This window comes from Erithacus rubecula (assembly GCF_903797595.1).
Source record: "Erithacus rubecula genome assembly, chromosome: 3".
Taxonomy (NCBI): domain Eukaryota; kingdom Metazoa; phylum Chordata; class Aves; order Passeriformes; family Muscicapidae; genus Erithacus; species Erithacus rubecula.
In genome coordinates this window covers 31,052,420-31,261,643 of record NC_136689.1, presented here as the reverse complement: position 1 = coordinate 31,261,643, position 209,224 = coordinate 31,052,420, and the positions used below count along the sequence as shown (strand labels likewise).

General features: G+C 36.1%; 1 protein-coding gene across 1 annotated transcript; it reads right to left on the bottom strand.

Annotated features, from left to right (window-relative positions):
- Positions 1-8,727: 8,727 nt before the first annotated feature.
- Positions 8,728-194,284, bottom strand: AGMO (alkylglycerol monooxygenase). Its single transcript, XM_079302920.1, has 13 exons — positions 194,116-194,284; positions 187,476-187,606; positions 174,207-174,358; positions 117,864-117,967; positions 112,633-112,728; positions 97,786-97,852; positions 96,277-96,342; positions 96,095-96,174; positions 95,063-95,197; positions 94,476-94,592; positions 87,439-87,521; positions 86,215-86,320; positions 8,728-9,189 (listed from the first exon to the last, which is right to left on the bottom strand). The coding sequence occupies exons 1-13, from the start codon at positions 194,233-194,235 to the stop codon at positions 9,109-9,111; spliced, it is 1,338 nt and encodes a 445-aa protein (XP_079159046.1). The 5' UTR covers positions 194,236-194,284; the 3' UTR covers positions 8,728-9,108.
- Between the last annotated feature and the right edge of the window lie 14,940 nt (positions 194,285-209,224).

Below are 209,224 nucleotides of genomic sequence, written 5' to 3'. Positions count from 1 at the left end.
CAGTTCTGCTGAAGAGAAGTCTTTGGTTACAGTCTAGAGAGCCTTTGAGTTAGAATACAAATGTCTTTGTAAAAAAAAAATTGCCTGAAGCTACAGAATTTACAATATGCTACTGCACTCACCTATTAAACCATGTTTTGAAACAACTTGGCTGAGCCAAATTTAATGAGCTTAGGATGTGAGGGAATTCAATGAGACCAAATTAAACAAACAAACAAACAGGTCAGCACAGCTACCCAATTTATGCCAGCCAAAGATCAGGCTCTTTTTAGTGAAATATAGTGGGAATAAGACCAAGCTATTTCTTCTCTCTCATCTACCTGTTTTCATTTTTTCTTTATTTCAAGATCAGCTTTGTTCTGGGATGATGGGAACCTCCAAAATATTTAAGCATTGGGGCATTCTGGAGACCACTGAGTATGAGCACACACTACAAGGTTGCAAGGTTTCTTCCCACCTGTAATGACATGAACTGACTACATATAATCTAAAATTAGCTCTTAGCAGCAAGTGCCTTTTCCATCTGCATTTTACCTGTTGTTTCTTGTGTGGAGGAGTTATTCTTTCATTTCTTATTAATCTTCTCTGATGTGCTACTGACAGCAGGAAATTTATCTGTGACAGTCTCTTCATGTTAGACTGAGTTCATTAGAGAAAAGTAGACCCAGGTACTCACATACAGTGTCTAAGCAGCTTACTTGAGTGATCACCTCCATAGATACTGTAAAATGGGAAGATAGAAAGCAGGTTTAAACTGTACACCATCCCTCTTGCCTCTTAAGACAACCTTCCATAGGTAATGCATTCATAGGAGATGGTACCAGGATCCTCAGCCTAGCTGACTTTCCCCATTTGTGTGCCTTCCCTGTAGGAGGTGTAAGAAAGCACTGAGATCTTTCAAAGAATCCAGGTAAATCAAAGCCAAAAGCAGCATTCTCCCATAGCAATTGCCATAGCACAGAAAATCATTAATGGGATTTTAATAATGAGATTTTCTCAAACATCTGGAGTACAGGATTTTACCTAGTCTATAATGGTGAAGGGTCTTGAGGGGAAGCTGTATGAGCAGCAGCTGACACCACTAGGTGTGTTCAGGCTGGAGATGAGTAGACTGAGAAGAGACCTCATTGCAGCTACAACTTCCTAGCGAGGGGAACAGGAGGGGCAGGCACTGATCTCTTTGGGTGTCCAGTGACAGGACACAAGGGAGTAGCCTGAAGCTTTGGCAGGGAGGGTTTAGTTTAAATATAATAAAAAGTTTCTTCACCCAGAGGGTGGCTGGGCACGGGAACAGGCTCCCCAGGGAAGTGGTCACAGCACCAGCCCGACAGAGTTCCAGAAGCATTTGGACAATACCCTTGGGAAATGGTGTGACTTTGCAGGGCCAGGACCTGGCTCTGATAATTCTTGTGGATCCCTTCCAGTTGAGCCTATTCTGTGAGTCTGTGATTCCACACTTGCTATATAGACAAAGAAAATAAAATATCGACTTCACAATTATCACAGTCATGAAAGGCTGAAAATTTTAGCAGGACTTTTAATGCAGAGATAAAAATCAACTACCTTATCCAAACAAGAAAATGAGAAACAGAAACCATGAAAGAAAAATATTTTTCAGCATAATTTTAGCTCACTTCTCCTAAGAAGCTGTTTCCTAGGTGAATCAAATGTAAAAGCCATGTATTGTTATTATTTTGCACCTTTTTAACCCCACTGTCTGCTGAATATGTAGGCAGTAAAAACATGGAGGTTATGACTGCAGGTACCCAGAAATTACTGCAGTTTACTAGAGATCAGTTACCTTCTGGAAAATACAAATCTTCATCTACATATGCCATTCTGTCAGAACTCAGACATAAATCTCTACAAATCTCACCAAATGCATATCTACTAACCAGAAAAGCTCAAGGACTCAGGCACTATTAATTCTGTTTCCGTGAGATCTCCTCAACAGGAAAATGGACCATATAGTTGAATATTTTCCACAGAGTATATTTAGACTACATAACTACATTTTCCATAAGTTCCAGAAAATCTTCCAGAAAAAACAAAAACATCCCAGTGCACATTTTTGGCAAATTTGACTGAGCTCAGACTGTACAACTGAACCTAAAAAGCTGAATTTCTTTTACACAGATTAATAGCATATTGATTAATATTTTATATGCCTTTTTAACATTTATCAGTCTTTACTACTCTTTTCCTCTAAAATCTGATGAGGGTATCTCTGATAATTTCTTCAACAATACATAAAAAATTAGCTACTACTCTGTGTTAAACTGCCTATAACTTTATTGTTTGTGAAATACTATCTAGAGGAAATATTACCTGAACTTTTGTTCATTCTGAAAATTCAAAAGAAAGAAATTTTTTCAGCATCCACTAAGCAAAACTGATTTCTGATGATGATTCACAATCATTGTACACAACCTTGTATGTTCAGTCTGCTAGAAAATTACAGCAGTAAATGTACAAAATTATCTTATTTAGTTGATGTTTTTATCACCACTACAGAGTCTAGTGGTCTACCTTGTTAAATTTCATTATCTTGTATATAAGTGCAATAGAACCTGACAGAACCATAAATACTTGTATTGTGAATATATGTCAAGTTCTCAAGTGCACCAGCATACAATTTCATCCTCTTTATTCAAATATTGTTAGATAAATCCCTGATATGTAGAAGACACATTTGCTTTGCACTTATCCAAGGCACAGTGCAACAGAGAAATTCCTAAACAGGAAAAGCCCAAAGAAAGCATAACAACAGCCATCACCATAAACAGGCCACAGGAACTCTGTGCGGACCTTGTCATATCTGTTCTTATTAAATTCCTATTTTGAATGACAGTGACTCTGAGCTGCTCACTTCTGTGTCTGACAAGCTTGTAATTGTGATAGGCTTGTAACTGTCCCTGTGCCAGGGCACAGCCCCCTGGCAGCCCAGCAGAGGCTGCTGTAACCTGTGCTCCCTTCTTGCTCTGCAAATTTTGCTGCTCAAGTCCATCTGTGCTTCCCTGCCTGGAAATGCTGAGGTCACCTCACCTTGCTCAGGCTGCTTGACACTGTACCCTCTGCCAATGCTCAGGTGTCTCTCAGCCACACTCAAGACATGAGTTATTTTGCATCTTAAGAGCTGGTTAGTCCCTCAGGAAAGATACCACAGGTTTCCATAAACAGCAGCAAAGAGGAAGCCATTAGTAGAATACAGCAAGTTTTCATGATCCTTTAACATCCAGGACTGTTAGCTAAATTCCACCTCTACCACTGGGCTTCCCTGCAAGAAGAAAACCTTGGGAAAATAATAGTAAAGGATAATTCTTCTCCTCTAAGACAAATCATTGATAATTGTTCTTCATTAATAAGGCCATTTACACACATACTACAGTCCAATTATCAGGCATAATTAACCATAATAAATTATAAGCATGAGATACTCATTGATTTTCTCATGAATAATAGGAATATTGTTAGCAAAGAAAAAAAATGTATTCAAGTATGTATCTTATTATTAGCCATGAAGTCATGAAGACATTACTTTTTGCTTACAGTTGTATTTCTGATAAAATAATTAATATAAAAAAAAACAACCCAAAGGTGATCTGACCTTCAATGAGAGACTTTGTTCTCAGAATCTCAGAAACTTGCCTTTAATTTCTTCCATCAATCCCTGATCATCAGGCTCTCTTGTGTTAGACATCACTGTGAAATCTAGCTTATGATAATGGATAGAAAACTAGAAATACTTGAGGTTTTACAAAAATAAGTACATTGGTACATACCTACACTGCTGCAGTATGTAACACTTTACCTTCCCTCAAAGAATTTTTTTTTGCACTGCGATTAAAAGAAGAGCAAAAATAAAATCTTTGCTTTCAGAATGATTAAAGGTAGTGAGTCAGCCATGAGTCATGAGCAGAGAAAAGGTAAAGGACTGTTAGATCTGAAATCACAAATGCTGCTACGTGAGGCAAAAGAGTAATGCCATTATCTTCAAATAACAGGCTCATGACCTCAATGCAGACAGACAGCAGCAAAAGACATGATCACACTCAGTAAGTTAATAAGCTATTCTTTGATCTAAAAATCGTAGTTCACTTGTCTTACTGTATTTTTCTTTCCTGGCAAACATTTATAATTGTAATTTATGTGCTGATAAGTACTCACATTCAAGGATTGTGGAAAAAATGTAAGTAGCAGAAAACACCACAAATTCCATAGTGTTTAAAATGTTCCACGACTTTATTAATTTAATCTCTTTTTAATCAAATGTTGCTATCTATTATTTGGTTGTCTGTCTCTGCCACATTAAAATCAGCAGTTTAGAAAATAATCCCCAAAAACTGTCGTGGTACATCCTGGAGCAGAGAGACAGTGACAGCTAAAGCATGGTGCAGAAGGGACAAAAAGTAAATACAAGGAATTAATAACAAGGAAGCAGGAGAGGGAGTAGAACTGGGAAAAGAACAGTGCCATGTTAATGGAATGTAAATAGAAAATGAATCATTAGAGAAAACTAGGCAAATACAAGTGAAATAAATATAACAGTAACAATGTAAGAGCAGTGTATTATGTTTTTTGAGTGTTAGAAGATAATCTGTTGACTGATAGGAACAGTAAGTAAAAAGTAGGCACCTTTAGGTAAGTATTGGCTCTCATCAAACAAACAAACAAACAAACAAACAAAAAAATAAAGTAAAACAATAAAGTAAAAGATTTGTGGATATGGAATATACCACTAAGTACCTCCACACAAAACAAACGTCAAGAAAGGAGAGGATATTTTACAAAGATGAATAAACAGTAGAGCAAGAAAGAGAAAAATGGGGAGAAAGAATAAAGGAGGAAGCAGTAAAAATATAGCAAAGGGTGGGTGGGGTGGAGAGAATTCATTTTGTATCGCTTTTCTGTGCCAAACCATAAACACAAGGACACTCAGCAGTTCATTCTTACTCAATGTTTCCACATTTTTCTGCTGTTTTCCATAGGTGGGGCAAAAAAGACAAAGAACGGAGCCAAGCTTTCCATTGGCCTTGACATTAAAATGGAAGTGCTTCTCCAGCATGAGAGATACCTTATTTTTGCTTTATGTTGTGATTTGTACCTGAGTTTCAAATGAGGCATTTTAATACTTGTTTTCTCTACAGAAAAACTTCAAGTCCACAGTATATCTCTTGCTTGCTTTGCCCTAACTGCTGGGGCTGGAAGACAACAGGGCACATGGTGGTGAGGTCTGCATGTGCTGAGAGTTGCTGCAGGTCAGGTCCCTCAGAGAGCCAGCTTTTGGGCTGCTTTGTTTGAATCCCAAACTGAATTGCTGGTCACACACCAGCAGGGAACCAGGACACCCAGCAAAACTCTGCCTCATAGGCACTGTATATGCCTGTTCTGGAAAGAGAGGTTTTATGGAAAAAGAGTACACCAAGAATAGTTTTTTCCCATTCAGCATTAGCAATCCCAAGTGTTCAAAAACCATGAGTCGAGCCTCATGTAATTGCTGGGGTGTTTTAAAAGGGAAAATGTTTTAAAGTATATTAAAATCTCGTTTGCCTTTTAGATTTTGAACTTTCTATAGGTCTTGTTTTCAGCAGGCAAAAAGATTTCTTCATTCATACCATTTCAGGAGCCAGAGTTTTAAGAAAAACTTCAACTAAAAGCAACATAGTTTACATAATAGGCAATGCTTTGAGTGTTCTCTGAGAGTTACTATTGTTCCTGATGAACTATGTTGCTAAGACTTAATTACCTTTTTCGTCACAAATTAAAGAGGAAACAAGAAAAATCCAAACTCTTACCTTTAGTGCCATGAAGTTTAGTAGTTTCTTATCACACTGCATAAATTCCTGAAACCTCACATACATTTGCCTGTAAAAAGCTTTAAAATATCTGATCAACTACCTCCTTTAGCTGATGGTTTAAGTAATATCCTTAATCCCACAAATCTGAGAGAAAACTGAAGACAACACAGACAAGAGAAAGTGCCCTGGGTCCTTTACATCTGGCTGTTAACTGCCAGCATTTATCCAACAAAGTGCTCTGATTTCATTATACCAGAAAGGATATGATGTTAGCCACTCTCAGGAGTAAGCAATCATGCAACTCTGTTACATCTAATCAATGCACCTCACGAATATTTGAGTTGCAGTAAATATTGCATCGTTCTTGTTTTCATACAAGGAATGCTCAGCCCTGATTCTGAGGTCAGCAGCAAGTTTTTTGGTGACTTGAATGGTGCAAGGACAGGTCTCAAGTGACACAGTATTCAGTTGCTTACTTCTGGGTTTTCAGTAACTTGATATTCTTGTGTACACAGTCCAGGGAAGGCCATCAGTAGGGATGTGACATTACAACAGCTGGTAGGAGCAGGGGAATCGCTTTTTAACAGTCCTGATGAAAAAAAGTTCTGTTTATCCACATTTTTCTCCTAAGGTGTATCACTGGGGAGTTTAATAACAAACAAGACCAAAAGCAAGTCTTACGCAACAGTGCAAATTACAAATGTTATTTATGAAGTTCAATGCTTGGATATGTGAGGCTAGGCTGTTAGTCTCTAGAATGTTTTTTCTTTCTAGAGACCTGAAAGAGTTGTTTACCAGAGGAAAGAAAGTTACTCATATAGTATCTATTAGTTCTGCATCAATATTTTTTTCACTACTGTCCTCACATAATTCACCTTATTTCACTTGATCCCACATGATTGTTCAAACCACATGACATGGTCAAATTCTAAAGAAATAAGTAATGGAATATTTAAAAACTGAGGACAGAAAGCTGGCTTATCAAAATATCATGGTACAATGAGCATCGTTTTCAGTTTGCATTAAACTAATTGAATTAAAAGCATGATATATATTAACTGCACATAATTCAATTCAGTGGCCAAAGAGTCTCCAAATTCTCCTGATTACTCCCACCCAGACACCTTTGGGATGATTATTTCACTCTTTGCAGTGGATACAAAACCAGCATAAACTAGATCCAGCAGTGGTGTTAGGTGCCTAAAATATGATATAATTTGTATTTCTAAAAATTTGTGACAAGCAAGTTGACAAGGATACAGTTACTTACCACATAGCTACTGAAAGAATAGTGCAAAGACATTTCTAAGAGCTTGTCCCTGAAACTCTCTTCTCCAAGAATGGCAAATCCTGGCTTTCAGTCTACAGCCAAAGGATTGCTCATACATACCCAGGTGGTGTTATTGTAAAGCACACGAGTCTTGCACATCCACCACGAGCCTGTTCAAGCCTTCAGGAGCTGCTCTCAGACCCTACTGATCAGTGGAAGACTGTTCCACTCCAGCACCTCACTTTCAAACAGCCTATACACAATGGCAAGTCCCTGGAAGCAAAACATTTGGGATCTAAAAAACCTTAGAAAAGTGGAAATTTGTTTGGCCTCTGCTTTAATGACTAGCTTGTCCTCATCAGACATATTGTACACTTGCCCTTGAAATCACTTTCCTTTTGTTAATATCTGACATTCCATAGGACAGCTTTAAAATTAATTTAATTTTACTTAATTCTTCATTGTTGCCCCTCCAAAACTGTCAGTTTTCAAATGCAGAAAATGTTATATTTTAATCTGTTCCTGTCTCTTTGAAGGATTAATTTTGATAAGGAAACTGACTTTTAATATGATTTTTTGCTATGCCATATTAAACTGACCATGTCAGCATTACAGATTTGGAAAAGAGAGGCACACTAACTCAAAGGGCCATATAAGAAGTTTGTAGATTTTCTTGTACTTCTACAATCAGTTTTTGTTATTTTTAAATGATATATTAAATAACCTATCATTGAGGTTCCTTTTAATGCAAGCATTTTGATAGTTCTATTTAACATTTAAGATAATACAATCACTAGATATTGCAACAATTTTATATAAATAACATTACTGTGTTTCTGAAAATTTATTGGACATATCCCATCCCACAGACAGTGGCATCTGCTACAGCTAGAGATGGAAAATATGGGTTAATTAAAAGTAGGCTGCCTAAATCTGAGATGTCTGAATAAAATGGGTAAAAAAACAGAACACTAACTTAAACTAATTTTTAAATCCAGGTATTATTACTAATTTGAAGCATCTAAGACAGACTCCACTTTTTAGCTACTTGACTTTAAGCACTTCTAAAAGGCTTGGAGCCAAAAGAAAAGTTGGATGAGTGTGAGGAAAGAAAAACAACCTAGATCAAGTATTTTTGCCAATCCTGCTGTTTGGAGACTCCCTCTACCATTTGTATTTAATTTTCCTATCTTAGTACACACCATCTTTCCAAGAGCTTCTGAAAGACAAGACATGCATCTCCCCTGACATCACCCAGCAGGAAATTACCAGAAATGAAGGGCTCAGCCCTGCAAATATTTTGTCACGTGAGTGTCAGTGGGATACCCACATGCACATCCTGGTTTGATCACTATCTAAAGCTGGCAAAGCAGGTGTATTCTGTAAATAACTCAGCCTAAACTGCGTGTCTGCATTGTACAACACATACATCAGCCAATTTTATTGAAGATGTTTCAACTCATACTAGGTTGAGTTATTTTATCATGCTGTTTTTAATAATTTTCTTGCCTTAACTACTCATCCTCATGTAGCTATGTTATGAACACTGAATTGGGCAAGACATAGAGATTCTGGTGTAATTCAATCATTACAGAAAAAATAACATTCACATATGTTTATGTTTAGGCCCAATAAGAAGACAGTCAATCACATTATAGAAGGTTACATCGGATATGATTTTAATTATTCCTCTTGTGAAAAATACTTTTCACATAATATTACTAACAAAATCATTGCAAAATGAAATTAGTTTGACATGATTTCTAAGAATATGTAATCCTATGAATGTAAAAATCTATGATTGAACAAATATTTGATTTAAACTGGGATGAAATTAAATTTTTCCTTAAAAAAATCAAATAAAAATGAATATACACCCTTAAGAATCTTTCAAACCTTCACCCAAAAATCACAAATCTCTCATATCATAGGTGAACTGATTGCAATTCAGCATGATTCACGGTTGATTAATTCCAAGGAACTTAGAAGGTTATTCTAAAGTGCTGTTTCCATATTTAAGGTGATGTTAGATCTGCTCTTTCAGTGGTGTTTGTCTTTCAGTGAAGTGATCCGCTTCATAATTTGGATTCCCCAGAATGCAGCACAGAGGGAAAACAAGACCTACAACACAGAATTTACAATTAGAATGAGAAACATTATACGAGGTTGGGTACTTTTTTGGTTGGGTTTTTTTCTTTAGTTCTGCTGATCTGTAAACATAATGAACGGGTGAAAACAGAGAAGTTGAGGTAAAAAACCCAAGAATTCTAGGTATACCAATAAATTCACTTTAGAAAAATATGCTTTCTTTTTTGTACTGCTCTTTATAATGGACATTCCTGTTGAATTTTGACAAATGATCTGAAGAATGCTGACACTAAGTGGCCTCATAGGGTATGACTAAGCTTAAACTGGATCTATAGCAAAAGAAGTGTTCAAATTGCAACACAACACATAAGTACTTATTCCCCAACCTGCTGTTCAGGATGAGGTATAAGGTAGATTAAAAATAACTTAAAAGTGCAATACTCTTTATCTTGTCCTTAGCTTTTTGCAATTTTATTTTTTTATTTGGTGAATTTATTGAGAGATCTAATGATTTTTTTTCAAAAGCTTATGTGCTGAAAACTGCATTAGAATGAATAGGAAAGACTTAAGAGTAAAGTCTAAATTAAGTAAAAGTTCTGTTTAGAACCCACAATGGAGCAAGATAAAACTTGCACATGAGATATTTTGTATTTAGAATTGTCTGGAAGGAACCTTTGTCTTTCACAAAGAAAAATTGCTCTAACCTGGAAAATTTCAAAATTAAGGCAGTTGTTATTGGTTACTGAAGTGATTTTTTTCTGTGAGTAAAACAAAACAATTTATTTATACTGAAAGATATTTTAATAATAGTTTTTGCTTGAAAGAGGAAATTTTGACACTAAATTTTTGAGTCAGGTTATAATAATTCTTTTTTCAGGTCAATCTGCTATCTAAAGGTCCTGACTAGAAAAGCTCTAATTTTAACATTAACATAATTTAACATTCACCATTTAATAATGCATAGCCCAAAGGTCTACTTCTGTCTTTAACTACACAGTCACTCACTGAAGTACATGGGATCAGAATGTCCAACATAAATAATAAATTACCATAATACCCAAAAGGTACTAATTTTTCACTTAGTGAAGGCAGTGTCTGCTCTGATCCCTCTCAGAATCTTTTCAGGACAGGTACAGGCTTCATGCAATGTGTATGTTAGGTGTACATGCTTATGCATGCTTAGTAGCACAAGATGAAAATAGAACAACATAGGAGTAAGCAAAATTCAAATAAAAAATGAAAATCCCCCAATTTTCATTCAATTTTTCTGAATTCCAATTATTTTCATTGAAGGCTTTAATTCTATTTGAGCAGGGGGTAGGCTGTCTACTGTGTTAAAAACACCAATGATGCTGTTGGTACTGTACTTGTGGTCCTATTTGTAGGAAAGACTCATAAAGTGCTCACCAAAAGATTTTTTTTGTAGAAGTTTCAGACTTTAGGTATGAAAGATTTAACTTCTTTTTATTTTCTTATTATCACAAACACCTTGCAAAGCTCTATAGCTCTATTTTTATAGCTATTTTTATAGGAAAGTCTTTTTAAACAGGCCTTCTTAAAACTGCAGTCACACACTGCATGTTTTTTGTGAGATTTCTCTATGCTGAGATGCTCTGCAGAAGAAATCTAACTACAAATAACTATCTGTATTTCTGATCTGGCTGTTATGCAACTGAGATGACTGTAAATTGTGATGTACATAAAACAATGACTTGCATACAATACAATCTTACTGTGGAAAAAATCTTTGCCGTGCTATCTCCAGAAACAGAACTTGCCACTTGTCATAATTAGTACTTCTTTGACTCATTAATAAACTTCTTTCATTCCTCACCTCAGAAAGATCACCCCTATTCCTGGAAGATGCATTAAATATAGAACTATTTCATTTTCAGAAGAAGCACATTTAATGACTGAGGTGCAGGGCATTCGTGGGGGATTAATGACTGTTGGGAGATGATGATGATCACCTGAAGAAGCACAGCCATGGGCCATTAAGCCCCAGGAAATGTCCTCAGCTAAAGATGGTTATTGCTATTATAGTCTGAAAATGAACAAAAATATCTCAGGTGAATTTCTCTTTTTTAAATGAAGTGATGCAGTTGCTTCTTTCTTAATTAAATTCTTTACTGTGAATTTCCTAAAGCATGCAATCAATGCTTGTGGGGGAGTATTTTGAATTGCAGTTATTATATCCAGAACGGAAAAGCACATACTGCACACTGTGGATCTGCAAAACTAGTTTGGCTTCACAATTCTATAAAAGCATTGATTCACTGCCTATCAGTGTCAGGACTGCCAGTACTTGATGGAAATAATGCATTCAAGAAGCAATAATGCTGCAAGGTTCTGAGAGGTGGAGGGGCTAAGAAAAACCCAAACATCAGGATAAAAAATTAAGGGGCCACATCCTTACTTGCATGACAGCAATTCTGGCTGTCTGCACTCTGTAATGCTGAGCTGCCCTGAACAGAGCCAGCTGTATGGGGCTACCAAGCAGAAACTTGCTGTGTAGGTTGGAGTTCAGTTTCTTTTGATTGCTGCTACATATTTTGGAGTCACAAGGCTTGACCCACTTGAATGAATCCTGCAATCAGGTGGTGTCAGGAATGGAAGGCTCAGAGACAATACGTGCCAGAACTCTGAGCAGACAATACTGTGGGCAGCAGGAAGCAGAAAAAGAGCATTCCACCAGACAAGCTGAACTATAGTTGACCAGTATTTTTCTAATGCCCTTGGGAAAATATATTTCCTGAATCCTATGTGCAGATATTTTGTCTTTTCTATTCAACACTCTCACATGCTAATGAGTTAGGTTTTTTTCTTAGTTGTTTGGTTTTGGGTTATTACACTTTCTAAATTATTTTAACAGAAATTCTCATTTCTTCTTATATTGTCCAAACCACTAATATTTGTCCTTTGATAAAAATATTCACATATTGGTTTCATAATTCAGCTGGTTTTGAAAGAATGAGTGAATTTCGTGTTATACCTTTTTCTTTTTTACACTGAACTAAATTCCCCTACCAACAATATGACATAAGAACAATAATTTAACTTCTGTCTTAAAATGAAAAATTACAGTGGAGAATAGTTATATATGGAAGAAGTCTAAAAGCAGGATTTCTCACAACCCTATATTTAGCCAAGTTAAATGCAAAGTTTTTGCCACCCTAATATAAACACTTGTTACACTTACCTGTTCAAGTAACTACAGATTAATTATAGACTGTCCTTTAGACTGCTGGAAGGGTACAAATATTTACATTACCTCCTTTCATACAGACTATTTCCATACAGCCCATATTCTCTCCCTGAGTTGCAGAAATGCAAATAACATTATTCACAAGAACGAAGATGGCTTAACTAATGGATTGACTGAGTCTGCTCTTCACAGGAAATTCCCACTGGAGCAATCGAAGTTTATTAGGCTGTAAAGTACTTTAAAATCATTAGCTAAATTCAGGCACCCACTTCTGCATGATTAGCTTTGTGGCTGAACACTAATGTTGCTTTCTGCCATTTTCTCTTTTGTAATGTCTTTGTATATCTGAGATGCCTAGACATGATGTCTTTCTTTCCTCCTGCAGATTTCATCTGGATAGAATTAGAAGGCTTCAGACATTGCTCTAAAAATGTAGACAAATGTCCAAAGATAGTTCTGCATTAAAGAGAAAGAAGAGTCTTGAACCACACCACCTCAGATCCTTTTCCAAAATCATTCAATGATTCTCTGACATTTCTCAGATTCTGCCTAGACATGTTCACTTCAAATTTTGCTGCCGAGACAACTTGCAACTGTTACCCACAACTTCTGGGGTACATCATCATATGAATGGGCATGCTTATATTGAATTTTCTGAACACCTCTGTGCTGGATAATGTATTCTTAGCTCTGGAGAGGGCTCAGAAAGATCAGCACATCCATATATTTAATTGAGTTTGCTGTTCACATCATAGATTGGACCTGGTACTGGCAACTATGATAAACAGTCCTCTCAAAGTGTTGCTGAGCATTGTCAAAGTTATGTCAGAGTAGTTTGATACTACAAAATAAACATGATTAAGGCACTTTTTATGACCTTTACATACAATTTTGGACATGGCTTCTTCACAGGTACTAGACAACTTCATACCATGAATAGTAAGGACAGTATACTTTTTAGACTTTGTCTGACAAGGCTGTGGGTGTGTAATGTCACTGTCTTTTCCAACTAAAGATGGAGATCTTGATAAAAAGGCTGAAAACTTGATAATATTAATAACAAAAGTATTGCACGAACTATTCCAGATTTCACAAGTACCCAATTGCATTTTTCACCAATACCATATTTTGTTTTCCCATTTCTCAACAGATGACTGTTACAGGTGCTGAAATACACAAGATGACATAGTAAGCTTCTTCCCCCACTTCTGAGACATAAATTTTCTATTTCTGAACATCAGGATTTGGATAATAAATAGATCTTCATTCTCGGTACTGTTTGGAGAAGAGCAGTCTGAGGCTAGTAGAGAAATGCCATAACATTAGCAGCAAATACAGAAATCATGAATCTTGTACAGTGCACAGACCAAGCAGATTGCACTTTAAAAGAAGTTGCAATAATAATAGATGGAAAGAGAAGCTAGGAAACAGGAAGGTTCCTCTTCAGTGTGATGATCCCCTTATACTTGGAAATATATGCAGAAGAAAGAGGGAAGCCGATTTTTTTTTTTTTTTTTTTGTGTGTGTGAAGGAATGTGGATACAGGGGAACAGACACAGCTACAATAATAGTGTCTTCAAAGCTTTTGTTCAGTATTTCTGTAAAAGTAGCAGATGTTTGGAAATTCTCCATAAAGGTTCATGGCACACCTTCAGACTCCTGGTGCAGCAGGTCTCACAGATTGCACACCCCTGACCTAGAACAAGGTGTGCATCTGATGCTCCTGCTCACTGCAGGGAAGGTGGAACCAGACTATCTCTAGAGGTCCCTTCCAAGCCTAACTATTCTATGACTCTGTGATTAAGGATTTAGCAAAGCATCTTCAACAGCCTCCAAACATATTGATAGTTCACTCACAGTGGTTTCTTCTTTTATGACATACCCATTGGTTTTATACTTCACTATTAACAAATAAAGAGAAAACAATAGGGAAGAGATATATACACCTTTGTGTTCTGTTAAATGTTTTAAACATTCCTTCTTTTATTAAAATATGGTCTGAGACTCTAAGGCTAGATAATGCATGAAAACACAGGCTGCAAAAGCCCAAATACCTTAGAAGGCTTATATTACCTACCCAGGAAAGACAAAGAAAGATTTGGAGAAAGAGTATCTATTTCTCAGTTGCTTTCACAGCTGGACACATCCTCAGTATGAAATCAAGTGCACTGCAGAGATGTCTGAGCTAGCAAGCACATAAGCTGCTAAATCTCAGCACAGCAACACCAGCTTGACTCTGTCTTTCCTGGCATTGCACACAAGCTAGTAAGTCACATTCCTCAGTTAAATACATGGGGATTTTTGCACAGACAGTGCTATTGCAGTTTTATGTAGACCTAAAATGGCTTATGTGCAAGCAGCATGTTATCTGGCATCATGTCCTTCACTCAGGAGAGTCAGTCCACTGCCTCTCAAATCACTTGTGTAGATAAATGTATCCTATTGAACTGTTACCTACAAAATACCTTCTCTCTTGAGTCACAGGATAATTCACAACCTAAGCACAAGGATTAGAAAGATTTTACCTCATTCCCCAAAAGACAAAAATAGTTACTGAAGTGGGAAGCTTTCCTGTCAATCATATGAATAGGAATCCCAAAATATGCTAATTATTAAATCTTCACCTTGCGATGACCTAATGCAAGCTGGAGAAAGGATCAACATCATACTGATTAACATGTATATAAACTCTATCCCTTCACTATAAAATTTGTCTCATAGTATTTTATTGAAACATCTGAGAATACTTTCTATAGTGTTACCTAATTCCATCTATAAATTTTCAGATCACCCTAAAATGTTTATATCAACTTGTCCTCAAAGTAAAATCATGTTAAAGAGAAAAATCCTTTTTATCATTTAAAAACATTTTAAAATAACTTCTGAACCAAGTCGGTTACATAGTTTTGCTATTAATTCTCAAAAAAATGAAAATTAGTGTTTAGAATTATCTATCATCATCTGAGCTTAAAAATTCCATAAACCTGTGACCAAAACTTACAATTTACAATTTTAAGTTCTAGAGCACAACAGTATTCTAGTTTCTTTCATATTGTTTTAGTTTTATTTCTGACACAACAGTTCTGAAAAACAAGTTCAAAGATCAACAGTTTCAGAAGGCCTTTATTCTGAATGTCACCTTTTGTATTTGAAATGCTCAGAAAAGTTGGTAAAATGATGGTAAAATGAAATTAAAAACTTAGATAACCAGTAAACCAATTTAATGCCAGTTTAATCTGTTGTAGGCTAACAGGCCAAATAATATTGAAAGTATTATGAAGTTCATTGTGAGTTCATTGAAGAAATGAAACATTTGAGAAAACTGTCTTTCAGTTTGGCTAAATTTGTTGAGTTTATTATCTTAAACATTTAAACAAGAATTGTGTCCATCGAGATGAAACATCTCATTTACTTTTACACCTGTCAGCACCTATAGCACAGCTGCATGCACCACACTGCATCGTTTCTAGCTCAAACACAACTTGGAGGGTTATACAGACATCTGCAAAAAAGCACTTCACTTCACAAGATATTACTTAATTTATAGGTAAAGAACAGTTTAATCTTCTTTATTTAAAAAAATGAGGCTTATTTTACCTTAACTGATAGATTACTGCGCAAATCTTATATTTTATCAAATTTATATTGTTCTCTTTGGCTTAAAGAATTGAATGCTTTTAAATTCAGCATTCTAAGTGAGAAAGGATGTACATATATGTAAGAATAAGGGTACACTTCTATGGTCATGGCTGTAAGAAAAGTTTAGGTACCATACTGCTTAATCCTGCTTTGAATAAAGTTTTGCTTAAAAGATGGGACACATTAATTAAAGGAACAATGGAGATGGGAGCTCTCCTTTATGCCTTCATCCTTGCTTGAAAATACAGGAAAAATTACAGCTACAGGGGAAATAAAAAATAAAGGTAGTTTGTACATGGAAGAAAAATTGCTAAACATAACATTTCAGAATTTGGACAAGATAGTACTTGGCTGTGCAATATTTTCCAAAGAGGCATCTACAGACATAATTCAATCTCTTCAAGCCTTTCATTTTTATTTCAGTTTAATACAATACTACACTCAAGCGATATTCAGTGTCCAACCTCTCCATCATTAGCAGACATAAAATATTCTTTGTTTCTATAAGGATGCCTTCTTTTCAGAGTGCAGCTGAAGTGCACTACCACCCTGGCAGGTGGTGAAGAGAACCAAGAGTGCTCTGTCAGCCTGAAGAGCTGACAAAGGTGCTGCAAAGTGATCTCCACTCACTGGTATACTAAATATCCTCTAGAGAGAGGGCTGACTAGCTATGAGCTCCAAAATGGAAATTTTTCCACTGTATGTGGGGAAAAAATATTAAAAAAGTAATCCCAGCCTTTAAGTATAACCCACAGACATTAGATCACTGATGGGAAAAACTTTGCTGCAGATGTTGAAAAGACATGATGGGGAAAAGCTGGCTACTGTGACTAATGGCAAACGTGAAAAAAAGGATTAAGAATGTGCAGAGAGGGATAAAACAATTGAGTGACAAGCAGAAGGGATTTCCAGTACAGTGAAGAAACACCAGAAAAGTATTCAAGACAGACAGTGGAAGCTCAAGGCTAAAAGTCACTCTAGATGAAGATTTCTCTTAAAGCCAGCATGTCATAAGGAGAAATTAATCCTTTAATTAAAAAATGGAGAACACAGAAGGCTGTTCTCAGCATTTAAAAAAACCAAACCAAGTCAACCAATTTCTGAATGAAGGAAATGGGTCAATATTCACTGATATCATAAAGGAAAAAGCTTGCCATGGAAGATAAATGTCCAAAATAAAGATGGAACACAGCCATCCTGCTGGCCAGCCCTCTTTTGAGGCCAAGGGCAGTAAACTGTGACTGGTTTTAAGTTTTTAATTTCAAGGAGAATAAAAATATGCTGAGGTCAATCCAGCACTCTGCCCATTCCTTCACATGGAAAAATAGATGTTGATTTCTCTCTTCCCTGCTCTCAAAATTCTTCCTGTGGTGCAGTTTGTTGCTTCTATTCTTGCCTGGGGAACCTCCCATCTATTCCAAAACATCAGTATCTTTCAATTATATAAAAGAAATTGACATTAACCATTGATGTATTCAAATGAGCTAAATTATTCATATTTCCACTTATTGTATAAATCTAATATAGTTGTATTGTTTAATTAGGTTAGAGGAAAAAAACTACATGGAATAATATATGTGACCTTTTACTAGGTAAGCTATGGTCCAAATGAAACTTCTGCATGGAAGGCGCAGAGCTGACTTGGAGAAGGCACATCCAGAAGGGAAGAATCAAAGATTATATCACAAAATGAAAGAGAAATCATAATTTTGATGAAAAAGCAGGCACTTACATTATAACATTTCTAAAATATATAAAAATAGCAAAACAAAAATTTAAATATCTCTCTTTTCCTGGAATATGTGAGGTTCATAATAGTATTTTTGAAATCTGGGTATACTGAGGAAAAACATGTAATTGAGCAGAGATGGGAGATACTAAAGAGAAACCAAATACACAAATATCCTGTGAGGAATATTCATCAAGGAGGAATACATCAGGAAAAAAAATGGAGTTAGAGTAGCTCACAAACAAAACGTCTCAAAGTAGCAGTGCTGATACAAAAAGATGTATCAATATGAAAGATATTAACCGAAGCATTTATATATAACTATTATATAACATATATGTTATTCATTATATTATGTTTTATATATTAATTATATAAAAGAAGCATTTAATGTATTGATCCAATCTACTGAATGTTGGTGAAGTCTTTAAGAGAAACAAGATAAGCTGTATATAGTCATGAAGAAGACTACAAGAATTATAGATGGGTTCAGAAAAATAGACCTGTAGGAAAACTTGAAGCAATTCTGTTGTGTATTCTTGAGAAAACAAACAAAAATACTCAGGAGGGAAGCAATTTTTTTACATGTAAAAGACTAATACAAAAAGAAGAGATGATGAGTTAGTGTTTATGGTAATGGAAACAAAAACCAAACCTAACTAAAATTGTCATTAGATAATAGATGGTTTAAGGATGGTACAGTATTGGAATCAGCTATGTATGGAAATTGGTCTGTAAATGGTTAGACAGGCATGTGTCTATCAGGTAACTGTACTTGATCTTTCTCCAGTGCAGGATCTCTGGTATTTCTGTTTATTCACAATGAATATAAAAGCACTCTTCACTTCTAACTAACTTTTTCTCAGACCTACTTTGCCAACAGAGGTTAATAAAGATATTTCTGCTTAGCACAGGGAGCAACCATGACTTAGCAACTATTTTTTTTGCAATAACCAACCTTGTGCAAGACTTCACCAATTTCAGTCTCAGATGTGGTTGTTACCTTAGCAAAGATATGAAAAGCAGAATCTGATGCTTCTTTCCCACCTACACCCCCACGCTCCCCCAGTTTCTGGCACTGCATGTGGCTGAACCTGCTTCCCATCAGAGAAGTCATAGGACTATTATATTCAGAGATCAGTCTGCCTTGCCTCTTCAGACAAGAGCTGCAAAGGCTGATGGCAGAAGCATGAGCTAATTTGCTCCTACTTTGTCCTCAGCATACTCTACACTAAAGCCACAGGACTGCACAGTAAAAATAACTTGCCTTTAAGACTGAAAGAGTAATCAAGTAGTTAAGGTAAAAGCCTGGAATGCTGGGCTATTCAATCTGCATACTTTGCCATAGATCATGCAGCACAGAGCAATACATTTAGTCTCTGCAGTTTCTTAGCTGAAAAAAAAAAAAAAAAAAAAAAAAAAAAGTGACTGTTTCCCCAAAATAGAGTTAATTTCCAATCTCTGTCTTACTAAAATCCAAGATAGTTTCCTTTACTACAGTATTTTCTGAGAAGACAGACATTTCAAAAAGACATGGATTTGGCCTTCTCTGTTCTTTTTCCAACAATCCTCATATCAATAATTACAAATCCTTTTTTGTTTATTTAATCTCAACAACAATGTACTTGGATAAATACAACAGATCCTTAAAAATCAGATAATTGCATGCATTTCTTATGTCACCCCAGCTGTTGTGCAATCTTAGTTCCATAAATCATGGCACTGACCACATGAAGAGCTAAAAATGGTGTGAGAATTTATTTCTGTCTCATGATTATATTGGTTTTAAAAAGTCACAAATCACAGTAATACGAACAACGACAGAATGTTGTAAAAAATACCAACCCAGGCTTCAGTTTTATAGCAACATATCCTTTCTAATTCTAAGTTTTTGGGCTGGGTGTTTGTTTTGGCGTTTCTCCCCCTACATTGAACTCTGCATTAAAAAGCATGTTGTGCCCTGAATATGTTCATCTTGGAAGGGCTATTTAGTATTGTTGTATTTGTATGTCAAAGGAGGACTGAAGTCTCAACAATAGTTAACCTCTCCCATGGTGAGTGAATAAAAGGTCAGAGACCCACATGTGGCTTGCAGCCTGGGGAATTTCTCTCAGTGTTCTGCCAGGGATGGGACTGCCTGAATGATTTCTCCCATAAGTTTTAAGCCATAAACTGCATCCTACTTGGCTTGCTGTGCCAAAACTAGACCCAAGGGTATTCAGAGTCTTTGCTGATGGGAAAAAATGAGTGCTTCCTATGGAAGCCACAGATGTTTTCCTGAGAGAGAGACAGAGAGACAGAGAAAGAGAGAGAGAGGGAGCACAGATGCTCAAATATTTCTCTACTTTTAATTTCTGACTACCTGTTCTGGCAGCAGTTCCAAGAAAGGGGGAGGACAGAGGCAGGCATCCAGCTGCTTTCAATAAAACTTGGCAGTACAGGTAGTCAATGCCTAAACAACAAAAGTGTCCAAAATAAATTGTTTTTCTGGATTTGAAACTATGAATAGGTGAAAGCATGTACTAGCGCTCCTCATCTTCCCATTTTGAGCAGAAATTTAGTGATCAGGATAATTACCCTAGATTTGAAAGCAGAGAATTTTTAACTCTTGAAAATATATCACTCATAAAAGTGGACATCTGTATGAATATAAATATATACATACATAGTCTGTCAGAGGATATATAAAATATGCATATCCTACACATTTGCTGGAAAGATTTGTTTCTTCCATCAGGCAGTAGGTTGATGGTCACAATATGGTTTTGATTTGCATTGTGAGGCCATAGTTATCCCCAAGTCAAAGAAAACACTTATGCAAAGTCATATTATAAACTGATTTGACCCAGAATTGTATTTACATCAGCTACCTCAGAAATTTCACTGAAGTTTAATTACATTAGGATGAGGCTTATGATACTGTTTAGTAACTGTTAAGTCATTATTCATACCTGCCATTTTTTTGCCTATACATATTAATGTCCAAAGATCCTTTCATAGACACACTTGATTAAAAGTCTATGTTTCTGTTCTGGACAGGTTACATAGCTGTTTGAAACCTTTATAATATCACCATTCAACACTTTTCTCCAGTTCTACCTTTTGAAGCATTATGTAAGGATTTCTTTAATGGGATCAATTAGTCCAGTTAAAACACATTAAATGGATGTAAGTGGAAAATGAAGAGCAGATAGCTATAGCTGATAAGTAAACAGTAGAACAGCATATATGTAAGACTGTAACCCTCCTGGATTTAATTGTTCTTCATTGCTCAATTAATGAGCAGAAGCAGTCTGAGCTAAGCTTACAGCTCAGCAGTTTATCTGCTTATTTTAAGGACAGCTCTGTCCATCTCGTTCATAGTTGTACCTGTTTGCTACCTGCCAACAGGCTACCTGCCCTTCCTCTTACAGCCTTTTTTCCTATGAAATGGAAAAACATCTGTCTATCAACAAGGGAAGTAAGCAGATGAACACTGATGTCTGCAAAATCTTTGGGAAAGTGCTTGTTGGAAAGAGTAGCTCTAGAAAGTTCTTATTTTCCCAGAAGACAATCAAAAGGGTATTATCGCCACAAGACATTTGAATGATGTTCATTTCAAAACACATCATGCTGCTTGAACAGCCACTGGCCACTCTTCATCAGAGCAATCCCTCTCCACCCAATTGCTCAACAAGACCTTCACTTACATTCCATCCCCCAATTTTGGGGGTTTTATGTCTCAATTGCTACCCAGACACCAGACATCTTTTTCTACATCAGCTCAGGAATCAAAATGCAATTGCAATTGCCAGTAGAGTGCAATAGCTTTGGCTTGACAGTCTCCACAAAGGTAATGTTCAGTATCTGAGTGCTCCTTCAAACCAGGGAAGCTTTAAAGCTGGCTAAGCCAAGTCCAACATAGAAGAAAAAATATTTCTAAAGCATAAGGATAAGAAGTTAGATCTTCTCTAGGTGGTGATCTCATAGCTTAGCCATGTAAGCTTCTGCTCCCCTCTTAGAGATAGAAACCACCAGCAAGATGGACCATGTATGAATCCTTCTAGGAAAGAACAAGGGGAAGAAAGTGATTTCACTTAACCAAGCCATGAGAAGTCAGCGAGTCTGAGCTTATAAGAAAGTAATGAATTCAGAAAAAGAACTACTGTATCTAAGCCACACCTTGCCTAAAACTCTTCAAATAGGGAAAAGTGTTATGGGAATTTTGCTGCCTTTATTATACAATAGAGTTTGATTCTACCATGTCTCATTCTTTAGTAACTCATGTATTGAACTTGCAAAAGCACCAGTGCCTCACCTTCCTGTTTTCTTGTCCCATTTTTCAAACAGCAGCTAAAAAGTGAGCAATTCTCCCTCTTTTTCTCCAAACTAATTGACAGAGGTCTTAAAGCAAGGTGTGTGCCCAAGATTAAGTTTCCATTTGCAACAATCAGAATAAATCCCTAACTACCCATTTAAATGAAACAATGAAACCATTTTCAGTTGTTCATTTTTGGATTACCAATTAATCTAGGTAATAGTACGTTAATCTATAGTTTTAGTTTAATTATTTGAAATATTTTGCTGTGCTAGGTGTTTTAAATTTTTTTCTACTCTTAAACTCATTCATAATGAATCCTGTCATATTTACTGAAATTTTCCCTTTTGTTTACATCCTTCAAAATCTCCCAGAATAGAAGCTTTTTGCAGTTATGTATCAGCCATGTCATTCTTTCATAAGTATTATAAAACTCTCTGCTTTTTTTTCTATTTTTTGTAAGCCTGTATACTTAAATACTGAATAATATAGAAATATGGAAAATAAGTGCTATCATTATAATCATTAGAGCAAGATAATGAAAGGAAACAGGATTACAGAAGTGTGGACACAGCCTTGACAAATTTATATATATATATATTTATATATATATGTGTGTGTGTGTGTGATATAAGAACTAATATTACAACCCTTTCTCACAAAATCTTACAGAAGCCTACAGGAGGGCACATATTAAAAACACAGCATTAAGTATGAAAATCTGAAAGAAATCCAGTGTCTTTTTTCAGCAATGAGAACAAATATTATATCATAAAAATGAGTTAAGTAGCTCAGCAACAAGACAATCTTATAAAATAATCATAGGCACATCTGTAGTGATGTCAGATAATAGAATCTGAGGAGAGGGTATTACAGACAGCCTGGACTATGGCATTGAGTCTTATGACTGTTAAAGAAAATACTGTTAGATACTACAAGATTAGTCTCTCTAAGGAATTTACTATTGATATCATAATGACACTATCAGAGAACAGCTCCTTTAGTTTTGAATAAAGTAGAAGCTAACTGGTTAAAAAAGTTACTTGAAAGCACCTCCACCTGCCATTAACTAGAGAAAAACAAATGAACAAGCTACATATAGATTCAAAAAGGTTTATTGCAGTCTACAGTTTTATGTAAATGCATTTAGGAACAGAGACCAAAGTGAAGAAGAACCAAATATGTCTGAATACAGACACTGTATTTTTGAATAGACAACCACGAGTTTTTCATTAAGTAAACCCACACAATTATCTGATTTAGATCCATAGGTTTGTTATATCTGTAACTGGCAGCTTTCCGTGGGACTCTCTCACAGGGCTGATTTATCCACAGATGAGGAACTGGATCAATTTGCTTTATTGTCCTCATCAGGCTATGAGCCATGCTAAAATACTGAGCAACTGGTGTATGAGGAATGACTCCTAGATGTTCTCTTCATCAGGGGGAGATGGACCTAGTATCTTCCAAAAGGCTGCAACAATGGTAAAGACCAGTTTCTAATGGTATTTGGTTTCCAAAACAGGCCTCAAATGGGCTTCTTGTTAAGTTGTTCTCCCACACATATTCATAACAATAATATGTAATAACTGAAAAGCGGAAAAATTATTCTTTGTAGTTTTATAATTTTGCCCAGTGGTTCGTCAGTTTTATGAACTCCATGTCTGTTGACTCCTATGTGAATTTATACTCAGTACTGAAATATAAATGTCTGGAAAATGTGAGATAGAAAGAAGTAGTATTTATTTACATATCTTTAGTATAGCTGACCAATTTTAGAGTAAAAAGGCATATGCAAAACCAATTAGACCTATATTCATGATTTTATCTCCAGAGCCCCATATTCTCTTTATGAAGCATTGTACTGGAACATAATTTAAAAACCAAATCAAATAAGAGTTCCATTCTGATGGTGTAAAACCATCAGAATTAACCAGGGAATTGTGCAGAATGTGTATTTTATTAAAAAAGAAAGAAAATTTGTAGTATGACACATATATCTGGAATTAGGAAATAATGGCGAAGACGTATATCTATCATTATTCTGTCAAAATGCACTGAGACTCATGTGGGATTGATACAACTGAAGCCTGTTACTAAGATGAGGAGAGGAAGAATGTAGTAACTTAAAAAAGATCTGAGTCTGGATTTGAGTATGCTTTCTTGGGTGTTTTAGCATTAAAAAAAAAAAAAAAAAAAAAAAGCAGTTGAAAATTTTTTATCTCTATACAAAACTTTGCTATGTTTATGCAAGTTATGTTTAGATTTACAAAAATAATTCCATTCAATACATTTCATTTCTTCTGCTATACAAAAATCTTAGGCAATAGATGAATCAAAAATAATTGTCTATTTCTGTCTGGAGTTTTCTTTTCCTGCAAATCGTGTCCTATTACAAATCCTTGATGTGCCTGCATCATATCATTAACTCAATTTTATCTTTGTTAAACACACATCTTACCCTATAGGAAGACATACTATTGTATTCCACACACCTATCCTGTAAAAATCTGATGACAACTTTTGGGAAGGCAGTACCTGAGAAGCCTCCAAGAACAGCCTCTCCTCTCTTGAGTCCAGTTGAGCTCATCTGGTCTGTCAAGTCTAATAGAATACTTTTACATACTGGCAACTAGGCAAAACCACACACAGGTTTAACAGTACCCAACCATGCTGATTCTCCAGCTGATATAATCAGATGGAAATTTGCAGTTTTGTTGACTGGGAACATTCTTTGGCAGAAATACTGAATTCTCTGTGAAAAAATGGCTGCTTAGATAGACACACACTTTTCTTGATAAAAACACCTCTCTGAATGACTGGTCACAAAAAAAAAAAAAAAAAAAAAAAAAAAAAGGTGGAGTATGGAGTTATATCCAGCTGGCAGACAGTCCTAAGTGGTGTTCCTCAGGGCTCAGTCTTAGAGTCAATTTCATTTCATATCATTATCTGGGTGAGGGGACCAAGTGTACCCTGTGTCAACTTTGCAGATGATACCTACATCAAAGGCAATGTTAGATCTGTTTGACATGCTCGACTGATGGGATGAGCCCAACTGTATGAGATCAAGAAAACAGATTGCCAGATTCTGCACCTGTGTCACAAGAACTCCAGGAAGCACTATAGGCTGAGGGCAGAGTGCCTGGAAACCTGCCCAGGGAAAAGGACACAGAGGTGCTGCCCAACAGCTGGCTGAATACGAGCTGTCAATGTGTCCAAGCAGCCAAGAAGGCCAATGGCATCCTGGCCTGTATCAGCAATGTGGCCAGCAGGACCAGGCAGTGACCGTCCCTCTGTACTCGGCACTAGTGAGGCCACACCTTGAACCCTGTGTCCAGTTTTGGGCTCTTCTCTACATGGCAGACATAGAGGTGCTGGAGCAAGTCCAGAGAAGGGCAAGAGAGTTGCTGAAGGGTCTGGAACCAAGTCCTAAGAGGAGCAGCTGAGGGAGTTAGTGGTGTTTTGGTCTGGAGGAAGAAGAGGCTCAGGGAGACCTCATCACTCTCTACAAATGAAAGGAGGCTGTAGTAAGGCATGGGGTCAGCCTCTTCTCCCAAGAAACAAGCAGTAAGACGAGATGAAATGGCCTCAAGTTGTTCCAGAGGCGGTTTAGATTGGATATTAGGAAAAATGTCTCCACCAAAAGAGTTGTCAAGCACTGGAACAGCCTGCCCAGGAATGCAGTGGAGTCACCATCCATGAAGGTATTTAAAAGATATGTGGATGTGATGCTTACAGCTGGGGTTTTGTGCTGGACTTAGCAGTGCTGCATGAACAGTTGGCCTCCATGACCTTGGACAGTTTTTTCAACTTAACAGATTCTATGATTTTATGGACTGAGACTAAATTCCTATTTCTCATGAAATAGCCAGCAGGCAAACCACTCTACTCTAGTCTACTCTACTCTAAGTGTTCCATCAAATATAGCTCTGAATTCAAGGAATGTTAGGTTGCCATACAGAGGAAAGAGAAGACCTGCAGTCTGCCATTGGTAGAGCCTATGTGTGGTGGAAGAAGCACCACTCAGAAAGAATTGACTCTTGTCTCCTAGATGAAGACCAACACAAGCAAACTCATGTACTCATACTGAGTCTGTAATATCTTACAGAGATAACAAAAAGGTAACAAGTCAGCAACATCTGCATGTTGGTATAAAATCCCTGCTAAGCTTACAGAAGTTATAAATATAGGCTCTTGGGACACATGACAAATAAACATATAAAGCCCACCTGCCTCTTTCCCAGAACAGCAATAGAACTCTCATAAATTCATTTTTGCTGCTCTCCAAAGGAAAATGCTCTTCAAATACCAATAGTTATGACTCCCTTCATAGTTCTCTCTTTTTATTTTTTTCTTTTCATTGTTCCACTTGACATCTTGCTCTTGCACCAAAAATTGCACCACCAACAGCCTTAAAATAAACAATAACTCCCTGCTGGTTTTAGTTCTTCTCTCTTCAATCACTTTATCCTGTCACTCAGCCTCTGCTGGTGATTGTGTACTAATGCCTAGCCTGGGATTCCACCTGCTGTAGGAACTACATGCATGTGCATATCCTGTATGATACTCTTACTCCTCAAATACCCAGTTTCCATCTTGGACAGCTCACATTGGACCAAATCTACGAATATATGGATAGTGATAATATATCAGAATTAATTATGGGGCAAAAAGGTCAGAAAGAATTTTAGCCAATGAAAACAGTATCAATTATTTATACACTCATATAATTAAAACTAATATACTCATATAATTTATTTTTAAGTGATATGTTGCCTTTAAATAGGAAAAAAATGATACCTTTACTTTATATTGGTATGCCATTGAAATCCTAGCAGAAAACTGTGACTAAAAAACTCAGGTTGAGTCAACAGGCCTAAAAGCAAACCAAAATAAAAACTTGGACAGAGAATACACTGCAAATGAGGAGCTTACAGGTAGGGTGTAATTCTCTCTAAGTAGGGCATTAAAGGACATATATGAGTATTACAAATCTCCTGTATGTGAAGGGAACATGATGGATCAGTTTGGAACTTGGATTATTATCCTTCTCAGTTATTGCAGTGATGAGAACCTTACATACACACACACTAGAAATCCATTACCTATATAAACTACACAATAAGAAACAAACGCAGAGGAGTTTCATGAGATAAGGGTATTAGAAACATGGCTGGAAGAACTTTTTGAAACAAGTTTGGTTCCTACAGTGACAAGAAAACACACACGTATTTTGTCCAGAAAAGCCTACAGAACACAACAGAAGCTAAAATACTTCCTCAGGTGCTGCACTAAACTTTAGTCTGTAATAAATTCACAAAATCTACAACACCTATATACAGCAGAAAGATGAGAGAAACACTCAGAGAAGTACACATACAATGGGATTACAGTGCTTAAAATTCATGGTTGTATAAACCTGCTTTTCTCTATGTTCTTGCTATAATCTAATAGCATACTGCTACATAGAAACATATTTTCCATAACAGAGTTTCTGAAGTGACTGATGTAGCCTAGAATGTGCCTTGGAATTTTCTAGAAGGAATGTGTTCTGAATTACACAGCATTATAGTTAACTTCTTTTTTTATCTGCACAAATGAATTACCCCTTGGATCATTTGTGTGGTTTCTGTAAATAACTGAGTGGCCTGGTAATCTGCCTCAAAAGATTTATTGTGTACATTTGTGTATGGAATGCTTAGCTGAAGCAGCACTTATATTATTGAATATAGTACAAAACCAAACAAAAACTAAGTGTCAATAACATTTCCTTTAAAGGTTTCCTGCATAGATAGAATAATAGCGTGGCATGGAACTAAAAGTGAAATACAAACAAATGAATTGACACAAACAAGTACCATATATCAAGAAAAATGAAATGCATGCACTAAACTTCAGCAATAAATCCTAAATTTTTTTACTTAGCAGAAAAAAATCCCCCAACATATCTCTAAATCAGAAAGTGGAGTGGAGGATTATCAATATTAACCATCTGAGTGGCCAATTCAAACTGGACCCTCAGATATTTGTTCCTGTCATGCAAGAACTCAGTTGTGCAGTTCAGATAGTCAATCAGGTTGAAAGAATATTCTTTAAATATGTGTTCATAAAACTCCTGAGGATGCTTTCTGAAAGAAGTTTACAAGTAGCTTCAAATCAGTGCACCTGGAAAAATCGGTCTCATTGAGATGATTAAGCCCTTTTAAAGTCTGTTCTTGGCAAAGCAATCTTACCAGGTTGGTATGCTATGAATGGACATAGAGACATCCTGAAAAAGCTAATCCCTTTAGCACATAATCACAAAAATAAAAGTAATTTAAGTAATCAATTCCTGTAGGTTGGCACCAGGAGCTTGTTTTCATTTTTGTTTGCTGTTGCAACATCTCTGTAACAAGTATAGAGAAAAATCTTATTTAAAGCTTTCATGTAACTTAGGGTTTAGCTTTTGTTTTCTTGCTGACACTTTGGTTTTGGCTTTCTTGAAAATTAAAGAACATGGATTTGGACATGAAACTTCACCAGTTAGACCTTTTTGATAAACAAATAGTTTGCAATATATATACACACTGAAATCTGTTGTCTGAAAAATCTCAAGTTTTAAACACATTAGCTGTCTTTTATTTCCTCATGGTTAATATTTTTAAATCACCTAGAATTTCTATTTCCATATTTTATAACTATAAACATATTTTTAACTTAGCAAAATTGGTATAAATAACATGAAATCATAAATAGTATTTTTTATTAATTCTTCAAGGAATATGTGGCTACCACTACACGTGACTCCAGAGAATGAAGCACCAACAGTAAAAATCTAAGTGACCAATATTAGTGTCTTTAAATGTTGTGTGTGTGGTTTTTTCTAATATCTCTATCTGAATCATCTAATCTTAGTAACTAATAATGTTAATGGAATTACATAGACCAAATGTATCCCTTTTGTTTTGTGCCCAGTTGTTATTCAAGTGAACTTATCAGTCCTGGCAAAATGATTAATAACTTACATTAAGCACAAATAAAATGACACTTTGGTAATCTAAACTTCAGATCCTCTCAGTTCAGGATTTCCAAGCTGTCCCTCTGACCTGTTTGTCTGCATTGCCACCTGGAGGGCCTCTCAGCAAAGTCAGATTGAATTCCTCGGGTGAGATTCAGTGTTAAGGCTCCAGGACTAAAAGCAGCCTCTGGTGCTGCAGGAGGAGATCCCACCGTGGCTTCCCACTGCCTCCCAAAAAGAGGCAGCCTGGAAAGTGTTGAGACAGCCTGGAAAATGTCTAGAAGCCTAATGAGGTATTTGGTAATTAATGGAAATATGAGACAGACTTCCCTAAATTCCTCTTCCCTCCACACCATCTTTTACATCAATGTACATACTAATGATTAAATTAATTGTCTTATTTGTGAAGGTCTGACACTGGCTCAGTTAGAAATCACATGTGAGAAGCTGAGGAAATTAGACTACAGCTCCTTGAAAGTCAAAAGCAAAATGAAGAATTTAAACTCTCAAGTTCAGTTGCATTACCTAAAATTGTGGCAAATAATTAGAAAAAAATCAGTAAAGGACTTGGACCATTTAAAAAAAATACAAACCAAAAAACCCCTTACTAATTAAATATAGAGAAAATGGTACAAACAAGACATCATATTTGGAAGGAAAGTAAGATTATACTACTTTGAATTGACTGCAAAGACAAGTGTATTATAACAACCAGAGATAGAAAACTGGTTTTAAAATAATGCAAACACAGTAACTTTGTAGAAAGTGAGAATAATATGTGATAGCAGGGAAAAAAACTGTTTTCTCCAAAATGACATTTGCAAGAAGCAAAGCTTTTAAAAAATAAATAAATAAACCTTTTCCATATGTCCCCTGAAGAAACATAATATTCCAGGCTAATTTTGGTTGCAAGTCTAACTGGTCAAGCAGTTACATGCTAGTCAGAGCAGATCAGAGTCTTCCCACAGATCCAAATCATGGTGCATTCATGAAAGAAGCAGATGCCACCTGACACACAGAGACGAAACTGCTGCACCAGTAAAGAAAGGCTGCTCCTGCAGAAGGGGGATCAGCACAAGCCCAGAAGACAACTACAGCTAGTGGTTGGATTATTACCTCAACTGCAAGGAATTGTTATAAATTAGAGAGATTTAAACCTTAGCATATACACAATGGGCGAGTGTGAAATATATAAAACGAGGAGGAAAATCTTGAAAAGTCAGAACAGTAGGTTTTGGCAGAAAATACCATCTGCTATGGTATGAAAATAATATCCTAGGTACAGCTGTGTGTCTAGCAAGAATAACCGAAGGAGAGATAGAAATGCAAATGGAAACAGAAAGAGAGAGGGGAAAAAAAGTCATTTTAATAAAAATAAAGCTGAACTTTTAGGAACTAGAGAAATCGCATGGAATTACTGACATAGCAACATTACAGAAGTTACTTCTGCAAGAGAGCAGTGTTTAAGCTGCTTTTCACAGCACCTGGGCATGAAGAATAACACCTTCTGCTGCTCTTATTCAGAGTGGAAGACCTCAGTTCCTGATCTTCCCTCTTTTCTAAAGCTATGTAGAGATGGATGCTATTACTGAGTTGCATCTCAGTGCCCAGATTGGAGATCTCCTGCAGTAACTGAATGAAAGCACTAATTGGAAGCAATTGCTGCTAAGCTCCTTGTGTTTTCATTGTGTTTAAGGAAGAGAGAATTAATCTGTATGTAAATATTTGTATCAAATAGAAATACTAATGTAAGCATACCATTTTATTATCTCAAACCCTCCCATTCACAGATGTGAATGAAATTCTTATAAAATATTCTATAGACTTAAAGGTCTGTGACTGGAATATAAAACACAAAGGATGAGAAATAAGAAAACCTCCATGCTCTGACAGAAAAATAGAGAACTCTGACATGGAGGTGGGCAGGGTAGACACAGCACACAATAAAGCATATAGTCTCCAAAACAGTAAGAGCTTATTTTAGCACGCTTTAGCATGCCAAAACTACTAATCTGGCTTAGTATTATGCTGGACACTGCTTATATTTATTTCTTCTACAGATTTCTACACAGGAAATTAAAGTCTGTACTTACTGTATGGCTGTTACTTAACTGTAACTGTTAGGCTTCAGTTAAAGTCTCTTTCTTTAGCAAAAGCGTGCTAAAAAATAACAAATCAATAAGCTGCTTGAAACATGTCATGAAGGATTGATTTGGAAGCCAAAGATTGCTTCCTACTGATGGGAACAGTCTTTCTGTAAATTAAGTGTTTCTTTTAAATAAATGCCAAATCTATGGAAAAGGAAATTCTTTAAAAAAAAACAAAACAAACACAGTAAAGAATATGCAGTGTATATAATGGGAAAGAGAAGTAGTGAAGGGACAATCCCTCAGAGCAACTTATGTACTAGTAACAAAGAGAAAACAATATGGGGGAGTGCAGAAAAGAAAGAGAGTAGAGCCAGGAAAAAGGAAAGCAGAGATTTAAGAGAGGCTACATCAGACTTCATCATAAAAGCTTCATCAGGAATTTGATGAACACCCCATACAAACAGAAGAAAAGAGAAAAAAAATTAAGGGGAATAAAAAAAATCAGTACTAATCAGAAAAGGAAGTCAACAGCTATGAAAAAAAAATGCAATTGCTCATTCTAAAGGTGTACAACAAAAGGGAGAAAAATCTCCAGGTACTCCCTTTATATAGTGCATATGCCTTTCCTTTGCAACCTTTGCAGGCAAAAAGGCTTGCTGGTATTTCATCAAGTCCAGGTGTATGGAGTGGCTACACTGTCACCCAGTGGCAGAATGCCATCGTTAGTGCTGTTCTGCTGGAGAGGACAGGGGTTTTCACAACACCCTCTAACTTGGGTATTTCTGCAACAGCACCAAATTGTTTGGCTGCCATTTCATAAAGCAAAATTCATTTGACAGAAAAAGGGTTAAATTTAATGCAGCTGGACAGCTGAGCAGCTGCTTTCATGATTTAAATAAAAATAAGCTGAAATCCTTGCTGTCAGCTCAATGATATATGACTTGTAATGGGATGTTTCCAACCTTTTCTTCCATATGGTCGCCTACGTTAGGTAATACACACAGCCTGCAGTGCAACCAGCTTCTCAGAAAACATCTGGGTCCCATTCCTGCTCTGTTAGCTTCAGTGTTGCCTCCCACAAACACAGATGATTCATAGGAAAACATCCCTTTGGTTAAGGATCAAATTAGGACATTTCATTGATAATTTTATCATGCATTGCAACTGGAGTTATGGGAAAATGGAACTAATTCAAACAAGAATTTCTCCACACATATTTCCACCCTCCTATCTGCAGTTGATAAAGTTAAGATTTCAGAAACAGATTTTAATGACTGCTTAGGAAAAAAAAAAGAAAGAAGAAAAAACTAGCCTATCTCCTGGGAGGAATGCATTTCCGCTTGATTTCATCTTCTCTCTCGCCTAGTTTTAGAGTATTTTCCCCTTTAAAAATGTGTTTGCTGACAGGAAAATCATAACATTATACTTATTTCTAGAAGCTGAAATCAAAGCCAATTATTTCTTCTATTGATAAAGAGATTAGGATCTGCTTCAAGTAAATTTTTTTGATGTTTAAAAAATATAATGGAATAAAGAGGAAATGGACAATCTGCCCTGGAGCTCATGTGGTGAGTGACACAGCCTGGCTGCTTGGGGTTCTGCTAAGGAAAGATGAAGTTAGCCAGTCATTTCTTTACCATAGATCCCCCAATATTAATTCAGCAGGCCTCTGCTGTTCCGTTACTTCAGTTTTTGTGGTTATGCTTTTGTACAAGGAGGACTGACAATGCCAGAATTTATGCAGCAATTCACTGATTTGCACAGTTGGCTGCCCATAGCAATTGGTGGTTTTGTGTGAATGTCTTTCAATCATCTTTTCCAACACACTTTAAAATCACCATGAGTTGCTTTGGCGTGATGCACTACCCCATTAGTACTAAAACAACAACTGATCTATAGCTCTATATATATTCAGTTTTTCAAAATTCTATTCTCCCCTCTCTCAAAATTTTAGTGAATGACAGAAAGTGGATTAGGGACAGAATTTAATCAGTTAACCATTATTAAATAATAAGACAGTAGCTTGCAAATGCATCTCTAGTATAATTTGATGTTAAAGCTTAACTCCATCAATTCAGAAAAGTTAAAACAATATAAGGATACAAATGAATACCATGTTAAGAACTTGTCAAAATGACTCTGTGCATTTCTCTTTAGAATATGTATACTTTGCTATGTGCAAATATAAAATTTAAAATGCTAAAAAAAAAAAAAAAAAAAAGATCAGATTCTTGTCCACTCTACATCCCGAGTATAAAATAAGATAAAGCATAAATCAGCAAGAGTCTTCCAGGGACAGATGCATACAAATGCACTCCTAAACTATTTTTCCAAGAACCATGCAGGGTAGTGCTGGGCCACCACCATATATATCAAGACAATCTGCTCACACCACAGACACACTGGGTCATGACCCTGCCCATAGAGATAGAGATAGGCTGCTCTAGGGCAGAATGAATCTGGCTTTCAAGACTTTCTAAATCATGCCAGGCTTGTCAGTGCTGGTCCCAGAGCAGACCAGAGTTAGTGCTATCAAAGACTTACAGCTGCCCTACTTCCAGCTGCCAGTTCTGTGATGTGCTCACATCACATAGAGCACACATTCTCACCCAGTGTTACCAGGATTTACTGAAAGAAAAAAAATCAAGGATCACCTTTGTTGCAGAAATTATGTCTACATTTTCCTGCAGGATCTGCTGGTGCTTTTGTTTTATTGATACTTAGAAATTAATGAAAAGCTAAAATTGCTAGTAGCTCTGCTATAAAATCTGTCTGACAAAATAACATGTTATGGAATGACTGAAAAATACTTAAAAGGACATACACAAGGCTAGCTAGAAATACATTGGGTTTACTACTAACTTTTCCCCCATTGAGTCATGGTTTTCCTGTCAACTGAAATAGTGTTCTGTTGACTTGCTGGGAAAGAAACTCAAATTTAACAGCTTATACTCAGCAGCTCAACAACTGATATCAAAAGTCATTGATAGGCTGAGCTGGGGATTGTTCTGCCTGGAGAAGAGAAGGCTCTGGGAAGATTTCCAGTAACTAAAAGGGAGCCTGCAAGAAAGCTGGAGAGGCTACAAAGCTTTTACAAGGCAACATAGAGACTGGACAAGGGGTAATAGCTTTATACTGAAAGAGAGTGAGTTAGGGTTAGGGGAAGAAATTTTTTACTATGGGAGTGGTGAGGCACTGGAACAGGTTTGCAGTCTAGGGTTTCCCCAAGAAGTGGTGAATGCCCCATCCCTGGCAGTGCTCAAGACCAGGCTGGACAGGGCTCCAAGTAATCCAATCCAGTGGAAGGTGCCCCTGCCCATGGCAGGAGGGTTGGAACTAGAGAATCCTTTCCAACCTAAACATTTCTACAATTCCCTGACACATTAAACTCAAACAGGAATGGTAGGAATGCTTTTCAGAATTAAGCTGAAGTGCAATAGAATTTTCCACATTATACAGACTGGTATAAATAGCAGAATTCATGGAAATCTTGAATTTTTCAGTTTTGCAGAAAAGTATTTCACGTTTTCTCTAACAGGTCATTCACCACCGGAGACCAAATGCAATTTAAATTACTTTTCCTCTATGTGATATTAATTATTAGTAATTTTGGATGCATTTCTCTTCTTAAAATGCAACACAGTAGAAAGACTTTTTTTTAATTGCAAAGCTTAATTTGAGTGTTCATTATCAAATTTTAGCACTGATATAACATCAAAACATGCATCATCTACACCAGAAGTGATTTATGTGGAATGCTATAATGCACAGAGGAATTCTGCTCAGTGAATATTTCCTTCTGTGTACTAAATGACTAAACTTCTGTGCACTTTATCTGGAGATTGAATGTGGTGGAAATAGAGAACAGAGCACTCACACCACTAGTACTGGAAACACAAAAAAAGAAAGCAATCAGCTACCAGTGCATGTGAGAATATCCTTGGATAAGGGACACATGCTCATTCCTTTGCTGCTGATGCATAGAACTGCAAATATTTTAAAATTCCACAGAAAGAAGGTGGCTGAACTGAAGCAAAGAGGTTTTGTTTGAGAAGAAAAGATCACAGAAATCGTACATCTTCCTCATTTTGTTTGGTGTTTTCTTTCTTTGTTATCATAATTAGATTGAGACACTTTGAAAAGGTGTAGAGGACAAAGAGAATACATGAAGACAATGTATGCAAAACACCAGCTACCTGCTGAATACTGGAGAAGCTACACTAAAGCACAATATATTTGTAGCCAAATTCTCAGCTTCCTAAAACCTGCCTCAATGACAGAAGGGCTCAATGGTTAGCCTCTTTCAATTTCATCTCACTTGTACTCTATGAATCTGAGAAAAATAACACAAACCTAGTGTTTCAATAAGTTCTGAATTCAGAGCTTGATACCTACAGATATTGGAATTGAATCTTTGCTGCCAAAACTAAAACTATGAAAGGATTAAAGATTTCAACTCTAGATAGGAAAGAATAATGCTATCATCAAATTTTACATGTCTCTACAACATGTTAAAATTAAGTGATATACTTAGGTTTTAGTTTTCCATTCTCATGACTGCTTTATTCCCCTCTTTCATTTTGTCCTTCTCCATGCATCTTTTTGATGGTCTTATTCTTATAAGTCAGCCATGACAGAAGTTCAGAAAACAAAACAAAATGCAGAACGATACAAACATAAACAACGAAAGCAAAATTATGAATATATCTAAGCATGCTTTACACTAGAAAGTCAAGCCAAGTAGAATTGTGTGTAGACCACAACAGCATGCATTCAGGGAACAGAATGTGTATGAAACAAAAAGTATATCAAGGTGATCTATTTTCTTTCTGCATAGCAGGGAGTCCAACACATCATGTATACAGAACTTTTCTTAAAATCTTTAAGACTATTTAACTAAGAATTAGCAATAATCTAACTATGACCTAGATTGACTGAAGAAATACTCTCATGCAGCAGAAAGCCTTTCCACGAAGAAAAATATGCATTTGAAGGATATTTGAAAGACCATTTAACTCAAAGAGGAATGATAGGCATGCCTTTCTCAAAAATACATATACATCTGCAATTCTTTAATATTCAGCTAAATGCACATAAGCACTCACAAAACTGTAAGCAGATGACTGATTTAGAGTGTAGAAGAGTAACCAGAAGGACCAGCAAACTAGAGAAAACTCCATTTCTCTCTTGTGAAAAATAGCATGTTCCAATGGGTGAAATCCTGAGCTGTCTCATGCCCACACTCCTATGTTCTCCTTAATGAAACAGCTCAATGAGGTAACACAGGAAGCTGCAGCTTCTGAACAATATTCTCAATATCTTGTTATTGTGTACTGAGGTAACCAATTAAACTGAAAAAATGTAAAGAAATTCTAGTAAAATGAGTTCCAGCAATTTTTCTTCATCTGCTGAACAGACACACTGGTGCAAGAGACTTCAGCAGGAAGAGTTACCTAATCTAAAACATTCAATTCCTGCCTGAACTGATTATCAGGATATTCCCAGGTCATATCCCCTCATTTCTATTTCTTGAGATAAAATTCAATTTTTGGGAATTTTTTTTTAGGACCAAGAGTTACTTAGGGTGATTTTTCCTGTCCCTAATAAAGTTCTCAGACCGAATACTGGTATTTTTCACCACTTAAGAATTTCAGAAAGAACCATAACTCACTATTAACCCTTGGACTTTCCACCCAGCCCTGTAAAGCAATTACTGAAATGTCCAGGAATATTGCCACAGCAATATCATTCTGCTATACACTGCTCTCACAGTTATATGTGCACTCAGTTAAAGAACACTCATACTTCAAGACATGCTGGTCGTATTCCCTTCTCTAAGGGAAAAGCTTCATTAGCAGTGTGGAGGTTTTGAAGATGGCCTTGAGTCATTTATCATTAACCTATGATTCAAGGAAATGTTCACTTATGTTTGCTTTTGTTGGTGAAACACAAAAGGCATGAAAGTCCTCTGAAATCAGGCTAAAGTTAAGTAATCTGTTCCATTAATTCCATAATGAAAGCCTAATTGTAGAATAGGATGTTGAATTTCATCACTTTCCTTTTCTCTCTACATAGATATTTTCTTTCGGAACTCATTCAGCACACATTATCATAAGCATGATCCAGAATATATGAACGATTTTTTTCCTCACCAGACTTAATAATAATCACGATTCTTCAAAGGAAATAATAGCAACAAAAATTATCATAGAATAACATTGGATAATAAGAGGAAACCATGTACCCAGAATTGAAGTTAATGATGACACAGAAAGAGAATGTGCCCTGAAGCCCAGGAGTTCATAACATTGCTGGGTGGGGGACCAGGATGGTTACAGGAGGGAATGAAGCCCAAAATGGGGGAGATAATGCATGTCCAGGGACCTGCAAGCTTTTTTGAAGGGTGGATAAAGGTTTCAACAGGAAGGTCAGAAAGAAAGAGTTGGCAAATTGGTGTGGAATAGCATTCTCAAAGAAGACTTATGTCAGAGATCTGGGTTAGAACTAAGGCTAGGGGGAATTCTGTTAATCAAGTTAGAAGCACACTACTGCCAAGAATATGATGCTGCAGTGATAAAAAGTGAACTTTAAGAATACATAAAGTCATGGGATGAAACACTTTTCTGATGTCTGAGTGAACTTAAAAAGTTGTAAGATCTGGGCATAAATAAACAAGCAAAAAAACTTGTAAAGCTTATTTTGACTTTTTAGGTAGTCAAGGTCTTTAACCTTTGCAGGCAAACATCTGAAGAAAAATACACCTTCAGATACTCTGCCTGAGATGTGCAAGCTCCATAAAGAGCACAGTTTTAAAATTATCAAAAAACCCAGTTCATAAATACAGGCAAATGGAGGAGCAATCCACCTAAGATATTTAATAGAAGGCTTAGGCTTGTCACTCAAAGATGTAGGAGTGAAGGAAATTATTTTCTACCATTTTCACCTCTTCACTCTTTTTGAGTTCCTGGAAATGTTATTCATTTTAAAGTAAAAACTTTACTTGCACCTTCTGTATGTTCAGTATGACCATTGAACCAGACAAGGTTTTTGTGGCTTGATCACTCAGTTTAGCCCTCACAACTGACTTCAATTTCTTCACAGAATTTTGAAAGTGTTGGCACAAATTAAGAATGTCAACCAAAAGTGTTAGAATGCAAACATCCCCAAAAGGTACCTGGGCCCTCTCCTTACCACTGGAGGCCCTTATTTTAAAAGCTCAGGCAAAAATCAAACAGCAGAAAAGCATGGTGAACTTGAATCTTCCTTTTAAATCCCAGACAGATTTGAGAAAGGCACTGCAGCAGCTACCCTTCTGCTATGTTCCATGGGTTAAAACACCAATAGTAGCTAGGCTCACTTCACTGATACACCCAAGAAATGGGCAGAGTTGATGCTGAACAGATTAGGAGAGCTGTAAACCAATTTACTTATGAGGATCCTATATGCAGTATTTAGGTAATTGTGCTCTGAACTTTGCCAAATTAGTATATCCCAGCAGAAAAAGTGAGGAATAATGTCTGTGTGCAGCCTGACCAGCAGAGCTGTATCTGAACTTGTCATTTTGATGCTGAAATACCAGTGGCTTAGGCCATCTCCAGAGCTGGCTACCTCAGAGCTACAGGGACAATTTTTTTTGCAGCATCAAGTGTAGTGAATAGCAGAGGGGAAAAGAGAAAATTTTGGTATCATGAAGAAATTGGATGTAGCTGCATGAAAGCTGGTCAAGTAGGTATCTACCTCCATTGAACTTTGAATTTATTAATAGTGACAGTTTGCACATGAATGAATTTGAATACATAAATCTTAGATATCTGATAAAAGTATCTTGTGGAAAGAGTACATTAAGTTATCCTCTTTGAAGTGAAAAACAATCATTTAGAAAGTAGTACTGCTTATAAGGATTACTCCACCATCCAAAATTTACTATATATGCATGCTCCTCTAGATACAAGTTACACTGATTTATTTCAAACACACTTAAGTGAAAATTGTCCAGGAAACAAACTCAGCAAAATGCATTATTAAACATAAGAACATACTGAAAATAAATTTAAAGAAAATAATGAATGAACATGCAATGGCAAAAAAATATTTAAATCAACTTTCATTTTTCATAGCAATCAAAAGCTGTATGTTTTAACAAGTCTGACTGGATGAAGAGTAACTATTAGATTTTAAATACTATTAATTGCCCTTGGGTAATTATGAGGTAGGTAGTATATCTTATTTTTAAATACAAAATGTATTGTAGAATGGTATAGTTTGCATTCAATATACTAATATTAAAAATAATAGAAACTGTATGACTGCAGCATGGTGGAATTTGGCTCAGAATTTAAAAGAGAAACTCTTTCCATAAGACACAGTAAAGAATATCATATTTAAATAAGTTTAAGATGTTTTCAGTCTATTCTGTTTTACTCAGGACGACGTTTTCTTCTCTAAAACAGCATAAAAAGACTCATATTTAAATAAGTTTAAGATGTTATCCAGTCCATTCTTTTTTCCTTAAAAAAATATAATTCATCTGTCAATGAAGACAATTAAATTATTTCTCAAAGTTCCCTTCCACATGTATAATGAAAATACCATTCCTATATAACCTATCAAAAGAAAGGAAAAAACTCACATTCTAAGATGACAGACAAAATTTCCTTTAAAAATAAAATTAAAAGGAGGAAGCAATATGATAGCTTCACAGGTTTTGCTGACCATCAATAAATGTCAAATGAAATACAGCTTTTAAATCATCCATTTTGAGATATATAGCAGAATGACTCAGCAGAGTAACACCTTTACTATTAAAAAAAATACAAAGAACACCTGCCATTAGCACCCTCCTCCATTCGCTTTTTCTGTAGCTTCTTTTTTAATATATAATCATGATTTGAGATAGCAGTGTATTTTGTTACTCTGCCTAGAGTGAAAATGTAATTATCATTCCCTGTTTCATATCTCCTTGCAAAATTAACCCCCATACTTAAAAAAAAAAAAAAAAAAATAAAAAAAAAAAAAAAAAAACCACCCAAAGAAACCCCATAAAAAACCCAGAAACAAACACAAAAGTGATTAGGCTAAATAAGACCAAGATGAAAATTTCTGACTTGTAGGATGTTCCTTCTGTTTGGTCAGTCATCTTAAGTGTGATCACTACAGTTCACTCACATACCTTAAGGTAGTATCATGATGCATTTAGACTAAAGAAATAAGGTAGCCTTTTAGAGCACAGGGTGCTTCTAAGGAGAGAAAAAAAAAATGAAAAGGAGAAGATTTCTAAAGTTCCCTGGTTATGTCTGGTTCTACAGAAAGTAGAATATTTGAACCTGCAGAGAACTCAGTCATCCATCACAGCTGCTAGCCCCAGCCCTGAACTCAACAGGACACCAACATCACCTCCACCTCATTCACCACCATCTATTTTTCTAAACACTTTGTATATCCACAAATCATATCTAATCATCTAATGTGCACAGTGGTTTTGTCCTTTATTCTCCATTGGCTTGCAAAGTACATTTTCTATATGCAGCACTTTCACCTTCTGAGACAACCCAAATCTGCAAAAGTTCCCAAGATATTTTTACATTTAGTATAAGGAGAATTTGTAATTCTTTCTCCTCAAACCTCTGAATTGGAAGAAAAGCTGTTCACATAGAAAAAGATACCTTCTCTTCTCTTAAAGTTTAGAAAAGGAAAACAAAAATATTTCTCAAGAAGAAGAAGAGCTAGGAAATCTTGAAGGAAATGCTCTTTTTAGTCAATTAAATCTAAATCTTACAAAACTGTTTGAAAATATGCAAGCCTTATGTGTACATGCCTTTTACTTACCAACCTGGGGAAGTGGGGGACACAAACCACCTGATTACTTCCATTTTTCACCTGGGAAATGGAGTCAAGTGAGAGGGAAATGTGAAGTCTATGATAGTTGCATACTGCTCTCCACAGTGTTGGCAAGGGTTGGGGTTTTTTGTAATTCTATGCTAATAAAGTGATTTAGGTGTTCTATCAATGCTGTTTGACTTGACAGCACTGCAATTCATTGACTAGGGACAATCCTGTAGATTCTGAATAACTATTGATGCAGAATAAGCACGTACAGATGCTCTTGAGACTCATACAGGAGAGAAGGTTTGAACGCATTAAAATACAGAAATTCTCCCTAGAGAAGAAATGAAAGGGGTTTCTGAGGGAAATTAGAGTGTCTGTATCTTGCAATCTGAGAAAGAGTATGCTTGCCCCACTTTCAGATTAAGGGACAATTTACAGGCATCTCTGTAAACCTGAATGAACAAGGAAATTCAGAGGATTATATTAAAAATTCACTGTCCCAGCAGAGATATGGAACCTTCTGCTGCACTGCTAGAACTCGGGTCATTTGGAAATAGTTTGATAGACTGAATGATATATTAGAAAGAAACATGGATTTATTTAATGCTCCTGCAGTGCTGAAACAGCGAATGGTTTTGTTAAGTAGGTGATTTTTCTACTTTAAAAGCCCAGTTTCATACCAAAAAGGACCCATTTATGAACTCAGTTATACAGTCACAGACTCATTTCCTGTCTTTATATTTCCAGTTTGCTTTCAAAGTTATTCCCTTCTTCAATTTGCCTTTTAAAGGAATAAACTGCTATTGAAATTGTGGGGGCAGAAAAAAAAAAATCACATTTCCTCCAATGCACTTGTGAATTTCATTATATGTAAAAAGCAGTTTCTAGTTGCAGAAGCCAATATTGCTCAGAGGAAGTTGAGTGGAGGGGCAGCTGGAGGTGAATGGCTGGTCTATACTTTCTGTGACCTGTCAAGCTGAAGCACACCCATGTGTAGGCCACTGACAACAGAATGAACCTTAAAAAGTGGAAAATTCTTCTGGTGTCAAGGGAAAAGCCTTGGAGGATTAGCTGAAAACATTTGCAACAAATTGCTGGAGTCATTTGAGTTCAATTTATGTCTTGTTGTGTTGCAAAGTGTGACAAAAGTTTCCTACACCTCACATCTTTAATTTCCTTTTTCTTCCCCGGAAAATGAGCATCAATAGTGATGTGAGAGAAGAGGAACAAAGTGAAATGGACTGTGTTTTTTTCCAAAGGTAGAAAAGTGTATTTAAACACTCAGGGAAAAACCTCCTGCACTCAAACAAAAACCACCCTATTAGCAGAATCTAAGTCTCAAAAATGTTAATGTTCCAAACATTCCACTGGCAAAAATTTACTTCTAAAGTATCTGATGTTAAATTAACTTATATCAGAAAGCAAAGTGATAGCATTCTACTTTTCCTGTAATTCTTTGTAATTTTTTTTAATTAACGAACAATGTGGTACTTTAGCAACACTGCCTTTATTCCATTTAATTTGAAAAAGGAGAATTAGACTGGCACACATTTACAGTTTTTAATTCAGCATGTTTTTCAATTGCTACCACAAGACCATTTGCCAACTCTTCAATTCTCTTCCCTTATTTTGCTTTCTTTTTCTGTGTGACAAAAGGACCCCTAAAATACCTTGATAACCTCCAAATTGCAAAGGTTACATATTATCTTGCAGAAGAAATTTCACCACGTGACAATTTTTGTGGCACTCAATTGTAAACAAAAACTAAACCCCACATAGCTAAAAGATTAAGTCAATCTATTTCCTCTTCTGTATCAGTATATCTGTGCATAGCTCTACCTGAAATGATAATACTGGATCTTCTGTGGTTAAGCTATCTGCATTAACAGACTGCCTTTCTATGGCCTTCAAAGCCATTTCTAAAATGCTTCATAACATATAATGTTAAGAAGGTACTTTCAAAAATATAGCAAATAAGAGATCTGCAAATTTTGGATTTGAAATTTAAATATTGCTTGCAGAGCAGGTATAAAAACAAGCAGATAAGAGGCTTTCCTTAACAATATATCTATTTTCACAATGCATTTATATTTGCAGCACAGTTAGATACATTGTGAAACTTAATCCACACATACTGACTCAGTATATATTTCTGGAATAATTGGACCATTCCTTCCTTAACTGATTATAACTGGGTTATTAATGCTCAAATGTACATCTGCATATTTTATGAATTTTTTTCCATTCAGAATAAATGCTCAGGTGTGAAGAAAACTGATGGGGTGGAACAAAGGCTACTTCTGGTAAACATCAGCATTTTGGAAAAATTTAGGCTTGTTTTATTAATTAGGATGAAATAGCAATGAGAGGTGGAGATGTCCATGGTTATGCCAACTTAACCACTTGTTTGTTAACAAACGAATATACCCAGAGTAGTAGAGTTTGGCTTAAGGAACTGCTTTATAATGCCTTTAGTGATGTGCAAAAGATGCTGAGTGAAAATAGGATCTGATTCCAGCCCCAAAGAAAAAGAAAATATGAGCTCTATACACACAAGAAAATAAAAAAAGACTTTTTAAAAATCTTGAAAATAGGGCCAGAAATGTCAGGTAATGGAGCAGCTACGTGTTTTTGCAGATCTCTGAGTACCAGAGTTTTGGCTTAGCTCCCAGCTTCAGAAGTTGGATCAAGCTAATCTTCATTTTGCCAAAGCTGATGGAAGCTCTAAAAATGTAAATCTGAGCTACAGCATAAAGAGTGAAAGAATATTTCTTGCCTTATACAATTTTTCAAAGCACATAAATTTTAAAATTAAATACTGGAACTCTGCAAGTATTGGACAATACAACAGCCAAAATAAGTTACCAAAATTAATGGAAATAAGGCAGCAAGCTTTTTCAATATTATAATGTGATGCAAGTGTTGAGCAGAGTGATGACAAGCCTTCTGCTCCTATAGATATGTGTATTCCACAATTTGTGCTCAATGGTTGCACTAAGTTAATCTATTTAAAGAAATCAAGAAATTCTTAGATTTTAACCAAACAAAATAACCTGTCAATCTACCCCAGCATAAATCATTTAACAAACATCCATGATAAATTTTTATCTATATGAAAAAAAAGTATTAAATATATTATGAACCATTACTTCTTCAAAACTAGAGAAAAATTACATGCATATACACCTTTTTGTGTCAAGTTCGAGAAATGCTAAGCAATAAAGGAAGTCATACACAGGTATTTGTCTAGGAAGCATATATGTGAACTAAGTATGCTATATAGTACTGGTGTGAACATCATAGTTCATTCATACAGGGTTTGTCTGCACTGTCTTATGAAGTGCCAGATTATATAAGAACAGCTGATAGTTCACTTAAATGGTAATGTCCATTAACTGTGCCTAAACTGATAATCCCAATTCCAACATGACAGCTGTTCTGCCATGGAACACCCCTGAAACACATGAAATTACTTGGTTTGAAAAAAAAGAGTAACTTTCAGAATGTATCCATGCAAATACTGCTTGTCTGGGAGCATTTATTTCAATTATCCTAATGCCTAACCTGTTCCAACACCTTGCCAATGCATTGTAACATAACTACTGTGTAGTTTCTAGAGTTTCTAAAATGAATTGAAATAATTGGGATTTTGGGTTGGTGGGTTTTTTTATTTGTTTTTTTTTTGTTGTTGTTGTTGGGCTTTTTTGGTGTGTCTTTTTCTTTTTTTCTTTGTTTGCTTTGTTGTTTTCTGTTGTTGTTGTTTTTTTTGCTTGACTGTTTTTCCTTTTGTTTTACCTAGACATTCTATCCTGACCCTGGGCTGTGGAAAATAGGCTCTTTCTAGCATGATGGAATGGTGAAACTTAAAAGAAACCTAGGAATTATGGCAAGACAAACAGTAATAACATAAGGTGGTGCTGTTAAGTCAGTGAACTGACTTTACCTAATTATTCTTAGATGAGTCAGTAATTTTTAGATGTGGCCTCAGCTGTGCTGTTGTTCTCATTTATTTTTTTTCATAAGGAACATCAGCCTCGTGTGATCCTTATCTTTATCTTTTTTCACTTGCTTTCTCTGAGAACACCCAGTTAAAGGATAAAATCCTGGCTCACTCAAAATATAAAACAAACCTCAAAACTGTTTGCGATAGCCTTTAAAAGAGTATAAGAAACTGAGTTGCACATTGTTTGATCTCAAGAAAGGACAAATGAGTCTGGAGACAGAACATATGAGAGTATCAGGTGGATGTCGATAAGAGAAAAATAAATGAACTCTGTTCTCAGTATACATTCCAAATTTTGAATAGCAAGATTCTAAGATGCAAGGATGTTTGCCATAGTATTCTATTTGAGATCATAAATCAAAACTAAACTCCTGATTTAGTCATCCCCACTTCCTGAGCTTTGGTTCACATTGCAGCTCTGAAGTGTTAGAATTGGATTCCCTTGGGGTGAATCACAACTGGAAGATGCCTTTTGGCAGCTCTCCTGATGCTCTGCAGCTGCTGCTGGGCATTCAGTCTGAAGAACAGGCCCAAGTAAAACATGCTCAGTGTAGACTGAGGTCCTTGGCACCAACCATTTCTCTCTAGAGATCTGCTTCTGTTGTGTTGTGCAACTTTTTGGTGGAGCCAGAGCTGTATCATGTATCACACAGGCACTCAGGAGAGAACCAGAAAGACCCAGTAGCTGTACTGATGCCTCAAAACTATTAAGAAAGATTGCTTTCTGAAGCAAGGGTACACGAGAGCAAGGAACACCTATTGTTTCTGAAATGCAACAAAAACAAACACTTTTTTAAAAGTGCAAGAAAGCATCTGAAATGACAAAACTTCTCAGAAAGGATTTACTGTGGATTTGGTTGGTAGATTGGGGTTTTCTTTCAGTTTCTTAATACAAACTTTTTTGAAAAACAGAAACCTGAAAGCATAGAGTAAAATGAATAAAGAATGACATATGTTCTAGGAAATTTTTATGACGTAAAACTACCTGGAATTGGGATGCTGCTGACACGTACTGGCAAAAAATTCAGTCATGAATGGGAAGATTACCAAGAGAACTTTTCTGTTACCTCATTCTTCCATGAAAGATAAATACTTGGTGGTGAAAGCATAATTAATATCCTATTTTCTTTTAGGGTCAATAAAACACAAGAATAATAAGAAGTACTGATAACACTGCATTTCTACAGCTGAAAAAATATCAAAGTAACTTTGTTTACATAGGGAAAGCTCATGACAAAAAACTGCAAACATTTTAACTATAGTAATTTAATTTAAATGCTATGATCTTGCTCAAGAATTGAAAAAGAAAGAAAATAGCATTTATAATATTAAATCATTACATTAAGTTACATTAAGAAATATGAAATCATATGCAACAAAAAATGTTCATGTCTCTATGAAAATCCAGATATAACCACTTTGAGCATTTTAGAAATATTTCCTGAAAATACCAGAGAGTTCTTAAAATGCAACTTAAAAATATGGAATTAACTTTTACATACATCACAAGTGTATTTAAATACAGAGTGCAGTATTGCTGCTTGAATAATGAATATAACAAGTAAGATAAGCCATGGGTGATTCATGCCTTGTTGTTTTGGAAGTTTACATGAAAAATGATGGCAGACCATGCAGCAGAAATCCTGAACAAGGAGTGGTGAACATCTGTGGTGTTTCCTCTCTGAGAAAAAGAAAAGTTCACATCCCACCCAGGGAGAAGAAATGATCCTGATAAAGAATGTAAGTGATCTTGTTTGACCTGTGACACAACACCAGTGCTGACCTCTGTGCCTAACCACATGCATGTTTTTTGTTATAAGAGTGAGCAAGTGTGCATTGCTAAAAAAGAATGCAAGAAGTATGAATAATACTGAAAGTCAGAATGAATTATTGGTTGTGGAAGTGAAAGTGTGTTTGTTCAGGTAGGTATGAAAGGCTAAATGGAGGAGGAAGCGGAAGAAATGCAAGAAGAAAATTAAATAAACGTACTCATAACCAAGCCATTTCTGTCCTAGAAAAAAATCAAAGAATTTGCCATTTCCTTGACTCTCCACAGACCAATATTGTGCTTCAAAACATACTAGAACTTTTACTTACAAACATTAAAGCAATAAATAGCTCTAGTATTGTCCCATATGATTTTAAAAGTACCACAATATTAATCCAACTCTATTTGGGAATATTATTCATCAGCATTCTATATCATTTATATAAATCTTTAAATTTTAAATTTAGGACTCTTAACTCATCACATGGAGAGTATGATTAATCATGTTCATGCAGAAACCACCCATCCCATAATCTTTTTCTTTAAAAAAGCAAATATTCTTATTTTCCAATAGCTGGATGTGTAAATATTTCTAATATCAGTATAAATATAACACACTGTTCCTGAAAAATGAGGACATGAGAGATTTGAACTGTCAGACTTCCCATGTGGCAATACTAAAGTAAAATAAAGTACAATTGGCTGTTTACTGACCATGTCTGCTATCTACAGTTCAGGAAACAGCCCACTTAACATTCATTCCTTATAAACATATTGTCTCTGTAGGTGTTTTGTTACATATGATCAATGCAACAGATGAAAAGATGAAGTCAAAGTTAATCCATGCAAACTCAAAGCACAAATCAATGCATTTCTTTTCACATTCAAGAAAAAGGATAAATTATTAAGGGAACACTGGAAGGAAAGGAATTTAGTAAAGGAATCAGCTGAAAATTTGGCTTTCAATTATAAAAATGAATAATAGAAAAATTGCAAAACGCAACAATAAATCTAATTATATTGCAGCCACTTTCCTGTCAAAAGACAGGAAACATAACATGGAATTTTACATCCCTACATCTCAAGTTCAAAGGGAGGACCCACAGTACAATGCCTAAACTTTAGGCACCTGCTATAAAATTGTAATCCAGATTCCACTCACTCTAGATGCTTAGATACCTTAAAAATGTACATGGAAAATAAACATTTTTGAAATTATGTCCAAGAGGATTAGGACACCAAACAGAGAACTCCAATCAGCACTCACAGAAAAATACCTTTACACCACTGACATTATGCATTCCAGTTTATAGTGCAACTGAAGACTACCAAATCTAACTGGTCATTTATAGTACAAGCCTATCTTCAGGGTCAGGTTTTCAAGTCCAAATTGAAACATCCAAAATAACGGGTGTCTCAAAGACCTGAGCAAGATACCTTTTTTTTAAAATGTAGGCAGAGGCAGATGCTGAAATTTACACTAGCCTTTTACAACTTTGCACTCCCTTCCAAAATTAATTTACTATAAAATAGTTCGATAAGTTGTTCAGGATGATTACATCAATATTCTTCTTAGTCCAAGGGAGTTGAGACCCACATCCATTGCTTTCCATGCTCCAACTGGCATACTAAAAATCTATACTGAAAAAGGGAAAACACGGTTCCACTTCTGTTGAGATCATACCCAAGAATACAATAAAAGACTTAAGAAATGAGAGAAATATCAACAAGAAAAGGCAAGCATGACTCTACAGACCACTGACTTGAGAACTCTAAATTCTACTCCACGCTTTTACTGCTTTTTTATGCAACTTCAACATGAAACTTTGCATAAAAAGGACAGTCAGCAGATAAAATAATAGAATCTGGAGTAGTTTGGTTTGGAAGGGACCTTAGAGATCACCTCGTTTCAACCCCAGTGCCAGAGGATAGGAACATCTTCCACGAGATCAGGTCACTCAAAGTGCCATCCAACCTGACCCTGAAGACTTCCAAGGGATGGGAAAGTCTGCTGGTTCAGGTACTGCTCAGGAAGGTATAAAATGTCATGGCACTTGCAGGTTCAAGCTCCCCTCAAGCTTCAGCAGCTGTTTAGTTAAAGCTGTGAGAGGAAAGCAGCTGAAGTCTGAGCACTTTTATTGTAAGGAAGAACTTTTTAATGACAATCTTAAGTGCTTCAAATAGTCTCTCCTGAAGTTGTAAATCCTCCAGCTACCAGATTAGTCTAGCTATAAATCAGCGTGTTTGGAGTTGCTGCCAGTTGATGGAACACTGGCAATGCATGATATGAGCATACTTGTATTTGCAAAAGATCTTCATCAGTTGGCATCTCTTCTTCCAAAACAGGGTCTAAGCAGTGAACCGTGGAATAAAGGAATACTTTCATCTGGCCAAAAACAAGGCACACCAGCCAACCTAACAATGTTTATTTAACCTCATTTATTTCAGTTGCATCATTCAGTAGGTAGTCCCACCATAAATTTGCACACATTAAAGGGAAGGTATGTAAATACTTCTATTGTATTTGATGAATTTCCTTACAACTTTGCTGATTAAATGAATTCTTTAACTACTGTGGGTTTATGCTGTATTAAAACACAGAATTATATTATATTAATACGACCTGTTAGACATCAGAAATTCTGGTCAGTAGACTGGTTTCAGAAAAATAAAATCAATTTAAGGAATGTACGTTAAGTCCTTATATTTTGTAGATATCTGTAACTGAGGGATTAATATTTCATCAGCAATTACAAACGAGTATTATTAATATTAAATGGATGTCTGATTTGTGAGCACATTTGAATTCTCAGATGTCCAAGTGGCATCAGCTCCCCCTTCACAAAACACATCCCACTTTCTTTTTCTATCCACAAATCCCTAAGCAAGCACAAGAATACAGGACTAACTTTTCAGAAGTTAGCATTTGGTAATATTTTCCCCTTTTTGAAGTCACAGACATCACAGGTAGACTACAGATGAGATTGTTTTTCATAATCCTAAAGCAGGTTCTAATAAAGCCCTGCATCATTTTAATTGAATCTAAAAATAAAGAAGAGGCTTCATAAGACTGTGATGTGCTACATTTTCCAAAAAATTCATGTTTTCAATCTTGTTCTTATAGTAATAGCAGTGGCCCACTCCTTGCAATTAATCAGTGTTCATACTCTGCTAAGGAGTGAATTATTAATAGGAGTGCTAGACACCTGAAGGATTTTTTCTCATTTTATGAATTCCATCATCATTCAAACTTCAATATAAAGCAACATGTCTTTTTACATCATATTTTATAGAGCATTAATTTTTCTGCCCTGGGGACTTGCACAGAAAACTTGGGCTCATCTCCAACAACTGCAGTCAAAACTCTTGACATGTCCTGAGGTTGAATCCATTAAAGTGTAAAGGCTCTGACATTTTTGAGTATTCTCTTTATGTTACATTGACAAATGCAGGGGTTTTGTGTTTCATTGGTTAAGAAGGAGTCAGGTTTTAGTTATTTGAACCTAGGGTAGCTTCATTCATGGATCAAAAAAGACCTCTTGGGGCTTCCAAAGTCTTAATTATTTTAGAGCTACAAGGCATGATTTGGTAGAGATTTGGGTAATGGGAAACATATTCTTCTGGGATCACTTCACTTTGGGGAGCTTTCCAGCTGTGAAACAGGCTCTCGAACTTAAAAGCTCTCCAAAGCCCTACCTGGCCCCAGGCCCAAATTTCCCTGTAACAAAAGTTGACTCACAAAACTAGTGTAATATATGCAACCAAAAACTGCAACATTAAAGAACTGGTAAGATTTATGATAACACTAAAAGTTGTTAAAGTGTTTTTAAAAGGTCAGCTTTTCACATTTAGAAGCAGAAGAATATTCGTTTTTATATAATCACCACATATCTAATTCCACAAGCAGAAGTGACAGCTATTTTATTATCCAAGCTATCTAAGGAGGTTTGCACATGACAGTATTAACTTATTAAAATAAAGTGAATGTTCCATTTGTTATCATTCAGAGTGATAAATATCATGTCTCTTTTTTATTTTAGAACTGGTTTTCTGGAAAACTCTTATTTGATGATGTTGTCTCATTTATTAGTTAACGTAGGCATAAATAAATATGAAATCCATTGAAATGTCTGTTGGTCTGACATTACCCTGCACCATTTAAACAAAATCACTTTTAAGGCATATTTATCAACAAAATACCTATAAGGCAGGCTACTATTAAGCCCACTAATAGTAATTTTATGTTGTATGTGCAAGCAAGGGTAGATAAGAGCTGTCCTATATGAGTCAGTATCTGAATAAAGCGTTATTTTCATTCACAATTATATATATCACAAAATTTTCTACTGCCATCAATAAGAAAAATAGTAACTTGAATGCTACAAAAGGAACTTGAAAACTAGAAACTTTTAAACAGTAAATTGAAAAATCTAAACCCTGGAATTTTATACACTCAAATCTGTACAAAAGTGTACAGAAAACCTCAGATTCCAGAACACACTTTCAGCATAAAGTTCAGTTTCTACTCCAGTATGATGGTTTCTTACATAGGTCAGACTGAGAATGTCTTCTTAACAGGAGGACACTTATACAAAAGTGAAGGAACCATGTATGCCATTAAAGAAAGCCATTAAGCTTGAGGAAATGACACACGCACAGAAATCACACACAGCAACCACTGCAATTCCCTACCATATCCAAACTTCAGAAAAGCATGCCATGAGAAAAACTCTTCCTCTGTTGAAGTGTAAGGAAAAACTCTTTCATGTTTATGGGCTCCATTTGAAGTCTGGAACCCACAAATCTCCTGTATTTGAGAGAAAAGACTGTAGATCAAGTGTCTTTTGGTGTGTCTATGGACTCTCCTCAAGTCCTGACCCAGAAAATCTTGTGCATCCTATCCTGTACTCTGCAATAATGATACTTCTTTTTAAAAGTTCTGAAGGGAAATTATTATTACAGCTTCAATTCTATGCCATAAGTGACTTTGAATAACATGCCTTAGCACATATTATTGCTTCATTCTGTCCTGATCCCTCTGTTTATGTATTTATGTCTCTTCTTCACATTACAAATTCTTCACATATCTGAGAGAGCATTACAATTGCCTCACTGAAGAGTAACACAAACACCATCACCTTTCTGGTATATGTGATAATGTTGGCCAGCTGGAATACCATCTGGAACAGAGAAATGTAGAGGAATAGAAGACAGAGGTAAGCTCAGTCCAGGTGAGACCTGGTCTGTCCTCAGCCAGGGAAAAAAAAAAAAAAAAAAACAGACAAATTCTTTCTTTGATCAGCTCCCTGCAGAGAACATAGTACTTGGAGACTGTGTTTCACCAAAACCAGCATTTTGGGAAGAGACAGGTTTGTCAACATAGGCAAAATTTGAGATGTGAGCCATCCCTTTGTGAAACAATAGGATAATAGGGTAGTCCAAATAGTAAGTGTTCCTGGAATTAGTAGCTTTATAAAATCTTACAGGCAGCCATGGGAACCCCAGCTCCAATGGCTGGGCACAGAGGCAGGGAGATCTCAGATGGTCATGTGTGTAATTCACTGTGCAATCCTTGTCTCACTGGGTTCATTAGTTTATGCTCTTTTCTGAGTAAAACTGGTAGCCTGCTCTTGGGAAAAAAATGTCTGTAGAAAAAATATAATCATGTTTGTCAAATGCCAGGACTGGGCTAATAATACAGGTTGCAGTCTGTATTTATCTAGGATGTGCATCTATAGCTTAGATAAGTGTCATGGATAACTCAAAGCAGACTGTCATAATAATTAATTGGCAATAAAATCAAAATCTCAAAACAATAATATGTGGTTGTCTAATAAAGTTTTAAGTGGATAACTCTATTTATTAATCTTTATTTTATCCAAGCATACCTTTAGACACTAGGAATGAAGGAATTTGGAATCTCTTTTCAGAAAGGAGATAAGTTCAGTATAAATCTGAGAGTCTTTGACAACAATAACAATAATAATACAGAGCTCAGAAAACAAATAAGAAAAAACACTTCAAAATTATTTTCCTTGGGGGTTATTCTTATGTAGGAGCACTGCATGATGCATTTGTATAGACTGAGTAAAAGACCACATTGAATATGCAATGTATGTAAAATGATATAAAAATATTTGCATCCTTGGAATGAATTTACCTGGAAAAAAAAAACAAACAAAAACCACCAAAAACCTAAAACAGCTAGGTTTCTTTTTGTTTTGTCCATTTCTTAAGATTATTATGAAGGAAATACTTAGTAAAATCCAAAAGGCTGTTTATCTCAGTATTCACTTCACAACAGTGCCAAAAGCAAATACCTAAGAAAAAATGCTGGTACAGGGCAAGCACGCAGTGATATCTTTCCAGAACACTCTCCCAGTCTCCTGTGACTTCCAATTCACAAAATTAAGGGAAAGATTTATCTGAGACTACGCACAATGCCTAGAGGCAACAGGTCTTACTCAATACATCAGCTAAATTATATTCATTCAGTAAAAAACTCATATGTTAATGAAACAGTTATTTCAGTGGTTGCACTGCATGAAGCTTAAAATGTCTGTGGTGCACATCCCAACCCACAGGGCATGTTTTATATCCTCACTTACAGCCTCCTGAAAGGTTCACTGCCTGCAGGGTGGGTGGGTTGACAAGGAGCCTCAGAGCTGCCCACAAAGAGTAAAGATGCAGCTCCTGCCAGAGCTCACAGCGACAATCAGGAGTGACCCTGAACTTGCTTTTCACACAGGATGGACTTGCCAGTAACATGGAGAAAGGGTCTGTTAAAATGCACTCAAGCCTCACCAAAACATCCATAGCAGACACTATTTCCCAATGCCTTGAAAAGCTGTGTTTTAAGTATTTCCAAGGAATTAAGCTAGAAATACAACCACACAAACTAACAGTTCTTGCCCTGAATGAGACTTGGCAGAGCTAGTGGAAAGGCACTGTTCACATTGACCTGTCACCTGTCACCCTTGCTGGTGCAAGGGAAGCCCCTGCTGCTGGACAGTGCTGCAGCAATTAACAGAGGATCACCAAAAGAAGATCTCCAGGAAGGAGAAAGTGGACAGACTGCCTTTTGTGGTGGACACAGTCAAACCCATATACTTGTTTAGGCAATGAGTGTATTGACTCAATTACTCCTTTCTACTGAAGGAGTGCCAGTGACAGCACTCAAATGTTCACAAGTTGAAGAGGGTTAGACAGATTGTGTCAGTGTGCCATGAATTTATACATTAAGAAGTCACTACAATGTAATACAGTAATTGAGACAATGGAAATGAAAAACAAAAAACAACAAACCAACTCACCCACTCTTAAAATTTAAAAAAAAAAGTCAGAGAGAGCAAGAGACTATTGTCTCATCCCTGAATAGGCTGTATTTGCAAAAGCTACAGTAAAAAGTAAAGATACATATTTCAAATGCTATAAAAATCATACTGTGATGTGAACCAGGCTTAGACCAGTGCCTGCAACTTCTTCATGCAAAGAAGTTCTAAACCTTGATCTAATACTCAAAGTTAGCACTAGTACCCAAATGAGGCTTAACCTTAGGCCATGCACATCAGCATTAAACCAGGATAAGACTACTGGCTTTATGTTGGCAATCTGGCAGATGCTATCAGACAATAATACTCCCTCAGCTTGAAAGACAGTTGCTTTAAAATTTCTCTCGAGTTTTGTTTCAGTAGTTATAAGTAGGAGACACAAGATCAGGTGCCACTCTCAGGACTTCCTCCCATCACAGATATCCCCAGTAGGAATCTTACAGACCTCCTGCTTCCTGATGCTCTGCTGTGCTTTATGACTGCCCCTACTTGAAGGAGTAGCAATTAAATTATTTTAGGTTATCCACAACACCCATTGGAATGTAACTCTGGGTAAGAAATCTTGAATACCATAATTTAGGTATTTGGAATCAGTTTTTTACCAAGAACATGTGGACAGCAAATTACACTATTCTGACAAAAATATTTTTCTGTGCTATTCATCATTTGGAACAGCTCAAGCCCTCAAAGAACACATATACAGACTCATACACCCACCTCCTCCCAGATTTAAGAAAAATTTCATTTAAATCATGTTTATTGGTGGTTATCTTGGACATATGAATGCTTCCAGTACTCTTTTTATACTGAAAACTGCAAATCTTCTTCTACACTTAAGTAAGTCATCACTCATCAGTTACGTGTCATAGTAAAATTCTAACTCTGCTCTTTCTCAGGTTAATTATTTCAGAAGTAACTGCAACAGAGAGCAGCTATGTATCTGAACAACCTGGCTCATGTTTGGTAGATCAGATTTGGTCTTCATTTAAAGAATTTCTGTTTTAGTCCATAATGTTACATAAATAAACATTAAAAGCTTAAAAAAAGCCAGAACAGTTGCAGTCAGTGATCAAAGCTGTGGTTATTTAGGTTCCCTTTTCTTACAGACAGTATAACCCCATTAGCAATGGTTTTCATTCTTTTGCTTTCCCCCACTACAGTTGGATAGCACTCTCCAAGTCATTAGGGTGTGAATGACCCCTGCCCCAGCAGCCATGGCAGAACAGGTTAATCTTTGTCCATTTATCATCTCAACACCTTTCAGCCATCTTGATCTACTTACTGAAATGATGATGCATATAGACTTTCCATTTTCTTTTTTCTCTTTCTGCTCCCACATGATTTCTCATTTGTCACCTAGACCTAGGAACTATAATTAACTTATTTTGACAATTTATGAGATAACTTTAGGTCTGCTGACTGAAAGAATGATTAAATTTTTAGTTAGGAACTATGCTGGATTTTCAGTGTAATGGTTAAAGCATACCAGTGACAAGCAAGTCTAAATCATGGACTCAAATGTGTAAGTGTGCTGAGATGAGACTGTCAAATGAAGGAAAATGTTGTGGCATTATGAAAACAAATTACTACAAGAACATTATAATAAACAAACAGCAATGTGGTTGTTGCAGATCCTTGAAATTGATTGTGCTTTCATTCCTTCTGATAAGCAAGCTGAGACTTGCAGTCATAAACATGCTCAAATAACAGTGACTTGAGTGAAACTTACAGAATCTAATCCGCCAGGAATTACTCACGTACATAATGTTAATAACGTATGTAAACTTGTGCAGTACCAGAACCTCAGTTTGTACATTATGCACATCACATCATAAATTGTGTTATGCAAGCACCATTTCCAGTATTTTCACATCTTATTTTTTGTCAGCCTGTTAACATACATTTTTGTTGGTATCTGATACAGACACTATTAAAAGAAAAAAAAGACAGACATTCACTTGCAATGAAGTGCAGGCAAAGACTCCTAAGACTCTGCTGGGCTGCAATTTCCTCGGTTCAGTATGGAAAATCTGGCTGGGTTAAAAAAAATTTCATTTGGACTTCAGCCTGAGAAGGTTTGGCAAAATTCCTGGTTTATAGAATTTCTGCTGCCTGCTGCTTGTCTTCCAGGTAGTGCAACGCGTCAGATTCTTACAGATTTTTGCTTTAGTAATTATTTTTACAGACTTCTTGAAAATGCCAATTAATTGATTCTCATGTGAAATAATTCTTACTGCTTATAGCATATCATTCATAATTAAGTTCAAAATCACATGTTAATAGAGCTGCTTTGAATAATATTTGATTTAGTCTACTCTATATATTAAACTTATAGATAATGGCAAAAATAATAATGCTAAAAAATACCTGCCAACGTTTGGAATATATGAAAATCTACTGCCTCTTCTCAAGGAGACTAGAAAAATATTCACTGTGATACCAAGTCTTCATAAAAGTCTGCATTTCCATTTTGAGGCAATTTTACTTTACAAGATGTGACAAGTCCAAGCCAGTATTATTGAAGATCATATCCAAAATCTCAGCTGCTTACTAATTTATTTTATTGAGTATGAGGTTCTCTGTGAGCAACTGGCAAAATCCATAATATGAATTGCAGTAATAATGCAAAAATAACTGTGATGACATTTGATCAGGGGAAAAAAAATTAATCACTACCTACACTGTCCTTTAAACTTTTTAACTACCATATGATTTCTTGAGACAGAAAGTATAAAAAAACAGTAAGAAGCAATGACCCCCTGTATTTGGTTCTTACTTTCAGGAGTAATGCGACAAAAATATCAAAATATTATCTGAGGTGTAGTGATCATGAAGTATTATCTTTAGATACTAGAAGGGTTAGGATAGGAAGAAGGACTAAGAAGGAAATAAAATCAATTAATTTCAACAATGAAATTTTCAATGAACTTATATAATTGGTTGCATGCTTTAAGGAAAACTTATCTAAATTGAAAAGGAATTAAGGAGTGCTCATAATACCTTAAAAAATCCCAATATAAAAGAGGTAAATCCTAAAAAGAGTCCCATCATACCAACACAACAAAACAATAAAACCATCATTATGAAGAAAGAGTATTAAGTTTCCCCAAATTTTGAATTTCTCCTGATTTCAAAGACAAGATAGAATGCACAGTAAATACTTGAAACATGCTGTAACAAAAGGTCAAGTAAACTATTTATAAACAGAGATGTATGAAAATACCCCCACAAATACATGTGCAAAGCATAAAAACTAACATAACTGTATGAAAAACAAACTGAGTAAAAATATATCTACATTAGACAGGACAAGAGATAGCAAGCACGATTCAGACTTAGTCATTTTTTAAATTGCAAGAACAATTAAATACCAAAATATATTGCCTGGGGAATGACCACTGTGTCATTCAAAGTGTCTGTAGTAGATTAAAAATCCATCTGCCAGAAGGGTTTTTAGGAAGTGCTGTTGACCCTGACTGGGGAAGGGAGAAGGATTAGAGGCTTTTTATGGGCGATTCTTTCAGTCGTACAATTCAGTGTCCATTATCACTAACTCTATCAGTTTTGTGTGGTATTCTGTGTCCTTCAGAGAAAAAAACATCATCTTACCCTGTTTCTATGAACCTGTAACTCTACATCACATTTGTCTCAGTATTATTTATATCAAGGGTGAAACTGCACCATCACCTCAGTATCTGATAGCATTGTTGGTATGTTGGGGAAAGAACTGGACAGAGGATGAGAGAAGGACATGGTTTACTACAGTCTGGGTCTGCAGAGAATTACAAGTGAGAATTACAAGTCCCAAGAAGGGATTTGAGTTTCCATGTTTTGTATATGGGTAAAGAAGATACAAATGCTTGGGAAATGCATTCACTGGTGTAGTATCACTGCTTACAAAAGGACTGTGCATCTTGTTCACTGAGCAGCGACCTCCTTTTCAAATATCTGATCAAAGGCTTTAATAAAAGCTGGAATAACTATGAAATATGTGAAGAGTTTTAAAATTACTATTTTTCTGAAGTAAATGCTTCTTGCAGTTTTTAAAAAGTTGTCCCTAATTAGAGAGCTTATCCACAAAGGTAAAGGCCATGAGCAGCCTGAGAAAACTCAAGCATATTAGCTTAGGCACCAAAGCAATGTAGCACTGACTATGCCACGTTATCATAACATTCCATCAAGACAACAAGCCTTGCAACTTGTTGTGCTTTATGTACCTGAAGGTTTTTCTTAGTTTCTAATACTTTCAAGGAAAAAAAAAAAAAAAAAATTGATTGCCAGGCAAAAGAATTTTTAACAGCAGCAATATTTAGCTGACGGTTTGACAGTTTTTGGTCTGTGGGTACTCTTATAAAAGGCAAGTAAATAATGAAGAGACAAAATATCCAATTTATTTTAGCAATGTTTCTTATTTTGTTATTTTGTTTACTGTTTGCAATGAAGTTCAGATGTCTGTGAATCCTTAGGAGTGCAGCTAGCTAAAATAGCAACTCACTTCTTGATTAGTGCAGATAACAGTGTAGGGCTAGAGGGTAATCCCAAAGTTCCTTGCATTTCCCTTATCTTACCTTTCATTTGCTGTGCACAGTGGTGGCCCTAGTGCATTTTAGCCAAGAAAGAGAGCCAAGGCTGAAACTGCCAAGTCTCCCTGTGACAAAACTACTAAATAGCCTAAACTGTCTAGCCCTGGAGCAGCAGGGCCCTGGAAACCAGCAGAATTTCTTGTCTTGCCTCACTTTCCCTTACTCTGAGCTCTCTGAGAGTTATGGAAAATATCTCAAGAAAAACAGCCACATAAAGATTTTGGAACACAGTCACGGAATCATTACTGTCACTATTTCCCAAACCATTTGCAGCTTGACAACACTCCTACAGTATCTATAACTACACTTAATTATGTGCAAACGCATAACAGTTTCTTTTACATGTCTGTCATTGTTGACTTCAGGAAAAGACCTTAATAATAATCTGAAAGACCCTTCCAATAACAATGTCACAGCTTCTTACTTGATAATGAAAGCTTCTTATATGTTACATATGCATTTGAAAGATAAAGTACTTCATATATCTATATTCACCTGTGTACCTACCATAAAATTTACTGTAAACATGCTAGTATGCAAAAACTCACATTTCTGCCTGAAAAGTAGGCTGTTTGGACACAAAAGGAAAATACAATAGTAACTTTTCATGTTTCTCTCAGTTTTTTACTATTTCTCAGTATTCTTTGAAGTCTTTCAGGTACTAATCTCATACCCAAAATCGGCACTGCTTTTTGTACTAATGTACAATAGCTAAATCTGTCCATGCTTCCAAGTTGGGCTCTATTACCATGACAATTAGACAATACTTTCCTACAGAAATCAAGTTTGCTTTTTCTTTCTGAATCACTAAGTAATTTCCCGTTTCTTTTTAAGTGTGATCCCTGATCACTGATAGAAAACCAGTACTTTTCACAGAATCACTGTACTACCAGGAGATACTACTCAAAATTAACCATGCCGTTCTTGACCACAAATTATAAAATCAAAACAGCCAAGTTTCAGGGAAAGAGGATAACTAGACTTCAAATAAAAAGAACACTGCAGTCCTTAAATCCAGCCTGACAGAACTTTCTTAGTTTTGTGCTGGTATAAAAATAATCATCAGATATTATGCAGAAGAACTCAAATGAAATTTAACATCATATCTTAAACCACCAAAGTCATGATTTCTATAGAAAAACCTGCTGAAACCTTTGTGAGCTTTTTGTTTTTACATGGTTCTTGTGAGAAGTTTTGTCATCATTTTTTATTATTTTATTTTGCATGCCATATTAGCTTCAGTTGATGGTAAGCAGTCTAGCACTTTTTCCTTTGTGGTCCCATGAAAACAGTGCACTACAAGCTGCATCAATGAAGCAGAGGTCCACTGTGAAACCTGGTAATGAAAACATGCACAACTGCATAACTAGGTATTTCTCATTGCTACATTGAGCTAACACATGTTCCTCAGCTGTGGATTACCTGTAACTCAATACATTTGTAGAGGGACTTTATAAAATAATAAATTTATGAATTTGACTTAGGAGTAGCAGGGAGTAATCAGTTATTTTAAAAATGCTATCAATTACAATGCACCAAGTATCACTTCGGTGCTTCCTTTTTTTCTTTTTTTTTTTTTTTTTTTTTTTCATTTCTTGTTGGAATACTATTGAGATTTTGCATCTGTGAAGTCTAAAGGGCATTCCCCAGCAGAAAAATATACTATTATGTGTTACCATTCCTGGCTGAACCATGATGAGTTCTGTTAGTTTTTATGTCCCATCACTAAACTCAAGCACACGGTTCAGTCCATGCATCTGTCACCAGATTGGTTAAAAACAACTTAGGGTGTATTCAGAGACTCTCAGTATTTCTATACTCTCTTTACTAGGGTGCTTTTAAGAAGCCAGCCAAATATATAAAGGTTGAACTTAATTTCCATCTAAATTTATTAACTCTCATGTGTTTGCTGAACATACTGCAGCTGATGGCTACAGAGCAGAGAAGTGCTGCAGGACTAACAGGTGGATTTAGAATCTAGAAATATGAATCTGAAAGGCCAAATCAAAAATGGAATGAAATTTTGCTTCTTAAGAATATTCCCTCTCGAGCAGCTCAGTACACGAACAATATATCTATAACAATAAAAATAATGGTGTTGGATGGTAGTGTAAGCACTTGGTGGGTATTCATGACAAAAGGAGTTATGTCCAGCAAATTATGGGTTAGACAGGTGCAGTAACAAGAAAAACCCTGAACATGAGACAAAATAGAACAGCCGAATTTGCACATAAATTATTCAATATTATTTTACCTGGAGGACAAAAATAGGGCAGAACAGTTGGTAATTTCAGGCTCATTTTGAGCTCCTTTTTTTTTTTTTTTTTTTTTTCTTTTTTTAATAAAAGGGATCAAGATATTTCTTTTGCCAAACTCTGAACAAGTGACTATTTTCAAAGGACTTTGCTTTCTCAAACATAATATTGCTGAAAAAACCTATTTTTTGTGCCAAACAATATATCAAAAAATACTAATGCATCTCTAAGTGCTGGCAAGTTGTGACCTCACCTCTGTTAACTATATTTTTGATAAGAAAAACCAAACTCAAAATATTTCAGAAGAAAGTCTAGAAGCAAAAAAAATGATGAATGATGATCTGGCTTATCATTATGAAGATAAATACTCATTCATTTTTTAATGTGTTTCCTACCATATATTGTGTATTATATTGCATCCTCTATTAATATATAGAATGCTTGTGCATGTCCAATACTTTGTGTGTTCAATAAATACATGAGTATTTTATTTTTGTTTATATATGTGAACACACTTATGTTAATCCCATTTCTAAACTAGTGTGAGTCCTCTTGTTTTCTCCATTTATCTCTTTTAAAAATTGGGCAAATGTGGAATTTCATGACAAACAACATTCTTTCATATTGATTTCAGTGGGGAGTAAATAGCCATGAATGACCTTCTTGTCTTTACCTTTGATTTTAAAATTTTTCTTGGCACTTTAACAAATGGCTCACCACACTTCAACTCAAAGGGAAGAAGATGTCAGTGACTTGATGGATGCTTTTTACTATAATTGTGAGTAGAAATAATACATTTAGCACCATGCAGTCTCCTTATTTTTTAATATTACTCCTGAATTTTGAATACGTAGAATATATTGCTAAGAATACAGATTTCAAACAGAAATAGTTAACAGTAAGGTTAAAAAGTTTTTGAAAAGACATATAGGATTCTCCTTAAAAGTTTATAATAAATTTAATCTGAAAAGATCTTGTTCCTAAATCTGTTTTGGAATTTGCTCTTAGGCTTGGATACAAATATGTGTCAGTTTCCTGATAATTTTAGGGAACACATGTTATGCTGCAACATTCAAATATCTTCACAGTGATGACAACATGAAACAGTTATTGACAGAAAGGGCTATCTGTAAAGAAATATCATTAAGTTTGAATGCACTAAATCATATTTTTTAAAAATAGGTTTTTAATAATGGCATAAGCTAATGGTTAAAGGACATATTTTGGGAGTGGGAAAGTGGGGGTTTGATTTTTTAGCAGAAGGACCCTTTGGTAGTTGGAAACATTTTCTTTATTTTGGATCCAAGCTTCATTTAATATTTAATTGGTTGTTTTTTCCCACATCCTTTTGCAACCAGCACATGCTAACGGGACATGACAGACACGCTTATATAAGGCACTTGGGGACAGCTCCAAAATAAACTTTGATGCCTTAAATTAGATGCCACTACAACAAACCATACTCAACAATCCCTCAGAGACTCCTATGTCATTTTTTTCTCTTTTTGACCTCAAACCACATCCGCCATTATGTCTTTTGGCATTGATGCATTTGAAATTTCTCATCTTTCTATAAGGTAGCCAATTAATTTCTACAAATCAAATAAATACAGGATTTCTCTGAAAGCAATATTTTACTAGAATAAAAGACTAAAATCCTCCAGTATTACTATACAAAGAACATAAAGAGGCCTGATAGAATGAGCAAATTCACAAGTGAAACTTGACCCATGCTGCTTTACTGCAGAAGAAGTGTTACGTTTCTGCTCCCTTCTCTGCTTTTCTTACCAAAAAAGTCTTTGCACAAGCTCATTCTCCTATTTTGTCCCTTGTTTAGTCAGTTCTATCTGTTCAAGTCAAGCACAGGCAGTTAAGAGTGCCAGCTATTTACCATGGTGACCATTAGTGACACGCAGTCAACAAAGAGAGTATGAGGGACTTACATGCAAGTTCTATGAAAGCAACTCCTATGGTGTTCTTTCACATTTGCATTCTGTTCTCAGTTTACAGGACCCAATACAAGGCTGCAGCACATTCCAAATGCACTATTAATCCATGCCAATACAGAAACTGGTATTTTCAAAGAAGGCCCTATTTCTAGAGGTAAAATACCCCAACTTACCCATTTTCCTGCTATATTGCCAAAGATAGGCACACAGCTACATACATCACAGGTTTACATCCAGAAACACACCTTCTTTATGACCCTTTGCATTTTGCTGCTTATGGAAAGTGAAAGGATTACCTTAGCTTACCCTGCAGTGCTGTCCATTTTCTCCCTTCAACTCTACTCACAAGCACTGTGAATTTATTGCTAATTTCCTGTTGAGCTATAAATATTGTATTTTGTAACTTTTTGACACTTTTTTCTTTTGTTATTTCCTTTGCTGGCGTGTTCCACAGCTCCCCACCCTTTCATATTTGTCTCCTAATTCTGGTTAGTCTTAATAATATTTTTGAAAGCAACTGTTTTTATCCAAAGATGTGTGGGTTTTTTTCCCCTGAATATACACTCTTCACCAATCTTCCCCTCTTTTTTTTCTCCTTACAGCTAGGTTTAAAAAAGTTTGGCCAACTCTTCCGTAGCATTCAGTGGATGAAAATAAGCACACTGCAGGAGTGCTATCATGGCAATTCTCAGATTAGAACATGCAAATTCTTTAATTCTCTTATTCTACCTTTTTCAGATTGACAATCTGTTTTGAATTTTTGAACACGGACAGAAACAGTGTACTTTCAGATTAAAGAAGTACTTTTCAAATTCTCCCACATTAATGCAGAGATTTTTAGTTTCAATATGTAGGATGTACTAACCATAACAATGTAAAAACCTATATAATTAATTTTTATTTGGTAAATTAGTTTACTAACCCAAAGTTTTGAATTTCCAATCTATAAAACAAATGGTGGCATAGGGATTGAGAGGTAAAGTGAGGGAAAATACATTTTCCACTTTGATCAGGAAAGAAAAAGACACCAGACCTTTGTCTCCATGGCCTCACTGTAACTTTAGTTCAATGGGATTCCAAGGAATATGGGAAGACTTATTAATCCCCCAAGGCCTGTAAACTGGTTATTTTTCCCTTTTTCAGCCTCTCTTGTAGACAGGGTTCTTAATTTTCTACAATTCTCTCAAGAGCTGAGGCAGTGGAATTTTAGGCTTCAGTCTTAATAAAGGAATTCTTTTCCCTTGGGTATGCAGCAGTGGGAAGAGGTACAAGAAAGTTCAAATTCAAAATGAATAGAATAATTTCACATCTTTTTTGATTGTTATCTAGTACAGGTGACTGGAGAACACTGACAGTTAATTCAATAACATGGTATTAATACAAGAATAAGTGCATTTCTGATATCGAGATTTATATACTATCTTGCTAATGAGATTTTAATTTAAAATGACAATTTACTTCCATTCTGCCAAAGTGTATTGAAAAGATTTATTTATACACTTAATGAACCATAATGCAGAGAAATACAAAGTAGTATATTACTCTGTGGAGCTCCTATGAGTTCCACATCCCTAATTTTTACTCTACTGAAAGGCAATTAATTCTGGTCATTTACTTGGACAGATTTCTGTCAAACTTCCAGGTGTAATCAGCAAAATACACAGAAAAACTACAACACTGAGATTCATGCCACTTTACATGTAAAACATTAAAGTAAATAACTGAAAGTCTATTTGATTTATGACTGAAAATGCAAAAATAGAGGGTGTTCTTTTCCCTCATGGATTTATGCATAGATGAAACTGATTTGGACACATAAGTGGCAGTGGTTTTATTAGGCAGATCCAAGAAAATGAAGTGATTCAAAATGCTCAGGTTCAGTGGCTATCATTCCGTGCTAAAAGTTAGCTGCACACATAAAATTGCAAGCACTTCTTTACCAAAAGTAGCAAAATTCTTGTTTGGCTAACTGGTTAATGCTTAGTCATTGGCTACCAATTACACAATTTTCAATACACAAGTTGCCTTCCTTAGTGTCAGCAGTTATAAACTATAACTCAAAGAAATTTGCAAAGTGTCCATATATTTCATCATGATATTTGACTTTTAAAAAACCAACTCAGTAAGTGTATATGGCTGAATTATTTCCTCATCAGAAAACCTGTTCTAATTTATATGATCATAATCCAACTCCCTGCTTGAATCTTCCATCAGCTGGCTCCATCAGGAAGTCTGAATTTGTCTCAGTGGTGATGTAAAATTTTTTAGTCTGGAAACGCTGATTTAACACCTCTGCTTGAAGCCATGATTCTGAGCATGAAAGGTCTGTGCCCCTGGGCTGTTATCTACAATTATTTTCTGTCCTCCCAACATAAATTCAGCCACATGCTTCTCTCTGAGCTTCTAGTTTGCATTTCTAGTCTTGTACAGAGATTCAGAGGTTTCATTATAACAATGATACTATTTGAAGGATTCCCTGATGATTTCCAGGACAAACTATACTCTGCAATTGCTTTCAGGGTTTCTTCCTGTCAGCCACCAGGACACATCTGCTGCATGGCCCAGGACAGGGCCCTCAGAGAGGTCACATTAATAATGTATCTTTGGCTGAAAATCACCTACTAACAGCACTAGTAGTGCCTATTAACCTGCAATTCAGCAATTCATTAAGGGTTGCATTGCTATTTTACTACTTCAACAAAGTCAACTTCTGCAGCTGAAATCAGGATCACAGCTTCAGTAGGTGAGGGGTTACAAGCAAGTCTTAATCTGCCTTTTTTTCTTATGAGTATATAACCCATAAAGACAAACAAGCTCACAGATAAGAGAGACAATTGTGGGGGATGCCTGTACCATGTGCAGCCTTGAGCCAGCAGCCATCTAAAGGGGTTTTTTGGCCAACACTAACACACTGGTTCCTGACTTTCAGACAGCCTAAAAGCAGATCCTGAGAGAGAATTTGAGGAAGACATTAATAAATAACTTTAGAAATCAGCTCAAGAAATGAGAGGAGCAACAAGATAGACATTTAAACCAACAGACTCAAGATTGATCTTCCCAACAAAATGGGACATGATGGGACACAACTCCATGCAATCAGGAGCTTGGAGGAGAGTGGGAATTTGCATGGAAGATCTAAAGATTAAGACAAGAAGTTTGAACTCATTAGGATTGGAGTAGGTGGAAGATCAAGAAAAATGTGGGATGATCACAAGTTATCTGTCAGGCATTATTACATAGTATTTTCTTCCCTTTGAGGAAAAATTTAAAAAATTATGGAATCTTTTTTGATCTGGATTGGGGACTGGGATTTGTAGGACCACAAGTACGAAGGACTCACCAAGCTAATGACAAGAGCATTTTTTTCCCCTCTCACATTCTCCTTTTCATCTTCTGAAAAGTAAGCCTATCAACACAGCAAAAAAATAAGTCGTATACATCTTCCAGCAGAAAATCCCTGCTTAATATGTGTGATTACAACCATCTTTGTTTTAATACATTATTTTTGTAGGGGTTATTTGATTACTACATTTCTCAGTCTAGATTCACTAAAGTTGGTTATACACAGTATACATAAACATGGAATCAATAAATATGCTTCACGAGGCAGCGAGGTTTCCTGAAAGTTAAGAATAAACTAGAAATGACCATGTACATAAATGAAATTCCTAACATAAAAAATTATTTCCCTGGATATTACACTCCATTCATCTGAAACAAGTGGGAGTTATCCAGAACTAGGCAGGGTCAGAACCTAGCTTCTACTGTGTTTAAGCACTTTGCAACTTTAAGTTCATGTAAATTTAGTTTTTGTCTCAGCTTGGAAATAATGGAGGCTAGGGGAATTTTATTTTCAGAGTTCTTGTCTGACTTGGCCCACTTAATCCCTTAATTGGATATTGAATTTTTTAAGTATAAAACCAGAAATTATCCATGCTTCTCAAAGAAACACATGGAAAAAACTGTGGGTGCGTGTGTAGAATTGATAAAAATCAGGGGACTTAACTCTAGAAAATAATTCTGAAGTACAGAAAAGTATTTACAAAAAGTTTTACTGATTTTTTAGTAGAAAACAGAATCCAGAAATACATAGTTATATTATTTTATGCTAACACAGATGACACAGCTGACAACATTTAATGAATTTCCCAATATTTATTTCAAAGTAATGTTTTACAGCTTGAAATGAATACCAGTGCTGGCAGGTGTCAAGCCTCAATAGCAATTTACTTTCAGAGTAGTGATGCAAATTACACACTTGAATTTTACAAAGGAAAGAACAGCAGCAAAATGTGTAGTGACAGTAGGTTGACGATTGTAGGAAGTGTAACAGCTCAGCTTCCTGATACATGTGGTTTACCCAGCAAAACAAAACTTTTGTGACTAGCACTGACTGTAGAGTATATTTAAATTTAGCTCCAGGATTCAACATTGTATTTGTTTAAAAGCTCGCTGTGTTCCAGAGCCTAAATATTTTGCTCTGGTTCAACATTTCTCTACATTCTTTTTACTTAACTGAATACTATTAATCTTCCAATCACAGCACATGTTGGCTCACTCCCAAAATGATAAAATAGAAATTATTAAAACAGCTAATTACCTTAGTTATTTTTAAATCAGCGTTGAGAGAAATTTAAGCCCTCATTTAAGAGCATAAACTAGTAGAAAAGTTAGAAGCCTGTATCATTATTAATAGTATTTTTAATAAAAGATAGTAATTATCTGAGGTTTTTATTTGAAATGCAATTATATGTATATTTGCTATGAAGAAGTGGCAAATCTCCACAAGATATCTGAAATGTGTAAAAATGTACCACTAACCCTAAACAAAAAATAGAAACCACAGACATAGCAAGATTAAAATCCAAGGCAACTAGGGATGATCTAAAACTGAATTCAGACATATAAAATCTTCTTCACAGGCAGAGAGAATTTTTGGCATTTCAGACCAGTAAGGTCCCTGCATAAAAGCTCAGGTTAGTGGAAAGGGAAATACAGACTACAATCCAGCAAAGATTTAAAACACATGCTCAACTTCATGCACCTAAATAGTCCCATTAACGTGAAGTTAAGCATGTGTGCATGTTGTTGTAGGATCATTCTCCAGTGATATCCCTTTGATGAATGTTTCTTCCTGTGTTAGCAGGGAATGGTGTTTGATCAGAACAGCATGGGGTTAAGCACCCTTTATCTTGCTGTTCTCCACTTAGAGGACCCTACTATGTTGGTGAGTGTGAGGATGAGAGGCAACATCCAGCCCTGAAGGCATATAAAGTCTGGCTATTTTAAGAGGAACCTCTAACACAGCTGAAACTGGAGGTCCAGGTGTAGGATTTATGTCCTGTGAGTTCCTGAGCTGCTCCAGGTTGCAGAAAATTCCGGAAAAAATGCCCTAGATTTTTTAAATAAATTACATCTAGTGATTAATATGGAAGTAGCTCTGCTGCTCTCCGATTAATCTTTGGTGTATTCTTAACACAACATCATTTTCATTTCTTAGCCACTCTTACTACAATAGGAGGACCATTTGTTTTTATACTCATACAATTTTTTTTGCAGTTTGGATTTTAACTTCAACATTTTGTGATTGTGAAATAGCTGTATAATAAATCACAATGAACAACTGCAAGCCTAAACTGATGTCTAATCATACATGTCTGACTTGAAGTTTCTTTAGGCATGCTCTTCACACTAAGACCAGTACAGCCATCTGCATGGCAAGAGGAGGTGTGTCACAATAAGCAAGAGAGTTTTGTGCAGAAAAAAAAACAAACCAAGGATACAAGGAACCAGTTTCCTTTGACAGTGCAACTTCCAGTGGCTTAAGGCCCTTTGATAGGGGAATTCTAGAGCCTCTGCTACTAGAGCAATCATAACTAATAGATGCATTAAGAATGTGGGCATTCTTGGACTCATTTTCCACTCAGTTACGCCAACAAAAAGAAAGGTTCTGTCATCTGCCCAAGAAGTCACTAATTTAGCAGTAGGCAGGAACAGAGCCTCCGAGTTCCAATTCTCATTTTAGAAGCAGTTAAGGAGGTTGCATTTTCCCCATCATTTACTGAAAGTATACTTTGCTACACTTCTTCCAAGCAGAGGTTTATAACTGCATTTAACTACTGCATTATGGACTGCTAGAATGACACATAGCTTGACTGTATAGGCCACAAAGAGGTAACCACAATGCTTTCTAAAATGAAAAAGAATTCAAAACATATAAAGTCTATCAGGATAGAAAATAAAAGAAAACACAACAAAAAGACAAAAAGGAATTCACCCTAGATCTTTTGGTCAAGAAAACAAACTGAGGATTATTAAAAGCTGTAAACAGACAATGGCTGAGTAAAAACCTTGTCAAAAGCAAAATTGATCCAGAATACAAAGCTGAGAATTTGTCTGGGGAAAAAAAAAAATCTTTCCCATAAATACTCTTTTAATATTGCATATATTGTTTCAACAAAAAAGTAGATTTGGATATACTTAAGTAAGGAATTGCATTAAAACTAACAACTGAATCATTGAACAACTGATCAGCATCCCTGAATTATGGTTTGGGAATGCTTTGCAAATTCCTAATTTTAGAGCAACAACCCTTCCAGTTTTTATTATCACCTTGTTATTTCCATTTTTCCTTCATGATGTTATGGTGACTAAAAAATATGTGACTAGAAAATAGTAGCCTTTCATACTTCAATCCCCTGACTTCCCCTGGGGGAGTGGATTACTGCATCATAATACTGGTATCTTTTAGTTAATGCTGTGGGCTTCATTCAACTTCAAAGCAAAGATATTAAAGGCTCGTTTTCCACTACAAGGCAGGTGTATTTTTATTAGCTCTTTCTCAAAATTGCTATGACTTCACTTGTGGATACCCCGCCAACAGCCATTATTGAAAGCTGGGCTATAATTGCTACGGAACATGCAACGTCTGAAGCACTAAACCAGTGTTACTGCAATCCTCCAACGACTGACTGAAACCAAGTGTTACATCATTAAAGCTGAATTACAACACACCCATGGCGTGTTTTCCATGTGTGCTATTTTAAACAATAGTAGAGAAAAACCTGGCTATAAATTCACAGATCCCCAATTTGCTCAAAATCCATGAACAATGAGGGCTGTCTGACAGGATCTGTTGGCTCTATTTTAGTCAGAAATGTCACGCACCATAATTAAATGTCTGTTTGGCTTTTATTGGAGATGGAAATGCTAGCTTTAGTTATAAATTTAAACAACCTGTCACAAGGGGAGACTCCACATTTATATAGTTTAGGAAAGTTTAGCAATTGTAATTGCTCCAGGAAAGACAAATAAACTAATGGAAACTATTCTATTTTTTAATTGGCTTTGCATCAGAAAAAAAAAAAAAAAAAAAAAAAAAAAAAAAAAAAAAAAAAGCTAATGGGATTATAGCTTTCATCTGGTTTGAACAGCGTTCTTCACTCTGGTAGACAGTTGGTGCACTAGTACTTTCCAGTGCTTAGTTTTCATGCAGAAATTAATTGAAGAGTACAGTGATCACAGCTTCTAGGTTAGGAGATGATGCCACTGAGAAGTGGCAACAAAATACAATCAGTATTCCAGAAAAAATGTTTAGTTCAATTCTGCACTGTTCACTCTGATGTTGTCCAAGTGGAAATATTTTGCTGTCACCTTGGTATGCAGAGACTATTATAGCCTAAGCAAATCCTTCAATTTTTCTACTCAGCTTCAGAAATTTTACAGTGCCCAGATTCCAGTGGAAAATATTTGATCACTCATATGCTTGGATAGAAATTTGTCACCTGGAATAGAAATCAGGAAAAACCTGCCAGCATCCTTATGCAGACAGGCTCTGCAAATATATACTAGGCAAGATCTCTGCCAAATAACTTGTGTCTGGCCAATACCGCCATTCAAATAGTCTGTGAATGCCAGTTGCCAATAAAGATTCATTATACCACGTATAGTTAAATATTATTTTAGCTTTTGCATCTACAGTTTAAAACTTACACAGTAGCAATTCATTTGCTCTCCACATACTACCTGTCTGAAAGTTTTTGTGCAGTAGCCAATCACAATATTCACACTTCTCACTAGCACCTAAACAATATATGTCTTTTACTTAAAATAGATCAGTCAGATGTAAACATTTCCAAGTTATGTTTTTCACTCACACACACATACAAAGTAGGCACTATAGCTATTTTAAATAGCAGTATCAAATGCAAAACTTCACAGTAGATGTTATATTTAAGACTTTCCCCACTTCACTGCTTTTCAAGAAGCTAATAACTTATTCTGGGTTCTGGAATCTATTTAAATATATGTCATAGCATAATGTCTTCTAGTCTGAAAATGCATGGATATATTAAAGCAAAAAAAAAAAAAAAGAGTAGCAACAATAGTGAAAAAAAAAAATCATAGTGAAACTCTAGAGCCATTCTCTCAGGTGTGGTAAATCATCCAGAATAGTCCCAAATCACACAGTGTTAAAGTTGTTAAAATATGAAAATATTTTCAAAAGGAGTGTTTACCCCTTCCACCATAAATACTTGACTATACATCATCATTCTCTCTCTTTTAGTCAAAACCAAACAACTCAGATTATATCACTTCAGGATGCAATTTACTTTTTCAACATGGCATCAAACTTACTGCTATGACACTTCTCAAGCATTTATGTTGACTTGATTTTAACTTTCATTTTACCAGTTTTCATCTATTAGAACTATATGAGGACATTTCAGTGAATTGATACTAACTTTTGATTCTTAGAAACAAGTGATAGCAATATCATTTATTATAATAATACTTTATCCATACATTTTTTTATTTACCTGAGAAATCATGTTGCTTTTTCTTTTTCTTCCTTTTATTGTATTACATCCTTTTACATAACTTCATCACTCTATTTTTCTTCACCTCATCCTACAGTCTTCCAGTGTCTTTATGTCTCACTAACACTTGAGTTATTTGAAGTTCTCTCCTGAAATCTTTCTTTATTGTTGTTCATATATTACATCAAATTTTCTATGGAATTAATTACTTCCTTCTTTCTGGAAATGTTTTTAAATACTAAGGTTTATTTCAGAGGGCCCTTTTCCATATGAAGAGAGCTAATAATGTTTTGCACAGATTAAAGGGAAAAATCTATGTGCTTTTGCATGCACCAGACAGGATAATTAATGGCAAATATTTAAATCCTATTTGGAACCCTCATCTTTAATTCTTCTGGCTATTGATATGTCATAAACATTATTTACTGGTTTCTCAACAGTAAAATCCACTTCTGCTCTTGCAGAAGACAGTGGTGGCTGAACAATCACTATGTCACAGATTAATCCTCTCTGGCAATAGTAGTCTGTGGTGATAGAACACTCTACTGCTGCATACCAGGGAGCATATTTGGTTTCAGTTCCCAGAAAATTTAACTTTCATGTATTCAAAAAACCAAAGTTTCATTGCCATGAGTAAAAGGATAAATCTATTCTTTTGTTGTGTATCAAAACAGTTTTTTTTAATTAAATATATAACTTTTGCTTTTATTAAGAAAGATCTATTTGTAGATCTATAAAGTTTATTTTAAGCCATTATGAAGGACTCAGTAACATTAAGTTTTTATGCCATTTTGGCTAGCTGAGATACACTATTCTTGTGCAAGCTTTTTTCTTGTTCTGTGCTTCTCTAGTTGTTTCTCATTCCAGCACAAATTCTATCATCTCTATGCAGATCCTACTCTTTTCTTTAAGTCTCATCCCCCTCGCCCCACCACAGAAACTCCATCAGTTTCAATATTGTTGTGTGTTTGAATGTTAGCTTAAGTTAAATGTACTTTAAATTATTTATCTCCTCTATTTTCAAATAAATATTCTCTTCCCAAAATTCTAGATATCATCACTGTTTGTATGTCATCTTCAAACCCCATCTGTCTTGAGACTCTCCATATCCACATCAGACACAATTAATCTTATTCATTCGTGGATCTAGAATTCTCATCCAGGCCCTTGTCTTTTCATATCTCCAACACAGAAATACTGTCTGCCAAAACCTTCACACCCCACTGATGTCCACTCACAGTGCTACTGAAATAAATGGGTCTTAGACTGTCCATTTGGGTAAGGGATTACTTTCTATGTGTATTAGCTCCCTTTTCAAAAGTAAGATAATTTTCAACATTTGTTGGATCCTACCAGCACACCTCTCTCTTCTCTGAGCTACTTCTGGTATCTTTGATTACAAACATGCTCAATTTTTAGACAAACACTTTCTGATTGGTCCATAATTGTTAGACCTATTGGTCTAAAATTTGTCTGATTTCAACTTCAGCCTTTCATCTCATGTTTATATTCTACATACCTGGAAACAGGACTGTTGCTTTGTTCTGGGACTCATCAGTAACTTAGAATGCCTGAATGCTAACTAGTTTGACTTCAGAGATAATAAAGGAAATATTTATTCTTGAGTAGCACATTGCAAGCAGAGAATGTAGTGATGAAGTGCTTTGTTACTTGCAGACCAGCCTCTCATTAGTACATTAAAATCCTGATTTACTACAGTAGAGTCAATGGACGGTGTGATGCTACAGGACCTCCTTAATACAGCAAAGATCAAAACCACACAAATATTTTAAATGAGGTTCCTAAAGCACTAAAACAATTGAAAAGCATTTTTCTCTCTAAATATAATGAATCAGAAGTAATAAAAAAATTCATATTTGGAAAGCATTTTTTTAAACCACATTGGTTAGAAGAACATCTTGGAGGTATTTCTCTTTGCATGTAATAACACATGTAAAATAAATATAATTGCTTTCCCTGCTGGAAAGATTTGTTTACACTGACAACTCCACAGTTTTTTTCAATTATCTTATCAGGGAGAGTAAACAAAACCATGAAAGCAAGTCATTAAACTACCAAATTTCATCTACTAACAAGGCAATCTATTCTTTTGGTCAGCAACATACTTCAAAGTGCATACTCAACCAGAATTTTTCAATTTTAAGCTCCCATTAAAAGAAAACAATGAGGTGTTCCATGTGTTTCATTTAATGCTAAGCGTTATTTTTAAATTAAGCAGTAAGAAAATGCTGGAGCTCCAGAGAGCTGGCATTACTTAAAAATTACTGTACATGAATAGTTACACGTGTATAATTATATAATTGCACTTGATGGCAGCAATAGCACATAGAGAAGACTATTAATAGCATGTAAAAACTGCAGCAATCTCGTGAGGAAAAATATCCTCCAGAAGTATGAAAAGGTGGCTCTTGGTGCAGAATATATTTTAGTTTTACCTTTCAGTATGACAATTACCATGAAAGAAAGGATCAAAGGCAAATGGCACAGCTGGCAGCTTGAGAATAATTTAAGAGGTGTACTGGCAATAGCTTTTTGGTTTCAGTGAGATGGACTGCATTAGCTGTAATAGGGAAATGATGCTGGAATCATACAGTCATACAGCATTCTTACCTGGCATTAATACAACATCAGCTGAACCTGCAATTTTGACATCTTCATAAAAATTTCAAGGAAGAAAACTTATGCTAACGAATATCAACAATAGCAATGTCTCCTCTATAATTCAGGACAGAAAAATATAGCACCACATTTAGGCTTAAATCACTGATTCAGCAACTCATGACCACTGAGAAAGTAAGGTTAGCATGTGCCTGTGTATGTGACCATGATTCCATGACCTTGTCACTAAACTACAGAGAGATAATCTGCCTGCAAGGACTTGTCTAAAAACTTTAGAAATCAGGGCATCTGGACTGGAAAGATGTAAAATAAAATAATTAATAATAATAATATATGTAAATTAAAATAAAATAATTAATTGGCATTTAATGCCATACAAGCCCAAGGTTCTTCTCTCATTTCCCACTCTCCTTGCAAAATATGATTTCTACAGTATTGTAGGGATGGGTTCATACAAACAGCTTCTAATAATTCAGATCCTTAACAAATGAATTAAGAGTTTGGGAGAATGTTCAGATCCTCCATTTTCCATCTTTACCTTCTCTCCCAGACCTTTGGACTAAGTATGCCCTGCATTGTCTGGGGAGGGTCTGTGCCTGCCATCCTTCATGCTGTTTTCCTGTCATTACAATTTTAATATGTCCATTCCATAATATACTTGATAGGCAAAAATTTTCACATCCTTCTCCCAAAGAACCACATGCACAACTCCTGTTTTTCTGAGTTTTCCTTCAAACATTTCGACATTCAGCAAAATTTTGAAGGGTATCAACCCTAGCTTGTTTCTTAGCAATTAAGCTAACAACACAGTTCCCTTTCAACAACAGTTTTCCAAAGATGATTTAGATTCCAAAGACTCTAAGCCAAAAGGCAAACATTTGTCCACACATGTACAGTTCTGAAAAGCATAATCTCTGCTGCCAAATCTATTATGGGCTGTCTGAAACTACTCGCATATATGCCCAAATAAGCTCCTGTGTAGCATTTATTAGTATGGATTACTACACAAAGAAAAATAAAATAATGAAGATCACACAATTTAGTCTCCAAAAAGATCAAAATAAAACAATATTCAAAGTAGTTAGGCAGACTTTATTTGGACTGTCTAGGAAAAATGAACCAGTTTTGCCGGCACGCTGCTTTCACAGCTATTATTTTTGTTACTTTTGCAATCTGATGCTTTTGATTTTTATTTGATGCTAATAAGTTGTGAAAGCCAGAGAGCTTGCAAAGCCAGAAAAATAAACCTGGATCCACTAAAGAACCTGATTCCTCCTTCTTAACTCTCCATGAGTAAGGAGTTCACTGGAATGAACAGATTTGAGTCATTTAGTGGATTGAGACTTTTTCTAAGAACTTGGAAGAAATTAGTGAGTATTTAGAAGGTGGTAAATAGTCCAATAAGAGACTTCGAGAACATCAAATTATGATTGCACCAATTTATATAAAAATTAAGGCTATATAACCATTGGTTCTATCACTATTCTTAATCAGAGTACTCTAGAATTCTTTATCTGTTTTAAGTGAGCTACCCTTGAGTAATGTAACAAACAAAAAAAAAAAAAAAATTGTGAAAAAGCTGACCTGGATTCAAGGTGCAAATTTTCTACCAATACTCAGAACTGTGTTGCTTTTTCCAATATCCAGTTTCCCTCTGTTAATGAAAAGCTTACTACTTTCAACAGTGAGATGCTCAGATAGCCACCTAGACAAAACACTCACTTATCTCTCTCTGCTCTTAGAAGTAGAGATGGGACAACTAAAACAGCTTTTTTTCTTGAAATGTTTTATTTAAAGATTAACAAAAATCATAGCAAGTTGAAGATTCCCGACTACATTTTAAACCAAGAAGTTTGAGTGAGATGTTTTTGTTTCAGGCAATAATTTGTTCTGCTATTTGACTGTTGTTATTTTATAACAGTGGGGTGGAAAAAAAAAAAAAACAAAAAACCAAGTGAAATAAAAGTGTATCATCCCAGGCAGGATGAAACAGTCTAACTACCCACCTCAAATCTCCCACCTGTTTGTGTTTGTCTTAATATTTTGCAAAAAAAAAGTGATTTCCAGTATTTGTGGACCTCAAAATACTTTATAGGCTTTATTTTATTTTGATTTGGTTAAAGAACTAGAAAAAGGTTTTTCTAATCCTCTCCATTTTCCTTTACTTTCTTTTTATGTCTCGCACATAGAAAAGAAAAAAGCAAAAGCGATAAAGGTGAAGGGAAGGAGTAAGGAGTTCTGTATCCTTTTATTTAGAAAAGTCTCAACTTTTTTCAGTGCTTGTTAAAACATTTCAAAGCATATGCCATGCTTTTTTATTGAACTGTACATTCTAGACTGCTATCCAGAAGGCAAGACAAATTCTAGCAAGTTGCTTCTAGCAAGAAGCTCTTCTCAGCTGTTGCTATTCCAGCAACACATTTTTAGGTCCAATTCACAAGTTGGACAGATGAATTCCTGCTTTTTACATGTTTTATGGTCTGAGGATGCAGTTTAATATTCCTCAGGATAACCCCAGGAGCTAATTACCAGCCATGTACATAGTATGGAAAGATTCATTTGGAATGGATTCACTTTAGGGCAACACTTTCATTAGAAGAAAAGATAGACTAAAAAGATATTAGAATTATACTCCTGAACAATTCTTATCCTGCACTAGAATGTTCTCAGCTGAAAATGACAAAGGAAAAAAACAAGGTACATATAACCCTCCCCCCTCCACCCCATGTTTTGTAGACAAGGCAACTGTTTCACTAATAGGTTTCACTTCTAAGTCTGGAAAATAAATTGACCAGGAATTCAGCCATGATGATGGCAACTCTATTCACTGCTTACACAACAACCAGAAGTGGCACAGGCTCTTTTATGTATGTGCAATGACATGTATCCTCCTTAAAATGTTATAAACTAACTAGGTTGGTCTCAAAAGGAAGTGGAGATATCTATGAATTAGGTATAAAACAATGCAGTTAATGGCCCAACTCTGCCTCTTAGCATCCTGCTCCACTACCACTTTTAGCTGCTTCCTAGTATCTGACCATTTTCTGTAGGCAAACTACATGAGGCCAAAAAGTGAAGAAGAAGTCATAGTCATATGCAGATGTGCAATGAATTCAGGTAATAGCTAAGGACAAAATATAGCACCCTTTTCTCCATAAAACAAAATATAAAATGTTTAAACTGAAACCAGGCATCTTCAACTGTATTAGCTTCCAATCAGCAAAATAAACAACCTATTTAAACATTTCATGGTTTCCACATGAAGATAAACCAAACAAATTCTGTCAGGACAGATGTGATCACTCCCAGACTCTATAGGGGGTTGCTGTACTATTTTGCCTTGGTTTCATGTGATAACTAGACCTTTACATTTACTTTTTTCTCATAACACCTATTTCCAACTTTTAAACATACAAAGTGTTTTGTGTGTTCTGCATTTGGTAATCAGTTGTTAAACACAGCATTTGCTAATCTTCTTTCATCAGGCCATTTTTATTTGGCATTGGCAGGGGGAGGAAATTTTAAAACATTCTCTTTGTGCTACATAATACCCAAATATAGAATCAAATATAGTTTTGTTGCTTTCTCTATATTCCCTTATTCCCTGACTCTAAACATCATAGAAAACACAACTTGTACAGGGGAATATATAACAAGGCAGCAATAAAGGAAATAAATCACAGCACAGATAATGGCTTGATTTTATCTTACTGATCTATTGCCCACTTTAGACAAAAGTCCCTGGCTGGTTAGAATTTAGCATGCAATTGCCCAGATGTCATGAACTAGTTTTCAGTCTCTGTAGTTATTTCAGGTGCTGCTAGTAGGAAAACAGAGGCTCAACTTTTACTGTGCTTTTCTTTCTTTGCCGTTCACAAGAAGCTTCTGAAAAAAATAGACTGAGCAAAAGATAGCATCTGTGATTTTTAAAAAGTAAAAAAAAGCATATCTAGAACACTTTGAATTAATTTCTGCTTTCCTATACAAATTTATTGATTTAGATTTCCAATGGCCTAAATTACAGTCCTATGTGTCCTACACAGACATTCTGTTGCAGAAATGTTTTCATAGCTGCCATGATCTGCTCATTGCTGCAGAAGCAGGAGGGGACATTTATGGGAAGAAGAGTCTTAGAAGGGTCTGTTTCCCTTGAAAGGTAGAAATACTGACTAACCCTGGACTGTATGTATTTTTAATATACGGGGTTTCTCTCTTTAAATTGTACAAGCTAAAAATACCCAAAATATTTTAAATACTAAGTTGGTTCACCATGGTCACCTCATATGCGCCAAATCTAGATCTTTTCTGCATCAGAAACAGCTTGTTTCATTACAGCTTTTATCTCTTAAAAGTTAATTCAATTCCTCTGCCTATCACATTCGAAGATAAAATTCAAACCAAGTCATTTGTATTTGTGGTCTTGGGAATACAGATACAACTCTTGTCTCTTTGGAATAATTCCCACCTTCATGTCAAAATAGCTTTGGAGTAAGCTATCTAGTTTTGGAAAGCAGTCTACTAATTTTGCATATCAGGCTGTGCTGACCAGCACATACATGTGGGTGAGAACACACACATACTGGCCATGCACAGTGATGCTGGATGACTCCCCACTCAGGGGTGTTCTTTCATGGCTGGGATCTAACTTCTGCATTCCTCAGACTGCATCCTGCTTCTCCCCACACGACCTGTGTGGAAGGGAAATCTCTGCAAGTGAGCCAATGTCTTTCATTCAGGACACACAAATTTCCCACCTTACCCTGCCTCTGACTCTTAGACATTGCAAGTTACTTTACATTACATCTTTAAATCAACTTTTAATGCAAAATTTATTAGAGTGTAAAGAAGTCAATAAGCAATGGCTCTGTCAAGTTAATGTGAGTCTGCCACGTCTGTGGAAAAAGACAGGTATGAAACAAACTTATGCATTTGTGCATTAACAAAAGGAAATCCCAAACAAACAAAAAAAAATCCACCAAAAAACTCTAGTTTGGCAACTACAGTTACACAAACATCCACCATGCAGAATATGTCAGTTGTCACTAGGGACCAATATCAGTGAAGCGATTTGCTAGGATGGTGATCTCTATCATTATCCATGTGTTATTATGATGTAGAAAAGAATGCAGTTTGACAGGGTTTGTAGCATTACTGACTTACAGAAAAGTATTGCTTTGACTTACAAACCAAATCAGATCAGTAACAAGATGTGTGAAATAGTTTTTGCAGACACACTCAGATATACAACTGAACATTAATAACCTCATTGGCACAGCTGTCACCTTTAAAATGCAAACTGCATACAGCTACATGCCAATCACTAACTGCTTTGGGATAAAAAAGGTTAGAAAATTAACTTTATATCTATGAATGAAAGTGCTGACAAAAAAACCCATGAAATTTCAGTCAGTATATGTGAACATATATTTTTTATGTTCAGAGTACTACCTTTATCTTTGAATAGAAGCTTTATCATGCTTCTGATTTCTATTAAGTATGACTACCTCCTTGTCTTGTCAAACAATTAAAGTGACGAAAGTAATAGCAGATGCTTCTTTCATAGGTAGAACTACAGCAAGCAGACCAAAGCTTGCATTTTACTACAGCTGCTCTATACAGCCTAGTAATTGCAAGATAATTGAAAAGATCCTGATAATAAACTGCAAGTTTACCTTTTTTTTTTTTCAGACAAAATAAATATATAACCCAATTCAGGCTTCATTTTAACAACACATTAGATGGTTTCCAACTTGTCTTGATTTTTGTTTTATTTTATGATTGTAAATAAACCCTGGAAAATTCCTTCCCCGATTTTACCACCTGAAACTGCAGCTGTTGGCTGACACTATCAAAGCCTCGCAATTCCGAACTCACGTGCAAATCTCATCAAGTGCAGACACTTCTAATTGATTCCAGAAGTTTTTCTTTTGCTAAGATCAGCGGGCAGAAGAAGAATAATGAGCAGCTTTTAAGCAGAGGGGGAAGGGTGTTGAGCTCAGGGAGTGGAGATTTTAAAAGCTCCAGCTCAACTGCTCTGCCAGAAATGCAGAGCAATTTTACGGTCAATTGGCCAGAGCATCTGGAACTATACATCATAGTCCTTAGTTGATGGTGGTGAAGCCGACTCTCAAACTGGCTAAGTCTAAAATCAGTAATGACTCCGCTGTCACACCTAAGTGGAAACTAACTTAATCTACTGCCAGATTTTACTGTGACTTTTTCTAAGGGACATTATTCCCCTTAGGGCAGTTGTCAAGAATATTAAAAGTCCAGTCCCTGGGATACACTGCATGGCATAGCAAACTTTTCTGAATGAAGCTAACATAGAAAAAACCGATTACAATGTGTGTTTGTTTAATTCCATGTGTGTTGACAAGGCTTTTTATCATAGGCAGCAGAGTTTCCTTCCATCCCCAGTTTAATTTCTAAAATATATTTGAAATACACCAGCCAATCTAGTTAGGGCACAGAGACTGCATAAATGCTGAGGTCATAAATCATAGCACAGGGCATGGGGCTTTCACCTTAATGGAAACCAAATATGGGACATTCGGCTCTTTGAAATGTGGCACAGATGATCTTAATGAGGGACCAAGAAAAAATGCTACAGAGCAGAAAACTATCGTTGATGTGGAAATAAGTTCTTATGGATAAATGTTTGTTTTATGTCTGTACTTATAAGTCAGTATTCTAACACTGGTAAATTATACTAAGAAACAAGTGAGGTAACAGCAACTCTTTGTATGATGAAAGGAGAAATAAGTAGTTCGATAATATATCACATTAAGAGGGACTTCTGTGGAACACAGGATACAGTGTAAATCAGTTCTTTAATATTTTATATTTTAGCCAGACCAATTAGATTCTATGCCATAAGAAATGCATTCTTTGATGCAGAATTGCATCAAAGATCAGAGAAGCAGCCCATTTGGTACAGAATACTGTCTCCAAAAGTTTTTGGAACAGCTACATCTACCAAGTTTAGATACTCTGGATGAGTAAATAAGCAATTTGACCACAATAAAGCTCATTTCTACCTTCATTAGTTCAGGGCTGAATTACACCCTGCAGCACAAGATTCTGTATATCTTCCAAAGCTGGTTATATTTCTAACGTACCACATGCCCATATAAAACAGAAAAGAAAACAAGTTATTAATTTAAAACATCACACATGTATAAAACCACCCTTTTTCTCTCTTTTCCACCATGAAAGTTGCCCTAGATTTTTTGTCCTTCCACCTGTAAATTAATACATGCCAGCCAACGTGGCATAGCCAGGAAGCTCATTAAGTTGCAATGCAGAAGTCAGGATGAAAAGATTTACTCTCAGGTACAATGTCTTAGCTACTACAAAGGTAAAAGATAAACACATCAGGACAGACATCTATTTCCTTCTCCCTCTTCCTTACTCCTAGCCTCTTAGTTTAAGAGTCTGAGCTGCAGCTACTATGAAAGTTGGTGAAAATATTTAAAACAAGAGTTCCAACAACATGTCAGTGGCTCTCATTTCTACTTGCTCCTCATTAGTACTACTGTCAAATAACAGCCAGTGCTTGACCAAATTCAGCTCATGGAATATGCAGGCTGATGCCAAACCAGAGCAGTTGGATGGAAACACTTTAAAGAGGTGGACCATCATCACAGATTTATTTTTACATATCGTGCCTGCTGAACAGCCACATAACTGAACACACAAGCAATGTTTTCTGCTACCTCCAGGTGGTTAGGAGGCTCCAGGCCCAGTCTGACAGAAAATGATTTGGCTTTATTAATACACACAATCATCACATTATGCAGGCATGAAGTAATCAGCCTAAAGAAAGCTAACTAGAATAGGATGTGGCAGCACAGATTCTGAAAAGAGACACACCAGGTCTTCAAACCAAATATATTCCTTATCACTGACATTTTCACTGACCTCCATCTAAGAAATAATTTTCTTAAGATATAAAAATTTCCTTATATATCACCACTTTTTCTTAAGTAAATAAACAAAACATAAAATCTCAAACAAAAAAAACAACAACAAAAAATTTCACTCCCTCCCCCTTCCACATTTACCTAATCATCCATATGAAATTCATACAGGAAAAGAAATAGAAAATGCATGCTAAGGAATGTATACTGTTTCACCTCCTGTGGTCACTTTTGTAGTGATGATAGCTTAAAATTATTTTCTTGGAGAATAAAAGGACTCTGGGAGAGATCTCCACAAGTATATCATAGAATGAATTCAAATACAATAGCAGGAAGGAGGACAATATATTCAAATGATCAGAAAAATAACAATTTTCATAAGGAACCAAATCTGGTAATACACAACTTCAAAGTATCCAGGGAGCCAACACTGTTTTTACTTGTCTGCAGACACAGAAAACAACATACCAAGATTGCAGCTTTAGCAAAAGCAGAAGCCTTTCTTTCCTCCTTACACACCTATAACATCAGGTAGCTTTCTCCTTCTCTTAGCCTTAGCACTAAGAAACTTTGGTGCTCCACAGCAAGTTGTGTCACTTACCTGAAAAAAGTCTTTGCTAAGTCAGCCCAGTAGCAAAGCCAGTTAGCAGAACAAGGAGAGTAAGAGGATGGAGCCAGAGGGCAGGACTGCTCCTTCTGGTCAAATTGCCATCTTCAGCTGCTTTTTTCATGCCCACCTGAGCTAATCTAATGGCAAAGTGGGAAAGGCTTGTTCCTTGTTTCCTCTGTTCTCCCTTTCTCACTGAACCCCTAGCTTTCTCTCCTTTCTTGCTTATTTCCCATTTTGCTTCCCCCACAGAAGGTGTTCTTCCAATGCAGTAACTCTGATTAGTGCCAAGTCTTCTTAGGAGCCAAACCTAATCATTTTCAGTTTAAAGGACCTATTTTTCGTAGTTAGAATAGTATTGCAAGGATATGTTATTTAGAAATCTTACCTGCTGGTGAAAAGCAATCTTGAGAAATAGGAACATTTGAAACATAGTAGGAAAAAGTCCCCCACACATATTGAAAATAGTAACATACTTTTCCACTAATGTTTGAACATACCACTGGTAAAATCAGTCTTGCACTTATCTGCTGCAATGTGCATCATTAACTTAAGAATTCTGAAAAATAATTGTTCGTTAAATTCTTGAAACACTTCATCCTTAAGTAATTATGTCCTTGAAGGCATAATTTATAGCAAAAGTCAACACGAACTCTTTTACATGATGTTGTGTATTTATTCTTGAACACTAAATTATTAAAAAATGTTAATTTGGTAACACATGAGGATGAAGATATAAAGAAAACATTTTTGAGCATATTGCAGTTTATGATTACTAGAAATATTAGATTAAAAAGATCAAAGTCAGCTAAATCTAGGTGCATGTTAAAGAGGGCATATTTATATGAGGAAACCAAAAAGATTAAATTAATACTTTAATTTACATCTCTTTAAATTTGTAAGAAAATGTGAAAGAGAGCAAAGGAAATTTAAAATAAAGAAGATTACCAATGTTATTATATTATGAAGGATAAACAACTTTGAATGATGAACAGAAACGTTTTTTTTAGGATGAATTTTAGACCTAACTTCTGGGGAAACCATCTGTTTATGTATTTCTTATACTTTCTGGTATTGCTGTTTCAAAATGATCATGTCAATACTGACACAAAACATTAATAGTTGAAGACTTATCAACATGAACTGAAAAATCTGCAGCAATCTCTCAGATTTTTTTTTTTCCATAAATTCCATTAGACCCATAGGAGCACGCCTACCATTTGTATAATGCATCAGGAGCAAAAGTGGATAATTTATTCTAAAAGTGGTCATTTGTTTTAAAATGGGGAACACTTTGAAGTCCATTACAAATATTCAGAGTACAGACAGGAAAACATTTTTATTGTGAAGATTGAAATACTGGAACAAATTATCGAGTGAGGTGATAGTTGCCTCATCCCTGGAAATTTTCAAGATCAGGGTTATTGGGGTTCAGAGCAACCTGATTTAATTGAAGATGTCTCTGCTAATTGCAAGGATTTGGACTAGAGAATCTTTATACTTCATACCCAAACTATTCTATTATTTCATGATCACAAAAGCTATTAATATAATTAAATAGTTGATTTGTGATAAAATGCCAAGTGTAGTAAAACTAACATCACTCAGAAACATTACCTATTCTGGTCTGCCCAAAAGCACATTATTTGAAAGGCACCTGTTTTTTTAGTATTTTCAAAGAAAGATTGTGAGCAAGGTAGTCCTTTCTCTTGTTAAAAATTAACTGCATAGTCAGTGTCAAACAAAGGACTAAAAAAAGAAAAACAAAGAACTGTAATATGAAGGACCAAAGAATAAACAAAAGGAAGAAAGTATAGGAAAATACAACAGAGAACTCAAGATGACAATAAAGTATTTTTTTTAATGACAGAAACATGTAACAAACAGAGCAAGAACCACTTCATTTTATTTTCTTCTTCATGAAATAAAAGGAAGCTATAGAATTCCCTAGAAACAATAGGAAAAATAATCTAATATTTTTCTTCAACTCATCTCTTAGTAAGAGACACTTTTATATACTAATAAAGAACTCAGCAGGGCAGGTATTGAGGGTGTATATTACAACATAATTCTCCCAGAGTTGAGTTAGAATACCCAAATAATTCAAGTCTGAAAGCTATGTCTCAAAAGCAAGGCAGAGAGCTCCAAAATTTTAGAATTTGTTACTTCAAGACTTTCTACTGCATTAGGCTACTTAGGAAATTGTACAAACATTTTCCAAATTGTGTTTAAGTAAACCTCTTAAAATACCTTCTGAATTCTTGCAGACTCTTAACAGAGGAATTCAAGATTCGTTTGGTTTATATACCAAAGCTTTGACAATGTAACAAGGGGCAAGGGGGAAGTTAAACTATTTCCCATCAGTGGCATTTATCTAGCTTTAAAAATTGTCTAATAGCTATTGTTTTCCAACCCAGGCAGGAAAAAAAAAAAAAAAACCCACAAAAAAAAAAAATAAAACAGAAAAACCTTCCAGATCCACAGTGGCAGTACATTTTTTTTTTTTTCATTTTTCTAATTCCTCTTCCTTTAGAAAATCAGGAAAAGCAAGACTACTACCAGAAACTTCCAACTGGGAATGATGCTATAAATTTTGCATATGTTTGAAGTCAAAGAAACCACTTTGAACTTGAGTCTCAGTTCCTAGTGCTATATCTGATTTTGTTGTGATTTTAAGCCAAAGAGTAACTTTCTGATGAGGTTCTACTAATCCAGCCACCCATTCATAAACTTCTTGCTTATGAATAACCATTATCTTCAGGTAACCAACAGTAGGTAGCTTGGTAATGCTATTCACATAGGAATACTAACAGTGATTATTGTTATTTTATTGTGACAATATTAAAAGGGGTATGAAATACCAACTGTACTGAAAAGGAAAATAATGAAAAGCAAAAGGCATGAACAGGATAAAAGTGAATGCTAAGAACACAAAAGTAACCACACATAATCAGACCATAGGTCTATTTAGTCCCTGTCAATGGCTGAAAGTCTGCTTCTGAGGCAGAGGATTCATGTAGAGCAAAATATTTAATATTTAAGTCTTCCAGCCTTCAAGACTTTTCAGATTTCTCCCATAAAAGGAGAATAGCACAATTCAAAATCAGCAATGCATTACTATTATTCACTTCAAAGTATGTGGCCACAATTAAATTATTTTTGCAAGAAATGGGAAATGCAATATTTCACTACCTTTTTTTGTGAGGAAAACTGGCATGTCAGTAGCAACCCAGAATAGTTGTCTTATAAAATAAAAAGTGAAAAATAATGAGACAAGGAAAAAATATTACTCTATTCAAATAGTAAAATGCAAAGAGAGCAAACTGTAAATGTTTAGTGTTTCTTTTTTGCAGAAAGATAAGAAAATCTAGAATAATCAATGTAGACATAGAAATGTCTTACCTCATATGCATAGTCCAAGAAGGAAAAGTGACTCCTAAAATAGCCAAGTTTGTAAAAACCTAGGAAGACTAAACAGCGGATGATTTCCAAAATTCCTGCTTTGGACCTAGAAAAGGGAATCAATTCAGATTAATATCCAATCTTCTCTTCTTTACTAAATGCAGGGAAAAAGAGAGAACAGAATTAGTTTGTGATGTCCTGCAATTACATCAAGTAATCTTTTAAAAATTTATACTTAAGTTTTTATGGTATATACCTTATGTGGACTTACAACCTTTTTTTTGCTGGTGGTGAGAATACCCACACTTGAAAAATATATTTGAACTAACACAAATGGAGCTGTATATTTAGTTACTGTCCTTTGATCTCAAAAATTACCACAACAGAATTCTGAAAACTGCTTTATAAGTAGTCCAGAATCTTTTCAGTGGTCTACTTCCATAAATTTTTATTAATTCCTCTCTATTAACTCCCTAGGTTATTCACATGTCTGGCATGTTGACAGATTTTTACCTATCCTGAGTTAAACTGTTCAGTCAGTAGAAGTGAAAGTTATTCCTTTCTGAAAACATAATGAACAGCAGGTGCAAAGCAGTACTGGCCCCTAAGTCTCTAAGAAACTTTTATTCCACATTTCTTCTCTGTCAGGGTGAATAACTTTGTAAGAAACTGTGGATGCTACTTACTCTTCCTTAGGGCCCATATGGACTACAACGTAATGTATCTCACTGGCCTGGTGAAATATGAATTTCATTTGAAGTCATACTGATTAAATTTAGTCCCAAGCCTACATCACTTTAGACAATGATTTTGAGCCTGCTCTGAGCTGCACTCTGTGCTCTTCATACACCATCACTGTATCTGGCATCTACAGAGAGCTAAACACAATCTGACCTGGAGCAGCCTCAGACAGCTGGCAGGTTCCACTCAAGAGCAACTGTCCCAAGCCCAGCGGAGTGGACCCAATAAATTCAAGCATAGAAGAAGATGTGACAAACCCATCCCAAAACTTTTCTGCGAGGGACAATACAGATGTAGTCACTACTGGCTATAGGAACAATCCTGGATTCAGGTGCTAGCTAGTAATTTTCTAGTCAACAGCCAGCCACATGTGTAATACATGAGTAACGATATTTCTTTATTGATATAATTTCTGAGATCTACATATAGTTATAAATAATCCAGAAACAAAGAATAAAAAACACCACGTATTTTGTGTCTTACTTGTTCTCCATAAGTAGTCCAAAAGATACCAGGGACAGAATGATAAAGCCAATTCTCAGGAGAACCGTTCCCTGCGATAGTAGCTGTTAAAAGGCAGACAAGAAATTAATTTAGAGTAATTTTCTGGAGAGAAATTGACTTTTTGCAGAACAGTAGCTTCAACTTACTCACTGAGTGAAGCTAGTGTCCTCTTTTAAAGTATTTTGATACTTTAAATTTTAGGAAAAAAATCTGCTATGGATAGGACTCATATCTGGAGTAACCACCTTCGCAGCTATTTCCTGAATGCTCTATTTCTAAAATAATGTTTAATGTTATCCCCTTCTGTCCTATGTGGTTTTTTCCCAAAGTTATTTGATTTTCTTTTGACTCTATTCAAGAGGGAAGAAACTTATTTCTAGACAAAAATCCCAGCAGTCCTGTTCTTCAAATTTCATATTATGTTATCATATAGCAGCCATCTTTGAATCCCAATGGATACAGAAGCCAATGTACTCATGAGAATAACGACTCACATGACACGATCATGTTCAAGAAGAAACAAAATTAATGTTTTCCCTTCATGACAACTCAACACTTGGTTCCCAAGCTAGCAAAACTTTTTCGCTCATATAATCAACTTCAATCAGACTCTAAACATTTAAACTTTTAAATATTAACAAGTGCATGAGTATTTGGAAGAAACACAACATGATGACTTCTGTTCTTAAAATTTACATCAAAATGACATAAACAAAATTCAGAAAAACAGAAATTATTTTGATTGTAAAGTTTGAATTTTTAAAATTTATTAAATATTTATTTTGTATTCTACACAGCTGCCTTTGAAAATCAAATATTTAATCAGTTTTCTTTTTCCCTCCCTGATTTTGTTTCAAATATTAGTTTTGAAAAGCTTTTGAGTTTTTTATTAAAACAAAACAAAACAAAACTAAACAAAGCAAAACAAAACAAAAATAGTGGATATGACTGAGTTATAGAAATCCTTTTTAGCTTCAGCAGCAAAAGAGTTTATGAATCTTGAGCTTAATTTGCAGGCATTGGAAGAACAAATGTCTGCCCTGATTTCAATAAATCCCATTCAGTGACATGCCCAACTTCCTTTGGTCATGGCCCCAAACCCTCAAAGAGATCCAAGGTAAGTATCTGTGAGCATGGGAGGCCACAGGAGGATATTCTCAAGTTTTACAGCTGTGTGAACTTAGAGTGCCCATGTTTGCAAAACACATCAAACCACACAGTCAGTCTGGGCGGGTTTCTGTTGTTTTACTGAAGCATCACAAACACCTACTTAGATAACCTCAGCTGTTATTGAACAAAGAAAACTCAATCCCAGCAAGGAGCAAGCTGAACAGCAGCCTCACCAGTTTACAAGCCAGAACACAATTCTCTCAAATGGCACCTGTCAACCCACTCTGTTGCACAGATTTTTACCAGGTGAGAATCAAACTTACTACTGCATTTCCACATTACCAATCTGTTCCATTCCTCCTTAAGATAAACTTTTCATGATTAGTAATAGGAAAAATTTGTTTTGAAGTGACAAAATGTTTTGACAGAACTTCTTTTGTAAAGCATCAGGCATGGACTCTATTTGAATTTAATTAAATGAGAACTACTTTAACGGCTCATCTAGCCCTACTGAGTTCAACTTCCTGTAGAAACTGGGTCATAGAAAAATTCAAGAAGTGAGCAAAGAAAAATATGATTTGGCACAAGCATAAGGGAACTCACTCATAAATTTCTTACAAATGTTTTGATAGGCTTTTCAATTATTGTTATTTGCCTTATAAAGGAGTTTTCCAGGGAACAAAGACTGAAATTCAAGACTATTCTCCTTAAAGACTGTCCTCGCTTTTAGGTAGAGAAATTACACCTTTTTTAGAATATACTCATTCTTGCCAGGTGGGTCTGATTGTTCTTTGTCTCCATTGTGATGCACCAGATTCTGCAGATTGCCTTAAAAATGCTTCCACAGTGGCAGAGCACTGTTCTGAGCAAGGCTTTGTATCTTCTTAGGCAGGAAAGTAAACTAAACATCAAATCCGGATTTCCATCATGGAACTGCTACATTACAATATATAGCTAAAATCACACTTTGTGGAAAATTCATGAACTTGCAATGGTTTTCATACAAGTGCTAATACTTGTCTTCAGGAAGGATTCCACAGCACATACTATGCATGAGCAAGGGTATCCCTGGTTTCCATTTTAAAGACCTGCATGATTTCAAACTTTCCTGCCTTTTCAGTGTTCCCAAACTGGCTAGCTTGTCCCAGTCATCTGGGTTTCCTTGTGACTCCAGCTGCAGAAAACTGATACCATCAGATAAATTAATGCAGATTCATTCTACCTGCCTTTAAGTTCACTGAAGTGCCTTAAAACCTGTTATTAATCGAAGCTTTTGCTGAAACTTGTGGAGAGAGCACACTGGGAATGTGGGAATAACCTAAGCATTTTGGGAATTCCATTTCTTGCCATTAGCTAGACTGCAAGCCTAAAGACTGCATTTGGTACTGCATTAAGTGTTGGATTTGAGTGGATGATGGAAACACTTCCCAAAAGCAGAAAATTTCAGGTCTTATTTTAGTGCTGGTTTTACCCATAACTTCTATCAAGGACTTTTTTATTAGCTTAATGATGTATTTTAATTTAGGAGAAATATTTAAATTTAATAGGAGAAATATTTAAAATTATCCCCCACATTTACCTAACACAGAAGAATAATGCACAGAGTAAGAACTTGAAAGGAAATTAATAAATTTCAGATCAGTTTTACAAATGGAGTTTCAGAAACAAAAAAAAAAAAAAAAAAGGGAATAGAAATATACTTTAAGGTCTATTCATAAAGCAGAAGAACTGAAGCAACCTTACGATTTTTTTAAAACTCAATCTCAAATATAAACAAGCTCTTATCTTTAAATGGTTATAATGTTATATGAGGTTCTTTGGCATAATAACTACCTGAGCCAGGTGTGATCACATTGCACAGACTTGTTTTTTCAGGCCCATTTCCATTTATCTTCAGACACAGTCCTACTTGAACTATATTATTTTGAACATTAGCTATTTGTAAAACTTGTTATGGTCAATATACTCTGTGGCCCAGAATGTGAAGGACTGGAGGACTCTAAAGCACAAGGTGCAGATCCTGGTTAATTTCAAATTGGCACTATTAACACATTCATGCAAAAGCATCACACTGTAATGCCTGAGCACAGTGTGGCAGCTTTCCATCACCCAGAACATCAGTTTTCACAGTGGTGAAGGCTGAGAAAGAAAGCCTTACTGGGAATCATGAAGAGAGAGGGTTCAAGTTACCCTTCACTGTAGGTACACACCACATTCACATACAACAAAAAAATTCCCTTATTTGCACTTCTAGTCAAGGATTACCAAGAAATTTTCAGTGAAATACACCATGATGCCATTATGAATGACAGCTTTTAGAAAAACAGCCATATAGCATAATTTTTACCACTGTTAGTTTGCTTCCCTAACTTTTTCTTACTGCACCACTGGTATAGTAATATGCTGCCTTGATTCTTTTATTTGCTTTCAAACACATATCACCCTATGAAGGGGATGCTGGCAGCTAAGGCATCCATTTTCTAGGCATTACTCTACCAAAATCAACAAAATAGTCAGTGGGTTATATCACTAAACTAACATCATATATTAAATCTATGCACTGCAAGCAGCAGGGCAAAAAGAATGTGCCTTTTACACCTTCGTTAGTGTTAGCATCCTTGTTCCACTTAAACATAGTATGCATGAATGTATATATAAAATAAATGAGTATTTATATACTGGAGTATTTGTATAAACAGAGAAGCATGAGGGACCTCAGCAGGTTCCCCAATTACAAGTCAGCCACAACTTTGCAATGTGGTTATTGGCTGCAATCAAACAGAAAAAAATATTTCTGTTGGATTTTCATTACTTTTAAAGCTTTAAAAATATCTTTGAGCCTTAAAAATGGGGGGGAAGGGGATTATAGAATTTAGTAAGATGTTTACATGGCTTTTAATCAACAGAATGCCATAGCATTATTATTTTCTGGTTTTTTAGTAATCAAAAAATAATTCATTTAAACAAAGGAAATGTTACTCCAAATCTGTATTTAGATGAGCATCCAAATATTCAAAATTTACTTTTATATTGCAAAGAACCATGTTTTTATTCCCTTGAAAGAATGGATGCATTTTGTCATTGTGATTCTTCCAGTGATTCAGAAGAACTTATAAGAATGATACCAGCACATTTCATATTTTAACAGTTGCCCTGCTCTCAAACATCAGATGATCAGATACATTCAAATTAGGAATGCTAATATGATGCTATGAATTTCCTATTGCTAGGTGTCTTTGGCTGTATGAATTTATTTTAACTTGGAATTCCTAGGAAAAAGTGTTAATACTTAGCAATATTACATACACTGTATTTGGTAATGCCCTACTGAATGGACACATTTATTGTGTTCTTAACTTTCAAGAGGTCTATCTTACTAATTTTCATCTAATTGAAACTGCTCACATAGTCATATAATTACAAGCACAGTGAATGTTATATTATCTTTTAACAATAAAAAAGACACTGCAAAATGTATTTAAGGTGCACTTCACTTTGATTTATATGATTCCTGAAGTTCTGGAGCTATGAGACTTTTGCTTTGAATCTACTGCAGTTTTACACTCCTAGCACTCTCTCTGGGACTCATCCAAATCCCATTTCTTCAAGAAGCTTTGGATCAGATCTAGATGTGCAGAGCTCAGAAAGCAATTTTTATTCACTGGATGTAGTGCAGATCACTATATAGAAAACAAACACTGTATGCTCTCTCCTGTGGAAAATATATATTTGCTCTTTCCTGTTTTGCTCTTTTCATAAGTTAAATGTAGGTCATTCAGACAGAAGGTATATGGTTGCTCTTTATGGATAGAGAAATTTAACACTTCTACAGGGCGTGAGACCAAACACTGAGCAACTGTAATCACTTGAGAAATGTAATAGCTGTGTGCTGTGTCTTATGGCTGTTATGAAATGGAACTTATACCTAAAGATGAGGAAAACAGTGAGTTTTCTCCATTTATGGAGCTATGCCACAGTTATGACATAATTCATAGCCAGACAGAACGTTCCAGTTGTATCCATAGACATTTCATAACTCAGTGAAGTGGAAAACTGATATTGAAGAAAGATTTTTGCCAAGTAAAGTTATTCATACACAAGCTTCCTCCTCATGACAGCTTCCCCACTGCACTGCAGAGTGAGGCTGGAACTCTGCCTTGGGACCAGCACTTTCTACACCCACGCTGAAGGTTTATGTCCTGAGATGAGGTGCTCCCAGGCCCCTGTGCTGTCCTTATCCTTACTACCTTATTACCCTGCAGTTTTGTGCAGAGAACTTTTGAGCTGTTTTTGTATATTAAGTTCATAAATGGTAGATCTTCAGGATGTTTCATCCATGACTGAAAGAATTTAGTGATGATCTAGGGCTTGGGTGCATTTTCAACTTTATTACTTATTCTTAAACAGCTGCAGTTACTAGCAGATAAAATAACATGGACCATCCATTTTTCCTTCCAGAACCAAAAAGCAGACAAAAGAGAAAAGAATAAAATAGAAAAAAATCAGACTCCTTAATTCTAGCTGCTAAAAGCAACAGCAACAGAGTAAAAATTAACAAAAAAACCAACCCAACAGCAGAATGAAAAAACTCAAACATAGTTTGATTTATATGTAAACGTAAGAATCTAGAAGCATATCTTGAAAATCTTGGACAGGTTTTTTTCAATATAGGAACATTGGCAATCATGTACACTGTTTGACTTGTATATTTTGGAGGCATTTATTCATACCTTTGGCTTAATTTCCTTTCCTCATAATAGAATTAGCCTCACATGATTTAGTAATTCCTGCAACTAATTCCCTACAACTGCAGTGTGACCCTTTGCAGCGGTAAACACGGTACACAGAATAACTCCCTGCTAATCCAAAGAGTATGCCTGAGGTAGCTTTTATATTATACCAGGAATGCCACGTACTGCAGTGCCCAATGAGGTAGGGACTGCTGGCCAAGGGTTAGAGATTGCCAGGTGAGCATGTCAGAACAAGGCTGAAGAAAACAAGGGGCTCTGTGTGTTTACAGCAACATGGGTGACACAAACATATGAGAACACTGCTGTTTAATTAGTGAGGTCTTAGAAAGAGTTTAAGAAGAAGACCAAAGGGCATTTTGTCAAACTAATAGAGTTTTGTGGTGTTTTTGTAGGTCTTGAGAGGTCTGTGACTTATTTGTGGGAATATTATATGCATGAAATTCTGCTTCATAACAATGAAAGTTTAGCTTTAGCACATGAGGGAGAATTATAAAGACAGGAAGGGAAAAAAAAGGAGCTTGGAAGGATGTGAAATCTTGGAAGCAGTTAATGTCTCATTTCTTTTAGGTGGACATGGCCTTGTAGTTCACCTTCACAGGCTGGCAGCTATCCATAAAGGAACCAGTCACCACGGATCAGGCAAAGTCATGCTGATAAATATGTGCCTCTCCTTGCTGTGCTTCTAACAATGCTGTAGTATGTTGGAGATTGGGAGAAAGATTTGCCCTGACTTTGTGCTCCTCCAACCCTGAACTCAGGCTGACACCAATCTACCCACCTGCAAGCACTGCAGCACTATTGCAATCTTCCTTTTAAAGCCTGGGAATCTAATGGTATGACCAGTCTTAACATCTTAAAACTCCCTAATTTCAAGACCCATGAGGTTGCAAAAACTGAAGCAGACACATATGTATTCTAGGCAAATTATTTGTATTAAGTAAATAACTGTTATTAAAAACTGTTTACTAAACAATATCAAACATATATTTAATAGCATGGAATCATATATTTAGCAAATTATGCTAATTCTTTTTTCAGAATCTGCTTACTATTTTAACAGTTCAAATGAGATATGAGTTGGCGGTAGAGCTGCTGCCCAATCAAATATGTTTTGTGTCATTTCTATATTATTTCATAAAGGAAGGAATTACTTACAGTCAAAGAAGCAGGAAGTTCGGTGTACAAGTTCACTATTACAGCAAAATGTACAAGTGCATAGAAATTAAGATAAGCTGGCACATGTGGATTGAAGGGAACTTCTTTTCCAGTGATCTGTATAAAACAAAACAGTTCAAAAGTGACTTCTCTGGCCTGTTGCTCCTTAATAATCTTTACACTTAAAAACACAAAAGGAGAGACAGATAATTGAAGAAAGATAATCTACTGTCAAACTTAAATACTACCTAGTTTGAGACAGAGTTTAACTTTGTGTGCTTGTGCATGTCCAGAGCTGAAAAAAAAAAGAGAAATTACTGAACTCCATAGAAAAAATTTGAAAATCTCTTCAGGAAATGAATAATGAAAAAAAACATGCTTTTTCCTTCAAATAAAAAGAAAAAACCCCCACAGCTAAAACATTCATTTCCTTCAGTTTCTTTTCCCAATTCATCTTCCCCCATGCTTTATGACTGCTAATTTGCTAATTTAAAATAGCATGTGTAGAGTTTTTAACATTGATCCAGTAGCATTAAGAGGTCCAAGTAAATTACACACAACTGAAAGCCTGTGCATGTTCTATTTACCACTGGGATTTCCTCAGGAAGGCCAAGTCTAGGTTTGCCTGGTCCCCAGCCTGGCCCTTTGAATATGACAGAAAGCTTATTGCAGAATCCAGGTGTGGCCCAAAACGTGTTCCAAATATGAGCCAAGGGACGTAACTGGAAAAAAAAGAGAAAGTAATTTTTTATTGTTCGCGAAATAAAGATTAATAAAACATTGCGTTTTATAAATTTTTTAGTTTTCAAATAAATTATTTTTCAAACTGTGAAAGAGAATAAATTAGGAATAGATGAAGACAGTTCAGAAAACCTAGCTGAAATAGGCAAAAGCAATATGAAGGCCTTGGTTAATTTGGTGAGGATTAAAATGACTTCTGCTCAGAGGAAAATCTGTTTTTCCATCTGTGTCTCCTGCAATCACTCCTGAGTATTTAGTGGTATATTGTATAGCTGTATTTATGCTGTATGATTTGGTTACTGGCATCTTGAAATGACATACTCTCAATAACTAAATTACCTAGTATCTGATTGAAATGGATATAATTGCACATCCTCACACCTTCCAGCCATGACAGCCTTGACAGTAAAATTTCTCTTTCTTTGAGATTCCTCCTTGGATGAACAGTAATGAAAAGCAAATATGGACTCCACTGTTTCTCCTGTTTTTCGTAGAGAATTTTTACCTAGCTTAAGTGAAAACTGGAACAATAAATCTAAGAAGTACCACCCTAATTAGTTTTCTTTTTCATTATTACATACTTTTGTCTGTGCTTCACTATGCATTGCAGTGCTAAACACATCTCGTTCAGTCCAACAGCTTATATATCATTGTTCTAACTCTTTTTTTAATTTTACTGTTATATATTTTCATGATTACTACAAGCTCTGAATATCCCCAGTGGCTGTCTCATAATGAAATACTGAAGAAATTGTACATAATGTAACTGACTACTCAGCAATACAAGGATGGCCTTAACTGTGCCTAAGAGGGGCATTTTTTTTTTTAATATGACTGAAGGTTGAAGATATCAGAATCAGTGATACAAACTATAGCACCTGGATCATGATGGGATCAAATGAATTTACTGGATGTGTTAAGCCATATACAACTTTTGCATCTTCAGCCTCAAAGGTTCCTGATGGAAGAAGAAAAAAAAAAGAATGACAATCAAATTCAAAAGTATAGATATTTTTGCCACACTGACTAAACATAACAGAAAACACTTTCTCTTACTTACCAAATATCCTGTCCCAGATAATGAGTGTGCCACCATAATTTTTGTCAATGCAGTAAGGATTTCTACCTATAATAAAAAATCAATTATGAGACAAGTAATAGGATAAAGAATACTAGGAACTGAATTATGAAGAAAAATCATAATTTGCATCACTTTATAATCTAAAAATAACTTTAAAATATAGCTAACCAACCACTCCTCATACTTATTTTTTCTTGAATAGCCTTAAGGCTATTAACTTTATAACCCTATTTCTATTCAGATTCAAACATACAAATCCAATCTGTCATGCCCAAAATTTCTGTAAAATTCAGAGATTAAAGCCAGGTCAAAATATATTTACAAAAGGCAAACTAAAAAGCAAATAAAAATTATTCCACCAGTTTATACCTAAGGAAATATATACAAAAAGTATATATGTGTAGTCATCTCATTAATACCTGTCAAGTGTCTCTATGTCATATGTCTGATCCTGCACTATTAATCTCCGTGTGAGGCAAACTGATTCTTCTATGTTTTCTAGGGAATGTATTTGCATATAAACAGTCCTCTCAAAGTTATGAGTGAAGAAACATTGGTTACACATCCCTAAGTTTGTGGAGATAGTCTGGAGCAACTGTACAGCCCCTGATCCATAATGATTCCGTTTAACCCCAATCATTTTTTTTATTTACAGCTGAGCAAATAAGAGCAGAGTGTCTCCCTGAGAATCACCAGTAGTTGTGCAAATTTTAAGGACTAGACACTTGCAGCACCACTGTGGCTACAATGATTGTGAGGATACAATAAACAGTAACATCCTCTGTAAGTGTAACTTCATTTCAGTCTGTTTCAAATTGTTCTTCCATTCTCCTAATTTTTTTTAAACTTACTATCTCTGCACACTGAATGAGCTAAGGAAATCCACTTCTATTTCTCAGATATGTTCATGACATTTTCAAGTATGCAGTTAAGTTATTAATACAATTTACATATGCAGTACAGTCTTGAAGGCCTCTGAATACTAATAAAAAAATCAATCATGCATTTCTGTGAAGTGAGAGTTACCAATAATGCAAACAGGTGAAATATTCCACTAAAATATTTTAAAGTTCTTCTAAAATTTAGCCATGTTTTTTACATATACAGTGCTTGAATTTGAGTGCAAAAATGTGTTTGCTGTGATTCAGTGGTCAGGGAAGGATATTTTTCTATCACTCTTCATACTTTAAAACACTGATTTTTTTTTGCCTGAAGTCTTCAAATAATTTCATGATATCCAGACTTAATTTCTTCTCAGTAATTAATCTTAAACATAAAAATGTTTAAATTAAACAGAAGTTCTGAATACATTTTTTTTTTAATGTGAAATGTCTAACTGAACAAGGACCACTTCTGAAGCAGAGATCAAAATTAAAATCTTTTTGTAAAACTGATTTGACAGTAAAAATTTACTATATTACTATTACTGTACAAACAGTGACCCTGAGGAAAAAAAAAAAGCAATAAGAGGTTCCACTTTTATCTTACCATGATGAACTCTGTGATGACTGGGAGTATTAAGTATCCATTCCAGAGGCCCAAGTTTGGTGATAACCTTAAAAAATGTAATGTTCTAATTAATTTGAAATACTGTATAAGACCAAGAAGAAGTAGGGAAATGAAAAAGAGGAAAAGCCAAGAAGAAGATGTTTATCTTCTGGAGAACTTCATAAAAAGACAGAAGTGCAACATGTTTTTTTTGAACCATTTCACTGTATTACACTTACAAAAAATTTTCACTTAAATAACATTAACATACAAGTTATAAATTAAATTTATTTTTGATCCAGAAGCTAATTTCTTTTGATGTAGAAGTGAATTTTTTTCTTATTGCTTTTATCATTTTTCTATGAGAACCTTGAAGAGAATTGGCAATCATGAACTGATAATAAGATGGAATTACAGGGAAGTGATTTTCCCAGTGTACTGGAAAAGCACTGGTGAGGCTGCACCTTGAGTACCGTGTTCAGTTTTGACACTGTCCCCTCAAGAAAGGACATTGAGAACCTGGAGCATGTCCAGAGAAGGGCAATGGAGCTGGTGAAGGGTCCAGAAAACGTCACATGAGGAGGGACTGAGGGAACTGGGATTGTTTACAAATCTGATGAAAAGGAGGCTTGGAAGGACTTCACTGAACTCTACCTCCCTGAAAGGAGGTTGTAGTGAGGTGTGGGTCAGTTCTTCTTCCATGCCCCAAATGAAAGGACAAGAGGAAATGGCTTTACATTGTGCCAGAGGAGGTTCACATTGGATATTAGGAAAAAAAAAAATCACTGAAAGAGTGTTTAGGCATTGGACTAAATTACCCAGGGAGGTGGTGGAGTCACCATCTCTGGAAAAGTTCCAGAGGCATCTGGATGTGGCACTTGGGGGATATGGCTTAGGGGTCATTCTGGTGATGCTGGGCTGATGGTTGGACTCGCTGGTCTGGAAGGTCACTTACAACCTTGATGATTCTGTGATTCTATACAATTTTTTTCACTCATTTTTTCTTATCCATATCCAGTGACACTGCTTGGGATTTAGTGCAAACCTATGATACCAGTTATGATACCAAACATTTTATGTCAGCAAATAGCTGGCACTGACTCACAAACAAGTACTCCTCCCTTTGGTACATTTGACTGCTTATTTCTTCTACCAGTAACTTTATTTTAACCTGGCACAAATGCATTAACACAACAAACCTGGTGGGGGAACTGATGCAAACCAAAACTGCTTTTGTTTTATTTTTCTGAGTTAGTTTAACTGGATCAGTTCCTGATTTTTGTCCTACATATGGTCACAAATACACAAATGTCATGAGTTGGAGGCTCAAAATGTCTTTTGAGATCAGCATCAATTAATAATGGAGCTACAATTTAAGAAAATGACTCAACAGTACAGAAAGATAGCCTTGATAATTTTCGTACCAAACCAAAAATTTTAGAAAGTATCCATTGCCAAAAGCCCACTCTAGTGTTTTGTCAGAAAATGCTGATGAATTAAGTTTATGTCAGCAGGATTTCTGCTAAATTGGGTACTCTCAGCTACTATGGATTTAGAAGAAAGCCAGCACTGACTTCAAATTTGGTGCTTTGGTTAGCTAAACAGAAATGTGTGGACACCAGAACATGGCAACCATTTAATCCCAAACACAAACCCATCTGTCACAAATTGATGTAATCACTGGATAACCAAAAAGGACACCTATTCACAGTATATTTTGAAATGGCATCTATTCATAATGTCTGATTGTGGCCGCAATGTCTTTCAAATAAAAGGCAGCAGGGGACATTAAAGAAGCTAAAGGAAATGCTTAAACCTTAAGAAACAAATCCAAGAATACACAATTATTCTCATTTTAGATAATTTAATTAGTAAATTAACACTCATACTGCCCAAAGCAGTGACCTGTAATATAATAATAGAGATAAGATAATAATGGCAAAAAAACCCTAAATATTTAGAGGGGCAGTCATTACCATGAGAGTGGGTAATCTAGGAAGAATTTTCATTCCTTTGAGGTTTACAGAACAAAATCCTAAAATATGGCAGTTTCATGTCTCTGTATTTACAGTCCTGCAAGTGTAAGCAGATTTAGATTCAAAAAGAAGACTTAGGATATTCCTCTGATCTATTTAAATTGTTATGAATCAGGTAAATATAATAAAAGGAAAAAATAACTTTTTTTTCCCATTTTTTTCTCTTTAATGACAGCAAAAACAAGATCTACTTAATTGTTTAAGCAGAGAGTTTCTGTAATTACAGGAGTATAGAAATATGAAAATCTTTCATGTACAGAGAAGTGTCATATTTGGATCATCTTTCTCAAAATACTGCTCACACTTGACTAGAAAAACAGAATCTTGAGACAAGTTTGTTTTGTTTCACTTAACTCAGAAGCCAAGGACAATATAAGCAGGATCAGCACTCCCTGAAAATAAGTTCAAGTCTGAAAAGACCACCTAAAGGTAAGAAACGATCCATCATTCATGCTAGTTCCATTTTCTGCTTTTCTCAAGCAGAACATCCCACTGTTTTAAGATATGTGAGATGTGACCACTAAATTAATTTAATCTGAGACAAATGTTTTGAATTGAACTGCAGCCCAGCACCTGAGAGAAAACTGATTTATCTAATAGACCACAACTAACTTTGATCCAGTTGGTTTTAATACATTTTTAGCTCAGTATTTTAACAGTTTTTGTAAAAATAAACTGAATGTGCACTAGGAGAGCAGGGAATCAGTAAGGATTAGCAGTCTTCACCTTTATCCTACAGGTGGATTATAACAAAATATCCTCAGAATGAATGCCTTCAGCTCTCAACATCCAGCTGTTGAATTAAAATTTTAAAACTAAAATTAATCATTTTGAAAGTCTATATAGTGCATCCTCATGCTAAAGCAAAACTTTTTGTCTTGGGATTCTCAAAGGACCTCAGAGTAAAATTTTATATAAATTTATATGTAAAACTTTAAATAAATTTTTCTAACTAATAGTAGTAAAAGTATTTTCTTTGGATAATGAAACTGCTCTCATCCTTTAAAACAGTCTTTGAGTGATGACATTTAAAAATCTACTGAAATATCTTCTCCATGGCATAATTAGTGACTGAGATCCAAGCCTACTTTGATTCATTATTCATTGAAGGTCACCTCCATCACAAAGACATTTTAGCCCCACTCTGACAAAAATATCATCTGAGACAACAATTATAACCACATGACTTTAAAACTCAGAGGGGATGCAGAACTCTGTACGTGATGAAGCAAAAATCTAGTATGTTGACACTAGCAATCCATAAATCAATGCTTTTTCTAAAACACATAAAAAAAATTTTACCATCACATGATCAAAATAGTACAGGGAGCTATTTCTAGAAACTTCCTTTGCCTTTAGTAGGTTTACTTGCAGATATTTAGCTCACTCCTAAAAAAAATAAAAACTGCTAACAGAGGAAAAATTTTGGTGCCAAAAAATTTATAAATGTATAAACACTATAAATATAACTTTCCAAGAAACAGAAATATATCACCACTGAAAAGCTGAATTTTGAAGGCTCTTGAAGCCCTTACATGGCAAACAACAGAAGTTCTTTTGTTAAATTTGCTGAATTTTCCTATATTCTGCCATCTTCCTAGGGCAAAATTCCTACTAGCAGATTTTTCACCAAAGTAAATTGGATAGGACAGTAAGACCATTTTTGCCAGACAAGATTCTGACATGATCAGAACATGACAGGAACTTAGTACAGTCATATTGAAATAAATTAATTTTGTAAGAACTGACTCATAACAAAATTTAATGTTGTGTAGCAACAGCCCTGGTTCAAAAGAATATCCAGAGAGAAGACAGGCAGTGGCAGGTATTCCACTTACCCATCTACTTTTCATCTGTCAGTCTATTCTCATTCCTGTCTCTTTATTATGTCCAGATATTTTCCTTGGAGAATGGGAATTTCAAAGGAACTCATAAGTATTCTTTGCAGCAGTAACCTGGCTTACACTGCAGTTGCAACCAATCACCAAAGCACATGGACCACTAAGTTTCATCCATTCAGACAGAAAAACATTTTCAGCTTATAATATAATTGTATTCAAATTGGTTTCTTAGAATAAGAGCTTTCATAATGTTCATATATCAGGGAAAAGAAACCAAACATTTTAAAGAACACCACATAAATATGATAAGAAAATCAGCTTAGTTTTTGATGCTTGTAATTGGGATTTTAACTTTTAAAAATCTGCTACTCAAATTTTTGTATCTGATCTTTTTATTGGAAAGTATTCCAATAAATACAATAGTTGTAATGTCACTGTTCAATAACCCTACCATCAGTACTTCAAACCTTATTTCCTATTACTCAAAGGAAAAAAGTCTGCTTATGAACATAAAATATTCTTATTCTATATACCACCACCTTAAAGTGATTTGGGGAATATAGAAAAATAGCTACTGATCCCCTAAAAGTTGAAACACCCCGATTGTCCAAAGATAACCTTATCTGTATTTTGACCAATATGACTGGTCATAAAAAAAAAAAAAAAATTGTTTGTTTCCCTGATATAGACACCTACCATTATAAATCACCTCCAGTCTCAAATTTTTCCTTTCTCAATTAACACATCATGTGCACCTCAACTCCCATGCCAGTGACCCACAGATGAACTGCAACATTCCAACAAAACTCTTTTCCTGTTTCTGTTACTTTTTAACGTTTTTCCCATTGCCACAAAAAAAAAAAGTTTCACTTGTCAAAATCTTTACAAATGGACTCAATAAACTACCTGCATATCAAATATGTGGGCATCTCATATATATAGTTTATAAAAGTTTTGTCCACAAAACTTGTATTTTTCTTTCTTTCTTTTCTTTAAAAACCAACACATTTCCTCTGTTATACTTAGGTATTACTTAACAGTAAAGCAGAATTACTGATGATAATTGAACCAACTCCAAAAGCAGTGTAATAAATAAGACATGCTTAGAAACATTTTTCATATGTTACTGAATAAAATATCCTGGAATTGAAATTTTCAAATACAATGAGAACTAAATGTTTTTTTTCTACAATAGCTGTTCTTATATAAAGATGTTTCCTTTGTGACAGCAATCCCTTGCCTAAAGGGAAAGAACATTATGCAATATCTCTTGTGGCATGTAAGCACCTCCGTTTGTGGTCTCAGAGTTTGTCAGCACCAAGGGAAATCTTTATTGCCTGGTACCTGCACCACTTCAATGTAGTTCTTGTTTAAGTAATGAGAAAAAATCGTGACATGAAATCCAAGGGAAACTTTACATCTTGTGTAACAACTCCTCCTGTCACCACTACCACATGAATCTTTACTTAGCTCTGTTTCAACGTCAGTGTTAGGAAGGAATGTCAACTGAGTAAAGCAGGCAAACTTACAGTAAAACCATTCGCATATAAAAAGTTCTGGGTTGGTTTTTTTTTTTCCTTTGAGCATAAGGAAAGCTGTTTGCAGCACAGCATTATTTTCAATATCATAGTGTTACTGATCTGCAGGACAGCAGAAGGTAAATTCATCCCTGGAGCATCACTAAGCAGAACTCTGAACTTAAGTTTGGCGTTTCTGTTAGACTAGTTGTAGTAAAACACATATTACAAGTCATATCCTCATCAAAATCAAGGTAAGAATCTTATTCCTGGTATATAAATCTGTATTTCAGACAGTCTGGTGGGGAAATTCTAAAATATGACCTTAATTCCATTCCCCAGTAGAGCTGCTGTGTTAATTCAGGACAACACACCCATGTATTTATACAGATGGCTCTGGTGACCAGATTTGCCATGTAAAATCTCTACAGGGAAGCTTAGGAAAGGCAGAACTCCTAGGATATGTGCTCGTCTGCCAGTTTCACACTTTGAAATCCTTGGCAAACTCTGATTTATACACTGCCAACTGTTTTCCTATCTGATTAGACAGTTTTCTACTCCAGTAAGCATGTAAAATGGATATAGCCGAATTTCCACACTGAGGAGAGAAAAAACAATATTTATAGTTTAGAAATAAAACAAGTGAGAGGAATCAGGCCTGTTGGGATCACAGACTTTCATAGAGGGTGAATTTCTGATAAATCTGGATAGTAGGAATGGGAGGTGAAAGCCTAGTTTTAATGGACAGTCTGCTTTAAAGCATACTTATATAATAAACATGCAGACTTAAGAAATGTGCCTATAATAAATTATCTTGAAGACAGGCTGTTGTCACTTTTCATTGTTTTACACCTCAACCAGGAGGTAAGGTTTGAATCAAGCTGGCATCTTACATGACTATTTAAGTTAGCTGTTTCAACAAGTGGATGTAACCTTTTTGTTTTCTTTATAGGTCCAGTTAAGCTTTGTGGGAAAATCGAGCACATATAGGAAATTTCAAACAATTTTTCTGCTAAAAAAGAAAAAACTTACAGTAACTGATTGGTTTAATTGCAGCATTACAAATAGCAGAGCATGGAGCAAGTCACACTTTCAGTCATATATCAAGTTAAGCATTTTAAACAAACTCCAGAAGAAAAATTGCTTTACAATTTCAGTATTTTTCAGCAGCCTGACAAATACATTCTGGCAATTGTAGGAAAAAAACCCAAAAGTCATAAATCAGTATGCCACTCCTGAAATAAACTAAAATATAGCCAAGTGAGGCTCTTCATCTTCCTTTTAAAACAGATCAAAAAATAGTCAGCAGCCTATACTTTGTGATATTAACAAAGAAGGGTCTTTCAAATTTTCTGTTGGCTTTGAAGATATAACTAATTTAAAAAGATTCTCAATGAATACAAGCTATGAGAAAAAACTCAAGAGCATTATGTGTAATACACTAAGTTGGAAAAAGAGGGGATTTTTAAAAAGAACAGTAATATTATTATTATTATGCTATTCTTTCATTATTACATTAAATTTATTTGGTAAATGAGTTGTTTAGATTCCTTTTTCAGTATGCAGAATGTACTGAACTGTGCTACATCTTGAAGTATCTCACTTCACTTTTATCTTGATAATTCTCCAGGGACATAATATATAGAAGCAACTTAAATAAAATTCTTTAAGTACAATCTTTAGTTTTAGGGTTTCTGCAGGCTGATTAGCAATAGTTAAGCCTACTGTTGCTGAAGTAAACATTTCATAGCTGTTGCTTGCAAAAAGTCTTTGGTGCAAGGAACAGCAACCAACACTCAAACTCAAAAACTTAACTATTAGGTTACAAATTTAAGTTACTGATTATGTTCTTGTCCCATAAAGTTTCTATTTCTGGCCTCCCTAGACACCCAGTGTCAACAGGGATAAGGGAGGATTCTTCTGTCTGGATTATTGCCTATCAAATGCAAACCACCAGCATGACCCTATTATTAGTGCAGCAGCCACTTTTGAATGAAAAAGTTCATGGCTCCTGTGCTACATGAATTCTATTGTGTAAACAGCCAGTTAAAATAGGAGTTTACACACAGTTAAATTAAGAGGCTCATCCTGACACTACTAAAGTGTAGCACTAGCATTCTGAATCATCACTGAGCTTTTAGATGCCAAGGAAGAAACTCCAGACTTCATCCCGCTATGTTTTTCCTGATTCACTGTGTTCAAGTGCAGCCTACACTTAGCAGGAGAGGAACAGTGTGCTCTCTTATGAATGTTTTATTTTCTCTCTCTTTTGTTATTCTTTTTATTTAAAACAAAAAGCAGAGTTATATGCCTTATATATCTAGAAAGACAACACTGTTCTCCCCTCATGGGGCAAATGAAACATGGAAAACTGGAACATATTTTACAGTTATTGCAAGTATTTGTGTTTAATGATAGCATTGTCAGCTTTGCTCTTTTCTCCATTCTGGCAAGTGCAATGATGACAAGACTTTGATCCTACAGGTTGGTCAGAAAATCTAATAAGCCATTTTGGCAGACAGACTGGATTGAAGTAGTGAGATCTCTTTGTTTCTTGGAATCATGCTTAAGTTTTAATGTCTGTATTGCATATATAGCCTATCTGGACATACAAAGTCACTGTCTGCATGAAAGAAAGTATGTTTATCTTCCTGGTGGTTTTTTTAATTTGTTCTCTTTGTCTCCAAAGTAAGCATGTGATTTAAGAGTTTGCAGCAGATGAATAATGAATTTATTAATGATAAAAGCATTCACATCAGGAATGGGGAAAAAACTTTGTTTTGTAAACCAAAGTTTGGTTTTCTATGCAAATCAGCAAATAATTATTTCCCTATTGTTTTTAAAATAATTTCTTGGATCTTTGTTACAGTGAGAAAATATGCAATAGGCTGTCAGATTATGTCACGTATTTCTAGGAATTCCAGTTAAATCATCGTCTCATTGAATATTCACTGACACAATCTTGAACATCAGACTAGGAGCATGGCTGTAATCACCTCTAATTACCTTCATCCCTTTGATTACTTTTTGAAAAAGTCTTCTGAATGGCAAGTTCCTGATTCCTTGTAACCTGACAGGAACAGATGTGTGTGTTTCTAATTTGGAAGGAAACATCAGACAGAGCTGTGTCTACTTTTAGCTAACATGGCCAAATGAAAGGAAATAAATTCATTATTTCATTAAATGAAGCAATGTATTAGAATGAAGAAAAATAAAATTTTTCTTGGCATTTGGTATTTGAATTCAAAGTGACCTTCTAGACATTGAAGAGATACTGCAGTTTCACAATTCTACTCAATACATTGGATTATTACTGATTTCACCTTTTACTGATGATACTTTTCAGACTAAAAAAAAAAAAAATCAACAAAAAACCCTCTCAACAAACACAAACCAAAACACCAGCAGCAAAACAAAGGCTACCAGCAGTAAAACACAGGCCAAACAACGTTTCTTATTCTGGCCAGAAAATCAGATCAGTCTACCATGCCCTATTTCCACTGTGATCCATTCAATACCACCTGTATGTCATGACTTTGCAAACACTTTCATGCATTAAATTTAACTCATATCTTACTGACCTTATAGGAAATATTCACAGTCCAACAAACTAATAATAAATATATGACTTTGTAAACCAGGCCCAGAGATAATTTTAACTCCCAACAAAGCATCTCCTTTTTTATCTGCAACTATTCAATACTTTCACTCTTTACCAAAACCTTCCTTCAACTCCACAAATCAATGACAATAATAGAACTATCTTATTTCCAAAACAAACACTAAAACATGCAACACTCATGTAAGTTTTGTAATAGTCAAATAAGTTTTGTTAAAATGCTTTTTAAGTTCAAAGTCTTATTTCCTGATCAAATTTACTTTTCAGTTTTGAGAAACTGTACTGCAAGTAATTGAAATAGATGAAGTAGACTTTGTAACTTTTTGTAACTTTTTTTGCTGCTGAAATCCCTTCTTGATTATTTAAATGACACTACAGCACACAATGCAGAGAAAGTAAGTCCAGGAAAACTGAAAAATAGAATTTGCAAAGAAATAGACCAGTCTTAATTGTTAGGACCTGGAAATTCATAACTGAATATTTTATATATTTTTTCATGCTATCACTTATTTTTCACAGTGTCCTAATTATGATTCTTTCATCCAATTCTTTCACCCATCCAGTAGATTTTTGTCTCAAATAGCTTCTGCTTAAAAAGACAAATATGTCCTCTAGAGTTTCAAGAACAGCTTTTGCTATTGATATGATGGTAATCACAGCTACTTAGATACTTAGAAGAACTTATGTAAACTTTTATGTATTTTCCTTAATTTTACCTGGTTCCTCAATGTGCTTGTTTAATTTCCTTACTGGAAAATAAAGTCAAAATAAAACAGGTTTCTTTTTCTGAATCTGGCCATCTTCATAGGTGTGATCTGATTGACATAAGAATTGAAGGACTGGGCCACAAGAGCTCACTGAACTCAGATGGGCTGTGCAGGGCATGAAAGCATGAAGAATTCCCAGTTTTTCTCTTTCAGAGCTTTTCATTAAAGAAAACTGATCAGAAGCCAAAGGTAAAAAAAGACTTGGACAAAAACTTAGACCAGTGTACACTGTGCGTGCACACGTGGAAAATATCCTTTTGACAAATACCATACACTTCCTCAGTAAGTTTCAGTTTTACTAATAGGTTTTTTCTGATAAAAACAATTTTATTTTTCCCTGAATCTGTAACAATTTTATGCCTCTCTTTCCAGCCTGCATGAGGTGTTGTTAAAATTATTCCCATTCCCCACCTGTTTTCACCCATGTTACTCCTGATTAACAGTTGTGACTCACCTTTTTCTGCTCCCAGAGCTAGATGAGGTAGAAAGACTTACACAAGGTGAAAAGAGATGCCTTAAAAAAACCTGACTTCTGTGAGTATGGTAACAGGCAGATCATATTCTCTCCTTAAATTAGAAAATTAAACAGAAACTAATACATGTCAAAGATCAAATAGGCAAGGAATAATCTGCTGCTGCAATTACTACCATCAGGGATTGGATCAGTTGATACTTTCTAAATACAGTTTGACATCTCATAAAAATTACAGCTAAACCAACAGAAACTAATTTCTGTTTTTTCACAGGTGTCTATCAGGTTATAAACACACCTAACTTATTGGTTGTAATAAATGTATAATGGAAGGATATAGTTTAATATAAGCCCTAGACCTTCTGAATCACCTGCAAAAATAAATTGAAATGGAGTATTTCTGTCTGTCAGTAACATCCTGAAACATTTTGTGGCTTTTGAAAAATTAGTTTTTTACTGCCATTTGACTGAAGTATTTTTTTTTACTTCCCTTATGATCTAGATGAGAATGGTCTGTCTGGTCATAGAAGCATTTCTCCCAGACTATTTAGGAGCAGATCTGAGTCATTCAATTGACCTGAACCGTACTGGATAGAACAAAAAATGCTTTTTTTTCTTGATTTATTGAGATAACAGAACCACAGAATCATTTAGATTGCAAAAGAATTTAAAGAGCATCAAGTCCAATAGTTAACCCATCACTGGCAAATGTTTTCCTCGGGGGGTTTCTTGGGTTGAATTTTTTTTTTCATTTTTCATTTAAATAAATTATTAGGAGTTTATTTCAATGCTCTAGTGCTACTTAGAGATTTATTTTAAATCCTTGAAAAAATCCTGATATAATTTCAGATTGTCATGCACATGGTGCAATACTCATAGAATCATTAATGTGTGAAAAGACCTACAAGACCATCAACTCCTACCTTTGACTAAACACCACCATATCACTAAACAATAGCACCAAGTGTCATGTCCAGTCATTTCTTGAACACTTCCAGGGATCGTGACTCCATCACTTCCCTGGGAAGCCCATTCTAATGTTTAACCACACTTCCAATTAATAATTTTTTCATGATGTTCAGCCTGAACCTTTTCTAGTGCAGCTTGAGGCCGTTTACTCTGGTTCTGCCACAGGTTGCCTGGAGAAGCAAACAGCCCCTACATGGCTGCAGGTTCCTGTCAGGCAGCTGTAGAGAGTGATAACACCCTGAGCCTCCTCTTTTCCAGGTTATCCACCTCCAGCTCACTCTTGTAAGACTTGTGCTCCAGACCCATCACCAGCTCCATTGTCCTTCTCTGGACACACTCCAGTACCTCAGTGCTTTGTAGTGAGGGCCCCAGAGCTGGACACTGGATTTGAGGTGTGGCCCCACCACTGTGCCAAGCACAGGGGGACAATACCTGCCCTGCTCCTGCTGGCCACCTATTGCTGATCCAGGCCAGGATGCCACTGGCCTTCTTGGCCATCTGGGCACACCCTGGCTCATGTTCAGCTGCTGTCAACCAGCACCCCCATATTCTTCTCTGCTTGGCTGCTTTCCAGCCACTCTTCCCCCAGCCTGTAGCTCTCCATGGGGTTGTTGTGATCACAATGCAAGACCTGGCACTCAGCTTTGAATGTCATATCTCCGGTCTTGACCCACTGATTCAGGATGCAGTGAAAAAAAAGAAAGTTTAACTCAAATGCATGGCATAAGTCACTAAGTTGTATTTTCACTCTAGCATACACAACTTTATTCATCTCAGGCATGCCTCTCTTGTATCTTGCAGCCCATTCTAATAATAAACAATAGTAAAAGAAGCCAGAACTTCAATAATAGTGTAATTTTTATGTAAGATTTATAGGCTTAAAATGCTGTACTATTCTATATAAAATGACCAAAACTAATGCATACCAAGCACATAGGAAATACAGAAGTCTAAATGAGGTAGAACGAATGTGTACTTTTGATCTTTATGATACTGTAGTTACAAGAATATATGAGTCACTTGAGTTAAAATAAAATAGACCATGTCTGATCTGCTGGTAGTAAAGTTGGACAAAAACTGACATAACAAATAATGAGATAGGTCAAAGTTATAACACAGGAAACATCTCTTAATATTGTTTGAAAAAACACTGGACACATCTAAAATTTAAGTATGAGAAAATATCAGGGATTGTATTTGGCTATAAACTTTTGCTCTCGGCTGAAACATGGCATAGAAAGTTTCAGCACAGCATGATCATTCTTTTGTAATATTGAATTTAATTTAAATTACACTCAAAACAAAACATCTTCCCTCAGAAACTTTCATGTACTTAAATTCTTTCCTATTACTTAAATACACCTTTTTTTCTTCTATAAAGCAATAAATTTTGCATGTGTTTTCCTTTTCATTCCTATGTTAAAAAACAGAAAAACCCACCATCTATTAAAGAGATTTTTCCCCCCTGTATCTTACTAGATTTTATTTTTCTTAAAGAGAAAGATGTGCACTGAAAATTCACGAAGTAATAATTTCCAAACATCTTTGCCCAGCCAATGTGGGGCCAAAGTGTATCTCAGGAAATTGATAGTGATGAATAACAATAGAAAGTTCAGGAAAAAAATAATTATCCATTGGTCTTTCATTTTAGAAGCCAACTATTACATTACTATAACATTAGACTGGCAGAATGGAAATAATGAAGTGTATCTCCCCTAGACCCCTAAAGACGTGTAACAGCACCCTCCATGGGCTCCCAGAGGACACCAGAGCTGCTGGGGGATGATAAATATCTGCTCTTAGAGCAAGGGTTAGCAGCACTTACTGGGATAGGATGCTGTTTGCTATAGAATCCCACACTACAGACCTGAACAAACTTTATGTATTAGTAAACTGACAGAAACAGAGACTTGAAGAAAAGATTTTCATATTAATTTAATCTACATAAGATAATTAAGATCATTAAAATTCAGAAAAGGACCATTAGGAAAAAAAAAAAAGCAGCAATAGCTTTAAACAGTTAAATTGCAATAGTCGTTGCAAGGAAAACCCAATATAATGGTGAAGCATCATATTAATTTCACCAAAACTATAGGGTAACATAAACCTGAATGGCTGATACTATTTCCCTTCCTTTTCTTACTTCTTTCTGTCAATGCCTTGCCCCTGAGAGCAGGAAATCTGCTAATACATGTTGTAACCCTATTTCTATTTCAACATAATTTTTGACCTTAGAGCATGACTTCAACATATTTCAACCGATTTCAGCTGTGCTATAAAATCAACAATATCAACATTAAGAATAACTTCCCTTGTAAGCAAAGTTCTATGAGTGGATCAATTGCATTAATAAAAAAGTACAAAAGATCCATTGTTTTTCTGCTGGCACAACAATTTAATAGTAAGGAGTGCTTATCTTTTCTTTGAGACCAAAATTAATTCTTGTTTAGACTAGTGTCTAAACTTGGCACATTGCACATATGCTGTGGAAATTCCTTTTAAGCCCTATGAAGGATTTAGCACTTTACAGGGATGCAGGCAATTCATAAGGCTCTGAAATTCACTTTAGAAACTTCAGACACTCACTGTGGCACCAGTGCTGTGATTCACTGAGTTACTGCTACACAGCAGAATGTTAGAAACCTCTCAGCCAAGGAAGACATGGCTTCAAACACCACAGAAGACATAGATGAGACATACATTTTTTTTAGCAGCAAAGCACACTAAAACTTTTTTTTTTTTTAATGAAGCACACAGAAAACAGAAAAATCTGCAATTTAAACAACATAATCACCTAAAATATCAGATCAAGAAAATAAAATTCCTTTCCCAAAGAACTGTCCTATATATTGCATCATGAAATTAGAGAGGAAAAGGCATCTGTCTGGGCTGAATAAACAAAAGAGTAAGTGTTATAGAAATAATTAGATCACAGCCCATCTGGGGCTACTGAGAAATATACTACTGACTTATAAAATAAAGTACCTTTAAATCCCTTTGTTGTAATGCAAGAAAGAAGGCAAAGACCACAGAACTACTTGAGAAGTGTGGGAAACATCTTGCTAATTACAGTGTGTTATTAACCCTATATGTATGTAAACTAGATACAGTCTATCTATGAACTTACAAAACAGAAATGAAGTGGTGTAGTCATAAACAAATAGCCATCAGATAATCATAGAGCATTTTTCATTTGAGAATTACCTGCATTAAGAAAGAAACAATACCTGACTTTAGCTGTAACTCTAAAAGATCTTTAAGAAGCACCAGGTTTTTAGGGTATTTTCCCCTAAAATATTTATCTTAGAAATGAAATCAGTTTCAGTATCAGCCAAAAATGTTTAATAAGCTGCAAGATAGGAAAATACAGTATTAAAATAGCAAAAAGTTTAGATTCCTTACAGTTATTTTTTTTTTTTTTACTAAATCTAATTGGGACCAACTGGCCTCATTGCTTCTTATAAACTTAGCAATATATATTCAGAAAAAGGAATAAAAATGAACAGATGTTTCTCCTTAAAGAAGTCAGACAAAGATTTTTCTTACACAATAAATCAGCTGCTAGTGGATTTCCAAGACACTGCTCCAGGCTAACTGTTTAGGTATGGCTTAAAAACCTGGTTTACCTCTGTATGTATCCAAAACTGGTAAAGTAGATTAAACTGTAAATGAACAGCAAACACCGAAGGGGGGATGAAAAAAGCCATGGGCAAGTTGAACATCTGAAATAATGAGAAAGAAAACATACATTAGATATATAATTCTAAACTCATGATGATATAATGAAGTACTATCAGGAGCTCAAAGCACTGCACAATATACTTGCTTCTTCTAACACATCCATTAAGCAGACATTACATAGCATACTTAGATAGTGATTATTATGTTACTACTAGATGTGCTATAGCAAATGAGACATAAATTGACCAAAAGTGATTTCCCTCAAGCTGAACTGAGCAAGTAGAAAATTCAGCATAAGAATTCATAAATGCTGGTATTGGATGCTTATGCTGTGTACTATAAGGAACAGACAGCAACACAGCATTGACATTAAGGGTTCCCATATAGAGAAGAATCATCACAGCAAGGTATGAATTTATAACACTATAGCTTTTCCACCCAAACTCCCTGCATAAGCACCATGAGGCTAAGGCATCTTACTTGGCTTGCAAAGTTAACTATAATTCTCACCTTAACTTTCTCATGGTATCTTCCATAAATTCCCAGTATAGAGTACTGTTTTAGAGTACTAAAAACACACTAGCATGAAAAAAGTATCAGAACACTGCTTACTTGGGAAATCGTGGTGTCTTAGATACAGATGAAGTCCTAGGAATTTCACAATTAATTGTTTAACTGGCAAAATTAGAGTAAAACTTCTAAGATCTTCATATGTTAAAAAGCCAGTCTGCTCTCTTCAAAAAAAGGCTTATCTTTTTCTTTTCTCTTTTACCTGACACTGTGCTATATCACCTGCATGGAAAAGTTAATACTTCTCTAAAATACAGAGATAATTCCTAAACCAAACAGTAACAGAGGTACCTTCAAAAGCTTTAAATCTCTTTAGGACTCAGGGAATATCTGTTTGGGCCACAAGAGCCCCCTGTGAAGCACAAGAAAATTAGAAAAATCCATTTCCGAATTCCTATTTTTCTTTTCACAAAAATCAAATCTTTTTAACATTCAAGGAGGTAGTCCAGTAGCCACGACGAGCCTCCTGGACCAAGAATTCCCTTAGTGAAGGTTCTGGACACAGCATGTAAAACCAGTATTGTCTCAGTTTTATCAAAAGGGCTGCCCAATAGATTAGAAGGCACTCTGAGGCTGTGGATCAACTACACTTCCACCCCAGTGATGTGACTGATGCTCGCAAGAAAGTCACCACTGACATATCTCCCTGTGACAAACCAATGGAGGACTAGGACCTTGCAATATCAGCTTAGTCTGCTGGCTTCAACACCAGACAATGTCTGAAACACTAGGACAAAACCCTGAAGTCATTGCAATATCACCTGGCAGGGGCTGGGACACCTGGGATTTCAAAATCTACATTTAAAGCCTCATGGATCACAGCTGCCCCACAAATTACCTACAGGGTGTTTCTGTTTCTGTCTCGGAAGCTGCTTTCCAAGAAGTACAGGAATTAAAAGGTAGTAGAAGGGGACTAAGTTTCTGTCAAATGGCATGATAACAGCAGGATTTTTTTAAAAAAGGAATAGAGAGGAAATTGATTAAAAAAACCCCAAAAACCCAGAAAACCAAACCAGATGGTTTTCAGATTATTCGTGCAAGTGGTTACAGGATTGAAAGCAGGGTTAAAAAATTATATGCTTTTTCCCTAAAAGTATCAGAAGCAATTTGGTGGAATTTACAGATGACTCAAAGGGGAAAGAAGAATCATCTTCATATTTATTTCCTAACTTACTTTTCACAAGAGTACTAGGATTTCCCTGCTAAGTGGTGGGATGAAAGAAATTTTATATAAATCTATAGGTAAATTTGAAACTGTCAAATGAGAATTCTTTACTAACGCTTTCTTACAATGTAATCTTTATTTTGTACAGGAAGGATTTTAAAGATCATTTACAGAAGTGGAACTCATAGGAAGAAATGAAAACTACTCCCATACCAAGATCTGACTTTTCTTATTTGTGGTTCCTCTGAAACAAGAACAGCAATCTCAGGGGAAAAAAATAAATCATTAAATAGTTCTTTACTGGAAATGTCAATTTACCAAATCAAAAGATTTCATGGCAATGTACCAGCTTTAACAAATTTGTAGAAGAAAAGATCTGCTGGCTCCAGACGGGAATTTCTGGTCAAAACTGCAGGAAAACTTTTAACATACTGACAGATTTTTTCTCACTTGTGGATTCAGCAGCACAGAGAAATTGGGGAAGTGCTACAGTAGCTGATGGGAAAAGCACCCAGAGAGGGGGTGCGAGACATTTGATCTGTGCTGATGCACTGCAGCTGTTTGCCCTCATGGCACTGCCCCTTTGCAAGGTCCTTTGCCCACTCTCCCACGTGGGCATCTCTCCCTTCTCCCTCCCATTGGTAAGTAAAATCCTGTAACCACTTCCACCACAGAAAGGGAGAGCATTGAAACTCCTGAGGTTTAGCAGGAGCGCCGAGTTTCCCTGCTGTGTCTCTGGGGCCACCTGCTGATGTGGCTGCAGAGGGGCTGTGGGGCATGGGCTAGGGGCTGCAGGACAGCTCTGACAGCCAGTTCATGTGGGCAGGAACTCGTGTGAGGACTCTGCAGGAGCTAAAGGCAAGATAAAATAAAAAAATTTAAAAATAAAAAAAGCCAATCCATTTTTCACAAAACCCAGACCTGGCAACTCCTCAGTAGACAAGAAGTGACTATGCTGAAAACTGTAACCTATTCCCTTTCCAGATTTCTATGTAGATGTTTCCACTGCTTTTATATCAAGGCATAGTTCAACACTTTATCTAAATGTACGATCTAAAGTGATCAAATTATTATGGATTCAATATTTGCAATTAAATCTTACCCTTAGAGGAAAGTTGAGAATGGTACTCAAAGCATTGAATCATAGCTTTTCAGAGTGTATGTGCAAATCTCCATCACTTATATATTAATTACATAGTATTATCTTGCTTTAGCTTTCTGTTTCTTTCTTCAAAATTAATATTTTTAACATTTCTTTTCCTCTAAACGGGTCTCAATAGTATCTCTCAGTCTTCATAGTAAATTTGTTTTTCTATGGCCCCTCCAGTAGAGAAACAGAAACACTGTGTATGCAAACAACATGAAGCACTATACATTTGGTTCCAAAATCCAGAGTGTATCTCACACCATTGATTGTCAAGCAGATTTTTCTATTCTCTTTCATTTAATATCTTTTCAATCATAGATTAAAATGCCGATTTATTTATCTTACAATGTTTAGCTTAAAACGCAACAGAGCTGGCAGCAGAAGAGTCACCAAGCACCCTAAGTTTCTCACAGTCTCCACAAAATTGGATGTCAAACTCATTGAAAAGTACAGTATACATTCAACAAGATCAGATAATTCTCAGAGATTAATTAAGGATTTTACTGAGTTTCAGCTTCAAGGCACATCCATCCATGGTTCTGGACAAGACTGTTAGTCCAAAAAATAGCAGTTCTGTAAGCATTAGCAAAAATTGTGATTGTGCACGGTAAGGCATTTCAGAAAGAAAACTGGTGTAGGTCTGGAAAGTTCAGGGAGGAGGCAAAACAGTATTTACATTAACCACATGTTTTGGCTAATATCAAATATTTGGTGAAAAAACCTGGCACACAAAAGCATCATGTATTCCTAGATTCATTTCCCTGTGCACAAAGCATATGAAATGTAAATGCACATATATTACTTGCCAAGTGATACCAGTGTGGTCCTGAGGATGGTCTTTGGAATCCAAGGTGGCCAGACATCTTGGTCTTCTGAGTATTTTATTCTCTCTGAGGTATCATCCTCAAAATCATGACAGCAGACAAATGCACATATGCACACCCATATATACACACAGGCTTTTTGTCTTTTTTGAATTATTGTTTTTGTTAAGCATTTGCACATATGGTCCCAACGGGTAAATGGGCAAAGGTTAAATCTTTAACATAGCAGTATTTACAGAGGAAGCAGAGTTGTCACAGGCAGACATCCTTTCCACTATTGTTCATTGCAGTCATTTAAATTCTAGGTAATCTTGCTAACATCAAATTATTATTTTCTTAATAAATAAACAATAGGAATTTATATAGAAGACATCAAGAAAAAGATCTAAGAAATAATACTGCTGCATGATTTTCAGAAGAAAATTTTCCTGGAAAGTAGCATTTTAACTAATTTAATGTCATGCACTTAAAACATTAAAACAGCTACAAACTAGAGACTAAGTCAATGTTCAGTTACATAAGCATAAATCCACTTTACCAAAGTTAATGGAGTTGTACTGGATTTCCATGGGTAGGAGTAGTCTCTTGACTTTGAGTCATTTGCTCACAGGCTGGATAGAGAGATTGCCAAAGGACTGTGGGTTTCCATCACCACACATATTATACCTCATTGGAGAATATATATAATTATATGTATGCATTTATATATGTAAATACATTCAATATCCCTTTTGAACTCGAATTTTGAAAATTAAATTTTGAAGTTATTAATTTTGAATAACACACGACCAGACAAACTACAATCTGGTTTTAAAAAAAGCAAGTCAAAAGAGAAAATGAGGGCTCAACTTAGGAAATCAGCAGTTACTCTGGGTGCAGAACTAAGCCTTAAACATTATGTTACATTTATGAATGCATTAGGAAATATACTTTTTAAAATCTGTATATAAATACTGCATAGGTACACAGCTCACCATTTCAAATTAATTTTATCTGAAATAACACTAGGTAACATACTACTTTTACCTACAAGGGTACTGATATGACATAAATGAGCAGAGACAAATAAATCCATTTGCATGTCCAAATCAAATTTTAATGATGATTTCTCTCTTGTTACTAGACAGACATATTCTGAAATAGTTGAATTATATTCTGCTCTTTTTCTGTACTCATGCATGAATAATTGAATGAAAATTCTCCACTCTACTAAAAAAGTTATGAAAATATAAATGCAGGGTTATATAGTTAGTCTACTGTAACTTTTGTAGCTGTTTTCAGGTTTGCTGTACAACAGTGAATATATTTTAAAACTTATGATTACCATATTCTTCAGTTTTATCTTCTGTACCTTCAGTGTCAAACACCTTTTAAAAAAATTATGTTTTTCTTTGAAGGGAAACAAAAAGTGCTTTCACTTTTAAGAACCTTGTTGATATTAACTTCTTTGTCAAATCTTATGCAACTTACCCAGGAGGTGTATTTCTGCACTACAGACTGCCTCAAGGCTGTGAATAAGTTGTAATCTTCTGAACTATGGTGTACTTGGTGCGCAGCCCACAGTATATTAACCTCTGCAAAACACAAAATTTATAAGGAGGTTTGTGCTAGAGAAGCAACATTTGTTTTCCAAGGACTTTTTTTCCTACACTAGAAGCAACTAATCCTCCAATTCAAACTTTGCTATTTTCCATTAACATAAAATAAGACCTATTGTTCAAAGCTGAGTTTGTATAGGCAGGGTTACATGTTTGTCAGTGCACACAAATCAATGTAATTCCATGCTGAAGTAAGGCGAGGCTGTAGCAGGACCTAAAGTAATTGTTGGAAGGGCAGAAGGATGTGTGAGATGAGAATTAAAAAGCCAAAAACCTCATCTAAGCTCTGCTAATATGTGTCAGTAGGAGCTTTTTACAGGATTCAGAGGACAAAGACTGAGGATGCTCTCATGCTTGCACTTAAAGACTAGAAGGGGACCTAAAATGTTCCAAAAATCTTATGCATCAAATTTTACTGGTGTCAGCTTTTCTGCTCACATTTTTCTGGAATGCGTGAATTGTCAACCCACTTGTGCCACAGACCACAAAACAGAGCCTGCCCACTAGTGACAAATGAAAAAGAAACCAATGCTTGCTGGGAAGCCTTGACCCAGCCAAAGGAGAGCTCTGGCTCTGTTGCTACAGTTAAAAAAAGATAGATTGCTGGAATAAGAGCAAAATCAGTGTCAGTCATGTCCTCTGAGGGCATGATATATCTAATGCACTGAAATGAAGAATACTTCAAAATCCTGATTACATTTCAAGGCATTTTCTCACTCAAGTGCAGACCTGGGTAGCGAGTCTGCACTGTATCTGTGTGAAGTGGGATGTTAAAACAGAAATATTCATGGCAATCACATATATAGCTATAAGGATTACCTTAACTACAGGAAAAAGGAAAAAATATGTGGTCAATGCAGCCCAAATAATGCCTGTTTATTACAACCCTTAATTTAAGGTCTCATGTTCAAGGGATGAAGTATATACAAAGTCTCAGCTGATTATAGAAATTAAAAGTTGACTGGCTGTCTGCCAGCTGCACACTCCCCTTGTCACTGACCTTGTTTCACCAGAGCCATTTGAGAAGTGCCTTTTGCAGGTATTAGAATCATGTCCAGAAAATGATTTTATAACAGCAGTCTAAATTATTTAATTATTTTCACCTAAGTTTACATCAAACAGTTTTAGGTCTGGTGATTAATGCGTGCTTCCAATGTAAAATAAGGCAAAAAAAAAAATCTGTTATTGAATCTGAAGGTATCTTTACCATTCAGGGAACTATATGGTCTTGTAGCAGGAGGTGACAGACTTGTATGCTAGTAACTGGGACTATTAAATCTAATTATTTTTGACAAACATCACAAAATTATTTTTAAATCACCTCTTAGGCCTTAAAAATACCTGAAACTGCTGAAATAAATCTTTAATTTACACTATCAAAAAGCACTTAACAATGAGTCTAAGAATTATTTCTTCTTTAAATGCATTTGCTCACTATATCAACAATTAGTGATGTCTCTCCAAAAAATCCAAAAGGAACCCACCAACCAACCACATCTCAATGCATCTCTGCCTAATAAACACACTAGGAAATGAATTATTCAGGTGAGCTTCAGTATTGTGTTTGAAATGTTTCTCAAGACCTCAACAGAAGCTAAATGAGTGAAAAAAGCTTTTGAAAAGGTGGAGGTTAAAGACCTGTCTCCTTAGTTGTTTTAAAAGCATTTACTTCCTATCACAAACTGTGTGTAACACAAGCCTGCACTCAATGAAGTACAGCTGTGCAAACAGGGTACAGTAACTGGATCTTTCTTCTTTCCCTCAGTCATTTTTCAGCATTATGAAAAGTTCAAGGAAGGGAATCTATGATGATTTTTACAGTCTACTTTCATTGTAGTTAAGGTCAAATGGTTTTCAAAATGAATTACTAAAAAGGCATTTTATTAGGATTCATTTTTCAGTTAAACTGTCTCTTACACTAACAATTATATATAGAATAAGGTAATCAAATATTGGTAAAATGTTAGTTATTCAGTTGTGTGAGCCAGCTTAAAGGATTTATCATTCAAAAATGCACCACAGGAATATTGGGGAGATAAACAAACAATTCTTTCATAAGAAATTTAACTGCTACAGCTATTTCTGACTTCTAAGTAAGTAAATTAAATCCTGCTCCTTAATCCTATTGTTGATGACATCAGTGGCACAGACTACATTAAACTCCTTTGAGAAATAGGCAGGCTCATTCTGAGAAAAAATTGCATTAAAAATGAATCTGAAGAAACTGATAATCAGTAACTTTTTAATTGAAGCAAAAGAATAGCATGAATGGGTGAAATAGATCACCCCCAAAACCCAGTCATTAAGCATTAGTACATTAAAAATATTACAATCTAATGCCAAAAACACCTCTCAAATCTAAGAAACAGACATTCTTCATGGAATAAAGCTGACTGCTTACCAGCTGCCCGCAAGAGAAATAAAATTGTATGTATCTACAGAAGACTTGTGGTTTCACTTTTTTATTTATAATGATAATAACTTGAAAGAAAATGAGAAAAATTATTTGAATGAGGATAAAATTATAAAAGACTCTCTCACATGGACCTTCTCAAATGTATTATTACATAATGACCAGTAAAGAAAGCAAGGCTAAGCCAATTCCAACATAGATTTAAAAAAAACAAAAAAAATTATGCAGAAAACAGGAAGTATTACTGCATTTTATAAAATTATTAAATCATACTGTGAAGCCACAGGAAAAAAGTAGGCGATGGAATTGGAGAAGCCACTGAGACAATGCTCTAATGGAAGTCTTGACGTTTCATAATTCAAACGTGATTGTTAAATACAATTTTAAAAATAGATAACTTCAATATGGTTATACACAGACCTTCTACTTTTGATTGAGGAGAGTGAACCTCATGGAGTCATAGGATAATTCAGATGGCAAGAACCACCAAAGGTCTCTACTGTAACCTCCTGCTCACAGCAGGACCAGCTTTAAGTTCCTGAGACACAGCTGGGTCTCAGAAAACCTCTGAATCTGCTGCTATTATGAAGAACTACCCCTAAGTGAAGATAAAGGTAGGATTTCCTTATCATGTAGTTGTGAGGAAAGTTATACAAGCTATAAACCAGCACAGCAAGGGCCTACTTTCCTGTTGTGGCTTTCCCCAATTTCCTGTTAATGGATGAAGATGTGATGAGCTATTCTCATCTGGGGAACAACAGGGCAACTGCATCTTGGTACTGCAGTTAATCATTGTTGAATTTATTACTGTTGTTGTTATTATAATTATTATTACTATTACTACCATGACCTACTGAATCAATTAATATTTTCATCCATCACCCAATTTAAAGAATCAGGATGTAATCTCAACAGAGAATAAATGAGGCCATGTAGCTAGGTGATGAAGAAAAATTGGTGCTACACAGAAATTGCTGAATGAAGGACAGGTTATGATTTGACCATCAGTTTTCATTCTAGCACTTTAAGTCTATGATGTCATCTCAGAATCAGACCTGCACTTGCAAAACTCAGCGGGCTCCAAGCAGCCGAGAGGTTTGTATCCTACTTATTCCAAAAGAAAATGAAGATTTGTCATTTTAGCATTAGTTCAGTGTATAAATTCTGTTATTAGAAGAAAGAAAATGAGAAGCTGAGGGAATTGGCCTGGAGAAGCACAGGCTTTCAGGGAACTTACTAGTAGCCTTGTAACAGCAAAACAGCACTGGCTAACAAGAAGCTGGACTCAGGCTTTTTTCAGAAGTCCTATATATATATACATACATACATATATATATACATACATACATATATATATATATATATATCTTCTTTTATGGATTTTCCAAAATTAAGAAAGGGTATTGATTTCATCCTTATTTTACCAAATCATATTGGTATGACAACCAATGATTTTTACTTAGGCTTATTTTTTTTAATTTAAAAATAATTTTTCATTATCAATCAAGTTCCTTTGTATGAATCCCTAGGACAGATCCAAAGCCTGGACCACATTTCACTACCTCTGAAGTAGTTCTTCTTCAGTAGTAGGAAATGTTCACTGGGCACATAAGATTCCTCTTGAAGAATACATAATAAAAAGTGTCAAAATTAGATTTTTTTCTTGTTCATTTTGGTAATTTTAAGAGATTTCCATAGCCCAATACATTCTGATTAACAGGAGAAAACATGTATGCCAAAAAAAAAAAAACTATAGTAATTTTAAGGAATGATTTCAATGAAAACAGTCATTTTATGAAATCCTCAGAATCAGTGAAATGGTAAAGATTTAATGAAACTTGAGTAAATAAAAAAGAGATGAATTTTTAATTAAAATATTAAAATAGATATATTTTAATTAAAATATACAAGCTTTATGAGACCTGGATCTTAAGTAATATGGAAAAAAAATACAGATGATGAGTCATATTAAGTTTCCATTCACTCAGAGTCAACACTGACTGAGGTTAGAACAGGTGAAAGTTTCCCTTCACCACCTACTTAAATTTAAACAGAGCCCTCAGTTTGGCTATGCTAGCCATCTTTTAGAAGATGGCATGGTCCCAACTGATCCCAGTGTGGAATATGTTGGTTCCTAAAGCAGGTGTAACCCACAGAGCTTCAGAGGCAGGTACTCTGTGCTGCATTCACCTATAAGAAATCAAAAAGCAATCATCTCCTGGGTCTACTTATCTCAAGTCAGAATTAGTAGAAACCCCAGGATGACTGAGGAAAGAAAAATGGCCTGGAAGGGAGAAATGTTAGTCACTCCTTTAAACCCTATCTACACAGATAAAAGAGAGGAAAATAAATAGCATTAAAACAATTTATCTGCTAAATTATTACCTTTTCTGATTCACAAAAAAAAACCCCAATTGTTTGATTACTCACTACCTTTCTGCCTTCTTCTAAGTGATCTGTTCATAGAATCATAGAACCATAGAATATGCTGAGGTAGAAGGGACCCATGAGGATTATCAAGTCCAACTCCTGGCCCAGTACAGAACCACACCAAGAATCTCTCTGTATCTGAGTGCATTGCTGAAACGCTTCTTGAACTCCATCAGGCTTGGTGCTCTGACCACTTTCCTGGGGAGTGTGTTCCAGTGCCCAAACACCCTCTGGGTGAAGAACTTTTTCCTGATATGAAACCTAAACCTTGACTGATGCAGCTTCATGACTGGTCACCAAAAAGAAATTGGCATCTGCTTCTCCCTCATGAGGAAGTTGTGAATGCAATGAGATCTCCTCTCAGTCTCTTCTCCAGGATGAACAGACCAAGTGGCCTCAGCTGCTTCTAATATCATCACCCTTCAAGGCCCTTCACCATCTTCACTGCCCTCCTTTGAACCCTCTCTAACAACTCAGTGTCTTTTTTTATTGTGTCCCCCAAACCAGCACTGGAGGTGAGGCTGCCGCAGCTCAGAGCAGAGCAGGACAATCCCCTCCCTTGCCTGGCTGTGATGCTGTGCCTGATGCCCCCAAGACAGGCTTGTCCCTCCTGGCTGCCAGGGCACTGCTGGCTCATGTTCAACCTGGCAATGACCAGGACCCCCAGGTTCCTTTCCATGGCACTGCTCTCCAGCATCTCATTTCCCACTCTGTCTGTACATCCAAGGTTGTTGTGGACCAGGTATAGAATCCATCACTTGTCTTTGTTAAACTTCCTGTAGCTAGTGATCACCCAGGCCTTTAATTTCACAAAGTCTCTCTGCAGAGTCTCTGCCTTCAAGGGAGACAACAGCTCCTCCCAATTTAGTGTGCTACTGATGCTTTTTAAGAATTTTAATAAACTTCTTCTCAAGCAGAGCTTTTTCATAGAATCTCATTCCCTGTTTGACTCTACACTTGCACTGGATGAGAAACCTGATATACAGTACCACTAAAATTTTGTAACTGAAAAGGACAATTACCAGATTTATTTTTTTTTTTTTTTTTTTTTTTTTTTTTAGTAAAAGCTGGCTAAAAACTGTATTTTGGGACCTATTTGGGATCCATTTTACATACGAGCAGAAATCTTAACAGATTAGCTATCATGTCCACAACAAAAGTAGATATGAACAGTGTGCAACTCTCCTGTTTGGCCTGTTATGGTGCATCCCCTATTTTGTGACTTCTGAGCCAATTTTGCTTTATGTTTTTTGTTTTAGTGTTGTTCAGGCGAAGTTGCAGAATAGGTGATTTGCCAAAAGGCTCTGCTTCCTGCTTAGTAGAAATATAATTCTTATAGGAAAAATTCTTTCCTTGGTTACGTTAGTGTTAGCACAGAGCTGTGCGGGTTTAATGAGAACAGGACTAGATCCAAGGAATTTATCTGGAAGGCTCTGCTATATACCACACACTAAGAAGCATGTATACAGGGAAATGTACACTTTTTTGTTTGCTTTGTTTGGTGGTTTTTGTTTTTGTTTTTTAAATTTTTTAATAAGACACGTTTTTCTTAAATTGTGGCCTACAATGAGTTTTAGCAGTTTGTATTCTCAAGATAATCACATTTGTAAATCAGAAGACTGACTGTAAGGAGATCTGAATTGATTTACTTGATAGACTTGATTTACTATAGACCTTCAAACAATTTTCTTAACTTTTCTCTTCTCATTTTTCTTGAGAAGCACCTATCTGTGCATGTACCTGACCCAGATCAGTTCTCAGCCTTTAGGAAATAGGAGCTCCACTACTTTTAAAAATATTAGCCATTGCTCATCAGGTTGGTGTGTCAGGAGAAGAAGAGCAACTCAGAAGCATCTTTCCAGCCTCAGTATTATCTAGTCCTCCTTGGTCATTTTTCAATTAAATGCATATTGTGCTACCCAGGTAATGCCAGGACAGGCAATCACACAGCATGTCATAAGCCAGTATCAAAATAAAATTATACTACCAAGAGACACCCTATGGTCTATATAATCATAATCCAGCAGTTTAATTAGTAAATTTCACTTGGTTCAGCATCTGATCCTTCTGTGATGTGAGATGTGCTTTTTCTGAGCTTTAGTCAGGATTATCTCTGTTTTTCAGGCTTCTTCTTATGTTACTCTATGTGGTCAGCAAACTATTTAGTGAGTGGGCTAACTTGCAATCAAGTAATACATGGTATACACTCCCATGGTTTGTATGCCAAAAATTGGAGCAACCTTCTACAAAACCTGCCTCCAGAATGTGTGCACAAGCCAAAACCTCCTGCTTGATCTGCTGCCATACCAGTTGAAAACACAAATCTGCTCCCACACAAAAATATCCACAATAAGATCTGCAAAACTTAAGATACAGAATGGTCTGGGGAAACGTGGGAAGAATCAAGATAAGCCAAAGTATTACACATGCTACCCAGAATAAACAACAGGCCAGATACTATCCCCTTCTAGCAAGAATCCAGGGGACTGTAAATTATACTTAGACTTCTGAATCTGTAAAATATTTAAGAGATCATGTGGTTAGAAAAGCAGAGGCTGGCCAGGTCAAAAGTAATGGTCCTCTCAACTCATATGTGCCTTATTTACTTCCTGGCGTCCTCATAAGCACAGGACATCAATGGAAAGATTAGAAAAAGCCACAGCATAGCCAAAGATTCAGTCTCTTCTAGTAGAAGCAGTTCTCTTGGAAACTAAGCTGCATGAGTCAAACTTCATGCAGCATTGTTATATCTATGTAAACTAGAGTATGAATCTCAGTTATTACATTAGGACAGTATTAACCCATGGCCTGTGAGCTTTTCATACAGTTTCCAGGAGCTGAAGAGTCTGTTTCCACACACACCATGGAAAGCCACAAAGGAATAAAGGTTATCAGGTAAGATTCAGAAACAAATAAGAGTGACTCAATCTCTGACCTCATTAATAGTCCTAAAAGAAAATGAACGTGCATTCCTTTGTGCGAAAAGATACCGAGAAGATAAATGATCCAAAGCAATTTTAGCATACAATTGTTGGATTTGGACACTTCCAAAAAGACAAATAGGAAAAAGTCAAGAAATGAAGAACAATACAGAAGGGATGAAGTTTTAGTACCGTGTATGTAAGTTAACTCTGAAAATAGTGGAGCATTTGCCAAGTCTTTCAGTCCATAGTAGGTCTATCACAAAAATTCTGCTACAACGACTTGCCTGACCAGCCTGTTTCTCACACCTTCTTGAAGCCAATTTTCAAGTGCTCAAGTGTCTGGAGCAGCTCTGCAGCTGGTCAAAGCTTTGTTTGCCTGAGCTCTGGACATTCTCTGTAACAAAGACAGGAGACCCTAAACCATTAGGAACCATGATGGCAGCAGGTGTTGCACTTTCACTTTTCTCTTTCACATGTGTATTATGCTTGATTCAGGTATTCTGTTTTCCAGTTGTTAAGAATTTCATAACAGATTCTTTATGTGTAAAAGTGTTAAAACAACTCTGATTTGTTAAAAAAAAAAAAAAAAAAAAAAAAAAAAAAAAAAAAAAAAAAGGTGCCATGGCAGTTTCAAGGATAACCAGACCATAGCATATAATGCTCTTTGTGAACCCAGTACCAAGCCCTGTCAAGCCTTTCCCCCAAATACTGACCTCAAGATTTTTCAAATACCCCTTTTTTAGCAAGGGTTCCTCCTGGTTATAGCAAGGTTTATCCACCTTACACCTCACAGCCACCTGACTGACACACCATATTTTAACTTCTGATATTCATTGATGTAGAAAGTTTTTTGCAGCACTTTACTCTTTCTGCATCTTTTTTACTACAAAGAGGAGAATATGGCTCATTAATCTGATAACTCTAAATCATCATGTTGGTGAAGTTATGTTTATATATTAAAATATATAACAAATTTATGTGAAAAGAAGATCCCCAGCAGCTGGTTCAAAATGACCTCTATAGGTCTGTGCCACTGCAGACTTGACTCAAGGTTCTCCCAGTATGGCAAATTACAGCACTGGCAGTCTTTAGTTCTGAGCGCTTGCCAGCCTGTATATTATAACAGTGTTACTGAATACTGAGAGCAAACTGCAGTATAAACATGTGAAATGCATTAACTGTGACAAAATTAGCACTGTATTCATTAGCCCAATGATAAAAAGAGAAGTAAGACTAAATTAAATAAAATCTTAAAAGGAAAAAAATGGTACATTAAAAAACCTAAAAATCAATTTTTACTTCAATTCTTTCCATTTATTTTTTTTCTGTCCCCAAAACAGTCTCAGACACTGAAATGTCAGCTGATGCAATTTGAGAACATATTCATCTTAGAGGATCTTAGAAGGAAATTGCTAAAATGAAATGGGGGAAAAAAAAAAAGAGAAGATAATTCTTCTTTTGGTTTTTTTTTTTTTTTTTTTGTGTGGGGAGTGGGGGTGAGAGTTCTCCTGTATTCTGGGCTGTCTTTACAAAAGATTGATGTCTGGTGTCACTGTTAGGAAGTGCAAACTGTTCAGCTTCATTGCAATCTATGTCCTCATCCTCTTGCTCTGCAGGATACCACATACTTTGGCAGGCAATATTCAGAAGGGAAGCACTTTAATGGCAAGAATGGATACCAGTGAAACCTTTTCCCACAATGTTCAAAACTCTAAATGTGCATATGTTACAGCAACATAAAGCTGGAGGATATTAGAAAGAAAACAACAACTGATATTAACCTAGACACAGTAATCATACTTTTTTGCCCCTCAGAACAATACATTCAAAAATTCCTAGGGAAATACACACAACAAGGGTGAAACAATAAGGGGAAAAAAAAGAAAAGGATGAACTGGAATGATTTCAAGTCTTCTAAACTAAAAGCATAAATATAAACATACTTTTTCACAGGAAATATCCATGGCCCCTTCATTTATCTTTTTCCCTTTTAGGCTGAATTCCTGCATTCATTTATTTGGTTGGTCATTTTTTTCGAACTAGATACAGTAAGATAACACTGATAAGTAAATTTATTCTGGTAGTAAAGAGGACTTGGCTCTTCAGTTTTGTGTTCCAAAGTGTTTTAAATTAGTTATTAAGCCAAGTTCCTGAATGATAGATGTGTGGGAATGCAGACTATATTTGCAAAGAATCTATAGTAATTTACAGATATTGGAAAAGCCTTGTGCTTATTAAACAGTGGCAGTTATTGTATTTGGTAGCCATCTAGTTCATTTATAGCATGTGTGATGTGTACTTAAAGAGATCTGCACTTCCACAAACAACATTTGGACCAGTGTTGTCAGTACTTATTTTATGCTCCCATTCCTAAGAGCATATAGCTGTCCATCAAGTAATTACATATGGCTGCATCTGTTTTAGATGCTCTGGACACTATTAAGCATGCTAAAACTTCAATAGCCTTTTTCATTTCTCATTCTAACAAGAAGGACATGGAAGCCATCTAGACAGATTAGATAAAGAGGGGACAACACAGTCAATTGCCAAAGCAGGCAGTCTCAAATGTGAAGGAAAGTACAAGCTTGCCTCCATACTCCACCCAGCTGGGATCTACCTGGTAGAGCACACCCCTAAGTGTGTCAGCTGGGATTATCTAGAGGATGCCTCTAACACCAGAATGCCATCCTTAAGGTTTTGTCTCCCATCACTCCCTGTCCTGTCTCTTCAGCAAGGAACAGACATGAGCCTAAATTAGGACTCCACAAATAGGTCTTAATATTGGAGCCATCCATAGTTGCAGAGGTACTGGCAGCATGCTCACATTTAGCCAAAAGTCATGAAACAGCCTTTAAGAAAGCCTTTTACATGGGTGCCCCTTACTACTAGTGCTAACTCTTGAACTCCAAATCAGAGAAAGAGTATCAGTATCGGTATCCATATATCAGTCAGAGGAGTAACTTTATATTACATTTCCTCTTTCCCCAAAATATTGATAAATGATTACTAACTGAAGACAGGTGAAGCCACATGCAGTAGAGTTTCAGGTATGGAGTTCATTTCAACGTGTGCTGTAAGTTTTGGTAATAAATTTGGAGAGCCGAAGGTACTCCTGCACTACCAGCAAGCACTGAAACACACTGAAGGTCTGGGAGTGCAAAACAATGGCTGGCAAAACCAGCAGCTAACAGAAGAAGCCAGAGGTGTGGGGGAGCAGGAATATCAACAGACTCCTATGATGCTAATTCAGACTGATCTGTCAAAGAGCAGCTATAGCACTTGACCTGTAAAGGCCCTACTCCTACATGCTTACTGGGTTTGGCAGCCACATGTCTCCTGAATGATGTTGCATTTTCTGCCTTTAAAGGCCAATAGCTAGTGGCTGGATAATTAGTACCAGAGCTAGCAGAAAGGAAAGGATTTCAGAAACAGAAAATTACATGTATGGAAAAAAGATTTTTCGCTGATTAATTATGACATTTTTTACACATCCCCCTATAAATTCATTCACTTTTAATCCTTTATCTGTTTGCTCTAAGCTACAGAACAAGCTAAGACTGAAAGCTCAGCACAGGATGCAACCATTGTATTTTGTACTTTCCAATCACACAAAACACATAGCATATTAAAGCTATGAAGTGCAGGATACTAGACTGCAGGCTTACCTCAACCACTAAAGTTGTATATAGGAAACAGATCTGCCAAATAAAAATAGGCTCCTCTACTCTATATATTGTGATTATTATCTGGCAAGGGTAGTGTATTCCATTTTCAATATAAAAATAGAAAGTTTTTGCTGCTTTGAGATCTCTGGTTAAAATCCATTGCTAGACAAAAGAACTGACCCAAAATGAGTGTGCTGTTGGCTTTTTTAGGCAGATTGAGCCAAACTCATACTCTAGTATACCAAAAAAAGTCCTACTACTTCACAGCCAATCTCCACCTACTACTAGCAGGGGAGCAGAGAGAAGCAGAGAATCTTTCTCTTTATCTGAAAAGTGTTGATTTTTTTATGGAAAACATACTTGTAAGTACAAAGCTTTACAGTGTGTTTAAGACACACAGAGCAGTAAGCATTTATGCATAATTTCATAGGATATTTTATGTGCACTCTAATACCTATTATCTCTATACCAGCATGGGAGCTTTCACACCCTGTAAGTTAAAGAACTATCCCATATTAATCTCACCACTAAATTAGTCATTGCTAGAGGACCCCAGCAATGGGTAATTTTTTTTTTCAACTTCCCAGCCAAGATACACTCAGTGGCAGCAAAACAGTAGCCAGAGGGAAGCAGAGCACAGCTGTGCCAGCTCCAGGCTAAGAACATTCTTCAGTCAAAACTCCAGAGGAATTGTTAGGAGTTTACACTAGGGAATCAGGACCTAGGTGATCAAATTTGTATAATTGGCATGTTCCAATATCCCAATGTCTTCAGACAATGTCAGAGAAATGCAGAATGAAAGAAGAATTAAATAAATACATAAATACATAAATAAGTAAATAAATAAATAAATAAATAAAGGGAGAGGGGGTGAACATTATAGAAACACAAGCAAATCTAACTTAGAGATGGTTGCTGAAATGCAGAAGAACAGTAAATTCACTCATGTTTAAAAGAACTTGAAGAATAAAAAAATAGACATGATCTTCCAGAAACAGTTAAAAAAATTAAGTGATTGTTTAAATAATGTTAATCCCGCTTCAAAAACATTCCAAATTATTTAACCACTGCCATAGGGAAGAAGCATGTCTGATAAAGCAAGTGGGAATTGAAAGACATGGTCAGAAAATCAAATTTCTTTGCTCTTCAGTATATAGAAAGAAAATTTTACTTCACAGGCTTGTTGTTTACCTCCTCTGCTCCCAGCCAAAAAAAGAAGTGTAGTTTAAGAGTACTAAATACTCTTTTTATTCCATCACCAACATTTCAAGACAGTATTGTCTTGATAAAATTTGAATATAATAATAAAACATGTTTTGGCAGAATGTCAGTACAGAGCATAAATGCTACAGGTGTCTGATTCCAAATCTAAAAGCAACACAAACATCTGCACTTTGCAAGGGCAATCATATCACCACATAGATGTTCATCTGATTCTATTACAATGGGCTTCTCATCACCCATGAATTTCCTCTGAAACTAGATTACAGACCCTTAGATCAGGAGCACTTCCTTCTGTGCATTTACTGAGTATACAGAACCCAACAGCTCTGATCTCTTCTGAGACTTTGTGGATCTTCTGTGCTGTAAGACCACATAAGGTCTGAATATTTAAAGTTATAAGGAAAGATTTATAAAGGTGTACAAGAGACAGATACATTTGTTTCTGGAATTAGATAGGGCTGGTGAAATAGAGCTCAGTGGAAAAGCAGGTGGTTGAGATTATGATCAACCAGGCAAACAAACTCAGGCAAGCTGGACCAGATGGCCTTTTTTCTGTTACTAATATTACTTATGTTCCTACTCAGCTGTAAGAAGTTACAAAGAGTTTACCTGTTCAGATTTTTCTGACTCAAATTACATAAGATCAATGCTCTCACTTCATTGTCACATTAAAAGTTATCATGACACTGTCTGTAATTCTATTTAATAATTTACAGTGCTGCCAACCCAGAGGAGAAACTGGTTGGTGTAATAGAAGTTTTGCCTTTAACACACCAATTACATAGCAAACCATATAAAAAAGGAAAAGAAGAATCCCCAAGCAAGTCCCCGAAAACCTAATCTAGAGGATTAAGTGCTACTAGATACAAACTAAATCTGAAGTCAAACCATATTTCCTGCATTAAAAGATGAAATTCTGAAGTAAAATTAATGGGCATGACTAACCTGTAGTCACATGATTGCATGACACATTAATTTACAACTGCACTAACCATGTCTAAATCTCTCCTTCATCTAAGATGTGACACAATTCAGAGGCAATAAATGTAAAACCAGAATGGTATTTCACAGGTGCAAGGAAAAAAGTAACATCTCTTAAGATTCCAATTTGCCTTGAATTATTTCAAAACTATACAAGCAATTTTTACATGCAGGCTACAGCTTATTTTGGACTAACATGAGTGTTGCTTTTCTGTGACAATACATCTAGATTACTGTTAGCAAAGCAAACTTTACCAGTTGTGGGGTATAATCTAATGTTGATCCTAATAATCTAGTGAAAAAGTTAACTGAGTGAAGACTTACAGTATTATGACCAGACTTCAGAGCAATCCACTCAACATCTACCTACACCTACTTTCCAAAATAGCACTCTTCACTGTAATTTGGTATCACACACAATAGTACTGAGAGAAAGCAAACTATGCCTATCATACACTTTACAAAACTCTAGAAATCATCTGCATTTATATCTATTTGCATTTTAAATATCATCTTGGTCAATTAAAGTCTAAGCTCCTCAAGCACTCCAGGTGCAGGCACATTGAGGCCACATGAAGAGCTTCTAAATTCCAGTTCACATTGATCAGGAGTCTTAGAAGGAACAACAAAAATGTCTAAACTATCTATACCTATTCTTCATATGTTTTTATTAAGGCATGCATAGAACATGGTACACCCCACAGCTACTGATACTCATTGTTGTTGATTGCTGCTTCATTTCCTTGTAATTATTTCAGAGGAATGCTGGAGGAAGAATTTGAAACTCAAAATATACGGTGGCTCCCAGTATAGATCATATTTCAGGACTAGCTTTAACAACATCATTCACAAATTTTCTTGATCCTGGCTCTGCAGATATGCAATATTGTCATTTACACACGGTATGGGGTTTTGCTGGTTTGTTTACCATTTATAGTGACAACACAGAGCACATTTTCTTCTGGATATACTAGGCTGGCCTGTCAGTGGAATGATAGGTGAAGTGAGCACAGCTAAAATCAGTGGAAAGAAGGAGACTTTCCCAGTAGCACAGGAAAAAAAAACCTTGAGTGGTATTATTCAAATCAGGATGTGACTATAAATTTCTCAGAGTTGCACCTCTCCTTGAAATGACACAATAGGCAGGTAATACATGGGTTTTGACACATTTCAAAGTTTTTTGGTATCTGAATTAAAAGATTTTTTACGTTCTAGTTTACACATGTATCCACTGTTGTGGTAAGGCAAAACTTCAGAGATTGAAAGCCTTCACCATATTACAGCATTCTCTCATTTCAAGGGAAGCCAAATGAGTCAAGTCACCCTTAAGATATAAGGATGTCATTAACCTGGGACTTCCTCACACAGAAATGTGATTATTTGTGTGTTCAAGTGTTTTGTTCAATCAGCATCACAGAGACTTAAAAGTTCTGTCTATTTTGCACAATGTATAGTACTGATAGCCCTTGTATAAGTATCTGAACAACTGAAGCAACTCAGTACATGTGCTACCTCTTCCAGTACTTTATGCCAGCCTCATTCATTCAGAACAATAAAATAAGTGTTAATGCAAAAAAAAACAAAAGAAAAAAAAAAGTGCTGAAAGAATTTACTGTGCAGCAAAATAAAGAGATAGATAGTTGAGGGTTTCTCCTGAAAGCCACAGCCATAATCCCTTGTGATCATCTAGCTAAATATTGTGTTAATGTACTGCATATACAGATGCTTAGCTATGCAGATTTTTTTCTGCCTTTGCATAATTTAATGAAAATGTTTATTGTAGACTACTTAATCCCCCCCCCGTTTCAATGCAGCAGAGAAGAGCAGAATGTTTGTACATTGGTCTAAATATCACCAGGACACTTAAAAATTGGATCATAAATGCAAAGAGAAAGCCATCATACTCTATGCCAGCCACCACAGTCTCTTCTATAACTCTTCTATCATATTTTCAAGTGTATTAATATCCTAATCAATTCTTAGATCAAGAGATGAACAAAATAGGAAACATAGAAAGAACATTTCTTAAGAATTCTCAAAATCACTAAACAAATAGCATGGTTGCAACCTCCTGTTCATATTTAATTCAACTCTCCTCACTTCCAGTAGAGAAATCAAGTGAAAAGATGAAATCAGACCTCACATTTTCAGAAGCCTAACCAGGGACAAAGATATGTTTAAAAGAAGAAATTTAAAAAAAAAAAAAAAAATCTGTGTGTGATTTGCTGTGAGCATTGACATTTTTTAAAAGTTTAAAATTTTTGAGTAGTCTCTTTTCATTAAAATTACTTAGAAACTTTCATTTTAATCCAACTTAATGATAAAAAGTAATTACTGTTTCTGTAATTATTTTTAATTGAAAATATATAATCAGAAATTGATCCAATTTACTATTACATTCAATATTTCTGTATTTTGCCTTATATTACTTCAGTAGTTTGGAGACAGTGTAAGTATTCTTACCATAAATTGTTCTATCAAACTAGAGCAGACAAACAATTTTTCAGAGAGAGCTTAATCCTGCAAGGTGCTCAGCAGTGTGTACATTCTGTATATAGGCTGTCTTCTCTTGAGCTGCAGTGCTAGATTAGAGCAACAAGAGATAATAAAACCTGTAAAACATGGAAAACTTGCTTGGACTAAAACTACAGAAAAATTTCACAGCATTGGTGTCATATGGATATTAGGAGCTTATGTATAAATTGCCAACCCCATGACCCAAGGACTATGCATTTTATTACCTCATGCACCACTAAATCCACAGGTGCAGGGGTTTTCTTGAAGAGTGGACCACAATGACAAACATTTGCACTACATTATCAGATAAATCAACATTATCACTAACTATATATACCCAGAAGACTGTTCCTTGTCCCTTTCTGAGACATACTACATTAATTTTATATTTCTGGATAGGAAAAGTTTTGCTGATGGCAGAGAACTAAAAAAGTGGGTTTCCTTGGCCAGATTACAGCTCCAGGGCCTGAGGGAGAAACTCACCAACTCCAGCACTGCCGCTGTTTTTCCTGTATGTGGCTTTGCCCTACCTCAACAAAATCCTCATGGGAAACTCCGGTTTAGAATTAACCCCAAGTGATGCTTATGGCAGTCAAAGCATGGTCAAAAACACCACCTTGTACTCATGACCATCTCTTACTGACTAATAAAGCCCCTGACAAAGAAAAAGAAGCCTCCACCGTGCCATAAGTATTCACACTATGACTTTGCATGTCAAGATGGATTTGATGCTTCTTCAGCCCCTAAGATCAGTACACCATCACTTAAAATAAAAAAGAGAGTATTGGTTATGTACAACACACAATGAGATAGCAATTTTGAGCTCTTAACACAGTAGCTTATTTGAAGGTAAAATTATACAAATTTTAAAATCAAGAAATCTGAGTAACATGCAGTTAGTATTTTGCATTCATAATCATCCCATACACCGTACTTCTGTATAAGTATGTAGCTATGCATTACCTAGTGACATCCCCCTGCACTACAGTCACATACTGCTTACAGGCAGTGTGTGAAGACAAATCCTACTCACAGTCAATTTTACTAGGCCAGTTTTCATCACAAACTGAACTCTAAAACCTGAAGGCTGCATGTAAGGATTTGCCTGTGGCCACTGTTTAGGATTAATGAATAAGCCCCAGAATATACTGCACGTATGATGAGATCTCCAGCTGCAACCCAGAATTACAATTTGTCATAGACAAGATCTGCTGGGTTCTATTAGGAAATGGGTTTAGAAATAAGGGAGTGAAGATGTCATAGGTCACAGACAAGGGACAGCTGAGGAAGCCTATTGTGATTAAGACAGCCTTACATAACTGCCATGAAAAATTTTCAGCTCAAAATGGAACATCTGTGCAACCAAATCTACCGCAGCAGTTGTGAAGACAATGGCCCCCAACCAAGGAAAATGATACTATATTCTCTCATAAAAAGTACTTCCCACAAAGAGAATTTTATAGGACTTGACTGAGTGAAATGTTGAGGTCCTAAGAGAGAAGTTTCAAGAGGCAAGCAGAAGGGATAGGGCAAATTCTTTATAAATAAGCATCAGCTATGTATTTGCTATGTCTGCCCTCACTCAGTACTGCTGATGGAGCAATGAAAAAAGATGTTAGGGGGTGTAACTTAACAACAAAGAAATTATTAATAGTAGAGAGGACTTATAAACTGATTAACCATATATATATATATATACATATATTAACAAGCCATACTGATGACAAGCCAACCAACCACATTTGCCTATGGACAGCAGGATTATGTAAAAAAGTATATATTATCTTGCTAACATGAATCACTCCAACAAACAGTATTCTGCAGGATTATCCAGATTTACTGTAAGTACTAAAGCGCACATAATGGCCCCAAATTTTTAATATTATACAATAAATTATTATAGATTAAATGGTCATTCATCACTTTCAAAAAGCACTAATGGTTCTTCAAGAAAAATGAAATTTCATCATAGACATGATGAGACTTTGTTCTCGGTAGTAATTTTTATTTGAAATCCTGCTTTCTGTCAATTTCATATAAAAGAGAATATAATGTAATGTATACCAAAACTAAAGTAAAAAAAATCTTTCATTTATTTCCTACTAAACTCTTGAACATTAGTAGATGAGGTGATTCAGAGATGTTCAAAAAGATAGCTGTAACATTACCTGTAGATCAAGATTTCCCATATCTCTGGATTTTACCCCTACGAAAAAAATCAAAAATATCTCTTTCCTTGAGAGGATTAGCAAATTGGATCAGATCAAGGAAAGGGCTGATACACACCTAAGAAACAAAGCAGTCAGGGTGAGACGGCAGCTGGACTTAAAAGGGAAGAAAATGCCAGGGGGGAGGGTGTGAATGGAGAACAATGGTGTGGTAGAGAGCTGAGTGAGGTTGGAGTGATTAGAAAAGAGAAGCAAAAACAAGAGACAGTGCCTCTATTACAAAAACTGAATGATATCATCTGACTTCACACTATGTCAATATTGATGGCATAGAAGCATAGAAATATTTAGGTTGTAAAAGAATTTTCAGACTGAAAGGTAGACATGTATTTAAGCCAAGGCATTACCAAAATTTGCACAGGCAAAAAAAAAGGATCATAGTGGGTTTAGGAGGATATTTTAATTAGGCTAATGACAAAGACCAAAGATCAAAGACAGAACTAATAGAAATTTCTAATAGAAATCTATTTCACTTCCTCACATAGAGGAAGAAGAGTTTCAATATTTGCCCTTAAATAACTGAATCTCCTTTAACCTGAATATAACTTTCTGTTAAGTCATATTCTGGTCTGTTCTTCAATCAGCCTTAACCAGATTAGAGACATCACTTTGCTACACTTACACAGGATATTCAACAGCTGCTTTTATTGCTGCTTTGAAAGTGCCACTTCATGACACTCTACTGAGCCCAGTTTGGATTTTAGAGATCAAACTAATGTCCAGATTCTACTGATGTATTTAAAGATGGATAGAAAAAAAGAAATGGGACTTTGTTTCCTGCCTTCCCCTTAGATTTCTTTCTCAGGGGTTATGACAATAAATTAATCCTTACACAGGTGCAATCTTTCTCCTAGCAACTGACAGCCAACTTTCACAGTCCCAAAAAACTGGCTGATTGTATCAATTTCTTCTTCACAATTAATTCTGATATTTAAATTTGACAAACAAACACCCAACTCTGCTTAAAACATTTGGATTTTGCGTAAAAATTCTTTAGATTGAATGCATATGTGGAAAATCTCTAAGGTTTAAAAGTCTTAAATTAGTCACTATTAAATATCTCTGTTGCTAGGACTAGAATGTATTTTTTTATGATAACAAAAATTGGAAGGAAACATATTCTTCTAAAATCAACATTAAAATGTTGTTTAAAGTTAAAATTCTGAATACGGTTTTCCACAAGGCACAGGCACTGACTAAATTCATTGACAAAGGAAATAATAAGTATATATCTCCCCATTTCAAATTTTGCCTACATCCAAGAAATCTGATTCTTTGTTAACCACAGAAACAATTGTTATGAGTCAGTAACAGATTTGCATACCAAAAAAGCATGATCTTACTTTTGAGTTTCATACTATTCTCATAAATCAGATTATAAAGCATAGGTATCTTTATTTGTAAATAACTTTTTAATGATCCAAAAATTAAAACAGCTCATGGCATCAAAGTTCTACTGACTCAATTAAGTTCAATATTTACTCGAGGTTTGCAGAAGCAAAATTTGCTGTAAAAAACCAAATTTATGTCAAACATTTCCAGTGTCTTCATCACCACAGAAATTACCCCAAAAGACTGAAGTGCCATTGTGTATCCTGAACTCAAAATCAAAATCAACCAAAAGTGAGGAAACATAGCCATTGCTAGAATAAGAACTTTTTAATAATAGCAAAGGATGGTGAACATATGGATATATTTCCAAATAAAATCCAGTAGCAGGTGTTGAGCTGTGGTTTATGGGTGTTTTTGTAATTCTAAAACAAAGAAAAGCTGTTGTTGCTTCAGAAAAAATAGACAATTTTTTCTATGCAGATGGCTTTTCCCAAAATCTTCTTCAAAGGGATTATTCCTAAGTGATGCAAAATTTTCCTTCCAAATTTTGCACATCTTTAAATCATGAAAAATAGTTGGCATTACCTTATCAGTAGAAACTTGTAAACTTGCACCATAGCAGATAATAAAAGACTAAAAATCCCACCAAAATTAAATTTTAAAAACATAATTAAAAATAAGTAGATCAAAATTTTACAGTTTTTGATTTTTTATCCAGCATCACAAGACAGTTCTTTAGACATTTTAATCCATCCTTGGAGACCAGCTCCTAATTTCCCAGCTGATTTCTGCCAGCCAGGAAAGGGCTGTCAAATACATAGAAAGTACCAAATATTTTATTATTTTCATTCCTTTGGATTTTTTACTTCCTGTTTATTGGGGCACACTGCAAAAGCATAATGAAGTGGTGATGCTGATGTTTCAGCCCCCACACCACATGCTCATACTGACCTGAGAAAGTCAAGCCTCTATAGAATTCAGAAGTTTGACCCCTTTTCTGCAGTACAGTGGGAAGGTAAGCACAGCCCATAATATTAATGGCTTTCAAACTCTTTGTCAGCACAAACCAGTCTCAGATTTCTAAAAGACAACAACCTGACTGAAATAGTGAGGAGGAAAGCTGATGAAAAGGGAAATGTCTTTATTTTACCATCTTACTCATAGCTACCACAGATATATTTAGTGTCGGGACCTGGAACTCATTGAAATTGCTACCATTCATAGATTCCTGTTCACATTCAATCATTTTAGACACCCATGGGTGCAATGGCATCTATTTTGGCCAAGCTTATTATATAGCCCATATTTTCTTTGTTAAATTGTTTAGTTGCCTCTGTGCAGTTTAACTGGAAAAAAAAAAAAAAAAAAAAAACCAGCACCAAAACTATATCAAGTAAAACAACCAGTGAATTTGAATGAAATTAAAAAAATCTGGAAACTGAGCTATTGAAAGGAAGTGGCAAACAGGTTAATATAATACACTGTGTTTCTTTAGAAGGCTGCTAGACAATTCTACTCATTTTAAAAAAGATACTGTGTCCTCCCCAAATGGAGTAATTTGCTGTGGACATCTTTATACAGAACTACCAATGGTTTGAACTTCAGATGATAAGCCAATTTCAGTGTGCATTTGATACTAATCACACGCACACCCACACAGGCAGAATGGCCTGATCAGTCTTCATATTAATCTGATCACTTTGGGAGAGGGAAGATTTAAGCTCTCAGGATAGCATACTCCTGCTTAAGGGTTATTCCATGAATGATGTTTGCATTGCACACATCTGAAAGACTTGTGCTGAGTATATGTTAGACATCAAGCTGCAGTAGTCAGGAATTTTTTCCATTTTAAAACAAAATAACTAATGCAAATTCATCAGTAGCTAATAGAGAAATTATTTTGTAGATGAGAAGACCTCACCTGTAAAAATTTACTTATCTGTAAAAATGTATTCATCTTCAGAACTAGTAAGGTCATAAAACTTTGCATCTGTATCCCTCAGTGTTCAAGATGACTTGATATTGATCCATGTCTTCTTTTTCTTGATTATATTTCTTTTGTATAATCAACATTATTTACATAAGCAAACTTTTCAATTAATGCTTCCTCAGTTCCTATTATTTCAAAATGCACTAGGTCATTGTGAGTTTATTAACTCACACTTTCTCAGAAATTTTTCTTAGGAGTTCACAATGAAAATTTCCTACTGTTCTACAGTTCTTCAGCAAGCATTTTACTTGATCTGTCATCTGGCAGTTCTTTTGTTTCTTTGCTCATGCAGGATGGAGTTTACCTTTAGCAAGAATCAAATATCTACTTGGCAGTATCAGCTTTGAAAAAATGAAACTTGGTGATTATTAACTCATGGAATTTTTGTGTAATTTTTCCATCCATAACTTTGACCATAGTAAATGGAAATTGGATCAATTAGATATTTTTTTTTTTTCCAAAAGATTGTAAGATGGTAGAATCAGGCTCAGATCATCCCGTATTAGATGTTTATAAGCTCAGTCAATTATCTATTCAAATAAGTTAGAGAGTACAAAAATGAATGTTCAACTCTAGATTCACCTTTTGAAATACTCCTGCATAGCTGATGTGAACATGAACTCACTTTTACACACTTGTAAAAAACTATGTTTTGTCAATTCACAAAAATCTATAAACAGGATTTCAGACAAACTGGATTGCAAATGTTTACATAAGTATAACTCTCCACTGTCCAGCTAGAAATTATGAGGAAAAAATAATCTATTAAATACATTTAATGAATTTAGTTATCTCAATGATAGATTAAACTTGTTACTTTTTATGCTGCTGATTTTAGCATACTTGTAAACATATAATAATTTTAGGTGAGTTATATTGTTTTGATTTTGGTCTCATTTTACTACCTCCAAGTATTAGGACAGAAATTAATAATTACGTTTAATGGAAGATAAAATCAAAATCTTCACTCTAATACCCCTTCACAACAGTGTTCACTACATATGAGCTATAAACTGAAAAAAATAATCATATCCCAGCTGCAACATACAAATTACTTTTTAAAGGAAGAAAAACTGGATATATGTGCAAGACAATATGAAGTACAGTCAGTCCTGATTACAAGCCAGCTGTGTGAGTATGAGCTCTCCTTAACAGGGTTTAACTTCGTGGGTTAGGCTAAAACTCAGCATGTTTTTTCTTTTTCCTCTCCTTTAAGAAAAAAGATGTGGCTTCACAGAAAAAAAAAAAAAAAAAAAAAAAAAAAAAAAAAAAAAAAAAAAAAAAAGCCCTTATCAGGGTCAACTTAATGCCTCTCTTCATCAAGTACTAACTTTTTAACTTGCTCAACCATAATTCTTTTTATGGGTGAGTTTGTTAGTTACACATTCCAGATGTGAGGCAATAGGAAAATTGCAGTGCGGGGGTTGGCTTTGGGATCTGTGTGTCTGAAGCATTCTTTTCCCACTAGGCACTTTTCCCACATTTATAATAATGAAATTGTGAATAATGAAAAAAAAAAAAAAATTTATAAAAAAGAACTTCCTAAACACAAGGGCCAACATTTTCAAATTATAAACAAGAATAAAGTCTTCCTTCTTATGATTCATCCATTAATTTTGGAAGCTAGTAATGGCAGGTCACACCATCTATTTCAAAATTCAGAGGGAAACGCTGGCTGATGACTTCTTTTATTAGAAATAATTTCAATCTTTGGAAATGCAGCCAGTAGGAATTTAGGATGCAATGGAGTTCAAAGTTTGTGTGGGTGTATGTTGTTGGGAAGTAAAGAATAGCAATCCAGGATACTTTAACTTGCCAGATACAATTTCCTTTCTCAGCATTCTATGGGTTTGCCTAAAAAACTGGACAAATTTACTTTCTATTTGCAAAATCTGCTATAGCTGGAATCAATCAAGCAGTATTATCAAAATTTTAAGTTTTGTGGAGGAAAAAAAATAGTGATATTGTCCTGGTGTTGTCTTTCTTAGCCTGCATGAGATGCTTGCAGCTCACAAGAACTGTACATGTTATATTTACACAGGTAATATGAATATGTGTATATAAATATATAGAGAGACAGTGTGGACACATACACAAATTACATCTATGCAACCCAAGGTTAAGACCAAGATTTTCCAATGTGATCAGTCTCTAAATCCACACATTGGCAAATAAATACATCCTGTTCCTGCAAAATACTGTGCTCCTGGGGCTTCTCTAGAAAGTATTTGGTGTGGCTGGAAACACCCTGGAAACAAGGGCTGGGCAGGCACTGTCCTCCCCAAAGTCACAGATAATCCTCTGCATATGGAACAAAGCCTGAATCTCTTTTTTTTTCATTTCCCGCTGCAGCCCTTCCCCTAATCAGGAAACAGATAAAGAGTTCATACCCCAGGTCAGCGGGAAGACAATTTAAAAGATTGGCTTTTCCAAATGACTACCTTAGGCAGTGGGAAAAGCACACTGAGCCCAATGCTGCCACTCCCAGGGGACCTTCACTGTCCTCACAGACTGTTCCAGAATCTTTCCACCGCGGTGGGCTTTTTGACCAAATCCTCCAACCCTGCTGTGAGGACACATGCAATCCCAGAGCCCCCCAAGAAAATGAAGAGAGCTGTACTTTTTAGCTTCCTTCCTCAGCAGACTGTGTAGTACAAACTTTCTCTGCCAAAACACTAAAGGTGTTTAGGGGACTAGTAGAAATATCCAGGATCTCACTTATGAAATATTAAAATCAGTCTGGATTAATAATTAAACACTTGGTTATTTTGCTGGAAGTACAAACAGGACAAACTGAAACTTCATGTTGCTCTGAAGAGAGGACACCTCCTTTGTGTGCCATCTGAATGGGCACCTGTAGCATTTGAGATGGCACAGGCCAGCTCTGCTGACTGATATAAGGAAACAGTGCTGGCTTTCTCCTCAAATCCTAATGTCTCAAACAACCTTTTTGCAAGATTTTGTCTAGACTGACCCTCATTATGTCTCCTAGGGCATCACAACATTCTGTCTGTCTCCAAAATTCACCAGTCAGCACCAACCAACCTTCATTATTTTTAGACTTTATCAGAGGAGATATAAAAGAAAGCAGAGGCTTGAAACAGAAGACCTTTCCATTCTTACAAATGACTATACCAGAGATCCTATCTTCCTAATGTCTGCTTTTGGACTACTCAGAAATAACAAATACCTGGTTATAAAGGAAAGGTTTTTATTATGTTTCATGTAAATAATATTTTATGATGTATTGTGGTTTGGAAGAGTTATTGAGTACAAAATTGAAAGATAAGTGCAAAAGAATATGTGTGTCTTTCTAGGAAATCTGAATTTATTACAGACAGAAAAAGCTTCACTTTCCTTTTCAACTTTAAATTAGAAACAAAGAGATAAAATAAAATATTTATTTCCTTTCTGAGTGTCGTTATATTATGATTTTTTTCAAACAGCTAGTAGATGCACTGCTAACAAAAAACAGATATTTTATTTTCCATCCTCCTGGGCCACTACAAGTACATTTTATAAGTTTATGAGTAGGCTTTTCTCATATGTTGCAGAAATGAACATAGAAACAGCATATTCTGGAAATCTAAAGTTTAAATGCTTAGTGTGGTTAAATGATTGAGTTTTTTCAATGCCAATGATTATTTGAGTTCTTTAATACGTCACTGATACATTTTAAATGCAAGATAATTCTGGCTACTTACACAACTTCTGAGCCTTGAGTTTATTTTCTGCATTGCACTAAGATTAACCTTGCATCAAGCATTTTAAATAAAAAATACAGAAAACAAACTAAGTACTTCTGCTCCATTGAGAGGTAAAGAAGAAAATTATTTTAGAAAATGAAATGCTAATAGTATGTGAGTGCACCTGTATCTGCTGACGCTTTCTGGAGCAGGCTGTTCCTTACACTCTTAAAAAATTCAGAACAACAAGCCAACATTCCGACTCCTACAGAATTAAAGTTACTTGTGTGTGAGTTCTGTTGATCCTGACTGAATCCCAGGTGCGCCCCCAAGCCCCTGTCACTCCCATCCTTAGCTGGATATGGAAAATAAAAGGCTTGTAGGTTGACACATGGACAGGGAAAGATCACTCCCTGGTTAGTGTCATGAAGAACTCAGACTCAGCTTGGACAAATTAGTTTGTTTATATTACTAATCTAAATAAGAGTAGGATCATATGAAATAAAACAACTTCTTCCACACCTATTTTTTCCCTTTCTTAAATCTGTTATCCCAGAGGCACTACCACTGTCACTGGTTGGCCCGGCCTTGGTCAGCAGTGGGTTCATCTTGGAGCTGGCTGTCATTGGCTCTGTCAGACACAGGAGAAGCTTCTGGCAGCTTTCCACAGACAACACCCCTGTAGTCACACCCCACATCCCTCCCTCAAGCTGTCTTCCTGTGGTATCATGCTCTGTTATTTATTTCAGATTCACATAAACTCCCAAAAAGTGTTGAACTAGTCTAGTACAGAGTGGTTTTAAGCTAAAAGCGACTTTAAGCCAGGATAGAAAACTAATGTTAATTCATTTTATGTAGCTGATGTATTAGAAATCAGCTTGTCCAAAAGTTTAAATGAATGTAAAAAGTCAAACATCACTAAAACTGCTGACTCTGCAGCAGCATACTAAGTATAAGAGAAAATGGAAACATACTGCCAGAGTCGTCACTTATCAGTGGATCTTTTATTCTGAATTCCTCTCTCTTCCCCTCTGGTAGAATACCACAGTATTAAAGCACCATTGGCACATTTTTAATGGAGTAACAGAACAGTCACTGAAACATTTTTTTGACAGAAAGCAAACAACAGGGGAAAAAACAAACAAATCACCCAACTCACCCCTTACTTTCTCATGCATAAAGGCCAAATAAGATTGAAAAAATCCAGATGAAATTCTGGAAAATGTTTAGCAACCACTGAAACTGTATCTTGGAAGAAACGAGAAACAGTAGAAAAACAGAAAGACATTTCACCTCTCCCACAGCTATTGCCAGTTCCTACTTTTATTCCCTCTTCCTACCAGCCCTATTGGCAGCTGCTTCTCTTTAATCAGCAGCTTTAGTTCAGATACAAACTTGCCCCTCTCAAAAAGCCTGAGACAGATTTCTTGCCCAGTTTGCCATCTCCAAAGCCTTGCAGAGAAGTGTTGATGCTTCACCTCTGCCATGGTACCTGGGGTTAGTACTTTGCTAGTACATTGCTGCCTGTTGCAGCAATGGAAAGCTAGGAGCTGTCTGTCTACCTGGCAATTCCCCTGGCAATTTTCAGTAGTGTGCATCCATCAAAAAGAATGGAACTACAAGGATCTACATAGGGACAATGCAAATCTACCAATTCCAGCTCCATAGGGATTCCCCTTGTGTCACCCCTGCTGCGCTGGATTCTCCCCAAGTGGGAAGTCTTTCAGTTTGCATCTGGAGGCATAGAAAGGAAATTTTTCTGTAGGATGGGGAGCAGAGCTCCAGGGAAAAATCAGACCACACGGCAAAGCCCATCTGGTCATTTGCTGTAACCAAAGTGATGATCACAAGTCCCTCTTTGGCTGCTTTTCCCTTCTGTCCTCCTGTACACCCACACATGCGCTTGCTCACTCTGGCACTCGAGACAACTCTCAGCAGGGTAATTCAGCTCACTGGGTTAGTTTCTGGCTGGGACTGTAAAACAAGAGAAGTGGACTGTCATCCTTGGCTCTGTGATCTGTTTAGTTTTCCTTTTAACCCCTGCTTTTCTCAGCATGGATAGCATTTGGACCCAGTTATAAAAATACAGTCCTAAAAGCAGTGAGCACAGAAACACCTAAAGTCAGGCATGAAGTTCAGACAGTGTTTTTATCCTTCAGCACATCCCTAGGGAAAGGTGTGGGTGTCAAGAAGGGAGGCAGTGTTCTGAACTTAAGACAACTAAAAGTAAACATCAAACAAGCAGTTTTGAAACCCTATTTTATGCTTTATCATTTCCCTGCAGTCCCAAGATCTCTACTTTAGATGGAAAAGCAGGATTTCTCACATGAAAGGCTGCTACTTAAAGGACTTAAGCCATGCTGTTGGATACAGATGACTGACCTGCTGTTTCCTGGTGTGATGGCAAGAGGGGTTGGTCACCATGCAGACAGCAACAGTAGGTGCAGAGATCTCTGGATTGTAAATCTAATCCAGTCCTAGATAAAACTGTGGAACCAGACTGCCTCCAAAATGCAACTCACGATTTTGTTATTGTAGAAGAGCTGATAATTTCAACCATTTTGCATACTTAAAGACAACCAAAACACAACAGAACTATCTCATGAAACTCATCACAGAACTACAGCCAAAGATCTTGCACAAAGGAAGACAGATTTTTTGAAAATCATGAGAAACAGTTTCAGAGATGTGTATATATATTTACATTAAAGGTACCCTACTCTCTGCCATGTTTTGAATTTTTTTTTTTAAATTTCTGTTTTATGGTCTTCTTTGAGTGACTATTCTCAGCTTATTTATCATCTGCACAAAGTTTCAGACTGTTAAAAAGCAACCTAGGCACCTATACTTCTTCCTTTGGTACCAGTATGGGCTTACTCATAACCAAGTGTTCCTTACAAAGAAATCAAATATGAGTAATAGTAATACAGATGTTCCTACAAAATATTCATATGTTGAGTCAGTAGGAGATTAAAAAAATAATATAATCATAGAATAGGTTGCCTTGGAAGGGATCACCAAATTTCCAATCCCCCTGGACTCCCTTCATTAGACCAGCTTACTCACAGTCCCACCCAACATTGCCTTGGACACTTCAGGGGATGGGGCATCCATACCTTTCCTGGACAACCTGTTCCAGTCCCTCACAGCCCTCACATTGAAGAATTTCTTACTAATAACTAATCTAAACTCAGCTTGAAGACATTTTCCTATCACTATATGTCCTTGGAAATATTTCCTCTCCAGATTTCAGGTAGGCTCCTTTTAGATACTGAAAGGCTGCAACAAGTCACTCCAGAGCCTTCTCTTCTCCAGGCTGGACAACCCCAGTTCTTTCAGCTTTTCCTTGTAGGAGAAGTACAACAGCCCTCTGGTGAACTTCGTGTCCCTCCTCCAGACTCACTCCAACAGGTCCATGTCTTTCTCATACCGAGGGCCTGGAGCTGATGCACTACTCCAGGAGGGATCTCACCTGAGGGAAGAGAATACCTCCCTCAACCTGCTGGATAATGGATGGCTTTACATGGATGTGGGCTTTTTGTTGGTGGGGAAAAGATGAGTGGGAGGAGCAGAATAACTCCCAGCACTCATTTGCTGCTTCTTCCCACCATGGACAGTAAAGATGTTAAGAGGAAAGGCATCTTCCTTTCGCTACCGATACACACATGGCACCAAAACATGCAACACAAAAACAATGCCTGGGCCTTCCACAGCAAGAAACCAATTGACACTCTTTGTCATTGCAGAGCTAAATCCCTCATTTCAACTGGCACTCATGAATTACTGCTTACTGAAAAAGCCACTTTGATCTAAAGTGTATGTATGTGCCCTCTCTTGACAGTAGCTTTTTACACATAAATTGAAATAAGAATCAGTATAACAGAAAAAAAAAATCATACATTAAATGTTATTTCAAAATGCTTCACAGTTTCCAAGGAGCACATTATTTGCTAATAAAGCCAAGATATATAATGAAATTGGTTTTACCTGTTAGAAGTGCGTTGTCTTTCAACAAATACTGAAATGAAAGATGCATTTAAACATTCATAGTTTTATTTTTACACGGATGTTTGCAAAAGTACTGTGAAAACAAAATGTCCCCTTGGGAGGAAATATTTTATATAATTTGTGAAATAAAAGATGTTCTAGTTTTAAGTGCCATACAAAAACATTACATACGAATCACTGTACAGATCAAAACGGAATTTTGGTCACTAATGTCTGAGAATCCAACTCCAGTTCTCTGTCTCTTTTTCCCAGGTGCAGACATAGAAAATCCAGTACACACAACTGGAATTTTTTTTGAATAAACATGGGTATTTGGGCAATTTTTTCAAATACTGAGAAACAAAGAATAGACCAACTTTTGCACGTAAAGAAGAAAAAGGAAATCTCTCATTTTGCAGTGTAATATGAACAACTCACTGAGACGTTTTAGGGAGGAGACTTCACACTGGAATTGCAATTTAAAAAAAAAAATACCCAAGATGTGCTGTTGAAAACTCATCAAATCAATGCAGGTCAATAAAGAGTCATGTGCTTCTGCTTTTAAACACAGTTAAAATCACACAAAGCAGCATAAAAATCACCTTTTATAGCTATTTAAACTTGTTCTGGATCAGAAAATGCATTGCTTACTACAAAAAATAATGAAAGCAGCTAATAAACCTTACAGAAAACAGTAGACTCAAGCACATGCTAGCAATATGCTGAATAGCTGTTGAGTTTCTGTCTACTGAGTGACTTCAGATCTTGTCACCAGCACAGTCAATGGGGTACAAAATCCTATGGAATTTGATGTGTGACACTGGCCAAGCAAAACAACCACTGGATCCTAGAACACTGGACATGTCACGTGCTGTCATCATAGATCACGCTGCTGTTCTCACTCCCATGCCAGCAGAAAAGCCTGCTTTTTATATTAAATGCAGACTCTCACAAATCAGTTTTAATAAAAAATTACTTGTGTGCAACAGTATTTAAATCTCTAGCAATTACATTGATTAACTCAAGATGGTCTCTTTCTTCATTCAGCTCTTTAGACTGGCTACCTAAAAGCTGGTTAGAAAGCATATCAAAGGTCATTTTATTTTGCATTTGTTTTGGTTCCTCCTTCTAACATCACCATTTTAGTCACAAACAGTGACAACTCCAAGAAAAGTTTTGCCAAAGCAAAACTTGAAATACCTTGTATTTTCTGAATTCTTACTAAATGAACATGTTCCTGAAAGCTGCTAATGGACCATGCCCATTTTTTCACAGGTTTTAAAGAGTCAATGTATTTTGCAGAATCACACACAGTATATGCACTCATATGTGGTATCTACAGCCTACAACATAAACTGAGAGCAACTGCGTATAAAAACGGTGTGTCCTCTTAAATTTAAAAGTCTATATATTTTAGACTCCAGTGTCAAAGTATCTAGATTGTTATTATCAAAAGCATCTTTGACTTTTTTAAAAGATAGTGACAATTATTTGAGTGGTTTAGTCCTGAAGATTTCTTTAAAAGATTGTAGTTTATTCTGCACAATTTGCAATTCCATAGTAGGGTCAGAGACATTGAGGAAGTAAGAACACTAGGTAAATGGATTTTCCTATTCAATGTCTTGCTTTGTTCCCCTTTGGTAGAACGAAGTGATTTTTTTATTTATTTTTTTTTATTTTGTCATTGCAATTACTGTGAATTGGAACACAACTCCTAACCTGGCTTTAGGAACTGAACAGGTACAGCTCAGTATAATAAAGCATGAGGACCTTCTAGCCTTGTTGGGAACTGAAATACAAAAATATGATGTGATACATGGAACAGTTGTTACTAGCACACAAGTTATTGATTATTCTCCCCATAACAGAAGAAGTATGTAGCTGGATAAAATAAAGATCTTCCAGCATGGCAGCAACATACATGTCAATGTGTAGAACCTTGATTTTTTCCTAATTACTATAAGCTACTGTCTGTGCAAAGTTCATTAAGACTGTAACACTTGGCATATGTTAAATTTAATTACAATTTTGAAATACCTGTCAAAAATACAAAATAGCTTCAAATACAGTAAAAGCTGAAACTCTTGAAAGGTAACAATTAGCTGTAGTATTAACATTATCCTAGTGAAATTACTGGGGTTATTTCCATCTAAATTTTCCATAATTGAGTTCAAACACTAGAAAATGTATTTTTTTTCATTTGATACAGACTTAAAGGCACAGGGGTGTCAGGAAATCTACACTGAGACTTTTAGATCTATACATATTATTTGCAGATCTCTGAAATTTTGTTAAAACATAGGTTGCTCAGGCCCTAATAATAAAATACCAACAATGAGTAGCATAAAAGATTCCCTCTTTACTTGTGAAACAAGTAAGTTATTTTCCTGAAATACTCTCACTTTAAAAATCACATTTCTCCTGTGGGCTAGGCTGTAAAAGATAGCATAAAAGAATGTGACTGGCTTCTCTTTAATGCAAAGAATCTTCCTGCCAAATTTTTCTTATTTTTCCCACTGTTTTTTCCTTCCAATCTGAATTTATTAGACTATTTTTCAATTTGTTGTCTGGTATGTAATCTCAGTGCACCCAGCACTCTCAGCAACGAAGAACTTCCATTCCTTATAATGACAACTCAGTCCTACCAAAAAAAAAAAAAAATAGTCTAATTTTGGTTATGTCTATTATGTTGCTAAAAATTTTCAACAAGTACAGTAAGAATTTTCTGCTCTAATGAAAAAACAGCATAGGTTGTAACATAAGGAGATAAAGTCTGGGCAGCTTTACAGTGGAGGAATATTAAGTCCACCCACCATCAATTGCTAGGGCTGCCCTCATTCAATCCCAGCTCATCTGCCAGGGTGATAACCCTGTCAAGCACATCAGGTTGGGTCTTCCCCTGGCTAGCGTTGCCTTAAGCTCACAAATCTACAACAGATAGTAGCTTTTCTGTTTTCTGTGAGTACATTATGGACATACATTAATTACACTTCAACTGCCCATTATGCTCTATTTTTTCACTCTTTTCTTCTGGTCTTGATACAAACACCGAAAATTAGCTCTTGCTGACAATTCTGGTTTCTGTAAAGAAATCCTGAGCAGCCTCTTTACAGGATTTTAATCTCTTTTTGATTAAGCCCGTGTGAATTTAAACTCTTAATCAAAGCTCTTGCCAACATTTTAAGTAAATTGCAAAGCCAATCACGACTTCCTCATTTGCTTTCATTATTTTTCACGTCATGTAAAATTTCCACTTGGGGGAATGCTGAAATGTTAAAATAGCAAATAAAGAAAGGAAAACTTGCCCTAGAAATACTACAACACATAAACTCTAACAACATAGTTTGCTCCTCTCCCAGCTCCAAGAACAAAAATGTAAGAGTCTCTCTCTTCAATTGAAATAGTTTTCAAGTTGGCCCTGCATACTTGTCCAGTTATTATATTTTCATTCCTCTGTCCTCCCTTTCTTCTTGCTCAAGAAATATGAATTTCAGGGTAACACAACTAATTCCTGTTTATGCACAATGGGACAAAGGGATAAAAGAAAAGCTTCAGGTAGAGCCTAGAATTAAGGATTATGTCATCTCTAATACCTGCTGCAATGCAAACCCACCTAAATGATACTGTAAGTTCAATTAGCTCAAATGGCTGAAGTCTTGTGATTTTTGGACTTGCAAGTGTCTATTCCATTTTCAGGGTCACCAGTACACAGCTGGCAAACACCAAGGTCTATGGCTTCAGCACTGATTGAGTAAGAGAGGATATGTATATTCCATAGACACATCTATTGTTTGAACAGGTGCAAGTATAAACCACAAAGAAAGTTTCTCAATTTCATTCAAGACTGTGAGATTGGCATGTCATCCTTATGCTCCAAGGAGGCTTCTTCAGTCTGCTTTGAGAAGATCCTGTACTGCACCTAATTCAAATGATTAACAGATGATAACAAGATTAAAAAGTCTCCTGTAGGTTGACAGGCAATACATTACATAATGATCTTTTCATCACAGCACAGCAAATGTGTGGAAAGTCAATCATATATATTTATATTGTAGCCACTCTAATTTTTTGCATTTTCTATTCTAACCACCCTATTGAATAATTACTACAGTACTAAGAGAGAAAGGAGAGAATAAGCTAATATTTCAATGATATTTCATTCTTTTTCTTCTTGCTAAATAATCTTTACAGTTTTAAGATGTTATGCAGAAGGCCATGAGGAATCTAAAATTAAAACTGTTATTAGAAGCAGTTGAAAGCAGGCAGTGAACTGAAGCTGTGCCTTGCAATCTTGGCTATTGTTGTATTATTGCAGAGTCCCATAGGCAGCGCTCACATGTACAGTACAGAGACTTCACATCCTGGCTCTTTTGATTCTTTTGTCTGCCCTCCAACCTGCACAGCCAGGAACTTTCACTTGAGAAAGATTTATGAAGCCTCCGCTAACAGGGTCAGCCCTGTTATATCACCAGAGGGCTTCTTCTTAAAAATAATAACATCTCTCCTCACTCGGCAGGGCGGGCTCTCTTGGCGCTGGCTTTCCCTGTTTGTCTTAACAGCCGGCGCACACAGAGCCCCGGCTCTGGCGAGGACGGGCAATTCCCTTGGGCACGGTAGCCCCGGTTCCTGCTGCCTGCCAGGCCTGGGGCAGCTGAGATAACCCACACCTCCAAAGCCCCCTTCAGGTTTATGAAGCCTTGACTCCTGGAGCTGGGGGGGTTATATCTTTACATATTAGGAAAAGTTTGCAAATCTAAAAATCCATTAAAAGTTTGCAAGGTGGACTAATTAAAGGATTTTAGAGGCTCTGATTCTACTCAATTACAGTGCAAGACCATTTGCTCTTATGTGTCAGTCACTAATATTTCATTAAGTAGTCACCCTGACTGAAAAACTCCTGTAATTTCTAACAATTATGAGAGCTTTTTCCTACCATGTTAAAAGCTACTTCCAAGGCTCTTATGCACTTTACAGTGAAAGTGGTTTGGCTATTCATTGCATATATCATTTGAAAGACAGAAAAATGGCTTTTTTTCTCCACTGCAGCTATCAAATATTAAAAATAGGTAGGGAAAAATTATTTTTACAGTCATTTTCTCCAAAGAAGTTCATGCTTAGAAGCTTGGACAAATCCTCAGATAATCTGTCCTTCCCTGTATATTTCTTAATAAAATAAAAAGTTGAACTTTTTCCCAATTCTCCCCTCCTGCTTAAGAAAATGATCTTAAATTTACTGCATTTATTAAGATTACATAAAGTGTTTCTTTCACAGTAAGCATTCCTAACAAGTTTAGTCCCCTGTGCTGGGAGGAGAAAGACTCTTTTCATGAATACTCTGCCAAGGGTTTCTGAGAGTTAATACTCCCACTCTTCTTCTTTGAGTGTCAAGGGATTTTTAACATCCGCAAAACAGACAGGAACTTGGGTTTCTGCCTTAGGAAAAGAATGGATTTTTTTTACCACATAATAATATGCTGTGCAATTACCAATAAGAAAGGAATATTCTCCACTATAAACTGAACAACGTGCAAGAAGCATTTATTGGTCATTTACTACAAAAGGCATAAGGAATTTAAATTAAGTTTCTAAGTGAATATAGAAAGTAACAACATAAAGAAACCCTGAGCACTATACAGAGAAAATTATTTAAGTGATCAATAGATATCTGTAATATGATGGAGTATTGAGACATCACAGACTAAACTGTTCACTTTTATAAAATACTGATGACTAGTAGATTGTATTCACTGTATCAAGTGCCATAAGATCTAAGTATAACATGTTCACATAAAAGAAGCATTAGTTTCAAATCAGCTCTGTGTGGGAGCATTTCCTTTCACAGATCCAGCTGGAGGAGAGGGCCTTTATTAAACTAAAGACTACTGCTTCCCAAGTTTAATAAGACAGAAGGAATGAAGATTCTGTCCCTGCCGTGTCCATTTACCATGTACACAAATGGGGGTTAACCTCTCTTAAATTAGAATGTCCTGAGTTTTTTGTTGTTGTTGTTGTTTTCTTTCTTGGCTAGTTGGTAGAGTAGTTCAGTGAAGCAAATCTTTCTCATAATGGACAATTTTAATAGTAAGGAAAGAAGTCAAATTAACATTGATCCCACACAAAAGCTGTTATTTTGCTCACAGAAAAATAATGGTACTTTAATATTTCATAATAAACTCATCCTGAACACTAAACAGTTGGAAAAGTCATTCAGAAATATACACACACATTGCTATCAAGCAAGAACTTGGGAGTTGTAAATGAACTTTCATGCTGTACAAAACCATATTTTTCTCTCTTTCGACCCATTTTGCGCATACAAAAATGCTTTTATGAAACCACAGATTTCTGAATCAGCTTACTTTTACAAAGAGAATTCTGGCAATTATGTACCTGCCTTCATTAATTAAAACCACTCACAAAAACTTACTCATGATTCTGTGCAACATAAATTTTGGAGGTTGCTTTAAGGTATGTTCTCCAAATATATAGTCAAACTTTTCCAAAGGTAGTGAGAAAGCAGCCAGCACAGGATGCTTTCAGAGGGGGCATACATTCCTGCTTAATGCAATACAAGTCACCAAGTATGAAGACTTTCCTAGGTGACTATAGGTCGTGTAGAATTACCCAAGCTAATTCACAATTTTGCATACTGCAAAACAAGACAGCAAAATTTAACACAAACTAATCCTGTTTTGTCAGAGGCTTAGAGCTTGCAATAAGGTGTTTTTCCATGGCTATCAGAAACAAACCAGCTATGTAAAGGATGTCTTCATGAGCAGCAGTTACTTCCACAAGAGCAATTACAACAGAATACAGTCACTCTGTAAGAGAGAGTGTTCTTCAGAACCTCACAGAAAGAAGTACTCTTTAGGATCTTCTCTGAGGACATGAGAAAGTACTATTGTGCAAACTTTTATTAAAAACAGCAGATACTGATGCTCAGGTCAAATATGGATGTATAAATATAATTTAACTCTCACAATGACTCAGGATCACAGCTTGGGGTCAATCCAATGAATTAGAAAATTTCATCATCTTGTGGCTTATCTTAAAGTACTGATTTATCTCACCTTACAAGTGATACCACCAAAAAGCACAGCCTAGTGATTCACAATTCCATAGCTTCCAAGATAGGACCTGAATATGTGACTGACAATTCACTTTGGGTTGGCAAATGGAGAGTTCTGGTTCTGGTTCAAGAGATATTACTACTAAGGATATCACCAATATAGTTTAAAAAAAAATTCTTGCTTCAAAATTAAACACAATTAAAAAATATACTGAAAGTAGCATCAAAAAACTATAGCATTAATATTACCTACAAAAATCTTTAGGCATTTTCTGTGGCTATGTTTTCATGTGAGCAACTCAATAGTTGAAACATTTAGTGGCAGCTGAAGCCAATATATACACAGAAAATCACAGGGATGCCCTAAAAGTTTCAGGACATTGACTATCAGAAGTTGTTTGCCATTCAATAGTTGTATGACTCAACTTTAAATATGTATTTTTAAGAAACAATGCATTTTGTTACCTTAGTGGCCTCACCCTTCATAGTGTCTAAAGGTTTTCATTTGTCTCAAGTAAACATTTTATAATAGAAATTATTCCATATATTTACAATGTCACAAGCATATAAAAATAGCCATCTATTAAACGTGCACAGGTTCAAAAACATTTTTTTCCTGCAAAGATGACTTTTCCATACTTCCTCCACTATGGCTGGATGTAAAGTACATTACAAGTCACAGGGCAGTGAGGGAAAGGCTCTCCCTCCCAAGCCAGCAGGGAAGTGCTAGAGCCTCAGCACATCCCCAATAACATTTCCGTTGACCTTTTCCACAAGTAAACGAGGCTCCAACTCAAATGACACCCTCATGTCTCAAGCAGCAGCCCCAGCCCTCCTCAGTCCTTACTTTGCAACAGCTCAAAGTCCCTTGTCCAAAGATATTAGGCAAACTAGAAACACCTTCCTAAGAAATTCAGCCTTTCTTTGCCATCCTTTTATTTTCTCCACCACAAGGTAAGCCATGTTTGTACTATTTCTTCAAGTCACCCAATTTTCAAATTTCCAAAGTTGTTGGAACTTTGAACAGTGGAGGAGCTTTTAACTTAATCCATAGAACTAGTGGTGAGTTCCTCCACTGTGGCACTAATGTAACCAGCTCTCGGACATTAATTGCAATTCTTGCCAATACACTCACACACACACATACATACTCAGCTAAAACAGATGTGGTTAAATAACAGCTTAATGTAGCACTTCCTCTCAAAATGATGCTATTTCCATAGACTTAAACAGATTGATAATTAATTTTATTTTCTTAAATTTAAAAATCTAGGATTTGACACTTGTTATAGAATTATTACTATTTTAAAATTAATATTATGAATGAACATTAAATAAATTCTGTTAAACCAGTTTCAAATTCTGCACATGTTCTTTTCAAATGTCAGTGCAATCATCGCATCCAAGACACTGAAAAACAACCATTCACTGCAGTAATTACTCCCTGTGCTGTGCTAAGGAATTATACATCCAGCAAACAAATGATGAGTTACTTTTAAGATAATTTTATTTATGCTTCTTATGTTACCTATATTCATAAGGAAGCATAAAGTGAACTGCCCAGTCCTTCATTTCTTCAGCTTCTTAATTATTAAAAGTAATCCTATTTTCTGCACCCTATATGGAATTTACACCATTGGAAATCTTGCTCCTACAAAAACTATCACTTCAGTCAACTAGAAAATTAAAGATCCAGTTTTTAAATTACAACTATGAAAACCCTCTCATCTAAAACCCCTATACTCCTAAAAACAATTAATCTTATATCATAAAAAAATATGTTTTTTATTGCCAGGACTGTCTCATCTAATTGGAAATCTGAAATTGTAAGAAAACTTTGGTTCTTTAATCCATCATATTTCCATTATGTAAATGAGGAACAGACTTCCTTTAGAAGTCAGCTTTGCATTTTTACCAGATGCTCTGGAAAAAAATTAAATCACAACAGTAAATGAGGTATGGAGTATCTTTTCTCAGAACTTTAAAGCAAATATATTAACATGAAATAAAATAATAGCATTAAATTTTGCTGCAGGTTTGTATTCAAAACTTCTCAACAACATAAATCAGTTGAATATAATCTAAAAGCATAAACTAATATTTAATTCCCTTTAACATCTAGTAAAAATACAAGCATTTAAACATAGACATCTTCCCTAAAAACAACAGATTTCACTTTTTAAGATTTAAGAAAATTTTCCCCATTTCCCTGCTAACTCAGATTCTAATCACAGTAGCAGTCTTGCAACTTACAGTAGCAGTGAAGTTGTAAGTCTTCTCCATTACACCTGGAGATTTCCTGTAGCAAGTCAGTTTTTAAATTAATTATATATGATGATATTCTGTTTTGAAAAGGGTTCTCCTCACTGAACTCTCACCTTTAATTTTTAAATATTCTTTCTTCTTATAGGACATTACAGAAGTGCTTTGCTTTATTTTGATGGCCATGCATTTGAGCTACAACACTGCAGTACCAATCTGAAGAAAGACAGGTTTTTGAAAGAAACATAAGACTTGCCTTATTTTTCACACAATCCTAGAGCTATGACATATTTTTTTCTTTTAAGTTCTTAATCCAGATATAACTTCATGAGTCTTTTTAATATATAGTGTCACCCTGTGCAATTCTCAATGATTTATTGAGGATTATGCATGAAAATCAAACACGGCTAGGTCAGCTGTAGTACTATCAACATAATCTGCTTCGAAAACATAGCCCTCACATTACTATTGTTATGAAATTTTACTATCCATGTCATGCCACTAGATTTATTTGGCACTTGCATCATGACTTGTTCTTCCGGAGGAATTCCTCTATAATTGAGGATTAGTTATTGTGCCATTAAAATGCAGCGTTTCCGTAAATTTTAAACAGATAACAGCACTTTCTAGCAAGTGTTTTTTTAGATACAAGTTTATTACCTAGTTACAGGGAGGAAAAAAAATTGGCTAAAAAAGTTTTTCCTTTTCTAGTTAAAATAAAATAAATGAGGTTAACAGAAAACATCCTGCCATTGCTCCCAAAGGAATATTCCCCAACTACTAAATGAGTGAGGGCCATTTCTGTAAATGTAAATATTTTAAAACCTGATGTAATAATAAATAGTTATACAACATACATTTTCTAATGTGATCTTTTGTATATTTCTACTATAAGCATTGATACTTCATAACTATTTTTATCTATTTTTTTTCATTTGTGGATTTGGGTTCAACCTTATTAACAATGGCAATGGTCCAATGACCTGGTAGAAATATGCAGTGGGCACAGATTGCTTCAGCTCTGGGGCTTACTCATATTTCAGATGAGGAGTGGGCCTGTGCAGTTGAACTATTATTTTTCCACAAAAATGCCAAGAGACTGGGATGAATAGACTCCTTTCATTATGCTCTGAAGGAAAAGGAAGACTAAAAGGTTCATGGCGAATTGTGCCCTTGCATAAATGTCAGAACAAAGTAAGGCTCCATGTAAAAACATTTTCTTTACAGTCTTGGCAAGCATTTCCCTAAGAGATTCTGAAGAATTAAGATCATGATGTCAGACATACTTTAGTGAGTACAAAGGATTAACATTTTGTATCTCTCTGCTGATCTGCTCACCACTATGGGAACCCAAAAAGGCAGAAGTAACATTTGGTTACTTTAACCCTTCCTTAAAGCATGGTACAGAATTGTCTTAACTCAGACCCTGAGCTCAGGATGCTGACTGATCAGAAAGACTGGCCCTTAGGCAGGTAATGTAAATAATACTGCTTGCTGAAATCTTATTTCCATCCAAATATACATGCCAAAAGCAGAACAAATCCCTCAAGGCCATTAAGAGGGCAGAGGATTTATTGGGATTTTACCCTGTGACTAACTTAGTCAATATAGTAAAATTAGGTGTAGAATTACCCATTTTAATTTGTGTTGCAAACAATATTCTTGTTTATATCAATATATATGTATATATTATGTATCAGATTGCAGTATTGTAAGTATTTTATACTAGACTGTAATCAGCATTACATCATGCCCGCTTTAACAAATTAACATTTAATGGACATCATGTTGTCAATGTAGTGCATCACCCTTGTGGATTATAAAGAATTCATGGAGTTACTCTCAGTTATGGATAGAACAATAATTTAGAAGGAAAAAAATAATTTGTACTTTAAAATAAATACCAATCTCAAACTAGCTTACAACTGTACACTCTTTCAAAGTTTAACATTGTAGTCTATGTTTTAAATTTCAAATCCTTAGAAGTATTGCAAACAAAATTGTATAAATAATAAGTAAACAAAATAATCAAAAGTGAATTACCTTGAGAATAACATCAGGCCTACAATTCAAGTTGCTGTGGTTCAGTTATGGGAATGAATAGCTGCACACTGGACTCCACTCTCACTCATTTGACCATGATAGTATTTAGCATCCAAAGCTGCTGCCAATACAGAATTTACCTGAGTCAAACTTAGGGCTCACAACACTTTGGTTTCAATTTGCATTCCAAATCTCTCTTTGGAACAAATCACACATATAGTGAATTTCTTCCTGAACTAGGTATCTTTCCCTGTATTTGTATTTTAGTTATCTTTACTCAGTAGCTAATTCTGCTTTCTATTTCTTCTGGCACAGTTTATTTCTGACTTTACCTCTGTTGCATTACTTCTGAACCACATGGCAAACACTTTTAGCAATGATACAGGTTATATAAACATTTTCTACTAAAGTTAGCAGGGGTCTAGTAACCCTTTGAAAGATAGAGATAACTGTGTATTTCATTATTCAACCAGTACCTGCCACACTGAACTTTCCTCTGTCAGCATCTGACATAACATAGACACAACACGCACTTTTGGGGTTTTTTTCCAAAAATAAAACAGTTTTGCTCAGTCATTTTCAATATGACTTTACTTTGGATATACTGCAATCAAATTAATTCTGACAAAGTAATTGAGATTGGGCTGATTTTTGGAAGTGATGTTAAGGAAATCTGTGGTGCAAGAAGGAAATTTAACAGCTGCTTCTGGAGGAAGCATCTTTATCACTGAGTCAGAGAGGAACCAACTGCTTAGCACAATTTTAAAGGCAGCTCCTCTGTCACAGTCATCATCACTCAGTTGATGTGTAAAAATAATTTATAAATATTAGCAATCATCTGGCATTTTTCAAAAGAACAGGAAAGTTAATCCTGTTTCCTGGCTGAGTTCTGTATTGCATAATTACATTCTGACTACCTAAGTTCCCCTGCAATTTCAGTTAATTACAGTATTATTCTTACTTCCTGTCCTAAAATTATTTGTGTAGTAACCATATCCTAGTAGAATGGAAGATGAAGTAAGCTCTATGAATTATTTTGATTAATATGTAAAATGTTGTGCTATCACCTCACACAAAATCCCACTACATGATGGATATTATTCCTAACTAAAAAAAAAAAGTGTGAAACTTTTCAGCAATTACATTAATGCTCAGTAGCCCACCTCTCGAGGGATGCTTGTGTTACTTGACTAATAGATATAAATCTGTAAGTAACTAAAAAATATTAATTCAGCCTTTTATTAAACATAAGCAAATGAAAAAATCTTAGATCTCTCCAAAGAGGCAAAAAAGTATACATGAAAGTATTTTTATTACTTGCCATTACCTTTTCCTGTGTAATAATGTAGAGGTAACAGTGCAGAAAGCAATTTTACCCAACTCATCCACTAAAAACTACTATTGCTATTTCGGAACACTGGAAAACCATTATATTTTCTTGGCAATCATGAACTTTAGAAGTGTAACTATTTGGGAAGCAACTACAGTGTTCTCAGCAGACCAAACAGAACTGCCCACCTTTAGGCAAAATGTGTTTTAGCTATTACAAGATTTCTTAGTTTCTAATATAAAAAGAAGATCTCCATTCATTTTTGGTGCAAACTCTAATTTCGTAATTAACAGAAAGCCTTCTATAGCACAGGGCTTTATCCCTGAATTTGGCCATGAAGTAGCTGTAAATCAGTCCATCATAAATTTCCTCACTCCTAGACTCATCCTGACTCTGCATATATTCCTCTCTACTGCCTCAATGCCTACTGTTTTCTGTCACATCTTTCTATTCCATCCAGCAATGCTTTCATATTCCACTTGCACATACAGTAATTTTCATCTGAAAGCACCTCACTTTGCCTGTCCCAGGCTTCTCCTTGTAATTGTTGTGATACCCAGAATTTCATAGTGCTTCCACTGTTGTTACAACTTACAAAAACAACATTTTTGCTAGTTTTGTGAGTTGTAAAAAAACAACTTACAACTACTGCAAAAATTATTTCATTCCAAGAAGCAGAGAAAAAAAACCAAAGAAATCCTATAGGCACAAAAATCAAAGCCAAGGAAAAATATTCTCATAACTATTTCAAAGCCAACACCTCACCAAAAAAATGGTTTTGAGAGAGAGGATGATATTGCAGACCTGGCAGTTCATGAAGATAAACCACCATGACACACTTCAGAAACTACTAGTTTGAGTAGCAAATCTGAACAAGAGACTGTCAGTCTGTTCTCCAATTCCCCCACCTGCAAAAGGAAGCCAGAGCTGCAAGTGGTGGCAGAGTGCAGAGCTCCTGCCTCCCCTGGGAGCTGAGTTGCCATAGCTGCAGTGATGGGCTGGGGTAGCTTACAAGTGCCACCTGGTTAACCAGCCTTTAGCTGAAGAGTTTTCTCTCAGAGGCTTGCAATCTGGTCTCTCTTTATGAGGAGCAGCAGCTACCCTAGGAGCAGGGTTAACTCCCAGGAACAGAATCAAGCCAGTTCTATAGTCACTTTTTTCATGGTTACTCTCCATCTCTGTTTCTTGTTCTCTCTTCTGAACAGTTCCCCTTCCCTCTTTGTATGCAAAGACTCAGCAAGAATTACATCTGGTGATACTTCCACATTCTCTCTGCACTTTTTAACATATTTCCTTGTCCTGAGCACATAACACTTTCCAGCAATGTTTTGATCATTACACAGAAATTGAGAAAAGTTGTTTCTACATCCTTGCAATTGCCAATATTCAGGTCATGCTCCAGAGCCTATTTGTTCTCATACATGACTGAGAAGAAATTAGTAAGTCATTAAAGAAATTTGGTGTTGTAAATCGTGTGCCTTCAAAACAAGTATTTGGGAAAGCACTTTGTGTTTTCTAAGGAGGAAAAGGTTGGGCTCCTGTATTATATGGCTGTTATATTTTCTAATGTTTAAAAAATGGCTGAATGGGAACACAGAAATAAGTCTACATAAGCACATAAATAAAAACCCTTTCAGGTGCTTGCATTTAAAATTGCAGGCAATGCCAGATAAGGGAATGTGGAGTGCTACACATTTCAACACTGCCTGCCCTGGAGAAGAATAACCCTGTTTAAACGTTGATTGGGTTTTTTTGGGTGGTGTTTGTTTGTTTTGGTGAAAGTTTTTTTGTTTGTTAGTTTGTTTTTTTTGTTTTGGTTTGGATTTTTTTGTTGTTGTTTTTGGTTTTGTTTTTAAAGTTTCACTCTTGACATGCTTGTTTTTTTGAGCTCCTAAAGAGTAGGGAGTTCACATAAAGGAGTTAATCACCTCCCATGCACTGAAGCAGGCTCCAGCCCTCAGGAGATCTTTAGCCAAAGGAAGTGGAGAAATATCTGCAAAATTTTACATGCTGGAAGGGGCCTCCTCTGCCTCACTGCTAGTATTGGTGGCAAGACCCTCTTATCCCTCATCAGCAGAGGAAAATCCCTTACCCATTAAGTACAATTATAGGTGAAAATTGGCTGCCAATTTTTGAAAATCTGTCACTTTAAGTTTTAAGGGAGGTGGTTTCCTTTTCAATTTTAAATATATCTCACCCATATGGGAATAATACACAATCAAATCCAATATTTTTCTTACTGCCTAGCAGCTAAGTTATTTACTTGACTTTAACAAGACATTTCTTTCCTCTTCCCAAGTTTAACAGCAAGCACAGGCTGAGATGAGCTGTGCTGCTATATGAACAGGCAGCCACTTCCAAATATTTATTTGAAAAGAAAGAGATCTGTGTTAGGTGGGAAGGGAGAGACTTAGTCTCTCTAGGAGTAGATGGGGGAGAGAGGGGAAAAAGTCAAGCTTTGAATTTTTTATTGTCATAAATAATAAGTTTTAAATATGGGAATAGAATATAGGAAACATTCAGCGACTTGACACACCTCTACCCTACTGCTGGAAAATTAAGTTCCATAAGCTGCATCTCCCCTGAATTAAAAACAAGGCTCAAAGGGTGCTAATTTAGCCATGCAGACATAATAACTACTAAAAAAATCCCACTTGCACGCTGTGCAAATCTGAATGTTCAATCTACATTTGTGCTCATACACTATATTGAAGGCAAAACAAAGTTTTACTTTGAATCCTGTTTTTCCTCCCAGACTGTAGAAACAAAAATATAAGATGTTTACTATTTACAACTTCCTTCTCAGGAGACACAGGTAGAGAATTCATGCTTTCCAAAATGTAACCTTACACATCTGGCCAGCAAACATCTGGATATTTATCTTCACTCATCATTTCCTTCAGTAAGTCCAAAAACTGTCAGTTGTTTCAGCTGAGATTCAGCCCAAGGGAGTACAAAAAAAGTTACATCCTTCTTTTGTCCAGGTTTTATGAACTGCTTTTTACCTTTTTCCCTGGGATATCAGTAAGTATAAAAATAAGCAGTCTGGATTCCTCTGACTGCAGTTTTTATTCTGTGACTCTGTACTTCTGTAGTCACAGTGAGCATACATATGCAATTGAAGTAACAATATAGTTGTAGCTGCAATGCATGCAAAACATCCTATACCTTTAAACAGGCATACATAAATATACTCAAATCACAAGTAAGAATACAGACTGATTGGTGAATAAACTATATAGCAAAATTTATGCAAACTAAACTTCAGATAGACAAAAACCAGGAAATGTATGATTTACTAAAAAAAGAACAAACTTCACTCTCAGACTTAATGTAATGGAAGCACTACCTTTGATCTGAAGGTACCAGCCTAAAGAACTCATCCCTGAGCTTGTCAGTTGCTCTGCCACAGTGTTAGGAAAGTTTTTTACTTTTTGTGCTACTCTTCCAGTTTTACAGAAGGGAACAATGAAATTCATCTCCACTGCAAAATACTTGCAGTTTAACCATGAAAAAAAGTACCCTAAGGGACTTAATTATTATCAGCAAAGATAGATACTGAGCAAAGGAAAATGAGAATAATTTCTGAATCAGTTTGTTTATTCTTATTGTTCAGTAATTTAAAGACACTGCTGTATTTAAAGTTTCCATATTTCTGTCCTGATATCCAATCTGAAATTGCTTTGCAAAAATTTTCAGAGAAGAAATGAAAAATTCAAACTGCATAGGGAGATTTTTTTAATTTTTTTTTGCTTAGCTGAGGTTGCATTCACTTCTTCCCAATAATTTCTCTGAACCAGCTTCATGGTTTCCAACTTAACTCTGCTTGGTGAAGTGCTTTCACAAAAGGAGCAAACATAATAATCATACCCATATTTAAAGACAAAAGAGAAAAAATTAATATTACAGTTTCTTAAAATTCTATCAGTTAGTATGAATTTATTTTATATGTGTATTGTGAGAACTTTGCATATTGTAATTTGTCCCATAGGAATGCTGCAAAGTGTTCATGACTCAGATTCATTTTAACTATATGGTCCAAAGGAATCTGCTAATGATATAACAAGCTTACATAGTTAATTCTGCATTTCTCCATAATACTTTTAGATATATATTTCAACTATAAATAAACAAAAAAAAAAATATCCCCCCTGTTTAAGTAGCAAAACAACATTTATAATAAAAAAAGCCATGTCAGCATGAATGGGCAAGAGACATCAGAAGAGCGAAGCTGGAAATAGCAGGAAGGATTTGAGTGTTGGCTTTGACAGGTTCACTCATTCCAACTCAGGAAGAGTTCATTATTTTTATATTTTTGGGGGATTTTTTTTTTTTTTTTTAGTATCTTAATCATTATTATCATTATCCTAATCAAAGTACATTAAATTAAAAAAAACTACAAAATGTTAGGATCTCAGCATCTATATGTGTTAATAGTGACTAAAATTTAAAATAAAAGCATAAAAGCATGTAAAATATATGATGAACATATAAAGCATATCTTTTCCTTATACCATTGTGCTGTAAAATCAATAAAATCCTACCTTTTTTTTTCAGTTTAACAGGTCACTTTCCAGGTGATGGAAGCCATGAACATGACATCATTGATGTCTGAAATAATTTCTTGTGAAAACATGTCACATGCCATGGTGTTATTACAGGCTGAGAGTCTGCACTTCCCTTTCCATACTAAGTAATAGCTTTGCCCCTCCTGAACTTAGAAAAATAAAATGGTAAGGTATGTTTAGAATGACAGTGATATTTATGGTATCTGCTTATTGGAAAGAATTAGAAGAAAGGAAGTTAAAAGAAGCATGAGAAAATCTCTCCTGTGTTTTACAAGGTCACATGTCCAGGCTACACTGCACTGTCTGAAGTAACACCACACCATTTTACTGTCAGTGTGTGTAAAGTCCTTATCAGAAAGGCTGAGAATGCCACAGTTTTTTTTCAGAAGCAAAGTTTTCATGGATTTGTGGAAAATTAACAACTAGATAGAATCAAGAATTCTCCCCCTGGACTCCACAATATCTTGCACTTCCTCACGCATACATACCAATATGCTTTGATTAGTCACAATTTTTGTTTCCCAGCAGCAAGAAGAAATTTCCTGTTCCCATGCAGCCCTCCAAATAAGCAGCCCAGATGCCATCATCTACAGCTTAAATGCAAGTACTTTTAAAAATCCAAGTATAAAGACCATAAAAGAGTTGAGTGACTCCTATTTAGCACACCTGTCTTTCATACAGCTTTATACATGTGAACATTGTAGGCACCTTCTTGAAACAGGATATTTACATTCTATTAAGCAACTCTTAATTTAGAATAAAAAGTAATTTCAATTTTAAAATAGTTAGCGTTGATGACTTTATCCTTGAGAAAAATTGAGAAATAGTGTATTTTATAAAGGAAGTTATACCAGAAAAGGATTTACTGATAGTTTTAGCTGCTAAAAAGAAGGGAAACATTCTGGATGCTTATTTTTATTGAGTTACATCTTCCACTAGTCTGCTATCAATTTAGATATAGTGTGATGCAGAAAATATTGCCCTTCCTACATTCAAAAAACAGTTTTGGCAGTTTCAATACTTTATTAAGGCAATAAAGGTACATTGAAGGAAATACACATGCAAAGAGCATTTCCCAGATACAATAATGTTTTGTCTTCTCCAGACAGATCTTAAATGCTAATTGTCAATCTTGAAATGTAAAATAAAGTATTTTAAATGGTCATGGCCTTACTAGAATTTTTCGCAAGCCAGAAAAACTATTACAGGCATTGAGCTTCTGGAAAACTGAGAAATATCCTGAAAGGAACAGCCTGCCTTTTGAGGCCTCGGACGGAATGCACTTTTATTCTGCATTAAAGAGGCATTCTAAATTTCTTACTGTCCTTGGTCCTAACACTGTAGCAATAGGATATTTTAGCCATGTCCTGCTGGGGAACAGAAATGTGATTCCAAGCCCTTCAGAGCAGCACATCTGCCCAGGAGAAGAGCTGGATCTGTGTCCCCACTTCACATGTCCTAGCCACACAGTCACATATGTGCCACAGGAACCACTTTACCTTTCCCTTCAGGTAGACTGTCAAGAGGTTCCAAAGCTAAATTCTGCATAGTTTGAAAAGAAATTTCAAAAGAGCTCACAGTGCATATTAGCTGAAGTGCTGCTTCAGAGTGGAAGTGCAGAGATTGCGTTCTGTTCATTTCTTTCTCCATGCTAAAACTATACAGAATGATAGACAGAGCAATAGTGACCAGGCAATTTTTACTAGCGCAGGAGGAGAAAAACACTTCTTTTTGTAACAGAAAAAGGAGAAGCATCTCAGTGGGCTGTCTTAACAATGCCTTTCATTCCTCTACACCTCTGCTTCTGCTTTAAAACTGTGACAAGAAAAGTTACCACTGCTGCCTGTTTGATGAATTATATGGAGTGTGTTTTTACTCAAAATCTAACTCCTTACAATCACAATTTCACATCACAGATTAAAAACAGTTGCTGTATTTGGTACTTTTTACTGCTGATCTGCTGATTTCAACAGATTGGTAAAACATGGAGGTGACGTAGTCCTCTAGCAAGACAGTGTGAGGACCTGATATATCATAAACTGAGGTGGTATTTCCAAAATCATTGCAGTTGGTTTTGGTTTAAAATCAGCTTAAATTAAGTGATTTTTTGCAACTTCTTCAGGAAATAGGTATTAACCTTTAGCTGAAGTAAGTAACATGACTTCAAATTAAGTCAAGGGAAACAGAAATATGTATTCTCAGGTGGGTTTTCACTTACACGTGAAAGACAAGTTTCTAGCATAAGATATATATTCAAAGTTTAAGACCAAAATAAATAGAAAAAGGAAGAGAAGATAGACATAGCTGAACTTCTTTCCTTTAATGAACAATTAAACTACCAAACATATAGTTCTCTCTTTTTAGCTTATGAAGTCACCTGATTGAAGGTGGTTCTATAACATTTAGGAAGCCAAAAAATGTACAAGAGAACTACTTCAAATCTTTTTTCAGGTAAAACTTCAATAAGATCTTCAAACAATTGCAGAAGAACTAGCTTCTCCTCTTCTACATTCACTAACTACAAAAAGATTCAATTTAAAACTTGGATAATTCACATTTTACTTCATGCTCTATAACACCTTAAAAAATACAAGTGTTATGCACCATTTCATTGGTTTTCAGCAGCACACTTGAAAAAGTATGTCAAATAAACTGTTTCCCTGCAGAGTGAATTGGACACTTTCATACTCACATCTCCACTCAGATGAAAAGGATTATTTGTTTCTCTGTTTAAAATTTGAACACAGCCTAGAGGGCAGCAATAGCCAAGGATACAAATGTGTGAAGACAGTTGATTTTAGCCAACCCATGCTAATTTATAACCAACTTTCTTCTCCCACTTCACTACATTTTTTTACTGTTTTACTGAAAAAGCATGTTGCAAACTTGCTCTTGTACAAGCAGATCCAGAACTTTTTATCTAGTCTGTGCACTCAGGAAAAACCCAGGCATTGCAGGTAGGAGAAAAGATGAAATTCTACACTCTGGACACCCATACATCTGACTTATGCAAATCTACATAAAGAATCTCTAGAATGCCAATGTATTATGCAAATTCTTGAAGTAGGAAAATACATAATACTTAAAAACATTATTAACATTGTGCTGGCCACTTTCCCAACCATAAAATGACAAACAAGGAAAATGGAGGAATAGTTTCTCTTTTTATTTTGTACTGGGGAGCTTGGAAGGAGATGAATAGTGCTGAGAGGAGATGGAATTGCCACTGAAATTTGGCATAAAAATGGTATCATAATATTGTCAGCTTACGCTTTCATTTAATTAAATGTAAAAGATATATTGTCTCTGGAATCAGAAAAATAAAACATTAAAAAACAAATGGCTTTTGTACACATATGAAGGTCTTATTCATAACAGTCAGGCCTGTCTCTCCCAGCATCCTGTGGGGAAAAAACCCAATTGCCAGATATTTACAGAAAACCTGCAAGAATCGTAGCAAGAGTATTGTTGAACCCAGACTGTGCAGCTGAACTCCTCACCTATAGCAACAAGGCATATTTTACCCTTCACTACATTGTATTCCCAATCCAGACCACATCCTACAGCAGCTAGAAAGAGCCAAATATCCACAGCCAATCACTTTGTCTGACATTCAACCTATTGGCAGATTTGCTACCACCATTTTTCTTAATTATTTCTGACACTGAAAGTACTTAGAAAATCCATTCATCCATAAATGTCTTTAGGATATTCAGAAATCAAAATTAAGCAAAAACTCTGTAGTGCATTCCCTCTTATTTCCATCTTCTGAGCTCTTCAGGTTACAGAGAATTTTCAGAAAGTCAATTATTATCTCACATCCTGTGAAGTAAAATAGGAAGAGGCTTTAGCTATCTGCATATGCCACAATAAAATTAACAGACTAAGTGAATCAACCTCACCTCATATCAGGACATTATTCTTGCCAGTATACAAGAAACCAGTCTTTCAAACAACAGGAACTTGTTATGAACAATAACAACCTGAAAACAATACAAGCAGGCTCCTATAATTTTATGGGACCCTAGACATTCCAGATCAGGAAGCCTCATTGCAGCTGATGTAGTTTTCAGGTGATCTTTCTCAACAAAATGTAAGTTTTAATATGAAAAGGAATGGCAACATCTTGAGTTGCTAATATTGACTGTGGTCCTCTACAAATTCAGTGTACACTCAAAAAAAAAGCAAAAGACACATAGTAAAGGAGCACCTCCTCTTGTAAAAATGTAAGAGAATGGTAAAAGACAAGTTACAAAAACAAGCATATAGAAATAAATAATGTAGTTTATTTACAGTCAACTTGAATGGCAATGAATGAGTCATAATCACCTGAACTATATACTTTTCTTAAATTCGTGTTGTATTGTCTACAGGTATTAGACTAGAATCAACAGAAGATGGAATAGAAAATACAACAACCAGCTACTGCTTTTGCAATTTTTGTGAGCCTAGTAAGGACAGCATTTTAATATCCTGCTCTCACAAGGCTGTTTAGAAAATAAGAAAAAACAACTGACAGAACAGCAAAAAAGGTTTTCTGTGTAATTCACGAGAAGAGAGTATTTTTCTCTTAATGATTGTGTATCAATTCCCCTTGCAATCAACACAAGCTGTGACCAGAAAAAGAGCAGAGCCTCATCCAGTCACTTGACAGTTCCCAACATTTTCTGTCTTTCACTGGGGTGAAATTAAATTTGTTTCATTTTGGTTAATCAATACAGTATTGAATTTCTAGTCAGATAAACAATGAGATTTTCTCAGATGCAAAAATAAGCCGAAAAATACCACCACGACCCAACCCTCTCCCTATTTGGCATGTCAAAGAACATTGTAATTCACTGTATTTCTAGGGGAATACAGATTTTCCTGAAAAGCAAGCCTTGTAAGAAAAGTCAGACATCATGTTATTATAATGAATTTTTAATAAATCCAAAACACTTTAAATAAAATCTTAATTCAATATAGTATCAATTGTTAATATAAAATCTACATAACAGCTCCATGCTAATATGCTGAGTTCAGAACAAGTACATTATAAAATGCAGAGGAACGGGGAACTTCAAAGGCAGGAATGGGTCAGATAAATAAAGATTGTACAATCATATGATTTCAATACACCCCCAAAAAATTGTCAGCAAATACAGATGGTGAAGAGACATTGAGCCTTTGAGCTCTGTTTTCCTCTAACAAGGTTAAACTCATCTCCTCATGCAACAAACACAGTACTCCCCTAGTGTCCAGTAACACATTAGCATCATTATTATTACTACACAATACATATATAATTATCAGAAAGAACAAGACTGGGCTTAACTGTTACACATTCTAGTTATTTTAATGGCATCAAGCTTGAGACACTACCTGTGCCAATTTATCCACTCTGGCTCCTTATAAAACAATGAGTTGCCTGCCTGTGCACTTCTGACTCAGAAAATTGTCTGCTCTCTCTCAAATCTCCACTTAATCCCATAGATTCTCAGCTAGCATGTCTGGCTTATGTCCTGCTCCATGGCTAAGCTGACCCTCATGACTACTGAGTTGAATTCTTAAGAAAGAAATGCAACACAACCTTGTTTTTTAACACGGTTTATTTCAGTGACCTTATGAACACAGGCTCCATGCATGATGTTTTTTTCAGGACTGAGTGGGTTGTGAACTGCAGCATGGTGTAGGAAAGAGCAGCCAGAAACTTCTGAAGTCAGTTCTGCTGCTGAAGGAACTGTATGTAACAAAAGATGCTCACTGGGAGAAGAGGCAGAAGCAATGTAAGTCACAGCTAAGAGAAACACCCTTTTAAAAGAAGTTCTTTAAAACAGGAGTCGAAAAGTTTACAAAACTTCTAATTATTTAAAGTCTTAGAAGGAAAAATTTCTCAATATCCTCAGCTGAGACATTTTGCTACGGTCTGAGGCATGGTCTTTTGAAGGACAATACTGACCATTAATTTTCAGAGTTTCTTTGTCCTCTGACCCTTCAGAACCTGGCCTTGACCGAAAGGTCAGTCTTGTTTGGTGGGAGAATCTGAGAAGCTTGGAGTCTATTACTCTACAATACACCTGGTGTAGAAGGCTCATTTCTCATCCACTATAAATAAATTCAGAATTATTAAGAGACACACCATTAACTCAAAACTTCATGTAGCAGCTGGGGAATCTGCTGAGGATGTACTCATCAGCTGAGGTCTGTTTTATGACCTCAGATGTAACTCACACCATCAGCCCATATTGGCTCGGCCCTTCGCTGACAGGGACCGTGTCACGTACCCCGCAGGGCGGCTGGGAGCCACCAGCGGACAATGGGGCGAGCGGCTGACACCGGCCACCGGCGCCCAGGCAGAACAATGCAGCTGCTGCGGAGCTTGGCCCTGATGAAGGAAACTCACTTCTCCCAGGTTGGCTGAGGGGAGGGACGCTGAAGCAATGGAAATTCCCCAGCAGTAAAGGAGAACAAAAGAAGAGGTGTTGGAAGCTGCTGTTAAGAAGAGACAGCTTCTTCCAGGGCCTGACAGAGGAGAGGAGATTCCCCCAGCTGACAGAAACACTCTGTTCTGCAGGATGTGATCCTCCAGGAAGTGTAAATTAAAAACTACTCCCTCACACAGCACCAGAGCCTTATGACTCCCCACTACTCCCCACTGGAGCACAGGGTTGAGCATACAGCTGTTGCCAAGGGACCTGCTCAGGCCAGGGGTAGCTGTGGGTCCAGCAGAGCCCCCCACACCAGAGCTGGACACCAGACACCCACAGCCAGGACCTGGGCTCTGCACCCACACCATGTTTTTGCTTGGATCTGGAATTCTCTAGATCTCTCCTTGTGATTAAAAGGTGTGGCTGCTGAAGAAATCAGTTTACAGAGCCTCCAAATTCCTTACTGCTGTTGTTATTTGTCTGCAATAGGAGTATCTGTGAGGCCAGGGCGCGGGGAGGGTGTGCTGGGGCTGAGCACTGCTCTGGGACCACCAAATCCCCCTTACTAGCAGGACTAATTCTACAAGGTCTCTGCACCTGGAGAGGAAACTTGAGGAGTAATCCATATATGCTAGATGAAAATACCTGGTAAAAATCCTTCAAACCCATACATATCCTTACCCCCCGCAAAAAAAAAAAAAAACCCACACATTTAAAATAAAACCTGTGATTTTTACAGCATACTTTTTTTAGTAGTGCAGCCATAATGGGTGTTTTACTGAAACAAAGGGAAAAGTTACATTGATTTATAAATTCATTAAAATGCCACAAGAAAGAGCAGTGTCTAAGTAGACCCGTTGACTGCCATGGCTTTTGGATCAGACCCAGAAGAACGCTGGAATAAGTGGTGAAGCATTTTATTTTCTAACCTTTCAGTGGCTACTGCAAACAATGGAAAATACAAGTACATACTTAGAATAACTCTATCCTTTGCAAAATGAGATCACACCTAAAAATACTTCCTTTTGTTGCTGTATAACTTCAGTTTAGGATAATAGCTATTACATGCATATAATGAAGAGGAAAAAATATTTCCTCAAATGCTGGGCAAAAATTTTATATTGCAAAGTAGGGTTTCTCCTACAGAACAAACTTTAAAATCTGTAGTGATTCAAGACAACTTATGAAATAGTAGAATGAAAAATCTAGTTATTCATGGACAACATGAAATAAGGTAGTAAAAATCCCAGGGGACTGAGTTACCAAATTATTGCTTGCAGCCGGCAAAAACTACATAATGATGATAATTCTTAGTATCAAAATTATTTCAAGTTCTAAGAAACAACTGAGAAACATACCTGAATTTTAGTTTTTCAGTTTGAAACAATTAGGCCTAGCCCACACAGCTTGAACTTCCTGGGATATACATGTGCTATTAATTTTTAACTTTGCTGTAGGATCCAAGCGTGAATCACCAGGCCCCATCACTTTCTAGTGCAAAGGTGTGTTTTGTCTGCTTGTACCAGCAATTTTTCCAGTGCCCTTTCTTCTCAATTTGCAAACATATTTTTCATTACTTTTTAAAACCATCTCCTTGAATTTCCTCAGCAACTTCCAATGCAGCTGACTTTTGCAGCTGTGTTGCCGTGCTACAGATTTCATCATTGTTTGACCAGAGAAGAGTGTTGGTTAAACTAAAATCTCCAGTTGGAGTGAATTTCTACAATGTTTCATCAGTTCCCTACTAAGCAGCACAGATCTAACAGAACAATATTTCTGTAACCTGAAGAGTAAATTAATATTTATTGAATAGCTCAGCACTGACCTTCTTAAGAGAAGAGAAGCATTTTCTTAGTTTCTTCAAATCCATTACATATAGAATTGTTTTGTATTTTATTTCTAAAACACCTATTGAGATTAATTTCAAAGTATTTCATCAAAAACAAAAACAGAGAAGAGTAAATGCAAAGCTGCTGCAGAAATAGAAATACATCCACTGCTTTAGAGAGTGCAGAGATGGCCCTGTTCCCTTCTCTGCCAGTGGGAATTTTACCGTGGACCCCAGAGAAAGCACAGCCAAGCTAGTGATTTTCTAACACTTAAATGCAATTATTTTTATTTTGAAACACAGGAATAGCCTCCTGCTCTGGTGCAGTTTGCAGCCTGAGGCTGTAGCCCTGCCAGCACTGTTAATGTCATTGTTTGTGAAGCGTATTCCCAGTCTCCGTACACCCACGCAGGGCTCCCAGCTCCCGGCCGTGATGTCCCCCTCGACACATTGTTCCAGCTCCCACTGCTTCCTCACCTCTCGCCACGTCCCCCCACCATTGTTATCCCTTGACACCCACCCTGCATTGTTCTCACACCCGCCTGCCATCCCCACCTGGGAGGGACCCTTCCTCTCTTCCATTCCTCGCAGCAGCTCAGGCTCCTTTCTTACCTACTTCCATATATTCCACTGACCTACTGGCAGCAGACCATTTTCCCTTTCTGAAAGCACATTACATCAAGTATCATTACTGCATCCCACAGCTTCTGTGGGCACTTGGCTTTGAGAAGCCCAGTCCAAAGCCTCTGAAAGAACAAAAAAGATTTTTATTTCATTGCTATAGCTTAGGTCAAGCTCAAAACTGGATCGATATAATGTGTTATTGCATTTTCAGACAGGTTATAAAAGTGCTGATATTTGTTTTCACTAGAGAACAGAAATATGTAATGAGACAGACATATAGGTACAGAAATGGCTGACATGATTTACACAGACTCCATTATTTTCACCACCTTGCTTTTTTCTGCTCTCTAGATTGTACATCCACCAGATTCTTTTAAAATGGTTTCATATAGATATGTAGGTACATTGAACCCAAATTTTTCTGTACTTACTATTTTTTTCCTTACCTTTTTTCACGATACTTAATTTTCTCTGTTGAGCTGCTTTCAAAATGATATTCCTTTCACAAAATAATGTTTACTGTATAGAGTATAATGCATTAACTGTTTTCCATGCTTAAAGTTTGCCTTTGCAAAGCCTTGGGAAGAAGAGCAGCTATATATGCTTAGAGTAGATTAAGTATAGAAAAAAAAATTAACACCTTGCTTTATTAATAGATAACTAATGTATTTTGTATGTTCAAACATGAAAAACTTGTTAAGTCTTACCATGGCTCATGCGATGAAAGCAGTAGTATGCAAAGTCCACTCCCAGAAGTGTCAGATACCATGTCCATGGTGAGTCCCAAGGCAGTTCAAACAGTCTGTAGTTATTCCATACGTATATGTAACTAATTAACTCAATACTTCTGAATAAAACACTGAAATAGAGATCCAGAAACTTTTATCAGTAATTCTGTCAGGTTTAATTTCAGAACCTATTATACATTTACAATTTACCAGCTGGAAGTCTTTTTACAATACATAAAACCAGTCTCCAAGTTCTTCAACCTCTATCAAGTACCACTACTAACTTCAGTAAAACCTTTGCATAGTGCCTACAAGAGTTCTAAAACCAACTCCCACTCACTCACCACCCATATTGCAGCATTAGGTACATGCTCAAAGGCTGAAGTGCTCCTGTGCTCTGCAGGCATTATGGTGTTCCTGTTTCCCAACTCTGAAAGAAACCCATACTCACTAACTAATAAGTCACAAGTGATTGAAGTGTAGCAGCAATTATGCTGAAACATTAATGCATTACATTAAATTACCTTGACTGCTTACATTACAAAAAAGAATATGGAAGGGGACAGGACTTCTGGGAGCAGTGAAATGTTTGATCTCTCAGCATATTGCTTCACTTTAAAAGAGGATAAATGCACAGGAGGAGACAAAGACCAGTGCTTTTGAAAAGAAGGGGAAGAGCAATTGGTAGAGAGAAATGGCAGGATTCTGAAAAAGGGAAAGAAAAAAATCATGAATTTGCAAAAGCAAGGAAAGCCACCAGACAGAAGTTCTTATTGCTGCCGAGTTCCTGGACTACAGGGACAGACTGGCTGCTCCTAACACAGTCTCAGCACGGAGACCAGGAGAAGAAGAAAGAAAGTAGTTCTGGAATGGGCAGGCAAAACCTAGTAGTAACTCTCCACAGCTGCTCAGATTAATACAAATTTGGACTGCAGTGGTCACACCCTTCTCTCAGCACCCTAACACCCCATTTCACCAACTGGAGCTACCTCCAAACAAATTACTTTGATTTTGCTGGGTGAGCTTTGGGACAAATCAGGAAGCATTAAACCCAGGTATGAATGGTGAGAGGCTGTAGGCACTAGGATGGCCCAGGTGACAATTGGCTTAGGTAGCTACAAAATGGTGCAGCAGATGCAGATGGATATATATTTAAACTGGCAATTTTGTAGAGAAACTAGTCCACAGCAGGATTTGTAGCAGATTCCTCACACCTATTCTCCTTTGTTTTGTTGCTGAAAATGTAGTGAAACAGTGGTGAACTGAATTGCATCAACCTCTGAAAAGCAGCAAAGAGAATAAAAGAGAAGTAGGAGAAAGATACTAATTATAGAAAAGTCACAAATATATATTGATATTTTTTAGTATATCAATGGGTGAAATTCACCTCAGTTTAGGGCCTAAGAGTAAGACATACGACATTTACACACATACATGCACACACAAAAAATGTAGCTCTCAGATGTTATACTGCTGCTATTTTGTGGGGAGGAGGTAGAAATATTATCAGCAACACCTTTGTACAAAGTCATGCAAGACTTTAAAAACATATAAAACATATTCATAGTGGAAGAAAGACTCTGAGATAAAAAATTCAGGGAGCTACCAAAGAATACTGCAGATGGCACACCTATAGACACTACTTAAATAGAAGTGGTAACAAACTGCACATACATATTACAGCCATGCAAAATCTCAGCCAAAGGACAGACCAACATTTCTCTTCCATGTTAGTCTCATCTAGAACTTCACCTTACATTGAAATCAGCTGAAAGATTCTCTGTGCACCTCTGTCTACATCTGCTCATTCTTGCCTCACTACCACTTTTCAGAGGTATTTCTTTCAATACCCTCCCTTTTTGCCTAATTTTTTTTTTCAGTCAGATTATTTTCTATACAGTTGGCAGCATGGCCACAAAAAAAAAAAATCTAGAATCTGCAAAACTTAAAAAGGATATACACTCCTTCCCCTTTAATGACTTTTTTCACATATCTGGAAAACATCCCTGAAAACAGTCTGGCTATGCCCTATCATTTTGGACAGCTGCACTGAAATAGAAGGGAAGCTCAGCAAACATGGTTGTTGTATGCCATCCCCCATGCTACAGCTGAACTCCATCTTTTTGCAAAGACATCCTTTCAGAGCTTTTGTACTCCTGGCATTAGCACCTCTTCCCATAAGTGTTTTGAATGAAGCTAGAAGAAAACACCTTGAGTTCTGTGGTGCTAGTTTCATTATTAATGAAGAAAAAGAGTAATCTGAAAATTCCAACCTCCCCATTAGAGCCTGCAAGCATAATAGCATCACATCCACCATTTTATCCTGAGACCTGAAGCACTGGAAGTAATTGTTGCTCAGGAAGAAATGAACTAATATTTTTTTCCACAGCCAAGTGCACATCTTACCTACAGCTCATTCTCAGCTTTACTTTACTTCTCTCAAATAAAACCAAGACCAAACAAACACTGTGAAATTTCATTTCATTTTAGCAGCTTGACCATGAAGAATTTCTCTTGACTAACAAGGACAGGTGTATCTACCACTTCAAAAACAACTTGGCTATGCCCAGAAGGTGGACCATACACACCTGGAACATGTTTAATTTTCATAAGAGCTGTGTTCTATAAATATTTTTAAAGAAGATTATATGTGTCCAAGCAGATTTTTTGCAATTCACCTCATGAGGAATTTGTAAAGTTCTGTATAAATTCTCAATCCATTTCACAACAGGTCAGAAGGGAGCTGATATTATTCAAACACAAAGAAATGGGCATTTCTTAACATCTTTTCAATGACCAGGAAATTTAAAACACCTCTTGCAACATAGAGTATCAGTTATTATTAGGTACTGTTTTCTTACTTTATTCTTCTGCTTTTATTAACATATAATGCCTTTGCAGTACATCCAAAGATATGTGACCTGGAACATTTCCTCCATTTCTGATCAGCTTTCAGTATTTCACCCTCGAGTCCTTTTTTTTTTTCCACAGGCTGAGGCCAAGGTGTAAACCTCGAGCTAACCCTGCAACACATTTTTTATATGTGCAATTTGCTGTACATTCTTTGCTTCATGCTTGAATCATAACTCTACAGCACATAATGCTAGCTGATTACTGTAATTAATTTAGAGTAATCCATCATATTACTAGGCAGTGCTGGAGAAAGAAGAGTTGTTTAACTAAGTATTTTTCTAAATTTACAGTGTGATAGGAAAGACCAGAGCTTGTATTCAATTACAATTCCTAAAGTTCACTTGGAGTTTTAAAGGTTTATATTCCCTCTTTTTTTCCCCCTCATGTTCCTTTTTCACTTCTTGAACATACAAAGAGAACTTAAGAAAACTTTTCCCTTATTTAAATGTTGCAACCATAAATATGACAGAAGTGGATAGGAAAGGCTTTTGTCATCTAGTCCAATCCTCTGCATAAAGAATAATAAATCCTAAAAGAGATAGACTGCATAGAAAACTTTATTATATACATTCCATAGATTTATCTTCCTGGATTTTGAACATTTCTCCTGAAAATTTTCTTATTACATGAAAAGCACACTTAGACAACTGTTGTTACCTTGAGAGTTCTTGTCTCCTTGCTTCTAAAGATCATACAAGCTTTAATTAATGGCAATAATATTTGTTTTTAATAAACCATTTCCCTCTTCACCTTCCACTGGGTCAGATTATCACTTCCTCTAATTAAAAAAAGTCCAAGAAGGAAATTCTGGGAGATAAACTCTCCATGTGGAAATGAAGATCTACTTATTCTAGATCCCTATGGAATAATGAAGGAGGGAAAAGGTGGAAGAAATTCAATTGGAAGAAAAGGCAGCTGCCCAGTTCAAAGAATACAAGGTCCTGTTTTGCTTCCTCCAGCCATAGACCCTGAAACTGCACCTTTAGGAAACTCCTTCCATGGTGCCCAGGACAGTCAACAAAAATGAAAAGGGTCACAGATAGGAGCTGTTGTCTCTTTTCCAAGCATGGAGGAAGATCTGTGCACCAAAAGTGAGCAGTCCAAAAAAGCTGCCTCAGCTCTCACCACTATTGCAGTCACCACCTCACATCACACTGGGAATTGACCTGGTGCCCCTGAGCTAAAAACACAACCCTACAGCTGGACCTACAAAAGCTCTGCTCTCAAGGGCTGTAACAGACTTGCATTCTTAGAGGTCAGGCACAGAGGGAAGCATGTTAAGACACCCTGGTCACAAGGTTATATTATCATTAAAAATAGTGAGATATTACTAATACAGTTTCCCTGGGTTAAATAAATTCTGTTTTCCTAGCCTGATTCAAACTTTGTAAATGTAAAGTTTCAAAATGCTGAACAAAGGCAGTTTCTCAATAATTTGAAATTATTCAGACCATTTATGTAACAGCAGGATACATGAATAATTAAATGCTCTGTAAGGTTTTATTTCAGAATGGAAATAATTTCCATTTCCATGGATACCCAAAGAGCTTTATTTTCCAGATGAAAAACTGGCTCCAGCTACAATTGAAATAAACATTTTGATAACATGATTTTAGTAAAGAGAAGAAGGAGGATGGAGGTAGGGGAGCCTTGAGAAAAGATCCATTTGTAAAACAAAGCAAATCTGCTGCAACTGAAATCCCCTTTTATTTCCTGTACAGGTGCCAGGCCTTGAACAGTCACCCAATTTATTACCTTGTCAGCTGACTTATTAGGGTTGACACAAATCGAGCTGAAATATGCCTGACACACTGCAGTCAAGGCTTTTTTCACGCTTTAGCACAAAGCCAAACTTTCCACAAGGTGGACAGAAAGGGAGAGGGAGCTGTGGGAGTTCTATTCCCTGTTTTCTATCATCAAGATGAATATGATCTCCTCTCCCATTCTTAATATGCAAAAGCAGTCATGAAATAACCCAAGGCTAAAAAATAATTCACCAAAATGATACAGCTGGGAAATTATTATCAGGCTCTGGAAAACCCTTGATTACAGGAAATAGCACCTACATTTTGAGAAAATGTTCCCACCAGACACAAAGCCTCTCCTCTTCCTCAGTATGGCTTTCTTCTCCAGCATTTAAGCTTAAACAATACAAACCTCCAGTTTTCCTCAAGGACAAAAGAAAATATCAAATTCAAAATGAAGTAAAAGGGAGGTGACTCAGGTATCCCTACTAGTTGTATTGCACACAGTATTGCACAATATTTTGCCTGACAGAGCTGCCCTTTTATTCACCAAACCTATTCCTGCTGTACTTCAATTTCTATCCTCCAATTTATGACACCAGTATTAATTTACACTAGTGGGTGGAATAAAATGTGAAACAACAGGTGTTGGAAGAAAAATAGCAACAGTGTTGTTACACTTTTTTTATTATTAAGTTCTAGTCTTGCTACATAACTCTAGTCACTTGTATATCTTTGCTCATAAATAAGTAAATTTTTAATTGCATCAATTAAAAATACAACAGAGATATTTCCATGAGAAATTCCACTGCCTTCAGTGATACAATCTACAGCAGCAACTCATTATTCCCTAAGTTTATACAAAGCCTTCAGATACTTTTAATTACACAATATCTTTATAAGACTAAAAAGCCTAGTTTAAAACCTTCAGTACAAAGGTTTAATGCCTTCAGACTGAGCTTCTGGCATTGTGGCTTTTTCCTCTTGTTTTATGAGAATGGAAGTTGCATTTTTTTAATATCTATTTATACCTGCCCAGCACTAGGGGCAGAAAATTCTATTCCAGTATCTTCAGGATATACCAGACTGGAATATTCTACAATGTCATCTCCTACAAGTCAATGCTCCTGATTTTTCAGTATTTGTACAAATATCACCACATGAGTTTAATAAAAATGCTTGACCAGGACCTTTTTCCAATTGAGGGTCTGATTTTGATCTGTCCTACTTGGTTGTTCCACTGAAATGAGCAAATATGCATTATAGTTTAAGTTAGGTTGGGAACAAGCCTATAATATTCTCAAAGGTCACATATAAGCAACTAAGGAGAAAAGGCTATTCTATTCAACTCAGATTGTTCTAGATAAATTCAGAAAAACTAAAGGAACTAATAAGATTTTCCATGGTCTATAAAAATACAGCGAAACATTATAACACATCAAATGATGAAATAAGGAAAAATATTTACACAAGAATTTATGCTGAACTCCTTTGGTCATATTTCTAAATGCTTTAAAAGATAGTTTGTTGTTGTCCATGATACACAGTGGTGAAAGTCTGTTCATTTCAGATCTATAACACTGGTTTACAGAGTCATTAAAAGACATTTCCCCCCAATTTTCCAAACTTCTAAGTGTTGACCCAAGAAACTAGATTGGCCAGCTCTAAAAATGCTACCCCTGTGCTCCATCTAGTGGAGTCCCGATTTAAGATTAATTCATTGTGTAGCAGAGATGTCCTTCAGTCAGAAGGGTACTCTATACAGAAGCAATTTCTTAAGAGGTTTTTTGTTTTTTTTTTTCCAAATTGTGAAAAATGACACAATTTAGCTTAAAGAAAATATGAAACATATGGAATAAAAAAATCTACACAACAAGTAATGGATTTGAGAAATTGGTAGATTTTGTGAGCTACAGAGACTACTGAAATTAACACCTTAACATTTTCAATAGGGTAAATTCAGTTCACAGTATATACTTTCACAGAAGAGCACAAGTATATTTGAAAATGTAACCTGACAGCTTCTCTTTGCTTCTTAAGATATGGCAGGTGTAAAGCTGGGCTCTGGCATTAAGAATGGGCAATCACCAAGCCACTTACTTGTCCACTGCACAGAAAATGACCATGATACAATACTAAGGATGAAAAAAAAATATGCATTCTGTGTAAGAGGTTGCAACCTAAAAGAGCAATTGGAGCCCTAATGGGTTTGTGTGAAACACAGCAACCTGTAGAACATTATGGTGGAAGGGGACTACCAGTTGTTTCAGTCAATTAGTTTGAGAATATCCAAGCTCTCCAACATCCTTCCTTGTAATGCAAAATAGCCTATATGTCATTGCATTAGAAACTCTAGAGATTCAAATTCTGGCTCAGATCTTTCCTTAGTCATCATTAAAAAGTAGCACTGTCTCACTGGTATTCCTGTGCTGTGTCCACTTGTGCTCTCTAACCTGCTTCAAACAAATGGAACCAGAGTAACAATTCTACAGTTTGAACCTCTGAAGATAAGGCTGCTCATATGCCTGGGAAGGGTTCAGATGGTTAAAAGGGTTTAGGGAGGTAGTGATGAGCATGAGAGCAGACAGGAAGCAATAGCCTCTTTACGGGGCACAGATGGATTTGGACTTACTGGAGGACACGGCACACCAAAATTATAAAACTGTGTTAGTGATACAGTAAGAACATAGGATGATTAATCCACACAGAGGGGAGTAAATAATTTACTAACTTAATCCCAATTGGTTCATAAATGCAAACCAGACTAAAAAAACCCAACAAAAACCCAACAAACTAATTAGATTAAACAAAAACTGTCCAGGTAAGACAGCTACTACCATGAGTTTAATTGAACTGACTTTGAAAATCCACTTCCAGAGTCAGGCTTGCCTGCTGAGAATCCTATCAGATCCTGCTGCACAGCACTACCCCCTTACTGAAATTGTTTACCTTACTCTGTCTGATTTACCTGCAGAAGATTAGTGAGTTAATTCAAAACCTGTTTCTCTGACATAGCTGTGAGGGCTGTGACCTTTGGCAAAATGTGGGAACAATGAACAGTGCATATGGGAGAGTGAAGCCAGGAGGGTGCTCTTGTGAATTATGTAACTACCTAGTGCTACTTGGAGAGCTGGACGTAGGTAGGTGAGTAGATTCTGTCTCTTCAGGCCTGGTACTTATTAAAAATTCTATTTTTTTGACACACTTATTGACAGTGCCTTAAACTGCCATGACTAGCTACTGTAGGCATGATTGTGACTGCAGGTTCTGTACAGACTGAACCTAAAGCCTGACAGCTCTTGGCTGCCCCTTTTCCACTCCCAGACAACTTGCTTGTCTCTCTGCCTAAAGCAAATACCCTTTTGCTCAGAGTGAACTAAAATAACTCCACTTGGGATCAGAAGAGCACCTGAACCAACACAAGAGAAAAAGTGAGTACAAGAACGACACAAGTGCAGTAGCCAGAAGTTCAGCTGGTTTCAGGGCATGGCATGGCACAGCAGCTCCACTCCCCATTTAAACAGGTTAAGTGAGCCCCTTTTCCAGTTTGGCCCCATCTGCTCATCACTGCCCTCAGTGTGGTGGTTACCAGCCCTCAGACTTGTCACCGTAATTGCATGCATAGCTGCTCCCTGACCTGGCTCTGTCAAAATGAATGCAGCTGAGCTTAAACACCTCTTTTATAGTTCTTGGGGGGCTTTTGTTTCTGCTTTTAGCAAGATCACTTTGTCAGGTCCAGGTTAGGGAGCAATTAAATGCGCAGTTATGTTGGCAGATCTGAAGGGGCAGCTGGACCAGAAGCAGCACATCTGACCATGCTCTAAACAAACATCTGCCCAAAGTCTTAGTCAAACAGATGTGGAGAAAAAATGTAGCTAATAACTCTTAAAGGGAAAAATATAATTTATGAGAAACTCCATGTATCAAATTTTCTTCTAAGAAATGCAATCAGTAATTTATGAGATTATAATTTTCTATAGTCACGTATAACATATCTAATAGACACTTCAGGAAGCCAGCATATACTTCAAATAGTTAAATCCATGCAGGCAATTTTTTTCTGTTCTCTCAAGGCACTTCTACCTCCACAGGTTGTGGATAACTTGCACCAACTTGAAGCAAGTGTATTCTAATCAACTCTGCATTTTGTTACTCTTAAAAATGGAAAACATTGTTTCAGACTGCAATTTTATATATGTTATCAAGCAGATAACTCAGTAACACTACAAAAGCAAGAGCATTTCTTTTTCTAGCACAAGACTGAGAATAGACATAGGAAGAACTGGTGCAGGTTAATGTGATGGGGAGGTGCTGGACATGCTTCCCAAGCCACTTCACCCCAGGGCAACACAAACACTGATGCTGGCCAAAGAGGGGTGAAGGTACAGAGTGGAGAGGGAGGAGTGAGCAACCAGAAGTATCAGTCAGTCAAAGGCACTTAATTCGGGAGCATTGCTGGTCTAAAATGTACATGAAACTGCCTCTTCAATCCAGCTTCTGAAAAAAGATTATTTAAAATCCAGATGATGTACAAAACTGAATACACTGGTCTACAGTAGAAACAGGATTTGGAATCCTTTGATTTAATTGCTGCTGATGGGTAGATATCTTAAGATACTTAATAGCATGAACTAATTAAAAAACATTTAATCATTCCATTCTCATGTTCAATAATTCAGAGAACTCCAACTTCCTCTGATTCAAAAATCAAGGTAAATAATGTATGCAGACTTCAATATTCTCTTAAGAAATGGAGAAGTTCATTGCAGATTTGACTGGCTAAACTGTGTCAGACATTATATACGTATACATTCATACACTGTATGACTGTGTTGCAGAGCAGAACACTAAAACTGGCAATTGAGCATGACTATAAAGAACAAATAGTTTTCCAACTATTTTGAAAATATACCTACCTCACTTATCCCCAAACACTCTTTGATTTGATTTATATTCTGCTGCTTTAAAAGAAGAAATGGGTCAATATGAAATAATGCACATATTTGTAAAATGGATATTCATACCCAAAATAAACTTTCTCTTGGGAGAGTATTTTTAAAGCAGTATTTAAAGCCTCTTGGCAATGGTTAGCTAGAAAAGTTATTTATTTATTTATTTAGAATAAAAGTTCTCAAATTTTTTTTTACCTACATTTAGGATGCTGGGAGTAAACTTAGTAATACATGTTTCTCCCTTTCTTCCAAATTAATTTTCATTCCATACAAAACTTAGTATTTATACATGCAGGGGAATGCATAGTATGCAGTAATGCAGAGAAAATGATATTTAAGAAATGTATGGGCTACTTTAGAAGAGATGATATGTATGCACAAACCATTCAATTTACTGCATGCTGTTAAGTCTAATAAGCGTGAAAACAAAAACGTTGCCTTGTCTCATTAGACTCTTCCTCTTGCACCTACATTTTTAACATATGGCATACAAGTATCATGAATCTGTGATTTGCACTTTCTCAACAGAAAGTTGAAGCATGAAACACTAAATAAATACTGTTGACTTTCAAGACATGCAATAGTTCTGTTATAGAAACTATAAAATGGAAAAAATACTTTGAGGCTGAATATGGTTAGTGACTCCTAATTTTTTCATTAAATGGAAAGACCTCTTTGCAATGACATATTTGAAGCTTCATTTTAACTAATAGACTGAAGCCACCATTTTAGACCCAACCACAGATTTTTTTAAGGAAGTGGCAAACCATTGCTGCTAGTTGAGAAAATGAAAATTAGTCCCTGGGAGAGGATACAATCAATGGTGTGTTAATCTAACCTTCAGCTGTTAATGATTTGCACTACTATTTCCCCTGATGCTGTGGGTTCTGCTGAAATATTGTTTTAGCAGTTTCTGTCAACTTTCCCTACCTTTTTTCTTCCTGAAAGGGAAAGACTGAAGTGAAAGTCTTAGCAACAGATTTTTGCCTGTGCTATTTTTCCCCCCTTTTTTTGTCTGACCCAGTTCTTTCACACCATGGAAGCACAAGACAGAAGGCTAAAGTGTTCTGGTTTTTCAGTTCAAGCCTTTTTAGCCCATCTGTTATTCACAACTTCTCTTACTTATAAAAGAGGTGTTACACTAAGTAGTCACCATTAGAATTGCAACACTAACATGAGATTAAATAATTTAGGAAGTCTCATTTTGCCTGCTTCTTTCACATTCAGCCAAAAAAGCTAAAGGTTTTACAGGACTCTTCTTTGGAAAGAACTGCTGAGGAGAGTCTGGTATTTCCAGTCATGAGAGTTGTGCAAGCAACCTGGAAGAGACTTCTTGTGCTGGTGTAACAATAAATAGGTGTACTGATCTTGGAAATTTGCCTAACCTGCAAACTTTTGAGTCCTTAAGGAGCATTTGGTTCACTCAATTGAAACAATCTTGCAAGAGAAAACTGCATAGCCTGCAAGCCAAATTCTGCAGCAAAGGACTGAGTGCCAAAATAATAAAAGTACTCAGCACCTTGCAAAGCTGCATTCCACACAAACACTGGTTTTCTTAGCAAGCATTTCTTCCAGGAATGAGTGCATGTCAAGTGTTTCAGTATTCTTAAAATAAAGCCAAAAGGACTTGCAAAACCATTCCAACTTATTTTACATGTATCTCATGCCCTTTAACTTAATCAGTTCTGAATATTTCAGATGAATAAAGATAAATATTCAGCATCGTAAGCCTTTCAAGTTTTAAAAAAATTGGGTTAAGTTGAAGAAGCAACATTTGATTTTAATATTAACTTCATGCAGACTACACTAACCCATTATAAGGGTTGTGTGTGCTGCACACAAATCAAATGTGTTGATAAATATTTAATTAATTCATAAAACATATTGAAAAGTTGAATGTTGCTCCTTCAAGATCATGCTCACAAGTCATTAAAAATTATTTGAATATAGGCACACTATCTGTAAAAATAAATTCACAAAATTCTGAAGTAACTTAGACATTGTTTGAAGATGTAACTTTATGGCTGAGTATTTCTCATATTGAAAACTCATGCCTCTGATTTTCAGATATTTTAAGAGTTTTGGAGTGTGTCTTTAAAAGGTTTCATCAGGGATATTTACTACTGATAGTTAACATGATCTATCAGAAATTGTCTTTGTACCCAATGGATCTTGTCAAAGACTGCATTGATTAGAAAACAAAAAAATCAACCAAATGACAAATGATCAACAGATTACAAAGAGGGTGATACAAACATTTCACAAATTGAGTTCTACTAGCCAGAATGGATAATTTATTTCGTTGTTGGTATGCTCTTTTAATGTATTTGATCAAGAATCTGGATTGAAAGAAAAGATTTCTAGTAAAGTTTGCAGTGACATAAACCAGGGACCTCTAGGTAACAAAGACAATTTTTCATGGATTTAGGCTACTTCAGGAGGACCAAATGTACAATCCATGTATTTCTATGTGGCCAAATGTAAGAACATATTGCCTATGAATGAGGAATGTAAGCCACAGATTCCAAAAAAGCATTCAGGGATGAAAGATGGCTCAAAGGATCTGGGATATATAAAGGGAGGAACAACAAGTAGAAACAGAGAACAAATGACTTCATTATTTGGCACTGATGTAGTCATTTCTGAAATATGGAGTGCACTTGAGACATCAACACTAAGAAGGCTGAAAAACTGCAGAGGATTCTGAAAAAGAACTGGGGAATAATTGAAAGACTTGCAAATACACCATATAGTCAAACTCAAATAATAAAAACTTTTTTTCTTATAAAGAAGAGATTATATACAATTTGATGGTCAACTGCAAATTCATGTATGGGGAATAGAAATGCAATTCCATTTGAAAAGATGCAATAAAATCCATCATCTGAAAACTCATATCATGAAAAGGCATATCTAAAACATGGTACACAAGTAACTAAAGCTTCTGGAAAACACTTACAGCAATTTACATAAAGAATTTGCTGGATTTTTTCACTGGGATTCACAGTTAATTCACAGTGGCTATTTCTTTAAAATGCAACTCTGCTCACCAAACTAATTCAGGTAAATCTTATGGTCTTTACATTGGAGAGTAAATTACATTATCATGTTTGCAACAATTCTCTCAGGAATTAAAATCCATTGAAGTCAAATGTAAGATTATGACTGTGTTCAAAGCACTTTGGATCACATGCATATTCACAGCTCTAACGATCTACTTATACACACAGTTTTTTTTTTTTTTTTTAAAGGCTAATAAAAATAATATCCTGGTTTGTTGATTTTCATTTTGTTATCTTCTTTCTGTATTTTAATGAAAGAAAACCCAGATTCTATAATCTAGTCTAACATAAGATATAGTCAAAGTCAGGTGAAGTCCCAGAAACAGCAAAAGGTGACAGCAAGACTGAGTACAGATTAACATAACTGATGATAAATTGATAATGTGGAGCTGGACAACACCCTGTAAAAGTCATATTCAGCCTTACAGAAAGATTTTATAAAATTTAATTGCATAAAGAAAAGTCCAGATGCCTTGTTTAATCATTTGGGATTAGCAATAACAACTTCAATACATAATTCTATTTTCTTCCTTTTTAGTGATTAAAACCCAAATAATCTCAGGACTGTATACTCACTCTGGTAGTCGGGACAGGATGCCTAAGGAAAGAGAACTTATGCCATCATTGATCCGACCCGGCAGCTTGCGCTTCTGAATCCAGCTGACAGCAAACTCCAGAACAATAAAAGTAAAGAAGAATGGAATACTCTAAAAATAGATTAAAAAAAAAAAAGTCATAACAAAATAAAATTAGATATGCTTTTCCTAACAGCATTTTATGCAGTGAGATGGTTCTCAGATTGGCTGGCACTTTAGTAGCTCCTCCTGTGATAAAGCTCCACGTAGACCTTACAAATCAGAACAACCAAGGCTACCATTTAATCCACAACACCAGCCTAAATCTATTGCAGTAACCTCCTCTCACAATGTTTTCTTTTGTATATTTTGCATGTGAATTCAAACATTATCACAAGAAAATGCAAAAGTCTTTCCAAACATATATTTCTCATATTTAAGTAAATCAGTGAGAACACCAATATTTGTGGACTCCTCCAACCACAAAGTAGAACAGAATCTGGTTTGGATTTGATATTGCATGAAGTTGAGTGTTTTCAGCCACTGAATTTGGCGTACAACATTATAATCTGAAAAATACAGTAAAGTGAGTTTCTTTCTACTTGGCATTTCTATTGACATGATTTTCACTGCAGACAATATTTTTTTTCTGCATGTGCTTTCATCAGTGAACCCCATAACTATAGAGCCCGGTCCAATTCGGGCCATACACCATGCTCTCTTCCCAGGCCAAGTGACAATGATACAGTGTTCCCCTTTTTCTTTGGGACCGCACCAACTGTTTTCTGCCTTTCTGCAGGAAAGTATAATGATGAGCAAGACTGAAACATTTCTCAGTCACAATACAGATTTAGTTCAGGATTCAATTCTCACTGTCCATCTTCTATCCCAGATCAACTGCAAGGTGAAAATGCACAGCAACATCACCCACAGGTGTGGCTGTAACTGGTGGTAGGACAGCATTATTTTTCATCAACAAAGACTGTCATACCTGCTCTCAAGTTTTTATCATCTCAGGAAACAAGGCTTGAGTAACAGTAAGTGGTAGAACTTTTTTTTTTTTTTACTGACACTGGAATATTAACAGTGCTTGCACTTCATGTGTGGAAGGAATGAGGAAGCTGCAGTGTTTTAGCCATAACCACCCAATCTAGGAGGCCTGTGGCAAGGAAAATGGGAAGGAGTTATCAGATCTCTGTGCATGCAAATGTTCCTTCAACACCCTTCCTTGCTCTGTAGAAAACTTTTAGGTGACCTTTGAGACATTTAGACAACTGCTTTTTTGTTATATTAAGGCATGAAATTCCCACCATGTTTTGCAGGACAAGAGAAATGCAAGACCAGTTCTGCACCACTCTGGGAGTCACCACACTGCCATGCTTGGTAAGGTTTCTGCTGCTTCTGCTCCCTTCAAACCACCTGCAAACACCTACAGCTTCACAGCCTGGAACCCTCCAAACTGCACTGCTGTGGAAGAGAGGCTGCTCCTGTCCCTCACATTTTAACAGAAGCATGTTGTCTCTGCAAACGTTGCATTTTGGAGGGTGCTCATTTTTGTTTGCCAAGTGAGATATGATCTGGGAAATCCTACTAGGCCTGGACACTAAAGAGACTAAGATGGATATAGACCAGATTGCTCAGTCGAAGAAGAACTGGATGATTCAAACCATGCAAACAGCAAGAGATTTATAGCGTCTAGAAAATTTGAAAGTTCATAAACTTCAGCAGTACAGGGTTAGGTTACAGTAACAGATGAACAGAGATTAATATCAACATGACACTTTTTAATTTAGGTGCCTAGCTTATTCTGTAACAGCATTTTGGGCATCTAAAAGCCTGTTTGCAACAGGCACCAACTCATGATATAAAAAACTAGAGAGCAGGGGAAGACCTGTGCATAAAGCCTAAACACCACCCAGGAAAACCAATGTGGTAAATCTTTCAATATTTGGAATAAATAAGAAATAATATAATAAGAAAATATATTATAAAAGAGAATAATAGAAGAAAAGGGAAACCATAAAACCTTCAATTTGAAATCAATGAAACATTCTAGGAAACTATAAATACTCCTTGTTTTGCTCTCTATAGCTGCTTCTTTCCTAAGTAGACAAGATTTTTAATGTACGTTTCCTAATTGATATAATCAAATAACAGATTCCTAACTTAGCAAACAAAGGTTGATGATCACAACTGTACACTCCAGCAGTGAAAAGAGAGGTTTAATAAGAAAAACTATAAAACACTTAATGACAATATTAAGAGGCAGCTCTAGCACAGACTACAAGCAGTTTTAAGGCATGAAGTTTAAGGTATGGTACAGCAGAAGCTGCAGAGCAAATTGAATGGGTTCAGAGCAGAGAAAGTGAGGTGCATTATTCATGAAATAAAAACAGTTAACAGGAAATGTACAAAGTCTATATTCCCTGTGATGATTCATTTTACCTAGCAACATCTGAAACAGTTGAAATACTTGACTTTATAATAATGTACACTATTATAACTTCTGTCTTACTGACTTCATTAAATACTTCCCCCCACTGTGAAGCAGTGAAACAGCCAAGCATTTGGCACCACTTTTTGACTCACAAATGGGAAGTGTCATAACAAGGAAGATAAAGAAACATTCAGACATCCTTAACCTCCTGCTCATCAAGGAGATTGTAAATGGAAAGATTTATGGCATACTCCTTACTATCTAAGAAACTGCTACATTTCTTTCACACACCTACATTAATCTTGGTCCAAAGCAGATCAATGGGATCAAATATCCCATAGATAAAGCTAGTATGTATTATTCACCTGACTATGACAGCTATTGTCATGGAAAATGAAAAGGCATTCCCTCACCCAAACAGCCCACAGTGTAAGGATGAGACATAATGCAACAGAAGAAGAATGCAAGTAATTTAGGAAAAAAGGAGGCAGTAAGAGAGAAAATAGTCTCACCAGCCTAACCAGTACTTTTTTTATTTTTTGGGGGGGTCTTTTTTTGTTTAAGTTAAAAGGACAATGAAGACATTAAAGGAACCCATTGAGGACGGCTACTTCTACAATTGTTCTCAAGGGCTGTCCCTATAAACAAAATGGCACAAAATTTAGAAATAGGCACTGTTGGCATCACAGGTCAGAGACATAAGACAGATCCTTTTGGCATGTTCTGGTCCATAAATGTTTTACTCTCTCTCTGTTTCCAGGCTTTTTCTCTTCACCCAACAGCAGAAATGCTCAATGGAGATTTACATTAGCTTGTGGTTTACCTGAATAACTGATCCATAACTTGAAAGCCTTCCTTTGAGTACTGTGTAAGAGGGTTCCATTTTAAGTAACCAACTCTACAAAATGCAAAGGACCATTTAAAATCAGTTTCCACTTTATAGTGTTGCAAAGAATAATATTCTAGGTTGAAATTCTGCATATATTTATAGTTTTAGTGTAATTCTTGAATCAGTTTTTGTTTTCCTAAAGTCCCTGATCTCTATAACATAAGAATCCCAGCTTTCAAAAAAACTAAGTATAAAGGTTCTGTGCCTCATTATTTTGAAGCAAACCCTAAAATGTGAATTGAGTTTAAATGTGAACTTATTCTTTAGGCTCTCAAGAGAGTAAACCAAAAAGGAAAACAGTGATTATCAAAGCTTTCTTTTTGGGGGTCTCAGCAGAAGGACTCTCTCTTCTGAAGTCTGACTCATGGAAGCCTTTACTGAGCACAAGTGATAACTTCAGACCATAGCAAGGTACAAAGTGAATTTATAGTTCATGAAAACTACGTTTGGCAAACAAGAAGAATCATTCCACCTGCCCATCTGTAGATTGTGAGAGAAAAAAAAAAAAGAAAGAAAAAAACAACCATGCATGCAGAGTCTAATCTTATGCCACAGGAAAGAGGATGCCCTTAAAAAGAATGGGCAAGCATCAATATAGATTTTAAAAATCAGGATGTCCTGTCCTGGAGAAAGAAAATGTACATACTTCCCAGAAATAAGGAAAAATCAAGAGATTTGAATTCTACATGACAAAAAGTCTTATAAAAATAAATTCTTTGATGATTATCCAAGATTCACACCCCTTTTCCCAGAATTTTGAAGGTTTGTTGAAAGGGTGACCTTTCCCTGGGCACTGCTACAGAGCTTTGCTACTTGTCACTGGTAGCAACTGATCAGCTCATGTTTTAAACAGGATTTGAGGCCTTTACATACAGCTCTGCCAACATACAGAACAACACTGCAGGGACCATTGCTTCTGAAAATGGTATAACCAATATAACCAGAGACAGAAAGTATACTACACAAGTTAAGCTAAATATGCTGTTCTCAAAACCAGAGCTGCTGGTAGTTTCCTGCCAGATGTAGCTTCCTAGCCAGATGTAAAAGCACAGGTGACTAGCTCAAAGGTGCCACCTCTGTCGAGTGCCTATATTTTGTAAGCCAACCAGCTCAGTTTTGCAGATCACTAAGATCATGAATATTCGGGTGAATATGGAGGTTTTGCCATCTGTCTATGTTGGAAGGTACATATCCCCACAGCTGTAGCCATGTCATCTAATGTCCTAGACATACGTTCATCTGATACCCAAGAGAACACAGATCCGAGACGCAAATTCCACCATGGAGTCTCAGAAAAAAAAAAACAAAAAAAAAACAAAAAACCCCAAAAAAAAAAAAACCAACAAAAAAAACCCCAACACTATTTAGGAGATATTAATGCAATCAGCAGTTTGTTTCACACACACATCATCATTATTGTCTTTCAGGGTTAACTATTTGAACTGAGGCCTTCATGTGTTACCAGCTCTACACTAAAATTTTTTTGTTCTGTGTTGAATTGAGCTCAGATACCCACTTCTGTATCTGTACCAACTAAAGGAGTTAGCATTCCAAGACCTCCTCAAGAGGCTCATCAGGTCACTATTAAATCTATTGCTGATTAATCCAATGGATATACTGCTTATGGAATTGTTCCCTAAACAGTCAAGAATAGCAGCTGGAGACAGACTGCAGATAGATGCCATCTGCACATAAACATGGCCAAAAGAGGACAGATGAACTCTGACTAAGCTCAGACCAAAGACAAACAGTTAAAACAGTTATGCCACAAAAATACTTTTATATGCCCACTTAGACAAGCATCAAAAGATCTATTCCAGCAACAAATGCACTGTCAGGGAAATCTAATATATCTAACCTAAGACAGGAATTTAAGCAAACTATAACTGTAATGGGAAACTTTTTTTAAGTGTTTGGTTTATTGTGAGAAAATAATCCTTTATGAGCTTATCACAACACTGCCCTTCAGCAGCAGAAGCTTGCAGGCACTTTGATAATTCAAAGCATTAAGAATCCTTTCACAGACTTACAACTGTGCGCCCAGTAGCAAAAATTCCAGCTTTGGCTAATGTCTGACCTGAATATTGCACATGGCAGAAGAAAGCCCAAGGATGTTGAGATATTCTGCAGACAAGAAAGTGAATAATATTCTGTTGGAAATGTGAGAATAGTGAAAGAGACTGAGACAGCAGAGAGAGCTGGAGGGAGAGATCTGCTGTCTAGGCAAAACTATAGATCTTCCTTGATTATGATGCTACAGCTTAGTTGCAAAACACCTCTGAGGACAGCAGTCCATTGACCAGACATTGCACACACACAGGCTGGGCTTGCAGCAACTTTCTGCTTACCTTATGCAAAAGGGCAACCTTTGCTGATAACATCCTTCAGCAAGGGACTGCTGCATCCTACAACTCCCAGGAAGCTGCTGACGGTGCTGCACTGCTCTGCAGAGCCCATGACACCTGGCTGCAGCCTGCCAGCAGCTGCTGCACAGCAGTCCAAGCTATACCTGGCACAGGAGCTATCAAGAACTATCAAGACCTATGTAAAATGTGCAGCTCTTTACTGAAGCTCTATTGAATTTACTTTGACAAGGGCAAAACCGTGCTCACGTGCTGTCTCTGTGAACAGCTGACATCGATCTGGGTTCAGAAGGAGCTGACAATCAAGATAGGACAGAAGGGAGCAAAGGTGTCTTCTTGGAAGTGAATAAACTGGCAGGGCGGGAGGGGAGGGAAGGATATTCTGCTGCCTGCTGACAAGGGAGTTCTCACCCTTGACCTCTGTACTCTTGCCTTGGATATTCAGGACACAGCACTGTCCCAGTGCAAATATTTGTTCTAAATTCTCTCAAACAATCTTTATTTTTTATTTTAATTAGAAACCTTTTATTTATCTGTCTTTGACTGAGCTTGATGTAAGGGCACAGCGAGACCTGACTTTTTGCTTTCTTTAAGCACCATAACAGCCAAACACAGCATCATATTTCCTTGTTTTCTCTGTTCACTTTGCTGTCACTATCATCTTATCCGTGCTGCTGGATATAACATTATCACCAAGCCTCAGATCTTTGGGGTGCTTCCCTGAAAACTCTTGGTACCAGGAGAAATTATCATTTAAACACATGAAAATACAGGGCACAGTTACACCGGCAGCTTACAGGCATTAAAGCTCATGAAAGAAAGACGGTTTTATCTTCATTGAGGTGCCCTTTCGCGGACGCTGTTTCTGGGAGACGCCTTTTGGAAACTGGCGCAGGTGGGCGAAGGGGAGGGCGAGGGATGCAGCCAGGGTGGGGGAGAAGGGGACTCTCACCTTCTCCACGTAGTCGGGCACCTCCTCCAGCGTGCGGAAGGAGCTCTCTGCGGGCGGCAGCGCGTAGAAGAGGGCGCGGAGCTGCTGTCCCGGCGCGGTGCCGCCCGCCCCAGCGCCCATGGCCGCGCCGCGCTCCCGTGAGGCGGCACCGCCCGCCCGCCCGCCCCGCCGCGGCCTGCGCCCGCCGCGCCCGCCACCCGGCCCGCTCGCAGAAACATCCCCCTCGCAGAAACATCCCCCTCGCAGAAACATCCCCCTCGCTGCTTCCCCTGCGGGGCTGCACGGTTGCTTGGCTTGGGGGCTCTTTGTTTTTGTACGTGTCATCCCGGCATGGCTCGCTTCTGGAAGATCTCGCACACCCCAGCTCCCTTCTCACCCTAAAACATCGCAAACCCCACAGAGCTCAAGCACCCTTTCTCAATTTGAGACAGATTTCCACACAAAAATAAAAATCATTGCTCGGGTTTGGACTTCCATAAAAATAAAATGTTAAGGGTTTTGAGAAACAAGCCGAGGTGTACTCGTTGATTCCTGTTTAGCTGTATGGGTTAGTCCAGCATTCTTCCCATTAAAAGTTTTTATTTTTAAATAGGGCTTATCATAGCTCCATTTTATGTAGTTTCATTTAATTGAAGGTAGCCTCAGGAAGCCATTCATTATGCTTTCAATTATGAAGGAATTAAAACTAGGGAAATGGAAATGGTGAAATGGATCCTTGTAGAAAATTGTTTCTAGAAATGGGAGTAAGGACAGACTTTGTACATCAAGACCTTCAGTCTGAAGCTCAGGAGTGTGTCAAATGTTTCTCAATCACACTCGATATTTGGTTTTAGTACAAATAATAAGATTTCTGCGGAATTGGATTAGCCAAAAATAAAATAATACAATGTCTCAACAATCCCTTCATCTCAAATGTGCAGTTCCGCTAAAAAACTTTGCAGAAGAAATGGGCTGCAAATCCTGCTGCAAAAGATCTTGCTACAATTTAAATTCTGACACTCATTGGAAACATTTTACTTTGTATCAACCTTAAGTTTTGGAAAGGAACTATGTTGAGTAATTTCAGCTGAAGTTTCTGTTTAAGAAAAGTGCCATTCAAAGAAATTGACGTTAGAAAAACAAGTATTACACATTTGTGATGTTTGCATTAAATAAGTTGCCGTTTAAGCAACAGCATGGAAGGTCGACTTAAATATCTTGCTGTTTGAATAATGTTACAATACAGTAGAGAATGGTGTCAGGAAATTGCTGTAAATACCAATAAAATATTCTACTTTTAGCCGAACAAAACAGAAGTATTGCAAAAGGGCATTGATGATGCCCTTTTAGAGTTGGCCACTCTCTTAATATGTATTGTTTATATTAATACTGTAAATAAAAAATACATTAAATTTATTTAAATGCTTTAAAATTGCACCCTCGTGTTCTCAACTTCATTGGTAATTTAAGGTAATCTGAAATTCTTATAAAACTCTAGCTGTTAACTTCTAAAATCTGAGTAAATCAAAATTCTGAATTTACTCAAAATCACATAAATCAATAGCATTATCTTCATGGCAGGCAATGACAGAAAACATTTGCTTATTCATTTAGATTAGCCTCAGTATTTCTATGATATTACTCTCAAGTTCAAGCTCCTTTAACTCACCCTCACCTCAGGTGTACCGTCTTACCTGGAGCCCTTCCTTAGTTTTGTGCTGGGTTCATCTTGCTCCATCATCAGCTCTCAGAGTTAAAGTGGCCTACACTCAATCCCTCAAAAAATATCAGTGAGATGGGGACCATTCTGGGGTAAGAACGATTAGCAGGGCAAGGGAGCCCATGGCCACACAAGGTGAGATACCTTTTAAGTATCGTGGAACCACTACATCATATCACACCATTCTGGGAAAGAAGAGAATCCATCAAGTTTTTAGGACTTTCTATTTTCTTAAAGATTGTTTTGGACCTCCATGTCATTGTAAATTGTCACCCCAATGTGACTGTACTGAAGCTCTTGCTTTCATACAGAAAGGATGGAAATTTGATAGGAGATATCACTACAATGCCTACATTTCTGGTGAGGGGAGCAGTTTGAAATCTGGAGCATTTGTGAGTGTTTCACATGCTTCAGTGGCCTGGTTCTGCCAATGTAGCTGCTGTTGTCTACTTGTGCCTTGAAACTTAGCATGCAGTTTTCAGTGGTCCTTCTTTCTGTTGTTAAGCAAGTAATGGAAAATAAAGGAATGTTGCTTCACTGGAGGTACTAACCCTTTCCCAAACAATGCTCCCTCCATTCAATGACTTTGCAGAATTTTTTTTGTGAGAGTTTTTTTATTATTATTATTACTTTATTTTTGGCAAAGACTTAATTAATCTACTTTTTTCCTCTTTAAAATAAAATCAACAAACAGAAAAGTTATTATTTCCTACACTGCCATCAAAAATGTAGGAGGATGTTCTGTACAGAGACTAGGATCCTGCTGTTGAGCAGATAGTTCCAGTAACTAAGGCAACAAAGGCCTCTGCTCTACTTAGAGGAAATTGAGGAGCTGGCCTAACGAGATCTGTAGGTGGATCATATTTTGTTTTCTCTAAAGAACTTTATCCCACCCACTTCTTGAAGAGAGAACGCCCAGAGTCTTCCTGTTTAGGTGTCTCTAAGCAGTAAAACAGCACTAAATAATAAAGTCATAAAGGGAATTAGGGCAGGTTGAAATTGGGATGGGCCATATAGTCTGCCTTGGCAGTCATTCACAGTAAACTAAATCATATCCAGAACCTAGCTGGGCTTAGTGTCCTTTTTTTATATAGCAGTCTCTTTGAATAGAAGAACTTTAAAGAAGTACACTTTAAATGAGTACACAAGTAGATGTCAGAATTTTTTGTATCACCACTCCAAGTATACAGCACCTACATTCATGCCTGGCAGTGGATGTCATCACAGGAACACTAAATGTATCTGTGTTACTACAAAACTGGTATTATAAAATATTTTCAGTGTTGTCTTTGCTATTGATAAACCCTACATCACATTAAAAAAACCCTACCATTAAAAAAATAAGTCAAGTGTTTATTTGTTTCTGTTATAAGCTATATGTATATACATATCAATACACAAGTCTTAGTAAGAGCTAATGACTCCAGAGACCTGAAGACAGGGATGTTCTTGCACATTTATCAATGTCATGCTATGCATTTGGCAACTTATTGCTAACTTTCCATTTCTTCTACACAGAGCTGGTCACCATAGAACAGAGAGCAAATCATCAGGATACTCAAGCAGGCTGAAGAATAAGGCAAACACTATTTTGGGGTATTTTTTTGTAATATTTTCCATCTTTGTATGCACTTGAAATAATTTAACCTTTTGTTCTAACTGAGGAAAAATGTGTTTTGGTTTTTTTTGTGTGTGAGAGGGGATGGGATGGGAGTTACTGGAAAAATAAATTCCTTCTTCAAGGCAGACTTATCAAGTAAGTAACTTTAGAAGAACAGCCTACCCACCTGTTGTGAATGTTTCCAGATTTTATCTGGCATGCTCTGCTGTGCAATTTCTTGCACTTTCATTGGTGAAAACCTTATTTTAGTTTAGTTTTTTAGGAACAGCAGGATTCAGGCTGCTGTGTGCTGCAAACTACATGTTAAATCAGCATTATGTAGTTTACAATTTCAGCTTCAGGACAGGTATCTTATACATTGAGATCATTTTATTAGACATGTTATAACCTTTTCAGTAATAGCCAGTGATTGTTACTATTTGTTATCAGCGAAACAGTCTAGTGTTTTTGAATTAGGAACAGATGAATATCAACACTAGGTAGATCCAAAATTATAAAACATCTCATGACATGAGAGGCACACATGAGATTATAGCATATGCTACCACTTTACTCCAAGTGCACCAGTAGGAATCATTTGAATAATTTCTAAAAGGAAGCATAGAAAGTACAAGTTTTTAAGCAAGGCTAACCAAAATGCTGATTTGTTTTGTTTTCTTTTTATAAAGAACAGTCATAGAAAATTATAAAGAGTACACCCATATATATGAACTTCAACAGAAGGACTGTTGTCTGTTAACACTCAACATTTTTTAGAGATCTACTTTAGTATCAGCAGCAGATGTACTTTATCAAAGTCATTGGGTAATATTTTAAAGCTTGAGATCTTCAAGAATCATTTGGCTTTAAATCAGCTGTTTTTCTTTATTATAAGGAACAGAGAACAATTTTTCTTTGCTAGGAAAACCACATAGCTTCTACTTCTTCCTAGCCTGCAAATCCCTAGTCCTTGAGAAAGAGGTGGTTTTCTGTGGATGGCTCCTCTAAATAAATTACAGTGATTTATAAATGCTGAGTGCAATTAATGTGTTCAAATAAAATAAAAAGACTACAAAGCTTAGCTATGAAAGGCAGTAGAGCACTTTTGGAAGTGGAAAGATGGAAATCTCCTTTACTTCCAAGGAATAATTTACCAGGGCCTCTGGCAGGCATTAAGCCAGTAGCCTGTATGGAGATGGACACTGCCAGCTCCCCACACCCTCAGTGAGTCTACAGCCACTGTCCCCTTCCACTCCAGAGCAAATCTCACTTCTGGCCCAGCTGCCTCTGTGCTCCTGTCTATCAGTCTGTTCTCCTTCCTCAGCTCTAAGTCAGTGCATCAATACCACAAATGCAGGTCTGAGGACAAGGAATGTGCCTTTCTCCTGCTGCCCAGTGACATGACTGACAGTCTGCTCCACCCAGGAGGTCTCCATCCACTACTCATCCACAAGTAGCCTCTTGCTCCCCTTTATTTGTTGTGTGCTGCTCCAGGGGCACTGTGCAAACACTGCCCATCACCTGCCTGCCATCCTCAAAGCCACACAGTCACAAATCCTCCTACTACTCCTTTGGCCCAGTGCCAAAGCCACTTCCCACTGTGAGGCCACCCTAGGAAGAAGTACCAGGTGCTCACTGCAGCATAAAAGTGAGTAAGGGCATGCTTCACTGCTCCAGTTCTTCTGATACTCCAGGTAATTTATGTGTCATATGTTGAGAACTAAACCTTGCATTATTGTACAATTGAATCCAGTTGAATCCCAGCACAGGAGCCTCTCCACAGCTTAGCTGGCTCTTAAATTGCCCAAATAACTGCCAACTAAATATCTGTTCTCTGCTAACTAAGTCGTGCTGACCTAAATACATTCTTTCTTAATCAGCCATTAGATAAAAGACAGAAGCTGGAGGCCTTTTTTAATCAACAGGATTCCTTTCAGAAAGTAACTGGCTGAAGCTGTTGCTCCCAAAGGTCCTGGAAGCTTACAGAAAGCTCTAAATGCTAAAATGTGGATTTCAAAAGAATTAAAACAAGAGCAAAAACTAATTTATAAATGCACCAAAATCTGCAAATAACTGTTAGTGGAAAAAGAAGGAAGGAAAAAAAAAAAACAAACCCACCAACCAAACTCAAAGGAAAACAAGCAAGTGAAAATTCATTAATATACCAAAGTTTCTTGGCTGTTTGAAATCTAGACCAGTAATCTAATTAGAGGTCCCAGTAAAAGGTAGCAAATGATGACTTAATTAATGACTACTGTAATATATAAGTGCTGGAAATGGCTGTTAACACTTAAAGATAAATATATTCAATTTTTGAGTGAATTTCATTTTGCAAGTCTGAAGTTCATGTCATGCTGCACACTTTAATATATGAAAAGCAAGAATAACCATAGAAGTTATTTATAAAAACAAATGATTGAAATTAGTATGATCGAGCAAATTACAGATAATCTATATTTTACTATAGCAAAAGCTTTTTTCTTGCCTTTTTTTCCTCTTTTTTATATGATGGCTGTAAGTGAAAAGCAATATGAAATTTCATTTATGGATGCACGTGATTTTGAGGGAAAGCAAGACCATCCAATACAAAATTTACTCAGGGAATGCCTACATTTCCCTCCTTCATTCTAGGTTTCCATATATTCATGAATGTTTCTAATCTCTTCTTATGTTCAGGGAATGAAACAGGATTCAAATTCATATGTCATAAGTATGGAATGTATTCCCTGATATTTAGTTGTGGGGAATCCTTCCTGTGTTGCAGAGTAACTTATACAGCAGCTGTGATCAAGATGTTTGTATGATTTTCCTTGCTGTGTTGTTTACCTGTTCTGAAACACTGACTATTTTAACATCTGAGCCAAAGCCCAATCAGAATGGCAAGATTTGTATGCATAGTGTTTTGGAGAATATTTAGGAGTTTTGAGGGGGGGGGGGGGGGGGGGGGCATTTGTGGCAGTTTTTCAAGATACTGGAAGGAGAAAGAGTGGAAAATTAGGAAAAGATCTTCAAGAGTCCAGGTGCAACTATCAAGGTCAGTTCTGTCTACTTAGAGTAGGCTTGCAATGAATCAGCTACAGAATTTGGACATGAATCATCTCTCTAGCTTTTAAGGGATTCATGAGGTACCTGGGGAATGTGTTCATAGTTAAAAGACTACAAAATCTACCATGATCTGAATAGTTGAACTGAATCAATTAATAAACTGTTCTAAGTACATTATATTACAAATACATTTTTCAATCTTAAAAATGTACATTGACCTCTTAACTTCCTATGGTTACCTATAATACTACCTATAATAGATTTTAGACCATCGTTCTCAGTCAGTAAAACTGCTGTTGACATATTTTAGCCACTTTTGTGACCTCCTTAGGCCTTTCTTTTGCACCATGCATAGGTATGTCTTTGAATTTGGCATACAATGAGTGGAAGAAATGGGAAGCAGGAAATGGAGAATAAATGTTAGCTTACCTCTATCAAATCTTCAAAATTCAGAGGAGAAAGTCAGTATTAACATCAGGCTCATTTTGAAAGTTCCACTGAATATGAGTATTCCATTTGAGTCCAGGTGTTGTCACAAAGCTAAAGGGATTTGAAACATATAAATCTTTGTCTCAAATTCATTTCACAACACTTCTTTGCTTTTATAATTTTTCAGCTTTTTTTTAACTGAACAAACCCCGGATTTTGCTTCAATGTAGGGAGCAAATAAAACTGCCAATGTAAAGGCTTCTTAAAGGAATCTTTTCCTTTTTTCTGTGGTTTTTTTTCACAGGCATCTCATTTTACTGACAGTATCACATTAATAATGTTTTTGACCTTATGCCAATTGGCATTTCAGAAGCTGAGAGTTTTCATTTTATTTTTTCAAAATATAAGGGCAATGATCTCTACAATATTTTTCTTGGCTATTTTGGGCAACTGAAATTCTCTGAATTGCTCAATTTCTCATGTAAGTACCTAATCTGACTTTGTTTTTCTGATTCACACCTATGCAGGATGCCTAAGCCACTGCAATAGTGTGGAGACAGAGCAAAATTTTATCAATTTCCTAACTGGAACAAAAGTAGCATTCTAACAAAGTGCAGTTGCAAGCAGATATGCCATATTCATGTTCACTTCTTCCATTGCCATTCTCTGAATTGTTATACAGCTGTGAAGTTTATCCTCAGAAGGAGCTGCACAGCAGTGACTGGCAAAAGCACAGATAAGAAATGCCTATGGTTTGCTTAAAGCTGCATATACCTTTCAACATGATTCCTTAGATGCCAATTTAAATATCATGATGATAGTATAACCTTTTGCTGGCAAAATTTCTAAGAAACTTGTATCTGCCTTTGTCCTCAGGGTTTTGTCAGGCTCATCAAAGTTGACTCCTTGAAGAGTGTTCAGTGAAGATTTTTTTTTAAACCATTGTGATTTTATGTTATTGTGTGGCAGTGAAAGGTGTTTGAACATATTTGCAAATGTGTTAGGAGATTATAGTCTCCTAGATTGAAAATAAATCTCTGTATTGAACTGTCAAATGCTCTATTCTCAAAAAAAAAATTAAAATGTTGTTGTAGGATGGGTTTGATCACAAATTTATGGTTCATCCTCATTTAATCTATACTGGGGTGGGATTTAGCCATTAATGGGGTGGGATTTAGCCATTAATGCAATACAGCACAGAAACCATTTCAGTGCAAATTTCAGCTTTGTTTTCCTTCTTTTCTAATTGGAATGTGTTTATCCAAACCTCTGTTCTTCAATGAATAATGCTAATGAAGAGCCCACTCTACAATGTAATACCAGGATTTTCATAGGTATTCAGCCTGGTCCAAAAAGGAGGTTTAGGGCTTTGTGGCTTTGTTGTGTAATACAATTGCAATGGTATATTTCATAAATGTATTCATACAAAGTCTGCTTTTAATTTCATGAGAGCCTAACTCCAGCTTCATCAGACTTATCTTCGTGCCATTGCTGGATCTTTAATTCTTCTTTTGTTAGTCTCTTAAGAGTCCGTATAACTTTTAACAGGAATCTGGCTGAGCCAAAAAGGAAATCATCTCAATAATGCTGCATGCCAGTGCTTTGTGTACATCTCATTATCACAATATGCTAAGGCCGTTAGAGACTAAGCCTGATATTGAAAACACAAGAGGAAGTCCTTATGGAAGTAAAACTGTTCTTCACAGTAGAAGACTAGTAGTTCAAAATCATCCAGATGTGTCAGGATTGATCAAAAATGTAACAGCACTATATTCTCAGTTACTTGTGGGACTGCTCTTTATCTCAGCATCATATCAATCTATTGTAAATATTTTGTCAAGGGTCTGCTTAAGGCAGGAGAGAAAGTTGGATTACTTTCATCACTGATAAAGCAAACAATGCACAGTCTTACTGTCAAAAGGAGTAAATGTGCCTGTGCTTTCCTCGTCCTCATTTTTCAAACCACTAACAATGTCATTCATTCCGAACACCAAGATTGCAAATAGTAAAAGCACTGTTTATTCAAAAAAGTCTTCTTAAAAAGTTGTAGAAAATAGGAAGTCTTGCATTTATACTGGTAATCCCTCACCACCTAACAACACTCATCTGTTAGGGAGAGAGAAGTGTTGTAACATCTGGCTCAATGTGGTGAGTTTTCATCTTCAGTTGGGAGGGCTGATGTCATGTAAGGAACAGAGCAGCACACTAGCTGCTGCAAATAAGAGGCAGCAGCAGTGCTTATCCTGGGAGCTGGGGCTCTTGGATCAGCTGAAGGGCTGCCTGCAGCCCTCATGTGTTGATTCTGGCCCATTAACCATCCTATTAATCTTCAAAAAGCTTTAGGGCATGAGTGGTTTGGAGAGTGAATGTAGGTGAGAATTTGCAGGTGTCATTCACACAAAACAGTCATCTTCCACAGTCTTTTCATCAAACAGCTTTTCCAGTCTTTCAGAGAACAGAAGGAAATTCTTTCCACCACCTTTTACCCTGTCTGAAATTTCTGAGAACGTCACGATTTTTAACATTTTGCAACATGGCTGCAGCAAGTCAGTTTGTAAGAAGCAGAAGGACATTTGTTTTGAAAAATTTACAGAATTCAACCCACATTCTTTAACTTTCAGTTTTTCGGTGTCACCACAATATTTACTGCTGCATGAGTCATCAGTGCTGTATCAACCAACATTTCAATTCTCTCTAATATTCCGTTCTATTCTTTTGGGAAAGTAAAGTATAGAAGAACAGAGCAATTTTAGTAAAGTTTATGCTGTGCTTGACACCTGACTTCACTTTAGTAACACCTGCCTGAAGAATAATTAGCAGGCCACTTTTAAAGAAAGAACTTCCATACACCACAGATGGCATTTTTCATACCAGACAGGCAACGATGTATGTTGGAAATGAGCCAAACTGTCTGCAAAAACTGTGAGAAATTCAAGACAGACATCTGAATGGAAGGAAAGTTTTACCTTCCTCACCACCTCTACCCCCCACACCATTTGGGAACATCTGTTCAAACCTACCTTTCTATATAATGCACTTTATTTTTCTTATCTACTAATATCATAAATTGCAGAATGAAAGCGGCGTAGCAAGATTCTTTCATATTGCTTATGAAACCTACAATTTAATAACATAATGTGATGATTTGCCAGCTATACAAATCCTGCATTATGACTCCTATTAGAACCAAGAATAGAATTTTCATAACCCTATAATATGGGGTTCTCAACTCACATTTCAATAAAGTGGTCCTAATTTTCACTGTGTACTCAAAACTTTGTTGAAATCAGGATACTGTGTGTCATAATGGAGGCACAAAGTCAACAGTCACTTTGGAAATTATTGGCTAATGTCTTAATCCTGGACTGTTCACTGATTTGTATGAACTTTTGTGTGTACTTTGGGCTAAGTCCAAATCCTTGTGAAATCAATCGTAATCTTTCCATTGCCATCTATAGGCTTTAGATGAGGTCCTTTGCTGCCTTAGAAGAACCTTTACTTCTTTCTTGCAAAAATATTCCATATAAAAGGAATCCTGAGATTTCATCATAATATTCTCATCAGAATCAAATGTCTTACATAAATATGCTAAAATTAGAAAAGTGACGCTCATTTGTACTCAGTATCATTTATGAAAGAAAAGTGTATTTTATTTCTACAGTTCCAGTGAAAAGTGAATATTCCAGTGATATTCCAGTGATATTCCAGTGAAGAATAACATAAGAATTATAGAAATATGTGCACAAAATTATTTACAATGTGTTGTAATTCCAAATTTTGAGCTTTCTTTCCTCCCTTGGTAGGTTTTCCTTCCTTAAATGCATTTCTGTGGTGATTTCATAAAATTTTTCTAAGCACACTTTTCAAGATACATTTTTAATTTGGGTAAATGCCCATTTCAGTATTTTCTCAGCTGTGCATGTGACTTTCTTGGCAAATAATGTGGTAAGCATTCAGAATAGATACATTTCTAAAAACCCTGAAGTCCATTAGCAGACATAAGTTACATATACAGTGTCTATATGTTCATGGTAACACTAGGGATATGAATCTGTCCCTAAATACTAAACTATTCCTAGAGATATCTGCCACATTAATTGCTTCATGTTGTTGTGGAGCATGCTTTTACAATACAAATTTCATTATATTATCATGTGATTATGAGACAGTAAAGTTCCTACAGAAATAAATTATTGTGATGTTTACTTAATGAGTGAATTTGTTGGTCACCAATGTAAATAATATTTTACAAAATTTCTCTTAATAGAAACTAAATTTTCACAATTTGCCAAAAAAATAATCCAAACATTATCAGAAAAGTACTTGTGTCCAAAATATTTTTCTTTCTTGAGAGATGCCAATCTGTGAGCTAGTAATCTTATTCTGTTAAACAACAGAATTAAATATTTAAATTCAAGTCTATAACCTTAATAAACATAATACACAAAGAGTTCTGAAGTTTTCAGTACACAAATTACAAATAAAAAATCATTTATGGAAAGAACAGGAATGTGGCAACACACTTTATTCCTGTCTATAAGTCCTTTGCCCAGAACTAGTACAATTTTAATAGTTGTTTACTAACCTGAATCACCTTATCTTGACTATATTGTTCAATTCTTCTTTGAAGAACTACATATTTGCTCTTTTATTGTGAACACTGTTAAGGGAAGGAGTGAGGGTTTTAAGAGTTGGAATAGGTGGTCATAGAAGAGGTTCAATAGACAAATAATAAATATTTAAAAAGAACGAATTATCACAGGACATTTACTAGAGCACTGAATCTAATCCCATAAGGCTTGCTTGGCCTGTCATGCAAGGTGAAAAATTTCTTGAGTGCCTTTTCTTTTAAAATCTTTGGAGTTTTCCTGAAGAAAAGTGTCGGGGGAAAAAAGAAAGAGAAAAAAAAAAAAAAAAAAAGAAGAAAAAAAAAAGGAACTTGTTATTTTCTACTATATCTACTATTTAACAAACTCTCCATTTACAATGCTTTGTGGGATCTTCTCTGTTTACTGATCTCAACCAAGACTACTTGGCTCAGGAGATAGTCCTGCATGCACGACTTGACTGGGATAATAAAGGACTGAGAAACTGCTAAAACATTCACAGTTTTTACAGATGAATGTGATAACCTCTTATTATGCCATATGGAGGCCCTGACTAACAGCCAGGGGCCTTAAATTACATTGAAACTGATTCCTACATCACAGCTCTCAGCTATAAATGATGCCAAAAGACCATGGACTTAAAATTAAAATGGAAAGAAATATATAAAAGCCAATGAGCTCCAGTGAGTCATTATTAATCTGAGGTTATAGTGTCCATCACTACTGAAGCCCTATGCCAGTCACTGCCAGTTATCTGCTACATTGCCTTTTTAAAATGAATATAGATATCAGGTTGTATTCTGAATTCTGCTTTTCAATCCACACACATTATATAATGATATGAAATTACAGTTCATAATTAGTTAAAAGTTATTCTCTAAAATTTCTTGAATCTTGTGGTTGATCTTAAATACTGCATGTACTCTCCTAAATACAAGCTCACCCAAGAGACACCAACTGACTAAAGCCAGGAAATTCCAAATGAACTCTCAAGCTGACATTTTGTCCCTAACTCATTTATATGTCTCCTTATAGCTACTGAGGGTGAATGTCCTAATGGTGTTTCTTTCTTTATTTGTACAAATAATATTATTGCAGCAGTCAGAGCCTCCACTTAAGAAATCAGGAGACATAAACTACCTTGGAACTTGGCCTGTGGTGGAAAGATATAGGTATAGAATCTCTTCTTGTGCTCCCTTTTTTCTGACTACTTTTGGATCCACAGAAAAGTCAAGAAAAGGTACTACTTTCAGCATATGGTTAAATAAATTCAGCTACTTGCAATGGTATTACTTTATCAATATCTCTTGAACTGCTATTTTAAAAATAAATCTAAAATAATGAAGCAGAAGTAAACAAAATCATGATATAAAAAAAAATAGTCGTAAAGGAAAAGAAAGAAACCCTGCAATTAATGTATAGCTTTGTACCTGAGAAAAAAAAGAATACTTATCATCCATTATGTTGAAAATTAAGCTGTTAAACATCATTGTCTTTTTACAGTCAATTGTATTTTCTGTATATATTTGCTGAGTCCATTTTTGTACTCAGCTTAGAGACACAACAACAGAACATCAAAGAGAGTTTGACTCTAGAGAAATACGATATCAAAATTATGGTAACTCAAAAACCTCATTATTCATCAGAAGCTGGATTCATTGACAACAAGTCATGAAAAGTGATTATCCACTATTTAATAACAGGAAATGATAAAACCAACCTGACTAGGTTTCATCACATTTACATTTCACTCTATAGACAAGTGCTTGCACAACTTGCAAGTCACAAACTTTGGGCTTGATTTTGTCCATGTGCTAAATGGTAAAGTCTTAGCTATACCACAGCTGTACTGGCAGAAGACTTAGCAGTCTGAAGACAGGTATAAAACAACAATGATATAACAAACCCTCAAGTTATAGTTCAAAAGTCTTTATCCATATCTGTTTTCAGCAACAAAATTTTACTACGAATTTGATACAAAGTCATAGCATCTTACCGCACATGGTTGATCCCAGGAACTTCCATAAGAGAGCTTTTGGGTTATTGGAGTACTGGGAGAAAGATGAGACATCATCTGCATTGATGAGTCCTGAGCAGACCCACTAACCCACAAAGAGGTGCTGAAGTGTGGGGCATTTGTTGCTGCTCTACGTGGCTTGGATACGAGCTAGCAGAAATCTGGAAGAGGCATGTCTGTATTTCTGTGGGGCTGAGCATGCAAGGAAATTCCTTCGAGACCACAGTGGAAAGATCACTGTGCCTAGGCTCCATCAGTTCAACTGCTGCCAGGGCAGGATCTCTGCACCACAGGGTGCACACCAATGGTATAACAACAAACAATTGTTTAAAGCCACCAGAGGTCCTCGAGTAATCTGAGAAATTAGTTAGCACCTTACAGCAGTCTCCAAAGTCTGAGCTGCTTCTAAAGCATAGGAAAAGCTCATTTTTTTATCTGTCTTTTTGTTCTGTAATGCAAAGTCACATCATTTGGTCCTTTCTTTCAAGGTTCATTCACTTATCTGAACAAAAAAAACCTAATCTCCCAGCACTATAAATCTATTTGCACCTTTCTCTCTTTTCAACCTGTGCTCTAAATCTCAGCAGATTCAATTAAAACTAAGAAAATGGAAAAATACTACTTTTCTCAATTGGAAAAGCTGGCTGTTTCCCCATGGCAAGTAACCCAGTCCAATTCCTGTGCCACTATCAGAGTAACACAGCTTGCAAAATGCCTTGAGCTAGGACCAGACTGGTGCATTTCAGGTAATGTAAATAAAGTACTTCCATTTGTTTTGCAGTGTCAGCTCAAAGTTGGTTTATCTGTTTTCAGATGCAGTTGTAATTTTTTCTGTGAATGACAGCAGTAAACAATTCTATAAAACCTTGAAAGGCATTTTTGGCCAACAGAGTATTTGGAAGACATCTCTCCCAAAGCGAGCAAAACAAGTCACATTATATTTGATTAAACCTCTGTGGTTAAATAGTGTTATTTGAAAATTAAAGATACTTATTTTCAACTTTCTGTTGTAATTTTCATTTTGAAATGTAGTTATATTTAATTTAAGAGGGAGGAAAAAATATCTAAGAGTAAAAAGCTTTAGCATGAATCATTGTTAAGTTTTTTCTGTTCTGAGAATTACTGCAAAACCCAAAATGCCTTTTCCATCCAGACATAAAATCAAAAATATCAAGTGTTCACAATACTTAGCTTACTTCTCTTATTCCATTCCTGTTCTCAGGATTTTTATATGACAAAAGCACTTGAAAAAGAACTGAGGAAAAAAATGCAAAGCCCCTTAACTGCTGGAATCAATAAAATGTTCTGAAGTCTTTTAAGAAATTAATTACCCATTGCTTGGATATTTTAAACTAAAATGGTCATGACAACAATTAATGTGCAAGAAAGATCAAACTTAGAGTTGGAAAGGATTTGGAAAATAGACACAGATTTCTTGACTGCATTTAACTTTCATGATGCCCTACTGCTCCACATAGCAGAGTTTCAGTGAATGCTCATAAGTATTTGCTAGAATATGCACATTTCTTTCTCCCTCTTTTTTTCACACAACCCAGTGCAATTAATCTCTGAATTTTTGGGGAGATGCTTTCTGTTTTTTCTACTAAACAACTTTATTTAACAAAGGCATGATTAATATAAGTATGCATCCCTTCCTTATATTTATTCCCTTTCATCTAATTCAACAAGCTTCAACAAAATAACCCTTTACA

Excerpts from the sequence above, each read along its gene's own strand:
- AGMO (XM_079302920.1), bottom strand. The coding sequence starts at position 194,235 with ATGGGCGCTGGGGCGGGCGGCACCGCGCCGGGACAGCAGCTCCGCGCC. Across the intron at positions 117,968-174,206 it reads CTTTCATCGCATGAGCCATG|AGGTTAATATACTGTGGGCT; the intron begins GTAAGACTTAAC and ends TGTGTTTTGCAG. Across the intron at positions 97,853-112,632 it reads AGTTTTGGATACATACAGAG|GTTATCACCAAACTTGGGCC; the intron begins GTAAACCAGGTT and ends ACATTTTTTAAG.